The sequence below is a fragment of the Vulpes vulpes genome, chromosome X (assembly GCF_048418805.1).
Source record: "Vulpes vulpes isolate BD-2025 chromosome X, VulVul3, whole genome shotgun sequence".
Taxonomy (NCBI): domain Eukaryota; kingdom Metazoa; phylum Chordata; class Mammalia; order Carnivora; family Canidae; genus Vulpes; species Vulpes vulpes.
This window is the reverse complement of record NC_132796.1, coordinates 88368121-88626917: the sequence shown is the minus strand read 5'-3', so window position 1 is coordinate 88626917 and position 258797 is coordinate 88368121. Positions and strand designations below refer to the sequence as shown.

Genomic DNA, 258797 nt, shown 5'->3' with positions numbered 1-258797 from the left:
GTCAGAGAGGGACAAAGCCATGATTAAGGTGGCGTTTCAGAAGGTGACTCTGGGAGCGGCAGAGACTAGAAGCCAGGAGACTGTCCCAACAGTCTAGGTCAAAGGGGATGGGCGTCTCAAGCCAAGCCAGCTCACTCCACTGGGCTAGGTCAAAGGGGATGGGCGTCTCAAGCCAAGCCAGCTCACTCCACTGGGCCACCATGATGGAAGGTATCAGAGGCTTTTCCTCCTTGGCCCTCAAATATTTTGCCCTAAATATCTTGAGCTTTCCTTCCTGACAGCCTATGCATTTGTGATCAATGTTGGAACATTTATTATGTGCCAGGCACTGTGCTAGATGCCATATATTTAGATGATAGATAGATAGATAGATAGATAGATAGATAGATGTAGATATATAGATACAAACACTTTGAATCTTCCCAGCCACGTCAAAAGCTAAGTGTGATTACTGTCCCCAGTTTGCTGAGAGGTCAGGCCACTTGCTCAAGGTCCCTCAGCAGGAAGTAGCAGAGCAGGTCTGTGTGACACCGTAGCCTTTGTTCTGGCACCAAGGGACTGGCATTCAAGCCAGGCTTATCAACTGTAGATCACTCACACAAGCCCCAGATTCCAGCCCAACAGAGGGACTTGCCCTAACCTGAGCATATCTTGAAGTTGCTCTCCTCTTCTAGAATGTCCTCCTTCAGGGTGCACCTGAGTGGCTCAGTGGTTGAGTGGCTGCCTTTGGCTCAGGGTGTGATCCCGGGGTCCCGGGATGGAGTCCCACATCAGGTTCCCCCACAGGGAGCCTGCTTTTCCCTCTGCCTGTGCCTCTGCCTCTCTTTGTGTCTCTCATAAATAAATAAATAAATAAATAAAAGCTTTAAAAAGGTTAAAAAAGAGAACGTCCTCCCTCAGAGCTTCTGTCTAGGAAATTCTCCTTGTCCTTTAAGGTTGGCCTCAGCTTCCACCTTCTCCAGTATGCCTCCTTGGATTACCCTAGCCCAGAGTGATGGCTCTCCCCCTCCCAGCCGGCTGGCTGTATTCCTCCTTTGGCACCCAGCACAGACTGCCCTGTGTTGTGTTTCTTTTCCTTTGCTCCCACAGGCCAGCTAAACTGGAAACTCTTTGACAATTCCGTCACACTATCCTGTGCACTTAGTAGAGGCGTGAGAAACATTTGTTACCTTGCTCTGATTCGGCAGCCTGGGAAAATGTAATCGTGTGTGTATGTGGAGGGGGGCACTGTGTGTGCGTGTGTTGGGGGCTGCATCTGCTGCTGGAACCCCCATGCCCGCTCCCACATCTCTGCCTCAGAACCTGCAGGACACCAAAAACAACTCCTATTTCATTGATTCATAAAAAGTAAAGGAGTGATCCAGTAGTTGCTTCACTGAGCCAACCAGCCAAAGCCACCTCCTGGCCTTTGCTGACTCCTCAGAGACCAGGCCCAGGCTCAGAGTGGGCCCCAAGCTTTCAGGCTTTCATTTTCAAAATGAACCCTGACTGACAAGCAGCTACTTCCGTTGCTCTGGAAACTCCCCTTCATAACCCCAAATTTGTAAACACCAAACCACATACATGCACACACACTTCCAGAATATGCAAACAGCTGCAGCGATATATGTTTTTTTTTAATCAAAATGCCAGCACGGAGAATGCAGGAAGGAAGAATGCTTGGACTATTAACTTTCCTCATCACTGAGCAGGCAAATCCGTTCCCTATCAGCACTAATAATATCTCTGGTTCCAGTCCAAAGACTGCAAAGGCAGTTGCCTGACCAGCACCACACACCCATGACGCACGTGCCCTTGCCTGGGTCTGTTGCCAGAGACGGAAGCCATGGCACCTCCCTAACAACTGGTTTCATCTTTACTTAGCAAGTACTTCCTACCCTAGGTAGCCAGTTGCATACACGGATTCCCCAGAGCCACAGCACTCTGTCTCTATGACAGTAGAGAGGGTCTCTGGAGTTTCAGAGCCGGGAGGGGGTAGAAGTAGCTGAAAGCAGAAGGGACAGTTACTGACCCCCTAAAATGAAGATGCCTATCACCTGAAGTGGCTGCCCCTTCCCAAGCGAGGGGACAAAAATCCCTTAAGCCTCTGGAAACAGTCTCCCCCAAAGTTGCCTGCAGGATGGGTATTTGCATTTCAAATTGTGACGCCTGGTGTCTTTTCCAGATAGCCTCTCTGATGTATTTCTGGGTTTGTTTACAGATCCTGGACTACTTGAACTAGAACTTAATGTTTTGTCGTCTTCGTCGGTTATTTCTTCATTTTTCAGGCGTGGTTTAACTGTCAGAAGGGGTGGCAGGAGGCAGAGAAACTTCAAGCTGAGGTGTTAGGCATACACTGAAACTTGATCTCAGTGAAGAGGGACTGGCCTATCTTTTTAGAAGTCAGTGGGGAGTGATAAATGATCTGCAAAAAATGTAATTTGTATGCCACTTTCCAGGAACACGGTCCTGGGGGGAAGCCAAAGGCACTTGTATCTTTGGCTTTTGGTGGAGTTTGCCAGTGAGGCTGATAGATTTAGAAAAATCCACAGCTATGAAACAGGCAAGAGGGGAATAGGTGGGATGCGGGAAGGAAGTCCCTCCAGCTTCTATAATCCTGGCTGATGGAGGGAGTTGGGAACATTCTTGAGGTTCTAGAAATAAAATGTTTTCTTTCTCCCAGAGACCTGTACTAATATCATGACATGATTCTCAGTGAAGGAGAAAGCCATGAGAGGAGGTTCCTTTCCCACTGAGCAAAAGAGTGTGTGGCTGTGTGTAAACGCGTGTGTGAGTGTATGCTTGAGTGTGTGTTCGTGTGCTTGCACACACTGCCAGGCGTGACCATCTCTGGTTGTCATTTTCCACTTTCCAAGTGTTAGGTCTTTATATGAGGATACCCTTGTGAAAGGTTTAACATTCTGAATACCTTTTCCTTGCCTGATAGAACACATTACTTAGAAGCTCTTTTAAAATTATTTCCTAGTATTTTGGAATTACTCTCCCCTCCCCCCAGTCCTTCAGTAAAGTGGGATGTATTCTTTTTAAAGATTTTATTTATTTATTCATGAGAGACACAGAGAGAGAGAGAGGCAGAGACATAGGCAGGGAGAGAAGCAGGCTCCATGCAGGGAGCCCGATGTGGGACTCGATCCCAGGATTCCAGGACTATGTCCTGGGCCAAAGGCAGATGCTTAACTGCTGAGCCACCCAGGGATCCCCGGGATGTATATTTTAGAGAATAAAAGTTATGATCTTGGGGCACCTGGGTGGCTTAGCAGTTGAGCGCCTGCCTCCGGCTCAGGTCATGGTCCCGCGGTTTTGGGATCGAGTCCCACATCGGGCTTCCCGCAGGGAATCTGCTTCTCCCTCTGCCTGTGTCTCTGCCTCTCTCTGTGTCTCTCATGAATAAATAAATAAAATCTTTTAAAAAAAGTTACGATCTTGCTCCAGGAGCAGGATAAGCTTGGAACAGGAGAAGGTGGTAGGCCTGAGTTGACATCTGTGAACGATGGGAGCAGAGTTTTTCAAAACGGCTGAGAAATGGGTGTGCAGGGAGCACAAAGAAATCTTGAAGCCCTGGAGCAAACATTAAGCTTCCTCAGATTTGGGCTGCAATGCTTAACTGCCTTCCCCGTGTCAAGCACGGGCTCTGAAGTGTGAGTAGAGGGAAAAAAAAAAATCCAGGACCCATTATATGACACTGCTGTGAAAATGTCACATTTCGGACAAGACCTGAAGCGTTACCACGTGGAGACACACGAGGGCGCTCTAACCCACCGGAGCTGCGGCACCCCAGGAAGGTCGCGCAGATGTCAACTTGGGAGGAAAGAGGCCTTGCGGGTCCTTTGTTGATGTGGATTCAGGTTTTCACCAAAGCGGCTCACCCTCGGCCCTTAAATAGATGCGAAGAAGGAGGCAGTAGCAGCAGGGCCTGTGGTGAGGAGGCCTAGACGTCATCTTGAAGAGAATGCGAACAATCTGGAAAGAGGAGGACTGTGAACAGAGCGAAGTGTTTCCTTACTTTATTCGAGAGGGGTGGGTGGGCTTCTGTAATATGTAAGGCTTGGAATAATAATCCCTTGTGATTTTTCAGAGCGCTTTCATATTTTTTGATTATCTCTTTGACCCAGGCGGCAAGCCTGTGAGGTATGTAGAAAAGACAGTATTTATCTCCAATTCATACCTAAGCCTCAGAGAGGTTAAGTGACTTGCCCAGAGTCACACAGCGCAAAAGTGATAGAGCAAAAGTGATGGAACAGGGTCTGCGCTCCTGCCTCCCTGTCGTGCTGCCTTACTCTTTTGGGGATGGGGGGCAGGGGACAGCTGTCAGCAGCGTTGTGTGGTATGTGAATATTTTCCATGGTGCCTTCTGCCTTCTGTTTCGAATCCAGACACCCTGTGCCCCACATTACCCAACATAGCACTCCCTAGTAACAAGGGTGACAGCCACCTGTTGGTATTGGGCACTTGAGTGCCTAGCAGGCCCTGTGCCAAGTATTAAATGTGCATAATCCTACATGAAAGCTCATAGCAGTTCTATGCACAGCGGCCGAAAGGTAGGAACGATCCCAGTGTCCAACGGATGAGTGGATGGACCAGATGTGGTGCATCCATGCAGTGGAATATTACTTGGTCATAAAAGGGAATCAAATAATGACACCTGCTACAGCATGGAGGGACCCCAAAAACATGAGGCTAAGTGAAAGAAGCCCAACACAAAAGACTGCATATTGTCTGATTCCATTTATATGAAATATTCAGAAGAGCCAAATCCATAGAGAGAGAAAGTAGGTTAGTGGTTGCCTAGGGCTGGCAGGTGGGATGGAGGCAGGAAAGAGCTATTGGGGAATGACCGCTAATGGGTACAGGTTTGTCTTTGGGGTGTCAAAAAAGTTCTGGAATTGGATAGTGGTGATGGTTGCATAACCAGATGAATATACCAAAAATCACTGAGGTGTACACTTTTAAAAAATATTTTATTTATTTATTTATTTATTCATCATTCACACAGAGAGAGGCAGGGGGAGGAGCAAGCTCCATGCAGGGAACCCGATGTTGGACCCAATCCCCAGACCCCAGGATCATGTCCTGAGCCAAAGGCAAACGCTCAACCGCTGAGCCACCCGGGCATCGCTGAGGTGTGCACTTTTAAAAGGGTGAATTATATGGTATGTGGATTATATTGCAGTAAAGCTGTTACCAAAAAAAGGTGCACTCTCTCTCATAATCTTTACAACTCTAAGAGATGGGGACTAGTGAGAAATTGAAGCCCAACGAAAATAATGTGGTCACGTTCACTCAGTGTCAGGGGAGCCCATTCAATCTGGCCTGACTACAAGGCTCCTGCCTTTGATCATATCCTTTTTAAAAAATACTTTTATTTATTTATTCATTAGAGACACACAGAGAGAGGCAGAGACACAGGCAGAGACAGAAGCAGGCTCCATGCAAGGAGCCCAACATGGGACTCGATCCTGGGACCCCGGGATCACACCCTGAGCTGAAGGCAGATGCTCAACCGCTGAGCCACCCAGATGTCCTTGCCTTTGACTGTATCTTACACTGCCTCGAGTGCTTTGCTCAGATAGAGGATGCTGATAGAGCTGACACTTACTGAGGACTCGTTATGTGCCAAGCACATTACGTTCATGATCTTGTTGATGCTTACAACAAGGTAGATACTATAAAAGCAGTGGTCTCCCAACTTTTTTCTTTTCTTTTTTTTAGAGAGAGTTAGAGAGCCCACATGTGCTTGCGTGACTGGGGATGGGGGGGGGCAGAGGGAGAGGGAGAGAGAGAATCTCAAGAAGGCTCCACACCCAGCTTGGAGCCTGATGCGGGGCGGGGGTTGATCTCACAACCCTGATCATAACTCGAGTCAGCCGAAATAGAGAGTTGGATGCTTAACCGACTGAGCCACCAAGGCGCCCTGGTCTCCCAACGTGTGTTTTATTTTTAAGATTTTATTTATTTATTCATTTATTTATTTATTTATTATTTATTTATTTATTTATTCATGAGAGACGCAAAGAGAGGGAGAAGCAGGCTCCATGCAGGGAGCCCGACGTGGGACTCGACATGGGACTCGATCCCGGGGCCCCAGGATCACGCCCTAGGCTGAAGTCGGCGCTAAACCACTGAGCCACCCAGGGATCCCCTCTCCCAACGTTTTTGATTGTACATCCCTAGAATGAAAATATTTTGAGCCAGTATTCTCTGCATTTGAGTGTTTTGTAATTTCAAAATGATGTGTGTTACCCTACTGATATATGATGTATATTATAAAGCATACACAAAAGGACAGTTTCATGGGTGAGACAAGGTTGAAATAAACTATTTACAAATAACGAACTTTTTATATAGAGTACAAAACCGATTTTGACTGTCACTACAGTGTTATAAATATTTTTTTCACAAGATAATGTGATTGCATATGCTTCATTAAAAAAACAAAACAAAACCTGGGGATCCCTGGGAGGCTCAGCGGTTTAGTGCCTGCCTTCAGCCCAGGGCATGATCCTGGAGTCCCGGGATCGAGTCCTGCGTCGGGCTCCTGCATGGAGCCTGCTTCTCCCTCTGCCTGTGTCTCTGCCTCTCTCTCTCTCTCTCTCTCTGCGTCTTTCATGAATAAATTTTTAAAAATTTTTAAAAAACCAGGTTAACACTGTAATGTAGCTACCCAAAGGTGTGGTTCTAAACTTAGTTTATTTCAGCACTTGGCTTCAGGAGCTGTCATAGATGAGAAAGATATCTCAAAGAGACACAGCCCGCAACAGAAGGCAAATTCCACTGGCTAGGCTTACTACATCATGATTCTCATTTTTCAATTCCACCCACCAATTATGCAATGGTTTTTGATGAAATTCAGCTGGTAAACGGTCACCTTTCCTGATCGCGATCATTTGTTCTTTCTTTTAAGATTTTGTTTATTTATTTTAGAGAGAGAGAGCACGAGAGGGGTTGGGGCAGTGGGAGAGGAGGAGGGAGATGCAGACCTCCCACTGAGTTGGGAGCCCAACATGGGGCTTGATCCCAGGACACTAATTTCATGACCTGAGCCAAAGGCAAGCGCTTAACTGACTAAATCACCCAGGTGCCCATCAATCATTTTTCTTGCCAACCAACCAGACCCTTTTGTACTTTTGCGTTTTTAACAAATGTCTTCAAAACCCACAAAAACTCTACATTTGAGAAATTTTAAACCAGTGTAGAAAATTTCAGTCCCAGTTTTGTAAGTGTGGAGATACGAGAGGTTTTCTAGGTATGCAGCTTACATCATTGTTGGCAATAAAATTACATAACAGTGAAAAACATGTATTCATTTTCCAAATGTTCTCTCCATGTACTGAGTTTCCTTCCAGAGCAGTTACTTTCTCCCTCATTCTTAAAATATCAGTTTAACCTTGAATAGCTAGATTGGGTATGTTTATTATAATTGCTTTTTTTTTAAGATTTTATTTATCTATTCTTGAGAGACAGAGAGAGAAAGGCAGGGACACAGGCAGAGGGAGAAGCAGGCTCCATGCAGGAAGCCCGATGTGGGACTCAATCCCGGGGACTCCAGGGTCACGCCCTGGGCCCAAGGCAGACGCTTAACCTCTGACCCACCCAGGCGTCCCTGGGATTTTTTTTTTTTTTTTATGTTCACTGACTGCTATAGGACGTTCAGTAAATTTACTGATAAATTTGAAACACATATCTTTGTGGGAAAGGAAAGTGTATATTTTAGGTTGAAAACTCTTTTAAGGACTTTGTCACAAAATAAACAGCCTCTATGTGGTACCAAAGTGACAATGGGAGTGTCATTCTCTACCTTGTTACAAAATAGAACACTGTGTATCAAAAGATCTTGTTTCTAGACCATACTGGATGAATCCTATAGCACTCTGCATGCTTTAGTATCTTAGTTGTAACATCTCGCCAACCTGCTCAGTAACTTACCTGGAAATCCACCCCTACCTTTTGAAAAAAATTCCTGTCAAAGCAGCACTACTGTATTTCTAGTTTTTCTATAAGATATTTTTAAAAATTAGGGGGTGCCTGACCAGCTCTGTTGATAGAGTATAGGACTCTTGATCTCAGGGTCGTGAGTTCAAGCCCCGTGTTGGGTGTGGAGCCTACTTAAAAAATTTTTTAAAATAATAAACTAAGGGGCACCTGGGTGGCTCAACAATTGAGCGTCTGCTTTTGGCTCAGGGCATGATCCCGGGGTCCTGGGATTGAGTCCACATCAGGCTCCCCACAGGGAGCCTGCTTCTCCCTCTGCCTATGTCTCTGCCTCTCTGTGTCTCTCATGAATAAATAAATAAAAAGTCTTTTTAAATAATAATAAAAATAATTTAAAAATAATTTAAAATAATTAAACCAGTCATTTTTTTAAAAGTCATGTTTTGATTAAATGACATATTTATATCTTTCCTTTAGTAGCCTTTAGTAGTTTATATCTTTTCCTTTAGTAGCCTTTAGTAGTTTTTTGTGGATTTCGTTAAACAATCTAGCAAATACAAAGCTGCAATGTTAGAAACACTTTATCCAGCTGTATAGTGAACTTCACATACTGTATCATTTATTCTAATACTCTGTGCTCAAATCTTCAGGAATGTTCTTTAGATGCCTTCCAACAGTATTTGCTGACAAAAGAATGAATTTCAGTTTGTCACCGTATTATTTCACATGGATTTATTTTGACCATTTTAATTTATTTTCTTAAAATTGTATTTATTTATTTATTAGAGAGAGGGAGAAGAGAGAGAGAGGCAGAGGAGAGGGAGAAGCAGACTTCCCTCTGAGCTGGGACTCCAACATGGGACTTGATCCCAGGAACCTGAGATCATGACCTAGGCCAAAGGTAGACCCTTAACCAGTTGAGCCACCCAGTTACCCTGATTTTGACCATTTTTACCGTGATATGAAAAACAAGTGTTTTCCCAAAGGGATCTATGGACTTTGTTTTTCATTATTTAGCAAGAAACTCCAAACAAAGCTTCTAAACATGTATCTTTACATTTAGTGAAATTTATTTATTTTAAATATTTTATTTATTTATTCATGAGAGACACACAGAGAGTTAGAGACACAGGCAGAGGGAGAAGCAGGCTCCTCTCAGGGAGCCTGATGTGGGACTCGATCCCAGAACTCTGGGATCACCTCCTGAGCTGAAGGCAGACACTTAGCCGCTGAGCCACTTAGGCATCCCATTTAGTGAGATTTAATGGAGTACTGTCTTGAAACTCACAGGAGAGCAGCCCTGGTGGCACAGTGGTTTAGCACTGCCTGCAGCCCAGGGTGTGATCCTGGAGACCTGGGATCGAGTCCCATGTCAGGCTCCCTGCATGGAGCCTGCCTCTGTCTCTCATGAATAAATAAATAAAATCTTTGAAAAAAAAAAAAAAGAAACTCACATGATGTTAAACATTGCCGAAAAAGTAGTAGAGATTTATCTTTTTTAAAAAGATTTATTTATTTACTTGAGAGAGAAAGAGAGCACACCAGTAGGGAGAGGGGCAGGGAGAGAGAATGCTCAACCAGATTCCTGCTGAGCACAGAGCCTGACGTGGGGCTAGATCTCACGACCCTGAGATCATGACAAGCTGAAACCAAGAGTTGGGCACCACCCAGCCGCCCCAGAGATTTATCATTATGTTCTGGATGCCCAGTTTTTAAATGTAAACTTAAAAAAAAAATTAGGACATACTTTTAAAAAAAGTGCACAAATCGTAAGTGTACAGCTGGATGAATTTTTACAGATTTACCACCAGCAACTAAATCAAGAAATAGGGTATCATAGCACCCAGAAGAGTCCTTACCTTTTCATTATTCCTTCAGTTCCTACTGCTGTGTAACAAATCACCTGAAAACTTAGTGGTGAGAAATAACCATTTTATCATGCTCATGGACTCTGTTAATAATGATCCCTTCATGTTATTATTAGCCAGTATATTGAGGCAAAGTACACACTTATAGTTTATTATTAACGAAGTGGATGCAAATCATACTTTAAGTAGCTTTCTTGATATTTTCCTTTTGTTGTTGTTTCTTTTCTCTTTTGGCTGATTTCTTACCGGAATCAATTTGTTGTTGCTGTTACTTTCTAATAGGGCGGATAAGAAGCTCACACTAAGAATGGAGACGAATCAGTTCTGCATTTTCCTTTGCCCATTTGTACTTGTATCCTTCATATTATCTTCATTCAGGCTGTGGTTTTGTAGGAATCTCTTCAAGCCACTTTTCCATTTGGGGAGGACTGGTTTAGTTAAAACCAGATGATATAATCTGGAAATTCACAACACAACACAAAAATTGCAGAACTTTGCAGTAAGTTAAAAATAAAATGAAAGAGGGCTGGCGTCACCATCAGTCTTTCTGTCATGGAATTCCCGGTCTTCCCTCCGGACATCTATCGGGCATCATCTCACAAAGAGACCGGATGAGGGTGCCAGCGTCAACCCATGTGTTGTGTACATTACACTTCCATTTCTCTTCCATCTTTGTCACAAAAGAAATTTGAATAGAAGTTCTCATATTTTCTTCCCACACCTCAGTGAGTCATCTCACACCCTTCACTTTGGAGACAAGTGGTCCATTGCATCGGTTCCGTTTTACAAATCAGGTAACTGAAGTGCTGGCAGGATACACAGCCGATATGGGATGGAGCCAGTATTCAAACAGGTCTGTTTGCCTCCAGTGCCCACGCTCCTTCAATTACACCCCACAGGTTCTGGCTGATTCAGTGACACGTAGTTTCTGGTTTCAGATGCCAGAATGGTGAATGCTGAATCTTATTTTCTCAGCTGAGGGCACATTTCCCTCCGGGTGGTCTATGGCAGAGTAGGGTTTAGGATTAGAGAGAGGATGTGGGCAAAATTGGAATCTAACGACCAGTCACTGGGCACTTATTATGTGCAAGACGCAGAGCTGAGTACTGAATCCTCATCGCAGCCCTGGGAGTTGGGTCTGAGTGTTATCTCCATTTCACAGATGACAAATGGATTAGGTGGCCACGCAGGCAATCCAAGCCAGAATTGCAGTGACCTCTCAACCTGGGCCCTTAGCCAATATGCAGTATTGCCTCTAGTCCATCTGCCTCATAGATGATGTGGTTTTAGCAAGCATACGGTAAGACTTACCAACATGCCAGGCTCTGTGACAACTGCGTTCCATGTGTTGTATCTCATTGCATTCAAACAACAGTCTCACGAGAAAGATACACATTTTACAGATGCAGAAACTGAGGCTCAGGGAGGCTAGGCAGTTTGTCCGGGGTCACACGGCTGCTAGCAAGTGGCAGATCTTCTATCAGTCAAGCATCCCTTCTGTCATGGCTTTGGGTAGAGAATGGATAGAATCTAAGTAGAGCCAGCCTTTCTTTTCTCTCTTCCTTTTTTCTAAAGATGTTATTTATTTATTTGAGAGTGCACGAGAGAGCACAAGCAGCGGAGACGGAGAAGCAGGCTGCCCATCCATCAGGGAGCCCAATGTGGGACTCGATCTCTGGACCCCGAGATCATGACCTGAGCCGAAGGTAGACGCTTAACCGACTGAGCCACCCAGGCAGCCTGAGAGTCAGCCTTTCTTAGGGAGTTGGATAGCTGTGCCATCGGCATCTCCTCACTGAGCAGAAGGAACCCAGAGAGGCCTAGAATGGTGTGGTCTGTGGACTGATGCCAGTCCAACAGGATAAGAAAAGAAATTGAGGGATCCCTGGGTGGCGCAGCGGTTTGGCGCCTGCCTTTGGCCCAGGGCGCGATCCTGGAGACCCGGGATCGAATCCCATGTCAGGCTCCCGGTGCATGGAGCCTGCTTCTCCCTCTGCCTGTGTCTCTGCCTCTCTCTCTCTCTGTGTGACTATCATAAATAAATAAAAACTAAAAAAAAATTAAAAAAAAAAAAAAAAAGAAAAGAAATTGAGAGCTTAGAAGCATTTATGGAAATTCTATATGACTGCAGCATTGAAGCACATGATTCTTTTTTTTTTTTATCTTACTAAAGTATCTGCTCGTGACAGATTGGAAATTAAAAAAAAACTTCTCTTTCACCACAGATCATTTGAAAAGCACTAGTATAAACAAATCCTGTGCACCACCCATGCCCATGGTCTGTCATTTTGAGAGTGGGAGTGGGCAACTCCAAGCCAGAGGAGTGGTGAGCTGCCTGCAAGTGGTTCCCAAAGGATTCTAGGAGTGACTTGATTCATCCTGGGTTGAACCTGGTGATGAGGGTTTGTGGAAAACAATAAGGGCCTGACCCTGTTCCTCTCAGGGGTTCTCCAAAGAGGAGGAGGCAGTTGGCTTTAGATGATAATGATGCTGCCTTTATTTATTTATTTTATGATGCTGCCTTTTTAAAAAAAGATTTTATTTATTTATTCATGAGACACACACACACACACACACACACAGAGAGAGAGAGAGAGAGAGAGAGAGAGAGAGAGGCAGACGGAGAAGCAGGCTCCATGCAGGGAGCCAGACTGGGACTCAATCCCTGGTCTCCAGGATCAGGCCCCCGGCTGAAGGCGGCGCTAAACTGCTGAGCCACCCGGGCTGCCCTATGATGCTGCCTTTAAAGATCCAGTGTCATTTTTATTTTGAGGGCTTGCTTGGTGGTACTCCGATGACCATCCATCAACAGAGGGTATCGATACACCGTCCTCAAAGTCCACACCTGCCACTGCTGTCCTCAGTTTTAATGGGCATTGCCATCTCTCCAGATGCAGCCGGACATGACCCATTAACTGCTGTGGAACAGGACAGTGGGAACTAGAACTAGATTGTAAAGTGAGTTTTAAGGGGCTAAGCTAAAGGTCCAGGCATGTGACCAGACTCCGGCCTTTCCCTTCCACTCTGCCAGAGTGACTGCTACCTATCCCAGCTCTGCTCCTCCAGGCAGCTCTGCCTGACTGCTCAAATCCTAATCACTTGCCTCCTCACAGGACCCTTGCAGTCTGGAATACCCAACCCAACATGTTATCATATAGGAGCCTGGATGGTTCTCAGTGACTGACATGTCAATGTCCCAGCTGGGTGAAAGGTCCCCAAAGCAAGCATAGGGGAAAAGGCAATAATTTAGCGGCCAGAACTAAAGCATGATGGGAGGGGACACAGAGGGGCTGCCTAGTTATCAGAATGGAGGTCTGAAGTCAGGGCTGGCTCAGCAGTAGGGTGACCCCAGGCAGAGTCTCAGAGTACGGAGCTGGAGCTGCTGCTTCTTCTTTTAAAGATTTTATTTATTTATTCATGAGAGGCACATGGAGAGAGGCAGAGACAGAGGCAGAGGGAGAAGCAGGCTCCCTGTGGGGAGCCCAATACGGGACTCCACGGGACCCTGGGATCACACAACCTGAGCCAAAGGCAGATGCTCAACCACTGAGCCACTCGGGCACTCCTGGAGCTGGAGCTTCTGTGGTGTCCCTCTGTCTCTGGTGTCCTTCTGGCCTAGAGCCTGGGGCAGGCCTGAGCCCATCGCTAGAGGGTTGGTGGATCCTTGGAAACTGGCTCCAGCCACAGAGTGGGGTGGAGTAGAGTCTGGAAACTAGGCAGGACCTGAGCCCGCATTGCTCCTTAGGCTGGCATTCAAAGCCCTCCACAATCTGATCCCATCATAATGGTAACAGTTAACATCTGGTGAGCACTTCCTAGGTTTACATGTATTAACTCATTGAATCCCTCAACTAACCTCATCGGAAGGTTCCATTATTGTCTCCATTTTACAGATGGGAAAATTGAGGCACAGAGAAGTTCAAAGGTTAAATGACTCACCCAAGATTGCACAGCTAATAGTCAGTGCAGTTGGGATTCAAACCCGGGCAGTGTGGCTCAAAGGGCAGATGTTAGCCAATAGTTTATACTGTGAACTATTTGCCTTATTATCACGATGAGCCTTCAATGCCTAAAACTGAAGGAGAGGCTCTAATGGTGGAGATCTCAGACCTGGAAGAGCCTGACAGGGGAGACAATGCTGGTCTTGGAGTCCTTTCCTGGAGGCACACTCAACTCTGCCATCCGAGCCCTATGTTTCATGGCAGCTCCTCTGGGAGACCATCCTGCCTCTTGCATGAAGTACATGAGGGAAGATAGCTCCTTACTTGGGCACTCGTGGCATCTTCCTGAATGACTCAAGGCCTCCAAGCCTTGGCCTCAAGGTTTCAGCCACCTTGTAAGGCCTGAGTGCACTTGAATATTGTTCTGACTCGGGTGGGCAACGATCTCAACGGAAAGCATTTTTGGATTTATTTTGTATCATCCTTACTTGTCATTTGTCCTGGCTCTGGAGATTAAGAAACAGGGCCTGTCTTTGAAACTAATTATACACTATATGCTAATTAATTAAAAAAAAAAAAAAAGAGGGGCGGCTGAGTGGCTCAGTCCGTTAAGCATCTGACTTTGGCTCAAGGTCATGATCTCAGGTCCCTCCTCAGCGGGGAGCCTGCTTCTTCTCCCTCTCCCTCTGCCCCTCCCCTCATTTGTGCTCTCTCTCAAATAAATAAATACAATCTTTAAAAAGAAAAAAGAAACAGGGCCTGTGCTTTGATGGCACCGAGTCTGTGGCTGTCAACTGTGCATTCCATGGCCTTGTGGAAATCATAACTGTTCTCATCTACCGGTTAGGGCAGGTGTGGACGGTCTCTTACACCTGGTCTGCTAAGAGCATAATCTCTCTGTCTGATGTGCTGGGTTTGCTTCAGGTTGGTAGAGGGGGCAAGGAGGGCCTCAAGCTCAGCATGGCTCTCAAGAGAAGACTGTTCTTGGATTAGCTCTTCCAGTGAATGGCTAGCAGTGCCCACAAACAGCAGAGGAAGGGAGAGGGAGAGACCTTTGCGACTGGTCCCAGGGCCATCGCTGATTTGCCTGCCATCCTTGGCATGCATGCCACAGGTTATCAACCCCTTGAAGGAAAACAACCCTGCCTGGCCCGGGCAGGACAGTGGAGGGATCGGGGTCAAATGCCCACCGGGTGCTCTAGGATCCTGAAGCCTACACCTCAGTATTATCTATCAAGAGGTGGTTCCTTTTTATCTGGGAGTAAGAATCTGCCCCGATTTGGCCCCCCCATTCCAGTTTGGCCAGCTGGCATCATCAAGGGTTCTGTGGCTAGGGTCCCCTGGCAGCCGGTTTGGCAAGAGTAGGCTGTGAAGAATAGTCACTTGATTTGTTGTTTCCTGTCTGCCAGACGCTCAGAGCTGCTGGAAATCCACACGGATGCAACAACTAGACATGGTTTCATTCATCGAGATCCAGGGGGAGGGGACACACTCCTTCCAAAGACGGATAGGACCCACAAGCCTAATCTAGCAAGTCGGGGAGGGTAGGTTTCACACTTCACACATTTCAAAGTATAATTAAATGTCGGGGCTGCTTCATGCATCTCCTTCTGTGCTCATATAACACTTGTTCCTCGGGGCTCCTGGGGACTGAAGATTTTGTAAAGGAACAAAACAGACCAAACACAGATGCAAATTATTCATATTTGTGAGTGAAAAATAAGTAAGACACCAGATTGATGAGGCTTTGTTAGCAACGCAGGCATTTGATTCTAGGCTGCAGGAACAGTGGGACAGTGTCCAGAGCAAAGGGGGGGGGGGGGGGCACGAGAAGGTTGCTCTCCACGGGACTGGCCAGACCCCACCTGGAACATGGTACTCAGGTTTTGGAGCCCATTCGTGGGAGTGGCCAGGAGTGGAGGGACTCTGATGAGAAACAGCTGAGAGAAACTGAGACTGTTTAGTTGGAGGAGGAGGAGGCTCACGGGGGAACATGACAGCTGCCTTTAAAAAAACAAAGGGCTGGCCCGTGGGAGAGCTGGAGGGGACTCAGAGTGGAGGAGTGTAGGGTGGGCTTTGGACTCAGGACCCCCAGCTGAATTCACAGCTCTGCAACTTACCAAGGCTGCTCCCTTTGGTAAGTCACTGAATCTCCCTGAGCCTCAGTTTCTCCATTGGTGCGAGGAGGGGAATAATGTCGTGCTGCTGTGAAGATTCAGTGAGAGGTGGTCTATAAAAGAGTGCTTGAAATCTGCAAAATCCTTGGCGATTTATATTTCTGTGAGTTTCTGTGGCAGCAGAGCACAGAGCGCGGTGCCCTGGCTGTAACTGAGAGGGAGACTGGCGCCGTCCCATTGATTACAAAGAGCTACCTAACCCACAGAGAGATCTTAACATGCAAATAGCTGCTTTGTGAAGGAGCCAGTTCATCATCACTGGAGATGTTCAAGCAGAGGCTGGACCAGTATTTTCTGGAAGGCTGCAGGGGGGAATTCCTGCATGCAGAATAAAGTTGGAGTGTATTATTTCTTCTTCTTCTTTTTTTTAACTTTATTTATTTAAGTGATGTCTACACCCAACGTGGGGCTTGAACTCACAACCCCAAGATCAAAAGCCGCATGCTCTTCAGACTGAGCCAGCCAGGAGCCCCAGAGTGCATCAGTTCTCAGGTCTTTTCCAACCTTTAAAAGGCTTGAAGATTCTATACTGAGTCCCTTCACAGGCCTGTGACTATAAGGAATTGTGCATGCTCCACTTATGCATTGGGTCTCTTTCCCTCCCGCTTATTTGCGACTCCTTGCCTAGCAGTTGGCCCCTCTCTCCTCTCATCAGCTTTTCCTTCTCTATTAGATCTTTTCTATTCGCACACACATATGCTGTTTATTCTCCAACTGAAGAAAAAGAAAACTGATTTCCTCTAGCTGTTGCCTAATTTCTCTCCTTCCCTTTTTCTAAACAGTTCAAAAGAGCTGCCTGCGTTTGCTGCCTTTCATCTTTCTCCTCCGGGCCTCTCTTGTACATACTCCCATCTGGCCTTTGCTCCCACCACTCCACCAAAAGATGTTCTTAAGATCATTGTGAGTTCATAGACAAAATATATATTGGTCTCTGCCCCTAGTTCCTAGCACTGAGCTCCTAAAACCTTTGCAATTTTTAAAAAAGATTTTATTTATTCATGAGAGACACAGAGAGAGAGAGAGAGGCAGAGACATAGGTAGAGGGAGAAGCAGGCTCCATGCAGGGAGCCCGATGTGGGACTCGATCCCGGGACCCCAGGATCATGCCCTGGGCCAAAGGCAGGCACTAAACCACAGAGCCACCCAGGCATCCCACCTTTGCAATTTCTTAAGTTCCTAAGCACTAGGAGCATCTGTTGTGCTATTGCAGTGACTCTGAGTGGACACCTGGATGGCTCTTGGATGGGGTGCTGGTCACCAGAAAGACCAAGCCATGATTGGCTTGGGATTTTCAGCCTCAACCCCATCCTCCAGAGAGGGGGAAAGGGGCTGGAAATGGAGCTAATAATGGACTGTGCCTACATGAGGAAGGCCCCCTAACATTCCAATAGTAGGGGATTCAGAGAGCTTCCAGGCTGGTGAACAATACATCCATACACATCCACACCGGAAGGGTGAGGTGTCCCAATCACCTGGACACGTGGAGCTCCTTGCCCATGTATCTCTTCACCTGGCTGGCTGGTCATCTATGTCCCTTATCATATCCTTGAATAAACTGGCAAATGTGTTTCCCTGAGTTCTGTGAGCTGCTGTAGCAAATTCATGGAACCTAAGATGGGGAAAGGTTATCAGAACTTCTGGTCCATAGCTGGTAGATCAGAAACACAGGGGAAAGCCTGGGCTTGTGACTGGCACCTGAAATTGGGGGGGCAGTCTTCTGGGCTAAGCTCTTAACTCCTGGAATCTGATGCCATTTGTAGGTAACTACTGTCCAAACTGAGTTGGATTCCTGGACACCGTACTGGTGTCCACGGATTGCTTGCTGGTGTGGGGAAAGACCGCCACCTCTGGCGACCAGAAAGGGGCAGAAGTGAAGCGTTCTCTGTGAAGGCAAAGGAGACACACAGGAAAGAACCTGGTTTGCCCCTAGAGTGGAAGGAATAAAACCGAGGTTTTTCGCTATACAATCACCAACGATTTATATGCTGCCGAATCCGAGGATCAGTTTTCTCCATCTTCCTGACTTATCCCTTCTGCATAGTCCATAAAGTTGACCTTTCCCTTGCTCTCCAGGACATCGCACTCTCCTGGCGTTTCTCCTACCCCACTGGCCCTCAGTCCCCTCACGCTGCCCTCTTCGCCTGACTTCTAAACAGTCTGCCGGGCTGTGTCCTCCGAGCCTTTCCTGCCCAGTGTTTCCTAGCGGTGTCCTCCAGGCCGTGGCTTTAAATAGACGCTGAAGGTGGTTCTTGCCTCCGGATGCAGGACAGCTCCATGCTCGCATCTCCAGCCCAGAGGCCTCTGCCGTGAACTCCACACCTGGGTGGTCAACCTTGACATCACCGCCTGGATGTTTAACTGCCATATCATATTCGGCAGGCTCCACACCAGAACCTCCCACCTTGCCCCCAAACCGCTCCTCCGGCAGTCTTCCTCATTCCGCAAATGGCAACACCATGCTTTCAGTCCCGCAAGTGAAAACCTTGGGGTCATCTAGCACCCCTTGTCCAATTCATCAGCAAATCCTGTCAGCTCGGTCTTCAACATGCATCCACAACTTAGCCTCTTCTCACTTCCCGGTAAAACATAAATCAGACCACGACTCATCTCTCTGCTCAGAACAGCCCAATGGCTCCAAATTTTTTATTTTTTTATTTTTATTCATCTGAGAGGCAAGCCGGCAAGGGGGGGGGTAGCCATGCGTAGAGGGAGGAGGCCCAGGCAGGGTGGGGGCAGAGGCAGAGGGAGGGGCAGACTCCTCGCTGATCTGGGAGCCAATCTGAACTCGATTCTAGGACCCTGGGGTCCTGACCTGAACCCAAGGCCAACGCTTAACCACCTGAGACACCCAGGTGCCCCTGGCTCCATCTTAACCAATGCAAAATCCCAAGTCCTTATCTCCCAACTATTCTCCCCATTTAACCTGCTCCAGGAATCAGTGGACCTCCTTGCTAGTCCTCCAAGATGCCAGCCAAGCCCCTGGCCTGGAATGCTCTTTCCCCAGATACCACCTCCTTCAGGGGTTCTTGGGGAGGCCTTCCCGGACCATCCTACTTAAAATTGCAGCTCTCCCCACTCTCCCCGCCCAGCCCCTCTGTACCACTTTCCTTTCCCTGGTTTATTTTTCCCACAGGCCTCTTCACCATCTAGCATACTATCTGTTTTACGTAATTATTTTCTTTATTATTAACTGTTTCCCTCCCAGGACAACGTAAGCTCCGTGAGCACAGGGATTTTTGTGTTGCATTGTGTTGTACACTTTTGGGTCATTAGGTCTCTCCAGCATCTAGAACAGTGCCTGGCACAGGACAAGTGCTCAATAAATGTTTGTTAATCTCCCCAGACGGACTGGTAAATGCCAAATGCAAGCTGGCAGAGCAACAAGAATAGTGTGATCTGATTTATGTAGAACACCCACGGGGCACCATTCTCTGTATATATGCATGCAAATGGATGGAAATGCACGGAGTGGGCTCTGAACGACCACACCAAAGCAGTAGCAGCAGTTAGAACAGGGGGCCTGGGGGTGGGGGGAGGGGTGCCAAAGAAGACTTCAGTGGCGTCCGTAATGGTTCTTTGCCAAGGAAAATGTATTCCTTTTTTTTTTTTAATTTTTATTTATTTATGATAGTCACACACACACAGAGAGAGAGAGGGGCAGAGACACAGGCAGAGGGAGAAGCAGGCTCCATGCAGGGAGCCCGACGTGGGATTCGATCCCGGGTCTCCAGGATCGCGCCCTGGGCCAAAGGCAGGCGCCAAGCCGCTGCGCCACCCAGGGATCCCCTGGAAAATGTATTCCTGTATTACTTTTGTGGGATTTAAAAGAGATAGAAATGAGGTCCATTAAAAATGATACATGGCAACGGTTTCTAGGAAGTAAACAGAAAAGGGTTGGAGGACTCAGTAAGTGCCACAAGCCATTCTTGGGCTGGGGGCTGCTGATGGTCTCTCATGCTGCCCCCCTTTCCAGCCCCCCCCCGGCCCCCCGCACCTCACACATGACGTTTACGTGGTGCCTATCCCTTGTTGGGTTGTTCTAAGAGCTGGGGATGGAGAAACAGCCTTTTTCCTCACAGGGTTGACATCCTGTCAGGGGAGCCAGGGACCTCCCCAGGCGCTCAGCCAGGCCTGTTAAGTGGAAGGCGTGGGTTCCACAGACACAGAAACTGTCCCTGGAGGCCCACATCCTGGCAGGCTGTCTCGGGCCTCCAGGGACCTGCCCTGGGAGTCTGGCCTCACAGAGAACGAAGGAGCCTTCCCACCTGGCTGGGGTTAGGGGATGGAATAACACCACCATACTGATCAGAGTTAACAGATATTGACCCTCCCGGGGATCTTTCTTGACCTTTCTTGCCCACGCCCGCCTGGTCTGTGGGCGGCTCCATTCTGCACCTGAAGACAGTAGATCCAGGAAGATGGGGCTTCTGGCCTCTGGCCGTCCCTCACCCCATGTTCTCATCAGCAGGGCAGGGTCACCCATGAGCAGGCCCCCCATTTTCTTGTAACCAGGCCACAGGGGTGTGAGAGCACCTGGCTGCCAGGGGAGGGGGGGAGGGCAAACAGGCCAGGCTGGGTCACTCCAAAATCCAAAGGCAGAGGGATGAGTGGTGGTGAGACGAGAAAGGGATTTATTTCAGTGAGGCCGCCACCAGGAAGACGGCAGACTAGCAGCTCCAAGACCATGTTGAAGAGCTGAAAAGCCTTCCAGGTTCACGTAAGGAGAAGTGGAACAAAGGTCATTGGGTGGGGGCGGGGAGAAGGTCAGGTTGATAATTTTCTTGGGGTCAGTCATGGGGCATCTTGCTGGCTCAGGGCAGCCCCCATTGCTTGAGGGGGTAGTTTCAGTGCCCATCCTGGGACACTTGGCCCACAGGATCTTTCTCCCAAGTTAAGAGATAAGCTGGAAAGAAGAATTTAATCAATTAGGAGGTAGACTGAAGTCAAAATAGAGGTAGTTGCGGTCCTCTTTCAAATCCCCACCATCAAAACAACATTCAATTTCTATTTTTTTTAAAGATTTTTTTTATTCATGATAGACAGAGAGAGAGAGAGAGAGGCAGAGACACAGGCAGAGGGAGAAGCAGGCTCCATGCCGGGAGCCCGACGTGGGACTCGTTCCCGGGACTCCAGGATCGCACCCTGGGCCAAAGGCAGGCGCCAAACCGCTGAGCCACCCAGGGATCCCCCCATTTCTATTTTTTAAAGATTTTATGTATTTATTCATCAAGAGACACACAGAGAGAGGCAGAGACATAGGCAGAGGGAGAAGCAGGCTCCCTGTGGGGAGTACGAGGCAGGACTCGATCCCAAGACCCCGGGATCACGACCGGAGCTGAAGGCAGACTCCCAACCAATGAGCCACCCAGGTGCCCCCACCATTCCATTTATACCAAGGGACTGTGGTCATTTCTTTTGTATCTACTTCCTCCTGTCCCCACCGCCCAGCTTCTTGTGCCTTTAGCTGGAGATATTTAAACTGGTGTTTTGGGCCATTTGGGAGAGTTCCTCTGTTTTCCTGGGTCTCTCCCATGGATGCAGGAGGTATACATGTTAGTAAACTTTTGCTTGCTTTTCTCCTGTGACTATGTCTTTTATTGCAAGGATGTCTCAGCCATGTACCTAGAAGGATAGGGGAGAAATTATTTTTCCTCCCTCCATGCTATGTAGGGGAAAACCCAGTTCTTCCCCTTGTGTGTTTCTTTCTTGTGAGCCTCCTTTACTGCTCACACAAAACACTTCACTCCTGGTCCCCCAAATGTGTGGAGGTTTTTCCCCCACATCAAGCAATTCTCTGTGACACCAGCTGGGTGTCCTACAATTTCATTCAATTCTAACACTATCAATGTCCAATTGGCTACAGACCGAGGTTCCAACAACCTCTTTGGTTTTTTTTTTTTTTTTTTTTTTTTTTTTTTTTTTTTATGATAGTCACAGGGAGAGAGAGAGGCAGAGACACAGGCAGAGGGAGAGAAGCAGGCTCCATGCACCAGGAGCCCGACGTGGGACTCGATCCCGGGTCTCCAGGATCACGCCCTGGGCCAAAGGCAGGCGCCCAACCGCTGCGCCACCCAGGGATCCCAACCTCTTTGGTTTAGATTAATTTGCTAGAGTAGCTCATAGAGCTCAGGGAAACATTTATGTTTACTAGTTTATTAAAGGATATGATAAGGACACCTGGGTGGCTCAGCGGTGGAGGCCTGCCTTTAGCTCAGGTCATGATCCTGGAATCCTGGGATTGAGTCTCGCACCAGGCTCCCTGCATGGAGCCTGCTTCTCCCTCCACCTATGTCTCTGCCTCTCTCTCTCTGTGTCTCTCATGAATAAATAAATAAAATCTTTTAAAAAATAAAATAAATAAAATGAAAATAAAGGATATGGTAGAAGATATAGATTTTTAAAAAGGAGACAGCAGGCCCAAAATGAAGTCACTTGTGCTAAGGCCCATGTTGGCACACCAAGACTTAATACCTAACATAGTTACAGTTTGAACATCTCCCAGGAATGTGACTTTTAACCTGTCAATATGGAATAACCTGGTTAGCACTTGTGAGGTAATCTTCCACATAAATCCTTTCTATCCCCCAAAGGAAGGTGAGACAATCTGTTCTTTCCTTATCTCTTCCCCCCTCCTGCCTGTAAAAGCCTTCCATTTTGTGCAGTTCCTTGGAGCTCCTTTCTATTTGTTAGATGGGATGCTGCCCGATTCACGAACCATTGAATAAAGCTAATTTGATCCTTAAATGTACTCAGTTGAGGGGTGCCTGGGTGGCTCAGTCGGTTAAGCTCTAACTCTTGGTTTTGGTTCAGGTCATAATCTCAGGATCGTGGGATCCAGCCCCAAGTCAGGCTCCCCTGCCTAGCAAGGAGTCTGAGGATTCTCTCCTTCTGCCCCTGCACACACTCGTTATCTCTCTCTCTCTTTCTCTAAGGTAAATAAATAAAGCTTTAAAAAAATGGACACAAAATAAATGTACTCAGTAGAAATTTTATTTTTTTCAAAGACCCCAATTATTTATTCATGAGAGACACACACGCACACAGAGAGAGAGAGAGAGGCAGAGACACAGGCAGAGGGAGAAGCAGGCTCCATGCAGGGAGCCCGACGTGGGACTGGATCCCAGGACTCTAGGATCACGCCCTGGGCCAAAGGTGGCACCAAACTGCTGAAATTTTATTGTTTAACAAGAGAAATAGCCAGATAGAGATACATAGGGCAAGGACCAGAAGGGTTCTGTGCGCAGGAGCTTCTGTCACCTTGAAATCGGGATGTGTCACTCTCCCGGTATGGATGTTTTCGCCAGCCTGGAAGCTCTCCAAACCCCACTATTGGAATTTTATGGAGTCTCTCTTATGCAGGCATAATTGATTATTAACTTTATTTCTCTCTGGACGATGGAGGGGGTGGGCTGAAAGTTCCACATTTCTAATTATGGCTTGGTCTTTCTTTTTATTTATTTATTTTTTGGTCTTTCTTTTTAAAAAGAAAGATTCTTTTAAAAAATCTTTTAAAAAGATTTTATTTTTAAGTAATCCCCACACCCAACGTGGGACTTGAACTCACCACCCCGAGGTCAAGAGTCATGCTCTACCCGCTGAGCCAGCCAGGTGCCCTTGGCCTTTCTGATCAGCCCTCGTCCAGGAGCCATCCAGGAGCCCTTGGGAAATTTGCAAAAACTGGGCCTTCTGCCTCAGTTTTCATAAATGAGTTTCTTCATTTGTAGAAGGAAGGTGACAGCAACGATAAAATCTACTTCCAGGCTGATAGTGACAATTAAATGAGCTTTTGTTTTTTTGGCCAGTAAAAGCCCTTAGAAGAAATGTCTGGTTCATAATACGTGTGCAATGCAAGGAGATGGTTATTTTTCTGTTATTAGTATCATACTTTATTTTACTTCATGCTTACAATAGCCCTGTATGGGGGAGAATTAACAGAATGGGCTTTGGAGTCAGACGGACCTGGAGTGAACTTCAATTTGGAGACTTCACTATGACCTTTGTAAGGCAGTTTGCTGTTCTGTACTTTAGCTTTCACGTGTCGAATAATAATTATGACCGCCTCCTAAGGTAGTCCTAGGAATTGAAGTAGCAGATCCAAAGAAAGCATTTAGCACCGTGCCTGGAGTGTGGCAAGCCTCTGTTAATGGCAGCTGGATTTGATTTGGTTTTGTTTTATGATCCCAAGTCAGCTGTGACCTCCCTGGCTGGCCATGGGCTCCTCTGTCCTCTCCCTGGGGCTTGCTTTCTTCAGCTGTCATTCAGAGAACAAGATCGAGCTGGCCTCTCTCCCCTGGGTTCCTGCCTGATGGGCTGTCACAGGTGCCCCACATGTGGCCCTGTCCATCCTCTGGCCCCCTGAAGCATGTGGGCCACACAGCTCCTCCAGCGATGGGTCTTCGGGGCTCCTGATTTTGACTTTGGTGACTGAACATTGAACGCCAAGTGTATTTGTTGTCAGCTTGGGATGGCACAAGTCTGGCAGCCTTGCCCTACTGCCTTAGCTTCTGGGTGGGAAGGAGGCTGCAGCAGGAATCAATATTATGCCTCTCTGGCCACTTCCAGGCCCTAAAGTGATATTTTCCTGCTCAGTCCATGGTCACAAAGGAAAGATCATGTGCTGTTCTCACCAGAACCTGGACTGCCCTCCTACCCATTCTCACCACTTAGCTCAGCTTGTCACTTCCCTCCTTCAACCAGCACCTCAAACTGGCATCCTGATACAGCCTCAGCTCGACGGTCACTGCCTGTGTGTAGTCTTCCATCTGCCTTCTTTGCCTACCCCTGCTCAGCAGTCACATGGAAGATTCTAGCGCTTCTCAAGGAAGCCCTCGCCTGTGCCTTCTGTCTCCCCCCTCACCATGGTCTTCCCTGGAGCAGAAGCACACGGGCCCAGCCCTTTGGACCCCATGTCCCTACAATGCTCTTCACAGGGCTCTTAACTCCATTTGGGTCCTCTCTGTGAGCCTGGCTGGCTGCCAGCTGGCTGACTCTGAAGCCAACTCTAGGGAGGGAGTCCTGCCAAGGGCTGGCCTGGATCACTGTTATGAGAGAAGCAGCCATCACTCCCCACAGAGACATTGGTTTCCAAACTCGTGAGTGGACATGCCTCAGGAATTTGCTGCCTACACTCCTCATACTTTGAAAATTGGCTAAAAATGGGCAGCCAAGAGAGAGGTTAAGACCTCATGTGATCAGAGTCCTAGGTCTGTCTGCCTGTCACCGGTTGTGTGACCTTGGGTGAGTACTTAACCTGAGAGTCTATTTTCTCATCTGAAAAATGGACATGAAAGGAACTGCTTTTTTTAAAAAAGATTTTATTTATTTATTCATAGACACACAGAGAGAGGCAGAGACACAGGCAGAGGGAGAAGCAGGCTCCATGCAGGAAGCACTCGATCCAGGGTCTCCAGGATCACACCCCAGGCTGCAGGCGGCGCCAAACCGCTGCGCCACCAGGGCTGCCCGATAGGAACTGCTTTTTACCTCACAGGCTTTTTGTGAGGATCAAATGAGATCATGGACAGGAACACTCAAGGTAAGCGTACTGGTGCCGAGACGTACTGCCGTTGCTGTGTGGTATGCATGCAGCATTTCAAACAAGACACAAAAACACTGATTTAAAAACTGTGTGTGCTGGTCAGAATGGCTAAAATTAACAAGTCAGGAAACGACAGATGTTGGTGAGGATGCAGAGAAAGGGGGACCCTCTTAACACTGGGTGGATATATATGTATATATACCCACAACCCGGGGATCCCTGGGTGGCGCAGCGGTTTGGCGCCTGCCTTTGGCCCAGGGCGTGATCCTGGAGCCCCGGGATCGAATCCCATATCAGGCTCCCGGTGCATGGAGCCTGCTTCTCCCTCCGCCTGTGTCTCTGCCTCTCTCTCTCTCTTTCTGTGACTATCATAAATAAATTAAAAAAAAATTTATACCCACAACCCCCCCCCACACACCCACACACACTGGAATACTACTCAGCCATCAAAAAAAAAAAAGAAATCTTGCCATTCGCAATAATGTGGATGGAACTAGAGGGTATTTGGCTAAGCGAAATAAGTCAATCAGAGAAAGACAATTATCATATTAATGTAGGAACAAATTAGGGGCAGACAGGAAAAGATAAAGGAAAGGCCCCAGAGTCAGGCTCCTACCCATCCCAAGAAAACAGAGATAAGACAGTAAAGACAGAAAAAATAAACTTGATCCCCTAGCTCCAAAATGTTAGGGAGTGTCCCCCCTTTAATGGCTACTGAGTAATCACAGAAATATGTCATTAAGATGTTATCAACAGTCCCTGCTCAAACCAAGAGGGCACAAGAATCTCAAGGCCATGGGCTACCTGACTAGGCTCACAGAAATCCCAGCTGTAGGGAAATATTATGGAGGAAATATTAACCAGAGAGAAGGGAACACCTTGCTTGGGCTCATGATATTTACAAAAACATCTTGTTTGTTATTATGATGGTTACAAGTCCACCCACGTTTCTTCTAAAGATCCACCCTGATATTGACAAGAAATTTACCAAGTCAGTTGGTCAGTTTCCTATAAAAGACAGACCCTAAACTAACTCCCTCAGTGGCGCTCCTGTTGGGACCCATCGGACTTCTGGGAGCTTTCTCTGTATCTGTGCTTAATACACTTCTATGGCTTTGCTCACTCTCTGCTGTCGGCAAGATTCGTCCTTGGACTCGGTGAGACAAGAACCTGGCTGTCCCGTATCCATATGATCTCACTCATGTGTGGAATTTAAGAAACAAAACAGGATCATAGGGGAAGGGAGGGAAAAACGAAACGACGAAATCAGAGAGGGAGACAAACCATGAGAGATTCTTAACCATAGGGAATAAACTGAGGGCTGCTGGCAGGAGGGGGTGGGGGTTGGGGTAACTGGGTGATGGGCACTAAGGAGGGCACGTGATGTAATGAGCACTGGGAGTGACGTGCAACTGATGAGTCCCTGACCTATGAAACGAATAATACACGATACGTTAATTATTTGAATTTAAATAAATACAAATAAATGTTTATATTTTGTAAAGTAAAAAAATAAAAGCGTCTCTGTGTGTTTGTGTGTGAACAGATAAAATTTCCCATTGATTCTTCTCTGAAGTCTGTCGACCTTAAAAGTAAAACAGCCAGTTATTACATCAGCAAAATGAATTATTCTGAAAGGGGGAAACTGCAATTCAGGGCATGAAAGGGACGCAAAGCAGGCAAGTGGGGAGCTCAAAGGAGAGGAGGGGTGCCTGGCCAGCTCAGTCAGTGGCCATTGCGCCTCTTAATCTCGGGGTTGAGTTCAAGCCCCACCTTGGGGGTAGAAATTACTTAAAATTTTTAAAAAGGCAAAGGGGAGAGGAATGTTACTTTATAGAGAAAAAGAGGAAGTTGGAAGGCGCTACTTTGAACTAAAACTTATTGGAGGAAACCGAAAGTTTAGGGGTGGCAGTTTCTCATTGGCTGAGTTGTGCTGCTTTCTTATTGGCTGAGCTTGTTGCTGGGCAAGGAGGTCAGGTACCTCTCATCCTGCCGGGTTTGCCATTGATGAGGAGTAGTGGGGCACTAGAGCTCCCCCTTCTGGCCTCCAGACTCTATCTCTCTCTCTATCTATCTATCTATCATCTATTATTTTAAAGAAAATTAAAAAAAGATTTTATTTATTTATTCATGAGAGACACACACAGAGAGGCAGAGACATAGGCAGAGAGAGAAGCAGGTTCCCCGCAGGGAGCCGGATATGGGACTTGATCCCAGAACCCCAGGATCACCACCTGAGCCAAAGGGAGACCCTCAGCCACTGAACCACCCAGGTGCCCCCTACCCAAACTTTCTAGAAACAGACACTAACCTCTCAACCACAATGACTTTAGTTTCCAAACTCCAGAATTAGGACCCACTATCTGACAAGTTTGATCATGTGTTTTGGAGACAACAAGACTGAATTTTTAAAATCTATCTGTTAAAAAAAAAAAGAAATAGCAGGCTGAAAATGGAGTCATTTGTGCTAAACCCCACATTGGCAAACTAAGACTTAATACCTAACCTACCTGCAGTTTCAGCCTCTCCCAGGAATGTAAACTCAACCAGTTAATCTGGTTGAGTAGCACTGGTCAGTGCTAGGGAGGTAATCCACCTGATAAACCTTGCCTGTCCCCCATAAGACAGTGACCTTGCCTAAAACAATCCACTCTTGTGGGTGCCTGGGTGGCTCAGCTGATTGAGCATCCAACTCTTGATTCAGCTCCAGTCATGATCTCATGGGTCGTGAAATGGAACCCCATGTCAGGCTCTCTGCTCAGTGGGGAGTCTGCTTCTCTCCCTCTCCCTCTGCCCCCCCATGCATGCCTGCGTTCTCTCTTTCTCTCTCTCACAAATAAATATTTTTAAAAATCCACTCTTTGTTAGAAATTTCCTTTTCCTGCCCCCCTCTCTGTCCATAAAAGCCCTTTATTTTGTGTAGCTCTTCAGAGCTCCTTTCTATTTGCTGGGTGGGATGCTGCTCAATCCGTGAATTGTTGAATAAAGCCAATTAGATCTTCAAATATGCTCAACTGAAGAATTTTAAAACTTATCACAGGTGGAACCTATGGCTGCTCAGGGTTCTGTTAGAGTGAATGCACCTTAGAGTTGGCTTTTGGATCTAGTGCATATTTACTAGAGAATATTTAGAAAGTGTAGAGAAAACCCATCCACAGTCTTGTATCCTTGGTGCTAAACACTTAATATCTGGACATAACCTCCCCTGGTATGTGTGTAGGCATCAACATGCACATGTGTGTATACAAAACAATAGATGCCTCTACGTGCATATATAAAATACACCAGTAAAGTCACACTGCACCTTCCATTCCGTTCCAGTAGCATCCTCACATTGTAGCAGGTGCCTGCCGACCATCTTAATTCCATGGGTAGCGGACTAACCATTTCAAGGAAGTTCTCCGGAAGACAGTCGGGTATCTACACCTGACCTTAGGAGGTCTGGCTTTGCCCAGGCCCCTCGCTGCGGCCCCCATCCACAAGTGGGATCTCTAGGAGTGCCAAGGTACCCAGTGGGCCAGGGCCAGCTGTGCGTGAACAGAAGCAACAGTGGGCAGAACCAGGAGCCGGCAGCCCTCCCATCGCTCCCCTGGATCCTTCTTGTGAGGTCCAGGAACAGATGCAGGGCCAGTACCCGCTTTCCTGGGAGCTGAGCCCAGACGCAAACAGGGAGCCCTGCTTGGAGAAGTCCAGCAGTGGGGAGGCTCTGTAGCCTGAATTGGTTGTCAGAACATTCCCCTCCACCAAGGTCAGCTGCTGTGTTGCTTTTTTCCCGTGGGGGAAAGATATGCCAGGCATACCACCCCCATTGGTGTAAGAGACACCCATGTCTGTCTCCTCTCTATTAGAAGAAGTCAACCCCAATTATCTCTTTTCCTTGCCGCTGCCAGAGCAACACCTTTCCTAGAAGGAAATTATTATAATAGAAAAGAGATACTCGGGCATCCATCCTGGGTGGCTCAACGGTTTGGCCCCTGCCTTCAGCCCAGGGTGTGACCCTGGAGTCCTGGGATCGAGTCCCACCTCGGGCTCCCCTGCATGGAGCCTGCTTCTCCCTCTGCCTGTGTCTCTGCCCCTCTCTGTGTCTCTCATGAATAAATGGATAAAATCTTGAAAGAAAGAAAGAAAAGGGATACCCCCCTTTTTTTTTTAATGAAGCCGAATTTGGAAGGAAGACCTTGATGAGTCACAAGGGGGCAGCAAAGTGTTCCTGCTCAGAGGGAGGCTAGGCATCCTATGAGGAGCATCAGTCTGAAGCACAGCAGTAAAGGACCAGCCACTGAATTGACAGACGAAGGGCCATCACCCGCTCCAGCCTCGATATTTGAAAAAGAAATCGTTTAAAAAAAAAAAGAAAAGAAAAAGAAATCGTTTAGATCGCAGCGCCACCACTTTGTCTATGCCCTTGGGCCAGTCGCAATCTATACGCCCCCCTCCGTTTCCTCACCTGTAAACTTGGGGAGATACCCACTTCCCAATGTCACACCTTCCTCATACGGTAGGATAATTAAGGCAATTGGAAAAATGCTCAGCATATAGTAAGGATTCATATGTGAAATATTATTACTGTATAAAGAATGAAGAAAAAAAGGATTAAGGGAACTGTAATTGGGTGTTATGTACCAGGTGCTTTGAATCCTTAGCGCAATCAAGAGAGGAATGATGAGAAGCTAAATAAGAGCTTGAAAGACAGATGGGGGGCACCTGGGTGGCTCAGTGGTTGAGCATCTGCCTTAGGCTCAGGTTGTGATCCTGGGGTCCTGGGATTGAGTCCTACATCGGACTCCCTGAGGCTCCTGCTTCTGTCTCTGCCTCTCTCTGTGTCTCTTGTGAATAAAATAAAATCTTTTTTTTAATTTATGATAGTCACAGAGAGAGAGAGAGAGAGAGAGAGGCAGAGACACAGGCAGAGGGAGAAGCAGGCTCCATGCACCGGGAGCCCGACGTGGGATTCGATCCCGGATCTCCAGGATCGCGCCCTGGGCCAAAGGCAGGCGCTAAACCGCTGCGCCACCCAGGGATCCCGACACAGATGAAATTTAAACTGAGGTCAAAGCCAAATTCTTTCGACCATCCTTTGCTGTTTTGAGGCTAGTCTGCATCAAAGTCAGCTCAAGATCCTCACGTAAAACACAACACACAATCCCTGCCTCGACCCCACAACACCCCTTCCCAGCCACTGCCATCTCTCCGCCCCCTTGTCATGACACCCCATGGGTTGTCTATACTTGATACCTCGACTTGTTCCCTATTTGCCTTGGCTTCCACCCTCACCAGCCTGGCTCCTGCCACCAGCACTCTGCAGAAACAGCCATCAGCGAGGTCACTAAGGGTCTCTGTGTCACCCAGGCAAAGGTCATTTTGCAGCCCTCTTCTGAAGATTCTGGGTTTTCCTATTTTGATGTTGCTGGTATCCTGGGCTTCTGCGGCCTACAGTCCCTTGGGTTTCTTCCCACCTCTCTGGCTGCTCCTTCTCTGTCTCCTTCGCAGGCTCCATCTTCTCTCCCTGGCCATGAAGGAGGTGTGCCTCAAGCCTCATTCCTTCTGGTCTCTGCACTCATCCTCCCTCTGGGCTCCTCTCTGCATCTTTCCCAGCAGCAATACCATCTATGTGCCGCTGACTCCCAAATTCACACGGCTAACCCAGACATGCCACTGAACTCCAGACCACATATCTAGCTGCTTCTCAAACATGATTGCTCACCTCCAGACCTCTGGCCCTCTTGTCTTCCAGTGGGTTCCATATCTGCACTCTCTTCTTCCACCCTCTCTGTTTAACCCACCAAGTCCTGTGGCTACCGATCTTCTTTGGATCTCCACCTCCACTCGCACCAGTGTACTCATCTTTCTTACTGGAATCCTGGTTGGTCGTCTAACTGGTTTCCCTGCTTCTACTCACCCCTGTCAAAAATAGTTCAATTGTTTCCCTTCCCTGTTAAAATAAAGGTTACAATTCTTTTTTTTTTTTTTAATTTTTTTAATTATTTATTTATGATAGTCATATATATAGAGAGAGGCAGAGACAAGGCAGAGATAAAGGCAGAGGGAGAAGCAGGCTCCATGCACCGGGAGCCCGACATGGGATTCGATCCCGGGTCTCCAGGATCGCGCCCTGGGCCAAAGGCAGGCGCCAAACTGCTGCGCCACCCAGGGATCCCAAAGGTTACAATTCTTTTTTAAATTTTTTTTTTTTATTTATTTATGATAGTCACAGAGAGAGAGAGAGAGGCAGAGACACAGGCGGAGGGAGAAGCAGGCTCCATGCGCCGGGAACCTGATGTGGGATTCGATCCCGGGTCTCCAGGATCGCGCCCTGGGCCAAAGGCAGGCGCCAAACCGCTGCGCCACCCAGGGATCCCCCAAAGGTTACAATTCTTGACCTGGCCTCTGGGGTCTTGTGTGGTCTTGCTCTGCTTCCTCTCCAGTCTCATCATCCCCAAGGTCCCCCTTGCTCTCAGGACTCTAGTGTCACTGACATACTTTCAGTTCCTTATGGATGCCCAGTGACCTCCCACCACAGGACCTTTGCATATACTGCCCCCTCCAGTTTTGAAACAAGTCTTCCTTCCACTCTGCCTAGTTAATACCTTTTCATCCTTTTGACCTTACGATCATTGCCTCAGAAAAGGCCTGAGAATTCCTCCTATTAAGGGTTCTCACTTAATTCTCCTTCCTGGACCTGATTATGGTTATAATTTTACATGTCTGTATGTGATGTTTTATTTATTTTTATCTTTTTAAAAGGTTTGTTTATTTAAGAAAGAGAGGGACGCCTGGGTGGCTCAGCGGTTGAGCATCTGCCTTTGGCTCAGGGTGTGATCCCGGAGTCCCGGGATCGAGTCCTGCGTCGGGCTCCATGCAGGGAGCCTGCTTCTCCCTCTGCCTGTGTGTCTGTCTTCTCTCTATGTCTCTCATGAATAAATAAATAAAATCTTAAAAAAAGAAAGAGAGCGAGTGAGCAGGGGGAGGAGGCAGAGGGAGAGAATCCTTGAACAGTCTCCCTGCTGAGTGCAGAGCCTGACCCAGGGCTTGATCCCAGGACCCCAAGACCATGGCCTGAGCTGAAACCAAGAGTCGGATACTTAACCAACTGAGCCACCTAGGTGCCCCATATGTGATTTTTAAGAATTTTAAGTAGGCTCCATGCCCTACGTGGGGCTTGAACTCACAACCTTGAGATTAATTGTCACATGCTCTACTGACTGAGCCAGCCGTGAGTGCCCCTGAATGTGATTTTTAATTAGTGACCTCTACTAGACTGTGAGCTCCATGAGAGCTGGCGGTCCTTCCCTCAGCTGTATCCCTAGTTTCCAGCACAGAGCAGCTTCTTGAGGAATATTTATGGAACGGAGGAATGAAAATGAATCTCTTTATTTTTTTCCTGAGGCTCTACCATTGCATCTACCACCGAGGATCCAGTGAGAACCATCCTGGCTTCTGTGAGCTGTTTCTATTGGGAAGAAGTCTCCAGAAGGCAATTAAAACGGTTTCAAATTAAAATTCTTTATTTCGGAAATGATTTCTAGCTTCCAGAAAAAGCTGCAAGATGTGGGCACAGACCTCTCCGTGTTCACTCCAGTTTAAAAGGGCTTTGTTTCTCGGGGGGCTGCCAGCCCTGCCTTCCTCTCAGCCACCCTGGACCTCGAGCAGCCAAGATAACACACCAGGCGAGGGGGACGGCAGCCAGTCCCACATGATCTGAAGGCAGCATGAAGAAGCCAGGCTCAAGGGCAGCCCTAGGTCAGGAGGTGCTGTGCATGGCCCTGCTCACCACAGATCCAGCTGCACAGCTTAGCTCGCATCCAGCCTGCGTGGACACATCTCCTTGGGGCTTGACGGATGCACATAGCTGGGCATGAAGGGAGCCAGGGTCACCTCACAGGGAGACCTAGGGCTCAGGGAGGTGTTCTGTGTCCTCTGAGGCCCTCGTAGCTGGCCAGCTGAGATGGATACCCCCTAGGCCCGGGCCTGAGAAGGGGCCACCGTTCTCCCCAGCCCTCTGTGGGAGTTAATGCAGTGTTTTGAAAACATTTTTTAAACATGACCCATACAGAGAAATGCATTTTCCATCACGACCCAGTACACACACACTCATATGCACAGACACAGATGATCATAAAAGTTTCAAAATAACACCCTTACTATGTCTGATGTATGTACTCTGATATTTTTTCTTCCCTCAAAAAGAAAATGCTCGATTTCAAAAGCCACTAATGGGTTGAAACTTGGTATGAAACACACTGAATTAGAGGACTCTCAGGTTGTAGGTAAGGAAAGATCACAAGAGCTGGTGAAAAAAAAAAAAACCTAACACACCTTTGTCTTTTGTGCTAAGGAGATCAGAGAAGTGGTCACCTTTGGCGGGAATTGACTGGGAGGTGCCAGAAATGTCCTCCATCATGAATTAGGTATACACTGGTGTACATAAAGATATGTAAAATGGGCAGCCCGGGTGGCCCAGCGGTTCGGTGCCACCTTCGGCACAGGGCGTGATCCTAGAGTCCTGAGATCCAGTCCCACATCAGGCTCCCTGCATGGAGCCTGCTCCCCCCTCCACCTGTGTCTCCGCCTCTCTCTCTCTCTCTCTCTCTCTGTGTCTCTCATGAATAAGTAAATAAAAGCTTAAAATAAATAAATAAATATTTTACATATTTTTTTAAAAGATTTTATTTATTTATTTGAGAGACAGAGAGCGCGCTCAAGAATACAAGCCGGGGGAGGGGCAGAGGGAGAAGCAGACTCCCTGCTGAGCAGGGAGCCTATGCAGGGCTAAACCCCAGGATCGCAGGATCATGACCTGAGCTGAAGGCAGATGCTTAACTGACTTGAGCCACCCAGTCAGTTATATTGCCCCCAAAATATATAAAAATGTATTGATCTATACACTTAGCATATGTGTGCTTTATTATAATGTGTCCTGGAATTCAAGGCAAAAATGTATTTGGGTCTCAGGATGGACTAGAGCCAGGGTAACAATCTCCTGTGAGTACTGAGAGTATAAAACTGTGAATCCAGGCAGATTTGAAACTTTGTGATTTAATAGCCGGCTGGCTTTTGGCAAGTAACTTACCCTTTCTGAATTTCACTTTTCTCATCTTTACAACGGGGATAGTATATGTTAAGATGAGGCAATCAGCTAACGGGAAGAAAGCAGTTTACCAGACTGTGCACATCATCCATATTCAGTAAATGGAAACTGCGTAGACTCTAAGTTATTTCCTCTTCTATGTCTCTATGTGCATCTGCTTCCATATTCCCTCTGCAGACTGGCTTTTTTTTTCTTTTCTCATCCACAGAGTGCAAAATAGCCCTTTTCAGCTCCCAGTTCACATGGTACAATTCCAGCCGCACCTGAAGATTATAGGTTTCTCGATTCTAGATCCAAAATCCTGAGAGCAAAAGGTCTACTAATTCACCTTGAGTCACCCTAGTTCAATCAGCCACGGGCAGGAAGGCAAGCACTGTAACCTAAACATGGTTTCCTGGGGGTTGTTATGGGCTTAAGTGTGTCCCTCCAAAAAAAGATATGTTGAAGTCCTAACCCTTTGCACATCAGAATGTGACCTTATTTGGACAGAAGGTCTTTACAGAAGTCATCAAGTTGACATGAAGCCAACATAGTAGGCCCTAATTCGATACAGCTGGTGTCCTCATGGAAGGGGGAATTCGAACACAGAGACGTGGCCAGAGCAAAGATGATGCGAGACACACGGGGAGAAAGTCACAGGATCCTGGAGGGCTGGAGCAATGCACCTCCCAGCCAGGGAACACCAAATGTTGCTGGTGAACCACCAGAAGCTAGGAAGAGATGAGGGATTCCTGTGCAGCTTTCAGAGTCACCTAGCTTGTGGTACTTTGCTACAGCAGCCCTGGGGATCAGTGCAGGGCCCATCCTGCGGATGTGTGGGGGTGCTCCCCAGAGCGGGAAAGGGATGGCTCTGAGACAGGCAGACACCGCAGAGTGATTCTTGTGTATTGGCTTGTTATGATTTCAAATCCACTTGTTTACAACTCAAGTCAAGTTATTTTAATATACTTATTTATGACAAAGACCAAAAAAAAAGTTGTTTTTGGAGGGAAAGTTGTTCTGATATAAGAATGGAGTAAGTCGTGTTAGGATATTATCCTCTCACCTGTTCTCACTGATAAAAGCTCAGTGGCTTGAGGTGGGGACCTGGGTGGCTCCGTCAGGTGAGTGTGGGACTCTTGGTTTTGGCTCAGGTCATGGTCTCGGGTTTGTGGAATCGAGCCCCACACTGAGCGTGAAGCTTGCTTAAGATTGTCTCCCTCTGCCACTTTCCACCCACCGCCAGCTCACGCACATACACACACACTCTCTTCCTCAAATAAATAAATATTTAAATAATAAAGAACTCGTAGCTCGGCTGCAGAGCCCCACTGGGGGCTCATCAATAAAAACATATCAAGAAGCAACTATACCAAAGGTACAGTTAGACTGTAAATACTAGAGTTCACAAGGACTCTCCGGGAGTGTTTGGTCTGTGCAAGGCTACACCTTGCAGATCCGAATGGCTCTCTGAAGACGTTGGGGCAATTAGCTCCTGCCCCGGAAAAGGTGACTTTTTTACTGGCAATGGCAAGAGCTGAGCAGCGGCCTGCAAAGCAAATCCTCTTGGCCGTCACCACAGGGGCCGTGGGGCCCTAGCAATGTGCTTATAAAAGCCCTCCCAACTCCCCCCTGCTTTCCTCCTCTATAAAAGGGTGGTCTTCTTTGTTCTCTGGACTGACCTATGGATTTGTGTAGCTTTCTTGTCCTGAATCGCTATTCTGGAATAAACCCATTGTTGCTGGTAAAATAACTGACAGGGTATTTTTTAATGATTTTTTTTATTCATTTGAGAGAGAGAGAGAGCATGCAAGTGAGAGGAGGAGCAGGAGGGTCAGAGGGAGAGGGAGAAGCAGACTCCCCCACTGAGCAGAGAGCCCTAAGCGAGGTGATCCCAGGACCCTGAGATCATGACCTGAGCCGAAAGCAGACGCTCGACCCACTAAGCCACTCAGGCACCCCCATAACTGACAGTTTTATTTTTAAAGTTAACAAACTAAAATGAGGGTGCTTGGGTGGCTCAGTTGGTTGTGTCTGCCTTTGGCTCAGGTTCTGGGATCGAGCCCCAACTCCCCACTTCTCCCTCTTCCTGCCTCTCCCCCCTGCTTGTGCCCTTTCTCTTTCTTTCTCTCTGTCAAATAAGTAAGTAAGTAAGTAAGTAAATAAATAAATAAATAAAATCTTTAAAAAGCAGCAGAGTGACCCAAATAAGTCTACTCTATTGATCCCTGTTTGGTGTTAACATTTATTTAATTTTTGATGTTTTTTTTTTTTTTAAGGAGGGCAGGGGGAGGGGCAGGGGGAGAGGTTAGAGAGAGAATCTTTTTTTTTAAGATTTTTTTTTTTATTCATAGAGACACACACACAGAGAGAGAGAGGCAGAGACACAGGCAGAGGGAGAAGCAGGCACCATTCAGAGAGCCTGATGTGGGACTCGATCCAGGGTCTCCAGGATCACGCCCTAGGCTGCAGGCGGCACTAAACCGCTGTGCCACCGGGGCTGCCCGTAGAGAGAGAATCTTGAGCAGGCTCCACACCCAGTGTAGAGCCCAACGTGGGGCTCCATCGTGAGATTACGACCTGAGCTGACACCGAGTTCACCAACCGAGCCATCCAGGCACTACTGGTGTTAAAATGTTAAAAGCTGCAAGGTAGAGATGACTATGAGAGAGCTGACCAGCAATCACTTGGGGCATGATCCCGGGGTCCTGGGATGAGTCCTGCCTCAGGCTCCTTACAGGGAGCCTGCTTCTCCCTCTGCCTGTGTCTCTGCCTCTCTCTCTGTGTCTCATGAATAAACAAATAAAAAATATTTTAAAAAACTACCCCGATGACTGAAGGACATAAAATGTTCTTGAATCCTGAAATACTTGCAATATCTTGGGTGATGTTGAGGCAAAGCTCTAATGGAAATGGCAGCACCCAGAAGAGTTCCATAATAAATTGGAAGTGGTTTATATGGGATCTTGAGGAGGTACAACTCGTGAGCAAGGAGACTCCCCCCCCCCCCCCCCCCGCGACTGACTCTGGAACTGCGTGAGGACCTGCTGGAGTCTGCTGGTACTTGGACAGTGCCCTCTACATGGCTCTCGATGGACCAACAAAGAGCCACTTAAATTGTGGGTGGCAGTTCCACGGTGAATGGGCAACACGTTGTTTGGATGGCCACCACTCTGACTGAAGAAGGTAGAATCAAATCAGCTCAGTGTGCTGAAGTGCACACTGTGTTTTCCTGCAGTGATAGAATTGAATAGTGCAAAAGCCCCTATGTTGGGGTTTTTACCAACTCATGGGAAGTGGCCAATGGCCTGGTCATAGGGTCAGAGAGGAGGAGAATGAAAACCTGGTCTATTGCAAGGATGTCTGTATGGGGCACAGATCTCTGGAATTAGATGGGTGTGTTAAAGAAGGACACGTCAATACCCAGCAGAAGAGCTCCCTCTCAGGTTTGGAAGATGACTGGAATCGACAAGCAGATATCCCCGGGTGCTCCCTTGCTGTGGCCACCTGGGCCCATGGAATAAGTAGACATTGGAAGTCTACAGCAAGGCAGAGCTGGGCTGAGTCTAGATGATCTAGTCTCTTGCACCCTCCGAGGCACAAAATGCCAATGAAAACTGTTGTGTCTGCCATCAAGAGAGGCACAGACTGCAGGTGGCTGTGAGACTGAGGGTAGGAAGGCCCTGGACATAGCTGGCAAGTGAGGCTGATGGTGGCAGCGGTGGGGGCCACCGGTGGGTCCTGACACAAATGGACACTGACTCTAGTGTAGGTGCTGCCTACCTGGTGGTAGAGGCCAATGCTCTGAGTGCTATAAAAGAACTGGAACAGAAGACATTGCAGCAGTGTGGACAGCAGGCTGCCATTTTTTCAGACCATGGGACTCACTTTGCAGCGCATAGTGCCCAACCATGGGTAGAAAGGTGTTCCCGGAATTTTGATTTTTTTTTTAAGATTTTATTTATTTATTTGACAGAGAGAGAGAGCACAAGCAGGGGAAGTGGCAGGTAGAGGCACTGAGCAAGGAGTCTGATGCGAGGCTTGATCACGCGGTTGTCTAACCTGGGGACAGAAAAGCATGAAGGGCTGGCTTATGTGCCTTCACAAGTATGTGCTCACACCCGACACGAACATAGAGTGTCTCCACTGACTGGCTAGGTCCCTCTGTCTTCTGGTGGGTCTGGAGAACAGGGGGTGGGGAATGACTGGTATGACTATTCAATTCATGGTTTAAAACTCCAATTCTTTTTAAAATTACTTTCAGGCATACACCATAGTGATTTGAGGATTATATACATTGCAAAGTGCTCACCGTGATAAGTGTAGTCACCCCACAGATTCATTACGGTATTACTGACTACATTCCCTGGTGCTGTACTTTTCATCCCCATGGCTTATTTATTTTATAACTGGAAATATGTATCTTTCGGATCCACTTCACCTACCTCATGCAGCCCCCCACCCCCTCCCCTCTGGCATCCACCAGTTTGTCCTCTATACTTATGAGTCTGTTTTTGTTCTGTTGTTCCTTTGTTGTTTTTAAAGATTTTTTAATTTATTTGAGAGAGAGAGAGAGAGAGAGAGAGAGAGATGGAGAGAGAGAGTGAGTGACCATGAACTGAGGGGAGGAGAAGCAGACTCTGCACTGAGCAGGGAGCCTGATGCAGGGCTCGATCCCAGACCCTGGTCATGACCTGAGCCAAAGGCAGACGCTTACCTGACTGAGCCACCCAGGCACCCTGTTTTTTCCTTTGTTTTGTTCTTTATTTTTTATTATTAATTTTTTGTTTTTTAGATTTCACATATAAGAGAAATCATACAGTATTTGTCCTTCTCTGTCTGACTTATTTCACTTAGCATCATAGGATAGTGACTATGCAGCTCGTGCCAAGAGAAGACACAGGCATCATGGCTATACGTTTTCCCCCCTTCTTCCCCATATCACCTCATCTTTTCTCCCCCTACTTGGTGCAGTGGTCATAGGACCAGAGCTGCGATTACAAGGGCTGGAAGCAGGGCTGAATTCTGAACAAGACACAGTAACTCTAATTTTAACCTGCATGTCAGACAGCTTCTCAGGGCCTAATGGGGCAGGATGTACCTTCACCTCATCTGGCAAAATTAGAATTAAGAGCAAATGCAGCTATATATTTCCTGGTGGGAAAGAGATCCGGCCAGTTCTGTACGTGTGAACAGCAGTGGGCTGAGGGGAGGCACTTGCTGGATTGGTAGTGCTTCCTGCAGTCTAGACCAGCATAGTGGCCCGACCTAATGTCCCTCCCAAAGCTGAAAAAGTCTGGGTATAAATGGAGAGAAGGAAGAAGAGTCATGGAGGGTTAGGAAATAAACACATGGATTATGCAATCAAGGGAAATCCAATATTACATTAACACCTCGAAAGAAGCTCAGAGCAAAAGATGATGTTGGCTCTTAGCTGAATTATACCAGATGCCTGAAATGGCGGAGCCATATGTTTGCTGAAACCACTCTTGCTTTGGGGACCTGACAAGATCGAGTGGAAGCCTGCACGCCTGAGTGGACTTGTTCTGGGAGATATTTTCACCCAGTATGATGATGGACTGGGTAGGGATTACTGAGGGTCTAGTAATGTGTCTGCATCTTTTGACTTGTGAATCATTTTGCTGTACGGGTTCTGTGGCCAGAGACCAGAGGGTGAGCTGTGAGATGATAGAATAAAAAAATACGTGTTTGTCTCTGCTCCCGGTTCCTAGAACAGGGCTCCCGAACCATTTCCCAAGTGATAAGAGCACTAGAAGTATCTTTTGCTCTAATGTCGGGATTTTGGGGGGACAATTTTTGACTTAGGACTCCTGAACCCTTATAATTTCAGGGTGACAGGAATGTTTTTTGTTCTAATGAGACAACTCTGGGTGGGCTCTTGGATGACTCCTGGATGAGCATTGCTCACCAGAAAGACCAAGCCTTGATTAGAAGCTTGGAATGTTCCGCCCTGCTCCTTATTTCCTTGAGAAGGGAGAAGGCCTGAAAATGATATTGATGATTGATTGTAATTGCGTAAGGGGGGCCTCCATAAAGTCCCCCAAGTATGAGGTTCAGAGGGCTTCCAGGTTGGCGAACATGTGGAAATTGGGGACAGTGGCATTCCTGGAGAGGGCGTGGAAGCTCTGGGCCACTTTCCACACATCTTGCCCCAGGCGCCTCTTCCATCTGACTGTTCATCTGCGTCCTTATCATACACTTCAATAAACTGGTAAACGTGGTTCCCTGGGTTCTATGAGCCACTCAAGCAAAGTAATTGGACCCGAGGAGGGGGCTCTGGGACCCTCTGATGTATAGCCCTAACAACCCCTACTTGCCATTGGTATCTGAAGTGGTGGCAGAGGGGACAGTCTTGCAAGAGTCAACCCTTGACCTGTGAGATCTCACACTATCAGATAGTGTCAGTATTTTTAAAAAATATATTTATTTATTTGAGAGAGAGAGAGAGAGAGAGAGAGGCAGACTCCCCACTGAGCAGGGAGCCTGATGCGGGGCTCCATCCCAGGACCCCGGGATCATGACCTGAGCTTAACTGACTGAGCCACCTGGGTGCCCTAATAGTGTCAGTATTGAGTTGAATCTTCAGTCACGCTGCTGGCAGCTGAAAATTATTTGTGGGTATGAGGGGAGCCCCTTCCCCACCCACCCCCACGACGCATTGGAATTGTGTCCAGAACCAAAGTAATAGTTAATGAGAGTTTTTTAAAAAAGCATATGTGGTGCCAAATTGTAAATATTGCTTTGCAATATTTTTTCATTTTACACTGTATCTTTGAGTTCACTCCATGTCAGCGCACATAGAGATGTACATATAAAGTGTTTTAGAAGATGTGTGTCAAATGGTGGTTACCTCTAGGGAAGACATTAGGTTTGGGGATAGTTGAAAGGGAACTTTACTTTAAAAAAGTTTTTTTTTTTTTAGTTTAAGTCATCTCTACCCCTAATGTGGGGCTCAAACTCACAACCCCGAGATCAAGAGTCCCATGTTCCTCGGACCCAGCCAGCCAGGTGCCCTGGGAACTTTGACTTCATTCTTTTGTTTCTCTTCTTCTTCTTCTTCTTCTTTTTTTAAAATATTTTATTTATTTATACATGAGAAACACACACAGAGAGAGATAGAGTCACAGGCAGAGGGAGAAGCAGGCTCCATGCAGGGAGCCCCATGTGGGACTCGATCCTGGGTCTCCAGGATCACGCCCTGGGCCAAAGGCAGGTGCTCTACCACTGAGCCATCCAGGCATCCCTCGTCTTCTTTTTTTATAACATTCGATTCATGTATTATCTGTGCAATTAATAATAAATTTATATTTAAAGACTCACACTCTAAAAGGCTGATTTATTCCATATCCCCAAACTGTTGTCCATATGTTTCGCATCTGCTTTCATTGTATTCATTCTTTCACTCCATTATTACTGAGCACCTGCTGAATGAATGGCCTTGTGTTAGACACAAAGGGTATATAAGAAATTGAAAGTATGATTTGGTTTCTGTTGATTAACAGCTTTAAATCTGTGTAGGAGAATTGCAGGGCAATTCCTCCCTCGAAGTAATAAAATTGGTGTATGATGGAGAAAATGAGACATTAAAAATAATATTTTAGGGGCACCTGGTTAAGCATCTGCCTTCAGCTCAGGTCATGATCCCGGGGTCCTGGGATCGAGCCCCGCATCAGGCTCCCTGCTCAATGGGTAGTCCACCTCTCCCTGTCCCTCTGCCCCTCCCCCTGCTTGCACTTGTTCTGTGTCAAATAAATAAATAAAATCTTCAAAAAATATTTTAAGGGCAAAATATTTACCAGGCCCAAAGCAGGGAGGTAAGAAACAGACGGTAACTTAACAGAAGAGTTACAAGCTAAAGAGCGGATGTGTTGGTCAGAAGGGGAGCAGTCCGCACGAGACCCAGGGAAACCGAAACTAGAAAAAGAGTTGGCAAGGCCCACCCAGTGCCGTCACTTCTGAGGGCCTCACCCAGCTTCTTGAAATGTCTGGGTCACCTGTCAGATGTGTGTCTGAATCCCCACGTCCTGCCCTGCCCCACGAGTGGAGCAGGTGGAGGCAGAGCCCCTACCGGGTTGTAGAGCTAGAGAAGCTTAGTGGGGGAAAAGCAAAGGAGCAAGTCCAGGGTGAAAGCCGTTGGGGAGAGGCTGCAGGTGAAGCCTCAAGAAGACCAAAGGCAAATGTCAAAACAGAGGGTCAGACGCCAGACCTCAAATGGATGCAAAGCTGAGTCATGCAGCTGAGAGTTTACTGTCAGCCCTTAAGACACAGTCAGGTGAGGCTAAGTCATATATATACATACATATGTCCAGTGCAATGGGATCCAACAATCTTGGATCAATCTTGGGGTGGATTATTCTTGGGGCACTAGGTATGTGAGGCTGTTTTAAAGGCAGTTTATTCGGGGCAGACAGTTGATGCCTGCAGTGGAGGTGAACGTAGCACGCTACCATTGCTTGCTGTCTTTGGACATTAGAGCCGTCCAGCTAAGCCCTTTGCTCTGGTTCTATGGTCACTTAGCAACCTTCTCATTCAAATGTGGCCCCTCTCATAGATCCGCCCCGGGGGAGCATAATGGGCTGGCTAGCCCACATAAATAGTCCTTCTCTCTTGGCCTCTATTTCTCATTGTAATGTTTTTTCAAAGCAAAATATATCTCATAATGTTCTCTTATTACAGAAGTAATAGATGCTATTTATGGAAAATACAGACAAGCAAGAGGAGAGCATAAAGTTCACCTGTAAACCCCATAACCCAGGACAACCACAGTTAGTACTTTTGTGATTTTGTGTTAGTACTTCTGTGATTAGTTGGGATCACAGAATATGTACATTTATCTACAATAGATATCCATATGATCATATATGGATATTTACCTTTGGTATTCTTTCTTTTTCCTTTTTTGTTTGAAACTTCTTCAATTATGCAAAAGATAGTGAGTCCATTTTCATAAAGTTTTTAGCACAATATAGAACAATATAGGGTAAAATGTGAAAGACTCCAGAAGCAATTCATAGTAAATAGCTTCACATTTATCCTTGCAGTTGTTTTCCTCTGAATTTAGAGATCTGCATTACATACTATTAAAATAGAAAACCTCAGATCCCTCTATCACACTTACTAGTAACAGCTTATTTTTACTACAGATTCTATCATGAACATCTTGTGATGTCAATAAATACAATTTACATGATTTTTTAAATGGCCGCACAGTATTCCATTGTATGAATGTACCATGATTTATTGAACTAATATCCTACTATTGAACATTTAGGTCATTTTCAACCTTTTCCTGTTACACACAGGGCTTCAGTAAATATCCTCCTGTGTATACACCATTGTGCACATGAGTGATCATTTTCTTGGAATACATTTTCAGGAGTATAATTTTGGAGTCCAACAGTGTGAACCTTTGGAGGTCCAATTGCCCTCCACAAAGGACATGGCAATCTACACACCCAGCACCCAGAGTATGAGGGTACTCATTTTCTTCGATCCTTGCCTACACTGAGTATTTTTAATCTTTTTAAACTTTGCCAATCTATAGGCACAACAGGGTAGATCACTGTTGGCTTTCATTAGCATTTAAAATTGTTCCTGGAGTTTATTTATTTAACAGATAAAAATCAGGACCAACTATGTGCTGAACACTGTATTAGGTACTCGAGATATGATGGTGAACAAAAATGGCCACAGATACTGATCTTAATGGAGCTTACAGTTGAATGAAAGACACAGACATTAATCAAAGGATGCCAGAAATAAACACACCTGTGATAAGAGTCATGAAGGAGAGGTACAAAGAGCTTGGCAAACACAAAACAGGGGACTTGGGCCATCAGGGAAGGCTTCCCAGAGGAAGTGACGGTTAGGTTGGTAACTGAAGGGAGAATTGGAGTCATCAAGTGAAGTAAGGAAGTATTCCACTGTGAAAACAATATATGCAAAGATCATGTGGTGGGAGAGAGCATGGTGAGGCACTGAAAAGCAGTCAGTGGACTTGGAGCACAAAGAATGAAGGACAGGTTCAGAGAGGTAGGCAGGAGCTAGGACATTCAGGCTGGTCAAGTGGGTTAAGGATTTTGGTCTTTATCTGAAGTGCAAAGGGAAATCATTGATGAATTTAAAGCAGGAGGTTGACATGATCAGATCTGCAGCGTGGAAAGATCACTGTGACTCCAGTGCAGAGTCAAGATTGGCAGGGAACAGGAGTAGATGCAGGTAGGCCATCTGAGAGGGCAGTAGTTGAGATGAATAATAATGGTGGTGGCTTGGAGCAGTGTGGCAGTTTTGTATACAAAAAGTAATGCAGGGGATCCCTGGGTGGCTCAGCAGTTTAGCACTGCCATCGGCCCCGGGGTGCAATCCTGGGGTCCCAATATCAAGTCCCACGTCGGGCTCCTGGCATGGAGCCTGCTTCTCCCTCTGCCTGTGTCTCTGCTTCTCTCTCTCTCTCTCTCTCTGTCTCTCATGAATAAATTAATAAAATCTTAAAAGAAAAAAAAAGAGTAATGCATAGGTATAAACTCTGGTAGCATCAGAACAGATACTATGGAACCAAGAATTAAGCCAACGCTCAATCATCCCCGAGTCCTGGCTTATATCCATCTGGAATCTCTCTCTTGAATCTCTTCCACAAACCCTGTTCCAGCTCAGACCTCATCGTCTCCTGCACAGTCACTTCTGTGGTCCCCAGTCTCACTACCTCCCGTTTCTTTTTTTTTTTTTAATTTTTTATTTATTTATGATAGTCACACAGAGAGAGAGAGAGAGAGAGAGAGAGAGAGAGAGAGAGAGAGAGAGGCAGAGACACAGGCAGAGGGAGAAGCAGGCTCCATGCACCGGGAGCCCGACGTGGGATTCGATCCCGGGTCTCCAGGATCGCGCCCTGGGCCAAAGGCAGGCGCCAAACTGCTGCGCCACCCAGGGATCCCTCCCGTTTCTTTTCTGCACCTGTCACCACAAGATTTTTCTTAGTAATGCCTTTATTGGGATATAATTCACATATCATACGATTTTCCTTTTCAAAAGGTACAATTTAGTGACTTTTAGCACTTCATGGATACGTGCAACCATTGTCACCATCTAATTTTAGAACATTTTCTTCACCTCCAAAAGAAACCCCATAGCCATCGGCAGTCGCTCCCCATCCCCTTCCAACCTTTCAAGCTCTAGGCAAATACAAATCTCCTCTCTGTCTCTATAGATTTCCCTACTCTGGATACTTAGTAAAATTAGAATTGTATAACATATGGTCTTTGGGGACTAGCTTCTTTCACTTGGCATCGAGTTTGCAAGGTTAATCCTGTTGCAACATGCATCAGAACTTCATTCCTTTTCAAGGAAGAATAATGTTCCATCGTATAGACATACCACATGTTATTTCTCCATCAGTCCATTGATGGACATTTGGATTGTTTACACTTTTTGGTCATTAGGATGAAGCCTACTTTGTGCTTTCGCATACAAGTTTTTGGGTAGACAAATGTTTTCATTTCTTTTGGATCATTCTCTGGATCATATGATAACTATGCTTAACATTTTAGGAACTGCCAGCCTGCTTTCCAAAGCAGCTGCATCCTTATACTGTACAACCAGGTGTGAAGGAGGGTTCCAATTTCTTGCCAACACTTGCTTTGTATGTCATTTTTATTGTAGCTGTCCTAGTACATGTGAAGTGGGGGTTTCTCATGGCTTCGATTTACATTTCTCTGAAGGCTAGTGATGTTGAGCATCTTTTCACAAACTTATTGGCCATCTGTCTATCTTCTTTGGAGAAATGTATATTCAGATCACCTACCTATTTTTTTGCCTTTTATTTTTTTATTGAGGCATAATTGATATATGATATTACTATATACCAGGATTGTTCTAAGCATTTTGCAAAATTTAAATATATTTAGGGGCGCCGGGGTGGCTCAGTTGGATAAGCACCCAACTCTTGATTTCGGCTCAGGTCATGATCTCAGGGTCATGAGATGAAACCCTGTGTCGGGCTCCATGCTCAGTGGGAATCTTCTTGAGATTCTCTCCCTCTCCGTCTTCCTCTACCCCTTCTTCCTTTCCCATGCTCTAAATAAATAAATAAATAAATAAATAAATTTAATCTTCATAAGAGTCCCATAAAATAGGTATTGTTACTATTGTGATCTGAATTCTGCAGGGAAAGAAGAGGTTAAGCATTTTTCCTAGAATCACATGGCTAGTAAGACACATGCTGCAATCTAAACCTACATTTAAACAATTGATTCAAGCCAAGAGAAATTTGGTGGGCCCAGCTGTCATTGTCTTGTGCCTCATGCCATGAATTTTGCAAGTCCAGTTCACCACACGATGTGCTGGAGACAGCAATAAAGATTAATTTTATCTGTGCTCATGCCTTTAATCAGGAGCAGTTTATGAATCATTTAGAAGAGATTGATCTCAAGTATGGAGATTTACTGAGCTGCCATCTCCAATCAAGGGCTTTTGGAATAAGAGTTCCCAAATCCAATTTGTTAGCCCTCTAGTGATGCGCAAGATTATATTTTCGCATAGATGTGACAAGACATCTAAACACATTGGACTTGAAACTGCAGGGGACAAACAAGAGCTCCGTTGATTTGTTCAAGGAAATGTAGACTCCAGCTGGACATGCGGATTGGGCAGATGGTGACAGGAAGCCGCTCATTTTCCATTATCAAGCTATCTTGAGTTCAATGCATTCATGGATTTTGAAGTATGCTGCACTCCATTTGGTGGAAAATAAGTCAGTTTGTGTGAGGATCTTCTTCCCGGGAGGCAGGGGGATGGGTGCAGAGGAGAGTTTGACTGCAGGATCCTGAGAACCCAGGACTGGAGGAGGGAGTCTCTTACCTTAGGCTGGACACACAGAGCCAGCAATCTGTGTGCCAAAAAGGCCAGAGCAATGACAGCAGGGATCAGAGCCAACTTCCAGGCCTCGACCATGCTTGGCAGGCACTGAGCACACTTGATTGTCCTGTGTTTTGTGCAGCAGCCTTGACAGGATGCAGAGGTCCCAGCTGAATTGATGGCACAGGGGTGGGATGGCCAGAAGAGGTTGCTAGCTTTTGTTTTCTCTAGTATTAACAGTTTTAGTGAGCGATAATTCACATACCACACAGCTCATCTGCCTTTTATGTTTTGATGAATACAGGCAGTCTTTAATTTTCATAAACAAAATATAATTTAAAAGACATTTTTATGATTGCCTCGAGAATACAGATATTAGGTTGTCATTTATTTATGTATACCCTGCCTATTGCTAAATTATTAGACCCACTACTAATGTGTGTCAGCATTCAGCTCAGTCAACTGGAATCTGCCAAGAATTTTGCAGGTAAACATTATCCCACCTTCTCCAGTTGGATAGCCAATCTCTAGACAAGGTTAGGGTCTTCCTGATGCAGCTGAAATTGTGTTCTCTCTTTCTCTCTCTCTAAGATTTTATATCTATATTTGACAGAGAGAGAGAGAAAGAGAGAGAGAGAGGGAGAGAGAGAGAGTGAATCTCTGGACCCTGGGATCATGACCTGAGCTGAAGGCAGATGCTTCACTGACTGACCGACCCACCCAGGTGCCCTGTGTTTTCTTTCTTAAAACTGCTACAACTGAAGCCCAGCATGGTCTGTCTCTGGAGTCAGCATGAGACACGCCCAGATTGAATAGCTTCTACTTTTCCACTTTGTTTTGGTAAATATCAGTGTTCTATTCCTATCAAACCAATGGAAATTGATCAATGGCCAATAATAGGCCTATAAATGTGCACTTTTGAATAATACAGTTGACTTAACTTTTTCTAGATGCTTTTTAAAAAAGATTTTATTTATCTCTTCATGAGAGACACAGAGAGGCAGAGACACAGGCAGAGGGAGAAGCAGGCTCCATGCAGGGAGCCCGATGCGGGACTCGATCCCGGGAGCGTGGTCTCACGCCCTGAGCCGAAGGCAGACGCTCAACCACTGAGCCACCCAGGCGTCCCTCCAGATGCTTTTGTATTACTGTCCCTGCAGTCCCTAGTATTGAATGGCCAATTAGCCATATTTCACTATTACAATCAATTTGTGTGGCTTGTAAATATCTGCATCTTTTATTATGTGACCTATGATGGAAAAAATGTGGATGCCCCTCCTTAAACAAACTTTACTGAAATTTCAGTGCTCTTGTCTGGATTTGTGATCAGAACTACATGGGAAGTCATTTAAACCTGTAATATCTGATAAGGGGCTTAGACAGCTAGTATTTTATCTCTTGTTTATCGAGGGCTAATCCATTTATTTTGGAAACCAATAGAGGAGGTGGTTGGTAGACATTCTTTTATGGAAGCTGAGAAGCTGAATCTCTGCTCTCACTTAGATGGAAGGTCAGAGGACCTCTGGAAGTGGGCCATGAAGCTACGTATAATGGAGCCCAGATCTTCCTCAGGAAGCAACTTTGGCTATTTGTCAGCATGTCAAAAAGTGCTTCACCGAGTCCCTGAGGTTCACAATATGAAGCATGTAATTAATCAATAACCTCAGTACTATTCTAGCTCTGGAGATAACACGTAGACCCCTTTGAGGAGTGGGGGTGGGGGCACACCATATGAAAGTGAGCTTCAGTAAAGGGTGTTTGTCTTCTGACCAGATCCCACCTGCACGTGAGGCATAATTATTTCAGCCTTACTTACTTCAGAGGTCTCTTCAAAGTTCCCATATCCTATGTCTCTGCAGGGAGAACCAAAGGTTCTAGAACCTATGCCCCCACCTCCCAGATACACATTCATGCTCACCTTCAGGGTTTTTTTAATAAATATTTTTATTTATTTATTCATGAGGGACACACAGAGAGAGGCTGAGACATAGGCAGAGGGAGTAGCAGGCTCTCTGTGGGGAGCCCCATGTGGGACTTGATCCCAGGACTCCAGGATCACGACCTGAGCCAAAGGCAGACGCGCAACCACTGAGCCACCCAGGCATCCTGCTCACCTTCAGTTTTTTATTCCAGCTCAAGGTGACTCATATTATTGGAGTCCACTCCTGAGCCTTTGTTGACTGCTTGGCATTTCTCAACCCATTTCTGGTTACTAGTGTTTGATTCTTAGACCTCATCCTGAGAAGATGATAACTTCTTTTGTCTCCTTCACTCAACCAACTTCTACTGCCATTGAGACCTCAACTTAATTATCACTACCTCTGAATGAATTATCTAAGTCTGAATTATATACTTCCCACTAGGTATTCCAGAACATTGGATTGTTCTCTTTATCATTTTGTATTAAAATAGCCTGTATGTCTTTTTTCTTTTCTTTTTTTTTGTATGTCTTTTTCTTTCTCCACACCCACCTAGAACGTAAATTCCATAATAGCACTTGTTCCCTGCTGCATCCCTGGTGTTATACACAGTGCCAGCAGGGCCCCATAAACCTGTACCAAATAAACAGATAAGTGAATTCATTCTACTGGCTTACTCACTCCTTGAAACCCTGGCTGTGTCCTTGATTTGAACCCTTAGCTGGAGATTGACACTATGAAATGTCTGATTTCTTTTTTTACTTTAAAGATTTTATTTTTATTTATTTGTCAGAGATGGATTTTTCAGAGAAAGAGAGAGAGCACAAGCAGGGGAAGCAGCAAGCAGAGGGAGAAGCCCGATGCTGAACTCTATCCCAGGACCCTGGGATCATGACCTGAGCCCAAGGCAGATGCTTAACCTACTGAGCCACCCAGGTGTCCTGAAGAGTCTGATTTTAAGTAACATGACTTCCCCATGAGTTGGCTCTGCTGAATTACCTGCAAATCAATATGCCCCAGGTGACTGAACCTACTTTATAAAGTTATTTAATATTGACCAATTGAGTACAGAAAATATGTGCTGAAGTCAATGGTTACAATTTTATCTTTTTTTAAAAACATATATTTATTTATTCATGAGAGACACAGAGAGAGGCAGAGACATAGGCAGAGGGAGAAGCAGGCTCCACGCAGGGAGCCCAATGCGGGACTCGATCCCAGGTCCCTGGGATCATGCCCTGAGCCAAAGGCAGATGCTCAACCGCTGAGCCACCCAGGTGTCCCTCATATTTTTTTTTAAAGATTTTATGTATTCGACACAGAGAGACAGCACAAGCAGGCAGAGAGAGAGGGAGAAGCTGGCCTCCTGCTGAGTAGCGAGCCCTGACGAGGGGCTCGATTCCAAGACCCCGGGATCATGACCTGAGCTGAAGGCAGATGCCTAACCAACTGAGCCACCCAGTAGCCCCTACAATTCCATCTCAATCACTTCTAATAGGGGCAAAGTACCATGCCTATCTTTTGAAATACCTCTTGACAGGTGATGATAGAATCATGTCACCAGCCTACTAAAAGTCCCCATGTCTATTTGCCGTGGTAGAGAAGAATATCGGGCCTGGTGATTGAAATGCGATTCAGATTATTGGAGTACAATTTTACAAAGAAGAAGTCAGGGGCAGCCCCGGTGGCGCAGCGGTTTAGCGCCGCCTGCAGCCCAGGGCGTGATCTTGGAGACCCTGGATCGAGTCCCACGTCAGGCTCTCTGCATGGAGCCTGCTTCTCCCTCTGCCTGTGTCTCTGCCTCTCTTTCTCTCCCTGCATCTCTATGAATAAATAAATAAAATCTTAAAAAATAAAAATAAATAAAAAGAAGAAGGCAGGCTCTTGGCAAGTGCTTTCTGACCTACTAAAATATTTGAAATAATTAGCAGAGAAGATGAGGTCAGAGGAATTACCCAGCCACCAAGAGAACTCACAGGATGGTAGTACCTTGGTGAATTTACTAAGATCCACAGTCTGTTCTTCACCTTTGCAACTTAAAATGCTTCAGTGTCTGGATAAACAAAATGTGCTATATATATGCAATGGAATATTATTCAGTCTGAACAAGGAAGGAAATTCTGACACATGCTACAACATGGATGAATCTTAAAGATGTTATGTTTACCTAGAGTTGTCACATTCTTAGGGATAGAAAGAGCAATGGTAGTTACCAAAGGCTGGGGGCAAAAGTGATGGGGAGTTATTATTTAAGAGGTATAGAGTTGCCATTTTGGAAATGAGAAAAGTTCTGGAGATGGATGGTGGTGATGGTTGCATAACAACGTGAATGACTTAAAATGCTAGTAAACTGTACACTTAAAAATTGGTTAGAATGGTAAATTTTATGTATATATTTCTATGACTAAAAAATAATAATAAAAACTTTGAAAACAAACAAAAAATAAAACACTTCAACCCAGGAAAACTAACTCATGATAGCCAAACTCACATTAATTAAAGCAGAATGCCAATTTACCAACCTACAAAAAACTCTAGGACACCAAGAGAAAAATAATAAAGAGGAATATTGATAGACTTTGACTATATAAATATTTTAAATCTCTTTACACAAAACTCCATCATAAAATGAATGACAAAGGATTAATATCTATGCTATATAAAGAGCTCATACGAATTAACAGGAAAATATGTGTTTCAATATAAAAATGGCAAAGGACATGAACAGAAAATTCATAAAAGAAAAAATACAGTTGGGTGACAACTGAACATTTCAGTCCTCTTTGTCATGTTAGTGGAATGCTGGAGCCTAATTGAGGGCTGGGGACCTCATACTGATAGCTTGAAATCAGTCATGGTGAGAGTATTTCCACCATGGAAATCAGCAAGTGCTACATATCAGAGTTTGGTTTTCTTCCTTGGAGAACAGGTTGTTAAACATTTACCAGCAAACTACTGTGCATATTCAGTCATTCTCTCTCATCTGCTTCCTTTCCAACTATGTTTAAACACTCTCAAGTCTTCTCTGCCATCTTTAAAGCAACCTGAATCCGTACTTCATCCTTCTCCAGCTGCCATACCATCTCTGTCTTCCTTCACAGTCAAACTTCTTCAAAGAATTGACTAGACTTGCTGAATCCATTTACTCATTTCCTAATTATTCTTCAATACACTTAAGCCATCTTTTTACCACCATCACACCCCTGAAACAGCTCTTGCTCCGCTCAATGACCTCTGTGAACCCTAAATTCTATGGAGAGTTTTCCCTTATCTTTCTAACCTCTTGGAGGTATTCAATTCTGTTAACCATTACTTTCTTGAAATCTTCTTGTCCTTGGGCTTCAGTGTGATACATAATCCTGGTTTTCCTTCAACCTTTTAAAGTTCCTCATTTTCAGTTCCCTTCTCAGATTCTTCTTTCCATTCCCCATGTATAAATGTTGGTGTTTTCGAGAGTAGTCTTGAGTCCTCTTCTCTTCTCTGTTCTCTCTTTAGGTAAGGTCATCCATTCGTGTGACTTTATTTTATTTTTTTAAAGATTTATTTATTTATTTGAGAGAGAGAGAGAGAGAGAGAGAGAGAGAGAAAATGAGTAGGGGATGGGCAGAGGGAGAGAAAGAGGGGAAGCAGACTCCCTGACAAGCAGGAAGCCCAAAGTGAGGCTGGATCTCAGGATTCTGAGATCATGACCTAAGCCAAAACCAAGAGTTGGATGCCCAGCAATAAATAGCTCCTTAATTGTTATTATTACAGTTTTATTTTTGTGTTTATGTGTATGGTTATTTGATTATTATCTGTTTTCTCCACTAGACCATAAACTCCAAGGATTAAGTCTGCTTTTTGCTCATCATTGACCTCCAGGATCTAGTCTAAGACTTGGCACACAATAGGTACATAATTAATATTTGTGGGATTAATAAACCACTTAGTGATTTTTGTGTATAGGAAATTCATAAAGCCAGGCTAGCTAGTATTTCTCCTTTAATTTATTTATTTGAGATTTTAAAGATTTTATTTATTTGAGAGTGTGAGAGAGAGCAAGAGAGAGCATGAGCAGGGGAGAAATGCAGAGGCAGAGGGAGAAGCAGACTCCCTGCTGAGCAGGGAGCCCAAGGTGGGGCTCGATCCCAGGACCCTGAGATCATGACCTGAGCAGAAGGCAGATGCTTAACCGACTGAGCTACCCAGACGCCTCCATTTCTCCTTTCATTAAGGCTTCTAGGAAGCTAAGAATCATATTTAAAGCTTAATCACAGTAATCATATCAGCCCACTATAAATAATGTATTTGAATTATCTCTTTTAATCTTGATGTTCTATTCCTAGTTTATTGACCCATAAAATCTGTTTTGGAATAAGATGCTATGTGTTGTGTTCATGTGTGTGCACACGTACACACATGCATGTGAACATATATGTGGATACAAAGATAAATCAGTACCTAAGTGCAAAGTGTTGAGAGATTGAGACAAATGAAGGCCTTGTCGTTTTTTGTTTTTTGTTTTTTTAAGATTTATTTATTTATTTGAGAGAGAGCCCCATGCAGGGCTTGATCCCAGAATTGCAAGATCATGACCTCAGCTGAAATCAAGAATTGGACGCTTAACTGACTGAGCCACCCAGATGCCCCCCTTTTTTTAAGACAATCATGATGGTGATGGTGAAGCCAGGGTGAACCAACATGTCATTGCCATCTTTTTTCCAGCTCTGTCTTTTTTTTTCTTTCTTTTTTTTTTTTAATTTTTATTTATTTATGATGGTCACAGAGAGAGAGAGAGAGAGAGAGAGAGAGAGAGAGAGAGAGAGGCAGAGACACAGGCAAAGGGAGAAGCAGGCTCCATGCACCGGGAGCCCGACGTGGGATTCGATCCAGGGTCTTCAGGATCGCGCCCTGGGCCAAAGGCAGGCGCTAAACCGCTGCGCCACCCAGGGATCCCTGTCTTTTTTTTTTTTTTTTTTCAAACTCTATCCCCAACATGGAGCTCCAAGGTCATGCTCTACCAACTGAGGCAGCCAGGCACCCCTTTGTCTCATATTTCAAAACTTTCACAGTGCTTGTGGTTCATCTGTAGACTGTAAGGGCACAGGGTAGAGCCCTTGTTTCTCTAGATTCTGTAGCATGACTAGGGTCTGTTGATTAATATCATTCAAATCACAGAACTTCTTGTCTTTTTTTCCTTTTTAAATTTATTTATTTGAGAGAAGAGCAAGCGAGTGAGCATAAGCTGGGAGGAGGAGCAGAGGGAGAGAGAGAAGCGGACTCCTCACTCAGTGGGGACCCCAACATGGGGCTGGATCTCAAGACCCTGAGACCATGACCCAAGCCAAAGGCAGAAACCCAACCAACTGAGCCACCCAGGTACCCCAAACTTATTGTTTAAAAATTTTTAAAAAGATTTTTGTTTTAGGAGTGCCTGAATGGCTCAGTGGTTGAGCTTCTGCCTTCTCTCAGGGCGTGATCCCAGGGTCCTGGGAATGAATCCTGCATCGGGCTCTGCACAGGGAGCCTGCTTCCCCCTCTGCCTATGTCTCTGCCTCTTTCTCTGTGTCTCTCATGAATAAATAAATAAAATATTTTTTAAAAAAGATTTTGTTTTAAAGTAATCTCTATACTTAATGTGGGACTCGAACTCACAACCCCGAGACCAAGAGTCTCCCACACTCCACCAACTGAGCCAGCCAGGGGCCCCTTGTCTTTTTAAACCATTTTTTTTACCTTATGAAACGTAACACACTCTAGAAGAGTTCCTAAAGCATAGTCAGCAAAAATCATTATTTATAAAGCAAATAGTCATGTGACCACCACCAGGTTAAGAAATAAAGTATTGGTATTTATTGTCTATGGTGCGTGTTGGACACTGCCTTATGGCACATCTGGTACTTACTACTTGACTTTAAGTGCATACATAGCTAATCTCCTCAGTTAAGACAGTTCCCGAGAACAGAAATCATACCTTATATTTCTTTAGACCTCCCACAGTGCCGAGTACAGTGAGTGTCCTAGATATAGTAGGTGTGCAATGCATTTTACAGGATTATGCATCTTGGCTTAACTCTGTGACTCTAGGAAGATCACTGAGGAGTAACTGTTTGAGGACATACAAAACCATATAATTTGTCCAAATCTGTGTATACAGATTGGGATATAAGGATAACTAATATATTATGATGTGGGCCGTCAGCCCAGCCTTCTCTTGAGTTCTGGCTCTTGTCCAATGTATGAAGCCAGCCTGGAACTATTGGAGTAGCCTCCTAACTGGCCTTCAGGTCTCTTATCTTTTTTTAAAGATTTATTTATTTATTTATTTATTTATTTATTTATTTATTTATTTATTCATGAGGGACAGAGAGAGAGAGGCAGAGACACAGGCAGAGGGAGAAGCAGGCTCCTTGCAGGGAGCCTGACATGGGACCTGATCCCAGGACCCCAGGACCACGACCTGAGCTGAAGGCAGATGCTCAACCGCTGAGCCACCCAGGCATCCCCAGGTCTCTCCTCTTGCCCTCATTCAGTCTGTTCTTCATGTAGTGACTCAAGTGACCTGTGTGGACACAGATCTCACTGTGTCATGCCACTGCTCAATAACCATTCATGCAGTGGTTCTCCAGCTGTGATGTACCTCAGGACCACCTGAGAAGCTTGTTACAAACTAGTACTTTTCCCATGCAGAGTCTGATTCAGCAGGTCCAAGGGTGGCCCCTTTTAATGCTGACTCTGTTTCCTCCCTGCCACTCCACTCTCATGTCACTGTCACCATCATTTCTTGCTGCAACAGTGTTCTGATTCCCAAGTTCCAACTGCATTAATCACTCCCTGCTCCAATGTTTTCCCCAAGCTGGAGCCAGACTGACCTTCCAGAATTGCAAGTATGTTCATATCACTCCCTTGGTCAAAACCATTCGGTGGCTCCTCACCATCTAAGGGACAGTTTCTCTAGCTGGCGCAGGTGGCACAGCATTTAGATGTCGTGGTATTCTTTCCAGAATGCCCTGAAATAATTGATATATTAAATCGCACCATATGAAATAAAAAAAAACACTTTTCAAAAGAATACTTCTGCTAGCAGAAAATACATCCACATTATGTGTGTGCAATAGGAAATCACAGCCACAAGCACAGATGTCCATGAAAAAATAAACTGTTGAATTAAGCATGATCAATACTGGGATCGTCTGTTTAATATTCATTTGCTTCTTGTTCATTCATTTTGTTGCTTGCTAGCAGATAAGCAGGAGCATCTGTCAAAGATTTAGGAAAAAAATTATGCTTACAAAAAGTTAAAATAGAGAAATTTCTACCCATTATCTGATTTTTTTCACTCTGAGCATCCATCCCATTTGTGGTGGGCATGTTTCCAGACTGAGCAGGCATTGTCTTTGGAGAGCCCAACTTGGGAACTCCTACTACAGAGCATGAAGTCTAAACTCTTTGGCATGACCGATATGATGCTTCCAGATCTGACCCCATCTTTTCTTCTAGCCTCATTTATAGACACTGCCCCCACTCGCCCTGGCCAAGACTTGGAATTCCTTAAATGTTCTTTTTCCCCGTAATTTTACAAATACCATTCTTCTACTGCCTCCCCTCCCACCCTGCCCCCTCGATGACCAGATAAACTACCGCTCATTCTTCAAGACTCCACCCAGTCACTCTTCTTTCATGTGCCTTTCTTCACCTCTCTGGGTCTCTCTCTCCCCAAGCTCTTGCTTCTGCTTGATAACATCACTTATCACGCCACTGCTTGTTCATGGAGCTATGTGGCAACTGGCCTGGGAACTCCCTCAGGTGGCAGTAGGGATTCTTGTTGCTCATTTTTTTCTTGAGTTCCCTGGCACTTGGCACAGTGGCTGATGTGCAGCGGTGACTTGGTGCATATTTGTGGGATGAATGAGTTAAATTGCAAAGGAAGTGAAGTTTATTTTTAGAATCTTCCAGTTCCCTACAGGGGTGCCATCTGCACCTTTTTTGGCACCCCTTCCCCAATCTAATGCACTCTGTAACCTTATGCTGTCCATGTAGAAATCCACCAGGATCTGCCATCATTGCTAGAGTCCAGGCTTCAAGCCTTTCTCTGGCCTTACCAGTCCTATGTCCCATCCCTCCATGGGCTAGATTTCAGATGAGCCAGTGGTTCTTGCACTTTGGCATTAAGTTCAAACACAGGTTGCTGGGTCCCAGGCTTCCAGGGTCTGATTCAGCAGGTGTTGGGTAGGGGCTAGGAATTTGCATTACTACTAACTTCCCAGGTGGTGCTGCTAGACAAAGACCACATTTTGAGAACCACTGGGATAAATTAATGTAAAACCAGGGGCAGCAGGTAATAATGCACAAAGGAACCCTAACTTCATCTTGACTCAGCCCCGTAACTGAGCTTCTGATTCCGTTGGCACTATCTGGATTTCTTTAATTCCAGAACATTTTCCCTCTGCTTTGTCTTGTCCTCCTCCTCCAACCTTCTGATTTTTTTCAGCTGGGTCTCTAGTTTCTTTGCTTTAGCCTACTACTATCTTTCTCCTTCTCCTTTCCTAAAGCCACCATTTCAGGACAAAGGCTTTCCTGAGCCCTTAGCTCCATTTCATTGCCCTCTTTCCCCTCCCCGTTCCCCCATTCAGTCTTAGCAATCCCCCTAGCCCAGCAGTGAGTGAGCTTTCCAAAGCTTGGCTCCAATTAGGGTCCACTCTCATCAAGCTATTCCCCTCCACCACCAGTCTGGCTCCACAAACAACATTAGCATGCTAATGACAGTCACCTGCTGGCCCTGGGAAATCCGTTGCGCTCCAGCTTTCTCAAGGACAGTGGAAACACTGAAAACAGCACGTTTGAATGCTTCCGTTTATTCATTCACTCAACAAACACTGACTGAGCACCTGCCAGACACTGCCCTGGGCCCAAGGGATCCTGCCAGGCCCCATGGAACATGAGCATGTATGCATGGCATGCCTGAGAGTTTATGATGCCTCTTCAGGAAGGGGATCTTTTGTTCCACTCATCAATAGGGACAGACATTCAAGGAAGGAACTGACCACTCATGGGCCCCTCTTGCCTCGGTTTCCCTGCCTGCCCTGTGCCTGGACAGGTAACCCAGGACCAAAGATTGGGAGACACCAACCCAGGGAGTTTCCAAACCTCTTTGTTGAAATAAGCATTGTAATCCACACCTCTCAGCTATTGGCCCATTATATTGAGTGAGGCAAGGTATGTAAAGCCCAGAACACAGTGAGCTAAAACCTCTCTGCACATCTACACACCCATGCTGACAGACACACAGTGACACACAATGACACAAACACCGACACGCACATATTGACACACACACACCAACACACAATGCTGGCATACACACCCTTTATACACACACCAACACACACTGAAAACACACTGACACACACATCAACACAGACACAGATGCACACTGAAACATACACACTGGCAGACACACACCAGTGTGAGTAAACACATGCCAACACACACATCGACAGATACTGAAACACGCAGACACATAGCTGACACACACACTGATACATGCAAATACACACCTACTCACACATCAATATGGATCGACCTACAGCCCACGGAGACCAGGATGCCCAGGCCCCAGCAAGTGCTTGCAGCCGCAGGTAGCAGGTCTCAGAGGGACCAAAGGGTTGCTGGAGACTTGAGTTACAAACTTGGTTCCAGTCTGGCAGTCCAGATTTTTGGAGGAGGGGGCCTCTGAGGTTCTGAGGGTCCCCAGGGACAGGCGGGTAGAGTGGGTCACATGGCCAGGGAACTAAGGATTTCGAGCCAAGGTACCTCCTCTGAAGGGCTGAAAAATGTACGGAGCTTTGGTCAGCGCAGAGTGCTAAGGCCAGGGGTGGGGGTGGTGTTGGGGGAATGGGAGGGGCAGTGGTGGACAGTGGATCCCGGAGAGCAGGTAGGATTCCCAGGAAGCCCAGCTGCACCAGGCCCTCCTCCCTGCTGGGCTCGGCTCACCGAAGCTCTGGGTATCAGCTCTACAGCTCTAACCTAACCTCTGGCTTCCAGATACGCCCCTCTGGTCCTGCCACCAACAAAGTCTCATGTCCAGATCATTTAGTGACCTCGGGCCCTTCTCCATCGTCCACCGCACTGCAGCCTTTGCCGGAGAAGACCTGTCTCCCTCCCAGACACCCAGCCAGAACGGCCAGTCACCTCTGACTTCCCGCCCCCATCCGGCCAGGGCCCAGCCTTACCACGCGGTTCCTCTTATACAGCGCTGGTCCCACGTGTCGCTGCCACCCCAATCCAGGGCTCGGCGCCGCCCCCAGGCCCTGCCCCAGCACCCTGGCGGGCCTCAGAGACTACAGTCGCCCCTTTTCCTTGCCGTCACCATCTGCCCCGAGGGCCCGCGCTGTCTGCTGAACTCCCCTGTACTGGTCGCTGATCGTTCTCCTTGGTCTCTAGAGCAATGACGGCACCTTCAATACTTGGCTCCTCGCGACTGTCCCAACTACTACCCCCTCATTGTGTCTCTTCTGTACCTGCGCGCCCCCTCCCATCCAAATCCCCAGTCCTCCTGCTCAGGAAACGCTTAATTGGGCGCTTCCTGGGTGCCAGACCCCGGACTAGGCACTGGGGATGCATTTTCCGGAGTCCTTCTTCTCAAGGTGCACATCGCACATAGGCAGCTCTCTGAGACAGTGTGAAGCACTATCCCGGCAGGTGGAACCTAGTGCCAGGGAAGCACTTCCTGTGGCCACCCCATTTCCCTGCCTTCCCTCTTTCTCCCCAGGCCTGGGCTTCTGCGACGGGGTGCCTTTTCTCTCCCGGGTTCCTGTTTTTCTCCTTTCCTCCCTCCTGCCTCCCCCTCCGCCGCTCGCGCCTTTGGGGCTGCGGCCGGGCCAGCTGCCCCGCCCCAGCCGGGCCACCTCGCTGTCCGGGCTTCTGTCCGCGGGCCTGCCTCCCGCTGCGGTCCCGGGTTCCACTGGAGGTTCTGGCGCCTCTCCGAGACCAGGGCACCAGCCCTACCGAGGAGTGGAGCGCAGCGTCCGCCCGCTAGGGCCTGGGGCAAGGCAGTCGACCAGGGTTCCCTAGTCCCAGGGAGCTGGCACGGGGCCGCTCCCGGGACGGGGGACTGGGGTAGGGGGTCAGGGCCGGAGAGGATCCGCGGCGGCCGCTGGCCAGGAGGAAAGGGGTACCAGGCTGGCACAGCCTCTGCCTTCGGAGGCTCTTACTGCGCACCGCCGGCCGCCTTCTCCCCGGCTGAGCGAAGGTGAAGGGGAAATCCGGGCGGGACAGAGCCACCGGAGGCCGCTCCCCGTCACTCCCACGTCCCGCCCGACAGAGCTGGGGGCTTCACCCCTAAACTCCTCCTCTGAGACGCCCCGGCGACCTAGGCACTAGAAGGGGGTCGTGGTCAGGGCCCCGCTCACACACTGCGCTTCTGGGGCTTGGTGGGAAGAGGAGGCGCGGGGACCGTCCGTATTAAGTACCCAACAGTGGTGAGCTCGGCTCCACGAAATTACCGCCCACAGCATCCGAGGCTTGGAGACCCCGGGGCAGAAGGGGACCTCGAGGCCGCGGGCCTCGGACTCCGCACGTCACCGCTCAGTGGCGGGGCCGCAGTGCGGCTCCCCCCAGCTGCCCCCTGGTAAGCTCCACTGTGGAGCGGCAGGTGCCGCAGCCGCCCCACCACTCCCGCTCCAGCAGCACTCCGGGGCTGGGGGGGTGGGGTGGGAGGAGGTGTGGTGGAGCCTCAGGTCTCTGGCCGCTGGCGCTCCCATCGGAGCACCTTGAGATCTCGATGGAGAGGAAGAGGGGGTACAGGGGGCGGGGAAGAGGGGGAGGAGGATTGCGGAGCTCAGCAGCGGAGCTGTGCGCTGGAGGGGGAGGGGCAGGGGCAGGGGCTCTCTTCCAGCCTCAGGGGTCTGGGGACTCTGGGATGTAAGGCGAGAGCAGGGGGGTGTGACAATTCAGCAGAGGTCGGGACGTACCACGGAGCCCAGTGGCGGGGGGGGGCAGAGGACGTGGTCACCGAGGGGAGCCCCAGCCCCCCTTCGCACAGGCCTACAGCTGAGGTTGCAGGGAGAACTGGAACTGGGCTCGCCGCAGGGGGAAGCGGCGCGTGAAATCCGCCCCCCACCCCGAACCCCACTTCCGAGGGAGTGGGTTGATAGAGGGGAGGTTGGGGTTGGAGCAGCGGCGCGGGGGCCCCTCCCTCGCACCTCCCCCCACCGGACTTGGTCGCGCCCGAAGTGTAACACTTTCTCTTTGTCGGAGGAGCTTCGCTGTTTCTTGTGCTGTACCTCCGGTTGCGGCGGCACCCGTGGCAGCCCTGGCGGACGCAGGAGCGATGGCAGCGACCGACATAGCTCGCCAGGTGGTGAGTGCGGGGCTGGGGTGCCGGCGCGGCGCCGGGGGCCGGGGGCCCGGGAAGGGCGGAGGAGACCTGGCCGCCGCCGCGGCCCCGGCGAGGAGGGCAGTGGGCAGCATCCAGGAGCCACGGCGCGGCGGGACTTCTCCCCCGGGGTCAGCGGCTCACTCCCCCGTCCTGTCCCCGAGATCGGTGGTGGCGGGCGGCCGGGGGCCCCGGGCGAGGCTGCGGGCGGGCAGCTGAACTTCCATTGCCCAAGAGCTGCAGTGAGCGCCGCTGCCTCCCTCGCTGCAGCTGCCGCCGCCGCGCCGCTGGGGCGTTGCCGAATGAATGGCCGCAAGAGCCGCCGAGCCCTCGGGGTCCCTGGCCCCCTGGTCTTGCTTTCTCCGGCCGTGGGGCCGCGCCCCTGCGCCCAGCCGCCCCCCACCCGGGCCTCCTGCGGAAGAGGGGCGCCGGGCTGGGGTGAGCCTGGGGCAGGAGGCGGTGAGTGGCGAGGGGGGCGGGGAGGTGACTGGCTGGGGTAGGGTTTCTCCATATGCATTACATATGTGACTGCGTCTGTGTGTGTGTATCACCGTGTGCGTATGAGTGCACGCGCGCGCACTCGTGCCTCCGGGGCGGGTGGCGGCGCCCGGCTTGTCCGTGACCCTGCAGGAGTCCGTCTGTTTCCCCGTGTGCGCTCACCTCCGTGACGTGTGTCCGTGTGTCCCGACTCCTCTCTGCTGGGCTGGGTGCCTCTGGGTCCCGAGTGTGCGCGCGTGTGGCGGAGTGTGTGTGTGTGTGTGTGTGTGCGCGCGCGTGCAGCTCGTTGGCCTGTAGGTGGCTGGCTGCGTAGTTTGGCATGTTTCTGGAAGCCTTGACCGGGGTTTTGCGGGCCTCTGGGGGTCTGTCTCCGGTGCGTGTCCAGTGTAACCCGGCTTGTTCGCCAAGGCCGGGGTGCTGGCTTCTTTCTGTGGGGACTCAGGAACATAAGTGTGAGGCTTGCTGAAGCGGTGCCGTCTCTCTTTTTGTTGGCAGCAGACTCTGGAAAAAAAAAAATCTTCTTTTAAAGAACTGAAGTTTTCCAGCCTAGAATGTTCAGAGAAATCATACTGAAGTGACCTGAGGCTCCATATTTATTTTGGTTTTTTTTTTAGACCAGAAGTTTGGTTGTAAAGGGAGGGGATGATTCCGTCTAGGGGGACGATCTGTCTTTCTTTTCATCCATGGGTATCTGGGATCTTCAGAAGCCCACAATTATCCACACTCTCTGATGAGGGAGAGTGAAGTAGGGGTAGGTGAGCCCCATAGCACCAAATCCTACTGGATGAAAATCTCCGAACCACATGCACACACAAGTTTTTAAACCATTGGTTTACTTTTTTAGGGAAACAGTCTATGCACTGAGATTCCAGTGCCAAAAAAAAAAAAAAAAAAAAAGGAAAAAAAAGCCTCTAGGTATTTGAAGTAATTGAAATTGATTTATTTTCAAAATCTGAATCCAGAATCTGGTCGCATTTTCACTACAGGATATATATAAATTTATTCCACCCTCTTGTCCCTGTTTGGAGGGCAGGGTGACTTCTCTTGAATCTCCCCAACCCCTACAGACCCCAGCACCAAGCTCTTCATGCATTCATGATGTGGAAGGACCAGGACTAGATAGGGGGCAGTGCTCTGTGATAATCGAATTTGAGAGAATTCTCTTCTAAGATTGGCACTGTAATATTTATTGCTGGGGCATTTTGAGGGTTCCCAGAGTGCTTTTCTACTCCCCGTTACCTGCATTTTAAAGATGGCATGGCTTAAGTAGAGGGATTAGTCTCCTGGATTACACTTGCTCCATCTTTAGTGACCAGAAAGGATGCTAATGATTTTTCTTGTCAGCTAATTAATTTGCATCGACCTGTCCATGCTCTGTCACCAGTCTTCCTTGCCTGGATTAGGATTGCAGGGCAGACATTGCAAAGGGGAACATTCCAGAAGGTTGTGTTTCACCTCCGGCAGATTCAGGCAACCCAGAGGTCCCCTTTGTTCGGCAGATGGGGGGTGAGAGTGGTTTAGGGCCATTTGGTTTGCTTTGCATGGTTCTAGTTTGCTCCGGCTGGCCTTGCCCATACTGCATGATGAAGAACATAATTGTACGCCAGATTCTGAAGCTGAAAGAACAGCCCAAGCACTTGAGACCTTGTTATCAGGATAAATGGGTTTCTGGGAAAACTGACGTCATTCTCCCTGCCCCCCTCCCCCAGTCTGTAAAGCTCTTGTTTATGTGTCATTTGTCTCTCTGCTCTCCTTTGTGTCTGCAAGAAGTTGTAATTCACCAGGGGAAGATGGAATTAACTCAGGAGACCTTGGATGGCTGGTTGCTGCTTGTTTCTTCCAAGAATCACGTATCCAGGGTTTGGGAAGAGAAGACTGGAAATTAAACCTAAGTGTGCCTATTGTAGGAGTTCTTTTGAATGAGCTCTGAGATACGGTGCCATGCAAGCATTGCTCTGGTGTGTTTGTGCATGTGGGGGAGGGGGTGTTCTTTCCAGAGTCAGTTGAGGGTCACCATGGCTAGTAAGGTAACCTCATAAGTGACCTGAAACAGGCCATGGAGTTGTTGGATAGGACCCTTATTTAGGGATACATGCAGCTTGGAAGTTCAACTCTTGTGCACACAATACAATCCCATCCCATCTCGAATGAACACCATGAAGATGTGTGACAGAACTATTTCTTCGTGTGTCCACACGTTGACTTTTGTCTAATAAGTGTCCAGCACCATGGCTAGCCCTGGTGAACTCTACAAAAAAAAAAAAAGTAGCAGACATAGTTCCTGGCTTTTAAGCTTAGTCTAGTTGGAGAGACAAATTATAGATGCTGTGAAATAATTAGAGATCTATAGAAGATTCTGGGGATGTCCCCACTCCCAGCCCTTACCTGTGAGGTGGCTTGGGCTGCTATTAATATACTCTTTGAGGTTATGGGTGACTTGTGCAAGGTTACCTAGCAAGACATAGCCCAGACCTCAGGGGCTGCATCTTCTGGCTCTTTTATTGAGCTCTTTCTTTCAATGTTGTATTTTGGGGTCCAGATTGTAAGTGTTGGCCCATAGAAAGAATGGCTCATTGATTCTGGCTTGAACCAATCCCACAATGTGGACAGTGATGCTCTCCTCCGGTGGTAGCCAGGTAATGGTCTTTCTCCCTAATGAAAGATCTTGCAGGGACTAACTCTGCCCCCACCTGGGTTGTTCTGGGGCAGCTATCTCAGGACAACTGCCGGCTGGGGGAAGCTTTCCTCTGCATTCTGGTCTTACTTCCAAGTGGCACTTACCCTTGATTTCCCTGGAAGCTCCCTGCTTCAGCCATCTCTATCACCTCACAGTAAAAGTAATATTATACCCCAAGCAGGGAGAGCAAAACCTCCAGTTATGTACCCATACCTCCACGGAGGATACAGCACAGAAGAAAATGTACATGGCTGAGATGCCTGGGTGGCTCAGTCGTTTGAGCAGCTGACTCTTGATTTTGGCTCAGGTTATGATCTCAGGGTCCTGGCATCAAGCCCCTCAAGGGGGCTCCAAGCTCAGCGGAGAGTCTGCTTGAGATTCTCTCTCCCTCTGCCTCTGCCCCTCCCCCTCATGTTCACACACATGCACTTGCTCTCTCTCAAATAAATAAATCTTTAAACATAAAAAGAAAATTTGCATGGCCCCAAATATTAAAAATTGTTTAATCTAAATCAGGGGTACATTGGTGATCATGGTACTATTTTCTAACTTTTTTATGTGTTTGAGACTCTTCCAAAGAAAAAGTGGGGAGAGGGGAATGACAATGTCCCCCTCCCTCCAACCAAATGCATACAGCCCCTTCCCTCAGGGAGTTTAGGCTCTAGTAGTGGAGGCAGACTTAAATAACTATAATTATCATTGTGATCAATGCTGCACAGCAGAGCTGCTGCCTGCTGTAAGAATTCATTACAGGGGCGCCTGGCTGGCTCAGTCGGCTAAGTGTCCGCCTTTCGCTCAGGTCATGATCCCCAGGGTCCTGGGATCGAGCCCCGCATTGGGACTCCCTGCTCAGTGAGAAGTCTGCTTCTCCCACTGCCCCTCACCCCATTCATGCTCTCTCTCTCTCTTTCAAATAAATAAATAAATAAATAAATAAATAAATAAATAAATAAATAAAATCTTAAAAAAAAAAAAAGAATTCATTACAAGCAGACCTAATCCAGCCACGGCTGGGCGCTTCCTGAGGGCTTTGGCTAAGAAAGGAGGTAGCTGTGAGGAAAAGTAGGCTCTCATGCTGCTCCTGGGCTGGGAACTCTTTATTTGCTAATTCACACACTTTTATTCTCATTCATTCCTTCAACGTGTTGAGGTGTTGGGGATATGGTGGTGCCAAGGCACACAGGACTGTGCCCTCTGAGAGCTTCCAGATGACAGGCAGGAATAAGTCCCGTTTCCTTTTATTTCCTAAATCCTGGAAATGGTGAGGGTTAGCAGCGTTCTCATTACAAAATTGCATTACAGCTGAGCGATTTGTCTGTATAGTATAATGAGATTTTGATCTGCAGTCATGTGTATAGCATTTACCTTGTGGAGTCTGCTGTAAATTTTCTGTTAATTGCTGGCTTTGTTACCTGGCCCGGCCCCTCCCTTTGTGTGCTGTAAGGGAACAAACCCATTGCATGAGTCTGAGCAAAACTAATTAGGAAGATAAGTCCCCTGGAAAAAGGTATTCCAAAACTAAATAGGACCGATTTCTAGACTTGCCTGGGTTTCTGGATTATCAGAGTCGTGGTTTCATATTAGCATGAACAATTGAGAAGGGCTTTTAAGTTGCGTGTACTTTTAAGGCCACAGTCAAGAAAGAGAAAGAAGAAAGAAAAGAGAACACCATGGATAAGTGTAACATGTTTCTTTCAACGGTCTCAAAATGCTTTTATCTACATTGCCTGGACAGGTGTTCTTGTTTTCTTATTTTATGGGTACAGGGAGACCGAGTGACTTAGTTCAAAGTGTTAGCGCTGTTCAGGGGATGAAACAATGGGGCACACACTGGATGACACAGATTCCTTTTTTTTAAAGATTTATTTATTTATTTATTTATTTATTTATTTATTTATTGATAGACACACAGAGAGAGGCAGAGACACAGGCAGAGGGAGAAGCAGGCTCCATGTCGGGAGCCCGATGTGGGACTCGATCCCGGAACTCTAGGATCACGCCCTGAGCCAAAGGCAGGCGCCAAACCACTGAGCCACCCAGGGATCCCCCATGACACAGATTCTTTAAAAACAACCAAACCAGCCCTTTCGTGACGTTTCTAAGAGATAAAAACTCTGCCTACCCTGACTTCCCCCTCTTTTCATTGCATGCCCCCCACCCCAGTGCGCTTGCGGAGCAGGGGGTCAGAGGAGAGTATACTTGGGTGCTCTGAAGGCTCTGTGATGATAAAAATATTCTCAGCTTCAATCCCAGAGAGCGCAGTCATGGGTTATATGTGGGTTTTTTCTTTCTTTTTTCCTTTCTTCCCATATTGCTTTAAATAAAAATCTTGGAGCCACCAGCCATGTAATGATGGATTATTTTAAGTAACAACTTGGTGGGGGGAGCAGAATAAATTAGAAACACAGACCCTTCCTCCTGGCTTTGGCAGGAGGAGGCTTCTGCTGCTGGGATTTGAAACCGTGGGTTTCTCCGCTGCCGGCGCAGAGGAAGGAGGCCACATGCTCAGGAGGGTGAGAAGTAATGTTACCCTCTTGTGCTGCGTCCCCCGGTTAGAGGCAGCCATCTGCTGAGCGATGCCGCGTGCTCTGGCTGGCCCTGACTTGGGTCATCCCTTCCACTCAAAGGTGACCCGGTAAACGATTTGCAGGCTCTCTCGGGGTGGGGGGGTGGGGCGGGCGGGGAACAGGACTCAGGGCTCAGGTTTCTCCTGCCAGCCTCCCGCCCGTGGCCCCCAGCGAAGGCCCTGGGGTAACAGGAGCAGAACTCCGCTTTCCCACCCTGATGAGGTGTGAGGCCGAGCTGGGTTTCCTTTCCCAGCGGAGGCCCCGGCTCTGAACAGCGGCGCAGAGGCAGGAACTGGGTTTTTTCAGATCCACTTTAAATGAGACCAGATGGAGGCAGAGGCAAAATCAGGCTCCCTAGAGGACAGTTGGGCATTCATCCAGAGGCCTGTGAGTAAACCTTTTTTCTTTTTCTTTCTTTCTTTTTTTTCTTCTTCTTCTTCTTCTTTTTTTTTTTTAGCAGATTGGAGATAACAGTGGCCAGCACACCTAGAAAACTATTTAACTATTTAAAGAGCCTGGCTTGAAGGAAATCTGTCTGGTTTTTGTGGGAAAGGTGACCTCCTCCCAGCAGGAGTTGTCCGTGGCCTGAGGTGGAACTGTTTTTACCTAGAATCTGGCTGGTTGGTGAGGTGGCCCTGGGGCCTCAGGCTTAGGCCCAAGTCACAAGAGAGGCAAATGACGGAACCTGAGAGATAGAAGCCCCAGCCTCTCTATGGCATCAGATGCCTCAGTTGCCTTCCGTGGGCCAGAGCCACCTCAGTTAGCCCACAGTGTTCTGGGTCGTGACCCGTGACCCGTGACCCTTCTCCCTTTAAAAAAAAAAAAAAAAGATTTTATTTATTTATTCATGAGAGACACACAAAGAGAGAGGCAGAGACACAGGCAGAGGGAGAGGCAGGCACCCCACAGGGAGCCTGATGTAAGACTCCATCCCAGGACCCCAGGATCACAACCTGAGCGGAAGGCAGATGCTCAACCACTGAGCCACCCAGGCACCCCTGATTATTTTTTTTTTAAGATTTTAATTTATTTATTCATGAGACCCACAGAGAGAGAGGCAGTGACATAGGCAGAGGGAGAAGCAGGCTCCCTGCGGGGAGCCTAATGTAGGACTCGTCCCAGGACCCGGGGATCATGCCCCAGAGCCGCCCAGGCTTCCCGATCCTTCTCCCTCTTTTTTTTTTTTGTAAAGATTTTATTTATTTATTCATGAGAATATACAGAGAGGAGAGAGAGAGGCAGAGACACAGGCAGAGGGAGAAGCAGGCTCCATGCAGGGAGCCCGACGTGGGACTCAATCATGGGTCTCCAGGATCATGCTCTGGGCTGAAGGTGGCGCTAAACCGCTGAGCCACCCGGGCTGCCCTCCTTCTCCCTCTTGACTGCCATTAAGCCACAGCCCAATGCCCCCAAAATTTGAGCACGATGAAGAAATCTATCTGGCACGTGGAGTGGTAGTCGTGGAGTGGTAGTCGGCTTGCTCTCTGCCCCTAAATCACTCTGTGACCTTGGACAAGTCACTTCCCCTCCCTGAGTCTCTGTTTCCCCTTTGGTAAAACGAGAGAGCGGGCTGGAGTAGGTGAGCCGTCAGGGTGTTACCAGCTCTCCCATGGGATGGCCCTTACATCTCCTTGCTCTCCAGCTTTTCTCTAGGATCTCCTTGCTCTCCAGCTTAATTTCATCTAGGGTCTAGCCTGCTTCTGCTTCCCACTGAGGTAACAGACTCTTAACTCCACCTCTTCCCTGCTTTCCTTCCTTGCGCAGGGTGAGGAGGGAGTTGTGGAAGAGGCAGGTCTGTGCTTTTAGCTCATCAGGGTCTCCCTGAGCCGAATAGAAACAACCGTTCAAATAGCCTGTCCCTGTAGGTGGATATAGCTATTGTCTTCCTATAAAGGTACATGACAGCTGAATTTCTGTCTATTGAATCCCATTTTAAATGCACTAGGAGAGCTTGCCATTTAATGGAATCCTGCTGCGAACCCTTTTACAGAATGAAAAGCCACTCAGGAATTGATCTGGTGTATTAAAATCCAGAGTTTCTTCTATTGGGTTTGCCAAAAAAAAAAAAAAAAAAAGGGCCTTCCCCGTGTATGATAAGGAGGGTGTCCTTTGTGTGTCCCCGGGGTCCCCAAAGCTGCTCCCCCACTGAGAGGCCAGTGTCGGCAGGGCTTATTTCTCCTTGGAAGGGCTCCTAAATTTCTCCTCCCAATTCAGGGCATTGCTACTATTGTCAGTTTCCCCTTAGCCTGGCTTAATCCGCAGGAGGGAAATCCTGACATGTGGTACGTGAGGCACACTGGAGGATTTTTTTTTTTTAACCTCTGAGAACTTATCAGTATTTTTGTGGTTCTTACTGCTGATAATACAGTGGCATCCACTCCCTTGACTGGAGGCAGCAAATAGGGCTATCATCCACCTGATTGCTTCAGCAAGCAGTTTTGTTGCATGTTTCAGGATATGTGATTTGACTTTTGGTTCACATGAATCCTTATAATAATAAGTTATACCATATAATAATAAGTTATGTATGTACAATGTTATAATAAGGATAATAATAGGGCTTTATTGTATTATTGGTAAAATAAATATTTATGTACAATAAAACTGCCCCAAAGCTGACTACTTAACTGAATTTTCTGATTATCTGTATGTAAAGCACCTTTTTGGTAGTTGTGGTCAAAGATTTTGCCAAAATATCCAAGGCTACTTTCCTACCTAGGAAAGCATCATCAGAGAATCTTTTTTTTAAAATAAAATTTCTATTCTGATTATTAAAGTAAACTCTGCCCCCCAAAAAGTAAAAGATGCCTGTTGTAGAAAATGCAGAAGACACAAAAAAGCAACAACAGCTACATTCCCTCCACCCAAAAGTAACTATTGTCACCATTTTGGTGGTTGACCCTTGAACATTTTGGTGGTTGAACCCCTCGATAGGGGTTGCGACCCCCACACAGTAAGGAATCCACATATAACTTTCATCTCCCCCCAAATTTAACTACTAACAGCCTACTACAGACTGGAAGCCTTACCAATAACATAAATAGTAAGACTAGCACGTATTTTGTATATTATATGTATGACATATAATTGATTAATTGATTTTAATCATCCTGAGAGTTTGCAGGGTCTCTCAAGGATCAGTATTCAGGGGCGCTTGGATGGCTCAGTAAGTTAAGCATCCAGCTCTTGATTTGGGTTCAGGTCATGATCTCAGGGTGGTGGGATCGAGCCTGGGCTGGACTCTGCACTGGGGGTGGAGCCTGCTTAATATTCTCTCTCTTCGAGGATCCCTGGGTGGCTCAGTGGTTCAGTGCCTGCCTTTGGCCCAGGGCGTGATCCTGGAGTCCCGGGATCAAGTCCCACGTCGGGCTCCCGGCATGGAGCCTGCTTCTCTCTCTGCCTGTATCTCTCTCTCTCTCTCTCTCTCTCTCTATCATGAATAAATAAATAAAATCTTTAAAAAAAAAAGATTCTCTCTCTTCTGCTCCCTCTGCCCCCGCTCCTGCCCCCAAAGATGAGTTTTCAGGGCTGGGATGGAGATGGGGAAAAGGAAAGGTGTGAAAGATCAGGCCCACCAGTAAGTGACACGCGAGTCTGCTGGAGTGAATCCGATTTCAGTGTGTCTATGACATGCAGGGGAGAAAGTTTAGGGAAAGGCCAGTTGTGAGCAATGAGTTCCAACCTTTTTGTTTTGGCCTCATGCTTACGTATTTATTTATTTAAGTAATCTCCACCCCCACTGCGGAGATTACTGAACCCAGGACCCAGCGATCAAGAGTCCCATGCTCTACCAGCTGAGCCAGCCAGGTGCCTTGTTTTGGTCTTGTCTTTCAAAACATCAGGCACTAACTTAGCCACCCCAACTGGAAACGGAGGCAGGAAACTCCCTTGACACATATGCACCCACAGTTCCAGAGGCCTCAAATACTGCTTGCTTCCTATACCACTAAGTTTGAAAGAGGGGCGGGGTTGGGGGCGGAAGACAGGACAGGCATTGCCCACTGGGGTGCTTACTGGGGTGCTTACTGGGGTGCTTACGGGACTTTCTATTTTCAGAATAACAGCAGTGGGAGCAAGATGCACAGCTGGAACCGCCATAACTCATTCTTCGTAACATGAACCTTTGAATATTCAATTAAAAAATGAAATTGGTGTGTCCCCAGGGGAGGAGGCGGAAGAGAAAGAGAGCGGTGTTTCTGCCCGTGATATGAAATGTGGTATAACGTATTTCAAACCGCAGGTGACTGCAGATGGGGAGAAAACAGGAAATGTAATTGGGGAGGGGAGGGGGACGGGGCTCGCTCAATTCTCAGGAGCACTCTTTCATTTTGCCTTCCTTTTAGCTCTTCTCAGACTCTGCATCCTAATTACCCCTGCCGCAAAGCTGAGTGAGAAGTCTCTTCCCTCGAAGTATTAAAAATGTTTTTAAATGATATGAGTAATGTATGAATACATTCCTGCTGTAAAAGGATCAAACAATACAGGAGTATACTGACTACCCCCTGGAGTAAGCCCCTATTTCCGCTTAGCTCCCCTGAGCTGGCCGCAGATGTCCCTGGTTTGGTGGAATCTTTTCTGTCTCCTTTCTCTGCACTCACATGCATTTATGTGCAAATACCCATATATAGGGCTTTTTTGCACATAGGGGCTCCTACTGTGCTTTTTGTTCTACAGTTTCTTTCTACAGTATAATATGTCCTGGAGATATTTGCATTAAAACATAGAGACCCGCTGTATTCTTCTTTTTTAAAAAGGGTTTATTTATTTATTTTAGAGGAAGAGAGAGACAGCATGAGCAGGAGAGGGGCAGAGGCAGAAAGGGAGAGAGAGAATCTCAAGCAGACTCCCTGCTGAGCACAGAGCCCAGACATGAGATATGGAGCGAGATCCCATGACCCAGAGGTCACGTCTTGAGCCGAAACCAACAGTCAGGTGCTCAATGCACTGAGCCACACAGGCGCCCCAAGACAGACCACATTCTTCCTAATGGCTGCAGAGTATTCTAAAATATGCATGTACCATAATCTAGTTAAATATTTTTCTATTATCAGACATTTATGGGTTTTCCCCCCTAGTTTTCCAGTATTATAATCGATGCTGTAACGAATTTCCTTGTACATATGTCTTTGTACAGACATGTGAGTTTCTGTAGAATAGATTCGTAGGGGACTTTGCAGGGTGACAGGAGATGGGCCCTTTAACATTTTGGTGCCTTGTGGACTTTCTGGCATCTTCATTCAGTCCTTAAACATGACACCACCTGCTACTCGAGATGATAACTTGAGGTTTTAACGTTGGGCCAAGTTATCAGTTCTGTCTTCTCTGGTGCACATTGTAATCCAGGGAACGTTCAATTAACTGCAATCAGAGTAATTAAGACCTCACTTAATCAGGTCACCTTAAGGAGAGAGAGGAAAGAGATAAGATAGCAGAGCTTTAGCGAGAGAGGGGACAGAAACTTCCAGGGGCTGTCCTGGGGTCAGTGTACATTCAGTCTGATGCCCTTTTTACCTCTACATATTTAACTCTGAACAATGAGGACTAATACTCATAATGATGACCTTGACATCTTAAAAGATTTATCAAAACAAAAGTCAATGGTGCTTGCTAGACAGGATTTCCTAAAGCAGGAAATATATATACGAATACATTTTTGAAGCTTTCTCGAGTATAAGCACTGAGACAAAAAGTTTGCTCCTTAAATCTTAGCAAGAAAAACACAGTAACCAGCTCTCATGGTCCCTGGTCCCCAACATCCAATTAATTTCAGTGTATTGGATGGACACTGGATAAAAGGATACAGAAGAAATAAGGATTCTAAAGTTACCAGTGACCTTCACCAAATTCCAGATTGATGATTATTTCTCTGTAATTCTTCCTGACTTCAACCTTGGCCTCTGGTGCTAGAAAACTATTGGGGCATCTCTTATTTTTCTGATCAAGTCCTCCTCTTGGAAGAATCCTTTCCATCTTCCCATTCCTTACTTGTGGGCATTTCTTATATTCAGTCTCCAGCTCTTTTCTCCCTGTACTGTCTCTTGGAGAACACATCCAGATTCAGACCTCCCACTCCTAAATTCATACCCCAGTCCTGAATTTTCCTTGAGCCTACAATCCCATATTGCTAAGTTCTTATTGGATTTCTTCCCCTGCATATCTCACCAAAAAATAAAAGCCATCGTATTTTCTTTACCACATAAAATGCTTTGGGGCACCTGGGCGGTTCAGTCGGTTAAATGTCTGTCCGACTCTTGATTTTGGCTCAGGTTGTGATCTCAGAGTCCTGGGATCGAGCCCCATGTCGGGCTCTGCGATCAGTGAGGAGTCTGCTTGGCCCTCTCCCTTGCCCCTCCCCTACGAGTGCCCACGATCACTCTCAAATAAATAGATAAATACAATCTTTTTAAAAAATGCTTTTATGGGATGCTGGGTGGCTCAGTGATTGGGCGTCTGCCTTTGGATCAGGGTGTGATCCCCGAGTCCCGGGATCAAGTCCCGCATCAGACTCCCTGCATGGAGCCTGCTTCTCCCTCGGCCTGTGTCTCTACCTCTCTCTCTGTGTCTCTCATGAATAAATAAATAAATCTTTAAAGAAAAAGAGACCATGAGTGCAGCGGGTAGGGGCAGAGGGAAAGGGAGAAGCAGACTCTCTGCTGAGTGTGGAGCCCAATACAGGGCTCAATCCCAGGACCCTGAGATGGTGACTTGAGCTGAAGGCAGACACGTACCTGACTGAGCCACCCAGGTGCCCCGTGATGCCATTTTTCAATGATTCCATTCACAGTGGTTAAAAAGCCTCAGAAACTCAGTGTTGGTCTAAGTTTAGGTAAAACGGACCCTCTTGCACATTGGTGGCGGAAATAGACATCTGTACTATAATGATTTCTCAGTGTGTACTGAAGTCTCAAACGTGTGTGCCCTTGGACCCAGCGAGCTTCAATTCTAGGAATTTAACTTAAGGAAATAATCAAAGATCTATGGAAACCTATAAGAACAAGAATTATTGTTTATGTCATTTAAAACTCAGAAATGCACTAAATGTCTAACAATGGAAGATTGGTTCAGTGGAATGCTATGTGGCCAATACAAATAACGTTTTAGAAGTTTATGCTTAATTTCTCAAGAAAACATCCACACTATGTTAAATGTCAGGCAATGAAAAGGAATATCCATGGGGGGATCCCTGGGTGGCTCAGCGGTTTAGCGCCTACCTTCAGCCCAGGGTGTAATCCTGGAAACCCAGGATTGAGTCCCACATCGGGCTCCCTGCATGGAGCCTGCTTCTCTCACTGCCTGTGTCTCTGCCTCTCTCTCTCTTCTCTCTGTGTCTCTCATGAATAAATAAATAAAATCTTTAAAAAAAAAAGGAATATCCAGAATTATCCCTATTTTGTAAGAAACAAAAGGTATACAGACTGGAGGGAAACCCATATAAATGTTAACAGTGATTACCTCTGGAGAGTGCTATTATGAGTAGTTGTTGTTTTCTCCTTTATCATTTTCTCCGTGTTCTAAAGTCTCTACAGCAAACATTGCTTACTTTTTAGGAAATGAAAAATCCCTGATAAGTATAATGTCTATGTAATAGCTTATTTAAAACCAGAATCCTCCATTTCCCCAAGCAAGCACCCTTTCCTGGCTTCTCTCTGTTCTGTCCATGGTGCCACCAGTCCAAGCTCCCAGGCTCAAAACCTTGCAGGCTTGGAGCTTTGATCCTCCCTTCGCTCCCACGTTCCCAATCACTGATTGAGTGATCACCATTCTTTAGGACACGTCTCAAGAGTGTTCCTCCCTCCTGAGTCCCAAGTCAGATCAGCTCAGTTCAGCCAGCATTTGTTGGCACAGTGCCTGCATGTCAGTCTGCCAGGTCCACGTTAGTGGAGTCATCTGTCTTCCTGCCTCTGCTTCCTCTCTCCTCCAATCAATCAAATGTCCTGCAGCTGGAATGATCTTTTGAAAAACGCTACTTGTATCATGGCTCTCCCTGCTCAAAACACTCAAAGGGCCCCCAAACCCCGATGCCTAAGGAATAAAGCCCATCCTCTTTCTTCTGCTATTTAGGGCTCTTTACAGCACTGTGCTAAGTGGGAGGTAACATTAGGGGGGGCACATGGGAGGTTCTTGGTGAGTTATTGACAACGAAGTAAGTCTTTAAGGTGTGGAGCCTGGGTGGCTCAGTAGGTTAAACGTCGACTCTTGATTTGGGTTAGGTCATGATCTCAGGGTTGTGAGATTGAGCCCTGCAATGAGCTCTTTGGGTTGTGCTCCACACCCAGCATGGAGCCCGCTTAAGATGCTTGAGATTCTCTCTTTCCCTCTCCCTCTGCCCCTCTTCCTCAGGTTTCTCTTTCTCTGAGGAAAAAAAAAAAGATTCTCTCCCTCTGCCCCTCCCCTTGCTCTCTCTTTTTCCTAAAGATTTATCCATTCATTTACTTTTTTAAAAGATTTTACTTATTTATTCATTAGAGAGAGAGAGAGAGAGAGAGAGAGAGGCCGAGACACAGGCAGAGGGAGAAGCAGGCTCCATGCAGGGAGCCCGACATGGGACTTGATCCCAGGACTCCAGGATCAGGCCCTGGGCCGAAGGCAGACACTAAACCGCTGAGCCACCCAGGGATCCCCCCATTCATTTATTTTAGACAGAGTGCAGAGGAGGGGCAGAGGGAGAGGGAGAGAGAAACAGAAGTGGACTCTGCACCTAGTGTGGAGCCTGTTGTGGGACTTGATCCTACAATCGGGAGATCAGACCTGAGCTGAAACCAAGAGTGTAACGCTCAGCCAACTGAGCCTCTCAGGCACTCCGGTCTCCCTCTCTTAAAAAAAAAAAGAAAAGAAAAGAAGTGGAGTTCTCTCCATCTCTCCACTGTGTTCAGTTTGAAAATTCCCTTTCCTCTCCTTTTGGCAGTTTGTACCAGAGGCCAAAGTTTCATGGTGCTGAATTTGGAGACAGGAAGAGGCAGCCAGGGGCGATAAAATATGGCTCAGGAAACCTCAACTCTGAGTCTGTCCCAATTTCCGATGCCTGCTATGTAGGAGGATCCATGGAGAAAGCATATTGGCTCTTTAGTCTCTGTCTCCCCTGCAGTGTTGAGGACCAAGAACAACCAGTGGGAGACTTAACATCTTCATTTGTTTGCTTTAAGAGAAAGAAGGAGGAAGGGGTGAGGGGAGTCAGAAAGGGGTGTACATAGAACCAGCTCCAAGTGACGTCGGCCATGCATGAAACCCAGCTGTTGTCAGGTGCCCCTCTGGGGGTCAGAATACGCCAAGTCAGACTGAATGATGACATATGGCTGGGTGTGGGAATGCTCCTCTGGGAGTGCAAGGGGGTGAGATGTATGAGGGTCATGAATTTGCCAGATGGCAGCCCTGGCCCTAGTACTGTCTCTTGCTCTTGGAAGACCTGATGGCAGGTCTGGGTGAAGGGGCTATCTGGGAACCAGTTCTGGCAATATCAGCTGCTGAGGTGCTCAGGCCGTCCCTCTCTGTGTGCACATGTACCCTTAGGGACCTAGCCTAAAGGCAGGTCCAGGTGAGCACAGAGTTACCTGCTAGCACAGCCCTGGATGCTGGTACGGATCTCCTGGCACTAACCATGCCCTTCTTGGATTGTTCTTGGCACCTTTCTGGTTCCTGAAATCTGGGTGTAGCCCCACCCAACAGAAATTCCCGACTCCTTACATGGCCCATACCTCCTGTCTGGCTGTGTCCAGCTCCCCTTCTCTCTTCCCCTGGGGCCACTGGCAGTTAGCACTTTTCTGGAGTACATACAGACCTCTTTTCCTTCCCCCTGGCTCCTTGCAAGCCTGTCCCAGTTTGAGGCTCTCTCTGTTTTATAAAACTATTAACAGTCAGGAGCTCTGGAGCTAACAGGTGAAGCAAGGGCCGCGAATGGCTTGGCTGACTCTCATGGGACAGGGAACCGGGGGAAGCCGGGAGGCAGCTCTTTCTAGCTGCAGAGGGAGGGAGCCCCAAGTGTTCCATGGCATCACGTGTTATTTTCAGAGTCTGAGTAGAGGGGTCACCTTGCAGAGCAATAGGAAGAGCAGTTTCTGTTGTTGGGATACTCCCCACATGCCAGGCCCCGTGCTCAGTGCTTGAAGGACATGAGCCTGTGTGATCCTCGCCCCAGTCCTAGGAGCTGGTAACCACTTGGCCCTGATTTTACAGATGGGGAAACTCTGAGAACTTAAGTAACTTGTCTGAGGTCCGAAGGTGGAGGAGGTGGGACTCTCTCTGAGACCTGTCTCATTTCAAAGCCTATTCTCTTAGCCTGTACACCGCGCCACCTTTGTAGTCGCCCAAAATGCCCTCAAGAGAAGACTAATTGCTTTGGGAAGACCTTTTGTAATATTTACTGGACCCTGAGGCACGGCCCAGGCCTCATGCTACGCTCATTACATGTAGTGGCACCTTTGAGTCCCCCGATCACCTGGTGGATAGGTAATATTATCTCATCGGACAGACTTGGAAGGAAACGGAGTCACGGAGAGGTCACCTGGCTTCTAAGTGGTTGAGTGGAGAGTTAACCTGAGTCTGCGACCGTTACCCCCTGACCTGGCCCTCCCCAGCCCTCTCGTAAGCCATCTGGGCAGTTTGCTGTGTGTAGAACTATGGTGATATTCACAGCGGAGTCTGGAGACGCCTGCATCTGAGAGTCCATGACTTCTAAGCTGGCAGGCCACTCCGCTTTGGAGCAGGGAGTAGCTAAGGGAAGGTATGACACACTGGGCCTGGGAGGGAGAGTTACTTCCTTGCTCGCAAATCATTTGGATGAGAAGTGAGGCCCAGATTGCTTTTAAGCACATTTTCGTTTTTCTCCCCTCCCTCCCCTTTCCAAATTAGGGTGAAGGTTGCCGAACCGTTCCCCTGGCTGGACATGTGGGGTTTGACAGCTTGCCCGACCAGCTGGTGAATAAGTCAGTCAGCCAGGGCTTCTGCTTCAACATCCTGTGCGTGGGTGAGTATTTCCATAGCAGGAAATTCTATTACAGAATATGGATCCTTAATGGCTGGATGTGGCTTTGCAGGTAATTAGGTTAAATACTGTGTCATTCTGGCCTATTTGCAAAAGCGCTTTCCCCCCTCTGCCTCTTTTTTCCCTCTGTTTGCTTTTGTAAGCAGCCGACTGTGAATATATTTTTCTCGGGGCAGACCAGAATATGGGGCTGTACCTTGGGGGAAACTGAGCCATGTGACAGCCAGTGGAAATTTTGTAAGGGCGCTGGCTGGCTGACTCAGCTACTGCTGTCAGGTTCACTTGGACTGCAGAAAACAGGAGCCAGGGCAGAATCGGGAGGAAGGTTGATGGCTGTGGGCAGTGGGCTGGGGCTGTTTCCTCTGCAGCCCTGCGATGCTGGGTACAGCTTGAGCTCAAGTGTGCAACGTTCTTTTATTCCTTTTAAGCATATTTCCACCTGGACCTTTAGTCTCAAATGTGGGAACCATGCCTTAGTCACCTCTAAGGTGTTAATCACAGCACTAATAGAGTTAAGTGAGGTTTGTGAAATGAATAAATGAGTTAACCCCCCAGGAACCACTCATTATACTTCTCCAGCACTTGCCCATAGTAGCAATTTGAGTCCTGATTAGGACTGTGAAGTGAGCAGAGTGAGTAACATTTGTATCTTCGTGGAGCGGATGGAGACTCAGACATTTGGGGAGGATAAGGGACTTACCTGGGGCAACAGAGAATAAACGGCAGAACCAGGACAAGGCCCCAGGTCTGGCTGACCCCTTGTCCCTCCCACCGCTTCTCTAACTGCCGCCAGTGACATCTCTTGAGAACACATAGGCACTTTGGAAACTGTCAAGCACCAACCAAACAAATGGGAGGAAAAACAGTTGCTTGACAGTATTTAGGAATCTCCCCTTGAACCTTAAAAAATCTGGAATTTGCAAACACGGTCACAGCATATGATTTTCGCTCTATAGTATAGTAGAATATACCTGCATATTTTCAGTACCCTGCTTCCAAACCTTAATGATTGCATAAATACTGTAATGGAGTCTGTTTTCCTGCTGGTTAGAGCCCTCAGACACTTTTGCTAATTGCCCTTTCTTATGTTTGTAGAGTGTAAGGGGAACTCATTCACCCTGAGGCTTTGAACCACTGCTGACTTGGATATTTTATTCTTTTCTTTTTTAAAGATTTTATTTATTTATTCATGAGAGACACAGAGAGAGAAGCAGAGAGACATAGGCAGAGGGAGAAGCAGGCTCCCTGTGGGGAGCCCGATGCAGGACTCCATCCCAGGATCCCGGGATCACGTGCTGAGCCAAAGGCAGCCATTCAACCACTGAGCCACCCAGGTGCCCCCAGATCTTTTACTTTTTCATGTAATCTAAAGTTCTGCCTTCTGGGCAGCCTGGGTGGCTCAGCGGTTTAGCGCCGCCTTCAGCCCAGTGTGTGATCCTGGAGACCCGAGATCGAGTCCCACATCAGGCTCCCTGCATGGAGCCTGCTTCTCCCTCTGCCTGTGTCTGTGTCTCTCATGAGTAAATAAATAAAATCTTTTTTAAAAAATAAAGTTCTGCTTTCTAACTAGGGGCGTTCATTTCCTTGGACTCTTTCTTTTCCTCCATCCTTAGTGCTCTTTCTACATCATTTCCTGTTGGAGAGTAACTGCGAATTCGGGGATGAGCAGAGAACAATGAGGCCACTTCTCAATGTGGATGACAAGCAGTTAGCTAGGCTCAGTCACTGGCTGAATGACTTACTCCCATATATCAGCTTGGGAACCCAGGAGATGAAAATATGTGCTTCATTGAATTATATATATCATGGGCCTTAGCATCCAGAGCTGGGCCATTAATTCTTCAAATGCCAGAAGTCTACTGGTGGTTATGATGAGATGCTATTAGTAGAAGGATACAAAATAAATAGAAGCCACGGTGATCAACATCGAGACACTGTCACATTCAATATTAGCACTGCCAGATCTCTCTGATCTTTGGCTGTTGGCCAACTTTTTTGGCATAATATTTGATTACTGAAAAATTTCCGCACAAACATATTGGATTCCCTTGGCATTCCTCCCAGAGCTCGGTGTGACCTGAACTGTAGTTGAGGAGCTGGGAAGTGAATTGACGGGCCCACCCTCATCAACCTTTCAACTAAGTACAGTTAGGCGAGTGAGTAAAACTTTAGGGGGGAGGCCATGCAAAGCAGAATGGCTCTCCGAGCGCGAGAAGTGTGGTGCAATTGGACCTGGGGACCATGGGCCTCCTGACCCCCCAGGACCCAGAGGAAGAAGCAGTCAAGCTCAAGGCAAAGTGAGTGGGAGATAGTAAATAGCAAACCTCTGTCCTCAAGTTTCCACCCAGGCACTGTATAGCTACAACGGCTTCAGTATGCACCTGCTGGGGTGGAATTGGTCAACTGCCCCAGACCCTTCAAGAGGGGACAGGTAGGAAGCAGATCCTCATCCCCAAAGAGTCACCCCCTCTCTTTCCTTCCTCACTTGGTGAGTCCTAGGGAATAGCCCTAGAAGCCCCTGTCTTAGAGCTGCGGGGACGCACACTGGATGTGCCCACCTGGGCTGGGTTAATTTCACACCCCATCCCTGATCCAAAAAAGACAGCAGCCTGTGCATCCTGCTTTCTGTTCTCACAACCCTGTCATTGCTCAGAGAACCCACAATTTGGGCCAAGGTCACGAGCAGTTGAGCTTGGCTCTCAGGCTGCAATCTCAGCCCAGCCACGGGGTGGGTATTGTCACTGGCTGCCCAAGGGTCCATGGCTTGACTACTGAAGGTGATCTTTCCTCTCGTGCGAGGCTTTCGAGGGCCGTTCCTTCATGCTTGCTGCCTGTGCATAACAATCAGGTTTACTCTCTTAATGACCGTTTTCAAACAAGTCTGTTTAGGCATAGAATATGTTCCCCCAAATGATTTTCTTTTCTCATAGGGCATTTTAAGTGTAAAATTGCAGCAGCGCTAGCTTCAATCATTGACAGAGACCTAGGACATTTTTATCGCAGTGTTGTTTATCTGGGTGCTGGGCTGCTGACTGTAGAGGTCCCAGGAGAGTGAGTCCCCTCCACCCTTGTGAATGTGTGTGCCTGTGTGCACAGGGGCATGGTGGGATTGAGAGAGAATTTTTATGAATCCAGAGCCTAATTTATATGTAAGGGTACCAATAAATGACACCTACATTTCTTATTTTTAGAGGGCTAGGCACACAGGTGTGGGCATATTATGATGTCCCTCGAACAGATTTTCTATGGTTGACAATACTTACTGAGTGGGGTGAGGTTCCCCTCTCCCTCCCCACCCCACCTCACCCCCGATAAAAAAACATACACTCGTGCTTAACTTTGGGAATGACAAAGATCCCATGATCCTAGATATAGTGCAGAAGGCCTCAGAGGAGCCACCGGAGCCAGCAGTACAAATGTTCTGGGGCCCATCGCTCTGCACTGCTGGGAAAAAGCTCCGGAGAGACGCTCGCTGCCCTCCAAATGTGCCAGCAACAGTAATGCCTGTGAGGAGTGCAAAGACTCATAATGATAATATTTACTTTGAAGCTGCTCAGGATTCCAGGCTCAACTGGGCTGTGTTGAACTTGGAATAAAACACACAAGAGAAGCAGGATGGAGGCTCACTATAGAGGAGGGAGGGACAGCTAGCATTCTGTCCAGGTCAAGGATTGCTTGGTCCATCCGTTGGTGTCTGGGAAAGGCAGCAGCTCACCTGAGACAGGCTGTCAGCTGCGCTGTGCCGGCCAGTGTGTACCAGCTCCCTCTCGGCAGAAAATCTGCTTTGGGTTGTACAGCATTTGCCCATTTCCGTGGTGTCATTGCCCCCACTGTAGCAGGTCTTAAGCTGCCAGCTGGGACATCGTTGCACGTGGGATTGGGGAGATCCAGCAGGAAGCTGGGGCAGCCCGCGCCGGTACACCCCTGTCGGCCAGGTCTCGGCAAGATCAGGAAGGAGGAGACGGCGAGGTTACAGAGCCAGCCATGACCTTGTCCCATCCATAGGCTCCCTGGAATTCCCGGAGAGTTTCCCTTTGAACACCTCCTTGTTGACCTCGGGAGATGTCTCTCTTGGTTTATTCCAACATCAGAGCTGGCTGAGATCTTAGCTTCAGGGGACTGTGAGCTCCCTGTGGACAGGGATCGTGGTGGTCCTGTTCACCCTTGTATCTTTGGTCCCTAACACTCTGTGTAGCTCCTACTAGAGATCCAGTGGACAGTTGTCGTAGGACCCAATGAACCAATGAACAGACGTAGCTTGCCTGTGGGACGCTCCAGGGCATATTTACTGGTTAGAAGTATGGGCTCCGGCGCCAGCCTGACTCTGTTCAGGACCTGCTCTGCCATTTACCACATTTTACAGATGAGGAAGGAAGGTGTGGAGGGCCTGGGGAGTGCGGCCAATTCGCACAGCTGGGAAGCGGCGTGGCTAACCCTTCTGTGGACAAAGGACTGACGAGTAATGTCTACCTCCTAGGCTCTTTGTGGGGGGGGGGCAGATAAGAAAATATATGTATAACAGCTGTGCCTGGCACATGGTAAGTGCTATTTTTATTAGTCCAACCTGTTCATTTTCTGGGACAAGAGACTGTGGCCCAGAGGGGGGAACGGCATCTGGCCGGGCCCCCGGTGATCACCTGGCTGGGCCTCTGCATTTCCTTTGGCGCAAGGACTTAATTACACAGGGTGCCAGAGGATGTGGATATTAGCAGCAGATGAGGAAAAAGGCCGAGGAGAGAGGTCAATGTTGGATTATCCCAGGGAGTGTAGTTTGAAAAAGCATATTTCACATTACACGTTTTAAATGGAAATTCTTTAAAAAAAAAAACCCGGGTGTTTCCAGCATATGGTCTCCATTAAGCAAAGCAAGATGGAATCCTCTTGGCCTGTGGTGATGACCTTAAAAGGGTTAAGAAACCCTGCTGTCTGTTGAGGAGGGAAGAGGAGAGAGAAATTGGCCCCTGGGGATGCCCCAGGTTTCCTGCTGGAATCTGCCAAGGCCCCACCTTCCTGCAGGGGTGGGAGGGGTGTGGAGTCTGCCGACCTGCTCCCCCTCTGTGCTGGGTCCAGGGCAGCTTGGGATGGGCCAGCATCCTAGGCTCAGGCTGGGTCTGTGCCAGCCATTAGGAGAGACCCCCTGCAGCCCGTAGGCTCCACACGGATGGAAAAGTGGGACGGGTTGCCCTCCATAGCCATGGCATCAGCTCGCTTGATTGCCTGCTCTCTCTTCATGTCGCATTCATCACAATCCCCTGGACACCTGTGGGTTCTTTTCTTCCCCTCATCACTGGGCATCTGATTTCCACAGCCTTTTTGTGTTGGCAGGCACTCGGGTGGTCATTTGCCCTGCCGCTCCTCCCGGCTGCCCTGCCCTGCCCTGCCTGGCCGGCCTCCATCCCTCCAGCTGTGCAAACAGAGCAGCCTGCACTCTGTAGTCTGCTCCAGAGGCCTCTGGGTGCGCCAGGCCTAGGCCCTCTGAGGAGTACAGGAAGATGCCCCATCCCCCACTCTCAGAGAATCCTTGGGATCAAGAGCCAGGAAGCCAGCTCTGGGTGCTAGGGAGACAGGGCCTACTAGTCTAGGAGCTGTGGGGCATTCAGCAAGGAGCTCCCAGAGCAGAAGTGGGTGGAGGTGGGGATGGACATGGAAAGTTCATCAGGCACCCGCAAAGATGGGCTCAAATGGAGCTTGAACCTCCATGTCCAGAGGGCAGGTGAGTTAGGGGTGAGGGAGTTGCCCCAGTGTTCCCACCTCAGAGGTGCTGGTCCCCTGTGCAAAGGAGCTGCACCCCCACCTCGGGCGGGGTGGGGAGGGTGATACATTCTCTTGCTTGGCCAAGTCTGTCACCTCCCATTGCAAAGGCCCCACCTCACCAAATTTTTCTTGAGACCCAAATACTTCCTGTTCCTTTAGGGAGGGAAAAGGGGCCTCTTCTGGGAGAATCTTTGCTGCTAATAGGTCTAGCAGACCTTGGCTGGAAACATGATCTTACCATGGAAACATGGTCCAGGGTGAGGGACCATTTCCCCCGCACCCTGGCAATCCACCACGTTAGTCAGACCTGGCTATGAAGTTGGGCTGGGGGGCTGGGGAGCCAGGCTGAGTTGAATGTTCTTCTTGTTCTCTCTCTCACCAATCTCTATGCACTCAGAAAGCTCTCATCGGAGACAGATATTTTAAAAAGCACCTCCTCTATTCATAGCTCATTATTCAGGATAAAAGGCATGCAAGATGCAAAGCTAGACACACCCAGAGGGTGGAGGGGAGGTGGGCCATTTGTATTCACACGTTTTGTGTGGCTCTAACGCCAGCCTCTGGACCACCTTGCCGATGATCTGTGCTGCCCACCACAAGCGGGGGAGGTTTGCTAGGCCAGGATTTGCCCAGTGCTAACCCACTCCCTAATGCGGAGACAAGGCAACGCTGACCTCCCCAGGGTTGGGAGGGGATAGGGGAGCCTGGGGTCAGGATAGCAGAATAGCAGGGTGGTCTAGATATTCAAAAGGCAATCCAGGGTGATTAGCTACTGAATCTTTTATTCCTGGCATTCCTGAATTGCTTGCAGGGGTGGGGTGGTGGTGGTGGAAGTCCTAATATGGTCTGGATCCATGGAGATGATAAGCCTTTGTGGGTACCCAGCCTAGCTTGTAGCCTTGGGTCACGTTCCTGCCCAACTCCCAAGCCACCAATTTTTCTCCAACATCTTCATTCCCTGAAGACCCCTTGGCTCCTGGCAGTGGCTTGACATCCCTCAGGTCTCCCAGGAATGACCTCCAAAAACCTTCACCGGTCTCGACAGGCTCCCCCCCACCCCTCCGTCTCCCTGGTGTGAAAGTCAAGACTTGAAATTCCAGTGGTTTAATTTATTAGTATCCCGCAGCCTGTTAGTTAAACAAACAAATGACTGGTTTGTTTGAAATTTAAGGAGAAGAAGAATTTGTGGCCTGCTAACTTCCCTCCCCATTAGCTAAAAATGGCCTCCCCACTGGGATACACTTCCGGGCATCTGCTGAGCACAGTCTGGGCCTGGCGGGGAGGTGAGGTGGTGATGAAAAGGAGAGGATATTTATTTGACAAGGGACCGCTGCCCCTTTCTTTTAAAATCAAAAATAGCCCTTTAATTTTTATTACAAAAGCTAAGTATGTTCCACATATAAAACTTGGAAAATACACAAAAGCTTGCAGAGAGAAATGAAAGCTGTACATAACCCCCACCACCCAGGGATAGCTCCCTTGGTTAGAGTATATTGTATGTCCTTTCAGACTTCCCAGGCATAACTGCTACCTCTCCATCGCTGCCTGCAACATAGTTTCTTTTTCTGACCACAAAAGCAGTGCATCCTCAACCTTCATATTATTATTATTATTATTATAGATTCTATTTATTTATTCATGAGAGACACACAGAGGCAAAGACACAGGCAGAGGGAGAAGCAGGCTTCCTGCGGGAAGCCCAATGCAGGACTCCATCCCAGGACCCTGTGATCATGACCTGAGCCGAAGGCAGACGCTCAACCACTGAGCCACCTAGCTGTCCTCAACCTTCAAACAATACAAAAATATGGAGACTAAAAGAAAAATCACCCCGGTCACATTCTCCGGAGATGCTGCTGCCACGTTGATGCACTTCCTTTCAGTCTCTTTCACTTAACTGAGAGCAGTTTTATGTGTGTTATTGTGTACACATCCCCATGTCTGTGAATACACATCCAAAACATGATGTGGGCTGGCTGCGTGGTGGTTGTGTGAATGGACCATAATTTATCCTTTTGCTTTTCAGGAGAGACAGGTTTGGGCAAATCTACCCTCATGGACACCCTGTTTAACACCAAGTTTGAGGGGGAGCCAGCCACCCACACACAGCCAGGTGTCCAGCTCCGGTCCAATACTTACGACCTCCAAGAGAGCAACGTAGGCCTAAAGCTCACAATTGTTAGCACGGTGGGCTTTGGGGACCAGATCAACAAGGAGGACAGGTAAGAAGGGTGATGGGGTGTAGAGGCTGGTGGGAGGCCACAGGGAGGAGCTCACCATGGAATCCTGCGACCTCTTCCCAAAATGGCCCGTGCAGGCCACAGACACCTCCCAAGCTCCGCCTTCACCCAGGGTCCCTGTTTACCTCACACACTTTGACAAAAGAAAGGTGTCTTTCCAATATACACAGGTGAGGTCTCCATTCCATTTGGCAGACACGTATTGAATTCCTGCCTTGTGCCAGGTGCAGCCATACCCTGTTAAGCTAAAAAGGAATAACTTTGTCTCTGCCTTTGAGGTGCTCACAGGAAAGACCAGTCTTGAACAAATAAGTTCCATCAAGTGTGATACGCTTTGGAAAGGACAGGGTACGAAGAGGTAAAGGACAAGTCACCATGAGAACATGAAGGAGGGAACAGTCAGTTCCATATGGGGAGCTCAGGGAGGCCTTCACAGAGGAAGTGCCTCTGCAGCTGGCCCTTGAAGGAAGAACTTTTTTGCCACACAAAGGGGAGGGAAGGGAAGTCCAGGTGGGGGGGGGGGGAATGCTTGTACAAAGGCAAAGAAGTGTGGAACGTTATGGCATATTCCAGGGATCTGGCGCTTGCTCTGTTTGGCTAGCTCAAAGGCAGATTTGCTGTGGAACTGATGAAGCTAAGTAGGGCCCTCACTTGAATGGGCCCTTCCAAGGTCCGGTAACTAATTTTTAGTCATAATGTTGTTGTCTTTTGGAGGGCCCTTCTAATTGAATGAGCTTAAGGTCCCACAGTACCTGTGTCTGCCCCTGGGCTGGTGCTTGGCGTGAGCTAGAGCAAAGGAGGGGGAGATGAGCCTGAAGAGGGAAGCAGGGGTCAGATCATGGGGGAATTTCTAGAATGTCAGACATGGAGCCATTGAGAGGTTTTCTGAAGTGGAATGAGAGTCTCGGCGCCTGGGGGCTTAGTCAGTTAGGCTTCTGCCTTTGGCTCAGGTCATGATCCCGGGGTCCTGGGATCAAGCCCCACATCAGGCTCCCTGCTCAGCGGAGAGCCTGCTTCTCCCTCTCCCTCTGCTACTTCCATGGCTTCTGCCCTCTCTCAAATAAAAAAAAAAAAAAGAATGAGATAGTCTGGCCTTGAAGTTTCTTTGGAAGGGGATGGAGAGCAGGAAGACTAATTAGGAGACTATTGGACCAATTAAATGCAGGCCAGCCGTAACACAGGTGCAAGGTAGGAAAGAGGAGGAGGCAGATTTGGTAAACACTGAGTAGATGGAATCAATGGGACTCCACAGAGACTTGGCGTGGGATTGTGAAGGTAAAAGAAGAATCTAGAGTGAGGCCCAGATATCTGGCTTTGGAGGGTGGACAAATGGTGGCGGCATTCAGGAGGAGAATTAATATCAGAGAGCCAGGTTCTTTTTTTTTTAATAATAAATTTATTTTTTTATTGGTGTTCAATTTGCCAACATACAGAATAACCCCCAGTGCTCATCCCGTCAAATGCCCCCCTCAGTGCCTGTCACCCATTCACCCCCACCCCCTGCCCTCCTCCCCTTCCACCACCCCTTCCTTCCACCCCGTTCGCTTCCCAGAGTTAGGAGCCTTCCATGTTCTGTCTCCCTTTCTGATACTTCCCACCCATTTCTTCTCCCTTCCCTTCTATTCCCTTTCACTATTATTTATATTCCCCAAATGAATGAGACCATATAATGTTTGAGAGAGCCAGGTTCTAAAAGACTCAGCTGTGTTTTAGACCTGTTGAGGTTGAGCTGTCTGCGGACTACAGAGACACCTGATGACCTTTCGTGGTGGGCAGCTGGATATACCGGGTTAGAGATCGGCAGCAGGCCTGCCCTGGAAATACGGATTTGGATGATCAAGGTACAGGTGCTATGTTCCAACCGCAGACGCATGTAACATCACCCAGGGATCAGAGTGGAGCGTGGTGAACACTGGGCTAAAGACAGAAAGTTTAGGATGTTAAGTCAGCAGATGGAGGAAATGAAATCCTGGAAAGAGACTGAGCAGGAATATGCAGAGGGAGGACGGACTGCAGGCAGGTGGGGGTGGCTTGAGAATGGAGTGGGAGTGGGGGGAGCGGCTCAGAGGAGGGAATGTGTTGAGGGCTGGGGTCAGGGAGGGGGTTCAGGCACCATCTGCATTTAACTAGACGTCACATGGTTATTACACGTGCCCATCTCAGAAAAGGCCATTCAACATTTTGAGCAGTGTCTGCTCCTCCTTTGAGGATTCTCTGGCTTCCTAGCTAAACTGGATCCCAAATTCTCCTGTTTCTCTCCCTTGAAGCTCCAACAGCCGAACTCATTTCCTTATAATGAATAAATATATTTAGCTTCTTAATAATTGAACTGAATTTTGTTTTTCATTTGAAATTCTAGACGGACACCTCTGCTTTTTATAGCCTTGCTTATTATGCTAATTTTGTTTGGTTGAGAATAAATTGGACCCTGGGGAAAGGGGATGGATATTTGGGGTCATCTCAGCCACGGACTGCTCAGGATCTTTTCAATTAGATTTCTCACAATTCTGGAAACATACATTTGACATATGCGACATTGGAAACCGCTTTGGTAATGACGGTTTGGGAGGACCGAACTGATCTGGCCCCTTAGAGGCTAATCTACTTCCATTACATTTGTAATATCCTTATTGTTTTTCCTGATTATAAACATGATGCATATTAATACAAAATCAAATAATACAAACTCGAATAAGTAGAAATGAAAAGCCTCTCAGAAATTGGGCCTGAGAGCAGGGATGGAGCAAGCTCCAGGGATTTGTAATAAAAAGCAGTGTTTTCTCGTACTGGCAGGATCATTTGGGCATAGATCTGTCAGTGCAGCTGCATGGAAGCAGAGCACCAGAATGCGATACTTTCCCCAGGGTTCATGGTCAACTAAGAAAAGGAGTGATGAAAGCCATTTTCTAGGGGAAGCCACTATTTCAAAGATGCGGGAGCAAAAGAAACTCAAGAGGGAGACCCAGGGCAGGCTGGAAAGAGGCATGCTTAGGAACTTAGGCTTCAGTCTCAGACTGACCTGGGTTCAAATCCCATTGCCACCTAGCCCGGTGATGTTGGACCAGTGTTGTTGTTTTTTTTTTTTAATTTTTTTAATTTATTTATGATAGTCACAGAGAGAGAGAGAGGCAGAGACATAGGCAGAGGGAGAAGCAGGCTCCATGCACCGGGAGCCTGATGTGGGATTGGATCCGGGGTCTCCAGGATCGCGCCCTGGGCCAAAGGCAGGCGCCAAACCGCTGCGCCACCCAGGGATCCCTGGACCAGTGTTTTGTGCCTCTCTCAGCCTCTTGGTAACTAGTGTTGTGGCTGGTCTGGCCCTTGTGGTTCTTGCGAGATGCGGTCAACAATAACCATCAGGGTACCAAAAAGTTTTATTATTCACAGGTCCGGGAAAGCACAGGGCACACCTGGGACCACATGGTGAGGTCACAGGGTAGAGAGAGAGAGGGCATGGGTCTGGGGTTCTGCTTTTATTGAGATGGAGGATTTAGGGCTAGGATTTGGTGGGCTTGCTCTGGGTGGGTGAATTTATTTATTTTTTTAAGATTTTATTTACTTATTCATGAGAGACACACACACAGAGAGAGGCAGAGACACAAGCAGAGGGAGAAGCAGGCTCCATGCAGGGAGCCCAATGTGGGACTCGATCTGGGGACTTGATCCGGGGACTTGATCCAGGGACTCGGTGTGGGGACTCCAGGATCATGCCGAAGGCACTGCGCTAAACCACTGAGCCACCCGGGAATCCCCTGGGGGGGTGAATTTAAAACACAAGAGCGAGAATTTAAGGCAGCAGAAGAGAAAAAACAAGTGGCCCAAATGGTCACTTAATGGAAATCAATGAAGATTTCTAAAACAAAGGAGCCCTGTGGGGGGTGGTTTGTGGAGGGAGGGCTGACTCTTAACCTTTAGGTAGCTGGCAGTGTATTTATTCCAGATAGTCAGTTGTCTTTGAAGTGGATACCTCAGCGATAAATCTTAAATCAGGCATTTGCATGGCAAAAAACAAAGACCAACTCTCAAAGTTTACACTATAAGACCCTTAAATTCTCTGTGGCTCAGTTTTCTCACCTGTAAAGTGGGGATGACCATAATACTAATATCTACCCTAGAGGGTCACGTGTGGCATACTTGACATGTTTGGCATATTAAAGGCTTCAACAGTGCTGGGCACAGTGGCACCTGGGTGGCTCAGTTGGTTAAGCATCTGCCTTCGATTCAGGTCATGATCCCCTGGTCTTGGGATCAAGCCCCTCATCAGACTCCCTGCTTTACGGGGAGTCTGCTCCCTCTACCTCTGCCCCTCCCCTCCACTCGTTTTCTCTCTCTCTCAAATAAATAAATCAAATCTTAAAGAAGCAGTGCCTGGCACAAAGTAATAAATAGAAGATATTGTTATGATTATGACTTTCTTTGGTAGAAGAATGGAGAGAGAGTTATACCATGTAGCTTACTGGGGGGAATGACAAATGGAACTGAAAAATATCCTTTGGGTTTGGCAACATGCAAGTCATTAATACACTAAGGAATAATAATTCTAGGGAAGTTGTGGGTGGAAGCTAAATTGCCATGAGTGAATGGAAGATAAGTTAGTAAAGGCATCAGAATAGCAAAAAGAGCAATAAGTAAAGTGAGACCAAGATCAAATTCCCGTTTATATGGGAATTTGCCATATGTAAGTGAGCAAGGAAAGAATGGACTATTCAAGAAAATGTGCTGGGAAAATAGGCAATCCATTAGGAGAAAAAATAAAATGAGACCCTCCCACACAAACACTAGTCACAAAAATAGATTCCAGATGGGTTAAAAACAAATTCTAAAAATATAAGGAGAAAATATAGGAGAATGTTTTTATAGCTTTAGGGGTAGAGAAGGCTTTTCTGATCGTGACACAAAATCCCAAAGCCATATAAGAAAAGATTGACAGATTTAAACTTATTAAGATAAAAAAAACCCTTTGCATATTGAAAGACTATAAACAAAAGTAAAAACAAACTAGGAATAGGGTGAAGATATTTGCAACCTATATCATAGAGAAAGGATTTTTCTAAAATGTAAAAAGAACTTCTACAATTCAATGCGAAATAAACAGGTAATTGACAGAAGGGGAAATATAATTCGCCAATTAACATATGAACTGCCACTCATCCAATGTCACCAGTGATTAGGGAAGTGCAAAATAAAACAATGAAATATTTTTTATCCATCAGATTTGAAAAATAAGAGATAAAAATATAAATGGCCGTTAACACAGCTCACTTCATTCATGTTGCTGGGAATATAAATTGATACAGATGTTTTAGAGTGCAAATTCGGTGGGACCTATTAAAACTTCAAATGTGAATACCTTATGATCCAGCAGTTGCACTTTTAGGTATACAGCCTAGAGAAACAATTGCACATGTTCATGAAAAACTTACAGAAAGGATGTTCACTGCAGCATTGGATATGGAATAAAAAAATCTTTAAACAGCTTAAATTTCCATCAGTAGGGCAACTAAATGAGCTATGGTACAGCTGTACTATGGCATACATTTGGCAATTTAAAAGAATGCAGTAGATCTGTGTACACTCACGTGGATGTGTTATCAAGTGAAAATAGAGGTTGCAGAATATACAAAGATCATGGTGCCAATTGTATAAATCCACCATTCCTTTTTTTTTTAATCCACCATTCCTAATGAAACATCAAACAGTACCCCCCACATAAATGCATAGAAAAAGATCTGCAAGGTGAACCAACAAACTGAAAATAGTAGTTACCTCTGAGGAGGGGAGCATAAGTACATGTATCAGTCACATAATTAAGAATAAACTTTTTTAAAAGAATGAAATTTTTAAAAAGGAAGCAGATAAAGTGGGTGTAGACCGCTCATTTAAAAAGATTTCCTGAACTGGAAAAAAGAGATAAGGCAGTGTCTAGAGGGAGGCAAAGAGGTCAGGGGTGACTTTTTTTTTCTTTTTTAAGTTTATTTATTTTTTGTAGTAATCTCTACACCCAGTGTGGGGCTCGAACTCATGACCCCGAAATCAAGAGTAGCACGCTCTTCCGACTGAGCCAGCCAGGCCATGTTTTTGAGACTGAGCTGAAGACAGCTTGAACAGGATAAGAAGCTTCAAGGGCAGAGACGAGGAGGAGGTAGATAGAAGAGAAAGAGTCCACCACACTTAGTAACCCAATTGACTTGGGGGATATAGTACAGTTGATAACATTATACTAAATGTCAACTGTGTGTCAGGTACAGGTGCCAGGAATACTAAGAAATAAGGAACTTGTAGTTTAGTGGAAGGGGGTAATACGTAGCATACAAATTCTACATAGTGTAGTAAGTACAGTAACAAAGGCATATGGAGGATGAGAATGGCAAGCGGCACAGCCCAGTGGGGGGGGGGGGTGAGGTGGAGAGGAGGTGCTCAGGAATGGCTGAGCTAAGTCTTGAAATCTTCTAAGATGCGAGCAAGTTAGCCAACTGGTATACCATGGGTATTCAGTACCTAATTGTCCCCAATGTGGTGGGGAAAATAAAGAAAAAACCCTCTAAGTTTTTATCTTTCAAGACCAAACGTGTCCATTGAATGTGTTAACTAGGATGCCGAGGGTAGAAAACAGTCTACAATGTGTTGAGGAATGAATGAGTAGATGTTCTTTCCAAAAAAAAAAAAAAATCCCCACTTACCCATTACACATTTATTGAACTTCTGTTGTATGCTAAGCCCTGTGGTAGATGCAGAAGACAAACTCGATTGCTAAGGGAGGAAAAGACAGGGCAGTAGTTGGGAAGAAATGGGTAGTTGAGGGGGTTGGGTTGAGGAAAGATCTTTCTTTTGAGATGCAGGAAGACTTAAGCATGTTTATAGGTTGAGGAGAGGGCGAGGAGCTGGCTAGGAGCTAATAGATGAAGCAAGATTCTCAAAGAGCCTAAAAGGAATGAGAGCTAGTGCACGAAGGACAATGGGCCTTGCACCCTATGAGGGGCCCTTTGTCCTCTGAGACTAGAAGGCAGTCGGGAAGGGCTGATTCAGTTTTAGAGGAGAGGGAGTGAGGCAGGAAATCTAGCTGCTGTGAGGCTGATGGCCCAAATTTTGTTGGTAACATAGGAGGTAAGACCATCTTGTGAGAATGAAGATGTCACGAGTAGGTTTTAGAGCTTGAGGAAAGTAGTGAAAGTTTGGAATGCCCAATGAAGGTGATGGGAAATGCAGCCAATCAAGGTCAAGTAATGGCATTGTCTTGTTGTTCTCTCTGAGGCTGGAGGCCATGACTTTGGGTGCCAAGACTTTGGTGATGGCCTCTAGCTAATTTGAGCAGCCTCGGTGTAGGAGTGGAGGACGGATCCTGAAATTGATTCATCGCAGCAGTTTGCTGGGCCAGTAGGGTGGATGGCAGGGGTATCGTGGAGATGAAAGTGTGGCTAAAAATGGTTCGGATAATCAGTTAAGGGTTCAGCCAGGGCTGAGAAGGAGATGAGGCCAGCAAGGGGCTGATCACCTGTGAGACAATAAAGAGGTCAAGGTACCTGAGGATTCCATGAGGTGAAAGATCAAGTTTGGGAGGATCCAGGATGTAAGAGTGTTGGAAAGATGTGAGGCTGTGGCCAGAGAGCGAGAAGTTAGAGAGAGGGGGGAAGCTGGTCTGGCTCATGGTGAGGTGTGTAGGCGGCTGCAGTAGAGGGAGCCCAAACGGTGTGGAGTTCAGACAATCAGGGAAGAGAGGCTGAAGGTCGATGGGTTGTCTACAAGCACATGGCCGTTACCCAGGATGTGGAGAGAGACTGTGGGTCAGGTGCCACCAGGAGAGGATGGATTACGTCTCAGATGAAGAAAAGGTTTTACACTGAGGTAGTGGAGGAACAGTCTGGAAGTGGCACTGGGAAGCTACACGAATGCCCACCCCGCTGACCCCAAGGCACTCAGGTCGTGGGAGAATGAGCAGCCTCCTCTGGAGAGGGCTGCCACGTAATGAGGTCTTCAGGGTGGTGGTATCCTGGGGGTAGGACAGAGGGGATTAGATTTCCTTTTAGGGCAAAGAAGTAGGCAAGTTGCGTTTATCAGGGTTCTGGGGGTGGTGGTTTCAGAGATCACAGTGCAAGAGCATGTGAAGCAGGAGAGCTCCAGGGGGAGAGTCGGTGGAGGACAGAGCAGACTCAGGATTCCCGCGGAGGAAAGAAGAGGTGACTGCAGGGTGGGTGATAGACTAAATTAGCTGTCATCATTTTTGGCTTTGTTCCTGCAGATCTGACCTGGTGCTACCTTGGTGTCACTGCCTGAGATGGTTATGCTCAAGCACAGTGTCTGTGACTGGGCTTTGTGAGTTTCTAGCAGGAGTTGGGGGGCTCTGATGGCTGTGTCTGCCCAGAGGACTGGCACATGGGAGAGGGAGGGACCGGGATGACCCTGAGGTGTCTAGGAAGCATGATTGGGAGGCAGTGACAGCTGCAGCCACTGGAATGAGGGAGACCACCCAGGGATAGGCGTGTGCAATATGTGGAATGACAGCGAAAGATGGTCCAGGATGGAACCTTTGAGACAAGCCAAGATTTGAAGTGAGTGAGAAAGAAGAGTTCTAGAGGTAGGAGATAATGGTGGCAATGAAGTCAGAGGGCAGTGTTTCAAGAAGGAACTGGTCAACAGCGTCTAGAAAGATGACAATTGAAAAGTGCTCACCAAGAGGTAAAATCATCATTTTTCTATAATAGGACTGTTTAAGCAACCCGAGGTAATCAATCACCTGGAAAACAATTCTAATGAATAACAGTTCGGTTAGGTAGCCGGTTTCAAAATAGGCAGACATGAAGAAAACCAAGGACTTCTTATCAAGCAACAATAACTAACTAGAGAACATTATGGAACAGAAGACCCTGTTCACAGTAAAAACCCCTTACTATATCCTGCCCATAAACCCTATGTGATCTGTCCCCTGCTACCTCGTTTGCTTCATCTTTTACTATTCTTGGGTTTTTTTCCTTTTTTTTTTTTTTTAAGTAGACTCCACACCCAGCATGGAGCCCAACATGGGGCTTGAACCCATGACTCTGAGATCAAGACCTGAGCTGAGGGACGCCTGGGTGGCTCAGTGGTTGAGCATCTGCCTTCAGGTCAGGGCGTGATCCCGGGGTCCTAGGATCCAGTCCCGCATCAGGCTCCCCATAGGGAGCCTGCGTCTCCCTCTGCCTGTGTCTCTCATGAATAAATAAATAAAACCTTAAAAAAAAAAAAAAGACCTGAGCTGAGATCCAGAGTCGGACTCTTAACCAACTGAGCCACCCAGGTGCCCCTGTTCTTGTTTTTAATAAGGAGAAATTCCCACAATATACAATTAACTATTTTAAAGTGAACAATTCAGTGGCACTTAATACATTCAAAAGGCTGTGCAGCCACCTAGTTCCAAGCATTCTCATCACCCCAAAAGGAAACATTAAACGCTAACTCCCCATTCTCTCCGCTCATTCCATGGTAACCACGATTCTATTTTCTTTCTTGATGACTCTGACTATTGTAGGCACCTCATGTAAGTGGAATCATACAACATTCGACCTTTTGTGTCTGATTTCTTTCACTTGAAAGGTGTTTTCAAGGTTCACCCCCGGGGCAGCATGCATCAGACTTGTCTTCCTTTTAGAGATTGAATAATATTCCATTGTATGGATCTCCCAACTTTTGTTTAGCCAGTCATCAGTTGATGGCCATTGGGTTGTTTTCATCTTTTGGCAATTGTGAGTACTTCATTGTTCTTCCTTCCTGCACTAGCTCCCAGCTCCCTTGCCTTCTTTCTTTTTTTTTTAATATTAAAGGTTTTTTTTTTGGTAATTTGAGAGCCAGAGAGAGCAGGGGCAGGGCGAGGGGGCAGAGGGAGAGGGAGCAGACCCCCGCTGAGCAGAGAGCCCAATGTGATGCTCAATCTCAGGACCTTGGGATCATGACCTGAGCCAAAGGCAGATGCTTAACCCCCTCAGCCACTCAGGCACCCTTCTTTCTTTCTTTCTTTCTTTCTTTCTTTCTTTCTTTCTTTCTTTCTTTCTTCTTTTTGAGATTTTATTTATTTATTCATGAGAGACACAGAGAGAGAGGCAGAGACACAGGCAAAGGGAGAAGCCTGATGTAGGACTCGATTCCAGGACCCCGGGATCACAACCTGAGCCAAAGGCAGACGCTCAACCACTGAGCCATCCAGGTGCCCCCCTTGCCTTCTTTTTATGGCAAATCTCCTCAAGCTCTTTTCTGCCTCTGGACCATTACCTTTGTTATTCCTCTCTGGAATGCTCTTCTCTCAAATTCGCCCATGGCTCTCTTATTCCCATCCGTGCAGCTCAAAGATCACATTGTCTGGGAAGCCTTCCCAGTCACTTTTTAAAAAAAGATTTTATTTATTCATGAGAGACACACACACAGAGGGGGAGAGACACAGGCAGACGCAGAAGTAGGCTCCATGCAGGGAGCCCAATGTGGGACTCGATCCTGGACCCTGGGATCACGCCCTGAGCCAAAGGCAGACACCCAACTGCTGAGCCACCCAGGCGTCCCCCTGCACCGTCACTTTTTATCCCTGTTATTGAAAGGAATAAGAAATAGTGTCCAGACCAGAAATTGTTTTGTGCTTTTGGCCTCTTTAGCAATCTAGTGAGGCCTATGGACCTCATTCTTAGATTTTAAATGCTTAAAACATGCCACTTATACTAAAATACAGTTCCCAAAATATTTTCAAATTGTTATTTAGTAATCCATGTCCTTCTTTATTAGTTCCTGAAATAATACCTATGTGTGCAGCTCTAATAACTATCATAATTTAGAAGTTGTGTAAGTATAACTGCTATTTTGAGATATTTGCAACAACTTGTGATTGGAAGCAAAAATATCAGTGATTTCTATTGACTGTGAAATCACAGGTACTGCTTAAAATTACTAGATTGTTACCCATGTTTGTACCTGAAGGAACCACTGAGAGTGCTTAATGAAGATTTTTTTTTCCTATCCAACTTTGTGGATCCTATGAATTCTTTCCATTGGAAGTCTTCTTCCCTTGGAAGTCTGGAGTCCTGGTTAAGAGCTCCTGCCCTAAAACATGAAAGCCAAACAGTAGTGATGAGGAGGGGTGGATCATGTTGAAGCTGTTTTTTTTTTTTTTTTAAAAGACTGTTTTGGAAAGAAAGAGCGCATGCACGCCAGTGGGGGTTGCGGCAGAGGGAGAGGGAGAATCACTTTTTTAAAAAAGATTATTTATTTATTTATTTATTCATGAGAGGCAGAGACATAGGCAGAGGGAGAAGCAGACTCCCTGCAGGGAGTCCAACGTGGGACTCGATCCCAGGGCCCCGGGATCATGACCTGAGCTGAAGGCAGATGCTCAACCACTGAGTCACCCAGGCATCCCGAGGGAAAATCTCAAGCAGACTCCCCGCTGAGTGAGGAGCCCACAGCGGGGCTCAATCTCATGACCCTGAATCACGACCTGAGCAGAAACCAAGAGTCAGATGCTTGATGGACTGAGCCACCCAGGTGCTCCTTGGGGCTGGGTTTTGTAGCAGATGGAAGAGATTGTAGGAGGCTGGGGAGTAATGAGCTAGAAGGGAGCTGCCCTCCCCACCCCTCCATGGAACTTGGGTGTGAGAGATGTAGAAATTTCCAGCTGAGAAGGTCTATGAAGGAAGGTAGGTCTTTGACGGAGAAGGAGAATCAGGTGTCACCTAGGAGAAGGAAACATTTGTGCAGAAGCCTGCCTATGGGAGTAAGGTTTATAATGGACTGGAGGCAGAAACCATACTGTATTCCAGACCACAACAGAGTGGGGTGGAGACCATACTATATTCCAGATGACCACACTGGACACCAATGATACACAGATGAGTAAGACAGTGATGAATCAGCCATTATGATTAGTCTAAACCAAATGCTGTGGGTTGATTGGCTGGTTTGGCTGGTCTGATCCAGGCACCTTTTCCGAGACCTCTAAGAGCCTGGCAGCAGTAGAAAGATAGGCCCAGTATCACCAGAGACTGGGGTGGGCCGGGGTGGGCCGGGGTGGAGGTGGCAGGGACGGTGAGAAAAAGCTCAGAATGCACCCTTTTTTCCCCCTCCTTTGGTTCCTTTTGCAGACCAAAAAAAAAAAAAAAAAAAAAAAGAAGTAAAAGAAGCTATGTAATGGAGGAAAAAAAAGAAGCAGTGCCATGATTAGATAGTTTAAATGAGCCAATCATCTGAAAATTAATTAGATAAGTCTAAGGGATGCATCCCCCAGCCTTGCTCCTAATTCTTCAGGAACCTTCTAAGGATCTCTACAACCAAGAGTTTCTTGGATGCTGTTACCCTTCAGAATGATGTTTGGCTCAGAGAGATCAAAAGAAGCAAAAAAGGATTTTATTTTTAGATTCTTCTCTGGGGCTCCAGAGATAACTTGCACCTGGATCTCTCCTCTGTCTGTAGCTCTCAGAATCTAGAATTTGGTGATTCTTTTTTTTTAAAGCTATTTTCCCTTCTCGACTACGGGGATCTTTCAAAAAAGGCTCAGGTTGGGGGCTGCTGCAGGTGGGAAGACTTGGCTGGGCCCAGCTCCCTTTGATGGTGTTTCCATCTGGCAGTGGTAGCTGCAAGCTCACTGCCCCAGGGTTGGATAACAAACCTCCTCTGGCTTGAAGGGAGGAAGCCCTGGACAGCAAGGCAGCGGGCAGAGGGGGAGAGGCCGAGCTGAAGCCCAGCTGACCTAGTTAGAGCAGAAGGAAGCTGCAGGGGTGGCAGGAATGGCCAGAGAGAGAAGAGAGAAGCTTCCCAGGACAGGGAGGAGTGGAGGACTGGCTCTTGTTTAAGACGCCCTGGCAAGAATCTGGGTCCTAAAGGGGACCTGGCCTGGAGACTCAGTGAGCTGGGGGTGGTAGGGAGTGGGGGTTGGGGTGGGAAGACTCTACCAAATGTTGTCCACATGCTTAGATTTTAAAGTCACACTCTTGGGGGAAATGAGAACCAGAAAAATATGTGGATCTTAGGGAAGCTATGTGGGCAGTGCCGTAAAACCCAGCAAGACAGAGCAGCACCCGGAGCATTCTGACTAGATGCCCCAGCATTGGGTCAAGGAGATGTCCTGGCCACCACTGCGTAGCCGGCCCCCACGCTAGGCACTGGGGTGAGACTCATGAAGCACAGACGTGGAACCAGTCCACGCAAAGACGCTACCAGTGGGTTCTACGTGGCATTGGGGCCCCACACAGGGTAGACAAGTGCCCTCCATGGTCTCTGCCCCTCAGAGGAATGCAGTCTATCTGAGGGAACAGCAATCCTGGTAAAGCCAGAGGAAGCGATCCAATAGCATAATTATTATTTTTTATGCTCTGGGGTCACAGTAGGGATTTCTGGCAGAAGTGGGGAAGGCTGTATGGAAGAGGAGGTGGACATTCCATGACCTCGAGGTCTGGGAGGGCATGATTGGGATGAGAGGGGAGATGTGAGTATTCCAGAGCCAACGTCTCCTGCCCACTGGCAGCAACTGTGGGTGTGCGGCCCTTCGAAGGGAGATGGAGGAACCCAGCTGGAGGGGAAAGTCAGGTTACCAAGGGCATTTTAAACTTCGGAAAGGGACTGACTCCAAACCCGGGGGGTTTGGAAGCGGTCAGGCCATTTCCTTGCTCTCCCCCTCCCTGCCCCGCATCCCACCCCCAGCTACAAGCCCATCGTAGAATTCATCGACGCCCAGTTCGAAGCCTACCTGCAGGAGGAGCTGAAGATCCGCAGGGTACTGCACACCTACCACGACTCCCGAATCCACGCCTGCTTGTACTTCATCGCCCCCACGGGCCATTCCCTGAAGTCTCTGGACCTGGTGACTATGAAGAAGCTGGATAGTAAGGTGCGCAGCAGGGGCGAGGGCCGGCGGGAGGCCGGGCACACCGGAATCACTCTTACTGATCTCTCTTGCCACGTATGTGCTGGGTTCCAGGAGACAATTCGTGGCCTCATCCTCTCCTTCATTCCCTGTCCCTCCAGAAAGATGGTGGTATTTTAAAAAAATATTTATTTAGTCATAAGAGACACACAGAGAGAAGCAGAGACAGAAGGAGAAGCAGGTTCCCCATGGGGAGCCCAATGCAGGACTGGATCCCAGGACTCTGGGATAGGCCCTGAGCCGAAGGCAGACGCTCAACCACTGAGCCACCCAGGCGTCCCAAGATGGTGGTATTGATCCAGCACCTGTGTGGTGTGCTTTGTGATCTGTCTTCCCTGCATGATGGCATGGGTTTGCCCTGAGCTGTCTTTCTGCCCTGATCCATCTAGGGGTGTCAAGGGTGACTGCGAGCAAGGTGGCTGTTTAGGTTTAGGGGCTCAGCCTTTGGGGATGGAAAGATGTTTTTCCTTTGCCCCAGGATTAACTGGCCTGGACAAGAATCAGGCATGCAAACTGGACTTGGAAAGTTATTGTTTTTATTATCAATTATAATTTTAGTAACAGCAGCTAACATTTGTTAAATCCTCAAGCACTACTGTGCACGTACCCCCTGGAGTATCTCCTTGAATTCTCACAAGCCAGTAAGGCAAGCATTATCATTATTCCCCACTCATGGAAGGGGAAACGGAGGCTCTATTAGGTGCAGGGACCTGCCTGTTGTCATATAGCTAGCTCCAGGTAGAGGCTAGATTCGAACTCAGATCCATGGAACCAAGTTCTATGGCCTCCATTCCTGAGAAAGATGGCTGTGGGAATCAGTCATGTCCTGCTCTAAAAGGAACTGAAAAATGTAAGTGCCATGCCAAGTAGAAATCAGATGAGGATTCTCCATGTGAAAGGATTGTTGGCTGTACAGAAGAATTGACACAGGATTCTTTCAAAAGCCAAATACATTTTGCACTAGCATTTCATATGTGCCTGGCCCTGGGATGAGTACTTAGTATGCATTACTTTATTTCATCCTTCCAGTATTATCCAGTGTGGTGGATACTGTTGTTCCCATTTCCTCATGAGAAGAGTGAGGCACGGAGAATGAAGTAGCTCGCTCCAGGTCACACAACTTGTAATCGGTCTGTGATTTGGACCTGGCTCTCTCTGACTCCAAGGCATTTTATTTTCTGACATTTCTAACTGATAGGCATTATGTAGTAGCATATACGTGATAAAAACCGATATTGAGCTTAAATCAAAATAGGAGTGATTTTTTTCTTTTTTCTTTTTTCTTTTTTTTTTTTTTTACAGCAATGAGCTCCCCACCCACCAGTAAGGGGGCTGCTCTGGAAATGTCGCTATGCCCTGCATGTCCTGTATAGGGCAGCAGAGAGCCATGCGCTGGTGACCTGGGGTGTGGGTCGGTTGAAGTTAAGCAGCCTTTGGCATATGCTTGTAGTGTCGATGGGGACATGGTGGAAAGTGACAGGGCGGATTGGCTCTGCCTGCTGTTCTACTTTGGCAAGGGCTTTGACCCACCATCCTCCTGCAAAGACTTCAAGGAGGGTGCCTATAGGGTCCAATCTTTCTTTGACCTAGCATGTGAAACTGGTGGCAGCCTTTATGGGTACTCCGAAGGCAAAAGCGTAAAGCAGGCAATTTCAGGTTCCAAGTGTAGAGCTCCTTCTGGGGCCCAAGCACTAGCCATGCTGCCCCGCCGGAGTCTGCTGGCGGGGACACCCATGTTCTCCCTGGGCATCTGAGCTTAGGTGTGCTCTGGCTCACAAATGCATGTGCATTTCACCTTCCCTCAGCAAAAGCCTTGTCTCTCCTTGGAGTAATTTCAAGGAGCAGGGTTCAGGTGGATTGAACTTTGGGGTGGCATTAGGCCTTAGTCCTGCTGTCTGATATTGGGCACATAAACCTGCTTGCTTTATGCAGAAATTAATCATGAAATTCAGGCAGTATACCTCTTTTTGCATTAAGTCTCGGATCACACTGGTAACTGAGAAGGTCATCTTCATCCAGCTGGGTTGGTTCGCATGTTTGCTGCCAGGTGAGCATCTGCACGGAGCTCTGCCTTGCCTCCCTTCCCTGCCATGGCCCATGGGGATGGGTCCCTAAAACCCTGGGGCTCGCCTGCACTGGATAGGTTGGGACAATTTACTTTTTACAAGGAGTGGCCACCTCCCCTCCTTGTCAACCACAGATCCCCAATTGTCATCTTTCTGCTTTGGAATCACCCAAGTGGTGATCTTGATAAGGAAAATATCACACAGCTCATCAATTTGGAGCTGAGCTGGCTAAGACTGTGGATTTAGAAATAAGGCTAAACTTGGATCTGGATCCCAGTTCTGCTATTTACCTGCTCTGTGGCCTTGGACAAGTTACTTAGCCTCTCTGTGCCTCAGTTTCTCATCGGTAAAGTGAGAGGGTTGTTGTCAGGACTCACTGTGTTAATCCATGTCAAAGCACTTAGTTCAGTACTCAGCGCTTAGTAAGCAGCACCCATTGTCATTTGTCATATTGTTCTTTGGCGACGGAGGTGGCCAGTTCTGGACCATTGGGTCGAGCTGTTCTTCTGGCACCTGGTAGAAGTCCTCTGTCACGCTGCTATGGGTTGCAGATTACCAACAATGATCCTGCTTTGCTTCTCCCTTCCCTAGGTGAACATCATCCCTATCATTGCCAAATCAGATGCCATCTCTAAGAGTGAGCTAACAAAGTTCAAAATCAAAATCACCAGCGAACTTGTCAGCAATGGGGTCCAGATCTACCAATTTCCTACAGATGATGAGTCCGTGGCAGAGATCAACGGAACCATGAACGTGAGTGGGAGCACAGGGGTTCATCTTTCTGACCATTTGCTGCTTATTTCTATTGTCATTATTTTACAAACAAGCCACTGAGCATCACAGTCCATTTTAGCGCGGTCGACTCTCGATCATCTAAATCTCGGGTTTGTGAGAAAGAATCCAGAACCAGAACAGCTCTTCTCCCTTAGCGGTGACGGCTTCAAAGCCTCAGAGAGGCAGAGATTAATAGCCAGAGACCGAGGGAGGGAAAGGCCAACCTGAGGAAGAGTCCAGAGCTGGAGATTCAGACCTCTCCTTCCACTTTACTCTTTGATGCTGCTTCAGTCTAAGCCAGCACCCCCCACCCCCCGTGGGGACTGCCAGAAAGGCAACCGGTCCTCCTCTCTGACCAAAACAGTGCCATGATAATCACAGCGAAAAAGCTGGCTGGCTTCCGAGACTTCCAGGATAATATGTACTCAGATAATCGAGCTCTCAACCCCCGGGAAAGGGGTAATGACATATAGCCTCCAATTTTTCTCACGACCAGAGAAATGTAATTTTTAAGTTTCAGGGTTATGCTTTGCTTTATTAAGTATGAATGAATCCAAAAAAAAAAAAAACCACCCTGACTTGCCATCTTTCCTCTCCTCTCCTGCTAACCCCCCCAACTAGAGGAATGAGTAATGAGCAAGGCGGGCAGTCAAACATCTCCTCATGCTTCTTTACAACATGTTGATGCTGTTGCTGTGAAATCTTCAATGTTGTGATTTCAAGGAGACAGCTAATAGCTTTCAGAAAGCTTCTGCTTTGGGAACAGACTTTTTTTTTTCCCTCTGTTGAGAGGCATCAGTTTTTCCTAATGACATAATGCCTGGGCATAACCAGACTCAGGAAAGCTTTGCAATAAAAGCCATTTTTAGAAAACTTTCCTGCTGCCGCCACCACCCCTGAGTTATCATTATGCTATCAGTTGCTACCTCTTAGAATTTGGCCAACAAATGAGCAGCGGGGCAGCAAGTCCTTGTCTTGACCGGCCTGTCCGCCCATCGGTACAACCTGAGATATGTTCATTATTAGGAGTCCCTCATCATCTTTTGACTCCTGTGGCCTATGAGTAAGGATGCGTGGATTGGTATGGGTGGAGTCCTATCCTCTCTGACCCATCATGAGCATGAAAAGGGGGAACAGAAAGATGAACACTTCTCCTCTCAAGCAGTCTGGGCACTTCTATGGGAACCAGGCTCTGTTGTGATGAGGAAACCTGAAAGGGTGCCTAGCCTGCAGAAAAAGGGGAACCTCGAGGGAAGCGTCTTCTGGTGTCACTGGCACTGATGTCTGGAAGCACTTAGTCACTTCAGAGCATCAGGCCCTAGTAGATACCTTCAAACTTGGGTGCCCTATGTCACCAGGTAGCTTTTGGACTGGTGATTTGATTTGCTACAAATAAATAGGGGAAAGGGTTGTCAGCGATCTCAAGACATCACCCCAAACGACAGTTCACTACATTGTGTATTGGGAATGACAGTTATTTTGGGCTCTGTTCTGCACCCAGCTGTGCCCTCCTGATTGAACTTAGGGTAGGTAGGCCCAGCCTCAGGGTTGGAAACTTCTTGTGCTGTGAAGCAGTGGTTCTCAACCACGCTGTTTTGGCTGTGAAGAAGTTCTGGGTCATTTCTTATAACAGTCCAAAGTATGCCAGTGTTTCACTTTGAAAAACTAAATTTGAGGGGTGCCTGGGTGGCTCAGTCAGTGAAGTATCTGCTCAGGTCATGATCCGGGGGTCCTGGGGGTCCTGGGACTGAGCCCCGTGTTGGGCTCCCTGATCACTGAGGGGTCTGCTTCTCCCTCTCACTATGTGCACACACTTGCTCTATCTCTTTCTCAAATAAATAAATGAAATCTTTTTTAAAAAGAAAAACTAAATTTGAGTGGATTTAGGATTATCCCCATAATAACATCACTCAGCACTCATTCCTTGACATCCCACTGTGCTTTTTTGAGTGGGGAAGAGTGTGCCTGGAATTGGGCATGTCCGTGGGAAGGGGCATGCATGTCAATGCCACGTGTTATCTCTTGTGATGGGGAAAGGGTGGGGAGTCGCTGCTCTAACATACATATGTGGGATGACTAAGCCTGTCTGCTACTAGAACAACTGTGTCGAAAGTCCCCAAGGTCTTTGGACAAGCTGTGGTGTACGAAGCTGCATCATCAATATCCCGGGTGCGGGTGGTAGGAGGAATGGGTACTGGCCTTTCAATTCTGGATTTGATTCCAGCCCCACAGCTTCAGCCACCCCAGCCAATCATCATGGGGACTGGATTTAGAAGTGGAAGAAGCCTCTTGCCTAAGTGGAGAAGAGCGTACAGGCATGCCACCCCTCCCCACTAGGGATTTGCATGGTGGGAAATAAGAGTAATGAGGTCGCAGCCTCCCCCTCGGCCTGTAGGTGGGTCTGAAAAATGGCTTCAGATTGGGGGTCAGTGAGAGAAGGAAGTGAGAGGTCTTGTTGCGTGCTTCTTCAACCCATGCTCTGCTAACTTTCAAGGCTGTAGACTTTAATGCTAAAAATTGCTATGTTGTTCAAATTGAATGATGTTCTTTGATTGGCTCAAACCATGGCCAGGGGCCAGGGCATAGGCCCAGTTACTTGACTTGGCTCGGTTGGTTGGCCATCTGTGAGGTCTTGGGTTTGGCTCCCCCAAAAGCATAGAAGCCCAGTGAGAGCACGTGGATCACAGGGAGACCCACAGCCATAAGCTTGTCCCTTGTCCAAGGCAGCAGTGCCATTTCCAATGTTTGCATGTACTTTTGCGGGAATCACCCGAGGTCGACTCGAGAGAGGATTGAGCAGTGCTCTTGCTCAGTCGGCAGCAGGAGCCTGAAATGGGGATGGGCATAAGCAGCAGCATGCCTGGGAAATCGTGTCCTCACTGGGAGGAAGCCACTCCTGATCAGGTTATTCTCAGACAAGGAATAAATGGTCCCAACAGTCTCTATTTCACCAGGGCCAGGAGAACAGTCATCCAGCTTCCCAACTCTAAAGGATGTACTGGAACTGGAATAGAATAATTCGTGCCAATTGGATCATCAAACACTTTAAAATATATGGAGAGGAATCTTTTTTAAGATTTTATTTATTCATGAGAGACACACACACAGAGAGGCAGAGACACAGGCAGAGGGAGAAGCAGGCTCCTTGCAGGGAGCCCGATGTGGGACTCGATCCCGGGTCTCCAGGATCACACCCTGGGCCGAAGGCGGCGCTAAATTGCTGGGCCCCCCGGGCTGCCCTATGGAGAAGAATTTAAGGTAGACACAATACTGGAAAGGTAGTGAATCTGAAAACAGGCTTCCAAGAGGAGGCTTGAGAGTATCTGTTGGAATTTTCAGAGACAGGACGTCTGACATCTGGAGGCACATCTGCCCATGTTTCAGTCCCTGCAGCCAGCAGAGTCTCCTCCCTGGGCCCACACAAACAAAGTGTCACCCCTGGGAATGTGGTCGGTTGGATGGTTTACCGTCTCCTTGCTCTGCTCGACTCTCTCCTGGTTGTCAAAGCCACCAGTCTCTGAAGAGCAGCAGAAAGAGGGCCAAAGCCTGGCTCCGTGATTTCCTACCCTGCATGGTTAGGTGACTTCCAGCAGATGCTGTTTAGCCAGGAGGCAGGGTGCAGGCTGCTGCGGGTAGCTAGGAGAGGCTGGCAGCAAAAGCATGGTGGCTTAACTGCTCCCTGGGAAGATTTGGGCACAGGAGTTACAGACCTGGGCGAGTCGTTTCCCCCTAATCACAAGTGGGGTGTTTGATAACGGTATAGTTGTCATGAGAAGCCAGTGAGATCTGCCTGGGAGCACTCAGAAAAATTACCCTGGCATATGCTTCTCGAAACAGACATTGATGCCAGTTGCCAAGAGTGTGCTGGGGGAGGTCTCAGGAGCCCTGAAGCTGCTGTGGCGGGGGCTGTGCCTTAGTGTGGGGACAGACAGATTGACAGTGCTATAAGGAAGAGAGGAAGCAAGTGACCCTGTCATCCTAACTAACAATGTCTTGCGGGGATAAATATAACAGGCTCAAGGGAATAAAAAACTGATGTGTGTGTGTGTGTGTTTTCTTTAGTGCCTTTATTCTCAGATTTTTTTTTCCTTCCTTTCCTCTTTAGCCCAGAGAAGTCCCCACCCACTTCACACGCCCTCCTCCATCACTTTCAGCTGAGAGCCAGGGATGCGCCAGAAGGTTCTCTTTCTCACCTCCTCCCTCGGTCTAGCCCTCTGCCATGGTCGCCCTCTGGCTCTTTTGTGTTACGTGGCTGAAGCGTTGGGTCTTGGCAGGAGGGGCAGCATTTTCCCCCAAAAAGTGCTTGGGGGTGGATCTGAGCTTCCAAAACATGTTGTGGGGCCCTGAGTGGGAATGGATGGTACCTGGATGTCCCTCCGACAAAGCCGGCTGGCAGAGGTCAGGGAGGCTCTGGCCCTTGGGCAGGGTTGTCAGGACTTCGGGGCCCCCCAACGCCCCATGTGTCGCACCCCCAATGACCCTCTTGTTTAGTCTCCCCCCCACCCCAGGACCAATGTAGCATTTGCTGTGTCCACCCCGGCCCGTCTTCCATATATCCATAACCTCGTCCCTCCTCCTTTCCACTTCAGGCACAGCCAGGGTGAAGGCCTGGAGGGGTTTGCTGAGGTGATACTCAGAGCAGCTGAGAGGGGGTGATGGGAGAGCCACCTCCACAGGATTGCCGAGCGCCTCGGGAACTTGCGGGTGTCCTGGAGCTGAGTTCCCGGTTAAGTCCTGTGGTTTTCCACTCTGAAGAATATTCTTGGAGGGGGTGGGGCAGATGCTAAAGAGAATAAAGGGGAGGGAGTGGCTATGACATCAGCACACTGATTCAGCAAGCAAAAGACATTTGCTGTAGGTTTGCCAGAATTGAACTGCTTCTGATAACCTGGCTTTGAGCCGCCGGGGCACTCCAGGGTTTGAGAGTGCTCACATCATCTGCTGCTCAAACCCCCTAGGTGAGCAGACTAGACTTTGAAGCCAGTGAGTTCTGGGTCCCATCCCTACTCTGGCCCCTGCTATTGTGTGCCTGCAGGCAACTGGACCTCAGTTTCCTTGTCTATAAAATGGGGCTGATAATACTTAACTCCACAGTGCTGTTGGAAAGGGTCAACAAAATGATGCCATGCCGTGTAGAGGGCTTGACAGGTGGGACCTAGAGCTGCCTAAGCTGCTGCTGCTCACACCAGTTCTATAGCTACCACAACCGTTGGTATGAATTTTTTGGATTTATTTTTTTATTTATTCTTGAGAGACACAGAGGGGGTGGCAGAGACATAGGCAGAGGGAGAAGCAGGTTCCCTGTGGGGAGCCTGATGCGGGACTCGATCCCAGGACCCCGGGATCGTGACCTGATCCGAAGGCAGATGCTCAACCACTGAGCCACCCAGGTGCCCCAACTATTGGTATAATTGCTACTACCTCCTCTGTGAAGCCTGCTGTGACTTCATGAAGTAAGCTGCTCCCTCCTCTGATCCTCCAGCTCTCGAACCTCTGTCTATAGCCTAGACGTTACTGTATTATTATTATGGGCACGTCTTTCTCCCGTACCAGACTGTGTACTCCCCAGGAGCAGGCTCGCAGCTTTTTTTCAACGTTGTACTATTGATACCTAGCACATAGTAGGGGCTCAGTAAATACATGTAGCATGGATGAGTAAGCAAACGAGTCCAAATATCTGTGCTTGAGACCTGTTTCTCCATGCAAGCTCAGAAAGCTTGCTCCAATGGACTTTTCCCTTGTCTGTGTAAAGCCCTTTTGGGTAAAGCTTCACCCACTATTTATTTTTGTAAACAATATTGGTCAACAGTATTTATTCAGTGGTTCCTCTTGGCCAGTGATCATAGCACTTATGTCTTGGCCAGCTCCCTGAGAGACTGGGCACCAGAGGCAGTTCCCAAGCTCCATGCTACCTGTTGGGGGCAGTTAGTTGCCTCTTCTTGGACCTACAAAGCCTTCATCAGCCAGGCCCAGCTCCTTATCACCCTGCAGGCACCACACTCATACTCCTGAGTTTGTACTTGGCCTTTATTTTCTTTTTTTAAGATTTTATTTATTTATTCATGAGAGACACAGAGGGGGAGGCAGACACATAGGCAGAGGGAGAAGCAGGATCCCTGTGGGGAGCCTGATACAGGACTCAATCCCAGGAGCCTGGGATCACGACCTGAGCCAAAGGCAGACGCTCAACCACTGAGCCACCCAGGTGCCCCTGTACTTTGCCTTTCTTTCCTCTCTCCTGTTTTTGTGGCCCTGCTGCTGCCATTCAGGTAGTATTTATTAAGCACCTTCTGTGTGCAGGCATTTATTAAGCACCTTCTGTGTGCAGGTATAAGACCCTACATTGGAGCCCTTGGTCATACTGTGTCTTATATGATTCTGGGTGTGCAATTCAGGTGCTCTGATCAAGATTATAAACTCCTAGAGTGTCTTCTACTCTTTTGTCTCCCTTAGGGCATTTAAAACAACCCAGCACAGTTATGGGCATGTGGGAAAATACTTGTGGACTTCTAGACTCAGGAGTTCAGTGTGAGCTCTTGCTTCAGGGACCCATGAAAATGAGGAACATACAACTCAGTCCACAGTGTGATTGCAGTACATCCCGGCTCCTGCGGCTCTCACACCCCAGGGAGGGGGCTGCGATCCTTGCCCTCTCAGTCCCTGTTAGCCCCCCTCATCCCATTTAGCCACCTTCCAAAGGCTTTCCCCCTCAGTACCTGTGTATTCTGAAAAGAATGCTCATTCTGCTTATTTTTCATTTTTGCCTGTTCTCTCTGCTCGGCCATGTCATTGAGAATTTCTGAACGGTGGAAGCTTGGACTAGGCCTCTTAGCCCCACACAGCTCAGAGCTGAAGAAATTCCTCTTGGTGATGGTGATGGGGAGGGACACCACAGTGTGATGGGCCCAAGGCCCTGGAGCCTGGGCCATGGTCATATCAAGGGACACTGGGCACCTCCCTCCCGGAGCCTGCTCTGAGCCAGTTTTCCTTCTGTTCCAGGCCCATCTGCCATTTGCTGTCATCGGTAGCACAGAGGAGCTGAAGATAGGCAACAAGATGATGAAGGCACGGCAGTATCCTTGGGGCACGGTGCAGGGTGAGTGAATCTCTGGGAGATGGGGCCTGGGGAGCCCCTGCCATCTGCCTCGTTCCTTGTCTCCAGCCGTTATGTGACCAGTCCCTAATTTGTCCCCTGGTCTGTACTCCTTTGGCTTGGGCTTCCGGCAGTGATGGGCAAACTCTGGCCCCAGACCTGGATTTTCTGCTGTGAGCAAGCTCTCTTTGTCCCTAATGGAGAAAGCATTCCTAAAACAAAAACACATGTAGGGGGAGCCAGGTAAGAAGGAATACGTGAGAAAGCATGTGTATTGCCCCAAGGGCACTAGGAGACGTACAAGAATATAGCAGATGATCAGCAAACAACCCAGATATCCACCAAAAATAGATCAGATGAATTGCAAAATATTCATCTAATGGGATGTCAGACAGTGGCGAAAATGAATGGATTATAGTTACGGCTGCACGAATGAACCTCAGAAACATAATGTTGAGTGCAATAAATCATAGAAGAATGCATGCCATGTGATTCCATCGATATGAATTCCCAAAGTAGACAAAATGGAACAAGATCTATATTTTGAGTAATTCATACATAAGTGACGAAACTATAAAGAAAAAGGATAATAGGGCAGCCCGGGTGGCTCAGCGGTTTAGCGCCGCCTTCAGCCCAGGGCGTGATCCTGGAGTCCCGGGATCGAGTCCCACATCGGGCTCCCTGCAAGGAGCCTGCTTCTCCCTCTGCCTGTGTCTCTGCCTCTCTCTCTCTCTCTCTGTGTCTCTCATGAATAAATAAATAAAATCTTAAAAAAAAAAAAAGGAAAAGGAAGGATGATAAAGCCCAAATCAGGATAGTGGTTAAGTCTCTTTCAAGACCAGGTCAAGAGACACAAGGTGCTGGTACTATTTCACCTGGGTTATAGACACATTGTTATTAATTTCTTCTTTATTTCTGTATGTGTGTGTATATATATTTGTATATATATACATATGTATATGGTTATTATACAATTTCAAAACAGACGTATATACACTCAGGAAACTTCCTTTCATGGTGTGCCTGACCACGGCATAAGCTACCCGTGGGACTAGTCAGTTCTATGGATGAAGCAAGGCCTGGGACGCTGCCATTGGTGGAAGAGGCGTCTTCCAGTCTTCAGCTCTAGGCTGGGTCTCTGAGCACAGGGGCACCATGTGTGAGAGGCTGGCTGATTCACTGCACACTCATCCCTGCCACTGAACAAACAACGGGAAGTGGGTGAGAAATCGTCCATCTTGCATACAAGGCTAGCATGCTTTAGGGCATGCCATAGACTCTCCAGTGATCGCTGGATTTTCCATAGGTAGGACAAGACTGGTTATCAGAGCTGTGCTAGGTTTCAGTCTTCTCTGCCGTCTGAGGAACATTTGTGAATGGTTCCTGGACCCAGAGTCCTAACTGGGAGTGAGTTTGTGGTCTGAGAGACAGGAGCCTAAAGTAAAATGAGGAGAAACCAGCAGACATGGTTCCAGTGACTTCCTCTAATTTAGATCACGCACACCTAACCAACAAAGGGTTTTTGAAGGTTTTTCTGATAAGTTGGAGTTCACTGTTCTGTTCAAGTGACCTTGGAGTCACTCCTTTTTAAAAAAAAATTTTCTGTTTTGTTTTTGTTTTTTTGTTTGTTTTTGTTTTTGTTTTTGTTTTTTTGGAGTCACTCCTGACTGGCCACCAGGGATCACTGTCCGGAGGTGGAGGAAGAACTATTCCTGAGAAGTTGCCTGACTGATGGGATTTTTTAATATTAGCTTATGTTCTATGGCAGCGAGGAGCTTTATCCCCAAGGAAATGGATCTTTAAAAAAAGCTTTTAAGGTTTTATTTATTTAAATAATCTCTACACCCAATGTGGGGCTCAAACCCATGACCCCAAGATCAAGGGTTGCAATGTTCTTCCGACTGAGCCAGCCAGGTACCCCAAGGCAATGGATTTTCAGCAGAAGGGTTATGTGAGCCCATCCAAGCTTTGGAAGGGTTACTCTGCCACAAGGCAGTCTGCTGCAAGTGTGGCCCACCTGTCATCCTGGACCCCCTCCCTGCCCCCACACCCCTCTCCCTGGCCCTGGAAAACAGAACCTAGGGTGACTATGCCAGTTTGTCATCTCAGGCAACCCCACTGCAGCCATGGCTGAGGCACATACCAGAACACTGCTCACAACCTTGTGTTCCAACTGGAAGTCCACTTTGTTATGATTTGGTCTATTTCTGTCCTCCTTGGCCACTGGCCCAAATGCAAATCTTTGCCATACTCTTTTGAGGAGGGAGGCTTGTTCATTCAGGCTAGAAAGTGAGGTCCACTTTGTCCTGGTCATCATTGCTGCTTTCAGGCCATTATCCACCCTCTAAAAAACACCTCCTTTGAAGCTACTACCTACCATCCAGATGGGCTACACCTTGGTCCACACCCCTCCTTGTCTCACTGCCATCTATAGATGTCCTAGTTCTTCCCCTTTATTCTTCGGAGACCTGGCACCTGCTCAGATCCTTTGCCTCTCCTTTAGATCGCCTGCATTTCAATCCTAACTGCAACTTGCTAGCTATAGAACCTTGCCTAACCTTGTTGAGACCTTGTGTGGGCTATTTGCTGATCTGCCTGATAAATTCTGATTCTTCCCTCAAGAGTCATCTTAAGGGTTGCCTCTGGTGAAGCCTTCACTCTGCTGGTGCTTCTTGGGCTCCCCTCTTCTGAGCTTGCACTGCACCTTGGCCATATACCTCCATTTTGGTAATTGTTGCATTGTATTATATTTGTCTATTCGCATCTTTTCTTCCACTACACTGTAAGCTCCTTAGGGCAAGACTCCATGACTTCGTTTCTGAATTCCTGATGAGTCACACAATAGCAGGAGCAGAGATGCTGCAAATATTTATTGGACAGATGGCTGAATGTGCGTTTGCTATTAGCCTAAAAGTGGTGAAGAGCAAACGAACATTCCCCTGAGTGCCTGATTGGTGAATTTGGGTTGAGGTGCTACTGAATGTTTTCTTAGATATTTTTTATGGTCTTGCAGTTTTCCACTACTGTCAGCCCTGTAACTTTCCATGTGCGTTTTCAGTGGAAAAGTGAGTCAGGAGGCAAATTCACAGGCTCCATGTACACAGATGGAAAGGCAATGTGGCTGTGAGGCATCTGGCCTCTCAATTCATCCCTTTCCGCTGCTTCTGGCCCTCCTTTCAGTATGCTTTCAATCCCCCCTCCCCTGCTGTGCAGTGGAGAACGAGGCCCACTGCGACTTCGTGAAGCTGCGGGAGATGCTGATCCGGGTGAACATGGACGACCTCCGGGAGCAGACCCACAGCCGGCACTACGAGCTGTACCGCCGCTGCAAGCTGGAGGAGATGGGCTTCAAGGACACCGACCCCGACAGCAAACCCTTCAGGTACCCCTCTGGCCGGCCCAGCCCGCCCAGTGGCTGGGGAAGGCTTGCTGGGGAGAAATCACCCAGGGAAGCGAGACACAGGTGCCGGGACCTACAGCAGCAGGGCTGTCACTTGCAGTGGCAGAGTGGGCTTGGTGAGCGCTGGGCCAGGGAGGAGGCCCAGACGACCAGCAAGGCCCATGGGCTCCCTGCCACACACACACACACACACACACACACACACACACACACACACACACACGGGCATCAGCTGCCGTCAGTTGTGCCAGAGGCTTTGTTCTGCAGCATGGCAGTCTGTGCCTGTCCTCTGCCCCACTTTCTTCTCCAGACTCCGGCTGCCCCGCCAGGTTTCCGGTCGGCTCCTTCCCCTCCTTCCCCTTACCAAACCCAGACCATGGGACCAGATGGGACCGGGTTACAGTTGTTGCACACGCACATCAGGGACCTTCGCGCTCTTCAGGTGCTGTCCTTAGTGCCGAAGTTCGGGTGCAAGTTTTGTTTTGACCACCAGATGTTAATCCTTGTTATACTTCTCAAATCCGAATCTGAGAAGCTTTCAGAGGAGAGGCATGTCTCCGAAAGCAGTTTATTAGGCCCACAGGAGCCGTCTGCCAAGTGTCCTTGTCTGATCTGTATGCGTGATGCAAGACATACGCCCCACATTTTAAATTACCAGGTGGTGTTCTTTGTTACAGCTCAGTGCCCCCTCAGGAAGTGTCAGGCCTCAGTTAGGATGGGAGAGGGGGTGCTTCAGAGCACGAAGTTGGCCTCGGGGCAGAGCATGGCCAGTCCTGCAGGGATGCCTGGTTCCAGAAGGGTGGACTCGCTCCCCTTCAGGGGCAGGGGCTGCTGGAGCTGCTGGGATGGAGGAAATTGTGCTTATCTCTCTGGTGGGCACTCCCTCGGTTTTCTCTCTCCTTCCCCTCCCATAGCTTTAATCTGCATCTGTGGGGGAAGAGGTGTGCCTCTGCCGGTTCCTCTCTAGGCCCCTCCCCTCCTCCTGCTCCATTCTGAACGCCTGTTTACCTGAGTCTTCTTCCCTTATTGCATGCAAACATGCACATCCTGACGAAACAACTCCCTTAGCTCCTCCTCCTCACCATTCCCTGCTCTTTCAAGAAGTTTAGCTCTGGTGAGAAAAAGAGTTGTTTGTATTTACTGGCTCCTGCCCCCCACCCCTGCGCCTCTGAAATAATCACCATTGACTGGCCATGATGGGGCCTCTGAGTCCCATCTTTTCTGATTTCACCTGGACGTTAGATATTCCTCCCTACTGCCTCTTTGCTGAAATTCTCTCAGCCTTTGTTTTTTTAAGCACTGGCCTGGCTGGTTCAAGTCCTCTCTCGCTACCCCTCTGGGTCTCATTGGCAGACTCCTCTTCTTCAGCTTTCTCCTTTACATGTTGGTATGCCCCAGGGGTCTCTCCTCAGGCCCCTGCTCCTGTCACTCTGTGTTCTCTTGGCAGCAGCTTCTTTCTACTATCGGCCCTACTTCCCACCTAGAAAGAAATGACTCCCATGCAAAATCTTACTTTTGAGCTCCAAGCCCATTGCTCCAACTGCCTACCAGATATTCTCGCTCAGACATCCCACGGAGGACGTACCTCAAAAAGTCCAGCGGTCTAAGCTTCAGTTCATCTTTCTTTTTAAACGTGCCCCTTTTCCAGCATTCCCTGCTGCACTTCATGATTCCACCATCCCCTGCTGCACTTCATGATTCCACCATCCACCTGATTGCCCAAGCCAACACACTCAAATTATTTGAAATTCCTTCCAATTTATGAGAGACACAGAGAGAGAGGCAGAGACATAGACAGAGACAGAAGCAGGCTTCCTGCCAGGAGCCCGATGTGAGACTCGATCCGAGGACTCCGGGATCACGCCCTGAGCCAAAGGCAGATGCTCAACCACAGAGCCACTCAGGCGTCCCCAAGTCCTAGGAGTCCTGCCTCCCTCACTATTCCTTAAGTTCCCCCAAATCCTTCATCCCTACCAGCCCTTAACATTCAGATCCCATCATTTCTTTTTTATCCTGTTTCCTTCATGTGCCACCCACCTCCCCCTTGGCAACCACGGTTTGTTCTCTGTATTTAAGGGTCTGGGTTTGCCTCTTTTTTCTTTGTTCGTTTGTTTTGTTTCTTAAGTTGCACTTATGAGTGAAATTACATGGCATTTGTCTTTCTCGGACTGACTTATTTCACCTAGCCTTACACCTCCTAGCTCCATCCATATCGGGGCATATGGCAAGATCTCATTATTTTTTATGGCTTTCTTATGGAAGTGAGAGATCCAATCATTTATTTGGATTGTTGGGAAGTCTCTCCTTCACGCAACAGCCAGGGTGGTCTTTCTCATTTTCAAATTGCATGAAGTCAGTCCTCCTGCTTGAAACCCTGCCATGGATAAATGACCAGGCCTGTAATGTGGCATCCAACACCCAGTCTTTCCTGCCAGACTCAGGAACCCCACCTCCCTGTACTCCACAGCTTCTGTGATCATCTCCGGCCATGTTGGACTCTGCCTGGCTCCCCAAGTACATCATCCTCTCTCCACGTGTGCCCTTCCACATCTGCCCTCTTTGGAGCATGATTCCTCCTCTTCTTCACTAGGCTGGCTCCTGTTGCTTTAAACCTGAGGTTGGGGGCAGGGAGACGGCTCAGACATCTCCCAGATAGACCGTGAGTTCCTTGATGGTGGGCACAGTGGCTGTTGGCTTGAGATATTGAATGACTAGCATAGTATCACTGAGTCCTGTGCGTAGCACACAATGGAATCTCACCAAGTGTTTTTTTGAAATAGTTCATTAATGTGGTCAGTTTCAGAGCCAGAACCTGGAAGTCCGGTGCAGAGGAAGGACCCAGATTAAGAGATGAGAGAGCCAGCTTCTGGTCCCTCCCTTGCCTGTAACTAGCTGTGTGGTCTTGAGCAAATCACCTTGCCTCTCTGGTCCTCTTTCCTCATCTGTATCACCAGGGCAGAGAAACAGGTGTTCTGAGTCACTTCCAGTTGTAAATATGTCAGTTCACCAGGGCTGCCCCGCCCCCCCTTAAGCAGCCTTGTGACCCTGCTGCCACATGCCAGGCCAGCTGCCTACAGTTTTGTGGTTCTGTTTTTGCACCTGTCTCAGAATTGGGGAAAAGGAGGATGGTGGTGGTGGTGTGGAACCCAAGGAGGACCACTGGAGCCAGTCTTCATTGAATAGGAGCCATTCTAAAGGCAGGGGAATTAACCTGACCATATTTGCAGCTTACAGGAGACATATGAGGCCAAAAGGAATGAGTTCCTAGGGGAGCTCCAGAAAAAAGAAGAGGAGATGAGACAGATGTTCGTCCAGAGAGTCAAAGAGAAAGAAGCTGAACTTAAAGAGGCAGAGAAAGAGGTAAATGTGACCCTGACTGCCCAACAGGCAGGAAGACGGGGCTGAGCTTGGGCAGAGCCCTGCAGCTCCCAGGCAGGAATGGGGCAAGGCATCTGCAGCCCTGCCTTGGCTGGTACCAAGGGAAGGCCGCAGCAAGATCTGTGTCTTCTTCATCCCTCGTGCCCCAAGGCCAGGTGGTTACTTTAGAGCCGTCCTCTCCCAAATGGTAGCCACGCTACTTACATTTAAATGAATTTAAATTAAATAAAATTTAAAACTCAGTCCCCCAGTCCCATTAGCCACATGCTAAGTTGTCCTGCAACTACTCTGTGTCCTATTGGATAGCACAGATATAGAACATTTTCATCACCATAGAAAGTTCTGTTGGGTGATACTGCTCAAGAGTCAAGACCAGAGTCTGTGGCATGGATATCGGATTTTTTTTTTTCAGTTTCCCTTTCGAAAAGAAAATGCCACCCAGTACGTTTGGAGGAGAGGTGAGAGGATCTCAAAGATAAATGAATGAAAGGCCAACAGACAAAAACTAGGTTAGAGCAACTGACCACCACCGTACCCCAAGGGACTAGTAAAAAGCTGGTCTAGACAGCAGGCCTGTCATCTACCACCCCTTACTAAGTCCCAAATACCTGTAAGACCTGGAGCCCTGACCTCCTAGATGGTACGCTTCGAGTGCTATGGAATCCTAAATTCTCTCCAGAATCCTCAAAAGAAATACTTTGGCGTGCCAGAGTATTTGTACTGTTCTCCTTTGGGTGTCTGGTTCTATTCATGGCTAGCTGAGTCTCCCCTTGGTCAAAGCTGAGGTCTCTGCCCTCATTCCATTTTATAAAACTCTTTTATCTACTTCCATGTCTGAGGACAAGTATTTCCTTTGACCAGTTTTGGCATTGCTGAGGTTTTCTCTGCAACCCATGGTGATCCTCCTTGACCGGAGGGGGTAAGGAAAGGCAGGGGCCCCACTCACATTGGGCAATCTCGCTATATAATCCTCTAAAGAATGGATTAACCTTGGGCAAATTCCTTAACTTCTCTGACCTCCTGTTTCCTCATAAAACACAGAGAATCACAGAACATGTTTTGATGCTAATTATTAATTACTATTCATTAATAACAGTTCTGTGACTACATTCAAGAGCAGAAATGTGGAGGTGAAGTGACAGAAGGGACTTCCCCAGAAGTCCCTGGTGCCCTGGTGCCATCGGGGCAGTCCCTGGCAGAAATGTCTCCTCAGGTCCCCCAGTCCTGCAGGATGGCAACCCTGCCGGTCCCCAGTCACCCTGGGCTTGGCTCCTCAAGGAGCTGTTCCCAGGGGACACTCCTCAGACTCCCTGTGCTCCCCTGCCAGCTGCATGAGAAGTTTGACCGCCTGAAGAAACTACACCAGGATGAGAAGAAGAAGCTGGAGGATAAGAAGAAATCCCTGGACGATGAAGTGAACGCCTTCAAACAGAGAAAGACAGCAGCTGAGCTGCTCCAGTCCCAGGGCTCGCAGGCTGGAGGCTCACAGACTCTGAAAAGGGACAAAGAGAAGAAAAAGTAAGTGGTAGGCTGCTCTGGGCCTGTGACTCCTTCCTCCTCCTGCTCATCCCCTCAAGTGCAGGGCCTGGAGACTCCGGTGGAGGCCTCATGCTGAGGGGTAGTGGCCAGAGGTGACCCATAGACTGACAAATGCGTTTGGGTCCCTGTAACTGGTCTTTGTGTCCCCTGAGTTGGGGGAGGTGAGAATAGGGGAGGGCTGTAGTCCCCAGGGGCCTAGCCCCTCTGCTTTGCTTTTGGGAAAGCCCTGCAAGCTCCAGGTAGGAGGGAGGGAGGAATAGAAGACAGGCAAATGGAATGTGGAATGTGGGAGGGTAGCAAGCAAGGAGGAAACCATGAAATCTGTAGTGTTGTAAGAAAGAGGTGAATGAGAAGAGGGACCCCCCTAGAGGGTAGAGGAGAGAGGGCACCTCAAGCGGAAGCCTCTGGGCACCCTCTTCCTCCCCGAGAGGTTGGCGCTGATCTGGCTCACAGACCACCTTGTTTGTCCTGTGTTAGGGATTCACCTCCCCATGCCTGAAGCCCCCCAGCCCCATTTTCTCACTTAGCTGCAGCCCAGTCCAGGTCTCCCACTCTATGCCATCCCTCTCTCTTGGCTGCTTCATTGCTCCTGGCCTGAGGTGCTGAGAGCTTGCTGGGGAGCCCCCAGATGCTAGTAGACTCCACGTGCCCCATCCTTAAGCTGGGCAGTGATGGCACAGTCTGTCTCTCTATCTCCCCTGGTGTGTGGTAAGGCAGGAGAGCAGGGGCTCCTGCTTACGTGTGGGTCCATAACCCTGAGCTGACTGCAGGCTTTGCTGGCTGGAGCTCCCCATCCATCGTCCTGGAATCAGAGGAGAGGAAAGGATTTCTGGTGGGACCTGGGCAGCGCCAGGAAACCATGCCGGGGTCCCTTATGCTGGAGTTGCTTGTGCCGCGAGACTTGGGGGGCCCTCATATGGAGTGTTGGGCCATGTCCTTACCCAAGGGGCCTGAGGATCCAAAAAGTACCCGTGGTGGATACCTTTTGTTCTCAGCAACCTGTCCCTGGCTCAGCTGCTGGATATCTGCCAGAAGGAGGGAAACATCCTCCTTTCCTCTGGGCCTGGCTGATCACTTAGGAATGAGACCATGACTTCTGTACAACAGTACGACAGTTAATATTTGAAGGCACTCGATTTTGTGATCCACTTATTCAAAAGTGTAATTTGAACACGTTCACCCATTAGTCCACAGATTTTTGTTACCGAGTCACCACACTCTGTGTCAGATTCACTCACTCATGACCTTGATTTGGTGTTACCTGATGGATAAAGTTTAACTAGTCAGAAAAAAAAGCCTCTTTGGACATACTGTATATTAACTGATTGGGCCTTGTGTGTTAGTTGCACCTGCAGGAAAGGGTTCCTATTTTTAAGGTCAGAAAAAGCTAAATTTGTCTCCTCGCTCTAACCTGTTGCCTTCTTGGCCTGTGGTATTTATTAACTCAATCCCTAGGGCAGCCTCACAGCCTGCTTGCAGGAATTAGGAGATTCCTTTGTTTGAACCCCACTGACACTAAACTATAAATATTCCCTACTCAGATGTTCAGTGGAAGTTCCTCCCAGACCAGGCTCTCTCTTAGTTGTCTCACATGAACTGATCTCCCCTCTCCCACTCCAGGCAGAAGACCCTACATAGGGAGACATGTCTCTCCAGTCTCCAGGAATATTTGGGATTGGTGACAGCACCTTTCCCAACTCTGAGGTGGGTGAAGGCCTTGCTGGCATGTGGCACCTCATATTAGTGACTAGGTTCTGACAAAATAGACTGTCCTCTTCCTTCCTTCCAGATATATAAATGGCCCCAGGCCTGGGCTGCTTCTGTAATTCCATGAAAAGTTGGCTAACTTCTGGAAAACCCTTCTTTACATCTGTGCCACTCGGGTCCCATGGTGATGATGGCGGGGGTAGGTTTTAAGGGCAGAAGTGGGGGTAGTAGGCACTTACTCTTAAAAGATGGTGGTTGGATCTAATGGAGTCACACATTCAGAACTTCCTTTGGCTGCCCTTAAAGAGATTAAGAGTGTACCGGTGTTTTAGGGGTCCCTACCAGCCCACTGTCCCTCTCCCCGACCCTTTCTTCCTTGTTTCCTTTGATCGCTAACCGTCGTTGTTTGTGTCAACTCATAATATTGGATTTCTCCTCAAGCTCACTCCATCTTCATCAGCTCTTACTGTTTTACAGTTAACTCTGCTGTTTGCTGCATGCTGCATGAGACCCTGGGTCCTGGTAAGCTTTATTAACTCTAAATAGAACTGGCGGTGGCTTCTAGAACACATCTCTCCAAATCCCGCCCCCCCCCCACCCAACACAAATATCTAATCACGAAAAAAAGTGCTTCACTCTCCTAGCTCTTGTGACTGACAGTATTAAGAAATAGTTTGCTGTAGTCTAAGTGTACATGTGGAATGTTTGCCTGCATGATGAAAAGTGGAGTGTTTTCAGACTTGCTGCTAGAACAGTTAAGTAGCATAGGTAGATCCTGTGATCAGTATCTCATGCCTTAATCATTGCTTTCAAAATTAACTAACGTGTAGTGATGAGGGAAATCACTGGGCTTGCAAGTCTGTCTTACAATGTCAGAGTGGCCTTGACCCCCAGGTTTGGGAATGTTCCAAGTCAATGGAAAGTTGCTTCTCTATTTCCCTCTGGTGGCTATTTCTTATCCAAGGGGTTCAAATTCTCAAATTTCCTTTCGCTGTGTGCCTCCCCCAAAAACTATAATAAAAGTGAAAGCAGCTTGTAATAGTTTATAGGTTGATTATACCAATGATTAAGCACCTTCTATCTGTTCTTTTAGACTCAGTGAGTAGGGAGGGAACATAATTAGGCTTATTGCTATTTTTTAAACCTTACCATAGAAACTTCTAAACAGGAACAAGAGAGAAGATGGTATAATGAAACCCCATGTGCCCACGACCCAGCCCCCAGACAACTGTCAACATATGGCCAATGCCATCTCATCTATTATCCCAAACCTGCTGGATTATTGTAAAGCAAAAGCTGTATCTTTTCATCTGTAGATACTTTAGCAGGAATCTCTAAAAGATAATGACTCTTAAAAAAACATAACACCACCATTAGCACACCTACAAAATTAACAATTTGTTAACATAAAATTTCTAGCCAGTGCTCCGAATACCCTGGTTGTCTCATAAATGCCTTTTATGTTTGGTTTGTTTGGATCTGGGAATATAAAATACTGAGAAGACTTCTCCCCACTCACCAATGTAGTTTATGATTTAAATAGAGAGCCTGCTGTTTAGTCGCCAAACTGATTGCTGTAGCTATTGCTCTGGGGACTTCGGACAGCTGGCAAAACATCCTACTTTCAAGCAAATCTCTAAGAGGAAGTCCACAGAGGCTTCTGAAACATAAGGCCCCTGAAATTGGGCCAAAGGAAATAACTCTAAAAGAACAATGAAATGATATATTGTCTGGCTTGAAGGCAAGTGGTGGAGCCCCTGTTAGTTGACGGGAATTAAACTGGAGATCTCCATTTGGGAAGACTTAGAATTTCTAGAGCGTCAGTCTACTGCCGACTCTCATGCCTAGCGAAGTGTCTGGCACTCGTAGGAATTCAGTTCATTTGTTCGCCCATGTTCAGTAAGGACCACAAGAAAGATGTATCCTGGGAGGTTAGATTTCAGTTGATTCAGCTTGCAGTGCACATGGCTTGACACAATTTGGTTCAGGTTTCCCCGAGTAAATCCTTGTTAGTAGCCATTATGAAAATGAATTCTGGCAAAACTATAATTAAAGCCATGCTGTACAAGTGAGAGGCAATTGGCCAACAGTGGGAACAGCCAACCCCAACCCCAAGGAGGTTGGCTTTTCCTGGCAGGCTTTTCCCCAGCGGACCGCAAGAGCAGTTCCAAACCAAATAAGGGAGGGAGGCTCCAAGGGATCTGAAAGCCACAGAGGCAGCCTGTCCCCTCCCCAAAGCCCTCATTCCAGGCACAGATCACAAAGGCCAGGCCTCATTAACTGGAGTGTGGGCTGAGGGGAGGCCTGCTGTTCCTCAGTGGGTTTTGAAATTGCTGGAGACGCTAGGGGCCCGCACTCTGCAATTGTAAGGGAAATTCCCCTGGGATCCTACACAGTTGTGGCTACTATGTCTCAATGGTTATTGGCCCCTTGGCTCTTAGGGAGGTGTGCACAGTATGTGGACAGTATACATGTGCCAAAATAGGTCCACCTTCCGACACAGCCCAGAATATAGGCCATCACCGGGTTGTTTAAGTCTCTCTTCCCGGGGAAAGTAGACAAAGACTAAAATAAGAGGTGAGCATTCGTATGGCATTTTAATGCTTTTCAAAGGGTTTCCCCAGATGACATATAACTTTCACCTTACAACAGTCCTGTGAGGTAGAGCAGAAGGTAATCATCTTCAGTTTGCCAATGAGCGAATGAAGGAGTGGGGAATTTCGGAGACTTACCAGAGGTCACACAGCAAGTTAGTGGCAGAACTGGAACAAGAATGCAGAACTCCTAATTCCTAGCATAAATGGCTATTTACGAGAGAGAGAGAGAGAGAGAGAGAGAGAGGAGAAAAGAGGTGCGTGTGTGGAGAGCTGTATGGATGTATTCGGTCTGAGGAAGTGACTCAATGTTCAAACATACTCCCATATGCATGTGCTTGTAACAGCCCCCCTAGACATCTAACAGCCTTGATTTAATGAGATAGATGTATTCTTTGGGCAATAAACAGAGGCTTAGAAACACAGGCAAGGAGTTCTCAACACTGCAGCGTGATGGAAAGAGTCTTGATCAAACAGCCAAGGGAAACAATCTCTGACCCTGTGACTCTTTCTTTGTGACCACGGAAAAGTCAGCTGGTATCTGTGTTCCCCGGTCTCCTCCTATGTTGAATGGAGATTGATGCTACTTGCTCTGTAAATGTCCCTGGCATGAAGTTTACATGAGAGAAAAGTCAAAGTGCTATGTGAACACAGACCCATAATGGATTGCCATAGTTCAGGTGTTCAGGTAACTGTGGTCTGGACCCTATTGCAGACCCCTCAGCCATCCCTAGATACTTCTCAAGCAATCTTGTCCCTGGGAGGGGGGTACCAGTTAGCTAACTGGAGCTGCTCCAGAATCCAACTGAGGAGAAACCTCCACCTTGTCTGCTTTCCCTATAGGACAAGGCAATTCGTGGCTGAGAGCCTGGCCTTCTACCCAGTCGCCTGAGGCACCCCAGAGATTTGGTGACAGGACTCCTGTATAGTGTCTGGGTGGGCGTTAGGACCTAGTAATTCAGAAGAGATAAAGTATTCTCGGGGCTGTTGATAATTATTTTGCTTAGCTCGTGCCACTCTACTGCCACTTAGAGGTGTGTGGGGGCGCACGCATGAAAGCATGTTCCCAGGAGCCAATGCGATGAGACCTTATTCTAACATAGCTGTATTCTAATTTATCCATTAGTCATCATGACAATTTTCTTCTAACCTTTTTGTTGCTGTTGTTGTTATTGTTGTACATTAATCCATCCATTCATTAACCCAAATTCTCTTTTCATTTTCAGTTTGGGCTTCCTGTAGACGCCCTTTTCCTGCGCACCAGAGCTGGGCTTCACTTTCTCTAACTCCCCCTTAACACGTCTGAAGGGGCACACAGCCCATGCCCTCTCCCCTCTTCCTGCCAAAGTTTATAGAAGCCTTGGGGGTCTGAGGATGGTGTCTGGCCTCTGGTCAAGAAGCCAGCAGTCACATGGCTCAGAGATGGCTTGTGCATCCCAGTCCCTTGTGCATCCCAGTCCCCCTCCTGTTGCCCCACCCACCCCCCCAACCTGCCAACCTCCCCCCCCCACTCCACCAACCCCTTCCCTACCATCTTTGCCAGACCCTAACGTGTTCAAGGGTCCCATCCGCTAGTCTCCACCATCAGCTCCCCTGTTCCAATTCTGATCGGTGCTTGGTTCCCTGAAGTATCTGCCTCCACCAGGGCTGGGTAAGCGCTGATCAGTCCCGTTACTGTCCAGGCCCTGGGCTTCCTTGAGCACCCCCAACCCCCAACGGGAGCCTGGCCCCTTCTGAGAGGGCTCCAAAAGGAGACACTCTGGTGCCTTTTTCTTCTGGCCTCTCAGCCCAGTCTTTCCCAGTTTTGAGTTGCTCTAAGTAAGTGCACTAAAGTTGTGTTAGAAGTCCAGAACGAGTTTATTTATGCCAAGCCCTTTCCAGAAAGCATGACTGCTGAAGAAAATGGCATACATTTCTGCTCTCTATAATTCTGGGTACCCTACAAATGCAGAGGGGAGAATAAACCTGAATATTATTACCAGCCTAGTGTCTTCAATGATAGACTTCTGGAACTCTTCTGCAGTGCCTCACTATCCCTATAACCTCCCTTAGGGCTCTGCACCATCCCAGTCGGGCAGGGCCCAGGAGCAGGTTCACGTTGGAAGCTGCCAAACTGGGTGGTCAAAGAAGCAGTGTTAACCAGGGAAACATAAATTAGGGATTAATCTTCACACAGATGAAGTTTAAAGCAATGATATTCCATGAGATCAAGAGAGAAATTAGAGATAGAAAAAAACAAAAAAACTCCAGAGAAGCAGTGTTTTCAGTTTTTTGCTCTGCTGAGTCTTCCAGTCTGTTTATTTGGTGCATGTGATGAGTTTTGATCTGTATTTTGCATGCGTTCCCCCCACCCCACCCCACCCCCCACCCCCTCATAGGAAGAGGTGAGACAATCGGCTGGGGAGGAAAGAAGACATGTTGCATCTCAGAAGGTTCCCTGACTTTATCTCCAGTCTAAGGATGTGATATTTAAAAAAAGATTCCAGCCCCAATTTTTATAATGGGCCCATCTGCTGGTGGCTTTGGGAACCCCTTTGAAGTAGAGAACCCTCCACTGTCAGGGCCACGAGGTACGATGGCCTTTGGTATTTGGCCAGCAAGAAACAGAGAGCGAGCGAGCAAGCGAGCGAGCTGAAGGTCACCTGGCAATGATGTGTGGCTAATGCTCCGTTTCTCTGCCCTTCCTTTGCAGTAATCCATGGCTGTGTACTGAATAGTATTCCCCGCTACAGCTGGACTGGACTCCATTTAACCTTTTAAAGCCAAGGTTCTGATTTTAACTGACAGCTTTCCTTTGGGGTGCCAGGCAGCAGCCCCCACCCCTGTCCCTGCCGTGTACTTCCACTTGGAGTCCCACCTCTTCTGAGTTCTGCCTCCGAGTCCACTGGCACTGATCATGACCCTTCTCTCTCTCTCTCTCTCTCTTTTTTTTTTATCGCCTTTTTTTCTTTTTATTTTCCAAAACACACAGTTAAACCTGGCTGTGCCAAATTTTCAGGGCTTTTTGAAGCATTGAGAATGGGGAGGGAGGGGTTTCCCTCTCTCTTCCATAATAGATAATAAATAAAAGGAAGTGGTAAAGTAGAGCAAACAAAAAGCAAACGTACACACACCCTTTATATTTTCTTGTTGGCAGAGCAAGAGTGCAGTTTTGATGGGTATTGTGGGATGAGTCACTGATTGGTTAGTGGCCAGAGGCAAGTTTGAAGTATACACTAGCTTCTTGAGAAAAATCCAAGTCTCACAGTGGAGCATTTTAGGAGACCCCATGCTTGGAGGTTCCAAACAAAACAAACAAAAACGTGAATACTCAGCCAGTAGCTCTGAGAGATGCTAAATTAGGGCTGTCACGTCTCCTTGGGAAAGGCATCTTATTTGCTGCTTTGCTGTCTCTCCGTCCAGTTTTACAGCTTTCCTAAGAATCTCAAACTTAAACGACCAGCTGATCTCCTTTTCCCTTGGTTATTATTTGCATCACAAATAATAGGGCCCTCATTTGCATTTGTTTACACATTAACTACTTGAGGCCTGAGGAGCTCTGAAAACTTCATAAGTGGCAGACTGCCACCCGGCCTTTGGGAAAACTTCAGAGACCAAGCAGGAATTTCGTGTCAAGGGAGAAATTTTGGTCTGTCAGACGCAACCCAAAGGAAACAGACCTGGAGAAGTCGAGGGACTTGCAGTATGTCCCAGTGCTGCTTGGCGGCAGAAGCCAGGCGAAATTCAGTGTCCCCTGACTCTGGATCCGTTTCACAAATGCATTCAACCTCTCCTATATGGTGCTGGATACCAAGGTCCTTTGATGTTCAGAGAAAATGAATAGTTAGCGTTGCAGGGCCTTTGAGGGTTTTTTCCCCCCATAGAAAAATATCTGAGGATGGAGTGGGTAGGAGCGGGCAAAGCAGAGGACTCCAGGCCAGCTCCTGAACTGAGCGTTTCTGCTGACGGCGCCTGTTGGCTGGTCAGTTTTCCTGGAAGTCTGGAATGGGGCCCAGGCCTGCGAATGTTCAACAGGTGCCCTACATGATCCTTGTAATCAAGGAAGTTTGGTAAACAAAAAAGTCTAACCTGTGAGTAAACATAAGGCCTTTAGAAAGTTGAGTAAAAGGATTAAAATAGTTATTTTCCTGGGTAGCTTTTCTCACTGTCGACAGAAAGGGGGTGTCCCCCCCCATTCAGTGAAGAAGGTTTTTAATCAGTACAATTGTTATTTTTTTTTAAATACCCTGAGTACTTTGTTAACTTGTGGTGAAACACATCCAGTCATCAGAAATGGTCTGCGCTTTTAATTTTCCCAGACTGGAATGGAAAGGCTTTCCTGAAAAATCCCCATATGTGATCACATACACTCACACGCCATTTGTTTTAAGCCGAGAACTTCGCTTTTCCTTGCTGCAGTGCAGATCACTTTTGGTTTTGGTTTTAATCATCTGGCATTCACATGGGGCTGTTTTCCATTAAAACAAGAAGCTTCAACCGGTGTGTGGTGTTCTTAAACCTTCCAGGTGGTTATGGTCCATCGGTGACTCCATTTCTAATCTGTCTTCTTCAAGAGTATAATCTGTGCTACCTTACGCTGCCCACTCCCCTTGCCTTGTCTTTCTTTGAATGTCCTTTTTCTTTGGCTAATTTCCTGTTTTCTTTCTCTTTCTCTCTCCCTCTCCAGCTTTTTTTAATCTTGTCTTCAGCAGCTGCACTAAGTCTAAAGGAGAAGACTGCCATTATATTGTCTCAAACCAGAAACTACCCAATCCCCTCCCCTCAAACTGCGCACATACTCACACCACACACTCAACAGGTGTTCATGTGGTCCTGTGTCCAGGCAAGAAGCTCTCTCCTGGCTTACATGGTATTTTCAATGAAAATGTCTTGTCCTGACCTAACCAAGGCAGGAAAAGAACCTTCCAAGCTGGAGAATGGACCAAATGTAACCTCAGAGAGACAACTGCAGGACGACTCACCCAAGTGTAAGTGACTGGGGCAGGAGGACCTCAGCTGTGGGTGTGGAAGTGTTGTCCACGTTTTTCAATTTTCCTTTTTAAACCCCGATTCTCCAGTTCAAAGGGTTGACAGTCTACAGCCACTATTAAACATTTCTGAGTATGGAAGAGAAAGTCAAGCGACAGTCCAGTCTCCAGCATTCACGGGCCTTCTGCAGACCACCCTGCCCCCAGCAAGGGGGAAAATGGATCCACTCACACTCAGGTGGGGAAGAGAAAGGCAGGAGGGGGTTTAAGCTTAGTAAGCAAAATTCCTCCATTTAACCCTCCAGGGCCAGTTGGGGTTTTGAGAGAGGTTTCTGCACAATCTGGGATTGGCAAGGAGAGCTTTCATGTTGATCAATCTGAGTTGAATTCATTGGCTTAACTTGCATCAAAATCCGTGTGAGTGTGCTCATTACCGTACATCCCTACAACCATTGCCATTCCACTGTCCTGGCATCTCCTGAGAGAGCCTCTTTGCATGTTTTCCAGAATCTGTGTTTGTTTTTCCTTTCTTCTCCTTTGTTCTTTTTGTTCAAAAGTGTGACCGGTCCCTGCCCCTCTGGGGCTTTCATTCGCCAGGAGAAACATCCCAAAACCAGCACTGTTTAGCTTGATACCTTTCTAATGTCCATGTCAATTTTCAATAAAAGTCAAAGAAATGCTCAATGGTTGTGTGATCTGATCTTAAATCGTCAGGTGAAGTATTCCACCACGGTTTGCCTCAGGAGGAGTGGGTAGCTGCCTTCCACGTGGGTGACTGAAGAGGCTCAGGGAGGCAAGCCCATACACAAACTTTGTAGGTGGGCTACTTTGTGCCCCCCTCTCCATTTGGGCCTGCAATTCCCATGGGCAGTGTGGGGGTGAGCAGGAAGTCCTACTTTTCCTTCATTAGCATGTATTTAACTGACGCATTGAGCTGATTATCATCTAGGATAAAAGGTGGAGGAAGTGGAGTTCCAGATCCTACCAAGCAAAATTCTGGTGAGTTTTAGTTCCTGAAGGAAAAGAACTCTGCACTGCATGTCATCTTTCATTCAATCCTGTGATGGGAGCGGCCCGGAAATTCATGAGCCTGACTGTCCATTATTAAGACTTGAAAATAGGGGACCCCTGGGTGGCTCAGCAGTTTAGCGCCTGCCTTTGTCCCAGGGCGGGATCCTAGAGTCCCGGGATCGAGTCTCGCGTCGGGTTCCCTGCATGGGGCCTGCTTCTCCCTCCTCCTGTGTCTCTGCCTATCTCTCTCTGTGACTATCATAAATAAATAAATAAATATTTTAAAAAAGACTTGAAAATACTTGTATAGATAGCAAGTAGGACTTTATGTCTTGGGTCTACCAGAGAGGGAAGCCTCCTGGTGCCCCCAGCATTATTAAGGTGGGCAAGAGGGGAGAAGGGTTAGCTTTATACAATTCTGGTTGCGGTCAAGGTAGGGTTTTCTCCCCTCAGTTTCATTTCCCGATTGGCCCAATGCTGGAGACTGGAGACCTGAGACCCAGAGAGCGGTCCCTATCCTCTCCGAACTCGAGGAAACGACACTGACCTGCGTATGCGCCGCTCGCACACTAGAGGGCAGGAGAGAGCAGTGGCTTGTGACGTCACTGAGCGGTGGCAGGCGCCGAGCGTGTGTGGAAAAACACCGGCTCTGGAGCAGACACCCTTGCTGTTGGTGTGTGCTCGGGGGCAAACTGGTTTAAAAACTTCTCTGTAAAAGGGAAATAGAAGTAATGCTCTTGCAGGGTGATTGTGAAAGCTACATGGGCTAATGTAAATTAACAACCTGGTTGTTCAATAAACCATATCCCTTATTAAGGATAGAGTTTTCCCTTTACTTGAAGTACCTTAGGCTCCTCTTATCCATCGTTTCTCAACCTCAGCACTATTGACATTTGAGGCCAGAGAATTCTTTGTCATAGGGGCTGTCCTATGCCTTGTAACACCTTTAGGAGCATCCCTACCCACTAGATGTCACTAGCACCCTCCCGTCCCCCAAGCTGTGATAACCTAAAATGTCTCCTGGGGGGCAAAATCGTCCCATATGGAGAATCATTGTTGTAGGCCAGGGGTCAGCAAACTTTTTCTATAAAGGACCATCTGGTAAGTTATTTTACACTTCGCAGGCAATGTGGCTTCTGCAACTGTTCACTGTAGCGCAAAAGCAGCCATAGATAATATGTCAAAGGGTGAGCATGGCCGTGTGCCAATACAACTTTATTTATAGATACTGAAATTTGAGGGCACCTCAGTGGCTCAGTGGTTGAGCCTTTGGTTCAAGGCATGATCCTGGGGTCCTGGGATCGAGTCCCAAGTCCTGCATTGGGCTCCCCCACAGGGAGCCTGCTTCTCCCTCTGCCTATGTCTCTGCCACTCCCTCTGTGTCTCTCATGAATAAACAAATAAATTATTTTAAAAGATACTGAAATTTGAAATTCACAAGTGAATTTCATTTTCCCATATCCTGAATTATTATTCTTTTGATTTTTTTTCAGCCATCAGATAATGTAAAAACCATCCTTAGCATGAGGACCTTACAAATGCAGGCAGTGGGACCAGATCTGGGCTGTGAGCCATAGTTTGCCGACCCCACTTCTAATGCATTTTAGTTCTGGTTGGTGTATCATTGAACCTAAAGGTGTTACAAGTAACTGGCCAGTCAAGAGAAATCCAAAATGAAGACAAATGGCTGACAACTTAATGCAAGTTAGTGGGGGGGGAGGGGTGCAAGGAATGGGCTTAACTAAAATTTGCATACAGTTTTGCTAGAGCATAGATGTGGGGCAGGGGGCTGCTGTGGCATTGAGGGCCTGCTCCTGGAGCACTGCTGAGCAGGTGACAATGCCAACTGCTTCTAGGGAGAGAACTGGGCCTCTGAAACCCTCCAAAAGGCCTAGCAGCCAGGGCTCCAGTTGTAAGCACTGAGGTTAATCAGTATCCTCACTCATCTGAATGGGAGATTCATTGCTTTGCTAAAAGCACAGTTTTTGCAAAGCCATTCTTTTAAATTTTTTTTAATTTTTATTTATTTATGATAGTCACAGAGAGAGAGAGAGGCAGAGACATAGGCAGAGGGAGAAGCAGGCTCCATGCACCGGGAGCCCGATATGGGATTCGATCCCGGGTCTCCAGGATCGCGCCCCGGGCCAAAGGCAGGCGCCAAACCGCTGCGCCACCCAGGGATCCCCAAAGCCATTCTTTTAAAATGTGGGTACCCCTGGAAAGAGTTGTGCATCAGACAGTAGTACCTCACAGTAGTTTTGGCACCTGGTCCTACCTTGACATTGGTGTCTATCCAGATCCTGCACTACTGCTTACCTTGTTTGGCTTGGACTTTAGAAGATACCTGCTCTAGGCTCAATACCTATAAAAAATTATAAGTCTATCTGTTATGTGTAGACCTGGGGCCAAGCACCTTATCTTGGTTTGGGGCTTAAATTACTCATCCTCAATCCAATAATAAGGATATATTGAACATTTCCCGGTGGGTTTGGCCCTGTGCCCCATGCCATGGAGTGTATTGTTGCATGAGATCTAGGACTGCTCTTGAAGGACTTACAGACTAGCCACATCTTATCTACTCAGCCCTATTTTTCAATCCTTCCTAATATCCAGTCAACATTCCAGCTCATCAGCCTGCACATGCCTCTCCTGGAGTTACATGAACTATTGGTTAACTTTGTCTGAAATATCCTCTAGTGATTGAAATCCTGCTTTTGAGGCCCAGGCCCCTCTTTCTCCTTGAAGTCTTTCTTGATCCCATCCAAATATCCTGATCTCTTCTCCATTTTCATACTTTCTAGTTGAACTTTTATAATCTTTTCTGCCTACTGTTTGAGAGACCTCCCTCCTCAAGAGATGGTAAGCTTCCTACGGGTAGGAACATCATTTATAGTCTGTCAGAAAGCCCAGTCAAGAGCCGATACACAACAACATGTAATTAAGAGCTAGCTAGATTGAGATTCTTTAGCAGTGTAGGGAGCTATTGCACTTTTAAAAAAAGAATTTTATATATTCATGAGAGACACAGAGAGAGGCAGAGATATTGAGAGAAGGAGAAGCAGACTCCTTGCAGGTAGCCCGATGTGGGACTCCATCCTAGGACCCTGGGATCACGCCCTGAGTCAAAGGCAGATGCTCAACCACTGAGCCACTCAGGTGCCCCACTATTGCACTTTTCATTTTTTTAAAAAAGATTTTATTTATTTATTCATGAGAGACAGAGAGAGAGGCAGAGACACAGGCAGAGGGAGAAGCAGGCTCCATACAGGGAGCCCGACATGGGACTCGATCCCCAGTCTCCAAACTGCTGAGCCACCCAGGCTGCCCCTATTGCACTTTTCAAACATTTAATTTTTGAATTGAGTTATGAGAATACTATAAAGTATATCCACATACTCTTGACTCAGATTCACCAGTTGATAACAATTTGCCTCGTTTGCTTTATCATTGGGTGCTCTATGTATACAGATATAGATCTATGGATAGCTATACATTTTTTTCTGAACTATTTGAAGGTAATTTACATGTATCATGGCTCTTTTCCCATAAATATTTGTGGGCATTTCCTTTTTTTAATTTTTTATTTTTTTTTAAATTTTTATTTATTTATGATAGGCACACAGTGAGAGAGAGAGAGGCAGAGACACAGGCAGAGGGAGAAGCAGGCTCCATGCACCGGGAGCCCGGCGTGGGATTCGATCCTGGGTCTCCAGGATTGCGCCCTGGACCAAAGGCAGGCACTAAACCACTGCGCCACCCAGGGATCCCTTGTGGCATTTCCTAATAATAAGGACTGGGTGACGGGCACTGAGGGGGGCACTTGATGGGATGAGCACTGGGTGTTATGTTATATGTTGGCAAATTGAACTCCAATAAAAAAAAATAAGGATGTTCTCTTATATAATCACAGTTATCAAGTTCAGTAAATTTAACATTTTTACAACACCTCTATCTATTGAATAACATGCTTTATAGCATTTTTTTCTTGCCATATAGGATTTAGTCTAGGATCACCCATTGTGTCCTGTCTCTTTATGCTCCTTTAATCTAGACTCTTCCTTTGTCTGTTTTGACATTGATATATATTATCAATGTATGCATGTGCAGGAGAGGGAGCAGAGGGAAAAAGAATCTTAAGCAGGCTCCATGCCCAGTGTGGAGCCCAACACAGGTCTCGCTCTTACAACCCAGAGATCATGACCTGAGATGAAATCAAGAGTGGTTCACTTAACCAACTGAGCAAGCCAGGCACCTCATGACATTGATATTTTAAAAATCCCAATCTAAAAATAGATTGTTCTCGGGACACCTGGGTAGTTCAGCTGTTGAGCATCTGCCTTTGGCTCAGGGCATGATCCCAGGGTCCTGGGATTGAGTCCCACATCGGACTTCCTGCATGGAGCCTGTTTCTCCCTCTGCCTGTGTCTCTGCCTCTGTGTGTGTGTGTGTGTGTGTGTGTGTGTGTGTGTGTGTCTCATGAATAAATAAATAAAATCTTTTAAAAAATACATTGTTCTCATTTTGGGTCAAGTTGTTGCCCAAATTCTCAACTATATAATTATTGGGTTTTTCCCCCTTCTTTGCTACTAATAAACAATCTGTGGGGAGAAACTATAAGTCCATGCAGATATCCTACTCCTCGTCGAATATTTCCCCTGAGATTTAGCATCTATTGATAATTCTTGCCTGAATCCATCTACAAAATGATGATTTTCCAACTCCAGCACCCCCTTTGTATTTATCAGTCGGCACATAGTGTTCATTTGTAAGCCAAGGCCCTCCCTTCTCCCACATTACTTCTTCATCTGCTTAGTACACTGTGGACTTATGGCTTCCCATTTTTTTCAATAGTTCATTGCTGTCCTTAATAATTTTGATGCTCAAATTACCAAGATTTGGCCAGTGGGAGCTCCTAGCTATTGCTTTTAATCTGCTAGGAAACATTTCTCAAGAAGATATTGTAGTGCAGACTACTCTGGTCAAGAACTTTTGGTGATCTAATTTCTGGGATAACGTATGGGGGGTGGGGCCAGGCTCTAAGTCTCTGTCCTTTGTCCTTTAATCAGTCACCTATTCCTCCATAGGAAAGGGTAGGGAGGGAAGCTCAGAGCTGTTAGTGTGTGTAAAGACAGTGGCAAGAGCCTGTGTTGGAGCAGAGAAAGATGATGAAGGAGAGGAGGATGGATAATTTCAGGAAGTTTCTGGATCATTTTAGAATTGTGATGGCTGCCTTTATCACTGCTCCCTCCTACACTTCTCTTCAACCATTATTCAAATAATTTACTTCTGTTTAGAGATCTCAGCTCCTGCTCACTAAGGAAATATCTGTGGCTTGTGAGAAGGGAATGGGCTGAACATAGGTTGGCTGAAGGATTTTTTTGATTATAAGGATTACTAGGGGGACACCTGGGTGGCTCAGTGGTTGGGCATCCAGATCTGGTCCCGCATTGGGCTCTCTGTGGGGAGCGAGCTTCTCCCTCTGCCTGTGACTCTGGTTCTCTCTCTCTGTGTCTTTCACGAATAGATGAATAAATCTTTTTAAAAAATGAAGGATTATCAGGGAAAGAAGGTCATGGAGAGTCATGCAAATTTTTGTTCCATTTTCCAGAGGATGGAACTGTTTTTTTCACAGTGGGAGTTACAAATGGAATCCAGTTATGGCTGTCCCAAGGCAAATGGCCTCTAATATCAGTTTCACTGCCTCTCATTTTGTAATCCAAGTTCAAACTCAGATTACAATAATTTGTTGCTATATGATGGAAAAGTTTTAATCCAAGCTGAGAGGAAGTCATTTTTATTTTTTCAAATATTTTTCTAGGATATTGAATACAATGCTGTTTTTTTTACAATGCTGATTTTGATCAAAGTTGGCAGTTAAGGCAGAAATTAATCCAGCTGTGAAATAACAAATCGGCTTAAAATATAGGCTCCAAAAAAATGAATTTCTCAAGATTGGAACAATGGGAAGAACCTTCATTCATTCATTCATTCATTCATTCATTCATTGATTCATTTAATTCAACAAATATCTCTGGAGTATCTACAGGAGCCAGGTGTAGGTGCTAAAAGCAAGATGGATGAGTTTCTTGTTCTCATAGAGCTAACATTCCTGGGGGGTGGGAACAGTCAAACTTTAAAAAATAAATTTCAAAAGTTGATACATGCTGTGAAGGAGAAAGAGGAGGAGAAGGAGAAGAAGAAACAACCCAGGGCAATGCAGTGGCAAACGTCTGGGGAAACACCGGATAAAGGAGTCAGGTGACAGAGATTCTGATCTCAGCTTTGCCGGGAACAATCTGTACAGCCTACAGCAAGTCAATTCACCTCTCTGGCCTTATTTTTCCCTCACTCATACAAGGGTGACTTGAATGTATGATTTCAAAGCTTCCTTCCTAGTATCATGTTCTCTGATTTGATGGTTTAAAGACAGCCATTACTTCAATAAACATAAATGCTTACCATTGGGTCAAAGACAAAGCACATTCTGCATAATGGGACAGACAGAAATAAAATCATTATGAAACAGTGTGAAAACTGCTGTTATCTTCTGCTCTTCTTAGTCCAATATACCCCTACACATAAGATGTGTCATATAATGAGAAGTATGTCATTTAAAGAGTTAAAGAGTGCAGTGAGTCAAAGCCACCTCATCCAATGGTCCTGCTGCCAGTGGTACCGTAGGTTGATGCAAGACTATTTTCTCCCTCCCAAGACTATAATCAGTTCTAGTACAACAGAGAAAACCCTGTTTCTTTTTCCTTTGTATTTCTACTGTATTGAGCGTACAGTAGGTGCTGTGTAAATCCCAGCTGAGAGACATTTGTTGATTACTCGACTATTGCAGGTTGGCGCACAGACTGAGGAAGCTGCCTGGAGCAGATCCACAGGTGGAGTGATCCGTGTGACGACAGAGTGATTTAGCCATTTGCTGCTGTGCAGCTTTTAACTTTCTACTTTGAGCTCTTTTTTGTGTTTCGTAATATTTTGCACGTTTTAAATTGATACATGACACACAGAATTATTTGCAGTTGCGATCAGATCTGTGTAAACATGGTGCCTGTATCTGCCAGCAATTGGAATGGCATATGGATGATGCAAGTGGCTGACTTGAGAAGTGGCGCTGTGGATGATTTTCTTTACAAGTGTCACATATTCCCTATGTTTTCACAATAAAATACAAAGCTAATGGCGCACGATGCAGAGGTTTTTAAGCTGGACTCTGAAGAAAAAGCCCCTCAGGGAGCTGACATTTTTTATAAAGTGTAAAATCCAAACCGAAGTGTCCACCCCTCCCTCACCCCCCGCCAAAAGGCACGGTCCTACTGTCCCACGGCTCAAAAACCCAGCAAAAGCGCCAGGCGAGCTGTTGGGCCAACAATCATCCGAGGGCGCCTTCCAGGGATTTCACGGAATCCTGTTCCCGAACCTTAGAGAACCTTCCAAAATTCCCTTCCCAAAGTCCCCGCCCTCCGCTTGTCACCGTAGTGCGTCAAAGGCCGTTAGTCGTCACAGGAGGGGAAAATGTACCTCGCGCGAGATTTGGCGACGGAATTTCGAAGTTAGGGAACAGCCGCGGCGCACGCGCACTGGCCTCACAACCTCGGGGCGGCACGCGGGTAGGTAGGCTAGAGCCCAGAGGAGGGGGAGCAGAGCGTGTTGGTGGCTCCCCGGGTCGCCGTGCAGTGTGTGGGTCTGCGGGTCGCTGGAAGTGCGGAGCACCGGGCCGACCCTGGCCTCCCCGGCGCGCGTGTGACTGCGGCGGGCGCTCTCCTGCGCCTCCACGAGTTGGAGGAGTGCTGCCGGCGTGAGCCCCGGCGTCGGGACGTGAGCTCGTGCTCGCCTTTTCCTTTTAACGGTCGTCCCCCGCCCCCCCGCACACACTCCAGTCCCCTGAGAGTTGGTCTTCGCGCCTAGGAGCGCCCCTCCTCACCCGGCCCCTCCCACCGACCCCCGTTCCCGCTCGCTCCTGGTGGGTAGCCGGCTTCTTCCTTGGGGTCCCTGCTTGGGGGCGGAGAAGATGGCTGGCGGACGTCTGCTGTTGGGGGGCGACTTCCTGTCGCCGCCGCCGCTGCCCCCCCTCCCGCCGCCGCCGTTGCCGCCCCTCCCGCCGCCCCCGCCCGAGCCAGTGCTGGAGCAGTGGCGCTATAGCCACGAAAGTGACTGGCAGTGGGCTCTGCGGCGCAGCTTCATCTGTCGGCACCTGCACAGCTATCCCGGGGCTGCCCTGGACCAGCTCCTCGCGCTCTCCGCCGCCTGGACCAACCACGTTTTCCTGGGCTGCAGGTGAGGAAGGTGGGAGGGTCGGGTTAGGGACGGGGTAAGGGGTTCGATGATGGGGGTCGGGATAGAGACGGGGGCAGGATACGGACGAGGGGTTAGAGGCTAGAGATTTGGAGGTGCTGGAGGACACCAGAGGGTTCAGTGTTGGTTTGGGGAGATCAGCCAAGCGAGGTAGAGGATATGACATAACAGCCAGAAGAAGGGTGCGGGGATCACGGGAGCAGCTCCTCTAGGAGCAGGGATGGAGATAAAGCAGCACCTGTAAGAGGATTGTTGAGGGGTGGTCATTGTGGCGCTGGTTTTGGAGGGCGTGGGAAATGACGAATAGCAGAATCTCGGACCTGCGTAGGACCTTCCAAGGATGCGGTATCCGCAGAGATATTCGACAGTACGGGCTTCGAGGGTCTGCGCGGGCTGCGGGGGGGGCGGGGAGGGCGGTGGACGAGGGGAACCTTGCTGGTCTCCTCCTGACCACTCCCTCTTTGTATCCCCATTAAATAAAACAGCACCAGCCCCCGGGCGGGCGGTGGGGTTTTACTGTCTTCTCCTGGGGAGGCGGTTTGTATGAGGTCTCTCAGCTGCAGGGTCCGCCTCGCTTGTAGATTTGCGCATAATGTGCCTGGACGCAAACAAAGAGATGGATATATCTTACTCTAAAAATGGATTGCCCTCCTTTCACCTTAAGTGTGATCTGGAGGATTAATATTTGGTCTCTGGGTGAGGTTTTAGGTGTGTTTGTCTGTGTGTCTGTGTTCGTTCCCTCCCCCCTTCCCTAGATCCTGGTGCGCGTTCTGAACAGGCCTCTTTGAGAGCTCTTTGCATTCAATGGAGACTGCAGTATGGTTCCAACGCATTTTTTTAAACAGGCTACTTGGACTGTCCAAGTAGCACCCCCAAATCAGTCCTAGACTAATCATTCCTTTGATAGACTGAGAGGCTTCTTTTTTTGGACACTCCTGCCTCACGGTGAATTTTTTATTAGGAAGGATGAAAAATTCTGGAAAATGATCAGATCAAATTCAGCCAATTCAGTTCTAGGAATGACCATAACAGATTCAGAAAAATAGAATTGTCTACTTCTACCTGTAATTGTTAAACATAGTATCCAGTGTATACTTTATTCTGCTCTAATCACCAAAGTTTATTTTTTCCTATATTCTCTAGGTTAGTATAATTTCTGCCTCCAGAGACAATGATTATTTCACTGGAGGAACTGGTTATAATTGGGGAAGCCTCAGTAATCAATTCAGATAAATCTAATTGACCTTCACTTAACAATATTGTTTTTGCAGTTAAAAAAGTATCCTTATCCTATAATCATACATCTCTGTGATATCACAGAAGGCCAAGGGAAATTTGAATCCTGAAAAAATTTTTACATGTGGGAGAATAACTATCGTATCAATAATAAATCTTCTCACAAGAGTCTAAGCTCCTTTGGGGAAGAGGTTTTTGCTGTCTTGTTCACACCTTTATACTCAGGGCCCAGAAGAGTGTCCTCTACACAGTGGCCACTCAATAAATATGTGTGGGGTAACAGATGACTATAGCTTTATAATGTATAAAATATTTTAATTATTTATGTATCTCGTAATACGACAGCCTTGGGAATTAGGTGGTATCTCGTTTTTACAGCTATATCAATGGAGGTCAAGAAGTTAAGTGACTTTTCCAAGATCCTACAGTCGGGGCTAGAACTCAGGTCCTCAGATGCTCTTTCCACTGAGACACCACTGCTATATTTGGGAAGAATGGACCAGGAGTGAAAGGAAGTAACTGACACAAGACACATCATTATTATCTCAGGATTTCATTCCAAGAACAACAGCCCTTTACATAAACTAGGGCATTAAGCAATACAAAGCAGGCCAAAGATAGTTGGTGTTAAAAGCTCAAGCATCCAGGACATTTTGTGTGCATATGCACTCACCCAAGCACATCTGTGTGTAGAGTGTGTGTGTGTAACATGATGAATATACACACACATGCACACATTATTACATCATGTAACATTTTAGTTAAGTCAGCTCTGTCACTGCAAGAATTGCCACAACATTATCAAATAGCTTTACTGAAGAATAATGTTTGCGTTATATCTGATAATAGTTACAGGAGAAAGGGAAAGGGCAATTAAGAATCTTGGAAGCTAGGGACCAAGTGCAGCTTTCCACCTTAGTCAGACTTTATGTTAGCTGTCAGCTTCAGGTGGGTAGAGTCTATTTTCCAGTACTTCTTAAGGTTGATGTTGGCAGAGTTCATATTCTGGTCTGTTCTTCCGGGACAGAAAACTGTTCTCTCAAGGGAACTGCAGAATACATGGTGCAACAGCCCATTATAAATTTAGATTGTTAATTCATTGTTCATCCCTTGACTTTTGGAACAGGTTGTAAATAGTAGCACTTTTTTTTTTCCCAATGAAGGGCTTTCTGTGTTCTTTTTAGTGGGAGCTGAACTAACTCTTAGGTCAAGGATATCTTTGGAAACTCCTTGATCATAAGACCAAGCCAGGGGGAGCTCAACATGTACAGGGAGGCAAACTGTTTCATTCCTTTTGGTAATAGTGGCGATTTGCATGTAACAAATGTAACAGGCTCGAATATCTCAGTTCTGTAACAGTGGTTCTCAAACTTAAGCATCAGAATCAACCATTAGGCTTGTTAAGCACAGATTGTGGAGCCCCACCGCAGGCTTTCTGATTCAGTAGGTCTGAGGTAGGACCCCTGAGTTTGCATTTCTAACAAGTTCCCTGGTGATACTGATGATTAGAAGATGCTGGTCCGTTGATTATACCACGAGAACCACTGATTTATAGGATAAAATAAAGCAGTATTTTCCAATCTGCTTTTTGATCATTTTTCCCTCATAGTTCCAGACAACTAGGAAGCTCAAATAACTGAAGTGATTTCTCTTCACTATTTTGTCTGTTTCATAAAAGTAAACAGCCTGTCAAAAGAATTTCTTCTGCTAGCAATTTCTAAGATATGTCTTGTGGCCAATGAAAGAAAGTTAGTGTGGGTGGGTGGGGGAGTGGGATAACGGGGTGATGGGCATTAAGGAGGGCAGGGCCCTTGATGTAATGAGCACTGGGTGTTATATGCAACTGATGAGTCACTAAACTCTACCTCTGAAACAAAAGTTAGTGCGGTCTTCTAATCAATTGCATCTGTAGCACTTACATAATTGTTCATATGGACGCCGGGGAATTGTACAAATTTTTTAAAGATTTTACTTATTTAATCATGAGAGACACACAGAGAGAGGCAGAGACATAGGCAGAGAGAGAATCAGGCTCCATGCAGGAAGCCCCATGTGGGACTCAATCCCAGGATTCCGGGATCAGGCCCTGGGCCGAAGGCAGAAGCTCAACCGCTGAGCCACCCAGGCATCCCATGGAACTGTATTATTTTTACTTATAAACTGTAGATAGTGTATCTATATTTTAAAATGAAACCAGGTTTGCTGCCTTGATGGTCTCTTCCTTGTTGCTATGAGACTGGTTTTTGTAAGGTAGGTGCCAGTTGAGCTCATGTTGTGAAACTAACTTTGCACACAGGTAGTGTGCATCAGTCACCAGCTAAAGGAGTGTGAGTGAGAGCTTTCAAAAGATTTATCAATTATCTGGTTGTGTGTTATTCACTTATGATGTTAAGAATCTTATTGATAGTTTTAAATAAATTTATACTTGAAAATCTAGATTTGTTTAGTTTTCAAACCTCAGCATTTTTTTGGACCCAGTGGAGCAGTTTAATAATTTTTTTTTTTAATTTTGGAAGCATTGCTAGATATTTGTTAAATTACAGGTGCCTTGTAGATCATAAGTATGTGCCTATCTTTTTTCAAGAATGTAAGATTCATGAAGTCACATGTCTTTGTCCATTATAAATCATCTTTATGTATGTCAGGCTTGGTGGGACGGTTGAATAGCATCCTGATTTCTAAAAGCTTGGTACATAATAAGCTATCTTTAAAAACCCTAAAGACCTGCTGAGGCTTTTTGATTTTGTTTTTTAAGCATTTATGATCAAATGGGTAAATTAGACTTAAATATATAATATGCATGCATCATAAAATTACTGTATTAGATTTGCCTTAATGATAAATTGGATCATGGTCTGTCCATAAGGTAAAATACTGTGTAGCCATTAAAACTCATGTGGTAATGGCATAGAAAAAAACTTATACCATAAATTAAGAACAACTCCCCATCCTGCCAGATTGCAAATCAATATAGGTGATCTCATAGGAGTTTTTTTGGGGAGGTGGAATGGAAAGCATAGAACAAGGAATAAAAAGTAAACTCCAAAATTTTAATGAAGTTTATCAGTGGTTGGGTTTCTAGGCGCTTTTCTTGGTGGGTTCTCTAAAATTTCTGGAGTAAAGATGTTACTTTCTAAAAAGATTTATTTGTTTATTTGAGAGAGATAGCAAGAGAGAATCTCAAGCAGACTCAGCGCAGAGCCCCAAGGTGGGGCTCAATCTCACAACCCTGAGATCAGGACCTGAGCTGAAATCAAGAGCCAGGCACTTAACTGTCTGTGCCACCCAGGTGCCCCTCATAGTAGGTTTTATCTTTTTTTAAAGATTTTATTTATTTACTTGACAGAGAGCACAAGCAGGGGGAGCAGGAGAGGGAGAAGCAAGTTCCCTGCTGAACAGGGAGCCCAATGCAGGGCTCAATCCCAGGACCCCAGGATCATGACCTGAGCTGAAGGCAGATGCTTAACCAACTGCACCACCCAGGTGCCCTATAGATTTTAAAGTAGCACCTTTAGGAGAGCGTGGGTGGCGCAATTGGTTGAGCATCTGACTCTTGATTTTGGTCAGGTCCTGACCTCAGGGTCATGAGATCAAGCCCCGCATCAGGCTCCATGCTCAGCACAGAGTCTGCCTGGGATTTTCCTTCCCTCTCCCTCTGCTCTACCTGCTCGTGTTCTCGTTCTCTCTCTCTCTCTCTTTTTCAAATAGATAAATCTTTTTTAACCCCACATGTAGAGGCTGCTTTTATTTTTATTTTTAAAAATATTTTATTTCTTTATTTCAAAGAGAGCAAGAGAGAGCATGAGTGGTGGGAGGGTCAGAAAGAGAAGGAGAAGCAGACTGCCCACTGAGCAGGGAGCCTGATGCAGGGCTTGATCCTGGGACTCCAAGATCATGACCTGAACTGAAGGCAGATGCTTAACTGACTGAGCCACCCAGGTGTCCCCATTAAATAAATCTTTTAAAGATAAAATCTACAAAACATATATAATGGAAAGCAGTAATAAAAGCTTTACTAGCTTGGCTTATATAAAATTTGTGGAACCACTTCTTTATTCTTGGATAGCTATTTTCTGAAGAATTTTAGAGGAGAGAATGAAATCCTAATGGTCTTATTAAAGATTCTAGATTAATATTTACATTGTTCTCTGAATAGTCAATAGTTAGGTACTATAGAGTCTTTTCCATTATTGTTTGAGCTGGTTGGGTTTCCTCAGTATTATGACTTCCTAATAAAGGATTGAGAAGCTGACTGTGTTCACAACCTACGCAAAGGTTTATTTTTATAGCCCATGGGTGATGTTGAATTTTGTGGCAGATGTAATGAATAGGGAGGAGTAAGTAGGTATAATCATTACTGATGCTGGAAGAAACTGAAGAGAAAAGTGAATGGAATGAGCCCCAAATGCATCATTCATGCACACTTCTATGTATGATATACATGCCATTTACAGTTGTATGCCATATTTGGAATCAGGCTGGAATTGAAGTCTGGACAATTTTGACTGGAACTCAAGGTGAGTGGCTTGAGCGTAGTACCAATTCAACCAGAAAAATTGGCATTACCAGGTTAAGATGCATAGACTTTTATTGTCATAATCTTTTGTTTTCATTCTATACCTTAGAAATTGGACTCCCAAATCTGAATGGAAGTGATATATAGAAAGTATAATGTTTTAGGTTTTACTTTATTTTTTTTTTATTAAAGATTTTATTTATTCATTCATGAGAGATACACAGAGAGGGAGAAGCAGGCTCCAAGCAGGGAGCCTGACATGGGACCTGATCCCGGGTCTCCAGGATCACGCCCTGGGCCAAAGGCAGGCGCCAAACCGCTGAGCCACCCAGGGATCCCCACCTTCTTTTTTTTAAGGCTATACTTTCTGATGTTTAGATAAGAATAAATGAAAATAGGGGCACCTGGGTGGCTCAGCAGTTGAGCATCTGCCTTTGGCTCAGGGCGTGATCCCATGGTCCCCGGATCGAGTCCCACATCAGGCTCCCTGCATGGAACCTGTGTCTCTGCCTGCCTCTCTCTCCCTGTCTCTCATGAATAAATAAATAAAATCTTAAATAAATGAAAATAAAGCTATTCTTGGCATTTATTTTTTATTTTTATTTTTTTAATAAATTAATTTTTATAGGTGTTCAATTTACCAACATACAGAAAAACACCCAGTGCTCATCCCGTCAAGTGTCCCCCTCAGTGCCCATCACCCATTCCCCCCACCCCCCGCCCTCCTCCCCTTCCACCACCCCTAGTTCGTTTCCCAGAGTTAGGAGTCTTTATGTTCTGTCTCCCTTCCTGATATTTCCCACACATTTCTTCTCCCTTCCCTTATATTCCCTTTCACTATTATTTATATTCCCCAAATGAATGAGTATTCTTGGCATTTAAATGCTGATGTTAGCAGTAGCCGCAATATGAGCAGTTATCCGTGGGAAGTTCAGGTTACAACTGAGCTAGCTCATGCTAATCTAATCTGTCATTGAAGGCCACCATGTCTTGACTTCTCTGCTTTGCAAGGAAAGATGTCTGATGGGTATGGAACCAGTTGTGCCAAATGTGGAAAATGTTACCTTCCTTCAAGTTCAGAACCTATTCATGTAAAGGTGTGATAGTTTTTCACATTCAGAACATTCTTCCCAGATGCCACCAGTTGTCTCTTTTCTTTGGTCATAGGCCAGGAAAAGCTCTCAAGGTAGGAAGGGTGAGTAGGTCCCCATGATAACAAAAACTTCACTGGAGCTTGTATGTTTGTTTCTCTGCAGTTATATGATATCCTGTCAAGCAGCCAATCTACTTTATAAGGAGCCCTTTTAAAAATTATATGTTTCAGGATTGCTGGGTGGCTCAGCAGTTTGGTGCCTGCCTTTGGCCCAGGGCGCGATCCTGGAGTCCCAGGATCAAGTCCTGCGTAGGACTCCCAGCATGAAGCCTGCTTTTCCCTCCTCCTGTGTCTCTGCCTCTCTCTCTCTCATGAATAAATAAATAAATCTTAAAAAATTTATATGTTTGGAGCACCTGGGTGAGTATCTACCTTCGGCTCAGGTCGTGATCCTGGGGTCTTGGGATCAAGTCCTGCATCAGGCTCCCTGCATGGAGCCTGTTTCTCCCTCTGCCTGTGTCTCTGCCTCTCTCTCTCTCTAGTGAATAAATAAATAGAATTTTAAAAAATGAAAATTATATGTTTTGAAGCTTTTTATTATGGAAAAAATCAAACACATAAAAGTAAGAGTTTATTGGACCTCCATGTACCCATCACTCAACTTCAGCAATATCAAGGTCTGTCATGCTGCCCTTCTCATTTCTTCTGTTGTGCCCCGTTTTTTTTGTGGGAGATAGTCTGGAGTATAGTAAAAAAAATCTTGACACCATTCCTGACCTTCAAATACTTTAGTATGTATCTGTACTAGATAAGAATTTAAAAAAAAATTTTTTTACCGGGGGGAGGGGCAGAGGGACAGGAAGAGAGAATCTTAAGCAAGCTCCACAGTGTATGGAGCCCTTTGCTGGGCTCCCATCTCACAACCCTGAGACCATGATCTGAGCCAAAATCAGGAGTCGGACGCTTAACCGACTGAACCACCCAGGTGCCCCACAGATAAGAATTTTTTAAAAAAACAGAGTCATAATAGGGGTGCTTGGGTGGCTCAGTTAGTTAAACATCTGTCTCTTAATCTCCGCTCAGAGCTCAGTTCTTGATCTCAGGGTCATGAGTTCAAGCCCCATGTTGGGCTCCATGTTAGCTATGGAGCCTACTTAAAAAATAAAGTCATAATACCATTATTTCACTCAACAAAATTAACATTAGTTTCTTAAAATAATCTAATGCCTAGTCCGTGTTCAGTTTTCTCCATTTGTTTCATTTTTTAAAAGATTTTATTTTTTTATTCATGAGAGACACAGAGAGAGAGGCAGAGACATAGGCACAGGGAGAAGCAGGCTCCGTTCAGGGACCCTGATGTGGGACTCGATCCCGGGACTCCAGGATCACTTCCTGAGCCAAAGGCAGACATTTAACCACTGAGCCACCCAGGCGTCCCTCTCCATTTGTTTCAAGGTGTATTTTTTGAATTTTATTTTTACACAGGGGTTCGAATTTTAACAACCCCAAGATCAAGAGTCACATGCTCTACCAATGGAGCCAGCCAGGTGCCCCTCGTTTGTATTTATACAGTTGGTTTGTTTGATTCATGATCTAGACCAGGTCCATGCATTGTATTTGGTTGATCTGTCTCCTTTAATCTGTAACCCCATTCCCCTATCCTTTTATTTTCATGCTATTTGATGAAGAAATTGGATTGTCACATAGGGTTCCCTTCATTGTAGATTTGGCTGGCTATGTTCTTATGGTGATGTTTAATATATTTCTGGGAGTAAAGGGCTTGATTAGGTTCAGGTTCAATTATTTGAAAGACAGTACTTTATAGTGCTTTGTGTTTCTTGTCATATCCTATAAGGGGACACATGTCTGCTTGTCTCATTTTTCAGTGATAGTAAGATTATAAAGTTCTCATCAACTTTTTAAATTGAAATTTCTATTGAGATAATTGTAGATTCACATGCAGTTGTAGGAAATAATACAAAGAGATGCCCTGCACTCTACCCAGTTCCCCCAGTGATAACATTTTGCAAAATTATTGTGTTATATCAAAACCAGGATAATGACATTGTTAACAATCCATTGATTTTATTCAGTCTCCCAGTTTTATTAGTATTTGTGTGTGTGTGAATTTAGTTGAATGTAATTACTTTATTTTAAAGATTTTATTTATTCATGAGAGACAGAAAGAAAGAGGCAGAGACATAGCCAGAGGGAGAAGCAGGCTCCTTGCCAGGAGCCTGATGCGGGACTTGATCCCAGGACCCCGGGATCATGACCTAAAGCCAAAGGCAGACGCTCAACCATAGAGCCACCCTGGTGTCCCTGAATGCAATTTATTACACAGACAAGATATTGAACAGTTTCCAGTACTACAAGGAATCCCTTACACACCCTTTTATTTTTTTAAGATTTTATTTATTTATTTATTTGAGAGAGGGAGCGAGCACAAGTGGAGGGAAAGGGAGAAGCAGACTTCCTGCTGAACAGGGAGCCTGATGTAGGGCTTCATCCCAGGACCCTGGGATCATGACCTGAGCCCAAGGCAGTCTCTTAACTGGCTGCACCACCTATGTGCCCCTACATGACCCTTTTATAACCATATCCATTTCCTTCCCACTCATATACAATATTGTGTGTATCAATAGTTTATTCCTTTTTATTGCTGAGTAGTGTTCTGAGGTGTGTACGTACCAGAGTTTAACCATTCACCTGTTAAAGGACTTCTTTTTTTTTTTAAGATTTTATTTATTTATTTGACAGAGAGAGTGAGCAAGCAAGCAGAGGCAGAGGAGAGAGAAGCAGGCTCCCCCCAGAGCAGGGAGCCGGATGCGGGGCTCGATCCCAGGACTCTGGGATCAGGACCTGAGCCAAAGGCAGACGCTTAAGCAACTGAGCCACCCAGGCGCCCCTGTTAAAGGACTTCTGAGCTGATTGTAGTTTTGGGCTATTACAAATAAAACTGCAATGAACATTCCTGTGCAGGTTATCGTGTGAACATAAGTTTTGATTTCTCTGAGATAAATGGCCCAAAAAGTGCAGTTCTTACATCGTGTGGTGATTGCATGTTTAATTTATAAGACACTTCCATGTGAACTGGTATAGCCACTCTGGAAAACTGTGGAGGTTCATCAAAGAGTCAAAAATAGACCTGCCCTATGACCCAGCAATTGCATTACTGGGGATTTACCCCAAAGATACAGATGCAGTGAAAAACCGAGACACCTGCACCCACTGTTTATAGCAGCAATGTCCACAATAGCCAAATTGTGGAAGGAGCCTCGGTGTCCATCGAAAGATGAATGTATAAAGAAGATGTGGTCTATGTATACAATGGAATATTACTCAGCCATTAGAAACGACGAATACCCACCATTGGCTTTGACGTGGATGGACCTGGAGAGTATTATGCTGAGTGAAGTCAGTCAGAAAAGGATAAACATTATATGGTCTCATTCATTCAGGGAATATAAAAAATAGTGAAAGGGATCAAGGGGGAAAGGAGAGAAAATGAGTTGGAAAAATCAGAGAGGGTGACAAAGCATGAGAGACTCCTAACTCAGGGAAACGAACAAGGGGTAGTGGAAGGGGAGGTGGGCTGTGGGATGGGGTGACTGGGTGATGGGCACTGAGGGGGCACTTGACGGGATGAGCACTGGGTGATATGCTATATGTTGGCAAATCGAACTCCAATAAAAAATATATATAAAAAAAGACACTTCCATGGTTGTTATCCAGAGCAGCCATACCATTTTCCATTTCCACCAGCTTTCTTTGTGTCCTTGCCAGCATTTGATGTAGTTCCTCTTTTTTCCCTTAACCATTCTAAGGGTGCGTAGTGATACCTTGTTGTGGTTTTAAATTACATTTCTCTGGTAGTTAATGATGTTGACCATCTTTTCATGTGCTAATTTGCATTATGTTTGTCCTCTTTGGTTAAATGTTCTGTTCATCTTTTAATATATGTATTTTTTTACTGTTGCATTTTGAGAGACATTTATACTACTTGCTAGTTTTTGTTTTTTGGTTTTTTTTTGTTGTTGTTGGGTGTATGGTTTGCAAATATCTCTCCCAGTCTGCAACTTGCCTTTTTGTCCTCTTCACAGGGGCTTTTGAGAGCAAAAGTTTTTAATTTTCATAAAGTCCATTTTATCCATTTTTCTTTAATGGATCATGCTTTTGGTGTCAAGTATGAGAACTGTTGGCCTAGCCCTAGATCCTGAAGTTTTTTCTCCTGTGTTTTTAAAGAAATTTTATAGTTTTCCATTTTCCATTTAGGTCCATGATAACATTTTGAATGAATTTTTGGATGAGAAGTGAGGTGGAGGTTGAGTTTGAGGTTTTGTTCATTTGTTGCTGACAGATGCCCACTTACTCCACCACCATTTGTTGAAAAAGATGTCCTTCCTCTATTGAGTTGCTTTTGTACCTTGAACATGTTTATGGGGGTCTCTTTCTGGGATCTTCCCCATCAACTTTTAACCTACTAGGTTTATTTATTTTTTTTTCTATAACGAGATATATAAATTAAAAATGCAACAGAAATGGTCATCATTTCATGATGTATACATGTATCAATATATCCTATTGTACACCTCAAGAATAATTTTAAAATGCAATGAAATAAGGATATCTGTACACAAAGTTGAACACTAAGCATATTAGAATGGAGATGGGCAGCAGTGGGGAGTGGATATAAATGTTCATGAGTGAGTGAGGAAGCAAATAAAAGAAAAAGGGGCCCAGTGTTGGCAATATGCCATAAACTGGGATATGCGGTTAACCCAACCCTTTGCTTCTGAAGTCTATGAATAAGTAAAAGAATATATTTAAAAAAAAACTCAGGATTCCTCTTCCTTTCTACTTGTCAGAGTGTGAACCTATCAGGCACACAGATGCCAGGTCATCTCGCTATAACTGCCAGTAAATGCGGTCTTCTAAATTGTGCCTCTTATCCCTTTGCAATCAAAGTTGGATAAGTCCATACATCTTGGATTGAAATGCAAGAGCCAGGCATTCTACTAAGCCTGGCAGTACCAGCATCTTGTTAGTTGACTTTTCTCTTTGTTAATGATGTTATAACCTAGTAGGTTTAGCAGCCGTTGATGATTATTTATTTTATTATGGGTTGCAATGTGGCCGTAGTCTATCATTCCTTCCTTTGTTAGCTCCAATGCTAATGGAATGCTAATGAGGTTTTTCTCATCAACTCTTAGTTCTGATGTACAATTTGTACAGGAACATGGCAGATAAATGCTTGCTTTCTTTAATATTACCTATTTTTGGAATAATGACTTGATTCCCTACTATCTTCCAAAAGTGACCATTAATGAGTTTGTAAGTATCAATACAAACCAATATTGTTAACATATTTGATGTGTCTGAATCTACTGCAGGTTATTATTCTTAGTGCTATTCAAGTTGGCTCACTTGGCCAGTAGGAGTGTGTTCAGATTGGCTTCTGAGTCCATTTGACACAACCCATGAGATCTTTCACAGCTTCCTTGTTTCCAGACACAAGAATATCTCCCAGATTTATCTTGTACATCTCCTGCCCCAGACTTGGAATCAGCCATTTCTCTAAGGGCCCAGATTCCTTTTTGTAGGAAATGATAGAGACCACAGTTGGGATGTTAACAACCCAGCCACTCTTAACACTCTTAGTACTTTTGTAAATAAACAAATGTAATTGTTTGCATATAATATGCATATCTGATAGAGAAAAATAAATCTTGAGTTTATATGGATGCTTTTAATTCAAATTAAAGATAAGATCTTCACTTAAATTTATTTTATGTTTGTCTTTTAATGACAGTAGCATAATTACTCATTTGATAGGTAAGTATTATAGGGCAAATTCTTCTGTTTTATAGCCAAGATAACTCTGTTGATAAAGTCCTGTGGGAGCAATTACAAGATTCGCTCATTTAGAAGCTTTTTAAAAAACTGCATTCATGAGGCAGCCCGGGTGGCTCAGTGGTTTATCGCTGCAGCCTTCAGCCCAGGGTGTGATCCTGGAGACCCAGGATCAAGTCCCATGTCAGGCTCCCTACATGGAGCCTGCTTTCTCCCTCTGCCTGTGTCTCTGCCTCTCTGTCTCTGTCTCTCATGGATAAATAAATAAAATCTTTAAAAATAAATAAAAATAAAAACTGCATTCTTACCTGTTTTAACTGTAGATTATATAATTTAAATAGGTACAGCCCACGCCTGATGGAAAAAATTCTCCAAATGGCTGAAGGTATTGATATTGGGGAGATGCCGTCATATGATCTGATGCTGTCCAAACCTTCCAAAGGCCAAAAACGTCACCTCTCAACATGTGATGGTGAGTATACTTGTTTTTGGAAGGTGGAATTTGAAGAGAAAACATGGTTTTTAAAAGAATGATATGAGTGTGATATATGATTTTAAATAACATTGGTAACATTGGATCTTACACAAATGTAAAAGAGTTCTAACTTTTAGTGCTGTACAGTTTTTTTTTTTTTGAGGGTGCTAAATAGAATGGAAAACTAGGAATAGTGAAGTCACACTATAATGCTATCCTTGAAGTCCATGCCATGGAACCTCCCTCTAAATACAACAACCTTATACTCTGATCATTTGAACATCTAAGTAACTGAATCCTCTTGGATGCATCCAAGATGGACCAGCTTTCTACTGAGCAGCATTATAGGGAGGAAGCTCTAGTGTCTGGCCTCAACAGAGAGTTCTTCCATAGCTTTAAATTCGATAGTCCCCACAAACTATTAGTTTCCAGCTGCTATTTGTTCTAGAAATAAAATATAGCAAACAACCCTTTTGTGCAGAATAGGTCAGAACTAAGATGTTGAAGTTGAAAACCTTTGGGATCTTTTGATTATTATTTTTTTACATTTTTATTTGAGTTTTAGTCACAACCATGTAAAGGACTATGCAAAGTTACTCACCTCTGATACCAAAGAGAGAGGCTGTGTAAATGCCCCTGGCCATCATCTCTTTTGCATTAGAGCCATCTAGTCCATTTGCAGTTTTTACGAAGGGCGCTTCCCAGCACGGGTGGTATGAGATGATACTAGAACAACCTCTTACTCAGTACACTTCACCTGTGCTTTAACTCATTACATACAGAAGCGTCTGCCAGTCACGTGTGGTGGTGACCTGCATCCTTGATTTAGTGGCATGTTTTTTGTCGAGTTTCTTCCCTTACGTGTGGGACAGGGAACATCCTTCTTATGCTAGAATCCTACATTGATATTTGAGTCCCTTCACCTAATGACCTGAAGTTTTTGTGATGGGAAGTATCTTGTACCAACAGTGCAACTTGCAAATAATATGGTTGGTACTGTTTTCCTGTTTGCTTCTTTTTAAATATTCCCTTTTTAATGAATTGTAAATTTCACTCATTCTATAGGTCAAAATCCTCCTAAAAAGCAAGCCGGTTCCAAATTCCATGCGAGACCTCGTTTTGAGCCTGTACATTTTGTAGCTAGTAGTTCAAAAGATGAAAGACAGGAAGATCCTTATGGCCCTCAGACAAAAGAGGTAAATGAACAAACACATTTTGCCAGCATGCCAAGAGACATCTACCAAGATTATACTCAAGACTCTTTCAGTATACAAGATGGGAATTCTCAGTATTGTGATTCATCAGGATTTATTTTCACAAAAGACCAGCCTGTAACAGCCAACATGTATTTTGACAGTGGGAACCCTGCCCCAAGCAGCACATCACAGCAGGCAAACTCTCAGTCAGCTCCTGAGCCTTCACCATCACAGACATTTCCTGAGTCAGTGGTAGCTGAGAAGCAGTATTTTATTGAAAAATTAACAGCAACTATCTGGAAGAATCTTTCTAATCCAGAGATGACTTCTGGATCTGATAAGATTAATTATACATATATGTTAACTCGGTGTATTCAGGCATGTAAGACAAACCCTGAGTATATATATGCTCCTTTAAAAGAAATCCCTCCTGCTGACATCCCCAAAAATAAAAAACTTCTAACAGATGGTTACGCGTGTGAAGTTAGATGCCAAAATATCTACTTAACCACAGGTTATGCTGGCAGCAAGAATGGGTCCAGGGATCGAGCTACTGAGCTAGCTGTAAAACTCTTGCAGAAACGTATTGAAGTTAGAGTTGTCCGACGGAAATTCAAGCACACGATCGGAGAGGACCTTGTGGTGTGTCAGATTGGCATGCCTGCATACGACTTTCCTCCAGCTCTGAAACCACCAGAAGAGCTGGTGGTGCTGGCTAAAGATGCTTCTGGGCAGCCAATTTTTAATGCTTCCGCCAAACACTGGACCAATTTTGTCCTGACCGAAAACGCAAATGACGCAATTGGTATCCTTAACAATTCTGCCTCATACAACAAAATGTCAGTTGAATACAAGTATGAGATGATGCCAAATCGCACATGGCGCTGCCGAGTGTTTCTGCAAGATCACTGCTTAGCTGAAGGTTATGGAACCAAAAAAACAAGTAAACACGCAGCTGCTGATGAGGCGTTGAAAATCCTTCAAAAAACACAACCTACTTACCCTTCCGTCAAAAGCTCACAATGCCAAACAGGCTCTTCACCCAGGGGATCCGGAAAGAAGAAAGATATAAAGGATCTCGTTGTTTATGAGAATTCTTCAAATCCAGTGTGCACGCTGAATGACACAGCTCAGTTTAACCGAATGACAGTTGAGTATGTCTATGAAAGAATGACAGGCCTCCGATGGAAATGCAAGGTTATCCTAGAGAGTGAAGTAATCGCAGAAGCAGTCGGAGTGAAGAAAACAGTCAAGTATGAAGCTGCTGGGGAGGCTGTGAAAACCCTCAAAAAGACCCAGCCCACTGTCATTAACAATTTGAAGAAAGGAGCTATTGAAGATGTAATTTCCAGAAATGAAATTCAGGGCCGCTCAGCAGAGGAAGCTTACAAACAACAGATCAAAGAAGATAACATAGGAAATCAGCTGCTGAGAAAGATGGGCTGGACGGGTGGTGGTTTAGGTAAATCTGGTGAGGGCATTCGGGAGCCAATCTCTGTCAAAGAGCAGCATAAGCGGGAGGGGCTTGGTCTCGATGTAGAGAGGGTAAATAAAATCGCCAAGAGAGATATTGAACAGATCATCAGAAACTATGCCCGCTCAGAGAGCCACACGGATTTGACTTTCTCTACAGAGCTGACTAATGATGAGCGGAAACAGATACACCAGATTGCCCAGAAGTATGGTCTTAAGAGTAAGTCGCATGGGGTAGGCCATGATAGGTACCTGGTGGTAGGTAGAAAAAGACGGAAGGAAGACCTACTAGATCAGCTCAAACAGGAAGGCCAAGTGGGGCATTATGAGCTTGTGATGCCTCAGGCAAATTGAGCTCTTACTGATTTATTTTGTAAATGCCCAATGAGGCAGATTTATGAATTAAAGAAATGCCACATGTCCTGGTTGCAGAGTATATTCATTCTTAAGATGTTTCACCTTGTTCATTTCATATAGTGCTTTATTAGATATTGGAACCTGAAGAATTCTGTCCACTTGTATTAGCTTAATCCAGCAGATGAAATTGTGCAGTTACTGTTTGTGTCTTTGATATTGCTGTGTCCCTCAGATTTTAGTAGTTTGTACAAAGGAAGAACACATATCCAAATGGAATTTCACCCCAAGGAAGAAATTCCCATTTTAAAGGGCATAGCACAGCCATCTGCAACAATATGTAAAGTTGATATTGACTACGATAAAACTAGTCTTAATTCCAGACTTACTGAAAATGTCAGATCATTTTGTATTACTATTTTCATCTTTGTGTGAAGCCAGTTAAAGAATGTTTAACAGTAAGTTGTGCTGTATGTGTAAATTGTCCTTACCGACTAAATGATGTAAAACTTTCTTAAAGTAATTTTAGTGTTCATTTATTTATAACTTCTATCATGTGGTTTCCAGAATATTGGAAGTGATTTACTGTTATCTTGTGATATATGAATTTTAACAAATTCTAGTCTTCATGCTGAGAGAGCACTACTTGAGAGAGCAGTTGAAAAGTTTCAAAAACTTTGATTCAATCTGAAGAAAGGAAGCTGGAGCTGTTTGTTCTTGGTGCCTTGCAGAGAGACTCACAGCAACTCTCCGTTATAGCTTTCACGCGGTGTGGATGTACAGCACATCCAGGGTGGCCACAGCTGTGGCAGAGCTTGGTAAAAGACTGAAGACACATTGGTGCTTTGATGAAAAAGGTCAGTTGGCTGGTCCCTCTCTCAAAAAGCTTATTAAGCCCCAAAAGCCAACTTTGTAACATATTTAAAACTGCTATTTTCGCTTATTTCTGGAATGTAAAAAAAAATGTATAAAAAGAATTAGTGTATGCTTCCTGAATAAAAAGGAGCTGACGTTGATCAAAATGGCAGTGTGCTTATTTCTGGGCAGCAGCTTAGTAGCGACACTTTGGGTCTTGGGAGAGGGGAAGTGGTGTTTGCACAAAATATTTCAACACCAGAGCACATGTGGAGGCACATAATGACTTAGGAGATCCGAACAGCTAATCAGTCACCCATCACGTTTTTCCTATAGACCAACATGCTGGCTGCAGCCGAATCTCAGGCTGTGTACTTGTACATGATTTTGGTTTTGTTTCTCAGATCAAGGATTAGTATTTAGAGGTGAATATTAATATCGATAGTTAATGAAATGCTAGAACAATTAGGTTGTTTACTGTGTCTGAAAACATTTAGTACCATACTTGGCATGTAATTGGCCCACAATAAACAGGAATTTCCTTTCCCCTCTCTTTCATATTTTGCATCAAGAAGCTGCCCGTTGTAGTTAAATTAGTATCTTAAAAATATAAAGGGAATGGCTTTTGTACCTGGATCTCTAAGTTTTAGTCACCTATTGTGATTAACTGTGTGATATTTGCTTTTCCCTAACTCCCTTTCTTCTTCCTACAGTGCGTGGTATTTCCTGATGTTGGTAGGAAGAGAAATGAGGTGTGCCTTTTATTTTGTTACATAATGTTTTAATAGTGGCAAAGGGAATATAAGCTAGAATTTTTATAGATTTTATAGGATTTTTTTTTAAACCTACAGAGCTCAGGCCAACCTTGAGAACCTGTGGTTCAATTAGTGAGTTAGAAAAGCCAGCCATTCTTCAGTTATCTTGAGTAAGAGTGGCTTTGAGGATTAAGGGGGGTGAAAACTCATTTCTCTCTCTACATTTCTTTCCTCTTCCCAAAATGATCGGGCGGGGGGAGGGAGGTGAGGAGAAGGGACATGCTACACATAAATCTGGTTTATTTAGGTATGTTCAACAGAACAGGATATTAACGTCACAGTTGAGGCTCCCAAATAACAGGGCTAGCTATACATTTGGTTCTGGATTTGAGGGTTCAGATTTCCTAACTTCTTAGATCAGCTTTGGTATTGATATGGAATAAGGGTGAAGTCATTTAACTCTGCTTGACAATAAAATTATGTTGAGAAGTGGGTTTGGCAAGAATGAGCTGCTGACAACCTTGCCGTTCTGTTTTGTCCCCATTCTGTAGACTCCTGTATTTCCCCTTTCTTCTAAAGAGCAGTCATTTTTAACTCAGTAACTTTGCCATAAAACCTGCACAGATAAACAAGCTGCTTCAAGTTTTATTTGAATTACTTAAATATGTTCTGAGGAAGTAAAATCTTTCAGTTATATAGATAGCCTTGAGTCTGACAGATCTACTTTTGATTTTTCTCCTTTGATTGCAAAATGAATGGGAACTTTATGCATTCTGTTGGGATCCTTTTTTTTTTTTAGTAGAATACAGTCCATTCACTTGACTGTGAGTAACCCCTGAAGCTGGAGATGGGTCCTAAATAAAGGACTCTTGATTATAACTGGTTCTTCCGCATGTCCCCTTCCCCATACCAGCAGGTGCAGAATTGAAGATTCAAGTTCAGATCAGACTGCCTTTTGTAAGGGGACCTCACAGATTTGTTCTAACCTTATTGTTATATGCAGGCAGACTGTGGCATTTGTAAAAAAAAAAAAACAAAAACAAAAAACGAATTTGCTTTAAATGTTTGAGTGGTTTTTATAGTGCCTTTGACCATGGATATGATGCTTTTAGAGATCGGCTTGTTGACTCTGTTGTAAGGGTTCAAAAGGATTATCCCATGAAAAAGATTGGGAATAGTGTTTCTTAGGTGTATAAAAAGAAAAAAATTAAATCTGCACATTATGGATCTCACCTTAATTTTTTTAGAGCGTACTACCAGTGTCAAAACTTAAGGTACTCAGCCACAGGATGAAAAAATTAATGTAAAGCTAATCTATCAAATAAAGACCAATTTAATGTGGTTCTGCTTTGAAGCAGAAATGGACTTGAGGAAAAATATTAAGCATATTTAAGGATGATGCTCCTAGGTGGGACAAACCAAATCAATGCACTGAATGAATTGTGCCTCATTGTGGCTCCTTTAAGTGCCATGTCCTAAAGGATGCATGTAGTACATACACCATAAAGATTTATTTTTAAGATTGGTTTGAGAGAGAGAGCATGTTTGCACACAGAAGGAGAAGTAGACTCCCCGCTGAGCAGGGAGCCAGATGCAGGGCTCCATCCCAGGACCCCCAGATCATGACCCAAGTGGAAGGCAGAGGCACCCCATGTAAAGACTTAATTTCATTTAGCCCCTACTCCAGACGACAGGTGAGAGTTTCTACAAAGTCACTGTTCTTGGCTCTTTCAAATGAGACAGGTTGCTTCCCCAGAAGGAAGCAGTTTTGTTTAAACAAGATTGAGGATACTTGCACTCCCAAACTTTACACAAGAATCAAAATACCATTTTGTAATAGTTTGGTACTATTTGCTTTTAAGCTAGGGCTTCTTAAAGAGGTGGAATGTCAGGATCAACAAGTTAGAACTTGGTCTCTGTGGACACTGGTAAATACCCAGGTTTATCAACTCCCCCAATACCATTTCATTCGCTTGATTGACCATACTAGATGCTGAAGGAACTTTGTTTTATTTAACAGTTTTACATTCTTGTTAAAACGTTAAAAAAAGAACAAAGCATGAACACTTATAACAAGAAGGTCCTCTCCAACAGTATCTACTCCTCTTTTTCCTCTCCCAGAGTGTGTATTTTCTTTTACCATGTGTATTTCAAGGGGGAAAGTGAGTAGATATGAGATTCCAATAAGTTAATACTAAAAGTTCATAGTGAGCTAAAATATAATTATACCTTGACTACAAAATTTTAAGGTTATTTTTATTTACAAGTTTTGAAAAATGTACATTTTTTTACATGGGTTACTTGTGCAAAGTTAGATTTAGAAGAGTGACAAATGCACAAAAGGTGACGATGAACATTAGACAAAACATGTACAAGCCTCGTCCCACACTGCTACTTAAAGGTACTGCCTATCTAAAGTATAAATATCCAAAGAAAGATCACAAACGTGACTTTAAGGTTCTTATAATACTGAAAGGGAAGACGGAACTAAAGCATGCAGCATTAACTCAGGGTTTGAGTGGAAAATAGTTTGCCACAGATACGCTCCCTTCCTTGGGTTAAAACTCTTAAAAAAAAAAAAAAATGACAGGGGATTTTACCTAGGGTAGCACTGCTCCTTTAAAAAGATTAAAGGATCTCCCACCTTCCCTAGCTTAAAAACTAATGATTGTTTTCCATTCCTCTGCTCCCACACCTCTTTAAAAAGCAAAAACCCAGACGACTTCAGAATTCTGAAACTTAGCATGGATGAGCCCAGTGAATATCTTGCAAGGAGAGGATGTGTCAGTTACAATTGCCGCGTTCCTTCGGCTAAGTCCTTTAACTTTTTCCTTCCCACCAGGAAAAACCATCTTGTAACTCGTATTGGTTAGATCTCAGTATAACAGCCTTTAAGCCTCCATTGCTCTTTCAGAATGGATAGTTTATGTGGATTTGTTTCCCTGTTTTCCGTAGGCCGTATTCCAAACATTCACTTCGAAATCCAACACAAGTGAAGGACCAGCCAGGGTGAAACACTTTAGCAATCATTTTGTTAAAAATAACATCCCGGTCATCAAGCTATGCATAAGCACCACTTGTATAACAATTCACTTGAAAAGCTTAGTGTAAAGTACAGTAATGCAATACTGCCCTAAAACTGGAGATGAGACACAACAGAAAGGGAATGAAGCAGTAGTAATTTTTGCACGTAACCCAGGTACAGTACATTTGATCTCATAGAGGGTGTTTTCTGATGTTCAAGGAGAGGGTAGAAGGGGTAGGAAAAGCTTGGCAAGGGAAGATGGAAACAGCACAACAGCTATTTTGCTTTTAATAAAGTAAATGTAATGACACTGAGGAATAGGAAGGTGACAAACACATCAATAGATATTTTTCTTATGACCAGCCTCTTCTTTAGCTGCACCCGTGTCAACAGTCGCGCCAGCTCTGTTCTACTATCGCAGAAACACGTTTCTCATATTCCCGCTTGTTCTCCTGGTAGAGCTGTGCAGCCTGGCTGTTTGCTGGACTATTGGGATTGGGTTCATCCAGTAGGGACTACAGAGACAATTTGTAAAAGGTCAGTTCATCCGTGCAAAAAAAAAAAAAAAAAACCACACATATTCAAAACACTCAACTGAATTGTCCTCAGCAACAACTAAATGTGCATACTAACCTAGAGTAACATTAATCTGCTGGTAGCTAGGCAAATGCATGTTTTCTGGGGGCGTGGGTTAATGACCTGCCCTGTACCTTAATTTAGGACTTTCAGAAACAATTCAAGTGCTAATATAAACATATCAAAGGCCATAGTTGGTGACATTAAGGAAAATTCACCTGTATGGATGTTAAAATGGAAGACACATCATAGGTTGGACTCCAACGGTTCTGAAGTATGTCCAGACATATACTACCATCTGCATAGACTAGGAGCATAGAAGTAGGTATGTTAAAAGTAGTAACACCATTAAGATTTTTAACATCACAGTCAAGACAAATAGTCAAGAACACTTTGCTTGTGAGGTTTAAAAAGATTCCTAAGCTGCTTCTCAGTTATCTTCCTAAGAAGCAAAGTCCTAATCATTGCTAGTGAATTAATCAAAGAATGTCAAATACATTTCATATAAAACTAGAAGATACTTAGTGCTCTTTCTTCTGAGAAGACTGCCCTATTAACCAGGAAATAATACACATTTTCCAACAGGGTCCACCCAGACATGTGGGAAATTTATTCCACTAAACTTGCAAACTCTATCTCCTATATGAAAGAATAAAATATAGCTCAGAGTTCAGAAGATCTCATTTTGCCATGAAGACAAAAATATCTGATATCCAAAAAAATACTTTATTAGCCTGAATTTAAAAAGCAAGCTGTTTTAGGACTACCATTAGCCAAAAAGGCAGAATGTAAGTTAGAATCGCCTGCTGCTCTTCCAATATACTGTAGCCTTCAGCCACAGAATCTGATATTCAGTAGGTCTGGAGTGGGGCCAAGGCATCTGTATTTTTAAAGTGTTCTGTGGGTAATTTTGATCTGCATCTAAAGTTGAAAAACTATCATTCTAAATAAATACATTGTTCTAAATGTTGTGAAAGCAGTCACATGACTACCCAATCCAGCCTGACGGTAAAAGGAAACATCAAGAGCGTTCTTATTTTGTGTAATAAGTAAATGATAAAGATCATCAAAACCAGGAGGTTTGTAGACTCCAAGCAAAGGCAGAGTACCTTCACTGCTTCAGTTCTGGGAATAGAGATCAAGACAGCAACAGACCATCATGAACAAGTTGTTTTCAGGAACGGCAAGATGCCTAAACAAATACTCAGGTACTATGGACAGATACAGAGGAAACGTGGAACACCTCCTATAATTAACAGTGTAGTAGTTTAAAATACTGAATTAAAAGTGATACTTGCCATTTGGATGAAACATCTTAGAGACAAATCTAACCGTAGGTGGTTTATTTGGATATTCTTCAGTGAATTCTATTGTAAGCTTAAATGTTCCTGTAGTTAAAAAAGAAAGGTTTAAGAAACAGATTTATTGCTTTGTTCAGCAGTACTTTCTTTTTAATGCTACATGCCATTTTTTTTTTTACCAGTACTAAATGAAATAATGCAAAGATGCAGGGTAGAGAGGAAAGAGAGGCCAGGTAAGATCTCCAGGAACTGCTCTAAAAAAAGACACATATTCTAAGAACCACCACCCAAAGGAGATTTGTTTTTGTTTTGTTTTGTTTTGCCATCATTCTCCCCCAAACTTAAATACAGTCATCTTAAACTCAAAAGTACTGCCTGCAGGATAACTTTAGCCACGGTCCATTTGGAAGATATCCTTAAAATGACAAGAGACTAGAGCCAAAATTTGGCACTCTTCCCCTTGAAAGACTGAAAGGCCTCAAAGGCCTATTTTAAGCAGCCGCCATCTTAAACTCTCCAGTGATTCTGACACAGGCTAGAGAGAACGAGAGTATAAAGGTTCCAAAATCAGTGCTAGAAATACAAATCGATAACCAAAATAGTTTCTTAAATGGAAGGGAATAAGTATAAAAGTGTTCACTGGCTCCTTTTCATATAATAGCAACTCTATAATGAAAACATAATTGTATGTATGCCAGGAAAAACCTTACACTCTCTCAAAAATCCTTAACTATGACTCATGAGCTACTTCACTATAGTCAACTCAATTATTCACACTAATGGAGGGAATTAGTGGCAGAAATAATTTAAAAATCACATTAGATTGCATTCATGTCTCCAGCAAATATATCTAATGCTGTTTGTTTAGGCTACTATTGAAATGAATTTATTTTCCTTGAATACAGGTCAACTAAGGTGTAGCAGGAGGCCGTAAAGTGTGCTAGGTTATAGATTTATTTATAAGGAATGAACAAACTTGATCTCATTCAAGAATTGTAGGGTGTTGTGATCTGGGGAGACTGTTTGCTTCAAAATATTTTTCAAATTTAAGTTTAATAAATCCAAGAAAAACAGTTGGGAATTTTTTTCCTGACTGAAATCTCTTCAAGTAAACTTAAGGAATCACACTGTCTGACATAAAATGATAGATGTTCCACTATATTACTCTGGTTCATTTAATAGTTTTATATTCTAATAAAATATACACTTCAGGTAAATTATATTTTGTTACTGGTTCCTTCAGAGTTGGCAATTTATTTCCTCCTTCCATTAATAGGTTTGTCACCACTTAAGAAAAAGACTACATTCTACTGCTAGATCTGTTACATAAAAATACCAATGTCTGTTTCCTACCAAGAAACTCATAGGAAACAGTTTGCTAACAAGGTTGCCTTTAGTATGAGGAACAGGTTTTCTAAAGTTTCAGAATTCAAAGTGCGACATATAGAGACTTAGTCCTCAAATTATTGTTAGTTCCTAAACTGTGCACAAGCCAGATCTGAAGATACTGTGTATTCTAAGGACAGAAAGTGAAATGTTTTAGAATGGACAAACATGCTATGGCCCATCAGAACATACTTCACCTTATTACCACGTGGTCATAAATCTTCCTATTTTTGAGGAAGAAATATTGGTTCTTCCTTTTCAGTACTATTGATATTATAATATGCAGGAAAAAGTGGGAATGGGTGTTAGAGAGTTCAAAATTTTGAGCTCCCTGATGTATCTGAAGTATAAACACATCTGGTTCCATGTTGAAATCTGATTAAATTAGGTAAGAGATTGATCAAGGAACTGCTCTAAAATTGGGTGGATTGAATAGCACACGGGTACTAGCTCCCAAATAATTTAAATTAAGAACATTATCAAATATGATACCCAAAAGTGGTAAAGCAACACATAAGACAGGTGTTAGGTGGAAACAGCAGAGCATAGTGGGGAAGAGCACAAGCTTTGCAGTCAGACCTGGTCTCAATTCCTTGCTTTGTTACTTACTAGTTGTGAGACCTTGAGGAAGCCACTCAACTTGACTGAACCTCAAGTTCCTCATCTGTAAAATGGGGTTAATAATAGTACCCACCACATTACATTGGTGTGAGGCTTAAATGAGGGAAATATGCAGTGACAAAAAATAAGTGCTCCATAAATATTGTATATATAATAATCCCAAAATTTCACATCTCTAGACCCAACTGAAGGAGGCAAAACCCAACACCCAAACTTGTAAGAAACATACAATTGATGAATTTAAATATTAAATAGTACTTTCTTCCTGACCTACATCAAATGCTCACAGCTGAATTCAAGTTGAGTGTATATGTTGGTGGCTCTCAAAACCTTTGACTTGAACTTTCTGCCTGATACTTGCCCAGAAGTTCAACAAGGTGGTTACCTTGCTACCAAATAAGCTAATCAAGTCTTCTCAAAGAGCTTGTTTACTATCTTGAGAAGAGAAACAACCTGCTTATGTCTACTTAAATCTAAATTAGGACTGACCCCAAATCTTATTTCAAATATATATTTAAAAGGGGGATAGTTCATACTTTTATACATTCAACAATCAGAACCTTTTAAAATACAACCCACAATGCAATTTCTGAGATCCAAAACAAATGTTAAGGAAATTAAAAGTCCTGGAATGTTATGCAGTTGAGACTAGATCTTATCCTCTGGATATTTAGGCTAGGCTTTAAAATAACTGAAAACTTCAGCCTCCTCATTGTTGTATCCAGTCTGTACTGATTTTGTTCATCTTCCCGAGGAGGCCTTCTTAAACCATCTATACAGAAGAGCTGTGAAAATTACATGTGTTCAATGGTAGAGGTATGGCAATAAGGAGTGAAATGGTTACATTAGAGAGTTTGTGTCCTGCTAAAAACATTCACAAATTCCAATTTTGAAAATGCTGTGTTGGCCAAAGAAAATACCTGTGTTTTTCTGCCATTTGGCCACCAGTTTGTGACCCCAGAGGAGAAAACCAAGTACATGCACTTAAAAAAAATTATTTTTTTTTGATGACCAGAAATTCTGATTTTTAAGTTAATACCCAAATACTCTTCACCATAGGATGTATTTACCTCAAGAACACCCTCAGTGGATTTTAAGTGATTAACCTTTAAAAGACTTAAACCAAATTCTTAAGAATACAACTATTACTAAAAGCAAATACTGGGACACCTAGGTGGCTCAGTGGTTGTGTCTGCCTTTGGCTTGGGTTGTGATCCCGGGGTCCTGGGATCAAGTCCCACATCAGGTTCCCTGTGGGGAGCCTGCTTTTCCCTCTGCCTGTGTCTCTGCCTCTCTGTCTCTCATGAATAAATAAAATCTTAAAAAAACAAAACAAAAAAGAAATACTAGTATCTTACTGTGTGTAATCAACAATTTTTAGATGATGTGATGGAGAATACTTTATTCCATAGTCTTTGTATTCAGCATATCTTGATGAGGAAGCATTGCCCCCCCCCCCCCCCCCAGTGTTTTGTTTGGTAGTATTAAGTTCTTGGGAACATTTTCCTCTTACTTTAAGTGTGTGAAGTTAAATCAAAATACCTTCAAGAGTTCCTTTTCTTAAGTTTTCATCTTTAACTGAGGCCTGGCTGTTCGAGAAATGTCCCCCACAAATAGTTTACAAGGAAGCAGCAAAAGTAGTTTTGGGACTGTTGATTTACATAATACATTGGAAACAGCAAAATCAATTATGCCCCTTATCTCTAACCAGTCTTTTCTAGTAAATGTCCTAATTGTCAATAAAGGGTATTAAAAAATAGTCAAAATATTTTTTGTAGCCACAGTGTGTGTTCTAGGCACCTGAGGAAGCATCCACGGATAGCAGACTGCTCAACAGAATGAATCAGAATTGTCATTTAGCTGGAGTAGTTCCTTTCAGTAATGCCAGTATGGAGATACACCATCATCAAGAATAGAACCAGTAATGTCACTGGGGAAGATCCAGGTAGATAATGGATTCCTTAAGTACCTTCTCAATTCATACCACTTAAAACAAGTGAAGCACCCTTGAAATATTTAAGTAGCCAATCCTCCAGCAAAGTGATGTACTATTAATATAGCTGTGCCCAGCAGAAAGCTGTCTGAGTAAAGTCAGGAGGGAAAAAAAAAGCAGCCAATGAAAACAAAGCCTGCCAGAGCTAAAGCAAACACACAGTTAATCTGCACACAATGCTTAGGTATACTGAACTAGCACCAATCTAGTAGAAGAAAATTAAGTCAAGCTAGCTCTTGCCATGGATCAGTTCAAATGATTTGCTGCAACAAAGTACTATGCCTTTAGAATCACTCTCTTGCTGTCATTTCTTTTTATTGCAGCACTGAAGAGCAGTGACATTTACCCAGGGGGCGGAGATAGAGAGGAAGCTAAAAGTATTCAGGTGACTGTCCACAGTCTCCTAGGGAAATCTGAGTATTGGAGACAAATTAGAGAAATGGTTGATACTGCCCTCCCTCATCACACTTTGTGGACTGGTAGCATCAAAAAGCAATCCAAAAAAAGAAAAAAAAAGCAATCCAACTCAGCGCTATAAAGTATACACTTAGTAGCTTGCAGAAATGTTTTTCTTCCCACCTTCAAACTGAGTTCTGTGTGTGTGTGTGTGTGTATCAAGTACTAAATAAGTAAAGGAAGATGGTCATTGAAAAAATTAACAGAAAGATCCTTTTCTTTTTTTAAATACCTCAAATATTAAAAATGTCAATCAGTAGTTCAAATACTTTTAATCGTGTTTTAAATGTATTAAGCTTTTCAAAAAACGACTACACACGCATGCACACAATTGAATGCAAATAAAACTATATCAATGTCAGTTTCCTGGCTGTGATATTTTTGTCACATTTTGTCTTGAATGACAGTCAGTCATTCAAGATGTTAAGAAAGGGGTGGGAGAATGGGTGAAAGGTATACAAGGTCTCTATTATTATCATTATTATTAGTAATTTTAACTGCAGGTGAATCTAGAATTATCTCAAAATAAGCAGTTCAAAAAAAAAAAAAACCAAAAAGCAACTAACATGTTTTTAAAAGTCAAACCTAAATCCCTTAAAAATCCTGTATCTACAGGTACACATAGTACCAAGTAGGTTGCACACTCGTCAAGAAAGTACATTAAGGCTCCCCTCAATTCCAAAGCTGCTTTGAGAATACTGATCATAGTCTTGATAAAAGCACACCAAAAACTCTTTTAAAAATAAGAAACAACATAATATTCAAACTGGCCATTAAAGGTGCCATTAAAGACCATCTTAGAGCAGTAGGCTGACGGGCATTCAATGCCAGATAGTAGAAATCAGACAGTTCTGTGCAAGGGATTCATGCACCCATCCAAGAAACACATACTAAGCAGCTGCTGAACAGAGTTCCTGCCCTTGTAGTAGAATTCTGAACTAGGGGGTCTCTGAGTCTATCAGCAAGTGGTCGGGTTGATACTAAGTTTCCTGATAGGGGGCCAAATTTAGCCGGATCACAGGCCAAACCCCAAAAATCCTTAACATCAATCTATGATGCTCCTCTTAAAAAGTGATTGCCTTACCCGGGTTGGGGTATTTTTTTCTTTCTTTCTTTCTTTTCTTTTTTTTTCTTTCTTTCTTTCTTTTTTTTTTTTAGCAAGCAAAAAGCAAGAAAAAAGGTGCAGTTCTAGTCAAGCGGACAATGGCCAGAACAACCTGCCACATTCGGGATTCCACTCAAGCCTTTAGCAGGCAGAGGCTAGGGAGAAGAGGGCTCTTAAGTAGGAGGCACTTCCAGGATGACTGGGAACCCCTTCCCCCAGATGATCAGGCTCCTGAAAGGTGGGTAAAGAAACTCTCTTACCATCCTCAAACGGGGTCCCTTCAGGCCTGCAACACAGAGAAAAACAGTCAGTTCCCGCTTAAGGGGCTCCCTTCCCCCTTAAGAGGTTCACCTTAAGAGAGGGCTATTCCCAGCTCCGCCAACTCCACCTCAGGTAAAGCGCCGCTTCCTGGGGCAGGAAGCCACTACAGAGAGAGGTTTCGGGCTCGGCAACCGGGCGCAGGCCGCCGCGCCTAACCGCCACCACTCCCCGCTCCGCCCCCCTCAGAACCCCAAACGGTTCCCCTGGCAGCGGGAACTGAGCTAATCGAGGCACAGGCTCCGGGGAGGCGCCTAGGCCCAGCCGGACCCAAACATTTCCCCTCTCACCCTCCGTCCCCGCCGGGGGCCGGTGCCCTAGGGCAGGCTGGGCCAGCTCGAGTCCCTCACCCGTCGCCACCTCCCGGAACGCAGACTCACCCAAAAATGACCGCGTTCCAAACCATTATGTTGTTCTCGGACGGAGCCCCGCTGACTCCAGCCGGAGGATCCTCCTGCAACCTTCAGGGAAACAGACAGGGGCTCCGCAATCCGGCACTCGCGTCCGCTCCGGGCCGCCCCCCGCCCCCCGCCCCCGGCCCGCCTCGGGACCCGCCCTGTGCCCCGCCTGGCAGCCCCCGGCCTCGCCTCAGCGCTCCCCGGCGCGTTACCTCTTGAAGTCCCGCATGAGGCGCCGCCGAGCCGGGGTGGACATATCTCTAGCGGGGTCAGGGGTGGGGCATACACCGAGGTCTCGGGTCCCTGCGGACGCTGAGGAGGCCGAGGAGGCTGGAGGAGCCGAAGCGGCCGCCGAGGAAGCGCCCAGAGGAACGGCACTGCCCCTCCGAAGTCGAGGGTCGGTCTGGCGCCGGCTAAGCACCACCCCGGAGTAGACGGGGGCTGAACCAACCTGGAAGGAGAGGGGGGGTGGAACGCCTAACGCCGGACAGGCCGTACCAAGACAGGGCGGGGGGGGGTGGCAAGGAAAGTTGCTTAGGTCATTAAACCCCGGCGGGAGGCGGGGAGCGCCGGGCGCGTGCGGGAGTGAAGCAAGCTGCCGGCTGCGCGTCAGCCTGGAATTCGCTAGCAATTAGTGGTGGAAGGGGGTCTTTCTTCACCCGCCCGGGCCAAGCCGAACCCTGAGGAAGCTTTCTTCTCGTTTTCTATCTTTTTTTTTTTTTTTTTTTAAAGATCAGATCATTTATTACAGTGCGCACTGTGGCTGGGGGCGGGAGGGAGGGTGGGTAGAGAAGAAGGTTGGAAGTCCCCAAGGAGAAGGGAGGCGAGAGTAGGTGGAGGCAAATCTGGCTCTCGGAAAGCGGGAACTCTGGGGACACGGGAGGCTGGAGAGGAGGGTGTGTGACTGGTTCAAACCGCTGAAAATCAAAAGAATAAATCGGCCACGGCTCTGAAACGGAGCTGTGGGTCCCTTGTCTGGGAGATGAATGTACGGGATTCCGGTCCCAATGTTTTAGGCCAATGATCACCCCAAAGCAAAAATAAAATAGTGGTGTGTGTGTGTGTGTGTGTGTGTGTGTGTGTGTGTGTGTGTGTCCTGGGGGAGGGAATGTGCACTTAAGGCAAGCAGAATGAGGTTTTCGCTCTGGGCACTCACAATTTGGCTCTGGAACCACATTTTCCCCTTGGCAGTTCAACAAGCCAAGCGGCTACTATATATTCAGAAGAGTCCAAGGTATGAGAATATCCGACTGCGGAGAATTGGAAGGGCAGAGAGTCTGAAGTAAAAGTAACGTAAGATGCACGTGAAAAAGCTGCAGGCTGCAGAGAGGAGTCACAGTTAGTATGTGGACCTGCAAAAGCAATAACAGTTTTAAAGAATAATTTGTAAAGGTCAACCCAAAATAACTTAGAAGGTAGGCAAAACACTCATTTTTAAGAATTTCTGAAAACATGAGAAAGGTGAGTTTCGGTTACGTCCGGGAGAGTTTGGAATGCCAAGCTAATGGATTCCTTAGAAGGTGGCTGCACATCATTAGAGCCAGTGCTAGTCACAGATGGGTCCCAGGAGAGCAGCTGGGAGACACTTGAAGTAGTCCAGGTGAGAAACACTGAGCCAGGCAGTGACAACAAAAATAGAGCAGAGGCCGTGAATGGAGAGGACTCAGTGACAGATTGAACTTGGGGTCCAGAGGGAGGAGGGAATCAGCAAAGGCTTGAGTTCTAAGTCCCCCAAGTAAACTGGGGCTTTGAAGGTGCCATGAACAGAGCGGGGAACATGGTGGGGAGGGACAGTTTCGGGACTTACTGAGTTTATGGGACTAGTGAGACATCTGAGCAAAGACATCCGTAAGATAGCAGATGTGCAGAAATTTGTTTCTGAGGCGGGAGACACTTGACAATGGTAATGATTCTAGCTGCTGCTTAACAGCAGGTACTTTGATGGGCAAGGATTTATATCTCCCATTGACACCAACAGATCGGGAGTTGAGGCAACTTCCCCCTAACAACATTCACATTGTGACTGTGGTGGGCAGGGGGTACAAAAATGAGTTGAAAATCCCCTTTTCCTCTCATCTAGTAATTGGCAGGCGACTGATAACACAGGTAATCTACAAAAGCAAGTGCATTTGTTTTCACTTGCTATTTAACAGATTACCACAGGCTGTTGGCCAAGTTCAGTTCCTTGCAGTTGTAAGGACTGAGGCCCCCATTTGCTCACTGGCTGCCAGCCAGGGCCCATTCTCAGCTCTCAGAGGTCACCCACATCCCTTGCCACGTGGCCTGTTCCATTTTCAAGCCAGCACCAGAGAACTCTCCTGCCAACGCCCCCTCACACTTGGAGTCTCAAGAAGAGCCCCAGTTCACTTTAAGGGCTTATCTCATCAGGTCCAGCCCACTCTGGGTAATCCCCTTACCTTTCTATCGTCTGATTTGGGACCTTAAACACATCTGCAAAATTCCCTCACAGAGAACCTAGGTTAGTGTTTGATTGAATAACTGGGAGAAGGTGTGTGGACATCAGTGGCCAGGGATCTTCAAATTCTGCCTGCCAGAGCAGCAGCGTGTGCATCTGCAAATGCCGAGGGGCCACACAGCAGGGGAAACCCTCAGTCTGATGAGGTTAGAACGAGCTTCCTGGAATGGGTCTGTTTCAGTTTTCTTTAAAAAGAGGTGATATCAGGGAGAGACTTCCTGGGAGAGAAATCAAACAGTTTCTCTCAGCGCAACAGCATGAAAGAGTACATGGAGCTCAAGCATTTTCTGGGGTTATTGCGCAGACTAGCAGGCCTAACGGGGTGGGGGGGGGATGCTGAGACCTCTGCTTGCAGAAATGAGGGCGACTGAAGTTGGTTAAATGCCCTCAAATGAAAGGATGACAGGGCTTTAGGTTTCATAGACAGCTTTAAAAAAATTATTTTATTTATTCATGAGAGACACACAGAGAGGCAGAGACACAGGCTGAGGGAGAAGCAGGCTCCATGCGGGGAGCCTGATGCGGGACTCATCCTAGGACCCCAGGATCACGGCCTAAATGAAGGCAGACACCAAACCACTGAGTCACCCAGGTGTCCCTATAGACAGCTTTTATAGGTTTTCTAGGTCTAGTTTGTATAGGTGCTAAAATGCCGCGTATATAACGTACTAGAGAGCAGGGAAGGACTGGTTGCGGAGGCTCTTCTGCCACTGGGAGTAAATGTCTGAAACTAATTGAAGGCCAGAGATGTATCTGAGTTTGTTGTAGGTTTGTTTATCTTCTGAAATTCCTTTGCTTTAGCTAATGAGTAGCTCTTGGACTGTCTAATTAAGAAAACTCGGATGTGAACCAAAGCACTTTGGAAGCCCCATGACACCAAGGGATGGGGAGAGCATTCCCCGGCTGCACAGCGGAATTGCATTGCAGAAATACTGTGCCCCCACATTCCTCACCAGAGACAGGGTTGTCATAGCAAGCAGCAACACAGAAGATTGTTCTCTAGCACAGATGATTATCAGGCTAGAACATGCTAACTATAGCATAGTTGGCCAAGCATTCCTTCCATCCCCTTTTCACCTTGACATCTTTTTTTTTTTAAAGATTTTATTTGAGAGAGAAAGAGCACGAGGTGTGTATGTGTGTGTGTGTGGGGGGGGGAGGTGGCGGCAGAGGGAGAAGTAGAGGGAGAACCTGAGCGGGAAGTCGAACACAGGGCTCGCAAACCCAGGACCCTGAGATCAGGGCCTGACTCTGACTGAAGGCAGCCGCTTAAAAGACTGAGACATCCAGGCACCCTCACCTTGACATCTCGAAGAAATACCCTCTTCACAACCAAGCATCACTCCCCTCCCCAAAAGCAGAGGTCAAGAATAGAAGCCCTTTTCAAATGAAAGAAAAGTGTGTTACCATTGCAGCTGCCAGAAAGATAAAAAGTTCCGGGGCAGCCTGGGCAGCTCAGAGGTTTGACACCGCCTTCAGCCCTGGACCTGATCCTGGGGTCCTGGGATCGAGTCCTGCGTTGAGCTCCCTGCATGGAGCCTGCTTCTCCTTCTGCCTGTGTCTCTGCCTCTGTGTGTGTGTGTGTGTGTGTGTGTCTCATGGATAAAATCTTTTTTTTTTTTTTTAATTTCCAAACCATCCATAGGTGAGGACTTGAGAATTTTCACAAAAGGGAGGACCATGAGGTACAGGAATATATAACTAGGGAGATTGTGGAATTTCATTCATGAAGCTTTCAAAATGTAGACTGGATTGTGATTTTCCTGAACTATTTTGGGTCAGGGAGAGAGAGCCTGAATAAACTATCATTTCCTGCTTTATGAGGCTGTGAGTTCATATTTCTGTTAGCCAGAGAAGGCACGGAATTTTATTTTCCTGTAGTTCCCACTTCCATCTAACATTTAATACAGCAACTATGAAACAACAGAATATAAAAATCAAAAAGTTTTTCTTGACTCCATTAACCTCAGAAGACAAGTCAAGAGAATTGCTTATAGGAAACAACAGTTGTCACAGTGTGTATTCTTGGCAGTAAAAGTAGCAGTATGCTGTCCATCTATAGACCCTAGGACATAAAGAGAGAAAGAGGGAGAGAGAGAGGAGAGAGAAATAGTGAAGTTTAGAGAAATGAGGAAATTAGAGCCATGAACATAGACTTTCACTATCTGCTAAATTGCAGAATCAAAAACAAAGTCATGGCATGGCAAGCTGAATAATGCACCCCTTCCCCAAGGTCTTCTTGTCCTCATCTCTGGAATTTGTGGATATTACCTTATATGGCAAAAGGGACTTTGCAGATGTGGTTAAATTAAGAATCTCGAGATGGGGAGATTATTCAGGATAAAAACTAGTGGGCCTGATGTAATCACACGAGTCCTTATAAGAGGGAAGAAAGTCTGAATTCAGAGAGAAGGCCATGTGACTATGAAAGCAGAGATTGGAGTGATATAGCCACCAGCAAAGGAGCCAAGGGACACCGGTAGCTTCTAGATGCTGCAAGAGGCAAAAATGGGTTTTCCCCTGGAGCTTCTAGGAGCAACCAGTCCCGCTGACTTCTTGACTTTAGGCCAGTGAGATTGATTTCAGACTTCTGATCTCCAGAGCTGTAAGATAATACATTTGTGTTTTCTTAAGTCACTAAGTTTGTGGTACTTTGTTACAGCAGCAGGAGGAAACTACATTGCTTTGATATTGGGTATAGGAATTCAAACTGGCCACATCCACCAACAAACTACAACCAAATCTAGTCCGCCATCGTTTTTCCTAGGGCTTGCAAGCCAAAAGTGATTTTCTATATTTTTAAATGGTTGCAAAAATCAAAAGAAGAATATTTAATAATATTTCAGTACACATAAGGATAACGTGAAATTCAGATTTTCAACGTCCATAAATAAAGTTTCATCAGGACACAACCATGCTATTTCCGTTGTGTGTTGTCTGTGACTGCTTTTGTGTTCCTATAGCAGAGTTGAGGAGCTGTTTCAGAGACTGTATGTGGCATAGTCATCACCTCACACTGTTGGTGGGTGTACCATACATCATAGTGATGCAATTATAACTCAACAGCATTTTGAATGCCACATGTATCATGGTATTATGGCATTTTTTTATTACCCATGTATAACCTATCATGTCAAAAAAAAAGGAAAAGAAAAGTGGATTTTGAATGTCATGCTTTTAAGGCACAGTGGAATGTAGATTATGTGGTTATCACATTAGATGTCAAAGCACCATGTTTATTACACAATGACCCTGTAGTGTTGCTAAAAGAATACGGTACACAACATTACCAAAATAAGTGCTCATTGCAATGTTCCTAACTCCCAGGAAAGCAATGGTTAGAAAAACTAGAAAGTTTAAAATGGAATATCTTATCATAGCAAAATTCTTCACAGAAATAAAAAAAAAATGAAAATGAAGCTGCAGCCACAGTAATTTTCTGAGTGGCTCATTTGTTAGCCGAGCAAGGAAAACCATTTACTGATGATGAGTTAATTAAGTCGCATCTGATTGCAGAGGCCAAAGAAATGTGTCCAGGGAAAATAAACTTTTCAAAGACTATTAGCCTTTAGGCAAAAAGAGTGGCTCTAAGAGTTGAGGACATTGGAAGCAACACCAACAGTCATTAAAAAAAAACAAAACAAAACCAGGGCAGGGGCACCTGGGTGGTGCAGTTGGTTTAGCCACTGACTCTTGGTTTCAGCTCAAGCCCTGATCTCAGAGTCATGAGATGGAGCCCCAAGTCGGGCTCTGTGCAGAGTGCCCAGTCTGCTTAGGTTTCTCTTTCCCTCTCTCTGCACACCCCCCTTTCTCAAATAAATAAATAAATCTTAAAAAGAAAACAGTGCAAACAATTTCAAGTTATTTTCCTCGGCTCTCAGTGAGGTGACAGATGTTACCAATACTGTTCCGTTGTTATACTTTGCTCAAAAAGCCAATGCTGAATTTAGTGATGGAAAAATTGGCCCATGTGGATAGTCTGTGTGGAATAACTCAGATAAGAATATTTCCTTTTAAGATTTTATGTATTTATTTGAGAGGGAGAGAGAGAGAGCATGCACAGAAGTAGAGAGAGGGAGAAGCAGAGTCCTCACTGAGCAGAGAGCCCGAGGTGGACTTGATCATGACCTGAGGCTAGTGCAGATGCTCAACCAACTGAGCCACCCAGGCACCCCAGATGAGAATATTTCCAGAGAAGTCAAGAAGATACTAATTCACTACAACCTAAAGTAGAATCTGCTAAGATGTGTTACAAATATGTATGGAGGAGAACAAGACTTAGACAAATGTACAAAGCTTGTGAAAATGTGAGTTTTTTAAAGCCTCTGGTTATTCATTGTATTATTAAACTGTATTTTTGCAGGAAAATATTTGAGTCTCTCTTGTCTATTTCAACCATTAGTGTCAACACTTCATTTACTCAGGGGCTAAACCACTGTTAATTACACAAGTTTTTGTCAGAAATAGAAGCAGAAGATTCTGACTTGCCCAACCAACAGTTCAGTAGGTAAGCAAAGTTTTTCTGAGTTAAAAGAAATTTTTTTTGAGCTTAGGGCTGAGCTTGAAAATTTTTTGAATGAGGGGATCCCTGGGTGGCTCAGTGGTTGGGCGTCTGCCTTTGGTTCAGGGCATGATCCTGGAGTCCCAGGATTGAGTCCCACTCTGGGCTCCCTGCATGGAGCCTGCTTCTCCCTCTGCCTGTGTCTCTGCCTCTCTCTCTCTGTGTGTCTCATGAATAAATAAGCTAAAATCTAAAAAAAAATTTCTGAATGCGAAGAATCACCTACAACCACTATTATTGAACACTGGTTTTTTAAATTAACTTTTGCTGTAGACTTAATGTTACTTAATACACTTAAACTCAAATTACAAGGCAAAACACTGCTTATATGTGAAACTTACATTTCAGTAAAGTCATTTCAATGACAATTAACATTGTTTGAATCACAAGTAATGTCATTACTTTAATCTCTTCCTGTACTGTCAAAAATGAAAACAAAAATCAAGATTTGCATTCCCACACCAATCTACAATGAATATATTTTCTGAGCTCAAATTACAGTTTCAGTGTTTTTCGGAACTTGATGCAAAGTGCAAAAGAAGTTTCTGTATTTAAGAATCAATTTCACTGTGCATTTTAGGAGCTTCCACCTAAATTTCAATTGGAAGTGATTATTCTTTTAGCAATGTAATGACATACTAAAAGGCAAATATCAAGAGAAGAATATAATTGAATTCCGTAAATGCCTTCTAAAAGATGAATATGCTCAATTAAAATCAGGTATTTGGTATCAGTATTTGGCAGTACTTATCTGCATTAAAAAATTTTTCAAAGATGAAATACATAAAATCTCATTACGGATAAGTATTAACAGATGGATATTTGCAACTGATTTATTAAGTCCTTTATTATTAACAGGTGCTGGGGTGCCTGGGTGGCACAGTTGGTTCAGCATCTAACTCTTGGTTTCGGTTCAGGCCATGATCTCAGGGTCACGACATCGAGCCCTGCTTTGGGTTTCACATTCAGCGCAGAGTCCGCTGAAGACTCTCCCCATCTCCCTTTGCCCCTGCCCTCTAAAAAAAAAATAAACAAATCTTTTAAAAAAGACCTTTATTAACAGGTGCTTTCATTTTGTTGGCTCTTGTAAAAAGTTGTAAACTTTTACTACAAATTAAAAATGAGGTTCTTAGGGGACGCCTGGGTGGCTCAGCAGTTGAGCATCTGCCTTTGGCTCAGAGCGTGATCCCGGAGATCCGGGATATAAATATAAGTTATAAGTTCCACTTATATGCAGAATCAAAGCATGTTGTTGCAAATGATAAGCTCTTCTCCTTTCTATGCTTGAGTAATATTCCATTGTGTTTGTGTGCGCGTGTGCGTGTGTGTACCACATTTCTTTTATATTTTATTTAATTCGTATTCATTTGAGGTCTAGCGAATGGCTTTAAATTCCCCTTGGTTTACATTTTGTCTATCTTAAACCCTACACTTCTTCTAGCCAAACTGTCAATTTTTAGTTGCAAGCTCCTGCTGCCTTCAGTAAGTTCTCTGTTAAAAATTCAGTTTGGTGTCTTCACTTGGATTTTTGAAGTTATCTAATGGACTCTATCTCAGTGTCCTTATTCTGGATTGCTTCAGGCAATGTCCTCCACAAAGAATGTTCTGGGAGTTTCTGGGTTGGGAAAGGAAGGGTGGAAGATGTTCACTTATGGCTGTGGCAAACAGGATCATTAAGATGCCTCTGTTTGCCAATCATTTACATGAATTAGCATTCACAATATATAACTCTTACAATTCAACAATAAAATGACAGCCCATTTGGAAATGGGCAAAGGATTTGAATAGACATTTCTCCAAAGATACATAAGTGACCAATCATCAGGTGCTCAACATGAGCCAGCAGGGAAAGGAAAATCAAAACCACAGTGAGATATCACTTCACACTCACCAGAATGGTTATGATCAAAAAGACAAAAATAATTATTGGTGAGGCTGTAAAGAAATCAGACCTCTCCCCCATATATATTCTGGTGGGGATGTAAAATGGTAGAGGTGCTTTGGAAAACATTCTTGGCAGTTCCTCAAAATGTCAAACAAAGTTACCACATAACTCAGCAATTCCACTCCTAAGTATGCAACAGAGAGAACTAACAACATATGCCCTCACAAAAACTTGTCCACTGATGTTCACAGTAGCATTGATCATTATATCCAAAAAGTGGGAACAGCCCAAATGTCCATTAACTGATGAATAAACAAAATGTGGGGGCAGCCTGGGTGGCTCAGCGGTTTAGCGCCACCTTCAGCTCAGGGCCTGATCATGGAGCCCCAGGCTCGAGTCCCACATCGGGCTCCCTGTAAAGAGCCTGCTTCTCCCTCTGCCTGTGTCTCTACCTCTCTGTGTCTCATGAATAAATAAATAATAATAAAATCTTAAAAAAATAAGCAAAATGTGGGATAACCATGAAAAAGAATGAAGTTCCTTTTTATTGATTCATTACTAATTTTTTACCCATTCACACTACAACATGGACAAACCTTGAAAACATTATGCTAAGAAGCCAGACACCAAATGGCACATTCTATATGATTTCATTCGAATGAAATGTCCAGAAGAGGCAACTCCATAGAGATGAAAAGTAGATTAGTGATTGCCAGGGGCTGGGAAAAAGTGGGGAGTGACTGCTAACTATATGGGATTTCTTTTGGGGATGATGAAAATGTTCTGGAATTTTTTTTTAAAGATTTTATTTACTTATTCATGAAAGACACAAAGAGAGACACAGGCAGAGGGAGAAGCAGGCTCCATACAGGGAGCCGGACACTGGACTCGATCCCGAAACCCCGGGATCACACCCTGGGCCGAAGGCAGACGCTCAACTGCTGAGCCACCTGGGCTGCCCAATGTTCTAGAATTAGATAGTGGTGATGGTCCCACAACTTTGTGAATATACTAAAAACCATGGCATTATACCCTTTTAAGGATGAACTTCATGTTATATGAATTTTACCTCAAGTTTAAAAATACCTCTACTTCATTAGGGGCTCATCCAGAATACAGCCATTAAAATCAAAATCATATTTAGAGGCACACCTAAAACGTGTATTATGCCTATAACGTGTAAATGCAGTTCTTTGTTCTACCTGGTTTTATGTATCTGCATATACGTACGTGTACAGAAATACACGTGAATAATTGAAGTAGTACTAAGGGCGTCGCAAGCAAAGCAGTCCCAGCTAACTCAGGCCAAAGCAAAGGAGGTTCTGAGAGGCTGAGGACCCCCCCGCGCATCCCGGCCTAATGGTACTGCCCGGAAGTCCACCGGACTCCTACTGACACGTGACCAGCGTTGCGGCTGGGAAAGGGCTCGACGCGTGTCTCTGCCGTCATTTCTGCGCGACCACAATTTTTTGGCATTGAGTTTTTGGGCTTCTCCCCCGAACTATGCCTAAAGTAGTATCCCGGTCGGTAGTGTGCTCCGACACCAGGGACCGGGAGGAGTATGACGACGGCGAGAAGCCCCTCCACGTCTACTACTGCTTGTGTGGCCAGATGGTCCTGGTGCTGGGTGAGTAGTCGGGAACCCGAGGGCGTCTGCAAGAAGCCAAACTTCGGGGTCTCAAGGGTGGATTTTCTCTGGCTGGGATCTGGGAGGCGCGTCTCTTTAAAGATTGGTGGGCTTTCCTGCTCCGCCGAAATCCTCGCTATACATCCCTGCCCCCACTCCGGGGCAGCTATTCTGTTTTTCTGTTTAACCTTGTGAATGTATCCAGACTTCCCTCAAAACTAAATTCCTTCTGCAGAAAAAATAAACCGTTTATTTTCCTTTCCTCCCATTCCGCCTTCAGACCCTTTGTAACTTTTCTGCTGGATGCTGAGATGCTGTCATAGCTCTTATCTTAAACGAGAATAAAACCCTCCCTTGATCCTACATCCTTGTCCAGCTGTTACCCTATATCATTGCTTCTTTTATAGCAACATTTCTAAAAAGAGTTGCCTGTATTGGCTGTCTCTGCATCCTCACTTCTCATTCCCTGTTTACCTCACTTCAGGCAGGCTTCCCTTCCCCACTCACCATCTAAACCATATTTGTCAAGGTCAGTAACCTACTGTTAGTAGCCTCAGTGGTCAATTATCAATGCTCATTTTAGTCCTCTTTTCATTGTCATTTGATAGAGATGATGGTTCCAGCCTTCTTAAAACATTTTTTTTTTTCATTTGCTTCCAAGACTCCACTCTCTTGATTTTCCTCCTACCTTGATTTTGCCCCTGGTCACTATCTAGCTCCTTTTCTGCCTCTGATTTTTAAGCATTGCAATGTCCTAGGGCTCAGTCCTCTCACCTCTTCGCAGTCCGTACTCCCTATCAAACTCCAGCTGCCTATTCCATGTCTTCACTTGGATGTCTAATGGGTCTCTTAAAGCGATCGTGTTCAAATCGACTTCATGATCTCCTAAGTCCAGCTCTCCACTGTTCCTCCCTAGTGCAGTCAGTGATACCACTATTCACCAGGATCTCAGAATCAATCATGACTTCTCTCTCTTACCTTACACACATCCAATCCATCCACACATTTTGCCAGTACTTCCTTGAAAACCTATCCAGAATCTGACTACTACTTACCACTTCCATTTCTGCCACTCTACTCTAAGCCACCATTGTCCCTCACCTGGAATTGCCACAGTCTCTTACTCTCCACTCTTTGTCTCTAGTGGTCTGTTTTCCACACCACAACCAGAATCCTGTTCCAAACTGGTGTCTTCCTGTAAAATCAAAGTCCATACCTAGACGCTGCATGATCAGATTCTCAGCTACCTCTCCGACTTTACCTCCTAACACTCTTCTGGCTCACTGCACTCCAGTTACAGTAGCCTTCTTGATTTTTCTTCATTGTGTCAAAATGTTCTACCCTGAGGGCCTTTGGGATTGGTATTTTTTCCTGCCTTGAACCTCTTCCCTTGGTGCTTCCTTATTTCATTCAGGTCCCTGCTGAATTGTCCTTTCCTTAGAAAGCTCTTCCCTGACTATCTAAAATGGCACCCTTGTTACTCTTTGTTCTCTTACCCTGCCTGATTTTTCTTGGTAGCACTCATCACTCTCTGGGATTGCTCTCCATCCTCTTTAATATCCTGCTAATTTTTTTTATTAGCACTTATTATCCAAGGTCATGTTATAATTCTTCTTGTTAAATTTTCTGCCTCTTCCACTAGAATGTAAACTTCATCAGGGCAGGAACTTTGCTTTGTCCTTTGCTGAATCCCCAGCACCGTGTTTGAACTGCACCTGGTACACTGCACCTGGTATGGAGAGTGCCCTCGCATCTTTGTTGTGTAAATGAGTTCTCTTTTGATTACCTAGAGTTGAACCTGAATTCTTGGTGTTTTTAGTAAATGTGTGGCAAGGAAGCCTCAATACGCTCATTTCTATTTTTAAAAAATAAATCTCTTTTTATAAATTTATTTATTTGACAGAGACTGAGAGAGCACAAGCCGTGGTGGGGGGTGGGGGAGCAGCAGGCAGAGGGAGAGGGAGAAGCTCAGCGGGGAGCCTGATGCCTGGGCTCAATCCCAGGACCCTGGGATCATAACCTGAGCCGAAGGCAGATGCTTAGCCCACTGAGCCACCCAGGTGTCCGAATTCCCTCATTTCTAAATTAGGAATACAAAATGTCTACTGCAGCAGGTCATTGTGAAGATTAATGAACATGGGAACTGCCTGGTGCTCTCTAACTCCCCCTCCTTCTCCTCTATTAATCTCGAATCACTGTGATCACTTGACTTCCCTGTAACCCTGTGGGTACTTAATTTGCATTATATCAATTTCCATCTGCTTTTTAAATGCTCCTCATTTATTTCCTGTATGTTTTTATTGTTTTCAGGTTGACACTCTTCGAGCTGGTTGGGGTCATTTGCATACCACATGTAGCACATCACTGACCCTCTCTTTCTCCTTTTCTAAGCACTTAACCACTTTTCCCAATGCTTTCCTCTTAGGGATTTCCGGATGCTTGATTGTCTGGTTCTCAGGCATTAGAACACAAACTAAGCGTACCACAATCACAGAAACACTCATAGCAAACTTGCAGTGCTGGAAAGGATTTTTGAGATATTGTTACCTACTTATTATCCTTTAAGGAAAAAAAAAAACCCAAAAGGAAGTAATTTGCCAAGGATCACCAAGATGGTCACAGAGCTCCAGATCTTCTGACACCAAGTTATTTTCAGTTGGGAAATTGAATAATAGGCTTCAACAAGCACAGTAATTTTAGTAAAAAGTTACAGTGCCGAGGGCCCCACTGAACACTTGCAACTGCCCCAGGGTATTTTTCAGTGGCTCTAGTGACCGAATCTTTCTCCATTTCTTCAGACTGTCAGTTAGAGAAATTGCCCATGAGGCCCCGGGATCGGTCCCGTGTGATTGATGCTGCCAAACATGCCCACAAGTTTTGTAACACAGAAGATGAGGAGACCATGTATCTTCGGAGGTAAGAGGTCGATGCCCTCTGTCTAGGATTTCCTTGATGTGTTTTGGTCAGGTTGTGCAGAATATAAGTACCCTACCTCGTGCTAACCAGGTCTTCCTTATGGGCCCAGCCCTTCGATGTTTGTGTTAGCTCTCTACCTTCTGTTAATGCAGCAGTACCTTTGCTGTGCTCTGTTGAAATGCTGTTGTGATGTGATTCTATTGCTATTTGAGCGCTGTAATTTGGTGGGGGTTTTTTTCCAAGTAGAATGAGTTTATTCAGCCTGTGATCTCTTGGAGCATGCCATGTGCCAGGTACTCAGCTAGGGACTGCCTCTGTGGAGATGAATAAGGTGCTGCCTTTACCATTAAAGAGCCCATGGCTCTGTGGGGGGACCGGCCACCTGTTGTGATATGATAAAGTGCTGGTGTGGTGAGCAGAAAGCTACAGGAGAACAGATGGGAGTGGGTCATTCTCCTGAGTGGTGGTCAGGAAAGGCACCAAAAGATGATGGCATTTGAGTTTGGCCTTGAACTAGGATCTCACTAAGGAGATGAAGGGGGCTGAGGAGCATCCCAGATGGAGGGAATATGGAAGCATTGAAAGGAGCGCTTATGGTGTGCTTGGGAAATTTGAATGGTCCTTGGTGACTATAGCCCGGGTTACATTATAGGAAGGGGTTCATGCATCCTGAGGTGGGGACAGAGTGAAATGCCAAAGTAGATGAGTTTGGACCTTACCTGCCAGTGAAAGACATCTCTCTCTTTTAAGCAGGGAACTGACATGTCTAGATCTGTTTTAGATTTGGGAGTCCTTGGTTGAGATAAGGAATTGAAACCTGGAAAAGCCTAACATTATGTGGAGCATGGAGCAAGAAGAGAGTGGACTGAAGATACAGTCCTGGGAAACGTTGGCATTTAAAAAGCAGAGTACTTGGAACCTGGCCATGTGGGAAACGGGAGGAGAGAGTATCAGGAAGTGCGTATTTCTGGGGAGGGTGGTCACCAGCAGGTGCCTGATGCCACAGAGAAGTCGGTTGTAGGGAATTAAAAAGTCCATACATTCCCTCATGTACATTTCATTTCCTGAACTCCTCTGTGCCAGGTACTGTCCTAGAAGCCTATGATGCGCCAGTGGATTCGTTTGGTAGGGCTCCTGTAACAAAGTACCACAAACTAGGTGGCTTAAAACAACAGAAATCGTCTCACGTTTCTGGAGGCTAGAAGTCTGAAATGAAGGTGTTGTCAGGCCCATGGTCTCTCTGAAGGTTTTAGGGAAGGATCCTTCCTTGACCCTTCCTAGTTCTGGTGGTTGCCAGCAGTCCTTGGCATTTCTTGGCTTTTGTAGATGCAACATTAAGGTCTCTGTATCATCACTTGGCCTTCTCCCTGTTTCTGTTTTTCTTCTCTTCTTTTTATAGGGACACCACTCACAGTGGATTAAGGGCACATTCTGCCTATCTACATGACCTCATCATAACTAATTATATCTGCAACGACCCTCTTTCCAAATAAGGTCACATTCTGAGGTTCCTGGAAGGACATGGCTTTAAGGGATACCATCCAACCCAGTACAACCAGTAAACAAGCAAAGAACCCTGCCTGTATGGAGCTTGTATTCTACTATTGAGCTGGGAAAAGCGACAGGCTGACATGGTACTATGTTAAGAAACCAAACTCTTGTCAACCCATACTAAAGAAAAGAATCAGAAGTACCGCTAGGTGACATCCAATAGCAAATCAGGCCTTGAGCACCATTTTGACAACTGGGCTTCTAGAATTGTGCAACTGAAGAGAAAGTTGGTTATATACAAGATACAACTTTAGGCTGATATTACAACCAGATCATAAAATTTGATGAAATCTACAAAGGAATATCCTTTGGGATACATGGGGAAACCCTTCATTATGATATATAGGAAGTTTACAAGTAAGATGTTCAATCTAAAACCTGTTGTCTTGTGTTTTTTCCTCCCTTCATTAACCCTTACTTAGTTTTCTGATTTTGAAAATTGCACACTGTCTTTAAGATCACTAAGATATTATGCATTTAATATGTATATCATAATTATATATAGCAATGTGTAACAGTATTAGTACATATTGAATGGATGTATATTACTCACTTAATACAGAAACTGATCTAAGGGCACCTTGGTGGCTTAGTTGGTTGAGCATCTGCCTTCAGCTCTGGTCATGATCTCAGGGTCCTGGGATTGAGCCCTGCATCAGGATCCCTGCTCAGGGGGGAGTCTGCTTCTCTGTCCCTCCCCCTGCTTCTGCATGCACACATACTCTCTCATAAAATAAATAAATAAATAAATAAATAAATAAATAAATAAATAAATAAAATGTTTAAAAAAATACAGAAACTGATCTAACAGTGCAGCCAGGCCACAGGTCCCTGTGGCACTGAAAGGTAGGTGCCCTCACCTCTAAGCCAGAAAACTGAGTGGCCTTAAGCTGAAGTAGGAACCCTGGAATCCAACCAACTTGGTTCTAGAAGTGAGCCAGCTTTGGGACTGAGCCTTAGGTATTGCCCAGGCTTGTGGCCTCTGGCCAAGTGACTCTGTTGGGCCAGAGAGTTTTTTCTTTTTAAAGATTTATGTATTTATTCATGAGAGACACAGAGAGAGGCAGACACATAAGCAGAGGGAGAAGCAGGCTCCCCACAGGGAGCCTGATGCGGGACTTGATCCCAGGACCCCGGGATCACAAACTGAGCCAAAGGCAGATGCTCAACCACTGAGCCACTCAGGTGCCCCTGGCCAGAGAGTTCTTAGATTTTACCAACAAGGCAGGGTTAGCTTCCCCTTTAGTTGACATAGTTCCTGCTCTAATCATGAGCAGTCTTTCCAGTGGCCCACTCTGGTGCATTTCCCTGCTGGCCAGGGTGGAATTTCAGCCTGCTCTTCCTCTTTAGCCTGCTGTATTTGAGATCACTGGTTGCTGAACATGAAGCAGTCTGCCCGCCATATGCCCTGGAGCCAAGGGACGCCTGGGTGGCTTAGTCAGTTGAATGCCCGACTCTTGATCTTGGCGCAGGTCTTGGTCTCAGGGTCATGAGTTCGAGCTCCATGTTGGGCTCCATGCGTGGAACCTACTTTAAAAAAAAAAAAAAAAGAGTACATATGCCCTGGAGCCTATCACTGTCCACCTCCATTCTGAAGTCTTCCATTCTGAAGTTCCTCTCTTCTTTTTTTAAAAGTTCCTCTCTTTTGACACTCTTGTTCCCCCAGCCCTCTTTCCCATCCACCAGTCCCATGGTTGTAAACCCAGTGCTTTTCTGTCTGTATCTCTGTATCATGCCTCCTTTGATGCTCTCCTTTCTTGATTTCTGTGAAGCTGCTCTTGAGATTCTCCCAATTTTTTGGCTTTCTCAGTCTTCTGGATTCTTCTGCGAGCCCATTAAATGTTGGTATTTCCCAGGGCTTTGACCTTGATTTTATCCCCTCTCTCTTTATACTCTCCTTGGACGTTCTCATGATCTTTCATGGCATCAGTTACACTTATATGCTGATGACTCATAAAATCTAGATCTGCCTACATTTCTCTCCCATACCCAGAACTGTAGATCTGTTTCCTCTGCCTCTTCACCTGATGTTCTATCTCAGATCCAACATGACTAAGGCCAAGCTCATCATTTCTCTAATATGGGAAATACTGCAGTTTAGCTGCCCTGGTACCACTGTGACACTCTTCTTTTATACCCACCTATATACTGGTGTCTGCAAAGTTAGGATATATATTCCAGCGCCCCTCCCCCCAAAAAACCTTAAGATTCTGAATGTGACTTCACTTTTGCCAAGTAAAAGGGATAGAAGTCAAAGTTGTTAGGTAGGGCTTCCAAGGAAAGGCCTTTTTACTCTTCTATTCTTATTCCTTCCTACTTTTTGGGAAAATGGACATAATTGGAACACCAGCAGCCATCCTGGAACTAGGAAGGAAAGGCCACAAGAATTGCAGAGCTTTCTCCATCACGGTCATTATTAGGTCCCAGTCACTGCCATAAACCACAATTTTTTTTTTTTTTTTTTTTTAAGAAACAGAGTGTGTCCCAAGGAGGCACCATGCCCATCATGGAGCCCATGTAGGACTTGATCTCACAACCCTGAGTGCTCCCCCTTCTGGATGTCTTTTACAGGAGAACAAACCATTGTGTTGAAGCCACTGCAGACAGGTCTCTAACTATCAGCCAAACATAGTTCCTTCTTCTCCTCCTTTTTTTTTTTTTTTAAGATTTATTTGTCCATTCATGATAGAAAGAGAGAGAGAGAGAGAGAAAGAGGCAGAGGGAGAAGCAGGCTCCATGCAGGGAACCCAATGTGGGACTCGATCCCGGGACTCCAGGATCGCACCCTGTGCCAAAGGCAGGCACCAAACCACTGAGCCACCCAGGGATCCCCCTTCCTTCTCCTCCTGTGATGACACCTCTATTCATGCAGTGGCCCAAGCTGGAATCTGCAAACCAGTCCTCCTTTTGTCTAATCCATCCCCAACCCCACCATCCCATGCACACATCCAGTTGCTCACCATGTCCTGTTGACTCTACCTTCTAATCTCTCTTGTGGTTGCCTCCTTCTGTTTAGCCCTGCTGCAATGTCATCATTCCAGTACCTACCATCGCTTGCTTGGGCTGTTGAAGTGGCCTCTCATCTGGTCTTTTTGCCTCTCATTTTGTTCTCCTCCAGTATGTTGTCTACTGCCTGAGTAGTCTCAAATGCACATTACATCGGTCTCCTGCTGCAAATCTTTTAGTGACTCTTCATCACCTACAGCAGTGCTTTCAAACATCTTTAGACAATGAATCCTTTCTTCAAATGAAGTGCTTGTCCAGAAGTATACATAAGCGGAAAGCTGCTGTGATTGGGGAAGAGTCGAGCCCAACCATTTAAGGACTCCTCCCCTTCCCCTATCCAGTTTCATTTAGGAGTCATGGTGGAGTACATTATTAGAAATAATGGTTAGCAGGGTAAAATAAAAGTCTGAAGGCTATGATTTCACCTTGGCCTGCCTGTTCATCCTCATCTCCTGGTACTTCTTGATTTTTTTTCTTTTTCTTTTTTAAGTAAGCTCTACGCTCAAAGTGGGGCTTAAAGTCACGACCCTGAGATCAAGAGTTATTTGCTCTATCAAATGAGCCAGCCAGGTGCCCCTTGATGTGTTTTTTTAAAAACAACAACATTTATCACCTCATATGGTTTCTGTGGGTCAGCAATTCAACAGCAGTTTAGCTGGGTGGTTCCTGTCTCTTCATGAGGCTTGATTAAAAGGTCAACCATGGGTATGGTCATTTTGAAGTCTTGATTAGGGCTGGGGGTTCCACCTCCAAGGTGGAACTTACGTGGTTGGCAGCTGAATGCTAACCTCAGTTCTTCACCACAAGGATCTTCCATAGGGCCACTTGAATATCCTTGTGTAGTGGCAGCTAGCCTCCCATAGGATGAGTAATCCAAGAGAGAGCAAGGTGGAAGCCATGATATATTTTGTGACTAAGACTCAAAAGTCATGCACCATCATTTCTGCAGTGTCCTATTGGTATTATAGGTCAGCTCTGTTCGTTTTGGAAGGGGACTATGCAGGGTATCAGTACCAGGGTGCAGGGAATATTGGGGGCCATATTAGAGACTGCCACAACCAGGAGAATGTTTTGTTTTGGGCCTTCTCTCCCTCACATATTCCTAGAGATTAAGGGTAGGAAAGAAAACCAAGGTCATTTAGTGCAGAGATCTAGCTCATATTAATCACTTCCTTATATCAGTTAAATACCAAGTCTCACTTACATTAGCATCTTGGTATCAAGGTGAACTTTTTTTTAAAAGATTTTGTTTATTTATTAGAGACAGAGACACAGAGAGAGAGAGACAGAGACAGGCAGAGGGAGAAGCAGGCTCCATGCAGGGAGCCCAACGTGGGACTTGATCCTGGGTCTCCAGGATCACGCCCTGGGCTGAAGGTGGCGCTAAATCGCTAAGCCACCGGGGCTGCCCAAGATGAACTTTTTGAGAGCAAGAATCCTGCCTTATACTTCCAAAACCCTTCATATATCTTGTTTGATTCTTGGCACATAGTTTGAATAGATAAATTTTTGTAAACTTGACAAAATCCCATTTGGAATTGGTATTTGAAGATTAACTCAGTGAGAATTATATAGTCCCCTATATTTGAAATCCTGTGTTTTAAAAGCTCAAGCTTATGAGATTGGCTGACTTCAGGATTCTAGAAGTCCGTTGTATAGTGAATCTCTCTCTTCAGGCTGAGGTTGAATTTAGAGTCCCAGTAGGAACCAGAAGTTACACGGAACCATAAATCGTGCTAGGGCCCTAGTTGCATGATGTTAGTGAGTCACTGCACATTTGACATAAGCGATACTTGTTAGTGGAGAGGCGGAATGTTAAAGATAGTGGAGAGCACAGACTTTGGAGTTCTATTCCAAGCAGCACTACTTTGTGACCTTGAGCAAGTCACTTAACCTTTACGGGTCCCAGTTTCTTTATCCCTCAGCTGGGAAAATAATACCCATGTGTTGTCAAAGAGCAGGTAGGAGTCTCTGCAGTAGTAGAAGGACCATAAATAGTTACAATTACTTTGGAAAGTCCTTTGGCATTATTGTGTAGCTAAAGATGCACACAATCTATTCCTCAGCAATTCTACTCTTCATATACACCTTTGTGAAATGACTCTCAACCCTGGGTGTGTTAGTACCATCTGGGATAGTTTTTAAAAAGTCCTAATGTCTCCGCTCCACCCTCAGAGATTTAGTATTTTTAGTTGAGGGGTAAGTTATATATCATAAAATTTACCATTTTAAAGTGTACAATTCAGTGGTTTTAGTATATTCACAAGGTTGTGCAACTATCATCACCAATTCCAGAGCATTTTCATCACTGCCCTAAAACAGACCTTGTACCTATTAATATTCACTCCCCCATTTCCTCTTCACCCAGTCCCTGGCAACCATTAATCTGTGTGTTTGCCTATTCTAGACACTTGACTAAAAAGGAACCATAAATGTTGTAGCTTTTTGTGTCTAAAATCTATAATTTAGCATGTTTTCAGGGTTCATCCATGATATACAATGACTCAGTACTTTATTCTTTTTTGTGGCTGAATGACATTCCATTGTATGAACATATCACATGTTTATTCATTCATCAGTTGATGGGCACTGGACTGTTCCCTTTTTTAAATTTTTAGATTTTTTTTTTTACCATTATGGGTAACGTTCTGTAAGCGTGTACAGGATTTTGTGGGAACATGTTTTTGGTTCTCATGGGTGTATACTTATGAATTACTGGGTCATATGGTAACTCTATGTTTAACCTTTTTTTAAAGATTTTATTTATTCACGAGAGAGAGAGAGAGAGAGAAAGAGAGAAAGAAAGAAGGGCAGAGACACAGAGGGAGGAGCAGGCTCCATGCTGGGAGCCCAATGTGGGATTTGATCCCAGGTCTCCAGGATCACGCCCTGGACTGAAGGCAGCGCTAAACCGCTGAGCCACCAGGGCTGCCCTGTGTTTAACCTTTTGAAGAACTTGTATAATATTTTCAAAAGTGATTGCATTCTCATCAGTAATGTATGAGGGTTCCAGTTTCTCTACATTCTCACCAATAATTGTTATCTATCTTTTTGATGATAGCTATCTTAGTGTGAAGCTAGGGTACCACAATGAAGTAGTATCTCATTGTGATTTTCTTTTAAAGATTTTATTTATTCATGAGAGACAGAGAGAGAGAGAGGCAGAGACACAGGCAGAGGGAGAAGCAGGCTCCACGCAAGGAGCCCAACATGGGACTTGATCCCAGGTCTCCAGGATAAGGCCCTGGGCTAAAGGTGGCACTAAACTGCTGAGCCACCCGGGCTGCCCTCATTGTGGTTTTGATTTGTATTTCCCTGCTGGCTAATGATGTTAAGCATCTTTTTTTTCTTTTTTTTAGCATCTTCTCATGTACCTTTTGGCCATTTGTATATCTTCCTTAGAAACATGTCTATTTAAATTCTTTGCCCATTTTTTAATTGGCATATTTGTCTTTTAAATTGTTGAGTTGTAGGAATTCTTTACATATTATGGATTCAAGCCTGGTATCAGATATATGATTTGCAAATATTTTCTTCCATTCTGTGGAATCCCTTTTCATCATATTTTGCTAATATTCTTAGAAGCATAAAAGTCTTTATTTATTTTTGAAGATTTATTTATTCATTCATTCATTCATTCATTCATTCATTCATGATAGACACAGAGAGAGAGAGAGGCAGAGACACAGGAGGAGGGAGAAGCAGGCTCCATGCCGGGAGCCCGACGTGGGACTCGATCCCGGGACTCCAGGATCGCACCCTGGGCCAAAGGCAGGCACCAAACCACTGAGCCACCCAGGGATCCCCGCATAAAAGTCCTTAATTTAATCAAGTCCCATTTATTATTTTTTTGTTTTTGCTTATGCTTTAGGAGTGTTATCTAAGAAACCATTGCCTAATTCAAAGTCTTGAGGGTATATGCCTACATTTTCTTGTAAGAGTTTTATAGGGTTTTTTAAAAAGATTTTATTTATTTATTCATTAGAGACAGAGAGAGGCAGAGACACAAGCAAAGAGAGAAGCAGGCTCCTCACAGGTAGCCCGATGTGGGACTCGATCACGCCCTGAGCCAAAGGCAGATGCTCAACCTCCTGAGCCACCCAGGCATCCCAGGTTTTATAGTTTTAATTCTTAGTTTAAGTCTTTCATCCATTTTGAGTTAAGCTTTTTTTTAAAAGATTTTATTTATTTATTCATGAGAGACACAGAGAGAGGCAGAGACATAGGCAGAAGGAGAAGCAGGCTCCATGCAGGGAGCCTGACGTGGGACTCGATCCCAGGACTCCAGGATCACGCCCTGGGCCGAAGGCAGGCACTAAACCACTGAGCCACCCAGGGATCCCCTAGTTAAACTTTTTTTGAGTTAATTTCTTTAGATGATGTGAAGTAAGGATCTAATAAATTCATCCTTGTACATGTGGATATCCAGTTGTTCCAGTACCATTTATTGAGAGCCTGTCCTTTCTTCTTTGAATAGTCTTGGTACCATTGTTAAAAATAAATTAACTGGGATCCCTGGGTGGCGCAGCGGTTTAGCGCCTGCCTTTGGCCCAGGGCGCGATCCTGGATACCCGGGATCGAATCCCACATCGGGCTCCCGGTGCATGGAGCCTGCTTCTCCCTCTGCCTGTGTCTCTGCCTCTCTCTCTCTCTCTCTCTCTCTCTGTGTGTGACTAATAAATAAATAAAAATAAAAAAAAAATAACCCCCAAAAAATAATAAAAAAAATAAATTAACCATATATGTATGGATTTATTTTAGACTCTCAGTTCCATTCCATTGCTCTATCTTTATGTCAGTACCACCCTGTCTTGATTACTGTGGCTTTTGTGGTTTTGAAATCAGCAAATGTGAGTCCTCAAACTTTGTACTTTTTCAAGATTGTTTTGGCTATTCTAGATTCCTTGCAATTACATGAGAAGTTTAGGATCAGCTTGTCAGTTTCTGAAAAAAAAAAAAAAAAAAAAAAAAAAACCAGCTTGGATTTTGATAGGGATTGTAGTGAAGCTATAGATTCATTTAAGGAGTATAGCCATCTTAATAATGTTAAGTCTTCAATCCACAGACATGGGATATCATTCCATTTACTTGGGTGTTCTTTAATTTCTTTCAGCAATGTTTTATAGTGCACAAATCTTGCACTTATTTTGTTAAATTTTTCTTAAGTATTTTATTCTTTTTGATGCTATTGTAACTGGAATTGTTTTCTTAACTTTATTTTTTATTGTTCATTTTTAGTATATAGTACTACCATTAATTTTTATATATATTGATTTTGTAACCTGCAACCTTGCTAAACTTGTTTATTAGTGCTAATTGTATGTATGTTTGTGTGTTCTGTAGGGTTTCTTTTTTTCTTTTATTATTTTTTAGATTTATTTATTTATTTATTCATAGAGACACAGAGAGAGAGAGAGAGGCAGAGACACAGGCAGAGAGAGAAGCAGGCTCCATGCAGGGAGCCTGACATGGGACTCAATCCTGAGACCGCAGATCACGCCCTGAGCCAGGGGCAGGTGCCCAACTGCTGAGCCACCCAGGCGTCCCTGTAGGGTTTCTATATGTAAGTTCATGTCATCTACAAATAGAGATGGTTTTTATTTTTTTCCCTTCCAGTCTGGATACTTTTTTTTTTTTTTTTTTTTTTTACCTAGTTGCCCTGGCTAGAACTTCTCATACAATGTTGAATAGAAATGTTGAGAGTGAGTATCCTTGTCTTGTTCCTGATCTTAGGGGAAAAGCTTTCAATCTTTCACTATTAGGTATGGTATTAGTTTATGTAACTGTTAGTAACTGTGGGTTTTTCATAGATGCCCTTTATCAGGTAGAGGAAGTTCCCTTCCATTCCTAGTATATTAAAAGGGTTTTGAATTTTGTCACATGCTTTTCTTTGGTGTTTATTGAGATGATCATTTGTTTTTTTTTCTTTTGTTCTATTACAAAACAACTGTGTGTTGTTTTGATTAATTTTTTATATGTTGCACCAATTTTGCATTCCTGGGATAAATTCTACTTGGTTATGTTCTATAATCTTTTTTATATGCTGCTGGATTCAGTTTGCTAGTATTTTCTGTTTTTTGTGGACTTTTGCCTGTGTATTCTTTTTTTTTAAGATTTTATTTATTTATTCATGAGAGACACACAGATAGGGAGAGGCAGGGACATAGGCAGAGGGAGAAGCAGACTCCATGCAGGAAGCCTGATGTGGGACTTGATCCTGGGACTCCAGAATCACACCCTGAGCCAAAGGCAGGTACTTAATCGCTGAGCCACCCAGGCATCCCTTGCCTGTGTATTCCTAAGCAATATCAGTCTCTATAGTTTGTTGTTGTTGGTGTACCTTTGTCTGATTTTTTAATAAAGATTTTATTTATTTATTCACGAGAGACACAGAGAGAGAGGCAGAGACACAGGCAGAGGGAGAAGCAGGCTCCATGCAGGGAGCCTGATGTGGGACTCGATCCCGGGACTCCAGGATTACACCCTGGGCCGATGGCAGACGCTAAACTGCTGAGCCATCTAAGGATCCCCAACCTTTGTCTGATTTTCCTATCAGAATAATACTGGCTTTCTACAATGAGCTGGGAAGTGTTTCCTCCTCTTTTGAAAAGTTTGTGAAGCGTTGATATTCTTTGAACTTTTAGTAGATTTCACCAGTGAAGCCACTTGTCCTGGGCTTTTCTTTGTGCAGTTTTTTGATTACTAATTAAATCTCTTTACATGGGATAGTCTATTCAGATTTTCTGTTCCTTTTCCAGTGACTTTTGGTAGTTTGGGTTATTCTATTGTTCCAGGAGTTTGTCCATTTCATCTAGCTTACCTAATTTGTTGCCATACTGTCATTCGTAGTATAATCTTACACATCTTTTTATGTCTGTCAGCCTAGTAATACTCTCTTGATTGTTTAAAGTCCTAATAACATTAGACTATTTGTAACTCCCTAAATATGCTGTGCTGTTTTGGCTTTGCACATAGTAGTCCCACTGCTTGAAATACTAGTTTCTATCAGGACTGTTGGCTTTCTTTCTTTCTCTTTTTTTAAAGATTTATCCATTTGAGAGAGAGCACACACACAAGCAGGGGGAAGGTGTAGAGGGAGAGGGAGAAGTAGGCTCCTCGGTGAGCAGGGAGCCGGATGCTTGATCCCAGGACCCTGGGATCATGACCTAAGCTGAAGGCAGATGCTGAACTGACCGAGCCACCCACTGCCCAGGACTGTTGACTTTCAGTCACCTCCTCATGAAGCCTTCCATGACTGCTTCACGTAGGCTTGGTGCTTCCACCTCTGTGTTCCCATTACACAGTATACATTTTTCTATTTAAGAACTTACCTCCAGGGATGCCTGGGTGGCTCAGTGGTTGAGCATCTGCCTTTGGCTCAGGTCATGATCCTGGGACTGAGTCCCACATCGGACTCCCTGCATGGAGCCTGCTTCTCCCTCTGCCTGTGTCTCTGCCTCTCTCTCTGTGTCTCTCATGAATAAATAGTCTTTATTTATTTATTTTTTATTTTTAAAAAATTTTTTTATAAATAAAGTCTTCTAAAAAAAGAACTTACCTCCATTTAATTTTCCTCACTAAACTGAATTCTATAAACCAATGTTTATTGCATATCTGTTTTCTTTCTAGTACTTTGCTCTGGGGATAGAGTAGTTAGACAGACATGATCTCTGCTAATCTCTGATCCCATGGACCTTCCAGTCCAGTGGGATAACAGAAAAATAAAGTAATTATGATTATGGGAAGTCCTGTGAGTGAAACAAAGGGCTCATACAGAGAATCTCATGAAAACCTCTTTGAAAAGTTGGTCAGAGAAGGTCTCTATGACTAGGTGGTATTCGAACTGAGACCCCAAAAATGAGAATCGGAAAGAAGTGAGAAGAGCATTCCAGGAAGAGAGAAGAGTATATGTGAAAGGTCAGAGGTAGGAAACCACTTGTTTGTTCAAAGAACAGAAGCCTGGTGTGGCTAGTTCACAGGAAGGTAAAGAGGGCATCTGTGAGATAAAACGGGGAAGGGGGACCAATTACATGCTCAGTTGGTGCCTGGTAGCCATGGTAAGGAGTCTGGATTTTATTCTAGGTGTCTTAGGAAGCCACTCTTGCATCTGTTTAAAGAATGGTTTGGAGTGAAACAGTGGAGGCAGATTCTAGAATAGCAGTTAAAGTTTGTATGTTAGCTATGAATTTAGAATAGGGAAGGCCTAAATGAATATCACACACATGCTCGCGTGCACATACTATTGATTTGACTGCACAAAATTCTAAAATTTCCACATGGTGGGGGCTAGTCAAAGACAAATGTCAAATGGAAGAAATATTTATATGGCCCGTCAATATTTGAAAGTCTCCTTAATTAAAGTAAAAAGGCAACTCAAAAGGCAAAAGATAGAAACTGACAGTTCACCCCCAAAAAGAAAACACAAATGCCTATAAAACATATGAAAAGATGCCTAACTTCACTTCTTAAAATAAGAAATGCAAATATGAGAGCATAGTTTTCACGTGCCAGATTGGCAGTCATGCATTTTAATAACATACTGTGTTGGTGAGACTGGAGTAAAACAGGAACTCTCACATTGGTGGTGGGAATGTAAATCGGTTCAGCTTCCCTAGAGAGTCATTTGGCAGTATTTATCAGAATTTAAAGTGGATACACTTCTAGGAATTTATCCAACAGGTAAAAAGACATTTCAGTTCATCCACACAAAGGAATACAATGCAGCCCTTATGAAGAATGAGGCACCTCCTGTGTCAATTGGTAAGGAAGGGTCACATAAATATTTTCTAACCAGGACACATTTTTAAGTAAATAAAGAAGTAGAGAACAATAAGTCAATCAGAGAAGGACAAACATATGGTCTCATTCATTTGTGGAATATAAAAAATAGTGAAAGGGAATAAAGGGGAAAGGAGAAAAAATGAGTGGGAAATATATCAGAAAGGGAGACAGAACATGAGAGACTCCTAACTGGGAAACGAACTAGGGGTGGTGGAAGGGGAGGTGGGCGTGGGGTGGGGGTGATCGGGTGACGAGCACTGAGGGGGGCACTTGATGGGATGAGCACTGGGTATTATTCTATATGTTGGCAAATTGAACACCAATAAAAAATGAATTTATAAAAAATAAAGCTTAAAAAAAGAGAATAATATAAGGTATGCAACATTTGTCTAAAAAGGAAAAGAAGGGATCCCTGGGTGGCGCAGTGGTTTAGCGCCTGCCTTTGGCCCAGGGCGCGATCCTGGAGACCCGGGATCGAATCCCATGTCAGGCTCCTGGTGCATGGAGCCTGCTTCTCCCTCTGCCTGTGTCTCTGCCTCTCTCTCTCTCTCTGTGTGACTATCATAAATAAATTAAAAAATAAAAAATAAAAAAAAATAAAAAGGAAAAGAAATAAAGTATATTTTCTTTATATATCAATAAGGATTCTTTGCTTGTATCATCAACTGTCTCTGGGAGGAACAGAAGAAACCAGAAAGAGTATTTGCCTCCAGGGAAGAGAGGCACCCACCCCTAGGTGGGTGAAGGGTGGGTGGGGAGGGTATTTACTTTTCTTTGTACTCTTTTTTTATGTACTATGTATAAGTTTTATTTTTTAAAATTTTTAAAAGATTTTATTTATTTATTCATGAGAGGCACACAGAGAGAGGCAGAGACCTAGACAGAGGGAGAAACAGGCTCCATGCAGGGAGTCCAATGTGGGACTTGATCCTGGGACTCCAGGATCACACCCTGGACCAAAGGCAGATGCCTAACCGCTGAGCCACCCAGGTGTCCCTATACGTTTTACCTATTAAAAAATTGAAACAAATAAGGGGAGGGGAAGTGAGACCAGTCTGGAAGCTGTGACAGTTGTCCAAGGAAGAACTACTGGTGGCCTGGGCGAAAATAGTGGCTGGAAGTGAAGCAAAGCAGACAGGTTTGAGATCTTTTTGGAGATAAAATCCACAGGATTTGCTGATGGACTGGGTGTGGGAAATGAGGGAAAGAATAATCAAAGATGAGTCCAGGTTTCTGTTAAGCATCTGGGTGGGTAGAAGAGTTGCTTACTGAAGGCAGCCTTAAGGGCTCTTGAGCTTGCCGGCCTCAGCTTGAATTCAACCTATTCTGACCTGGGACAAATCATGTGATTGGTTTGTGCTTAGGAGCCTTCATCTATAAAAATGGGAGTGGTAATAGGAACTACCTCACAGGGTTGTTATAGGACTTAACTGACTTGATATATATATATACTTGGGCACAGCTTCTGGCACATAGTAAAAGCTCTATATGTGGTTGCTAGTATTATTATCGTTGTTATTCTTATCACCATGACCCTGCCCGCTGCTATGACTATAGCTCCTGCTCCTCCCCTCCTGTGTCAGGATGATGCTTGACCCATATTAGGGGCTCAGGAAATGCGTGGGAGGCAGGAATGTTTTAAAATTAATAACAGGTTTAACTAACTGGTTGATCTAGGAAATGCAAACTTTTGAAAGGCCCTTTTAACATATGAAGAAATGAGGTAGTGAGGATAGGTAGGTTATGAGATTTGTTCATATCTGTTTTTTTTTATTCCATTTTCTGTACAGGCCTGAAGGGATTGAACGACAGTACAGGAAGAAGTGTGCAAAGTAAGTGTTTAACAACGTGGGTTTTTCCAAGCATAAGAAAGTAGAGGCAGTAATGTGTTTGGAAAAGAATTATGTGGATACAATTCTCTGTTGTATCTTTATCCTTATAATCTCAACTGCCTTTGAACTTCAACTTCACAAATACCAATATGCTCCTTGGACAGACTAGTCAAAATCACGTCTCTGACCAGCTGGTTACAGAAATTTTTTTTTAACATAGTGTCATTTTTAAAATGGAGATATAATTTATATATGATAAAATTTGCCCTTCTTTTTTAAAAGATTTTATTCATTCATTCATTCATTCATTCATTCATAAGAGACACAAGGAGAGAGAGAGAGAGAGAGGCAGAGACATAGGTAGAGGGAGAAGCAGGCCCTATGCAGGGAGCCTGATGCAGGACTTGACCCCGGGTCCCCAGGATCACGCCCTGGGCCAAAGGCAGGTGCTCAACCACTGAGCCACCCAGGTGACCCACCCTTCTTTTTTTTTTTCTTAAATAATCTCTATGCCCAGTGTAGGGCTTGAACTCACAACCCCGAGACCCAGTGTCATATGCTATACCGATGGAGTCAGCCAGGTGCCCCCCAAATTTGCCCTTCTTAAGCATACAATCTGATAAATTTTGACAGAAGTATGCAGTCCTGTAACACTGCCACTGCCACCACCTGTCCTACAGGACATTTCCAGTCCCCTTTGTGCCCTTTGCAGTCAGTCCCCTTCTTTCCCCCTCTCTGGCAGCCACTGATCTGCCTTCTACAACTATGATTTTGCCTTTTCTAAGAATGTTTCCTGAATTCTGCAACATGTGTTCTATTACATACAATATGTATCTTTTACATTGCTGTTTTTCACTCAGCATAATGCTTCTGGGTTTCATCCAAGTTGTTAGATTTTTAAAAACGATTTTATTTACTTGAGAGAGAGAATGCACAGTAGTGAGGAGGAGAAAAGGAGAGAAGCAGATTCTCTGCTGATGAGCAAGGAGCCTGAGCTAGGCTCAGTCCTAGGACCCCGAGATCATGGCCTGAGCTGAAGGCAGATGCTTAACTACTTGAGCCACCCAGGCGCCCCCAAGTTGTTACGTTTATTAATAGTTTGTTCTTCTTTATAGCTGAGTAGTATTCTATGGTGCTAGTTTCACTTTTCACCCATAGAAGAGCATTTGAGTTGTTAACAGTTTGGACTATTCTAAAAAAAGCTGCTATGAACATTCCAGTATAAATCTTGGTGGGGATATGAATTTTCTCTTGGGGTGGAATTGCTGGGTCATATGATGAATGGAACATAGTGTAATGTAATCCAGATTTATTTATAAAGCCTATTATAGGACCACAGACCCAAGAACTTTAGAGACTCTTCTTTAAAGCTATATATACATTTTGAGCTTTAGGCTGTTAATAGTGAGAATACTAAAACCACAGTAAGTTTAATCTTGTTGATGGAACGATAGTTACATCTTGGCTTACAGAAGGCTCAGGCTAGGAGAATCAAGGCATGGAAATGGCTAAGAAGGCCTTTTAGTTCCCAGCCACACTAGAGTTGTTTACTTAGTTTTATGTCTTTTTTTTTTTTTTAAAGATTTTGTTTATTAAGCAATGTCTGCACCCAACATGGGGCTCGAGCTCACAACTCTAAGATCAAGAGTCACTCCACCCACTGAACCATCCAGGCACCTCACCCCCCCTCCATTTTATCATGTCTAATGAGTCTACCTCCTGTACCCGACAAAGTATAATAAAACTGACCAACCAAAGAAAGTATGACGATAACAATTACTCCACCGATTAGTTTGCTGACCACTGCAGTGGGGCCTTTACACTCCCTCTTGACACTAAAAACCCAAACAAAACTAGACAAAACCTTTACACCAGTTACTTCTTGGAAGAATGGCAGCAGTTTTTTTCCCCTAAAGGTATATCTACTTATTAGAGCAAAAGAGAGGAGCCCAAGCAGACTCCTTGTTGAGTGTGGAGCCTGACATGGAGCCTGATCCCATGACCCTGAGATCATAACCTGAGCCAAGGATTGGATGTACCACCCAGGCACTCCAGCAGTTTTTTAAATATATATTTTTAGAAGCTTATATTATTTTAAAATATTTTTTAAGTAATCTCTCCACCCAACATGGGGCTCGAACTCACAACCCCACAATCCAGAGTCACATGCTGTCCCAACCAGACCATCCAGGTGCCCCAGAATGGCAGCAGTTTTAACTTGTAAGCAACCAGTAGCAGGAACTAGCATTTCCCAAGCTTGTCCAATGATAAGAACCACTTGAGATGCTGAGGAAAATGACAGATTCCCAGGCCTCAGCTCCCAGATTTGCTGAATCAGGATCTTCTGAGGGAGGGACCTGAGAATCTGAGCAGCAATTTTAACAAATTCTTACTTGTTAAAGTGATTCCTCAGTGATTCTTATGAAGTAGATTCACTTTGTGAATCCATGTTTTGGAGATTTGTATTCTGAACTTCCCAGAGATTCACACTCTGCTCTTTGCAGGTGTGGACTGCCACTCTTCTATCAGTCCCAGCCGAAGAATGCCCCCGTGACCTTCATTGTGGATGGAGCAGTGGTCAAGTTTGGCCAGGGTTTTGGCAAAACGAATATCTATACTCAGAAACAAGAGCCTCCTAAGAAGGTAATTATTGAAGGAGACTGGTTAATGTAGCCACAAATCTACAGATTGCCCTACATTTTTAAATAAGATTATAATGAGAAAGTGCCCTTTATGGATGAATTCTTAATTAAGAGAATGACATTTTTATGTGTAAGCAGATGTTCAATGTAACATCCATTATGTGTTCTTTTCTCTTTCTTATAGCTGTCCCATGAGTAACATTAGAAATCGTATGGTTTTGATTCACATTGATTTTCTTTGAAATGTCTTGTTTTTTCAGTGTGGACGGTTAAGATGAAAGAATCAGGCTCATTTTTAAGTATGCTCTCAAAAGCCTTGATGGCAAATGTTAGAAAAATATAATCCAAATAGGAAAAAAAAAAACCCATTGGCCCTTTTAGATAGACCAGTCTGTCCCAGAGAGATGTGTCGCCCCCCCGCAACCTCCTCCCACTGTAGTCAGGCATGTGCATCCTCGTTGCCATGCACACACTACATGCATGCACGGGTGCACGGCTCACAGAGCCTCTTGCAGAGAGTGAGACTGATTCTTCCTCCTGTGACTCCAGGTGATGATGACCAAACGGACGAAAGACATGGGCAAGTTCAGCTCCGTCACGGTGTCTACCATTGATGAGGAAGAAGAGGAAATTGAGGCTGTGAGTGCTTCTGTTCTCAAGGAAGCTGGGTTGGGGGGAGGACCTGGAAGGGAAAGGGATTCTAAAACCAGCCCATTCAAGCGGCAGAATAATTAGAAACTTTGCTCATAGGCCTCGGCTGGGAAGAGACTAGAGGACACCGGGCCAGGTCCTGTTTCCCTAGATCTCAAGGACATCTGTAAAATGCCAACCAGGGAGTTGGACTAGTATTTTCTCAGAGGGCAAATCTCTCATCCCTCTTCAGTTTGAACCTATCGGACTCAGCAGTTTCAGGTCCCTTTCAGTCCAGCTTGAGTGGTTTACGAGGCTCTCCTCAGCAGTGGTAGCAATTACCTTTATGGTACTTAAGTATAATGAGGTTTACAGAGAGATTTTATCTGTTCTTTTTCAAATGCTTTTGGCTGAAACCTGAGCTCTCTTGGATTATTGAAAAGCTGAAGAGTTTAAAGGGAACAGAGTCCATTTCAGTAATAATTTTGAGACCCGAGTAGTATAAATGGCTACTTGCAGTCTCTGTTACTCATCAGTACTGCCAGCTCAGGGGTGCTTCTTTTTTTCCCCCCAGAGAGAAGTTGCCGACTCGTATGCACAGAATGCCAAGGTGATTGAAAAACAGCTGGAGCGCAAAGGCATGAGCAAAAGGCGGCTGCAAGAGCTGGTGAGTGGCGTGGGGCAGCAAGGATGTCTTAGCCTGAAAGGCCCTCCAACAGCCAGGCAAATCCTGGAGGAAGTCTATCGGGGGTTACTAGTGTAGTTGGCTGCCACCTGGACTCCAACTGTTGGTGTACCCTGCTCTAGTGAGCACAGGGTTCAGGCCCTAAGTTACAATACTCATTAGCTAGCCCTGACCAGAATGATACTTTAATCTGCTGCCTGTGGTCCAAGGTCAGGAGTTCAAGATCGGGCTTCATGGACACTCTTCCGATGTGAGGGCATACAGTAGTGCTACATTGGCATTACCAGGATGGGGACTTCATTGCTGTTTAAAGCCCAGGTACCACCCCAAGTTTCTGTGCCGTTCACAGGCTCATCATAGAGCATGCGCACTTATGTTTGATGGTGCCTGCAAGTTGTGATTTCTTGATGATGATGTGCTTATAATATTTCTTTAAAATCAGACATCACTGCATTGGTGCCTCAAGGGTGGACCAGTTCATTCTAGAATGACTGTGGAGGATTTTTTGGTGACAGTGGTGGTGGGTCTTGGGAGCTACATTACCTTGCCATGGTGGTCTAGAGCAGCGCTTATCAGATTTTCTGAGATGAAGGACCAGGGCTTTCCTCTTTTTTAAAATTTCCAATCTGTCAAGAATAGATCTGTCATTTATAAAGTGCAGTAAAAAGGAATTTGCCTCAATTACTCCTATTATTTTATTTTATTATTGCTCTGTCAAATTACTATAGAAGTTTCTAAGTGCTGACTCTCGATTTTACATATCTTGCATGAGCCAGTAACAAACAGTTCAGGGACTGTACAACCTGAAGTAACACTGTTCTAGAACCGTGTTTCTCTTCCTGTTCATCCAGGAATGGGATACTGGTATACCGCAATACTGATTTCCTCAGCCTGTTGAGGGACCTGGGGTGTGTAGGGGCCCCACACTGATCACCTTTGACCACAGCCTTTCGTACTTACTCCATCTCCCCATGCATACCCCACCATTTTCGGTGTGGACTATTATATCAGGTTGGAAAGCAGTTGCTAGAGATTCGTAATGATTTGACAACCACCGTTCCAAGTTTCTGTACTAAATGCACCCAAAGGATAGTGTTTGGGCAGTTAGAATAAGGAAGGAAAGTAAGAATTTTGTGTCACCTACTGGGGCATATACTTGTCTTCCTTTCCAGGCTGAACTAGAAGCCAAGAAAGCAAAAATGAAGGGGACCTTGATTGACAACCAATTCAAGTGAATCAGGACCTTTCTCTCAACCCCAACCGGTGGCAAGCATTTAGATAAGGAGGAAAAAGAACTTTGTCTCGACTCCATGGACTGGTGCCCACCTTTTTGCCCCAGCAGAAGGCTTTACATTGCTTCCCATTGATTCCTCCTACCTTCGGTGAGGTCTTTGAGTCTATCTGACCTGCTTTCTAGAGATGGGTTTTCTAAATCTTTCTGTATATAGGCCTTCTGTACTATTTTTTGTCTGTTTCATGCACACTTCTTCAGCTATGTAGAAGCTCTATGAATACATCAGTGCTCGAGTGTCTGTAGTTTCTAAAGCAGCCATTCTCCTTCCTTCTTCACAGTTAATATAATGTTTAAAGATGTTTGAAAAAAGCATTATGATGTGCCACAGAGAAAAGTATCATGGATTATATTTAAAGTTGCAGCAATTCTGATTCTTTTAAGTGACTCTATTCTTAGACTGGCAGGAATTGGCTATGGTTTGAATCTCTCTGCTGTCAGAAAAAAATCTACAAAAAGCCAGAATCTACATAAAGCTTCCTTCACTTCATGTTCAGAGAAACTTCCCTGGTAACAAACTACAGAAATGATCCCTGAAAGCATAGCCTTGCTTCCTCTATTTCAAGTGTTAAAGCAATAGGTGACTTACTCCTTATCAGACTTCGTACTTAAGGAACAGCCCAATTGGAATGAGGGGTGGGGGAGAGCAGCTCAGATCGTAAATGAAAACGGTGTCTCAGTAAGCCACCGAAGTAAGTACCATCCCAGTGAGCAGCTCAGAAGAGTACTGCTTCCGTACACGGGTATAGGAGAGAGACAGTAAGAATCGATACTGAGAGTAGTGAGAGCATCTACTGGCTGTCTGGTATTTCACATTTGCTATTTGTAGAGGAGTGTTGTATATTTAAATATTTAGGGATGCCTGGGTGGCGCAGTCGGATAAGCATCTGCCTTTAGCTCAGGTCATGATCCTGAGGAGTGAGCCCCAAGTTGGGCTCTCTGCTCAGCAAGGAGCCTGCTTCTACCTCTTCCTTGGCCCCTCCCCACCGCTTGTGTTCTCTCTCTCTCAAATAAATACAATCTTGTAAAAATAAAAAATTTAACATCATGCTGTTAGAGACAGCAATATGTAGTGTTACATACATGTTTTTATCTGTTCACTTTATTGCAAGCTGCTGCAGCTGGAAGAGGATTTTAACCTCCTTGTATTCTCCACAGTGGGTTGCACTTAGCAGTCGCCCAGGACCTATATGTGAGGTGCTGTTGGGAAATAATTGGGCATTTTTCTTTGTTTTTTTTTTTTTTCCCTGACTTCCTCATTTAGCGTAGGGGGGTAGATGTGAGCTAGTGAGAACTGGGAGAAAGAAGGGCGGCAGGGATCCTGGGAAATCCTGGGTGGGGCTGTGTTACCATCTTCCCAAGTTATTCCCCTGCATCCAGTGAGGTCTTTGCAACCGAGTCTTCCTCTCCATCTCATTTCCTATCCTCATTCTGAAAGATACTTTGACATTATATGGAGAGCCAACCATATCTCCTTACAATTCCTTAACCTCACCCCTAAACAGTGACCTTTACCTTCACACCACTTTAGTCACAAACTCCTGTGACTACAGCCTGGCTGCCATGTCCAGCATCTCTGAAATCCAAAATTCTAGAAATCCAGAATTCTATTTTGTCATCACAACCTCCTAACATTGCTATTATCATGCTCATTGTTCACTAAACCTGTTTTGTTTGTTTTTAGATTTGAAGGGTGATAATTTTATTAGTACTTATAATAAAAAATAGTAGTAGTTTACTGATGATAATACTTTCTAGTGGGTATTTACTATGTTTCACGTGCTATGGAAAGTGCTTTATGGGTATTATCTTAAACAAGATGACAGTACTATGAGACAGATCTAACTGTTCTCATTTTCATTTTATAAATGAGTATCTGAGGCTCTAAGAGTGTAAATTTCCCAAGATCCCCTAGCCAGGAAGTGATCAAGCCAGAAATCTGACTATAGAACTAGGCTAAATTGCTACTCTTATGGGATTTTTAAAAAAGATTTTATTTATTTATTCATCAGAGACACACACAGAGAGAGAGAGGCAGAGACTCGGGCAGAGGGAGAAGCAGGCCCCATGCAGGGAGCCCAACGTGGGACTCGAGCCTGGGTCTCCAGGATCACACCCTGGGCTGAAGGTGGCACTAAACTACTGAGCCACCTGGGCTGCCGTCTTACGGGATTTAAAAAAAAAAAAATCTATTATTGAGAGTGGATAGCAATTTCATTTTGAGAAACCAAGTAAAATGCGATATAAAGACACATAGAGGTCTCCTTGTAGCAGTTGTGTCGTTACCTTTCCACATATTTTCTGAACTATTTGTCCTTAGCTACTCACCCTAAACCCATTTTGACATCTGGTTCAGATTACGCATTTTGTTTCATCTTTAAGACTGTAAATCAGTGTGTCATTAGCACCAAATAAACATGTGCTCTTCAATGTTTTCTTTCATATTGAAATACTTACTAAAATGATATGACATGGTTTCTCTAGTCTCTATTTTCTTATAGGATATTAGCAGCAAATACAGTGTTTTAATGTTACTATAAAGAGCCATATTGAAATTTTGGAGAGTCTTAGCCTGCTTTATTTTGTGTTTGTTTTGCAGATTGTCAACTGTAATGAAAGAATAAAATGTAAAAATTTTCCACTGTAATAATGGTGACATTTGAAAGTGTAATTCTACTGTATAAGAGGAATTGAAAAGCTTTTTAAAAACTAGCTTGTCTCTACCACTTTGTAATCCTTATCACTTGTGGACCACCTCCTTTTCTCAAAGAAAAAGCTTCCTTTCTTAATTTCCTTGATGTTTTATTCTGCTGCTTCTTTACCTGACTACTCCATCTTCTTACTCAGTTCTAACAAAGCACAGTCCATTACATTTGAGCTTTTAGTGTTTGATATTCCTCCAGGAAAACAAAAAACATCACTTAGGGTGAACTAAACCTGCTTCTGTACTTCACAGAACCTTGATCCTCCTGTTTTCCCCCAGTATTGCCATTCTCTTACTGCCTGTCTTCTTTCTGACCCAGCCTGATCTTGTGGTTGGGGATCTGAAGTGCTCTTACCTTCAACACTTCCGACCTTGAGTTTGTTTATTTGTTGTTGTTGTTGTTGTTTTTTAAGATTTTACTTATTCATGGAGACACAGAGAGGCAGAGACATAGGCAGAGGGAGAAGCAGGTTCCTTGTGGGGAGCGTAGGACCCCAGGATCACGACCTGAGCCAAGGCAAAGATGCTCAAACACTGAGCCACCCAGGCATCCCTGTTTGTTCTGTTTTTAATGTAGGCTCCACACTCAATGTGGGGCTTGAACTCAGGACCCTGAAATCAAGGGTCTCCATTCTACCGGCTGAGCCAGCCAAGTGCCCCTGACCTTCAGTTTTTTACCTTAAAAATTTTTGAATCATTTTAGATGTACAGAAAAGTACCAGAGATCATTCAGAGAGTTTCTGTATACTCTCCACTCAGTTCCTCCACTGTTAACATCTTGTATAATGCTATGGGCTGAATCATGTCCCCTCCAAAATTCCTATGTTGAAGCCCTAACTCCCAGTGTGATGGGATTTGGAGATGGGCCTTTGGGAAGTAATTAGGTTTAGATGATGTCATGAGGTGAGACTCTTGTGATAGGATTAGTGCTCTTAAGAGACCAGAGAGCTGTCTCTCTACTACATGAAGACACAGCAAAAAGGTGGCCATCCACAAGACAGGAAAAGCACTCTCCCCAGGAACTGAATCAGCTGGTACCTGGACCTTGAATTTTCCCCAGAACTGTGAGAAATAAATGTCTATTGTTTAAGCCACTCGGTCTATGATACTTGGTTATAGCATCCCAGACAGACTAATATATATATATAAAGCCATAGTACGTGGTCAAAACTAAGAAGTTAACATTGGTACGATAAAATTAAACTACACGCTTTATTTGGATATCACCAGTTGTTCCAGTATGTCCTCTTTCTGTTCCAGGACCTTCTTTACAATTGCATGGTGCATTTAGCTGCCGTGAATCTTTAGTCTCCTCTAATCTATGACAGTTTCTCAGTGGTATCTTGTGCTTTTTTTTTTTTTTTTCGGTATCTTGTGCTTTTAATTTGCAACCGAGTCTTCCCCTAATGACAGATGATGTCTTTGCAATCCTACTTAACATTTTTGGCTAAATACCCAGAAGGGGATTTCTGGATCATGACAATTCTGTTTCATTTTTTAAAAAAGATTTTATTACAGAGAGACCTCCCTCTCAGCAGAGCCCGACATGGGGCTCGATCCCAGGATCTTAAGATCGTGATCTGAGCTGAAGGCAGACAGTTAATTGACTGAGCCACCCTGGCACCTCTCTATGTTTAATTTTTTGAGGAACCATCATAGGGTTTTCCACAGTGGCTGCATCATTTTACGTTCCCATCAGTAATATACAGGGCTCCAATTTCTCCACATCCTTACCAACACTTACTTTCTGTTTTTTGACAGTAGCCATCCTAATAGGTGTTAGGTAGTATTTCATGGTTTTCATTTGCATTTCAATTAGTGACGTTGAGTAACGTTTCATATGATTCTTGGCCATTTGTATACTATCTTTGGAGGAAGGTCTACAATCATTTTTAATTGGATTATTTGATTATTTGTTGTCATGAACATATTTTTATTAGCTAATTTTCCATCTGTATGTCTTCTTTGGGGAAGCATCTGTTCAGATCTTTTGCCCATTTTTTTTCAAATATTTTATTTATTCATGAGAGACAGAGAGAGGCAGAAACAAAGGCAGAGGGAGAAGCGGGCTCCCTGCAGAGCCTGAAGCAGGACTTGAACCCAGGACTCTGAGATCACGACCTGAGCCAAAGGCAGATGCTCAACCACTGAGGCACCCGTGCATCCCTCTTTTGCTCATTTTTAAACTGGGTATCTTTTTTTATTGTTGGGTTTTAAGCACTCTTTGTATAATCTGGATATAAATCTATTATCAGATATGTGATTTGTAACATCTCCCAGGCTGGGGCTTATCTTTTTATTCTCTTAATAGGATATTAAGACAAGTAATAGCTTTCATGACCCAGGATCATGCAGATTTACTTCTGTAAGGTTCATATTTTACATTTTGGTCTGTGATCCATTTTGAATTTTTTAAAGATTTTTTAGTTTTTATTTTAGAGCAGAGGGGAGGAGCAGAGGGAGAGGGAGAGAATGTCAAGCAGACTCCCTGCTGAGCACAGAGCCTGGTGCGGGGCTCCATTTCATGACCCTGAGATCATGACTTGAGCTGAAACCAAGAGTTGGATGCTCAACCGACTGAACCACCCACATGCCCCTATTTTTTTTTTTTTTTTAAGATTTATTTGTTGAGAGAGAAATCAGGGAGGGGGAGAGGGGTAGAGGGAGAGAGTCTCAAGCTGACTCTGTACTGAGCATGGAGCCTGACACAGGGCTTGATCCCAGGACCCTGAGATTATGACGTGAGCCAAAACCTAGAGTCAGACACTTAACTGACCCACCCAGGCGCCCCAGTGCCCCCATTTTGAGTTAATTTTTATATAAGATATGATACATGTGTAAAGGTTCATTTTTTTTGCATATAATGTCCAGTTTTTCAACCTCATCTGAAAAGACTTTCCTTTTTCCATTCAGTTGCATTTGTACCTTTGTCAAAAATCAATTGACTATATTGTTGGACTTTTTCTTTTGTCTATTGTCTATGCTTGCACTAGTACCATCCTATCTTGACTTGATTATTATGGCTTTGTAATGAGTCTTGAAATTGAGTACTCACCACTCTATCGTGAATAAATAAATAAATAAATAAATAAATCTTTAAAAAATGTTTTGTTTATTCTAATCAGCTTGTTGGTATCTCTGAAATTCTTGCTGGAATTTTGATTGGAATTGTGTAAAATCTAAAGATCAAGTTGGGGAGAATTGACATCTTAGTAATATTGCATTTTCTGACCCATGAACACAGCTATCTCTCTATTTAGATCTTTGATTTTTTTTTATTTCATATATTTGAGAGAATGAGAGAGAGCATGAGTGGTGGGGGCAAGGGGCAGAGGGAGAGGGAGAAGCAGGCTCCTCTCTGAGCAGGGAGCCTGAGGTAGGGCTCAATCCCAGGACTCTGGGATCATGACCCGAGCCAAAGGCAGATGCTTCACCGACTGAGCCACCCAGGCATCCCTCTTTGATTTTTTTCATCAGTGATTTGTAGTTTTTCTTGTACAGATCAGAAGAATATTTTGTTTAAATTTATATCTAAGTACTTCATTTTTTTCTGGTGTTATTGTAAACCTTATCCTTTTTTAAAAAAAGATTTTATTTATTCATGAGAGACAGAGAGAGAGGTAGGGGCACAGGCAGAGGGAGAAGCAGGCTCCATGCAGGGAGCCCAACGTGGGACTCGATCCCGGATCTCCAGGATCACACCCTGGGCTGAAGGCGGTACTAAACCACTGAGCCACCTGGGCTCCCCAACCTTATCCTTTTTAAAAATTTTTAAATTTTTATTTATTTTTAAAGTAATCTCTACACCCAATATGGGGCTCAAACTCACAATCCCGAGATCCAGAGTTTCGTGCTCTAGTGACTGAGCCAGCCAGATGCCCCAAATCTTATTTCCTTTTAAATGAGAAAAATAATCTCAGAGTAGATCTGCAAACTCACTGAGACCTGTTCTGATACAAACTCAGGCTGAAATTCCATTTATCTCCTGACCCCATGCTCTAAGCCCCCCAGTCTGACCTCTGTCTTGTGGTGGGTGTTCTGGCTCTCCTTTTCTAGTAAACGAGTTTTGGTCAATAGCTGTAGGACCTTTTGGAGAAGGCCATAAAGAAACTTTGCAATATGTATTTGTGGCAATGTCCAGGTGATGCATTGTCTCTTGGCTCAGAGATTTCTAGGTAAACTGGTCTGGAATTACAATAGGTCTTGGAAGGGACACCTGGGTGGCTCAGCGGTGGAGCATCTGCCTTTGGCTCAGGTCGTGATCCTGGGGTCTGGGATCGAGTCCCACATCGGGCTCCCCACAGGGAGCCTGCTTCTCCCTCTGCCTATGTCTCTGCTTCTCTCTCTGTGTGTCTCATGAATATAAAATCTTTTTAAAAAACAGGTCTGGGAAGTGGGTAAGAGGCAATACCACTTCATCATAGTGACAGCAATTACAGTTAGATGTGCAGAGGCCTACAGTTCTTTTAAAAAAAAATACACAGATTTATATTTAGTAACAGTCTTCTGCCCAAATATTCTAAGCCATTGCCAATGATTCCTAATTATCAAACATTCTGATTAATACCTTGGACTTGTTTTTTATTACAGCAACTGGGCTTTGTTGGAAACAAATAGATAAATCTTAAATCCCTTTGATATTATAATATCTGCCCTGCAGACTCCCAATTCAGAATCAGTCCCACAATCTGCCTTCTCTGATCTTTTACCCAAATGGATGAGTGTCCATATCTTGTAAATGGGTGCAGTTTGACATCATGAATATATGGTTCCAGTATCAGATAGGTTTTCGCCACAGCTAGCCAATCCTTCTGAGTGTTTAGGTTGGGAACCCTCCTGTTTCCCCTGGGACAATTTAGAGCCTTCACCACTTTCCCCCTTCCTCTCTGCCTGCAAGCCCCCTCTCAGCAGACATTTTTCTTCCCAAAGCACCAAGGACATAGGGGCACCCTTAGTTGCATCCGTTCCCAACTTTCTCTCCTTCCAGTCTCAGAGGTAGAGGTGGCCCTCTTCCTGCTCAAGGCTGATCTCATACCTTAGTCAGCTACTGTATATTGAGTAGCTAGATTTTGCATGAGGAGCTGGGACATAGTGGAGAACAAAGAAGCGCATGTTCTGGCGGCAGAGGTGCCCGACAGACAAGTGAACCAGAAATAGATCAGTTCAAATAGTGTGATGTGATAGAGAATGGCGGGTGGTCAGGGATGGGCTCTCAGGAGGGGCCGTCGTGCCCGTCAGACCTGAAGGATGAGAATGAGTTGGCCGGGTAAAGAAGGAAGGGGGAAGCAACCCAGATGAGGCCAGTAGGAAATCTGAAGGCTCTGCAGAGGGAGAGGCTGAGCATGTTGGAGGAATGGAAAGAAGGCCGCTGTGACTAGATTGTACTGAGGGAGAGAAGGAATAAGCAGGAAGAAGTGAGGTCAGAGGAGGGAGCAGGAGGCGCTCAAATAAGGCCTTTGGACCTTAAAGGCACAATGGGAAATTATTGAAGACTCTTAGAGGACTAACATGATTTACACTTTAAAATGATTCAGCTGCCACCCAGGGAAGGCTTGTCATTGGGAGGCCAGAATGGAAGCAGGGAGACCAGTCAGACTACTGTTGTAGCCCGGGCAAGAGATGGGAATGGCTGGACTAGGGCAGGAAAGGAAGAGTTGGAGAAAGTGAATGGAGATGTGTTTGGGAGGTTTTGTTACTAGGTCCAGCTGATGGATTGGATGTGGGAAGTGACGGGAAGAAGGAAATCAACTTGATTTGTGGCTAGAATAATGGGGGGGAATTGAAGTAACATTTACTGAGATGGGGAGAAAGTTTTCAGGGGAAAGCCAAGCACATGGTTTGGACATGTTATGTTTGAAATGCCTACTGGCTATCAGAGTGGAGATGTCAAGTAGGCAGTTGACTATGTAGTCTGTAGCTAAACTGGGGAGGTCTACCTAGAGATATAAATTTGGAAGGTTTTGGCAGATAGCTGTTATTCAAGGTTGTTTTTTTTTTTTAAGATTTTACTTATTTATTCATGAGAGACTGAGAGAGAGAGGCAAAGATGTAGGCAGAGGGAGAAGCAGGCTCCCTGTGGGGAGCCTGATACGGGACTCCATCCCAGGACCACAACCTGAGCCAAAGGCTGACACCCAACCACTGAGCCACCCAGGCATCCCAATAGATGTTACTCAAAGCCACAAGCCAGGATGAGATTCGCAAAGACGTTAGGTGTAAATGGCAAAGAGAATGGGTGCAAGGACTGAATCCTGGGGCATTCCCAACATTTAATGGTTAAGAGATGAGGAGAAATTAGTGAAGAAGACTGAATAGAAATGGCTAGTAAGGTTGGAGGGAAATGGAACTATCCTGAAAGCTAAGAGAAGTGGGTGTTTTATATCAGCCAGGGGCCAGTTAGAAAAATTCACATTCAGAATTTTAAATAGAAAGAACTTAAGGAATTGGTTACTCAGGCAAGAGCTATTCTTCTCAGGAAGCGCTGGCAAGCCAAGGTGGGGATGATGAATTAACCCAGAAATTTAGCAACAGCAGGAAGCTGCTTCGCCTGTACAGGAGGTAAAAGTAGAAGGTTGTGTTACTCAAATCTAGGATCAGGGACCACCCAGCAGAAGCAGGAAGGCTGGCCCAGGAAGAGCTTGGTCTGTGGAGGGAGGGCCTATCCAGGGGGGAGCCACAGAAGAGATACAATCACTGTTAGAAATGATCCTCAATACAGAGGGAAAGGGAGGGGAGTTCCCTGGCTTCTCCCCCTTCTCCTGCTCTCCAGTCTTTAGCCAGTAATTCCCATTGGCCAAACCTGTCAGGAAGTCAGAGAGGAAGAACGCCTGGGAAATGCAGTTGTCTATACTACACAACAGAGCTGAGGGAGGAAGGAATGGCTCCAAGAGCAAATAGGCAAATGGCCAGCACGTGTAAGTAAGACGAGGACTTGGAAATGAGTATTGCATTTACTGGAGATCATTGGTGACCTTGACAAGCAATTCAATAGAGTGGTGAGAGCAAAAGCCTGACAGGAGTGAGTTCAAGAGAAAACGGGAAGAGGGGAATTGGAGGCAGTGAATACAGATGACTTTTTTTTTTTTTTGAGTTTTGCTGTAAAAGGAAAAGAGAAATGTGGTATGTGGAGTGGGAAGTAAGATTGACAGTAGGTATTTTCAAGATAGAAGAAAAAACAGCATATTTGAATGCTGATGAGGAAAAAGCCAAGAGAGAAGTAAAAATTGATAATGCAGGAGAGAGAGAATTACTGGAGTAATCTACCTGAGTAGACAGAAGGGGATAGGATCCAGTGCATAAGTGATACAATAATACGATTTGTAGAAAATCAGTCACAGTAGCATCATCACTCAACTTTGGAAAAACACCTTAAAAATCATATACTCTAACCTCCCACATGCAGGAATTCCCTGTGCACCCCCCCCCCCAATTGATCCAGCCTTTGCTTTAGAGTCTCCAGTCTTACAATTTCCCAAAGCAGCCATTTCCATTTTAAGGCAGATATAATTGTTAGGAAAACTTTCCTTTTCAAAGCAATCAGATGCAATTAATGCCTTATTCTGGATTGGGTCATACTTTGGATAAACCAACCATTAGGCCCTTTCGGGGTCAATCAAAAAAAATAAATATGTGGTATTAGATGAGAAGAAAATGTATTAAATGATGAAGATTGAGTGAAAAGAACAGTTTGCAGAACAGTGTATGGAGTGATCTTACTTGGTTTATTGTATATCTGTTCATGTGTGCATACACATGGGGAGGGGAAAGATCCGGAGGGACGTGCACTGAGATATTAACAGCAGTAACCTCTGGGTAATGAGAATGTGTCATTGAGTTCTAGCAGAACTTCAATGAACAGATAGTTCTTAAACTGTTTCAGAGAATAGAAAAAGATCATTTTCCCCAATACTTCATGTGAAAATAGGATAACCGATACCAAACCTGACAATGATAGCAGGAAAAAGAAATGTATGGACCACTCTCCCCTAAAATCAATCAATCAATCCTGAATATAGATGTTCTAAAGTTATATTTTTAAAGATTTATTTATTTATTCATGAGAGACACAAACTGAGAGAAAGAGGCAGAGACATAAGCAGAGGGAGAAGCAGGCTCCTCACAGGGAGCCTGATGCGGGACTTGATCCCGGAACCCGGGATCACGACCTGAGCCAAAGGCAGGTGCCCAACCCCTGAGCCACCCCAGCATCCCTAGATGTTCTAAAGTTCTAAATAAAATATTAACAAGTAGAATTTAGGTGAAATTCTAGAGGCATTTTCATTAATGTCAGGAATAATACTAGGATGCCTGCCATCATTGCTATTACTCAATATTATTCTGGAAGTTCTACCTTACTGAAATAAGAAAAGTTGAGAGGTATAAATATGTAAAAGGAAGTGACAAAATGATTGTTGTTTTAATTAGGTTTTTTTTGGACATTAGGAACAGATACTCAAGTTTTCTTAAATAATAGGGATTTATTATAAGGATATACATGGGAGTAAGGGATTAGGAATAGAAGAAAATTCTTAATTAGGATCAAAGATATCTACAAAAAATTGTACAACAAGTATCATACCTGAAAGCTTGCCTCCTGAAATTGGAAATGAGACAAGGATTCCCTCTATTACCATTGTACTGGAAATCCTAGCCAGTGCAATAAAAGAAGAAAAAGAAATAAAAAGATCAAAGATTAGAAAGGAAATAATTCCATCATCATTTGTAGGAAACACAATTGTGTATAAAGAATATGCAAAATAATTGAAGGATAAACATTTAAATGATAAATTTAGATAGGTGCTAGACACAGTCAATATGGAAAATCAATTGCATTTCTCTATATAAGCAACAAGCATTTGGAAACTTAAGATTAAAAAATTTAGTCATTATAGTAGCATAAAAAATACCTAGGGATAAATCTAGGAAAACATAGAAAATATAAAAGGTTATTGAGAAAAATTAAAACCTAAATAAATGGAGTGATATTCATGGGTTGGAAGACTTGATAGCTTTAAGGTATCAATTCTCTAAAAAAAAAAAAAAGGTACCAATTCTCTGCAGACTGATTTATAGATTCAATGAGACCCCATTCAAAAATCCCAACAAAGGGAGACAGAACATAAAGACTCCTAACTCGGGGAAACGAACTAGGGGTGGTGGAAGGGGAGGAGGGCGGGTGTTGGAGGGGAATGGGTGACGGGCACTGAGGTGGACACTTGACGGGATGAGCACTGGGTGTTTTTCTGTATGTTGGTAAATTGAACACCAATAAAAATTAATTAAAAAAAAAAAAAGAAAAAAAAATCCCAAAACAAAACAAAACAAAACAAAAATCCCAACAGTTGTGGGACACCTGGGTGGCTTAGTTAAGTGTCTGCCTTTGGCTCAGCTCATGATCCCAGGGGATCAAGCCCCATGTCAGGCTTCCTGCTCAGCGGGCAATCTGTTTCTCCCTCTCTCTGCCTCTCCTCCTGCTTACTCTCTCTCAAATAAAATCTTAAAAAAAAACCCAACAGTTGTGTGTATGTGTGTGTGTGTGTGGGGGGGGGAGATTTAACAAGGTCATTTAAATTCTATGGAAAAGGTCCAAAAATAGCCAAGGCATTCTTGAAGAAGTAGGTAGAAAGATAGTTGTACTAGATTGTGTCTTATTATGTAGTGAAAGTAATTGAAACAATGATGATATTGGCCCAGTGATAGGCAAAATAGATCAATAGAACAGAATGGGGAGTCCAGAAACAGATCCACACACTTATAACAGATATATAACAAAGGTGCCACTGCTCCTCCGTGGGAAAAGGATTTTTTTTTTTCAAAAAATTTTGCTAGGACAATTATCTAGCCACATGACAAAAAGAAAACTTGACCACTACCTCATATCATCCATAAAAATCAATTCCAGATAAATCATAGATCTAAATGAGCAAGGTAAAATTAAACCTTCTAGAAAATGGGGTACCTGGCTGGCTCAGTTGGTAGAGCATGTGACTCTCAATCTCAGGGTCATGCATTCAAACCCCGCATTGGGTGTAGAGCTTACTTAAAAAAAAAAAACACTTCTTAAAAAAGTCTAGAAAATAATACAGTAAAATATTTTCATTATCTCTGGGAAATGAAAGACCTTTACATCAAAACACAAAAAGCACTAACCATAAAAGATGTATACATTTGGCTGCATTAAAATTAAGAGCTTCCGTTCAACAAGAAAAACACCATTAAGAGAGTGTAATAGCAAACCACAGAGTGGGTGAAGATACCTGCAATATGGAAAAGTATAAATCTCATGTCCCAAATCTCTAGAGAACTACAAATCATCTTCTTAATGATCAAATCAAATCAAATCATCTTTTAAATCAAATATTTGATTTAATTAAATCAAATCATCTTTTAACTTTGGACTCTTTGGAGGACAGTGCAGGCCAGGGGACTCAGACACAGACATCCCAGAGGGAGGGCAAGGACACTTACTCTTTTGGCTTCCGAAGGTAGAGCCGAGAGTGGAAGGGAAGTGGGAAAGCAGGGCTTGGAAAGAGATTTTGCTGTCTGAAGACCCCAACTGAAAGAGTTTTTTCTCTCGGACCAGAGGGAATAGGGGCCTCTAGCCCACTGTGCCCTCCATCACACTCTGAAAGGACAAGTGAGTGGAGTACTCTCTGGAGGTGGGATAGGCTGTGTAAACTTGAAAGGTTAATTCTTTTTTTTTAAGGCCAAAGTCTCATGCTCTACCGGTGGACCCAGTCAGGCACCCCTAAAGGTGAGTTCTTAATCTCAGCTTGCTCCTGTGAGCCCCGCCCCAGTCTCTGACTGAGAAGGAGGATAAGCTTCCAGGAAGCACCTGCCTGTCCTCCACCGTGGCTGGGGTTGGGGGTGGAGTAGGGAATCCAGTCATGCCTTTGGAATGGAGCTCCAGAGAGAGTGGGTTATTAATAGACTTTCCTGTGGGGCCTCCCCGCCCTCCCCCAGTGAATCCCAGCAGGATTTGGAGGGCTTCCAAGCTGTGGAACCGGTTGCCACAGCTCGTAGGCACCACACACAATCTCCACTACTGGTTTGTTCATTCTGACTCCCAGCTCCTACTGTGATCCCCCTCAACTCACTCGCCTCTGGCCACTGTGGTCTCCCTGGTTCTCACACACACCAGGCACTTTCCTCCCTGAGGCCTTGGCGTTTGCTGTTCCCCTGCCTGGAACACTCTTCCCTCAGGTATCTGGCATGGCCTGCTCCCTCACCAGCCCTAGGTCTTGACTTCAATGTCTTTTTCCTTCAGAGAAATCTTTCCTGTCCATTCTATCTAAAATGTCTTCACCTCCCTACACTTCCTAACCCCTCCTTCCTTGTTTCTATTTCCCCCTGAGGCCCCATATATTTTTGTTGCTCATTTTTATTGTCTGGCACTTCCACTGTAATGTAAGTTCAGTTAAGAGAGGGATTTTTTTGGGGGGGGGGGCACCGTTGTATCCCAGAACCTAGGAGAGGTCCTGGTAACATAGTTGATGCTCAGTAAACATTGGCTGAATGAGTGAATGGAATCAACATTTACTGAGTGCTGACCAGGTGCCAGCCCCGTGCTAGGCACCGCAGGTATGATGGAGACAGACACAAGCCTATGTCTTGCCCTGCAGGGAGCTCACTATCTCTGCAAGGGGCGAGTGATGAAGAGACAGGCCTGTGGGGACCCCCTGTTCTGATACCCCGGACAGGAGTGAGGATGCTTGCTCGGCCCCCCGCGCTCCTCTAGCGCCTGACAGGAGCCTCACTCACAGCTGTTTGGATTCCAGGCTTCAGAATGGGAGCTGAACGGGTGGCCCCACACCTGCCATGTGGCTCCCTTCATCCTGGGCCTGAGTAAAGGAGTCCCTACAACCTGCTGGCTGCTGCCCTGGGGCCTGGACCCTCGGCCCACTCTGGGGCATGGCCACAGCCTCCCCACCCTGATGGAGGAATGCATCATGACAGCCCAGGATCACCCGTTGGTCGCCCTGGGGCTACTAAAATGTCAGCCCCTCAAGGGCAGGGACGGCGTCTGCGCTGCTCACGGCTCCGTCTCTGGTCACTGGCCCAGTCCCTGATCACACTGTCTGTGGAGCATGGTGGTGCAGAGCATGGGCGCTGCAGGCCGGACTGCCTGAGTTTGAATCCCACTCTGCCACCTACTAGCCGTATAACTTCAGGCAAGTCCCCTTATCTCCCCGGTGCCTTTGGTTCCCATCCGTCAAGTGGAGACAATGGTAGCACCCATCTCGTCTGGCGTTAGGGGCGTTAAGCGAGTTCATATTTGTAAAGTGCTTAGAACAGGTGCCGGGTATCTGGTACGTGCTGGGCAACTAAACAAATGCCAGACACTACCTGTTGCTTCAGTGAATGAGCTGCAAATGTGGTTGCCCCCACTGGTCCTGAGCTCAAGGGGGAGTCTCGCCCGTCTTTGCCACAGAGCCAGCTCTTCGAGCTCTGGACCAGCTCATATCTACTGCAGTTCTGGGAGGGGAAGCCGAGCCGCAGCACCCCTCCTAGATGCCCTCAGAGCAAGTTTCTGTCTGGGGCCCCTTGTATCCTTTCTCCACTTCATTTCCAGTTCTGACCTGTGGCAGTGCTTGGGGTGCCCTTGGCATCACCCGTTTTCACTGGCTCTGCTGGGGAGTTCTATTTCCCTCCCTCTTGGCTTCTGCTGTTGGAGACAGTCTCTTTGTGGAAAATTATAGAGCTTTCTTATCTTCTCTGGGCCAGGGCTGGGCTAGCCCACTGGAAACTTCATCCCAGTGCGGCAGGAGTTGGCATAGACACGGTATGCTGGGGAAAATAGGACGGCACAAGGGTAGGGTTACAAGCCAGAGCATTCTGAACCTCAGCTGTGAGGGCAGCCCCAAAGCAGTGGACATCAGCTCTCCCAGGGGAAGCTAGGGGCGCAATGAGCCAAGTTGGGTCTGGGCCAAGCTGCTGCCTGGGAGTGGCCTAGCCTACAACAGAAGTTCTCAAACTGGGTTCCACGGGGTTCAGGTGGAGCTTCAGAGAGTCCCTGGACTCCCTGAAATCAAATATGTTTTGTGTGCATGTGAGAGGCGGGCATTTTTCTGTGAAGGAGATTCACTGATTTCACCAGAGGGTCCCGTGAAGAAAGAACAGTCAGGAGTCACCAGTCTGATACTCAAAATGTGGGAGGCATAATAGCTTACAGGAAACCCACAACCTTACCTTCAGCTTGCTAATGTTTATATGTCTGCTCTGTCACATAACTGCCTGTGATCTTGGGCAGCTCACTTTACCTCTTTGCATCAATGTCCTCATCAATACAGCGAGGATAACAGCAGGACCTACTTTATAGGGTTCCCGAGGGAAACAGACAAGGCAAAGCCCCTAGTAGATTGTTTGGAACATGGTAAGGTAGGTATTATCATTGGCAATTCAGATCACCAGTGTGTGTGTGTGTGTGTGTGTGTGTGTGTGTGTGTGTGTGTGTTTCTGAGGTTAGGAGGTTGGGGATGGGGAACAATAGTTGGCCCTCCCAGAATTCGTGCCTAGTGGTCTGGCAGGCTGGTGGCAAGAGCTACCAGACAGTATTTGCTAAGACAGATCTGCCCCATAGAAGGCGTAGGTAACCCCATCTCTCCCCTAAGGCGGGGCTGGATGCAGGACTGACTCCCCTCCTATCTAGAATGATTTTTGGGCACACCAAGGTGATCCCTCCTAAATAGCTCCCCTACGGATCAGCCACTGTCTGTGTCCTAACGTTTCTCCGATCAGCGTCACTCATTGCTTGAGCGACAAAGGCTTTGTTAAAATGCAAGCTCAGTGGCGAACATGTGCAGGGACACAGGGTGAGCCCCATCACAAAGGTTGACTTTGTTCCTTGGATATTTAATTTTTTCCCTAGGAGCCATATTGCTACTGCTGGTTAGAAAAGTTGTTGCTACTCACTCACAGTTGCTCATCGGTGTCAAGCTGTCTTCCTGAGCGAGGCACAGTTGGCTGCCTTGCCCACGCTGTAAGCCGAGGGAGTTCTCATTCTGCCCACACCACCCCCCTCATGCAGGGACCCTTTCTTTTCAGAACAGCACGGCACTGTTTTTGAACGTTCATCTATGTAATTCCTGCATGGATTTGTAAAGCCCATTTAATTGGGCAGCATACTTATCTTTTATCACTCTAGTACCTGTTGAGCCACCTATTCTAAGTTGGGTCACCATCGCCGTGGGCCTTCCTTTGTAGCTTGATAATTAGTTTTCCTTTGTCATTTTCTACATATTGTATTTGCCTAGTAATGAGGTTTAATCCTGACGCCTGTAGTTTTCATTCATCTGCTCAGAGACAAGTGTTTATTCATTGTCAGCTCAGAAATAGTTTTCAGATTGATTTTTTAGAACATGCAATATCCACGTAATTTTATTTGCCTATTAGCCAGATTATTGTCATGAACATAAGTAACTATTGTTATAACAGAAATAACGGTTATCTACCCAAATCGTTGGATCTGAGTCCTGTTTAGGAAATAGTTTAGGTAGGCTGGCTCAATTGGAAGAGCATGTAACTCTTGATCTGGGGGGTTGTAAGTGCGAGCCCCGCAATGGGTATAGATTACAACAAAAAAGAAACTTTTTTTAAAAAAGGAAATAGTTGGGATGCCTGGGTGGCTCAGCGATTGGGTGTCTGCCTTTGGCTCAGGGAGTGATCCCCATCCAGGGATCGAGTCCCGCATTGGGCTCCCTGCATAGAGCCTGCTTCTCCCTCTGCCTGTGTCTCTGCCTCTCTATCTCTGTGCCTCTCATGAATAAATAAATAAAATCTTTAAAAAAGGAAATAGTTTGGGTAAAAAGTTTGGGAATTTAGGAACACAGTGTCATACAATGTTCTTCTCTAAATAATATACACGTTTCCTGCTACAAACTAATCCAAGGGAGAGAGGACAGATCCATGTGCCCAAGGATGCGGGACCTTGAAATCTGAATACCATTTGGGGCTGCCAAAATCCTTCGTGTTAACTAGGACACCAGCACCACTTGGCAATCCTGTCGTATGTCCCTGATCAGCAACTCTTCACTGTCACCGGCTGACCCACAGACTCAACTCAAATGCAATAGCGCCCCCTTCCCCTCCGTAGCTGGCATTGGATGTGCTCTGGGGACCCCCTTCAGGACTGAAGGACTCCTATGGCCAGCAGCCCTCAGCTCTCAGACCCTTGTGGGGACCGTCTCAGCTGAAGAAAGTTGCTCTGCCCAAGGGCATGCTCCCTTCCTAGGGCAGCCTGCACCCAGTGAAGGACTGATGGGGTGGAAAGGCTCAGCCCCTTGGTCCCAGCTCCTAGCTTCAGAGCTTCCCATGGGGCCACCTGAGGCTTTGGGGAACCTATGGTGCAGCCCGGCATCTCTTTCCTCCCGTGCTACTCCCATTCCTTCCCTTCCATGGGTGGTGGTAGTACTCCCAAGAGCACTCCTTAATAAACCTGCTGATCTTTATCTCAGAATTGGCTTCTTGGGATGCCTGGGTTGCTCAGTTGGTGAAGCGTCTGCCTTTGGCTCAGGTCATGATCTCGGGGTCCTGGAATCGAGCCCCGTGTCAGGCTCCCTGCTCATCAGGGAGCCTGCTTCTCCTTCTCCCTCTGCCCCTTTCCCTGCTTGTGCTCTCCCTCTCTCTCAAATGAATAAATAAAATCTTAAAAAAAAAAAACTGGTTTCCCAGCAAAGCCGACCTGCCACACCCCCTTCTCCTGCCCCCAACCCCCTCCCTCCTGCCCAAGGCTGAGGCCCACCTCCCCAGCATGCTCAGGTTCAGTCCCCTCCCCCTCCCCCTGGTCCTTGCTCCACCACTCATATCCGCTCTCTTTCCTGAAGCTTCAACCTCCCCACCCCTCCATCTCCTCCGGTCGGCATGGAAATGTGAACAATTATCTTCAACAAAAACCTCCTTTGACACAAGGCCCCCTTCTAGCCTCTGTTGTTTCTTCCCCTTGGCAGGCTAAGCTTCTGGAACCGGCCCACTGCAGTCTGGCTTCTGCCCTATCTTATTTGACCTCCCTGGTTCATCTGTCTCTGATGGCCACTCTCTCCGCTCTTCATTTCCAGGACACGTGGCTCTCTCCCACTTTCTTTACGTTCCTAAAATGCTGTGATGTCCAGAGCTCCACCCTTAGCCCTCTTCTCTTCTTATTCTGGATCTCGTTCATGACCATGGCTTCAACTACCCCCATATGTTGAAGGTGTCCAAATGCCTATCTCCAGACCAGACCTCTGCTGGTATGTGATAACACTGTCGTATCCAGGTGGCTATTAAACATCCCCCACCCCCACCCCCGATGTCGCACAAGTACCTCAAAGCCAGCCTATCCACCACGGCTCTTGTCTTCACCCCTGCACTGCCCAGGTCCTCCCTGCGAGTGGGACCACCTCGTACTCGAGACTAGTACTGGCACTATTCTCGGCATGACCTCTCTCCCCGTCACCTACTTCTGCACAACGATCATGTTCTGTTGATTCCGCTTCTTTAAAGGTTCTAGAATCCTTCCCTCATGCCCTTACTGACAATGTCCTAGTTTGAGCTTTGGACCTGTATAACCCAAATGATGGTGACAGCCTCCTCAGCATTCTCTCGGCTTTGATACCTGCCCTTCCCTCTCCTGCTGGACCAGTGTTTCTCCAAAGTAATTTGAATCATGATGCTCCCCTGTTCAAAATGCTTCCGTGGCCCCGTTGCCTTTAGCGTAAAGTAAAAACTCCTGTAATTGGCACCTCTCTGATCTGGCTACTGCCTGCCTGGCTTCCTCACTACCAATCCTCCACCCCACCCCATCTAGTCCTTTCTATTCTCGGACAACTGGAACTACTTGAAGTGCTTTGAACATGCTTCATTCTCCTATGTCTCAATGCCTCCTTTGTACATGTCCTTTCCCCTGGAAAGCTGCCTCATTGCTCCCTTCCCCACCCCACGCCCCCCCATTTATTCTGCAAGAGTCCTTGCAAACTTTTCAGGCTCTCTGAGGCTCTCTCCCGCCCCTGGCATTCCCCCCCTCTTTACAGACATCCATTAGACTTACGGCACCTTCTTCGCTGCCTCTCCTTCCAGGTCTTTCTTTCTACCGGACTGAGGTCCTTGAAGCCAACAGTTCCATCCCATAATCCCAGTACCTGGCATGGCGTTTGGCAAGTGGTTGCCACTTATTAAGGGCTTTGAGGATGAATGAGTCAATGAGGTGTGAGGGGGTAGCAGGAGAAGAAAAGAGAACTCCCAAGAAGCTTGGGGCGACACGGAAGGCAGATGCCCGGATCTCACGATTTTGCTCCGCTAGATGTCCCGTCTTGGGCATCTGATAGACCCAGATTATCCCGACATGCAAGCTGCTTTTGCCCAGAGGTCTGTGGGTGGCTGTGATCGCCTCACCTTCCCACATTAGGAAAGGAGCGCAAGCCAGCCAGAGCGTCCAGAGCACTGCCTGTGGCCAAAGCCAGGCAGAGAAGACCCTCGCCTGTTGCTCAGCGACCACTCCCACCCGTGTCTCTGAGAGCAAGGCCTCCCACCTCAGCCCTCTGCTGGCTGGCAGACAGGAAAGAGGGGAAAGAGAATGTCAGCAAGGCTCACCACCGCTTCCGCCGCCGCTTTTCTACACAGCAGCGCTGACACCTCAGGTGCCGTGCAAGGATTCCCGGAGAGCAGCGTCGTCCGTGCCCTTGGCCTTTGGGAGAGCTGGGCCGAGCCTGCGGCACCTCTGGTCCACAGAAGCCTCTTCCTTTCTATCCCAGTGTGCTAGCCAAATATTTTCTGTGTGCTGTGACATGAAAAAGGTTGATTAATATCATTGAATGATCTCTAATAATTCGGGTCAGGCACCAAGAATTTCTTGAGTGTCCACTTGGGGCCTTGGCATCTTGGATTTCCCTGTACATTTCCCCCAGTCAAAGCTTTTTCTCATGTCTTAAAATACGGTGGAGGTCTTTTTTTTTTTTTTTCCATTTTACAGGGAAAGAAACCAAGGCGCAGTGAGGTCAAGAGACCTACCTGCTCCAGCACTGTCAGAGACAGATCAAACCTGGTAAGGGTAACCGGCTTCCAAAGAACAGGAAAACAAGGGAGCTCAGCTTCCGGAAAGGCAACCCGGCTGAGGGGCTGAGCCCTCCGAGGCTGTCTGGCCACAGTGCATTTATGGTCTGCCCACAAGGGGTCAGTAGGTTCCATAGCAGCAGAGTGGGGTACCTGGAGGCGGCCCTCATAATAGAAGGTGGAGCCATCCTCCTGGCAGCTGCCTGAAAGGAAATCCTTCTACCACCAGAAACTTCCAGGAAGTGCCTGCTGTCCTGATGTACCAGGGGTTGGGACTTATCCCGGGAAGGCTGGGGAACTTGCCAGGGGCAGCACCTTATTATCTGGCCAGTTCTCTGGATCTGACAGGCCATTCTGGATCTACAGTGGGCAGCGGCTGTAGATGGAGCAGCTGGCAAATGTGCCCCCTGCCTGAAGGGCTGCAGCTGCCTCCACGGAAATAACTGGAGCCAAAAATATCGCAGGGCTGTGTCTGCTAGGGCAGAGCCCTCCTGGGGTTCTGGGGAGGGAGGCTGAACATGGGAGAGCCTTGAAGAACCATATATGTATATATACAAAACAGCTCCAGGATTCAGAATCAGAAGGGCCCGGGTTTTTCAGCCATGACCTTGGACAAGTTATTTAACTTCCCTATGCCTCAGTCTCCTAATTGGTAGAACAGGAATAAAAACACCTGCCTTTCAGGGTTACTTCTTCACTCATTCATTTGACAAATAGCGGAGAGCCTAACCTAGACTAGCTACTGGGTTCATGGGGTACGAGGATGCTTGGATTCGATGCCTGGCACAGAGCGAATGTGGAATCATGGTAACTTCTGCTTGGAAATCAGGCCATGAAGCTGGACTCAAAAGAGCAGGCAGTCGGAGACATTCCGAACAGAAGAGAAGCAGGAGGCAAACACCCCTGGGGAAGGCTCCACTCATATCTGCCATGTGGTGGCCGGGTTGAAAAGTGCCAGCCTTACCCTTCCCGCAGCATCATGAGATAGGGGCCAAGCGAGGGGCCTAGGACTTACACTCACAGGGGCTTGAGCCCACACTACAGTTGGGGACAGGAAGTAGCGAGACCGGGGCGGGGCCAGGAGGAAGCTTCCTGTCTTGTCAGAAGCCACTGGGCTTCATTTTGCAGATCACCTTGCCTGCCTGTGGGCGGTGGCTTCAGGATGTGGGGAGAAGGTGTGGGCATGCCTATGCGGCAGCAGGCACTTGACCCAGAGCCGTTGAAGGACATGAGAACACCAGAGTATGAATATGCTGCACTGTGGGGGAGGCCCCGATTCCTCCGACTCGGACCTGGGCGTCATGGGATGCCTAGGCCCAACCACCCTTGAGTCCTTTAGTAAACTGTCAGCCTTGAATTTATCCAAGCCTTTCGGATGTTACAGTACTTTTTTTTTTCAGTCTGCCTCACCAACTGGAATGTTTTCTGCACACATTTGCTTCCTCCTACAGAGAAATTCTTTTCTTAAAAACACACCTCTCCTGGGGCTCCTGGGTGGCTCGGTCTGTTAAGCGTCTGCCTTTGGCTCCAGTCATGATCTCAGGGCCTGGGATCCAGAGCCCCGCATCTGGCTCCCTGCCCAGCAGGAAGTCTGCTTCCCCTCTCCCTTTGCCCCTCCCTGCTTGTGCATGCTCTCTGTCTCTCTCAAATACATAAAACCTTTAAAACAAAAACAAAAACAAAACACACCTCTCTCAAGCATCAAGCGATACCATCTTCTGGCGCATCAGAATCCCTGTTAGATTGCAGGTGTATGTACCAGCAGCAGCCCCCAGTGCCAGCAAAGCTGGTGAAGGATGTCTAGAGAAGCCCCTCGAGATCATTTTCTACATTAGCCAACTAAGGATCAGAGAGGTAAAGTGACTTGTCAAAGGTCTCACAGGCACGAAGTGATAGGTAGAACTAGAAATTTCCATAGGTGTCTAGATGAAAGACTGGTCTATTTTTTTCCCCCAAGCCAAATGGCTTCCCATCTGGGATATACTTTTTTGGACTTCCCTCATCGCCTCTACCCTCCCTCCCCACCCTAATGTCCTTTCATTCTGTCTGTACCAGCACAGCTGGCAGCTAGACCAAAGGGGCTTGTCAGGTGGTGGAAGCACCAAACTCGCTTAGGCTAACCTCTGCAGAGCCAGTGCCCAGGAAGCAAAGCAGTGGACCTTACTGTCAGGTGCCAACGTGGCATGCGAGAGCTGGAGTCCTTTCAGGGCTGGACTGAGGGCAAAGCAAGGAACCTGTGGAGAGGGGAATTTCTAGGCTAAGGCCTATAGGCCTCGGTTTCCAGTCTGGGCCATCTCTGGGTGACACTGTGAGGAAGTTAGATCAAAGTGAGTTGGTATAGAAGAACCATTCATTTTTTAAAAAAGATTTTAAGGGGGGGGCACCTGGGTGGCTCAGTCGGTGAAGTGTGTGCCTTCAGCTCAGGTCATGATCCCAAGATCCTGGGATTGAGCCTCACATCAGGCTCCCTCCTCAGTGGGGAGCCTGCTTCTCCCTCTCCCTCTGCCTGCCACTTCCTCTTTCTTGTGCTTGCTCTCTCTCTGTCAAATAATGAAATCTTAAAAAAAAAAAAAAAAGATCTTTTTAAGTAACCTCCACCCAGTGTGGAGCTCCAACTCATAGCCCCAAGATCAAGAGTCACATGTTCTACCGACCTAGCCAGCCAGGTGCCCCAGAACCATTCTCTTTTTTTTTTCCAAGAACAATTGACTGAGCACCTTCTACAAGCCAGGCTCTGAGCAGGTGCCCAGGATATCACTATGAGAGAAGGGCAAAGTCCCTACCTACCTTCATAGACTTCATAGCCTCGTGAGAGCCAAAAAAGGTTTTTATTTGTTGGCTTTTTAGAAAAACACATAGTAGTTCTGAACCTTGGGCTTAACCAGTGGAGTCTTGGTAAATATTTAACAATCAGCTCTCTGGGGGGAACTGTACACATGTATATATGTACATAGGTTAATTCTAAATTTTACTGATATAAAATATGTACACTACACAAATTACATGTAACAATAAAACACAATATCATTAATAAGGTATTAATTATTGATAAATTTTGTGAATTTATTCAACAAATTGTTATTTTTTTTTTCAACAAATTGTTATTAATGACATTGTTGGTATTAATTTAATTTAATTTTTATTTATTTATTTATTTTTTAAAGATTTTATTTATTCATTCATGACAGACACACAGAGAGAGGCAGAGACACAGGCAGAGGGAGAAGCAGGCTCCACGTGGGGAGCCCAATGCAGGACTTGATTCCAGGTCTCCAGGATCATGCCCCGGGCCAAAGGCAGGCGCCAAATCGCTGATCCACCCAGGGATCCCGGTATTAATAATTTTAATATTAATTATTAAATTAAGCTAACTGATTCTCACAGAATGGTTTCGTTTATTTTTGCCAGACCCTTGTATCTGTAACCAACTTGTGGTTGCCATTGCTGAACAAATGTATTTCTGACATAAATGTTGGTTGATCTTTTCATTTATGTGTGAAACAACAAAAACATATGTTGGAACTTCATTAATTCATCAGTGATGTGAGTGACTTCTTTCATGAGTAGGAAAATGATTTTCAGATGCTGGAAGATCATTTCCTCATTATTTGGTATTATTCACAATGTGACAGCCACCGACACGGCTCACAGTTGAGTTTAATCCCATTCGCTTTCTTAGGTCTAGAAAATCAACAAAAATAAATAAATCGAAGCCTGATTAAGAGTATTTACTGATCTCTGAATCATGAGCACTCAGCCCATGGCCAATTGCAAGTCACCAGCAAGTCACTACGTTGAGAGAGTATGTGCGACTGCCCGCTACCATACAGTGTTTCAACCACATAGATGCACGAGATATTAACCTTAAGGGCACAGATCAGAGTAAAGGCATAGTAAAATGAGTAAGAAGTGAGGAGTCTGAGGGTATTTCTTACCTAATTTTTAATAGAATTTATTTCATTGTAACTATAACCAGCTCACATTTCTGACAATGTATCCTTTGGCTCTCACCTGCCAGAAGGAGCCAGCTCCAGCACACCCCTGTGCCTGCCTATATGTCCAGGTCCTGAATGACTCTCATCCCCACTCCTACTCCCCTTTGCCATTAATTCAGAACCTCCCAGCCCACTGCCGTGGATGGGGAGCTCCTGATTTCCAGAGCTAACCCTAGTTGCCACCTTGAATGAGGGCACTGGGGACAGAGTGACACTAGAGGCTTTTCCATGGGTGAGTGGCCTCTTTCTGCCAAAAAAAAAAAAAAAAAAGCAGAGGTGGAAGAGAGCCAGGGACACTCGCAGTGACTCTGGAAGGCACATCTGGCAAGGACTCAAGACTAAAGGGGGAAAGAAGGATGAAGGATTGAGGGAGGAGAGAGCTCAGGCTCAGCCCTCTGTTCACTTGGCTCTACTCCTGGGCTATAATTTCTTATTGAAGACTTTGCAGAAGGGCTGGTGACCCTGGAGACTGTAGGTTGGGGAAGGGGGGCCAAACCCTGCCCTCCTGCCTCTAGGATGTTAGCCAGAGCCCTGAAAGTCACTCCTGAGGGTGGTCCAGTGTTTCCTCTTGGAGTCTACATTTTGAGCCCATTTCCTTTTCAGCAGCAGAGGGTGGCAGCGACTTTGGATCTTTGGTTGGGCCTCTTGCTGACTGGCTTGGTGTGTCTTGGAATATGACTCTCTCTGGTGGAAAAGTCTGCCCGGCATCCTGCGTCATCCTCTGTGTGCAGGCCACAGATGAACTCTGTTTCTTTCCAGGCCACGTGCACTTGTCTCTGCTCTCCAGGTCACCCCCAGGCAACTTAGCAGGTCCAACCGCTCTGATACAGCTGGGCCATGCTGGGATGTTCTGCTCTGATGCCACTGCATGAATGAGTGTTCTGTATTTGCACCTAGGCTGGCAGCTCTCCAAGGGCACAGTCCCCAGCCCCACCCCGCCCCGCACTCAGTACAAAGACCAGCCCTCAGTGACTGAATGAATCAATGAGCGCAAGCCTGGCGGACATTCAAGATTTCTTCCTGGTCAAACAGAAGAAGCACAGTGTGGAGCCCTGTGTGGAAGCGCTCATTTTTGGAATTTTGCATAAGGAGTGTCCTTTATTTTTGCTAACACTTACGGGGAGAGCAAACTCCCCCCTCCCCACCCCTACACGCACGGGGTTTTACCAGCTAGACTTTGTAACCAGGAAGTTTGGATGCCAGTTGCGTTCCTTCCAACCTGAGAGAAAAGTCACCTTTACTCCCACCCCCACGGGCGCCGCCCCACCCCGTGCTTGCCGAGGCTGCTGGCCCAAGTGCTGACCGGGAGCCACCTCTCTTGGCAGCAGCCTGAGAACATCCTGTGCAGCCGAGAGGCCGGGGCTACACTCTCTATATTACACAGGATGGGAAGTGACCAGGGCGAGGACCCAGACACAGAGTTCAATACACTCTGAAGGGGTGGGGGAGATCCAAGGGGACAGATTTACAAGCGTTCCACTCCCTGCCAAGCGCCCACACCCCATCCAACATGCATGCCAGCATCCGCACACATCTTCTGGCAAACGCCTTTGGACAACACCATTCATAGGGGTTCGGGGTAGGGGGTGGCCTACTAGGAAGTCCACAGAGAGGCATGGCCCTGGAGTTCCAGTAGTGGGATGTCTCTGGGCCCGCTGTTACTGCTGTCCTTATAATAATGCTGGATGCCAGTTAAGGAGGCATCGTAAAACCCCATGCATAGACTGTCTGTGCCCGTCTCCAGGGAGCACATCCACCGCTTCTGTCAACAAATCCTGGGCTGAATGACCCTCTGAGTATACCAGCTTGGAAGTTTTGGTGTCCGTGTGTGTGTGTGTGTGTGTGTGTGTGTGTGTGTGTGTGTGTGAAAATATTAAAACTTTGTTTCCAGACCAGATTTGGCTCCTGTGCTCCAGAGCCCCCAATCCAAGTGTCACTTGGACGTCCCATAGGCAACTGCAATTTCACATACCCTACACTTATCGTCCTCTCCTCCCCGCTCAAGCCCACAGTCGGTCCTGCCCCACGATCCCTTTCTCAAGAAATTGCACTGCTGCTCATCTACTTGGCCAATCAGGAAACCTGGCCACTCCTACACCCCACATCCCTATACTTCCCTTGGCCACCAGGGCAAGCCCGTTCTATCCTGCACATTCGTGCATCGTCAAGGTAGCCCCGCACACCCCGTCAAGACTTTAGGTCAGCTCACCAACCTCTCAAAGTGCGCTAACAGCCTCTCCATGTGCTTTCTTGCCTCCAGTCCTCCCAGCATCCCTACTCCACCCCGCACACTGTCCCCAGCCCTGTCCATAAACAAGTCCCCAACGATGTGCCCAAAACAGTGAGGAGAAAGCCCACTTGCCCAAATGCATCTTTCTGTTCAAGGTAGGTGTCTGAAGTTCTCCCTATTTCAATAAGTTCCGGGGCCACGGGCTGACATATGAGCTGGCTCACTCTCAATCATATGGGCAGAACCCAGCTTCCCTGATTTATCCTACTGGTATCGAATTTTCCTGGGTAACAAGGAAGGAATGTGAAGTGAAAAGTAAGTTTTGACACCAGAGAGGAAGTCAGGGGAAGGCCCAGAGTAGGGTTGTGCGCAGCATGTGTGCCACATGCCAGAGGGGATTCCTAGGACTCCAGAGACGTGGCTTCCAGAAAGGGGCTGGGCTGGGTCCTGAGGGGGCTACCTAGAAGAAAGTGTGCCCAGAGGACAGCATTGCCTTGGCCGAGGACTGGGTGGAAACCTCCTTCCTAGTAGTCTCTCCAGGGTGGAGCCATCTGAGACTTCCCAGAGGGAGAGTGCTAGGATCTCCCAGGATGTGGTCAGGGCTTCCTTCCAGAAAGGAGGCAGAAACCCAGGAGAGGAAATTGGGGGTGGGGCCGTCGAAGTAGCTCCCATTCTCCCCTCAGACACCTCTGATCGGAAGAGGTGCCCAAGCCCTGTTTCTGCTCTGGGTGGGTGGATCCCAAGCCTCCTTGGAGTCTGAAGGAGGCTTTTCGCCTTTCGTGGTAACTTTTCACAAAACGCAAGTCTCTCTTCCCAGCCGCATCCCGCAGGCCCTGTAGGCCATCCGGAGGGACAGGCCCCTAGCACCACAGCCCTGCCAGTCCCCGCACAGTTCTGCAAGCCCGAGCCCTCGGTGGCTGCCCCTGACAGATCGGGGACTCCACGCCACCAGTCCTCCAGGACGGCGACGCCACCGGACTTCCTGGAAAGAGGAGCCCGTGCCCCATTCATATTTGTCCCTCCAGGGTGAAGTGCCCCCAAAACATAACAGGGGCTCAGAAGATTACCCCGATGCCTCTCCCTTCCTTGCTCAGCCAGCAGCCCAACCGGCGGGTCTTTCCTCTGTGGTTGTTTGTCCTCCGAGGCCACCCCCTCTCCCTGCACTTGTTGGGAAGGCACTTTTTACCTCTCTCAGCCCTGCAGCCCTGTAATGCCCTGGAGGTGACCAGGGTTCCAAACCTGTAAACTATCCAAAGCTACAAATTACAAAACAAAACATGCGTCAGCATGGTGGGGCAAGGTCTGTTTTTCTACGCATATATGTGCCGTGTATACCTCATTGTCCTCAGGATTAAAGTCCAGATTCCAATCATAATTTGCAAGTCTCTTCAAGATCTGGCTGCTGTTAAATGAGGAGATGTCGGTCAGAGGGTACAAACTTGCACTGATGAGTAAATTCTAACACACAAAACGGCGATTATAGTTAATCAGACTGTATTATATACTTGAAAGTCGCTAGGAGAGTAGATCTTAAATGTTCTCGGCCCAAATTGAAATGGTATGTGACGCAATGGAAGTATTAGCAACACTGTAGTGGTCATCATTTTGCAATAGAGAAGTGTAGCGAACCATCATGTACATCCTAAACTTACACAATGTTATCTGTGACTTATAGCTCCCTAAAGCTGAGAAAACAAAGGGCTGGCTGCTGTTTTCACCCCTCACTGCTCCCCCAACCCCCATTCCTTTGTACCTGACACCCAGTTATCATTTTTTAACTTTCTATTTGCAAAGAATTTCCAATTTAGAAAATAATGGAAAAATAAAAATAGCACAAGGAACACGTGCATAGCCTTTACCCAGAGAAGCCTATTAGCATTTTATTCTAATGCCTTTACCATTTGGGTTCTCCCTCCACACACATGCACGCACACATTATGTATATCCATTATATATACACACATTATATATACACATCTGTAGATCCATTTTATACACGCATGTACACACTTTTTTTTTCTGAGTCCTGCAAGGGTAGGTTATATACATCATGATCCTTTACTCTTATACTTCAGTGAATTTCCTAAGCAGAGAGATACCCTCTTCCATAGCCATAGCAGGGCTTTCAGTTTCATACATGGAACAGTGTTATGATACTTTTTTGTTTTAAGAGAGGGAGAGAGAGAACGCACAGAAAGGAGGGCCAGAAGCAGAGGGAGAGGGAGAGGGAGGGACTCTCAAGCAGACTCCCCACTGAGTGTGGAGCCCGACAACGTGGGGCTTGATCTCAGGACCCTGAGATCATGATCTGAGCCAAAATCAAGAGTCAGACGCTTAACTAGGTGCCCCTAGTATGACAATACTTTAATCTACTGTCCATATTGCAGTTTTGTCAGGTGACACACTCATGTCTTTTAGAATATTTCTTCCCTTCCAGTATAGGAGCTACTCTAGAGTCAGGTATCCCATGGAGTTGTTTTTTCTATTTAGCCTGAATTAATCTGGAACACCCCACAGCATCTTTGGGTCTTTTATGACCTTGCTGGGTTTGGACAAATCACTTTCCCCTCCTGCCAACATATATATTGGCATTTTTCTTTCCTGCCAACATTTTTCAGCAGACCGCTCATCATGCTGTGTTTGCCTGGTGCTTCCTCATGATTAGATTGGGGATCTGCTTCTGCTGGCACACCGTGTCGGTAATATGGGGTCTGATCTGGGGGCACTCAGTGTATATCTCTCTCTCATTGGTGATGGTAATTTTGATCACCAATCCAAGGTAATGTCCAAGTTCTCTACCCTGTAGCTACTTCCCCCCGCCCTTACATATAATAAACAGTTTGTGGGGAGACACTTTAAGACCAGGTGATCCCTGGGTGGCTCAGCAGTTTAGTACCTGCCTTTGGCCCAGGGCGCGATCCTGGAGTCCCGGGATCGAGTCCCGCGTCAGGCTCCCGGCATGGAGCCTGCTTATTCTTCTGCCTGTGTCTCTGCCTCTCTCTCTCTCTCTCTGTCTATCATAAATAAATAAATAAATCTTTTTTAAAAAAAAAAAAAGACCATCAAATATCCTGCTTCTCATTAAAATCCCCACTGGGAGGCGCCTGGGTGGCTCAGTCAGCTAACCGTGGGACTCTTGATTTCAGCTCCAAGCATGGTCTCAGAGTGGTGAGATCCAGGCCTTGTGGGGCTCCAGGCTGGGTGTGTAGAATCTGCTTAAGATTCTCTCTCTCTCTCTCTCTCTCTCCCTCTGCCCCTACCCCTGCCTCTCTAAAAATAAAATAAAAATAAAATCTCCACCGGTTTTAGCATTCATTGATAATTCTTGTCTGATCCAATCCTTATACTGATAGTCACAAAATGACAAGTTTCTGGGGCACCTGGATGGCTCAGTCAGTTGAGCATCCGACTCTTGATTTTGATTCAGGTCGTGATCTCAGGATCCTGGGATCGAGCCCCCCATCGGGCTCTGCACTCAGCGTGGAGCCTGCTTGACACACTCCCTCCACCCACAGACACCAATTGGCACTTGTGCTCTAGCCATTGTGAGCCTCTGTCAGTTTGCCACACCTGCCAGTACCCCCCGCTTACTCTTATGTGTTGCTCAGCCTGGGCTGCCACAAGCGGTGTGCAACTCCAGGGGGCGCCGTTCGCATTGCAGCCATGCCGAGTGGAAGCTTACCCAGATTCCCCAAGCACTGATCAGGCACTCATGCCCTCTGCTCCCAAGGCTGTCTCCAGACCCCTATCAACCCCCTTGTCACACTAGATCATAATTGTCTCCTTCCTCCTTTACTCTCTCTAAGCTCCTTGGGGGTACGACCTTTTCTCTCTTGTTCTCTGCTATGCCCTGCCCAGAATATGTATTCAGCAGATGTCAGATGTCAGATCAGTGAAGGACTTTGGTCTCATGTTATAGTTATTTTTTTTAAAGATTGTATTTATTTATTCATGAGAGATAGAGAGAGAGGCAGAGACACAGGCAGAGGGAGAAGCAGGCTCCATGCAGGGAGCCCAACCTGGGACTCGATCCTGGGTCTCCAGGATCATACCCTGGGCTGAAGGTGGCGCTAAACCGCTGAGCCACCCGGGCTGCCCTCTCATGTTATAGTTAGCTAATTAGCTATATATATATACACACTGAGCAGGCTTCACCAGTAGAGGGCAAAGTCTTTAGGACAAGAACCACACTTAATCTATCTCTGTATCCTCTTCTCCTCCCCTTAATACTTGACACAGGGCCTTGTGCACAGCAGGCACTCAACAAAGGTTTGCTGAATGAGTCCCCATGTGGATCGGTCCGTAAGGATACGCTCCACACCCCGCCCCCATTTTCCACAGAACTGCATTAAATTCTGTTTGGGTGACACCTGGGACCAGGTGGTGTACTCTTTGAACCCCTGCTGCTCTGGCAAAGTAGGGCCTGGCCCTGCCTGAGCACAGGAAATGTAGGTGTACGTGGTCAGGGCCATTAGGGTTCCCATTACCGTAGGTTGCCAAAACCTGAGTGAGTCTTCAAGAGTGACCGAAGGCTGTCTGGGACCCACCCTTGAGGCTCTGAAGCCTTCCTAGATGACAGTCCCTGGCTCCTCCCATGGAACTTTCCAGGAGCCCCTGGTGGAGCTGACTCTGAAAGTCTTTCTGGTGCTAGGTCACTTGGACAGCACAGCGCTTGTGTCAGGTTAACACAGAAACAGGAGAGGCCTGCCAGAGAAGGCCTAGGAGGTGCTGGGCTGATGACCCAGCCCTTTGAAGAGAGCAGGGCACCTCTGTTGTCTGGGGCCTGGCCTACCAATCTGGAGGAATGAACTCTGATGCCCACCAAGACCTGGACCTGGATTCCGGGCTGGTGTCTTGTTCTGCAGCCCCACCCCCGCAGAGGCCTGTTGCCATGGCAGCGCAGGCGCCTTTGGGGAGGCTGAGTGCTTAGCCCAGCTCAACAGCCAGAGCAACCCCTCCCAGAAGGCACTGGCTGGGGAGGCTCGTGGGAGAGCTCTTCTCAACTCCCTAGAAGTGGAGTGGGGCCCCAAGAGCAGCCCCAAGAAAAAGCCCTTGTCATAGGACTTCAGGTAGCACAGTCCTGCCTTCATACAGGAGTTTTTATCTAGTTAGAGTCTATCCTTCAGGCTTCCCTCTGTGTCAGAGATGCACCATACACCACAGCGTTCGGCTTTTTCCACTATGAAAAAAACGCACCAAGGGGCCCCAGATCCATAAGTGGAAGCCTTGAAACTTACAGCCAGGGACTGGGGGACATGGATCCGACATAGGAACCACTAACATGAAAGTTGTCATTTTTATTTCTAAAACATATGACATTTACCATATGCCAGGCACTGTTTTAAATGCTTTGCAATCAGGGGTGCCTGGGTGGCTCAGTCGGTTGAGTGTTTGCCTTCGGCTCAGGCCATGGTCCTGGGATCCTGGGATTGAGTCCTGAGTCCAGTTCCCTGTTCAGCAGAGAATCTGCTTCTCTGTCTCCCTCTGCTCCTCCCCCTGCTTGTGCACTCTCTCTCTCTCTCTCTCTCTCTCTCTCTCATAAATAAAATCTTTTTAAAAAAATGCTTTGCAATCTGTTAACTGATTAATTCTCATAACGACCCTTTAAAGCAGGTCCAGTTATCATCCCCATTTTATAGTTGAAGAAACTGAGGCACAGAGAGGTAAATAACTTGCTTAAGTTCACACAGCTGATAGATGGCAGAGTTACTCCAGCCCAGGTAGTGTGACCCCAGACTCCATTCTCTTTACTCTTCTGTCCTGCTGCCTCCCTGGGCTTATAATCCATATGGGGACAGAGCAGGACAAGCAGCGACCTTCCCATTTCCCCTTTTTTCTTTCTTCTGTAGGCCCTTTTATATGGATCAAGTGAGTGCAGGGGCCTAGCCTGTCCCCTAGTCACATCAGAGACAGGGAGAGGGAGAAAGAGAATGAGGACAGTGCCTGGATGCTTGGATGCTTCTGAAAAAGTCAGCTCTGGCGGGGGGGCGGGGGGCGGAAACTCCTGCAGTTTATTTCCCGACCCCAAATGCTGAGCTGAGTGTCCCTAGAGACTCTCCCAAGATGAACATGGCATCGAAATCTTTCTAACCCTAGCCTCAGGCAAAAGCCACCACCAAAGAGCGGCCAGAGCTAAGCCTTGGCTTGACCCTGAACAGAAGTGCGAAGAACGTGAGTACATCGGAGTAGATGACAAGTTGCTGACAGTGAGCAAGGCCTCAGTGGCCTCCGTGTACACCTAGCCCTGATATAGTATGGCCAGAGCTGCAGGCCCCAACGGGTAGCCCGCCGGTGCTCCTGTGGCAAGACCAAGCAGATGTTGCACACACCCAGGGCTGGGACGAGGGCTACCCACTTTGGGCTTTCGCCGTGGAGGTTATTTCCAGGAAGTCTTCTTACCACATCCTGGCTAGAAAGAGACGTGTGTTTTCTAGTTTTTCCCAGCACATCACATGAGGAAACCGATGACCCTGCAAAAACGCGGAGGCAGGTGAGCTCTGCCCAAGGCAGAAGGGAGTTTGTCCTTGCACGAGCTTTGACCGTGTCGTCCGCCCTTCGTGGACAAAGGTGACTCTGTGGGTGACAGCAGACACGCCCCTGTCCCCAGTCGGACCTGGCCCCAGTGCGGAGAAGTGTTTCCTGGTCGACTCTGGCCAGCTGGGCATCGGCCAATGCCTCCTGTTTCATCAAGCCAGAACCTGCTAAGGGGAGCCAAAGTAGGTTCTGGTGGCTTTGGTGATGGCAAGTGGATAAGTCAGTTTTCTGGTGTGGCATGTTTTTTTCTGGATTGTATGTTGACAGTTTATTAGACTCCTGCTCTGACTCCCTCCCCCGCATACCCCCTCCGCACCCCGCCCCCCGCCCCAGGCCACCTCCAGGCTTCCTCTCTGCCAAGCATATCCCTTCTGCTGGCAAAAGGTAATGATGGGATAGTAGGTATGGCCACTACCCTTTCTGGAATGTTTCCGTGGGGCAGGCATGGAGCTCAGGGCTTTACATACATTCCCTCCCAGGCGCTCCTCTCAGACATCTCCCACGAGGAAGGCATTCTGGCTGTCTTCATTTTACAGATGAAGAAACTCAGCCCCACAGAAATGGAACAGCTAGGAAAGTGGTGGTGGCCGACCGGAAACTGGACCACATGGTGACGAGCCCACAGCTGCCGGGCTAACAGGCTTTTAACCACTCTGCTCTCCTGCCTTTACTGAAGTTAATTTTCATTTAGCCCAATCCAATCCTATGTAGGAAGGGACATGTGCTGCCAAAAAATCACTTGTGATATCCTAAAGCTAAATATAAAAGGCTCTTTCTTCTATTCTCTCTTGTTTGGGGCTATTCAGGCTGAGGCCTCCTCTGCGCCCCCTGCCCCCCAGGGCCTGAGGAAACAAGGGTTCAAGGGGTACATACCATTTGGGCAGACAGGAAATAAGCCCAGCTCTGCTGGCCCTGAGAGGAACTGCTAACAGGGAAATTTAAGCTTATAAAATCAGTATGGAAATGGAAGCCTTAGACCAGGCCCTGGGACTAAAAATATGGAGAACCTCCTTCCAAAGTACTGGCCTGGGGTGGGGGTGGGGGTGGGGGGAGGGCACCGCCCAGGGATGAGCATTTTGCAGCTGACAGCTGAGGGTTTTGTGGGTAGAAGCTGACTTCTAGGTCCTACTGGGTCACCACGTTGGAATTCTGGGTATGTGCTTGGGATTCAGAACACAGAATATTCTCTATTCTCAGTTTATTCCCCCTGGGTCTGCACCTGCAGAGAGAACACTGGGCCTCTTCTTCCTCAGCTTGCTATGCCGGTTAGTTTTGTGTGCCAACTAGGTTAAGGGATGGCCAGCTAACTGGTAAAAGATGATTTCTGGGTGCGCCTGTGAGGGGGTCTCTGGAAGAGATCAACATCTGAATGGGTAGGCTAAGGAAAGAAGATTGCCCTCACCAATGCAGGTGGGGATTATCCAATCTCTTGAAGGCCCAAAGAGAACAAAAAGATGGAGGAAAGGCAAATTTGCATTTTTTTTCTTTTGCTTGAGCTGGGACATCCGTTGTCTACTGCTCTCAGACATCAATGCTTCTGGTTCTTGGGCTTCTGGACTTTGACCAGGACTTGGAACATGCCATCGGCCACATGGTTCCCAGGCCTTTAGACTTGGATGGAGTTACATCACCAGTTTTCCTGGTTCTCCAGCTTGCAGATGGCAGTTCTTGGGACTTCTTGGTCTTCATAATCACATGAGTCAATTCCTATAATAAATCTCTCTCTCTCTCTCTCTCTCATTGATCTATATTGATCTTCTACTGGCTCTAGGAAACTCTAATGTACTTGCTCACCTGGATTTGCCTTCCTCTTCTAAAATGTTGAGGCTGGCGACCACGAGACTTCTTTCCCAAACACCTGAGACATTCTTTTCCTCATATCACTTCCCTAGCTTCTTAATGCTGAGATGAGGAGCCAAGCAGCCTCCCTCGTCTGGCCTGCCAGTGCCTACAGCCGCTCAGCCCCAGTGAGGCAGCTCCACCCTTGCCAATGAGGGCCTAGTGGGCCATCCAAACGAAGCCACCTGCCAACCTTGAAGACACTGCCCCCTTCCCTCTATCCGGATGCCCTCCCCATTCTGTGCTCACAACTCCTGCTTCTTCATCTTCAACAACTCAGGATAAAACCCACCTCCTACTACCTGCCACTGTGTCTTCCTATGTTTTTTCTATATTCAGTGAGTACCAGATTGTTTCATTGTTACTACGAACAGTAACAAGGATTCCAGCTACCATTTATTGATATTGTTTGCCCAGGCACTATCTCACTGATACATTATCTCACTGAAACCCCACAACCACCTTGTGGGGTGGGTACTGTTGATACTCTCCCCATTTTCCTGATGAGAAAACTGAGGTTAAATAGCTTGTCCCAGGACATATAGCTAAGAAATAGTAGAGCTGGGATCTGACCCCAGGTCTCTGATCCCAGAGCCATCTCTGACTCAGCGTGGTTTTGCCTCCTCACTTCCATTAGATTCAGGTCGTTAAAAGAATCTTAGGCTTTCTTCTGGATTTACGCCTCCCAACACCCAATCCCGGGGCCCTGTGTGGAGTGGGCACAGGCAAGATCCATCTACTTGCAGGAGTTCTTTTCAGCCCTTCAGGCCTGCTAGCCATCAGACCCTTCTGCTCCTCCTTGGGCCCTGCGAGGCAGACGCAAAGAGCAAGGCTGCCGGAGAGCTAGGCCAGAAGCCGGCAGCCGTGCCAAGTCTGAGCAATAACCGAGGTCCCCTGGCATCAGTCAGGGCTCCGCAGCCCGCACACCCGGGCTAAGGAGGCGGGGGAAGGACTGCCACCGGTCATCCTGCTCCCGGTGGCTCTCCTGCTGGGGCATCTACAAGGGAAGCCAGCCTTTTCACATCCTCGCGTTTCTACGGTGATTGGACTCCGCCAGATGTCAGCTGCCCCCTTGTGGACTGTGCTTTTCTGACATTTGGGGAGAAGAGAAGACCATGCATGCGAGTTTCTAAAAGTCCTGGGAAATACCATTGCCCGAAAACCTTGCAGGCTCTGGGAAGCAGCCAGGGGGCCTTTCCTTGACCAGGAACCGCAGAGCTCCCTGTGAGTCTTCTGAGTCCTCCTGCCTGTCGCCTGGGGTCTCCCTGCTTTCCGGTGGTAAAGCCCACTTGGCAGGTCTTTGTCTCTTTCTGAGCTCATTCCTATCTCCCCTTTTAGTTTCCAGGCATTGCCCTGTGGTCTCCTTTTGAAAATAAAGCCCCTTGATTATCCTTTCCCCTCATCTCTTTCTCTCCATCTTTCCCGCTGCCCCAGCTGGACACCCACATCTGCTCCAGCTGAAGGGGTGTGATGGCGAGGCCTCCAACCTGTTCCTGAGGGTGGCAGCAGGCACTTTATACACATTATGCCACTGCATCTTCAGGACAACCCGGTGAAGTGGGTATTATTGGCAGAAGGGGAAATGAGGCTCAGAGATGTTAGGCAACTCATCAGAAGTCAGCCAAGCAATAACCAGCAGAGCCAGGACTCAAACTCAGGGCTCTCTGACTTCACAGTCTATACCTTTCTGAAAACCGCCACATCCACCCACTCACTTCTTCGTCAAATGTTTCTAGAGCTCTTTCTATGTGTTGGTTCCTGGTCTTGGTGCTGAGGATATAGGGATGAACAGGGCAGGCATGGCTCTGTCCTCCCTTATGGGCGCTTCCAATCTGGCGGGGGGTGGGTGTGGGTGAGTGATGTTCTTGTTTTAAGTCACTGTGTCCTTCTGGTTTCTGTTTGCTTGTCCTGATTCTCTCTCTCTCTCTCTTAAAAGAGTTTATTTATTTATTTTGAGAGAGAGAGCAAGCACAAGTGAGGAGTAGTGGCAGAGTGAAAGGGAGAAGCAGGCTCTCTGCTGAGCAGGGACCCCGACATGGGGCTCCATCCCAGGACCCCGAGATCATGACCTGAGCCGAAGGCATTTAGCCGACTGAGCCACCCAGGCGTCCTCTGACTTTCTGAATTTATGGGAAACTTTGGTTTCAAACCTGGCCAAATTCATTTGCTCATTTGTTGGTTCCTTCCACAAACACTCTCTGAGAGCCTACTATGTGCCAAGGACTGTGCTAGTCACTGGGCTACCATAGTGAGCCAAAGCAGAGCTCTCTCTCTGCCCCCTGGCACTTGCAGTGCCCAACCATTCATACCTTCCTGCCTCTGCATCTTTATTTCTGCCATTCCCTCTGTCTAGATGCCCTTCCCTATGCTCCTTTACTGAAATCCAGTCCAGTCCTCAAGGCCCGACTTGAGTCTTGCCTCCTCCAGCCCACAGTGATTGGCGATTGTTCCGGACTCTGAAGCCATTCAGCATTTGCCATCTGGACAACTCGAGTGTCTGGACAAGTCATTCGGCACATGTTAGACATTCTTGCATTCTTAACTTTCTTTTTTAAATTTTCATTATTATTATTTTTTATTTATGATAGTCACACACACACACACACAGAGGCAGAGACATAGGCGGAGAAGCAGGCTCCATGCACCAAGAGCCCAACGTGGGACTTGATCCCAAGTCTCCAGGATGGCGCCCTGGGCCAAAGGCAGGCGCCAAACCGCTGAGCCACCCAGGGATCCCGCATTCTTTTAACTTTCACATTTGTATATGGATTCTGTCACTTGCCTTCTGTTCACATCATCGCCCGGAAAACATTTTCTTTCTCCTGGTTACTATGTATTTTAGCAATGGAAAAACTGATGAAGCCTTGTGCAGCCTCTCTGAATGAACAAAGAGGTTTCATAAATATTTTATCATTTGCTACAAAATGCTACACTGCCATTTTACTTTTCAACTATAAAATGTAATTTAGGGGTGCTTGGCTGGCTCAGTCCGTAGAGCATGCAACCCTTGATTCACGGGTTGTAAATTGGAGCACCACGTTGGGTGTAGAGATTACTTTTAAAAATAATAAAAAGGGCAGCCCGGGTGGCTCAGTGGTTTAGCGCCACCTTCAGCCCAGGGCCTGATCCTGGGGACCTGGAATTGAGTTCCACATCGGGCTCCCTGCATGGAGCCTGCTTCTCCCTCTGCCTGTGTCTCTGCTTCTCTCTGTGTGTCTCTCATGAATAAATAAATAAAATCTTTATCAAAAAAATAAATAAAAAATAATAAAAATCTTTGAAGAATAAATTAAAAATAATAGTAAAATATAATATAAATTACTTAGTAGATAAATATATTCTCCTTATGAAAATGCAAACATTATAGACCTGACTCCAGTATTCTTTGAGCACCCCACCCCACTCTAGACCCCATCAGAGATGCAGGTGAGGAAACAGGCTAAGAGAAGTGACACGGTGTGCCCAAGGTCACATAGCTAGAGTGGGGGGCATTTTTCCACTTGAAATCTCTCGTTTCCATTTTTCCACGCTGCCTCCTACGAGGGGAAGCAGCTTATTTATACCTGTGCCCTTGGGGCCCAGCACAGGGCTCTGTACTGAAATGTTCCCCGTCAGTGGGCTCTTCCGCAGACCTGTACCCTCCACACCAAGGCTCTGCCTCCCAGCCGCCCCCCCCCCCCCATCCCGTTAGCGAAGGCTCAAAGCAAAAACGGAGGCCATGCAGGCATCCTGCCAGGCATCTCTTCTGCCACCCCCGGGGGTCTGTGACATCAGACCCTGAGAGTCTCCCTCAGGAGTCACTATAGCGAGACCTCAGAAAGGCAAGTCAAGTGTTTGCTGGACACTCGCTCCCAGTGTGCCAGGGGCTGAGTGTGATGGGGGCAGAAACACCAGCTATGCTATTGTTGTACCGCCCAGACTTGCTCTGTGCATCCGCACACTTAGGGAACCAGCCAGCACGTATCCAAGTTCTAAATTACGCCAGTGTGGAAGAGAAGTTGGGAGTCGGTCGTAGGAAGCATGAGGCTGTAGCAGTCAGAGGGGGCTTCTTGGAAGAGGTGAGGGGGGCCGGAGATGGGGAGGGAGCAGCCTGCGCAGGGGGCACCGCATCCTGGGCCCGCGAGCCACAGCGGTGCAGGGCTTTCGTGCAGGGCCGCAGGGGCGCAGGAGCGGAGGGGCGCAGGGCCTCTGGGGCGCAGGAGCGGGGAGGGGGGACGGGGGGGTAGCTCAGGGCCGCAGGGGCGCAGGAGCGGAGCGGCGCGGGGCCGCAGAGGCGCAGGACCGGGGAGGGGTGCAGGGCCGCAGAGGCGCAGGACCGGGGAGGGGGGGCGGAGGGGCGGAGGGGCGCAGGAGCGCGCCCTCTGCAGGCAGCCGCGAGGAGGCGCTTGGAGCCCGGCCGGGGCGCGGCCGCTGCGCTGGGGCTTTCTCAGCCTGCATCTCTCATCCTGCCTGGCACTGCCAACAGCTTTCAGTCGCCACGAGGCCCATGACAGCCGTGTTTCCCCCCAAGGTCCACCCAGCCCTCCTCTCTGCCCGGTGCTCGCCCTCGGTTCCGCCCGTGGCAGGTGAGGACGTTTCCCTCCGCCACTCCCCCGTTGACAGCGGACTACCGTAGCCGGCACGCTGAGAGCGCCCCCTACAAAGTGTCCCTTGACAAAGCCAGCCTCTAAAAGGATGAGGCTGGCCCGGCGGGCTTTCCCCGCTTATGTACGCACGGGGTGCCAAGCTCTATCCCAGGCACCTCGCAAACACGGATTCATTTATTCCGCACTACAGTGCTGTTCTTGACCCCATTTCACAGCTGAGCAAGCTGAGGTCCTGAGAGCTTAGTATCCTGCCCACCATCTCGCAGCTGGAAAGAGGCAGAGTCATGCTCTTAATAAAGCACTACACCGAGTGCTTCTCCTCACGGCTGACTGACGTTGGATCAGTCCCCAAACAGGCCGATGGCTCCCAGACTGAACCATTCCCCTTCCTCAGCTCTCCTTGCTCATTTGCCAGGCACCAAACCGTCCTGCGCTGCTCCCTGGCCCTCTCTAAGTGGCAGGGCCTCTGCGTCCAGCCGCAGGTGCTTTATGTGGCTTGCCAGGTGCCTCGGTTTTCTCGCCTGAGAAATGGTCATCATAGCACTCGCACCAGAAAGCTGCTGAAAGGATTGAATGAGAGAATCCATACACAATTAAAAGAGTGCCTGGCCCACAGGAAAATGCTCAAGAAATGACTATGGGTGAGCAGCAAGAGACCAAGACCCTGGTACCCCTAGGCACTTCCCATCCACCTGAGAGAGACACACACACAGAGAAACAGAGAGACAGAGATGGAGGGAGAGAGAAAGGGGGAGAAGGAGGGAAAGAACAAACTCACTTGCTTTCAGAGCAGGTCAAAGAGGGTCATGTTCATTCTAGGGTTCTGACTGCTTTCAATGACCATGCTGTCTTGGGAGCTGGGAACATCAGGCCCAGACGCAGAAGTATGTCTGGTCTAATCAGCCCTAATAGGTCACGTGGGTGTGCAGTTGGTACAGCTCTGATGGCAGCGTCCTCAGGTGCCCCAATAACATGCCTGTTCCTCTCCCCTGGAGTGGCCTGAGTCATCTTGTGTGACAATCAGTGTTCAGCATTGTCACCATCACAATCAGATACCCATCAAGTATTTACCATACGGAGGGCTCTGTGTTAGGGGGTTATGATCAAATGGGCAGCATATGTTCCCGGGATGGTAGGAGCACCTGATGTGGACCCAGACCCGTTTTTATGCAGATTTGGGGAGGGAGGTGTCCCCAGCCCCTGGCTCTCTAGTTCTCTAGCATGGACAACATACCAGTAGTACAGGATTTCCAAACCCCTGCTGTATCCTCCCTGTAAGCACAGGAGCTGGACAAACCACAGATGCAAGTCAGGAAGGCCCCATGCCGTTTATTATTGCAGAATTGTTCCCAGGTAGCAAGAGGCTGGATGCAGCCAAAATTCACTCATGTTGATAGATAACCAAAGGAACAAATTCCACATGTCCATGATTCCTTCCATCTTTCCTTCCTTCCTTTCTCTCTCCACTGGACATTTACTACATATTCACTATGTGTCAGGTTCTGTGCTCAGTGTCAGGAATGTAGGGAGGAGCAAGACAGAGACCCTAATGGAAACAGACAAATAAACACGTAGCTACCATACTGTGAAATAAACACTGTACTCCAATCACTTAACGATTATTTCTTGAATACCTACTATGTGCCAGGCACTGTTCTAGGCCCAGGGGATACAACCATGAATACAGACAAAATCGCTGTGCTCATGGAACTGATACAAACGGACTACTTTAGCCATTCAAAGAAGAGGGCAGAGAGCCCGTGTGGTGGAGTCTGGGGAAGGCTCGAGGAGGACAAGGATGTGTGATCTCAGCTGCGTCTTGAAGAACGGTGTCCTGGCCAAGAGGCAGGCTGGGGCAGGGGTTGGGGGGGGGTAGTAATAGTACCACAAAGCCTGGAAACCTGAAAGTGGACGGGCAGCGTGACCAGCGAATGCAAGTGGCTTGGTTTGGGACCGCAAAGCATGTGCGGAAAGCGTAGTAGAATGAGAGGTGCACAGGACTGTCTCTCCAGGTAAGGTGCAGTCAGGGAAAATAGACCTAGGCCCAGCCAGGTCTCCGCAGTTTTCTGGGATCCAACCCTGGCGAGAGGCGAGGGGGCGCCAAACACCATCTGGCCATGTGCTTGTGTTATTTGGTTTGGGCTCAGCCTACCCAAGGGCCCCATATTTTGAGCCTCCAGGCATGCAACCTTACAGGGGGCTCAGCTTTCTTTGCTAAGAGCCTTCATTTAGAAGGAGGGTCTGTCCTGAAAAAGTTAATAAAACTTGAATAAAATAAAATTTTACTCTAGAGCTTTAGGTGCCAGTGATTTTTTTTTTTTACAACAATAATTCTTAAATTGGCTACAAAGAGAAAATAACCCATCCTCTAAAAATAGATTCTGTAAACCGTACTTTGGTTATTACAATTTCTCTTTCATATTTGTCAAGTGGATTCTGTCTTTTGATATTGAAACTAACTGGCTTTCATATTTTAATATGTTTTGTGACCCTCATAAAGAGTTGGACAGGATCACCTTGCAGAGCTCTTGGAAACTCTGTCAAGTCAGACAGCTCTGAGTGCATTATCTTGGCAAGCCTCAGTCTTGTCAGCTGTGAAATAGAATTAATTGGAATTCCTATCTCTCAGGCCTGTTAGGGGATCAGGAGAGTTCCTCCATGTCCTGAGAAGTGCTTAGCACGACATCCGACATAGAAGGGGTCCAATTGCTCTTATCTTGACTCTAGTTTAAAAGTCACCGGTACAAAAAAAAAAAAAAAGTCACCGGTACTTGTTTGCATCAGTTGTTTAATCACAAGAAACAGGCTTCGCTTCATCCAATCTGTCTGGCTCTGGAAACTCTGAAAAGGGCCACAAGCCCCTACTAGGAAAACTAAGAAATGATACCGTAACTCCAACAAGAAAAGCTGATTTCCAGTCTTCTTGGTGGACGGACCAAGGCACTAGCCCACGATGAGGTTTGATGTGATCCAAGACACACAGAGAAGCACAGGGCTGAAGTGGAATGATGATGTCGGTTGGCCAGATTTCTATCTAATCTGCTTTCTATAATTGCCAAATGGCATGCTTTTACCTAGTGGCCCACGCACCTGCCTTTACCCCCTGACCTTCACTTCTGGGACAAATCCACCCCAAGTCTCCATTTTTATAATAAATGCACTCCTGAGCTCCGAGTTTCATTGAAAAAGTGAAAAGAGATCCTTCTGCTTTCAAAGGTCTTAGTAAGTCACCTCTTTCCAGCAGCTTCTTTCCCTGGGGAGTGAAGTCACAGGGTTGGGAAATCAGGCCGGGACCCCATGGATTCACTGAAATACTATAAGAGCCAAGGCTGCTCTGGTGATCACACAGTACCCAGTGGACCGGCAGTGAGTGGGGTCTGGGTGTGAGGCAGGAGGGATTTTTTTTTTTGGCCTTTGCTCCCTTTCATAATCATTGTTGTAAAAGAAGTGCTCTGAGTTAGAGCTCAGAATTATCACTATAACCTCGTGTTCCTGTTCAGTCCAGTTCAAAAGTATCCCTTTCTTTATAATCGTGTGTGTGTGTGTGTGTGTGTGTGTGTGTGAATGTGATTCACTTTCTGTAAGTACCTGTGGCATTTTCTTGAGACTATTTTAGAAAATCTGGAGGGCAGGGATAAATCCCATGAGTAAAATGAAAATAACGTAAAGCAGCACTTTTCTAAATGCTTTACACATATCAACCCTTTTAATATCTTCCTGTGGGGTAGATACTTTAGGTATCCACATATGCCAGATGGGGAAACTGAGGCACAAGGCAGTTGAGTTGGCTGGTTGTCACCTGAGAAAGTTTGGTGTTTGAAAATGACACTTCAAAAAAAAAAAAGAAAAGAAAAGAAAAGAAAAAAAAATGACACCTCTAGCTCGAAAGTCCCACAAGCGAGTCCTGAGTGCGAAAATGGGGAACAGTGGGGAGATCGGAGTCCCCAGCTTGGGTGAGGTCTCTGCCCCGATGCACAGGGCTGGCCCTGAATCCCTTCCTCTACCCCAACTCCACCAGCAGGAGTAGGTCCAGGTTTTGTGGTGACTCCAGCTTATATAATTTTGGAACCCTCTTTTCAAAAACACGAGTATACCTTACTTTTTTGAACACTTGACAAAACCACATGACCAAATGAATACGTTGCTATGGTGCCTTCCAGGGCTAGGAAGGGGACCGGGCAAGGGGTGGCTCTGAAGCCAAAGCGTCATTAGCTTCGCTGTGCATCTGCCTCCGGCCAGCCATGAGACGTCTCTGCTCCTGGCCGAGCAGGCCACTGGAATCTCCTTTTGACGGAAGACTTTTCCCTTTCACTCCCAAACGCGGGGCCCTGGGAAATCTGTCTGTAAACAGTGAAGTACAGACTTTGCTCTGGTTTGTTTTTGCAGCCACAACCATCTCCAATTTGGGAGTGAAAACATTAGAGTCGGTGAAATAAGTCATATGATCAAATGTGGCACGTTCTCTTAAATCTCGACAATGCCACATCTTCTGCCTGCATTGCAAAAGTGACCCAAGGAAATGAAATCCCAGAACGAACGTTCACCATCAAAATCGGACCTCTCTTCCACTGTCCCCTTCTTTGACAGTCATGGAAAAGCCATGGATTCAGTTTTGTCTCTGAAGAGGGTCCAGTAAAAACAACCGTTCAATCTGTCACTTGAACATTGTTTATATTTGTTGCCAGGATACCAAAGGCTCTTTTAAGCCTTTGGCTAAGAAGAGCACCATGCATCTGAACTTGTTCACCTGCACATAAAGCAAATAATGGCTGAAATGATGGGAAAGCTCCTCCAAACATTTTAAGTGGAACACAAGGCATTTTTTTGTGTCCAGAAATTGCCACATCCAATATTTGTTGTTCAAATAAATCTCCACCTGCATACCGAAGTGCACATTATACATAATAAGATCGGGCTTTGAAAAGACAGATGTTAATTATTTGGAGGTAAATCAGGTCACCTTTGACCCAAACTCCGAGCTGTAATTTTGTTGCTCAGCTTCTTGGTCCCGAAATTAATGTAAATCTTTACATTTGTAATTTTACTTGCCAACGCCAACCCACCCACGCAGTCTGCAAATGACTGCTCTGAGTCAGAGACTATTCACTTACAACTGTGTTAGATATTTAAAAATGTTCTCTGGAAGGATTAAATCACCTAATCCTAGTCTTTTCACCGATTCGGCTTTATGTAAAAATGATGGAGCTCAAGAACATCTAAAACTGGAAGAGACTTTACAGGAGAAACCAAAGCTCTGATGTTAGAAGTGGCTTGCCCCCAGGTCGCTCAGCAACCAAAGCTAAAACCTGAAAGGAAAGCACTGGTTTGGGGTTTTAACAGAGGGTCACACTTAGAAATAAATCCTTGCTCAGAGTCCAGAGGCTACCCCTTCCACAATGCTCCTGCCTCTGACAGCATCTGTGAGTCCCGGTATACCCCACAATCTGACACTGGTCTGAAAGAACCATGCCATTTTGAATCCAAGCAGTCAGAATATGATTCCGATAAAAATAAATCAGGTCCTATTACAATACGCATCAATTTCGGAGGGAATAGGTTTACCAGAAACTGTTCATATGGTTACTTTTGAGGAGAGGCACGGGGGACAGGAGAGGGAGGACGGAGATTTGCTTTCTGTCTTGTATCTTTCCTCTACTCTTTGATTTTGATTGCCATGTACAGATAATAATTGTGTTATAAATCTTAAAAGAAAAACAACTCACCAAATCAGAAATGCTATACCTGCAAACTTCACAGGAGAAATGAAATTTATCCCAGTAACACTGACACTTGAAAATCCGTTACCCGGTACAGCAGGACTTTTAAAAAATTTCTCCCAAAGTATCCATAATGGCAGAGGAGCTGAATAGGTTCCCCCGGGGGTCTGGGGATAGTGCCAGCAATGGTCCTCTGTACACAAGAACTCTCTTTGCAGCTTATGTCTTTAAAATGCATTCAAATTGTGCAAGAGACTCTCTAACATATCTGCATCTCTTTTCATACAAAAATAATGGCTTAAATGACTTACCATCCACGAAAACTGCCCCTGTGGGGAGACACCCCTGGTTTCTTTCTCCGGCGGTCCGGAGCACCCGCAGCACACCGCCTCCAGTGACTGAGTGGAGAGGCCCCTGGAATGGAAAGCGCGGCTGTGCGCGAGCTGACCTGTATTCTGGCTCTCTCACCTGGAATCAGGCTTCACGGATTCTGTTATGCATTGAATAGTAACAAAACAACGGCATAAATTAGGGTGTTGCTAAGATTGTGTACCATCAATGTTCGCATGAACATAATGGACATAATGAATTCTATAGCACTATCCTGCACAGCTTGGAGAGATTAAAACCACTTTGTCTTTAAATTAAATTTCAAAAATCATTGAACAACAAGAATAGAAAGAACAACAACAAAAAACCTCTCATCAATGTCAGCCACCCAATTGTAGGATGCACCACTTCTTGCTTTCTGATCATTAATGCCTGGTCCCAGGTTTATTTTAATAGCTATCAGATCAGTGAGCCCACATCTATCGTAATAACCGTAGAGGGGGTTTGGGTTCCATTGTGTTGTGGTTGGCGGCCCTAAGAGGAGAGCCCCTTATCCCTTTCCAGGATCAAATATACAACTGAAAAATACCTAAGCTGAAGTTTATTTTATATAAATGTGACACAATATGTCTAGTCGGTTGCAGAAAAAAGTAAAGTAGCCTTGAATTCATTCTCTTTTTCAAATTGAAGTATAGTCGGCATACAATATTATGTTAGTTTCAGGACAACTGAGTGATTTGACGATTCTGTACATTACACAATGCTCACCAGGATAAGCGTAGTCTCCCATCTGTCACCATACATGGTTATTATGATATTATTGACTATATTCCCTATACTGGACTTTTCATCCCTATGACTTAATCATTTTATAACTGGAAGTTAGTATCTCTTAATCCTTTTTGCCTATTTTGCCCATCCCCCACCCTGCTCCCCTCTGGCAACCAACAGTTTGGTCTCTATATTTGAGATTGTTTCTGTTTGTGTGTTTGTTGGCTTGTTTTTTTGTTTTTAGATTCTACCTAGAAATGAAATCATATGGTATTTGGCTTTTTCTGATTTCTTTTATTTAGCACATTACCCTTCAGGTCCATCTGTGTTGTCACAAATAGCAAGATCTCATTCTTTTTTATGGCTGAGTAATATTCCATTATATATACCACATCTTTATCCATTCATCTATCAGTAGGCACTTGGTTGCTTCCATATCTTGGCTGTTGTAAATAATGCTGCAGTGAACAGGGGTGCATATGTGTTTTTTGAATTGGTGTTTTCAGTTTGTTTGGGTAAATACCCAGCCGTGAAATTACTGGATCTTATGGCATTTTTATTTTTACATTTCTGAGAAACATCCATACTGTTTTCCATAGTGGCTGCACCAATTTACATTCCCACCAACAGGGCACGAGGCTTCCCTTTTCTCCACATCTTTGCCAAAGCTTCTTATCTCTTGTCTTTTTGATAGTAACCATTCTAACAGGTGTGAGGGAGGACATCTCATTGTGGGTTTAATTTGCATTTCCCCAACGATGAGTGATGTTGATTATCTTTTCATGTGTCTGTTGGCTGAATTCATTCTTATGTAGTGCTCTGCTTAGGCAAATCTTCATTCAACAAAATGGAGCATAATTGTGAAAAATCCACATTGGAGTGCTTTCTTACTAGATGCCAGATGCCATGCTTGTTCTACATGCTTTATATTACTTAATCCTCACTCACAACACCCCTAGGAAATATGTTTAGCACCATTATGTGCCCATTTTATGAATGAGGAAACTGAGACTCGAGGGACTGATTTGCCCAAGGTCATACAGCTAAGTAAATAGCAGAGCCAGGATCCAAATTGAAGTACTTCTCTTTAAAAAAAAAAAAAATTAACACATTTATATATGTATGTATGTAAGCTCTACACCCAAGGTGGGGCTTGAACTCGTAGCTCTGAGATCAAGAGTCACATGCTCTGGGCGGGGGTGGGGGTGAATGGGTGACGGGCACTGAGGGGGGCACTTGATGGGATGAGCACTGCGTGTTATTCTGTATGTTGGCAAATTGAACACCAATAAATGAAATGGTAAAATTAAAAAAAAAAAAAGAGTCACATGTTCTATCGGCTGAACCAGCCAAACACCCCTTAAATCCAAGTACTTCTGATTCTGGAGCCCCTGAAACCTTCACTGCCTCCTAACAATGATCAGTTACTATTTACAGTCTTTATTACATATGTTCCACGGTAGATTCTTGCAACAAACTTCTGAGGCAGGCCTTATTATCCTGATTTTATAGATTAAGAAAATCAAGGCTTAGAGAAATCAAATAATTTGCTTAAAAGCACAACCAAACAGCAGAGTCCAGGCTTCTCTGATACCTCAACACAGCTTTCGTTTTTTAAAAGCTTTTTAGAGATCTTTAACATCTGAAAATGGTATATATTTCAGGTCTACAACTTGAAGTCTTGATATAAGTGTACATTGTGAAGTGTTCTTAAACTAGAGCCATACTGAGATCCCGGTGCTTAGCCAGGGGGTGTGCAACGAGCACCTCCCTAAGGTTCCCTTGGTGTTGATTCCCCACCAGGCAGACCCTCCCTGCCCGTGAGCTGCACTTAAACATGCCAGAGTGGGTGCTGTTCCTCAGCAATGGGTTTCACCTGGACTCACGGATCACCCATAATTCTACTTCCAGGGTTGCTTCTTGACAGCCATGGCTTTGTTCTTCATACAAACCTCGGGTTACAGGCGAAATCCACTGAATTTCTGGGGCCTCGCCAGGAGCTACAGAAACTGTAAACCACTTCTCATGTGGATCCCGAGTAAGGGCTTATCCAAAAGAAATAAATGTCCTTCACTGACCAGGCTTATTCGCATGTCTGACAAAACACAGCAGTGGCTACATTTCCTCTTCTTTATGGAATGAGTTTTGAGGTGGTGGCAGTTGTCTCGCTCCCTCTGTAATCTTGGCCAGCACTGTGAAACAGTGCCAGCTCTAATCCTCTACTTTGAATGGGATTAAAATGGCATGGACCAGGTAAAAAATGCATGAGGGAAGGCAATTGGATGAAATTTTGCTAGGATTACCTTATATTTTATTATTTTTCCTCTTTAGATAAAATCCATACAACCACCATTTTAAAGTAAACAATTTAGTTTACATTTCTTCATTAATAATCACAGGACCTGGAAAGGTGGGTACATAGTCCTTTTTGGAGAAAGCTCATTCAGTTATGATCCTCCAGAGGCAATGGACTTGTGGTTTTGGATACACTGGGCCAGAATTTCCTTTTGCTATTTTTTGTAAAAAAATATTTATTAAAAAAAATTTATTTATTCAATAGAGACAGGGATCCCTGGGTGGCGCAGTGGTTTAGCGCCTGCCTTTGGCCCAGGGCGCGATCCTGGAGATCCGGGATCGAATCCCACGTCGGGCTCCCGGTGCATGGAGCCTGCTTCTCCCTCTGCCTGTGTCTCTGCCATTCTCTCTCTCTCTGTGTGACTATCATAAATAAATGAAAATTAAAAAAAAAAAGAGAGAGACAGAGAGAGAGGCAGAGACATAGGCAGAGGGAGAAGCAGGCTCCACGCAGGGAGCCAGATGTGGGACTCAATACCAGGACCCCAGGATCACCACCTGAGCCAAAGGCAGATGCTCAACTACTGAGCCACCCAGGTATCCCTCTTCTTGCTATTGTATTGGAATATTGATGGGTCACACAAGCAAGGTATTCTTTGAGAAGTGAAGGGCTAAGAGACTGGTTTGAAAAGAAAGCTCTCTACCTCAGGACGTACTATAGCATTTATTAAACATATAACATTTACTCAAATGTAGCACTCACTTGAATCTGTAAATTAAGTCACAAACAAAATATACTTCAGATATTTTTTATTTCTTCAAATTTATTTATCAGGAGTGACTGAAATAAAAAATATAATTGAGTCCCATCATCATGGAAATGGCTTTAAGAGAAAACTGGTCAGATGAATATTATTGCTTCCCATTTTCAACCAGTAAATAGTTGCCATTGATAAATACAGCCAGCAGTCTGTCAAGAATGCTCAAGATATGTTATATAATACAACATGCCTGTTCACAGGGGGAAAAACTAGGAAATAACTTATGTGAACTTCTTGATTTCATCATACAAGACAAGCACAAAAGCACCACCCATGCCTCTGAGAACATTGGACCATGCCCCCTTGAAAAAAGCTTTGGCTCCTTCATCACGGGCAATCTTCCTCCAGCAGTCGAGCGTGCCTGTGTACATGATGTCAGCTGCAAATAAAGACACGGAGTTGGTGACCAAAGGCTGAGGAAAGTCCCAGGATTTACTAAACTGGAGCCCGCCTCCAAGAATGAATGGTAGTTCTAGGAAACCCAACATTTGCACATTCATGTGGGCGACCCTGAAATATTAATGGAGTAGAGAACAATGGGGCTATGTATGTAGACTACTCATTGGTTTTAACCTCTATTATCATTTAAGCACCCTCATTCATAGGCATCCAAAGGGCCCACACAGGAGCGGACACAATCAACCCCATTCCCGCCATCAGAACAGACTGCATTTTTAAAGTATGGCATCGCTAGCTTGTGGCCACAGCCTGTCAAGAGCCGCATCTTTATCTTTTTGCTCAAGTGGAACTTACTTCCTTTGCGCCCTGACTGCATCATCATTCGGCGACGAACAGTGTCAAATGGGTAGGAAGTCAACCCAGCCACTGCTGTGACGGATTGTGCGATCATCCAGCTGATGAAGATGTGAGTATTCTTGGGATCTGGAAGCATTCCTGAGGACAGGAAAGAGATGCTTTTACTAGAAAGCAGTTTCAGTGGCTTGTTGATTTCTACACCCCATCCCCATCCCCATCCCCACATCTCATCTGTACACTAAGTTTGCACTGGGTGACCCTGACTTCCTACAGCAGTTACAGAAAATCTGTGACTCTGGAAAATGGGAATGGTATTAATGATCTTTTAGATGAAAGAAACACAGCTTCGAAGCACATGGCAAGCTTACCCTTTGCAGTGTCATAGATACCGAAGTAGGCAGCTCGGTAGATGATAATACCCTGCACAGACACGTTAAAGCCTTGGTACAGGCCCCTAATCCCATCAGACTTGTAGATCTTAACCAGGCAGTCACCGAGCCCTCTGAATTCTCTTTCAGCTCCAGCTTTGCCCACATCAGCTGCTAGACGGGTTCGGGCAAAATCGAGAGGATACACAAAACACAAGGACGTGGCCCCAGCGGCGCCACCTGATGCCAGGTTCCCTGCAAAATAGCGCCAAAACTGGGTTCTCTTGTCCACACCACCCAGGAAGATCTGCTTGTATTTATCTTTGAAGGCGAAGTTGAGAGCCTGGGTGGGGAAGTATCTGATGACATTGGCCAGGTTACCACGCCAGAAGGACAGGACTCCCTGCTCCTTGGGAATACGAACCACGCAGTCTATAATGCCCTTGTATTGCTTATCTGCAGTGATTTGTTTGCTGGCGTGCTGCACCTGAGAGACAAGAAGGAGGCCAACAGGGAGATTTACAACGACGGGGAAGGGAAAAAGGAAGAGAGTATTATCCTGTCTCGCTGACCGCGCTTTAAGGTTCGCTACTTCCCGAATCTAGTCCTCTAGATCCTAACCCTCTGAGGCCGTCACCGTGGAAGTGCTCAGCACCCTTAGAAGGCATTAAGCCTCCGCCCCTTCGGGTAGGGAGGGGGCACGCTGGGGCGGACCCGTGACCTTTAGACCTGGGAGAAAGGTCATTACCTCCGGCCCAGGTTCAGAGGCACCTGGGCCTGTCCCACGTAGGGCGCGGCCACCGAGGTGACCGTGTCCTAGGCCTCGGGTCTCGGGAGCTGCTTCCCTCAGGCTCCACCCCTGCTCTCTCCTAGAGGTGACCCGCGGGCCCCCACCCCTGCGCCCGTGCGGGCGCGCCCTCTAGAGCCGGATCGGGCGAGAGCGCGGCGCAGGGAGGCGGGCGGCGGGGACGCGCCGGCGGCTGCGCGGGGGCGGACGCAGCAGGCACACGCGCTTCCCGGCGCCGGCTTCCGGCCCGCCGAGGGGAGAGCGCGGCCGCCGGCAGCGCGGCCCCTCGACCTGCCGCATGGCCTCCGCGAGCCTGTTATCCCCTTGCCGCGACCTTGAGGCCTTCCGCACGGCCAGGCGTCCCTCCCTCCAGCACCTGCTTCCAGGCTTCGCCCTTGCCCTCCGCGCCCCGGGAAGACGGCCACTGCCGGGCCGCCCCCTCCCAGCTCGCTGTCCCCGGGATGCCAAGGCCCTGGGCCCCCTCGCCTCCCTGCGCCCCGACCCCTTCGTAGCTGCAGAACTTCAGGTCACTAAAGCACCTCCCTCGACTTGGCCTTTCGGCCCGCCTCCGCCGCCACCCCTGCCCGCACGAGGCCGCTCGCCGCCCGTCAGGGCTGAAGAGTTGGCCCCCCTCCAGCCCGGAACAGAGGCTTTCCGCGCGCCCCCTCCCCCACTTCCTGGGTCGGACTCTCCAGTCCCGGGACGTACCTGCAGCAGCAGCTTGACCCGCTCGATGGGCGCGACCGCCGTCTTGGAGATGGCAGCGGCCACTCCACCCGCCAGGAAGTCCTTGGCGAAGGACACAGCGGCATCTGTCATAGTGAAAGGAACGAGCCGGGCGCCTGAGGGACTGCGGTAGGAACCGGCTGGGACTCCGGGACTCTGGGGCGGAGCGACACAAATGGCCGATTTATATAGGGCGAGCCGGCGCCCGGGCGGCCGGCGTCGGGGGCGGGCCGGGGCGGGCGCCGAGCCCCAGCGCGCGGGCCGGCGGGGTGGCTGAGTGGCTCCGTGCGCGGGGGGCGGAGCCGTGAGTCGGGCCGGGGCCGCCCTCCGCGCCGCGCCGCGCCGCGCCGCCTGCCGTGGCACCTGACCTGGCCCGGGGACCCGGCGGCCCCAGGGGATACCCGGGCCCGGCAGCTGGGCTCCGGGAGAGCCCTGCGAGTGCGGAGGGCGGGTGAGGTCCCGGCGTGCCCGCCTACAGACCTCTGCAGTATTTTAGGGGACGCCGACAAAATCTCGGCAACTAACAGAAATAATATTTAATGCAGTGTCTTAAAAAAGGATGTGGGCAGACTAGGGCCGGTCGCCTGTTTTTGTAAATTAAGTTGAATTGGAGCCCCAGGGTTGGGAGTAGGGTGAGGCAGTAGAGGCGGGGTCCTGCCAGTGCACGGTGCGATCCTGTCTTTATTTTAAATTTTGAGAATTTGCTCATCATGGAGTTTTGCCGTACTTTTTGACTTTTTAAAAATGGTGCACTAAAAATGGTCTGTTTTGATGACTGAGTTGTTTGGCACCTCTTTGGTGCCCCTCATTCTTTTCACTCTAGACCTGGCACTGCTCTGGAGCTTCCCCGGTGAAGCCAGAGGAAATTGGGGGAACAGCAGAGTTGGGACACTGTCAGCGTGCCCCAGACTCTGGTTTGCAAAAACGATTTAACGCAAATCTTACCCGAAATTGGCGGAGGAGAGTCCAAAGGACTCGGCTGGGGGTGGGAAAAGTATTTTAGCCAGAAGCCAAATAAAGAGGTTGTACCAGGAAGGTTAAGAGGCTGTGTGAACCAGGTTGGCATTTAGCTCCTTGGACGCAAAGTAAAGTGCTCTTGGATTGAGTAGATTCCTGAACTCCAGAAGCTTTTAGAGGAATCAATAGAATTTGATTGACAGCCATTGTGTCAATGGACAAGTGCTTACTGAGCCCCTTAATCCCTGCAGTGGGTAAGCATTTGCCAGACAAGTCCTTAAAAACCTACTTGCCAGCTTGAGTGCACTCTCTTGGGTTCAGAACAGTAGCTGGGAATGTAATCACATATCATATATCTAAGTAGTCACAACAGTGTTTATGGAAAATGAGGATGCTGTTGCAAACTGCAACTGCTGCGGATGGGGAAGTGCCCAGCACACTGAAGACACGCGGGCCTATTCCTCCCTTTCCTGCCTTTTCCCACCTTCTCCGGATCTGCCCATGGAAAGGCCCGATTCTAGGGTTCCTCTAGGAACATCAGGTCCTTCATTTAATGATACTTTGCATTTTGTAAGTCTTCCCAGGAATCTGAAGTGATGAGCACACGCTCAGAGAGTTGAAAGAAGAGCAGTCTTGAATCCAGCTTTGCCAATCCTGGGTGAAATCTTGACCTGTGTTCATGAGAAGCGGCTCTGTTTCTCATTAGTTGATTAGAACGGTGATGCAGCTGGATACAGAAATGACCTTGCTGTAGAGTTTCGGTGATGAAGTATATTATCTGAAAGTGATAGTGAGTCCTCTTACCTTTACTGGTGAGAGAATTAATAGCCGAAACAAAAGTCTATGGAGCATTTTATTTAGAGGGAGGTGGTTTTTAGAATGCATTTCAAACTACAATTCAGGGACTCTTTGGTGGCTCAGTGATTGAGCTTCTACCTTCTTTCTGCTCAGGGTGTGATCCTGGGGTCCTGGGATCAAGTTCCATATGGAGCCTCCTTCTCCCTCTGCCTGTGTCTCTGCCCTCTCTCTCTCTGTCACTCATGAATAAATAAATAAAATCTTAAAAAAAAGAAACTACAATTCAGAACCTTTCCAGTTTGAACTCTTGACATTATGATTAATGTATTTTTATTGAAAAATTAAATTACTCTATGATACCCCTTACCAGTCACTTAGGTGCCCTTCTTCTGTCTTTCACTGGCCACATCTGCTATTCCCTTTGAGCATGATGTCCCTACTGTTTTCTTTTCTTTTTTTTTTAAGATTTTATATATTTATTCGTGAGAGACAGAGAGAGGCAGACACAGGCAGAGGGAGGAGCAGGTGCCCTGTGGGGAGCCCAATATGTGACTCAATCCCAGGACCCTGGAATCACGACCAAAGGCAGAGGCTCAATCATTGAGCCACCCAGGTGCCCCTTCCTACTGCTTTCTTTTATTTTTTTAAAGATTTACTTATTTATTCATGAGAGACACAGAGAGGCAGAGACATAGAGGGAGAAGCAAGCTCCTCACAGGGAGCCCAATGCGGGGCTCGATCCTGGATCCCGGGATCATGACCTGAGCCAAAGGCAGACAGATGCTCAACCACGGAGCCACCCAGGGGTCCCTCGCTACTGCTTTCTATTCCAAAACTCTTTTGCTGTTTCAAGCACTTTCACATTTACTGTTCTGTCAGATTTCTGTCTTACCGCAAAAAGATGATCAAATAATGTCATAGAATTTGTCCCTTTTCAGTCTTTGGGTGCCTAAGTGTAGTTTTACTGAAGATGAAATAAAAGGTCATTTCAAAGAAGCTTCATGATTTGGTATTTTGCTAGATCTACTGTGGGCGGGAGCTTTCTTAGTTACTTATGACTTCAAGGAGTTGCTTAGTTGTTTCAAGGAGTCAGAAAGATGTTCTCAAAAGTGTTGAGGTCATAAAAAAGATGTTCTCAAAAGTGTCAAGGTCATAAAAGACAAAGAAATACTGAGGAATTGTCACAGATTAAAGGAGGAGAATGACAGCTTAATGCAAATGTGTGATCCCAGGTTGGATCCTGGACCAGAAAAAGGACATTGATGGTACTATTGGTGAAATTTGAATATCTGTAGATTAGTTACTAGCATTCTACCAATACTGTTCTCAGTTACAGTGATTATGTAAGATGTTAACATTTGGAAAAGCTGAGTGAAGGAAATATAGAAATTCTTTATACTTTGTGTGCGTGCAAAATGTTCATGTCTGAAAGTTAAAAAAAATTAAAAGAAGAAAAAATTAAGAGAAAAAAAAGGAAAAAACCAGGAGCAGGAGCACAGGAAAAATAGAGACTAATATTAATGATAATAATGATGATGTTGATGGTAATATATGGCTGGTCAATTCATTAAAAACTCCTCCAGTGAAGCATTGGTGGGGGCTCTGCATTAGTAACTACTGTGTCTCTGGAAGCTCTTCAGAATACATGTATAATTAAGAAAGAGGAACTAAAGCTAAGGCAGTGCCTAGTAATTCTCAAGAAAAAACTAGGAAGGTCAGAAATGATACAGAAGGCCTCAGACACACACCCAGAATAGGTAATAAAGTGAATGTAAAATGTTAATACAAGCAAGAAAACCCAATTTATAGGTATCCTGCAAACTTGGTAGATCAGGACTTCTGACTGGTATCTGGAAAAGGAGGAGGGGGCCTGGTTCAGAGAGATACCATGTAGAAGGAGAGCAGAGTAGTAATATATCAAGAAGGCATAACCAGTAATTCATTGGCTGGAGGGGAAAAAGCATCCGGTGAAAATGAAAGGGAGAAATGAAAGTGATTGTGGTCATGGAAGTATACAAGGAACTGCCTGGTTAGATAACAGCTATGAATAATACTTCATAAAACCGTCACATAGCTGAGAGATGGGGATCAGAAGCAGAAACCATCCGAATACAGGCTGGAAGTTTCATTATTCTGATAGCAGCACATTGGATATGTTCTTGACTCTCTTGTTGATAATTACAGTTCTCAGAAGACAGAAGAATCAGTGAGGTAAATTGCTAAACTGGGCTTAATCCTGACAGTAAATAAGGAAGATCTAGTTAGCAAAGTGAAAGTGACAAGAATCTTGGGGAAACTGACCATACCATCTGGATTTGTTAAGCAGAAGAATGCTGGGCATGGTCAGAGAGGTTAACTAATGTGTGTGTGTGTTGGGGGTGAGGGGGCAGGTAGACATCAAAAAGATCAAAGATAAATAGATTCCCTGGCTAAATACCAAAAGAGAAATAGGGCAAGAGATTCTAAAGATAAAATTCAAACCTATACACTTCAGAAAAATTCCAATGAGAAATTACAAAGGGAAAGATGAATGTCAGTGTCCTTATAGATTATTCTCTGATGAGCTCAGATTTTAAAAGTGCATACATATATAGATGACAGGAGGGCTGGACTTCCAAGGATAAAGACCAAAGAATATCACAAACCTCTAGGAACTGAGTCAGAAGGGCTAAAGTCCAGAGTAAACCCAGGCTTATAAAATAGGATGGACCACAATAAAGGGTTCTAATGTTCTATTTATTGCAAGACAGTTAAGGGATGAGGCCCTAGAGCTTAGTGGTAGCATGTATGGTAAAGAATTGGGGTGGGGGGGAGTGTTCATTGACTATAAATTGGCAATGCCAAAAATTGGTAATGAGTCTTGCATTGGGCCAAGAGGATGGTGGTGAACAGATCAGGGCCTCTGCTGGGCATCCCAGAGAGATTTATGCTTACTTCTGGATGCCATGTTTAAGATGACATCAACAAACTAGAACATATTCCTAGAAGGCATTAGGCAAGTAGAAGTGCTTATAAATCATGTCGTATGAGAAATGGCTGAATGAATGAGAGATACTAGGAGAGAGTTTTGGGTCAAGGAGGGACATCGTGACTGTGTTTGTGGGGTGCCTGGCGGGCTCAGTGGGAGGAGCATGCAACTCTTGATCTCAGGTTGTGAATTTTGAGCCTCATGTTGGGTATAGCAATTAGTTAGATAAACTTAAAAAAAAAACTGTGTTCATAATGAAGGACTATCAGGTAGAAGATTAGACATTTTTTTTTTTAAATTTATGATAGTCACAGAGAGAGAGAGAGGCAGAGACACAGGCAGAGGAGGAAGCAGGCTCCATGCACCGGGAGCCCGACGTGGGATTCGATCCCGGGTCTCCAGGATCGCGCCCTGGGCCAAAGACAGGCGCCAAACCGCTGCGCCACCCAGGGATCCCAAGATTAGACATTTTATATGGTCAGTCAACACCAGCCTGGTATCATGAAGGTAGACTTTAGCTGAATAAGAAATAACTTCCTAAAATATGAGTTATTTATGGGTGCCTGGGTGGCTCAGTTGGTTAAGCATCTGTCTTCAGTTCAGGTTGGGATCCCGGGGTCCTGGGATTGAGCCCCTGCATGGAGCTCTCTGCTCAGCAGGGAGCCTGCTTCTCCCTTTCCTTCTGATGCTCCCCCTGCTTGTGCTCTCTCTGTCAAATACAATCTTTAAAAAAATAAAATAAAATATGAACTACTTAAAGGTGGAATGGATTGCTTTAGGATTTGGGGAACTTCTCATCGCTGGAGATGTTAATAGCTGAGGCAGAATGGTCACTTGTTAGGGACACTGTAGAGATTGTGTTGATTGAAAAGAGTACTGCCCTCTTCCAATTCTAAGAGTCTATGTATCTAATTCTTATGTTTCTATCTATATATCTTATGTAGTCTTTGAATCTATACGTTTGTATGGCTTTGAGCATCTAAGTTAGGGACTCTGGGGCAAAATAGGAAGAGAGAGGTAATTTAGCCCAGTGGTGGGAGGGTGGGCTCTGGAGACACTGCTAGAATTCAAATCTGGTTCTCTCACTTGCTGTCAGGCCTTGGGTAAGTTGCTTAAACCATCCAAACTTATTTATTCTGGTGTAAAATGGTAATGATAACAGTACCTGTATCTCAAAGTATTAAAGGATTTCTTTTTCTTTGTGCCCATGATTCTCAGTTATGGTGTTTCAGAGAACAAAGAGGTAGGCTAGACAGAGTGGTGGGCAGCAAAGCAAAGCTTACTGAGTGATGCTACAAAGCTCTGGAAGAGGGAGAGGACCCGAGAGAGTTGCCACCAGAGTTTGGAAGTCTGGTTTTTTTTTTTTTTTTTAATGGGCTTGTTGGTTTGCTGTTTTAATCTGATTAGCCCTCATGGGCCTGTCACCCAATCAGGTTTTTGTCATCTACCTGTCACGTGGGAAAGGGTGGAGGGCTCCTTCCAGGTGCTATAAAGTCCTTTTAAGGGTGGTTTCCTCTTAGGGCGGGGCCCCTTGTCCCTGCTTACCTTTCTTCCAACTATCCTTCATTAGAAGGACATAGGGACAATTAAATGAAATAATGTATGCATAAACAGTCTGATACATAGAGAGCACTCAGTACATGTTAGA

The 258797-nt window shown here is 45.9% G+C and overlaps 5 protein-coding genes and 1 pseudogene across 21 annotated transcripts; 3 read left to right on the top strand and 3 right to left on the bottom strand.

Moving 5' to 3' along the window:
• Positions 1-60012: 60012 nt before the first annotated feature.
• Positions 60013-128450, top strand: SEPTIN6 (septin 6). Of its 13 annotated transcripts, XM_072744173.1 has the most exons (13): positions 60180-60539; positions 60802-60917; positions 61547-61649; positions 78252-78366; positions 86165-86360; positions 100026-100212; positions 102906-103067; positions 110088-110184; positions 113395-113563; positions 116809-116941; positions 118287-118477; positions 120683-120727; positions 124026-124780. In XM_072744173.1, exons 3-12 carry the CDS (start codon positions 61620-61622, stop codon positions 120684-120686), a joined length of 1284 nt encoding a protein of 427 aa, XP_072600274.1. In that variant the 5' UTR covers positions 60180-60539; positions 60802-60917; positions 61547-61619; the 3' UTR covers positions 120687-120727; positions 124026-124780. The 13 variants fall into 13 exon arrangements, with proteins under 13 accessions (XP_072600271.1, XP_072600267.1, XP_072600269.1 ...); XM_072744170.1 differs by lacking the exons at positions 120683-120727; positions 124026-124780 and adding an exon at positions 127466-128450 and having other exon boundaries at positions 60013-60917; XM_072744166.1 differs by lacking the exons at positions 120683-120727; positions 124026-124780 and adding an exon at positions 125492-128450 and having other exon boundaries at positions 60058-60917.
• Positions 128451-136311: 7861 nt separating this feature from the next.
• NKRF (NFKB repressing factor) lies at positions 136312-154296 on the top strand. 2 transcript variants are annotated; one of them, XM_025986764.2, is made up of 3 exons: positions 136312-137060; positions 150118-150248; positions 151317-154296. In XM_025986764.2, the coding sequence occupies exons 1-3, from the start codon at positions 136795-136797 to the stop codon at positions 153272-153274; spliced, it is 2355 nt and encodes a 784-aa protein (XP_025842549.2). In that variant the 5' UTR covers positions 136312-136794; the 3' UTR covers positions 153275-154296. The 2 variants fall into 2 exon arrangements, with proteins under 2 accessions (XP_025842549.2, XP_025842548.1); XM_025986763.2 differs by lacking the exon at positions 136312-137060 and adding an exon at positions 137249-137318.
• A 2582-nt stretch (positions 154297-156878) lies between these two features.
• UBE2A (ubiquitin conjugating enzyme E2 A) lies at positions 156879-245996 on the bottom strand. 4 transcript variants are annotated; one of them, XM_072743744.1, is made up of 9 exons: positions 245884-245996; positions 220213-220399; positions 167220-167415; positions 166276-166514; positions 166046-166126; positions 165608-165633; positions 159784-159873; positions 158704-158792; positions 156879-158424 (listed from the first exon to the last, which is right to left on the bottom strand). In XM_072743744.1, exons 3-9 carry the CDS (start codon positions 167238-167240, stop codon positions 158296-158298), a joined length of 675 nt encoding a protein of 224 aa, XP_072599845.1. In that variant the 5' UTR covers positions 167241-167415; positions 220213-220399; positions 245884-245996; the 3' UTR covers positions 156879-158295. The 4 variants fall into 4 exon arrangements, with proteins under 4 accessions (XP_072599845.1, XP_072599846.1, XP_072599847.1 ...); XM_072743745.1 differs by lacking the exon at positions 245884-245996 and adding an exon at positions 240634-240651; XM_072743746.1 differs by lacking the exon at positions 167220-167415 and having other exon boundaries at positions 245884-245993.
• Positions 176368-205754, top strand: STEEP1 (STING1 ER exit protein 1). Its single transcript, XM_025986760.2, has 7 exons — positions 176368-176612; positions 179411-179528; positions 194657-194698; positions 197203-197341; positions 197890-197979; positions 198545-198637; positions 199828-205754. The coding sequence occupies exons 1-7, from the start codon at positions 176489-176491 to the stop codon at positions 199888-199890; spliced, it is 669 nt and encodes a 222-aa protein (XP_025842545.1). The 5' UTR covers positions 176368-176488; the 3' UTR covers positions 199891-205754.
• Positions 200380-200495, bottom strand: LOC112910594 (small nucleolar RNA U3; annotated as a pseudogene).
• A 3767-nt stretch (positions 245997-249763) lies between the features above and the next one.
• SLC25A5 (solute carrier family 25 member 5) lies at positions 249764-252642 on the bottom strand. The gene is made up of 4 exons (XM_025986777.2): positions 252409-252642; positions 250914-251400; positions 250543-250683; positions 249764-250168 (listed from the first exon to the last, which is right to left on the bottom strand). The coding sequence occupies exons 1-4, from the start codon at positions 252517-252519 to the stop codon at positions 250011-250013; spliced, it is 897 nt and encodes a 298-aa protein (XP_025842562.2). The 5' UTR covers positions 252520-252642; the 3' UTR covers positions 249764-250010.
• Between the last annotated feature and the right edge of the window lie 6155 nt (positions 252643-258797).

Excerpts from the sequence above, each read along its gene's own strand:
- SLC25A5 (XM_025986777.2), bottom strand. The coding sequence starts at position 252,519 with ATGACAGATGCCGCTGTGTCCTTCGCCAAGGACTTCCTGGCGGGTGGA. Across the intron at positions 250,684-250,913 it reads TATCTATGACACTGCAAAGG|GAATGCTTCCAGATCCCAAG; the intron begins GTAAGCTTGCCA and ends TCCTGTCCTCAG. Across the intron at positions 250,169-250,542 it reads GCAGTCAGGGCGCAAAGGAA|CTGACATCATGTACACAGGC; the intron begins GTAAGTTCCACT and ends CTTTATTTGCAG.
- NKRF (XM_025986764.2), top strand. The coding sequence starts at position 136,795 with ATGGCTGGCGGACGTCTGCTGTTGGGGGGCGACTTCCTGTCGCCGCCG. Across the intron at positions 137,061-150,117 it reads CACGTTTTCCTGGGCTGCAG|GTACAGCCCACGCCTGATGG; the intron begins GTGAGGAAGGTG and ends TAATTTAAATAG. Across the intron at positions 150,249-151,316 it reads TCACCTCTCAACATGTGATG|GTCAAAATCCTCCTAAAAAG; the intron begins GTGAGTATACTT and ends CTCATTCTATAG.
- STEEP1 (XM_025986760.2), top strand. The coding sequence starts at position 176,489 with ATGCCTAAAGTAGTATCCCGGTCGGTAGTGTGCTCCGACACCAGGGAC. Across the intron at positions 176,613-179,410 it reads CCAGATGGTCCTGGTGCTGG|ACTGTCAGTTAGAGAAATTG; the intron begins GTGAGTAGTCGG and ends CCATTTCTTCAG. Across the intron at positions 194,699-197,202 it reads TACAGGAAGAAGTGTGCAAA|GTGTGGACTGCCACTCTTCT; the intron begins GTAAGTGTTTAA and ends TGCTCTTTGCAG.
- UBE2A (XM_072743744.1), bottom strand. The coding sequence starts at position 167,240 with ATGTGGTTCCAGAGCCAAATT. Across the intron at positions 165,634-166,045 it reads TGGAACGCGGTCATTTTTGG|GCCTGAAGGGACCCCGTTTG; the intron begins GTGAGTCTGCGT and ends TCTGTGTTGCAG. Across the intron at positions 158,425-158,703 it reads CCATTTTAACATCCATACAG|TCCCTACTGGATGAACCCAA; the intron begins GTGAATTTTCCT and ends TTGTCTCTGTAG.
- SEPTIN6 (XM_025986750.2), top strand. The coding sequence starts at position 61,971 with ATGGCCGCAAGAGCCGCCGAGCCCTCGGGGTCCCTGGCCCCCTGGTCT. Across the intron at positions 62,124-78,251 it reads TGAGCCTGGGGCAGGAGGCG|GGTGAAGGTTGCCGAACCGT; the intron begins GTGAGTGGCGAG and ends TTTCCAAATTAG. Across the intron at positions 113,564-116,808 it reads CCCGACAGCAAACCCTTCAG|CTTACAGGAGACATATGAGG; the intron begins GTACCCCTCTGG and ends CCATATTTGCAG.